This window comes from Pseudophryne corroboree, chromosome 9 (assembly GCF_028390025.1).
Source record: "Pseudophryne corroboree isolate aPseCor3 chromosome 9, aPseCor3.hap2, whole genome shotgun sequence".
NCBI lineage: Eukaryota > Metazoa > Chordata > Amphibia > Anura > Myobatrachidae > Pseudophryne > Pseudophryne corroboree.
The window spans coordinates 270239489-270527846 of record NC_086452.1 but is presented as its reverse complement, the minus strand read 5'-3'; the positions used below and the strand labels follow the sequence as shown (position 1 = coordinate 270527846).

Sequence of the window (288358 nt, the reverse complement as noted above, 5' to 3'; positions counted from 1 at the left end):
CTTATGTATCTTTGGGAGGATATAGAGGACTGGTATTGCCGGTTCCTCTATAATCATATATTGCCGTTCCTCCTCCGTAATAATACCTTTGGTCAGATATAGTGCTAAAAACACCTCCAATTTATTACAGATATTACTACTCGGGTTTCCCCTAAATTTGCAATATGTAGTCTTGTCCATCAATTGGCGCATTATTTCTTTATTATAATCTTCTAGACTCATAATCACTATACTCCCCCCCCTTATCTGCCGGCTTGATGACTATTTCTTTATTCCCTCTTAAGGACTTAATCGCATTTCTTTCTTCCCCAGACAAGTTGTTCCTTCTATTAGGTTTAAACTCTATACTTTCTAAGTCCGCTTTCACTATTTTCTCAAATGATTCTATAAAACTGCCTTTTTTATGTTTTGGGTAGAACGTAGATTTTCTTTTGAAATTTTTCCTTATATCTGTTACCTGATTGTTTTCATTCCCCGGTACCTCATCAAAGAATCTTTTAAGTGTTAGGCGTCTTATAAATTTCTCTATGTCGACATGAACCTCAAACTTGTCACACCTATTAGTGGGGGCAAACTTGAGGCCCTTCTCCAACACAGACCTCTCGTGTGGATTTAATTCATACCCACTAAGATTGTAAATATTTGTAGTCTCTTTATCTTTCTCATTAGGGGGATCTAAAGTTACTCTTTCCTCTGAGATATGGATACTATCACTGGTACCCTCAGAGGGACTTAGTATATGCTTCTTTTTCCTTTTCTTGAGTGGGATTCTTTTTCCTCCTCTTTTTCCCCTTTTCCTTAAATCTGATCTTATCTCCATCTTGGGGGTCGGTGGGTACCCCTTTCTAAAAAAGAAGACGATGGTTGATCCCACATTTCTGGAGTTTTTTCCCTCTTTCTATATGGGGAGGAACCATTTCTGTCTCCATATTGGGTCACCCGCTCTTTATTATTATAATTCCTTCCTAAGTCCCTTTCTTCAAATCTATTATCTCTCCAACCAACTTCCTTTTGATGAATGTTTCCTTGTCTATGGTACCCCACAGAATTCCTCCTAGGAGACCTTACCCTCCATTCTTCCCTATGTTCATCCTTTCTCCTATATTTGTCTCTCCATCTCGGGTTTTTGTTCTCATCATTCCTTCCAGAGTGATTAAATGTATTTCTTTTGTTATTTATTGCCCCATTCTTATGAAATGGGGGTACTCTGGGTGGGGCTATTTTACTCCCCTCATTCCCTGCCGGTGTTCCCTTTTCTTGATAGGTCTTCTCCTGATCCATTTTATCTTTCTTATCCCTAAAATATTTTTTCTGTTTTTTAGTTTTGATTTCTTTCTCACTCTTCATAATCTTAGTGGTAATTACCTCCTCCATTTCTTTATGTTCTTTTGAACCGGAATATGGTTCCGATAGTGATTTAAATGTCTCTATTTCCTCTTCTATCTCTTTCAGATCTTTCTTTTTCTCTCTGATGATTAACTCCACCAGGGAAAAAGAGCAGGATTCAAGAATCCCATTCCATTCCTCTATAAACTCTCTTGATTCCCTCTGGAATGAGGGCATTTTATTCATCCTTAAACCCCTGGGAATGAGTTTATCTGCAACATATCTTTGTAACGTCACTATCTCCCACCATATTTTTCCTTCTTTAATTAGTAACTTCTCCAATTTTAACATCACGTTCTCCAAATTAATATCAACTAGATCAGCTTTTCCTTGAGTCTTAAAAACGTCATCTAATTGTGATTCGCTATATGTCCTATATGAGAACATTTTTACAGGCAGCAAGACACTTATTCAGATAGTGCACAACCAAATAAATACAAAGAGAGAACAAGTAACTCACGCCTTAGCTGCTGCCCCGTATTAACTTCCAAGAGCACAACTCCTTGACACAATATACACAATACAAAAAATGAAGTAATACAAAGGCGCTGCTTGACACTATATTTTATCTTTAATTTCTCTTGTCCTTAATCAATTCTTCCAGCAGACAATATTCTTCCTTCCAACTAGAGCAACCTCAAAGACCACAATCTTCCAACCTATGTTTCGCACCTTTCAACTGACCTCCTTGAACAGAGTATGTGCATCAAAAGGTTTATTTTCATTCTCCATACAATGCTTATCATAAAGCTGGACAGCCACTCGTCCTGGCCCTTGTAATGGACACTCACCTCTTAGAGGTTCCCTATGTGCATGGAAAGGTTTCTTTCACTCCTTCCTCGTTCCAGACAGTAATTGCTCTCTCATCACAATGTGGGTAAAAAGATATTTTTGACGGATATCCAACGATAAACAGATATTTATTCTCAATTACATAGGTATATCCACAAAAACAATAAAAACATAAAACCAAACAATAACCCAAAATAGGCTTCTGATTTGCACCACCGTGCACCCTCAGGTATAAAGCACCACGTTTGCCACTTATTCGGCAAACTTCTATATATTATAGAGTGCAAATCCTTACCAATGGTGCAAAACTTGTGGAGATATCCAGACAGCCTAGGGTATAAAAACACCAACGCGTTTCGGATTTAATATCCTTCTTCAGGGTGTGCTTTGGAGCAAACCAGATCGGCCATTCATACCTCCTGGTCCCTCCCTACAATTGTTAAAACCAATCACATTACATCAGTTTAAAAAATCCCTTAAAAATGGTTGTAAAACTTCCATTACCCACATATCTTTTAAAACCTTCCATTATGGTTCCATTACAGTATTAGGACAACACAATATCCAAAAAAACTCCATTATAATAACATTTATAACTCAATTGGTTATACAGAAAATTTGTCCAGAATTTGGGGATCGGCTATCGTTACATAGTGTTCATTTTGTACGGACCATGCCGTTCCTGGATTTTCCCCTGGTTTTTCTCCAGTCCGACCCATGATCACTTCCTCCTCGATTACCCATCATGCACCGGATTTTTAAAAAACTTTATCGAGATATACACGTTTCCATTCATTCTTATCCATTGCAAGTCCCGATCACGTGTTTCCGGTTGGTGGAACGCATAACCGGAAGTCCGGGTCACGTGGTTCCGGTATTTGGAACGCACAGCGGAGGTTCCTGTTTCTCTTAGTAGTGCACGTCAGATGTTTTCAAATTGGGCACGTAGTTATGGCAACAGGATAATGCAAAGAAGTAAAGAGTCAGACATTAGGAACACTGTTAACAAATACAATAATTTCCACAAAAATCAAAACATTTTATATATATACAGCCTTAAAATATCATTTAAAGGCTAAAATTCATGCTTTACTAATTTTTCTCATAAAAACCATTTCATCTCGAAATCTGCATTGAGACCCTTTGGTTCTAGGGTTCTCAGATCATAGATGGTCCGCATCTCAATTCTTGCCAATCTGGCTTCCCCATCATTAGTTCTCCAATTGGATATAACAGATTTTATTCCACAGAAATTTACCAAGTTTTTTATGTCACAATTATGTATTTTTTTGAAATGCAGTGAAAGGTTATGGGTTTCCATACCCTTCCTTACATTTCGGACATGCTCAGCCATTCTAGTTTTTAGCATACGAGTGGTGCGGCCCACATATTGTGCACCACAAGTGCATTCCAATAGATATACACAATTCTTAGTGTTACATGTCACAAAGTCCTTAATCTCATAGATTTTACCCGTTTGATTGGACTTGTACTGTGTGATTTTACTTTGTTTACTTGTACATGTGCGGCACATAATGCACGCACCACATCTATAAAAGCCCTTAGAAACATTCCTGGTGAGCATCTTTGGAGCCGTCACCACACTTCTCACAACATTTTCTTTGATATTCTTTGCCTTTCTATATACAAATCTGGGGGTTTCGGATATAAATTCTTTTAGAGCTGGATCCTTACCTAATGTGGACCAATGTCGTTTGATAATTTGTTCTATTTGTCTAAACTGGCTATTATAGCCAGTAATAAAGGGAATATCTGCTCTATTTTTTGTTTCCTTATTGGGACCCTTTGTAAGCATGTCCAATCGATTACTTTGACCACTATTGACCATTGCAGATTGCACCATTTCCTCATCATAACCTTTCTCATTAAATTGTTCCTCTAATTTCCCTGCTTGTTCCCAATATTTTTCCACATCTGTACAATTCCTTCTTATCCTTTGGAATTGGCTAATCGGGATACTTCTTAACCAATTCCTATGAAGATTACTAGTATAATTGATAAATGAATTCAGTCAGTGGTTTTAATGAAATTACTAGTTTTGCTTTCATTATTTTCAATGTAAATCTTGAGATCAAGAAAATTCACCTCTTCCTCACTTATGTTAAAGGTTAATTTGATATTTGACTGATTATCATTTAAATAATCACAAAAGACATCAAGTGAAGCCCGATCACCATTCCAGATGAACAGTATGTCATCGATATAACGGTTCCAGAATACCAGACTGGCACCCCATCCATGGCCATTCCACACTTGGTGCTCCTCCCAATACGCCATGAATAGGTTAGCGTAACTGGGTGCCAGTCTGGTACCCATCGCCGTACCGGTCAACTGCATATGAAAAGAGTCATCATGCCAGAAGAAATTGTTGTGAAGGATAAGGGACGTGCCCTCCACAACAAAATTCCTCCTTTCCTCCGGCAGACCGTATACATCTAAGAAATGTGACATCGCCCCAAGTCCCAATTCATGGTTAATGATTGTGTACAACAATGTGACGTCCACCGTCACCAACAGAAAACCTGGTTGCCATTCAACCGTCATCAACTTGTTTATTGTTGAAATGGTGTCTTTCAAGTAAGACCTGGTGGTTTTAACAATGGGCTGTAATATATGATCCAAAAAGCATGATAGGTTAGATAGGCAGGAGTTGGTGCCTGCTATTATTGGGCGGCCAGGGGGACATTCTTTGTCCTTATGTATCTTTGGGAGGATATAGAGGACCGGTATTGCCGGTTCCTCTATAATCATATATTGCCGTTCCTCCTCCGTAATAATACCTTTGGTCAGATATAGTGCTAAAAACACCTCCAATTTATTACAGATATTACTACTCGGGTTTCCCCTAAGTTTGCAATATGTAGTCTTGTCCATCAATTGGCGCATTATTTCTTTATTATAATCTTCTAGACTCATAATCACTATACTCCCCCCCCTTATCTGCCGGCTTGATGACTATTTCTTTATTCCCTCTTAAGGACTTAATCGCATTTCTTTATTTCCTAGACAAGTTGTTCCTTCTATTAGGTTTAAACTCTATACTTTCTAAGTCAGCTTTCACTATTTTCTCAAATGATTCTATAAAACTGCTTTTTTTATGTTTTGGGTAGAACGTAGATTTTCTTTTGAAATTTTTCCTTATATCTGTTACCTGATTGTTTTCATTCCCCGGTACCTCATCAAAGAATCTTTTAAGTGTTAGGCGTCTTATAAATTTCTCTATGTCAACATGAACCTCAAACTTGTCACACCTATTAGTGGGGGCAAACTTGAGGCCCTTCTCCAACACAGACCTCTCGTGTGGATTTAATTCATACCCACTAAGAATGTAAATCTTTGTAGTCTCTTTATCTTTCTCATTAGGGGGATCTAAAGTGACTTTTTCCTCTGAGATATGGATAATATCACTGGTACCCTCAGAGGGACTTAGTATATGCTTCTTTTTCCTTTTCTTGAGTGGGATTCTTTTTCCTCCTCTTTTTCCCCTTTTCCTTAAATCCGATCTTATCTCCATCTCGGGGGTCTGTGGGTACCCCTTTCTAAAAAAGAAGACGAAGGTTGATCCCACATTTCCGGAGTTTTTTCCCTCCTTCTATATGGGGAGGAACCATTTCAGTCTCCATATTGGGTCACCCACTCTTTATTATTATAATTCCTTCTTAAGTCCCTTTTTTCAAATCTATTATCTCTCCAACCAACTTCCTTTTGATGAATGTTTCCTTGTCTATGGTACTCCACAGAATTCCTCCTAGGAGACCTTACCCTCCATTCTTCCCTATGTTCATCCTTTCTCCTATATTTGTCTCTCCATCTCGGGTTTTTGTTCTCATCATTCCTTCCAGAGTGATTAAATGTATTTCTTTTGTTATTTATTTGCGCCATTCTTATGAAATGGGGGTACTCTGGGTTGGGCTATTTTACTCCCCTCATTCCCTGCCGGTGTTCCCTTTTCTTGATAGGTCTTCTCCTGATCCATTTTATCTTTCTTATCCCTATTATATTTTTTCTGTTTTTTAGTTTTGATTTCTTTCTCACTCTTCTTAATCTTAGTGGTAATTACCTCCTCCATTTCTTTATATTCTTTTGAGCCAGAATATGGTTCCGATGGTGATTTAAACGTCTCTATTTCCTCTTCTATCTCTTTCAGATCTTTCTTTTTCTCTCTGATGATTAACTCCATCAGGGAAAAAGAGCAGGATTCAAGAATCCCATTCCATTCCTCTATAAACTCTCTTGATTCCCTCTGGAATGAGGGCATTTTATTCATCCTTAAACCCCTGGGAATGAGTTTATCTGCAACATATCTTTGTAATGTCACTATCTCCCTCCATATTTTTCCTTCTTTAATTAGTAACTTCTCCAATTTTAACATCACGTTCTCCAAATTAATATCAACTAGATCAGTTTTTCCTTGAGTCTTAAAAACGTCATCTAATTGTGATTCTCTGTATGTCCTATATGAGAACATTTTTACAGGCAGCAAGACACTTATTAAGATAGTGCACAACCAAATAAATACTAAGAGAGAACAAGTAACTCGCGCCTTAGCTGCTGCCCCGTATTAACTTCCAAGAGCACAACTCCTTGAAACAATATACACAATACAAAAAATGAATACATACAAAGGCGCTGCTTGACACTATATTTTATCTTTCATTTCTCTTGTCCTTAATCAATTCTTCCAGCAGACAATATTCTTCCTTCCAACTAGAGCAACCTCAAAGACCACAATCTTCCAACCTATGTTTCGCACCTTTCAACTGACCTCCTTGAACAGAGTATGTGCATCAAAAGGTTTCTTTTCATTCTCCATACAATGCTTATCATAAAGCTGGACAGCCACTCGTCCTGGACCTTGTAATGGACACTCACCTCTTAGAGGTTCCCTATGTGCATGGAAAGGTTTCTTTCACTCCTTCCTCGTTCCAGACAGTAATCGCTCTCTCATCACAATGTGGGTAAAAAGATATTTTTGACGGATATCCAACGATAAACAGATATTTATTCTCAATTACATAGGTATATCCACAAAAACAATAAAAACATAAAACCAAACAAACAATTACCCAAAATAGGCTTCTGGTTTGCTCCACCGTGCACCCTCAGGTATAAAGCACCACGTTTGCCACTTATTCGGCAAACTTCTATATAATATAGAGTGCAAATCCTTACCAATGGTGCAAAACTTGTGGAGATATAAAGACAGCCTAGGGTATAAAAACACCAACGCGTTTTGGATTTAATATCCTTCCTCAGGGTGTGCTTTGGATGACCCTGTTGCCATAACTACGTGCCCAAATTGAAAACATCTGACGTGCACCACTAAGAGAAACTGGAACCTCTGCTGTGCGTTCCAAATACCGGAACCACGTGACCCGGACTTCTGGTTATGCGTTCCACCAACCGGAAACACGTAATCGGGACTTGCAATGGATAAGAATGAACGGAAACGTGTATATCTCGATAAAGTTTTTTAAAAATCCGGCGCATGATGGGTAATCGAGGAGGAAGTGATCATGGGTCGGACTGGAGAAAAACCAGGGGAAAATCCAGGAACGGCATGGTCCGGACAAAATGAACACTATGTAACGATAGCAGATTCCCAAATTCTGGACAAATTTTCTGTATAACCAATTGAGTTATAAATGTTATTATAATTAAGGTTTTTTGGATATTGTGTTGTCCTAATACTGTAATGGAACCATAATGGAAGGTTTTAAAAGATATGTGGGTAATGGAAGTTTTACAACCATTTTTAAGGGATTTTTTAAACTGATGTAATATGATTGGTTTTAACAATTGTAGGGAGGGACCAGGAGGTGTAAATGGCCGATCTGGTTTGCTCCGAAGCACACCCTGAGGAAGGATATTAAATCCGAAATGCACTATATATTGGTAAGGATTTGGTAAGGATTTGCACTATATATTATATAGAAGTTTGCCGAATAAGTGGCAAACGTGGTGCTTTATACCTGAGGGTGCACGGTGGAGCAAACCAGAAGCCTATTTTGGGTAATTGTTTATGTTTGGTTTTATATGTTTATTGTTTTTGTGGATATACCTATGTAATTGAGAATAAATATCTGTTTATCATTGGATATCCGTCAAAAATATTGTGATGAGAGAGCGATTACTGTCTGGAACGAGGAAGGAGTGAAAGAAACCTTTCCATGCACATAGGGAACCTCTAAGAGGTGAGTGTCCATTACAAGGGCCAGGACGAGTGGCTGTCCAGCTTTATGATAAGCATTGTATGGAGAATGAAAAGAAACCTTTTGATGCACATACTCTGTTCAAGGAGGTCAGTTGAAAGGTGCGAAACATAGGTTGGAAGATTGTGGTCTTTGAGGTTGCTCTGTTTGGAAGGAAGAATATTGTCTGCTGGAAGAATTAATTAAGGACAAGAGAAATTAAAGATAAAATATAGTGTCAAGCAGCGCCTTTGTATTACTTCATTTTTTGTATTGTGTATATTGTGTCAAGGAGTTGTGCTCTTGGAAGTTAATACAGGGCAGCAGCTAAGGCGCGAGTTACTTGTTCTCTCTTTGTATTTATTTGGTTGTGCACTATCTGAATAAGTGTCTTGCTGCCTGTAAAAATGTTCTCATATAGGACATATAGAGAATCACAATTAGATGACGTTTTTAAGACTCAAGGAAATACTGATCTAGTTGATATTAATTTGGAGAACGTGATGTTAAAATTGGAGAAGTTACTAATTAAAGAAGGAAAAATATGGTGGGAGATAGTGACGTTACAAAGATATGTTGCAGATAAACTCATTCCCAGGGGTTTAAGGATGAATAAAATGCCCTCATTCCAGAGGGATTCAAGAGAGTTTATAGAGGAATGGAATGGGATTCTTGAATCCTGCTCTTTTTCCCTGATGGAGTTAATCATCAGAGAGAAAAAGAAAGATCTGAAAGAGATAGAAGACGAAATAGAGACGTTTAAATCACTATCGGAACCATATTCTGGCTCAAAAGAATATAAAGAAATGGAGGAGGTAATTACCACTAAGATTATGAAGAGTGAGAAAGAAATCAAAACTAAAAAACAGAAAAAATATTTTAGGGATAAGAAAGATAAAATGGATCAGGAGAAGACCTATCAAGAAAAGGGAACACCGGCAGGGAATGAGGGGAGTAAAATATCCCCACCCAGAGTAATCCCCATTTCATAAGAATGGGGAAATAAATAACAAAAGAAATACATTTAATCACTCTGGAAGAAATGATGAGAACAAAAACCCGAGATGGAGAGACAAATATAGGAGAAAGGATGAACATAGGGAAGAATGGAGGGTAAGGTCTCCTAGGAGGAATTCTGTGGGGTACCATAGACAAGGAAACATTCATCAAAAGGAAGTTGGTTGGTGTTAGGGTCTCCTGCCCTGTCCTGCCACGTCGTCATGGCAACCGGGAGACAAGTGCTAGCGGAGTAACCTGAGCGCAGCTGATACTCCGGTTCGGGTCTTTTGCTGTGCAGTGGTTACAGGCTCTGTGCACGGCAGGGGATCCGGTGCTGGTTTTTGTGCTCACAGTCTGTGAGGTCTGAGTGGGGCGTGGACAGCACCTGCTTTATAAGGCCTCTTCTCAGGTTAAGCAGATGCTGCTGAATCTTTGTTGGTTAGTCAGTTCCTGAAAGTTAGCCAGTACTGTGTAGCTTTGTATTTGTTGTTGCTTACTGCAAATAGGCCTGGGGATTTGGTACTACACTCTGCCAATCCAGACCTAGCAGTAAGACTGGAGTCAGTCGTTTAGCTTGCTGGGGTTCTTTTACTACTCTGTGAACTTAGCAAGTTTGCGGCTGTATTCTAAGACTTGCCTGCCTAAATCCTGTCTCACTGTGCAAGGTGTCAGGTGTCAGTTTAGTGGCAGTAAACTGAACCTGTGCACTGCAAGTGAGGATTAGGATTGTGGAGACTCTCCTTGTGTCTATCATTCCATCTCTGACCAAGGAGTTTACTGCCACACCCGTTGGTAACCCTTTAGGGTTTTGCTGTTGCCCTTAGCAACAGCATTTCGGGTTCTCTACGTATTAAAACAACATCTTGCTTTTCCCATCTGAGCATTACTAATACTAGGGAGACACCCAGTTTCTTAGCCTCTGGGCTTCTCTGTTCACTTTGTGTTATTTTGTTACCCTATCACCTTCTGTGTACGTAATGTCATATTCCCCAGTCTGTCTGTGAGTTCATTTGTTTTGCATACCTATCCGTTCAGACACCAGTACATTCCTGCAGGCACTGGTGTGCATAACAGTTCAAACACCAGTACATTCCTGCAGGCACTGGTGTGCATAACAATTCAAACACCAGTACATTCCTGCAGGCACTGGTGTGCATAACATATTCAGCAGCCTAATACTCCTGTTGAAATTTTGTGGGAATATGGAGCATACCCCTCAAAATACGTTGCAACAGGTGGTCGATCAGGTGCAGGTCCTGACTCGACAATTTAATGATTTGTCCATTAAAATGCACACCTCCCAGGCCGTTGGCGGAGCTCCCGCAGCAGCAGCACCTTCAGGGGTTAAGAGCCGAAAGTAAATCTCCCGGATCGTTTTTCTGGAGATCGCTCGCAGTTCTTTTGTTTCAAGGAGAGCTGCAAGCTATACTTCCGGCTTAGGCCTCAGTCTTCTGGGTCGGAGAATCAGCGGGTGGGCATAGTGATTTCCTTGCTACAAGGAGACCCACAGGTCTGGGCATATGGGTTGCAGCCTGACTGTCCGTCGCTTAAAAGTGTTGATGCTTTTTTTACGGCACTGGGCATGTTGTATGATGACCCTGACAAGACGGCCTCAGCCGAGGCTCAGATTTCGATCCTTAAGCAAGGGCGAAGGCCAGTTGAGGTTTACTGTATGGAGTTTCGGAGGTTGGCCCATGATACCCAGTGGAATGACCCAGCCCTGAGACACCAGTACCGAAGAGGTCTTTCTAACCAGATAAAAGACCAACTGGTACAATATCCCTTGCCTGATAGCTTGGATCAGCTCATGCAGTTATCCATCCGGGTGGATAGACGGCTGAGAGAGCGTAGGCTTGAAATGGAGACTGAGGTTTCCTTCTTTCCCAAGGGAACCTCAGACTCTGAGGAATTTTCCGAGGAGCCTATGCAGATTGGGGCTACCCGCCTCTCCTCGCGTGAGAAGACGCGGAGGAGACAGCAGGGGTTGTGTTTGTACTGTGGGAATAAAGGTCATGTGGTAGTATCATGCCCAGAAAAGCCGGAAAACTTCAGGGCCTGAGGGTGATGGGAAATATCCTGTAAGGCCAGAAGTCAGAATTTCCCAAGAAGACTTTTATCATTCCAGTGACCTTGAAGATCCTCGGTCAAACTGTCAAGACTGAGGCCTTTGTGGACAGTGGGGCCGACGGGGTTTTTATGGACCGCCAATTCGCCCTGAAACACTCTGTTCCCTTAGTACCCTTGGCATCGGAAATTGAGATTTGTGGGTTAAACGGGGAACCATTATCCCAAGGTAAAATTACCTCTTGCACTAGCCAGATTTCTTGTTTATTGGAGCCAAACACTCTGAAAAATTGGCCTTTTATGTGACTGTCTGTACTTTTGCCCCATTGGTGTTGGGGTTACCCTGGTTAAGGGCCCACAATCCTCAATTTGACTGGGTCTCTGGGGAGATTCTTAGTTGGGGTACTGATTGTTTCAGGAGTTGCTTGAGCCTTCCAGTCAGGCTCTCGCAGCTAAGTTTGCCAGGATTGCCAGGGTGTTATGCAGATTTTGCGGACGTGTTCTCCAAAAAAGTTGCAGAGGTACTACCTCCCCATCGCCCCTATGACTGTGCCATTGATTTGTTGCCAAATGCTAAGCTTCCCAAGAGCAGGTTGTACTCCCTGTCACGTCCTGAGACTCAGGCTATGGCAGAGTACATTCAGGAGAACTTGGCTAAGGGATTTATCAGACCTTCACAGTCTCCAGTTGGGTCGGGGTTCTTCTTCGTGGGTAAAAAGGACGGTTCGTTGCGACCCTGCATCGACTTCAGGGAATTGAACCGTATCACGATTAAAAACTCATACCCACTGCCTCTCATTTCGGTCTTGTTTGACCAGCTTCGTACTGCCACCATTTTTTCTAAGATTGACCTACGCGGTGCGTACAATCTAATCCGAATAAGAGAGGGGGATGAATGGAAGACTGCCTTTAATACCCACTCAGGGCATTATGAATATTTGGTGATGCCTTTTGGGCTCTGTAATGCCCCGGCAGTCTTCCAGGATTTCATGAATGATGTGCTCAGGGAATATTTGGATAGATTCTTAGTTGTATACTTAGATGACATCCTAATCTTCTCCCATTCCCTGGAGGAACATCGGAAGCATGTACGCTTAGTCCTCCAGAAACTCAGAGACCACAGGCTTGGGGCGAAGCTGGAGAAGTGCGAATTTGAAGTTCAGCAAATCGCATTTCTAGGATATATTATCTCCCCAGAAGGTTTCCAAATGGAGGGTTCCAAGGTACAGGCAGTCCTGGATTGGGTGCAGCACACTAGTTTGAAGGCGTTTCAGCGTTTCCTGGGCTTTGCGAATTTTTATAGACGATTTATCGCTGGATTTTCGTCTATAGTGGCGCCCTTGGTGGCACTCACTAAGAAAGGGGCGGATGTTGCTCACTGGTCTTGTGAGGCTAAAGCGGCTTTTGCCCGTCTCAAAAGGGCATTTGTATCGGCCAAGGTGCTGCGACACCCAGATCCAGAGCGTCCTTTTGTGGTGGAGGTGGATGCCTCTGAGATGGGTATTGGGGCAGTGCTTTCTCAGATGGGAGTGTCTGATAATCGCCTTCATCCCTGTGCTTACTTTTCCCGTAAATTTTCACCTGCCGAGTTGAATTATGACGTGGGTAACCGGGAATTGTTGGCTATTAAGGATGCACTCGAGGAGTGGAGACACTGGCTTGAGGGGGCTAAGTTTGTGGTCTCAATTCTCACCGACCATAAGAATCTGGCATATTTAGAGTCAGCGAAGCGTCTCAATGCCAGGCAGGCACGATGGGCTTTGTTTTTTGCTCGCTTTAATTTTTTGATAACATATCGCCCTGGGTCAAAAAACATCAAGGCTGATGCGCTCTCGCGGAGTTTTGCTCCAATCCAGGAGACCACCGAGGAGCCGTTGCCCATTGTGTCCCCATCATGTATTAAAGTGGGCATTACCCAGGACCTCTTATCATTAGTCCTTAGAGCACAGGAGCAGGCTCCTCCAGACCTTCCGGTAGGTCTTTTGTTTGTGCCTCCTAGGTTAAGACAGCGAGTGTTCCTGGAATTCCATGCCAAGAAGTCGGCAGGTCACCCGGGTATTGCCAGAACTCGGGAGTTGCTATCTAGGGCGGTGTGGTGGCACTCGGTGGCTAAGGATGTGGATCAGTGGGTTCGGGCATGTGACATCTGTGCCCGAAATAAGACTCCTAGAGGGGTTCCTGTTGGCCCATTACATCCACTCTCTATCCCATCTAAGCCATGGACCCACATTTTAATGGATTTTGTGGTGGACTTGCCCAAATCCTCGGGGATGACAGCCATCTGGGTTGTCGTTGACAGGTTTTCGAAGATGGCGCACTTCGTTCCACTGGTTGGGCTGCCATCGGCCAGACGCCTGTCTGAATTATTTATGCTGCATGTTGTGCGTCTCCACGGGTTGCCACTTGATGTGGTCTCTGACCGCGGATCCCAGTTTGTGGCCAAATTCTGGAGGGCATTTTGTTCCGATCTCCAGATTTCTGTCAGCTTGTCGTCAGGCTACCATCCGCAGTCTAATGGGCAGACTGAAAGGGTGAACCAGTCCTTGGAGCAGTTCCTCAGGTGTTATGTCTCCAAGTGTCAGACTGACTGGGTTGCTCATCTGTCCATGGCGGAGTTTGCCTATAACAATGCGGCTCACTCTGCTACAGGGATCTCTCCCTTCCTTTGTGTGTATGGGCATCATCCTAAGGCCAATTCTTTTGACCACCTGGACTCCACGCCTGGTGGTTCCTCTGTGGTTTCGGTCCTTAGAGGTATTTGGCGGAAAGTGAAGAAAGCCCTTGTGTCTGTGTCATTAGTGACCAAAAGGGTTTTTGATAAGCGGAAAAGACCCTGCAGCCTCAAATTAGGAGACTTCGTCTGGTTGTCTACCAAGAATTTGAAGTTGAGACAGCCATCTCATAAGTTAGGCCCCCGGTTCATCGGCCCTTATAAGATCACCAGGGTTATCAATCCGGTGGCATTTCAGTTAGATCTGCCCCGTTCTTTGGGTATCAATAAAACATTTCATTGTTCCCTTTTAAAACGGGTGATTAGTAATCCTTCTTCCAGTGGAAGACCTTCCCCTCTTCTGATACGTGGCCAGAGGGAGTTTGTTGTTGAAAGGATTCTTGACTCCAAGATGGTTCGGGGTCGGCTGTCATTTTTGGTGCACTGGAAGGGGTATGGCCCGGAGGAGCGGTCGTGGGTGCGCAGTTGTGATCTTCATGCCCCCAGACTGATACGCTCTTTCTTCTCGCAGTTCCCCGATAAACCCGGTGGTAGGGGTTCTTTGACCCCTCGTCAGAGGGGGGGTACTGTTAGGGTCTCCTGCCCTGTGCTGCCACGTCGTCATGGCAACCGGGAGACAAGTGCTAGCGGAGTAACCTGAGCGCAGCTGATACTCCGGTTCGGGTCTTTTGCTGTGCAGTGGTTACAGGCTCTGTGCACGGCAGGGGATCCGGTGCTGGTTTTTGTGCTCACAGTCTGTGAGGTCTGAGTGGGGCGTGGACAGCACCTGCTTTATAAGGCCTCTTCTCAGGTTAAGCAGATGCTGCTGAATCTTTGTTGGTTAGTCAGTTCCTGAAAGTTAGCCAGTACTGTGTAGCTTTGTATTTGTTGTTGCTTACTGCAAATAGGCCTGGGGATTTGGTACTACACTCTGCCAATCCAGACCTAGCAGTAAGACTGGAGTCAGTCGTTTAGCTTGCTGGGGTTCTTTTACTACTCTGTGAACTTAGCAAGTTTGCGGCTGTATTCTAAGACTTGCCTGCCTAAATCCTGTCTCACTGTGCAAGGTGTCAGGTGTCAGTTTAGTGGCAGTAAACTGAACCTGTGCACTGCAAGTGAGGATTAGGATTGTGGAGACTCTCCTTGTGTCTATCATTCCATCTCTGACCAAGGAGTTTACTGCCACACCCGTTGGTAACCCTTTAGGGTTTTGCTGTTGCCCTTAGCAACAGCATTTCGGGTTCTCTACGTATTAAAACACAACATCTTGCTTTTCCCATCTGAGCATTACTAATACTAGGGAGACACCCAGTTTCTTAGCCTCTGGGCTTCTCTGTTCACTTTGTGTTATTTTGTTACCCTATCACCTTCTGTGTACGTAATGTCATATTCCCCAGTCTGTCTGTGAGTTCATTTGTTTTGCATACCTATCCGTTCAGACACCAGTACATTCCTGCAAGCACTGGTGTGCATAACAGTTCAAACACCAGTACATTCCTGCAGGCACTGGTGTGCATAACAATTCAAACACCAGTACATTCCTGCAGGCACTGGTGTGCATAACAGTTGGAGAGATAATAGATTTGAAAAAAGGGACTTAGGAAGGAATTATAATAATAAAGAGCGGGTGACCCAATATGGAGACAGAAATGGTTCCTCCCCATATAGAAGGAGGGAAAAAACTCCGGAAATGTGGGATCAACCATCGTCTTCTTTTTTAGAAAGGGGTACCCACCGACCCCCGAGATGGAGATAAGATTTGATTTAAGGAAAAGGGGAAAAAGAATCCCACTCAAGAAAAGGAAAAAGAAGCATATACTAAGTCCCTCTGAGGGTACCAGTGATAGTATCCATATCTCAGAGGAAAGAGTCACTTTAGATCCCCCTAATGAGAAAGATAAAGAGACTACAAATATTTACAATCTTAGTGGGTATGAATTAAATTCACACGAGAGGTCTGTGTTGGAGAAGGGCCTCAAGTTTGTCCCCACTAATAGGTGTGACAAGTTTGAGGTTCATGTCGACATAGAGAAATTTATAAGATGCCTAACACTTAAAAGATTCTTTGATGAGGTACCGGGGAATGAAAACAATCAGGTAACAGATATAAGGAAAAAATTTCAAAAGAAAATCTACGTTCTACCCAAAACATAAAAAAAGGCAGTTTTATAGAATCATTTGAGAAAATAGTGAAAGCGGACTTAGAAAGTATAGAGTATAAACCTAATAGAAGGAACAACTTGTCTAGGGAAGAAAGAAATGCGATTAAGTCCTTAAGAGGGAATAAAGAAATAGTCATCAAGCCGGCAGATTAGGGGGGAGAGTGTAGTGATTATGAGTCTAGAAGATTATAATAAAGAAATAATGCGCCAATTGATGGACAAGACTACATATTGCAAACTTAGGGGAAACCCGAGTAGTAATATCTGTAATAAATTGGAGGTGTTTTTAGCACTATATCTGACCAAAGGTATTATTACGGAGGAGGAATGGCTATATATGATTATAGAGGAACCGGCAATACCGGTCCTCTATATCCTCCCAAAGATACATAAGGACAAAGAATGTCCCCCTGGCCACCCAATAGTACCAGGCACCAACTCCTGCCTATCTAACCTATAATGCTTTTTGGATCATATATTACAGCCCATTGTTAAAACCACCAGGTCTTACTTGAAAGACACCATTTCAACAATAAACAAGTTGATGACAGTTGAATGGCAACCAGGTTTTCTGTTGGTGACGGTGGACGTCACATCATTGTACACAATCATTAACCATGAATTGGGACTTGGGGCGATGTCACATTTCTTAGATGTATACGGTCTGCCAGAGGAAAGGAGGAATTTTGTTGTGGAGGGCACGTCCCTTATCCTTCACAACAATTTCTTCTGGCATGATGACTCTTTTCATATGCAGTTGACCGGTACGGCGATGGGTACCAGACTGGCACCCAGTTACGCTAACCTATTCATGGCGTATTGGGAGGAGCACCAAGTGTGGAATGGCCATGGATGGGGTGCCAGTCTGGTATCCTGGAACAGTTATATCGATGACATACTGTTCATCTGGAATGGTGATCGGGCTTCACTTGATGTCTTTTGTGATTATTTAAATGATAATCAGTCAAATATCAAATTAACCTTTAACATAAGTGAGGAAGAGGTGAATTTTCTTGATCTCAAGATTTACATTGAAAATAATGAAATCAAAACTAGTAATTTCATTAAAACCACTGACTGTAATTCATTTATCAATTATACTAGTAATCATCATCATATGAATTGGTTAAGAAGTATCCCGATTAGCCAATTCCAAAGAATAAGAAGGAATTGTACAGATGTGGAAAAATATTGGGAACAAGCAGGGAAATTAGAGGAACAATTTAATGAGAAAGGTTATGATGAGGAAATGGTGTAATCTGCAATGGTCAATAGTGGTCAAAGTAATCGATTGGACATGCTTACAAAGGAACCCAATAAGGAAACAAAAAATAGAGCAGATATTACCTTTATTACTGGCTATAATAGCCAGTTTAGACAAATAGAACAAATTATCAAACGACATTGGTCCATATTAGGTAAGGATCCATCTCTAAAATAATTTATATCCGAAACCCCCAGATTTGTATATAGAAAAGAAAAAGAATATCAAAGAAAATGTTGTGAGAAGTGTGGTTACGGCTCCAAAGATGCTCACCAGGAATGTTTCTAAGGGCTTTTATAGATGTGGTGCATGCATTATGTGCCGCATATGTACAAGTAAACAAAGTAAAATCACACAGTACAAGTCCAATCAAACGGGTAAAATCTATGAGATTAAGGACTTTGTGACATGTAACACTAAGAATTGTGTATATCTATTGGAATGCACTTGTGGTGCACAATATGTGGGCCGCACCACTCGTATGCTAAAAACTAGAATGGCTGAGCATGTCCGAAATGTAAGGAAGGGTATGGAAACCCATAACCTTTCACTGCATTTCAAAAAAATACATAATTGTGACATAAAAAACTTGGTAAATTTCTGTGGAATAAAATCTGTTATATCCAATTGGAGAACTAATGATGGGGAAGCCAGATTGGCAAGAATTAAGATGCGGACCATCTATGATCTGAGAACCCTAGAACCAAAGGGTCTCAATGCAGATTTCGAGATTAAATGGTTTTTACGAGAAAAATTAGTAAAGCATGAATTTTAGCCTTTAAATGATATTTTAAGGCTGTATATATATATAAAATGTTTTGATTTTTGTGGAATTTATTGTATTTGTTAACAGTGTTCCTAATGTCTGACTCTTTACTTCTTTGCATGAGCCTGTTGCCATAACTACGTGCCCAAATTGAAAACATCTGACGTGCACTACTAAGAGAAATAGGAACCTCCGCTGTGTGTTCCAAATACCGGAACCACGTGACCCGGACTTCCGGTTATGCGTTCCACCAACCGGAAACACGTGATCGGGACTTGCAATGGATAAGAATGAACGGAAACGTGTATATCTCGATAAAGTTTTTTAAAAATCCGGTGCATGATGGGTAATCGAGGAGGAAGTTATCATGGGTCGGACTGGAGAAAAACCAGGGGAAAATCCAGGAACGGCATGGTCCGGACAAAATGAACACTATGTAACGATAGCCGATTCCCAAATCATGGACAAATTTTCTGTATAACCCATTGAGTTATAAACGTTATTATAATGGAGGTTTTCTGGATATTGTGTTGTCCTAATACTGTAATGGAACCATAATGGAAGGTTTTAAAAGATATGTGGGTAATGGAAGTTTTACAACAGTTTTTAAGGGATTTTTTAAACTGATGTAATATGATTGGTTTTAACAATTGTAGGGAGGGACCAGGAGGTATAAATGGCCGATCTGGTTTGCTCCAAAGCACACCCTGAGGAAGGATATTAAATCCGAAATGCGTTGGTATTTTTATACCGTAGGCTGTCTGGATATCTCCACAAGTTTTGCACCATTGGTAAGGATTTGCAATCTATATTATATAGAAGTTTGCCGAATAAGTGGCAAACGTGGTGCTTTATACCTGAGGGTGCACGGTGGAGCAAACCAGAAGCCTATTTTGGGTAATTGTTTATGTTTGGTTTTATGTTTTTGTGGATATACCTATGTAATTGAGAATAAATATATGTTTATCGTTGGATATCCGTCAAAAATATCTTTTTACCCACATTGTGATGAGAGAGCGATTACTGTCTGGAACGAGGAAGGAGTGAAAGAAACCTTTCCATGCACATAGGGAACCTCTAAGAGGTGAGTGTCCATTACAAGGGCCAGGACGAGTGGCTGTCCAGCTTTATGATAAGCATTGTATGGAGAATGAAAAGAAACCTTTTGATGCACATACTCTGTTCAAGGAGGTCAGTTGAAAGGTGCGAAACATAGGTTGGAAGATTGTGGTCTTTGAGGTTGCTCTAGTTGGAAGGAAGAATATTGTCTGCTGGAAGAATTGATTAAGGACAAGAGAAATTAAAGATAAAATATAGTGTCAAGCAGCGCCTTTGTATTACTTCATTTTTTGTATTGTGTTTATTCCATGGCAGGATTGCTGGCTCCAAAATCTGTACAGACCCACTCTACTAGGTCAGTGGGTTCTTCTTGGGCGGCTGCTCTGTATGTCTCGGCTTTACAGCTCTGCCGAGCAGTTACTTGGTCAGGTTCGAACACATTTGCAAAGTTTTACAAGTTCGATACTTTGGCCTCTGAGTACCTTCAGTTTGGTCACTCAGTTCTGCAGGAACCTCAGCACTCTCCCACCCAGTTTGGGAGCTTTTGTACTTCTCCATGGTACTAAATGGATTCCCAGTATCCCAAAGGATGTAAGAGAAAATAGGATTTTAATTACCTACCGGTAAATCCTTTTCTCGTAGTCCGTAGAGGATACTGGGCGCCTGCCCAGTGCTTCATTCTTCCTGCACTGTTGCTTAGTTAAGTATTCTGGTTGGCTCAGCTGTTGCTGTTCATGTTTCAAGTTTTGTTACCATGGCTTTTCTATTGTTCTGTGTGGGCTGATTCGTAATCTCACCAATTTCCTTATCTATCCTTCTCTCAAATTATGTCTCCTTGGGCACAGTTTCCTAGACTGGGTCTAGTAGGAGGGGTATAGAGGGAGGAGCCAGCACACACTATCAAATTTTTATAGTGCCCAAGGCTGCTAGTGGACCCGTCTATACCCCATGGTACTAAGTAGATTCCAAGTATCCCCTACGGACTACGAGAAAAGGATTTACAGACTGGTAATTAAAATCCTATTTTAATGTGCTGAACTCTAGATAATATATAAGATTTTGTGAAACAAATGTGTAATGGTGTGGAAATGTAAACGCTGCACACTATATTAATTTATGAGACCTATGCAATCACAGTGTATATAGGTGTCCTTTTAAGGGCACAATACGTGGCTAAACCTTCACAGTGAGGAATTACAGTGTTTAAACTCATTACATCTACGGTAACAAGCCAGGTGTCCTCCATGATATTCTTCAATCCACTGAGCTTGTTAAGTAATGTTGTTGTGTCCAACAAATAATTAGGGTGTTCATGGACCAAGGGTTGTAAAACCAAATGCATTAGAATAGAAGTGGACTGGAATAGTGATCTCGTAGCCGATATGATCGGCTGGTCTGGAGGGGGATTAACACCCTTCCAATAGAATTATACTGTGTCCCCTGGTAGTACAAACAATACGAATGGTGCGGCACTCTGTAATAAACTACACTGACACAGTGACAGTAGATCAACATTTCAATCACCATAAGATTGTCATCAGGATATAATAAATCTAACTCTCTCTGCACATGTTACATCTGCCACACCTGCAGTGCACATGGGGGGTAATTCCAAGTTGATCGCAGCAGGAAATTTTTTAGCAGTTGGACAAAACCATGTGCACTGCAGGGGGGGCAGATATAACATTTGCAGAAAGAGTTAGATTTGGGTGGGTTATTTTGTTTCTGTGCAGGGTAAATACTGGCTGCTTTATTTTTACACTGCAATTTAGATTGCAGATTGAACACACCCCACCCAAATCTATCTATCTCTGCACATGTTACATCTGCCTCCCCTGCAGTGCACATGGTTTTGCCCAACTGCTAACAGAATTCCTGCTGCGATCAACTTGGAATTACCCACATGGTTTAGCCCAACTGCTAACAAACTGCTAACAAATTTGCTGCTGCAATCAACTCTGAATTAGGCCCAATGTCATTGCTATTTAGGCGGTCATTCTGAGTTGATTGTAGCTGTGCTAAATTTAGCACAGCAACGATCATTCACACTGACATGCAGGGGGACACCCAGCACAGGGCTAGTCTGCCCCGCATGTCAGTGCCTGCCCCCCAGCAGAAGTGCAAAGGCATTGCACAGTGGCAATGCCTTTGCACTTCAAGAGTAGCTCCCGACCAGCGCAGCTTTAGCGTGCTGACCGGGAGCTATTCGTCGCTCCCCGGCCCGCAGCGGCTGTGTGTGACGTCACGCAGCCGCCACGGCCCGCTCCCCCCCCCAACGGTCCGACCACACCTGCGTTGGCCAGACCGCTCCCCCTAAATGGCGGCTTAATGCTGCAGTCCAGCCCCCTCCCGCCCAGCGACCGCCTCTGCCTCAGAGGGGATCGCTAGGCAATGATGGCTGCTATGCGCCGGCGCACTGCAGTGCCGGCGCATGCGCAGTTCCGACCCGATCGCTGCGCAAGGAGAAACTGCAGCGAGCGATCGGGTCAGAATGACCCCATTAGTCGCTTGCAGGGTGTCAGAAACTACTACAGCAGATAAGGAACCTTTCAATCCTTTTACAATACCTTCTGTATCAATGAATTATTTAGTTACTCTAAATCGGAGGTGGAGACAATTTTGCACAAATATCAATTCTTCAATAAAGCTGAAGCACAACCTATGGGTATGATCTATCTTGATCTAAATTGATTTTGAGTATTACGGTATCACATTGAGTGATTATTTGCATTCCAAAAGAATCCTGTCCATAAATGTCCTATCATAGGAAAATTTGATCGATCCAATATTTTGTACAAAATAGATTGCAATATTAAATAAGTGTTCTTATGATTTAATGTTCTTAGTTATCGAACAATCTAAGAAAGAGGTAGCAAAGATTAAAGAGAAGATCACTAAGTTTGAATCTATACATATGCAAAATCTTGTATCAGATGAGCAGACCGACTGGCTGAATAAACTAAATAACCAACTGGCTGTATATAAACGAGACCTGATTAAGTTCAAGTGTGAAAAATTCTAAATGGTGGGGATGGATTATGAAAATCACCATGTCTAGCAATGGTTAACAGGGAATAAAGTACCCCTATTTTCTCAGATATAAATATTATTAATCGATATTGGACACAGATACATCACAAGATTTTACCAGTACTGCAAACACTTTTGATTCAGTCACTTGTAATAAGTCTGTACCTACCCCTTAAGGGGTAACCATCCTAACAAAAGGTGGAAGACAAAAAGAAGATTCAACAGAAGAGGGAGAAATGAAGAATTTCAAAGGTCGTGGAAAGAGACCACTTCTGCAAAATAGGAAGAAATAATTGTGAAGTCTCATCTTATGTGTTTACTAATGGGCTCTACACACTTCACGATTGCCGGGCGAGGTGCCCAACGGCTGATACGGCCAACCAGGCGGCGGGGGAGTGAAGTTTTTCACTCCCCCCATCACCTGGCTCCATAGCACTGCATGCTAATATGGACGAGATTGTCCATATTGGCTTGCATGTTTAAACGAGCTGGCACCAGGCTCCTTCATCGCTGGTGCCTACACACTGAAAGATATGAATGGTATCTCATTCATTAATGAACAAGATCGTTCATATCTTTCACTGGTATCGGCCAGTGTGTAGGGCCGTTAAGAGTGAAACAAGTTTATTATCAAAAGGTTTATCATTTGTGTCATTAACTAGTTTTGATGATCTATGCTGGCAGGTAGAGAAACATCAACTTCAAAGACAATTAAAGCTTAAGGAATATTTCTCCAAGCAATATCAAGAATCTGAAACACCCGTTAAAACTATACCAGGCAAATTGAAGAAGTTACAAAAACGCTCTACCTTCAAGCCAAACTGTTATAATGCCACTATAAAAACTTTCATAAGAGCTTTTAGACCAAAACAAAAAGTTATGAAGAATGTGAAGACTGCACCATCTGTTCGCTCTAATCTTTTCACTTTAGATAGAACTTAAATAATTGTCTGCTCAAGCAGGCCTAATCATCTGCACTGCGAACATAGGGGGCACAATAGTGCTACAAGGCCTCAAGGATTATAAATCAGAAATTTATCATCAGTTGGAATTTTCAGGGAGTTTATTGTAAATTAAGGGTTAATCCAACTATGTTGTTTACAAAGGAATCAAGAGAAGCTTTACTACTAGCAAAGGATGTGTCTGTTACTGACAAATAATTTTTTTATATCCGTTTACCAGAACTTCCTAGAAGCTTTACTACGAGCAAATGATTTTTAATATCCTTTCTCTTACATCTTAGAGGATGTTGGGGTCCATTTTAGTACCTTGGGGTATAGACGGTTCCGCAGGAGCCTTCGGCACTTTAAGACTTTTCAACAGTGTGAACTGGCTCCTCCCTCTATGCCCCTCTTTCAAACCTCAGTTTAGAAAATGTGCCCGGGAGACTTGATGCACACTAGTGGAGCTCTACAGAGCTTTGCTGGAAAAAGACTTTCTTAGGTTTTTTATTTTACAGGGAAGCTGCTGGAAACAGCTTCCCTGCTTCGTGGGACTTAGGGGGGGGAAGTAGGAACCAACTTCTCAATTAGTTAATGGCTCTGCTTCCGCTGACAGGACACCATTAGCTCCTGAAGGTTCTGAACACAGCCCAAGCCTGGCCAGCGTTCACTCCCACAGCACTGCCGCCACCCCCTAACAGAGCCAGAAGTCAGAAGGCTGGTGAGTATATTACCGCAGTCCTGCAGTGAGGGGATCCTCCGGTCATCGTTGGCGGCATACAGGTACATGCACAGCGGCAGGACGCAGCGTGCCATGTATCTCAGCGCAAGGGTACAGAGCGGGGGGGGGGGGGGAGTGGGCGGCTCTGAGGCCATGTTTTAAAACCTTACTCTCACTGGCAAAAAGGGTACATACATGTACAGCCGCTGATGTGCCATCCCCAGCCAGTATAAATATTACATTGCTGAGGCTGAAGGGCGGGGCTTCTCCTCAGACTTGCCAGAACACTCACTGGGTGCCATTTTCTCCTGCAGAAACTCCAGTGTGAAGCTCCTGAACTCTGTTTCTCCTCATTATATTGTTATAGAAGGGGCAGAGAGTGTTCATTATAATTAGGTCTGTGGGCCTATTATTGGTATATGCGCTGTAAGTGGGTAATATTTCCACAATTGACAGTAAGGCGCAGTGTGTGGACTGGCAAATCCCTCTGTGTCTCTCTGACAGACTTTGGTGTGGGTCTGTCCCCAATAGCTCCCCTGTGTGATAGAGTGTGTGTGTGTGTGTGTGTGTGTGTGTGTGTGTGTGTGTGTGTGTGTGTGTGTGTGTGTGTATATAAGTGTGTAACATGTTAGACATTGGGGAGGGTTCTTCCCAGGAAGAACCCATTTTATATGCACAAGAGGGTAATATGGTGGCCCTTCCCTCACCCGGAGTGTGTGAGAATGTTGCAAAAGAATATGTCTATGCTTACAAAAAAATTCTCTGAGTCTGAACAATAGACTAAATACTGGAGGCAGTCTATGGAGGATGCACTGTTTACTGACCCCTCCATATCATCCACTAGGGTCCCATCCAGTTCCCAGAAAAGGTCTCTGGCCCAGATAATGCAAGGGGACACAGACACAGATTCTGACTCTGACGTCGACACTGGGGATCTGAGAGGGGTAGACCCCAAATTAGCCAAAAGCATACAATGTATCATAGTTGCTATAAAGGAAGTGTTGGAGTTTCCTGAAACAACACTGGTCCCAGAGGAAAAGGATTATTTTAAATTAAATAAAAAGCAGGTTGTAACTTTTCCCCCTTCAGAGGATTTGAATGCGTTCTTTGAAGAATACTGGGCTAACCCTGAGAAGAAATGTACCCTTCCCAGAAGGATACGTGTAGCGTACCCTTTCCCTGAGGAAGACAGGCACAAATGGGAGACACCTCCAATTATAGACCCCTCAGTTTCTCAGTTGTCTAAGAAAATTGTTTTTCCTGTCCCTGGTTCAGCCTTTTTAAAAGATCCAACTGACCGTAAATTAGAAACAACCCCATATATACGGCTAATGGAACGGTGCTCAGGCCCACCATTGCTTGTGCGTGGGTGGGTAACGCTGTGGAAAAATGGTCTGACAACTTGCTTGTTAACATAGACACAGTTGACAGGGATGAAATAGTCCTAACTCTCGGCCATATTAAAATATGCTGCAGGTTACTTAGTTGAAGCTATGAAAGATATTGGGTGGCTGAGTTCAAGATCCTCCGCTATGGCAATTTCAGCCCGCAGGGCGCTGTGGATCCGCCAATGGAATGCGGAATCAAAAAAGAATATTGAGGCGCTCCCTTACAATGGAGAAGCCCTCTTTGGAGACAAGCTGGATGCCATGATTTCAACAACTACATCAGGCAAGTCAGCATTCCTGCCTTCCGCAGCTGCTCCACCTAGGAAAGGATATCATTCTCATACAATGCAGTCCTTTCGGCACAACAAGTCCAAAAAGGAAAAGGGTACCCCCTTCTTTGCAGGAAGAGGGCGAGGAACAGGTAAAAAAATCTACAACACCATCATGCTCATAGGAGCAGAAGTTAACTGCTACTTCTGCTAAAACCTCAGAATGACGCTGGGGCTCCCCTGCGGGAGTACAATTGGGTGGGGGTACGTCTACTGTTTTAAAACCAGGTCTGGATTCAGTCAGATCTGGATACTTGGGTATTACAGATAGTATCCCAAGGGTACAAATTGGAATTTCAAGACCTTCCCCATGCCGATTTTTCAAATCAGCCTTACCAGCTTCTGTTCAGGACAGAACAAAGGTGCTGAACGCAATACAGAAATTATGTCAAGAAAACGCAATTTCCTTAGTTCCTGTGTCACAACAGAAAAAAGGTTTTTATTCAAGCTTGTTTGTAGTGCCGAAACCGGATGGCTCGGTCAGACCGATTTTAAACCTAAAAACTCTGAACCTCTATTTGAAAAGGTTCAAATTCAAGATGAAATCCCTGAGAGCGGTGATCTCCAGCTTTGAGGAAAAGGAATTTCTGTGTTAGGCGCGGCGGTCTTCGGCCGTACCCTGACTGAGCAGCGGTCACGGCCGCCGCGCCTCTCTCCTTCCCTGTCCCCCGCACGGCGCCTAGCAACGCCAGGACGCCATGCGCATGATAGCCGCTGGGTCCCTGGCAACGCAGGACGCCGTGCGTGCAGGGCCGCTGGGTGCATAGCAACGGGGACGCCACAGGTGGACCGCGTTCCCCGTTGCTAAGAATAGTTAATTAGGTTGCTCGTGCAGCAGGGCAGCTGCACGGCAACTAGTAATTAGGGTCTGGGGGCTGGTCCTGCTGGCCCTCCTGTTATTGGCCAGCAGGGCCTTTTTATGTGAGCCAGCACACTGCAGCCCCGCCGGTGATAGCTTCTTGTATGCTGTTCCTGCCTTGCAGAACTCTGTTCCTGTCAGCCGTGTTTGGTGGATCTTGCTCCCTGCCCTCTAATACTTTATAGGTCCGAAGCCGGTCCTGGGAATCCTTCTAGTCCTTGCGAACCTGTTTCTGTCATCTGGGGTTCTCGCCCGGTTTCGTGAGTAGCGGCTTCTGCCGTGTGTTGCGGCCTATGCCGCTTAGTGTTTACTTCACTGTGAATTGGTGCATTTGCGGAGGTTTCCGCTTTCACTGTCCTCCCCGGAACTCGGCGGTGCCGTGTGGGGGAGTGGACAATGGTTTCTTTGTAGTTCTTTTCCTTTGGCGGCGTGCCGCACATACGTTTAGTTTTTAGGTAGTTTATAGCCCCTAGCGTGGTTGTTTCAGTTAGAGGTCCCCTTGTTATTACCCTGTCTCAGTTCACGCCTTGCCTCTCTTTAAGACCTGAGGGGGCATCGGAGTTGGGCAGACCTAATCCGCCCTTCAAACGCAGCTGCCATGGGCCCAAGAAACCATAGTCGTTCAGGCGTGAATTGATAACACGGGTAAGACAACGGAGGTAGGGTGCTAGGGGCTATTTCCTTCCCATTTCCCAATCCCAGCATTCCGTCTTGGTGCTCAGGACTCACTTCATAAGATCTCCCCTGTCCTGAGCATCAGGATCGTAACATTATCACCGGCCCACATAAAAAAAAGGGGGTTTAATTTTTTCCGTTGTATTGGTGGACCTAGAAATGCGGCCTCATGAATCCGGCAGGTCTAGGGCCAAACCCCAGTCAGCTTTTGGTTAACCAAATACAGGAATTAACTCAGATGGTTCAGGACCTTACTCTTCGGGTGAGATCGCAGGAAGATCTTTTGCGAGCCTCCCCGAGTATGGTTCCAGAACCAAAGATGCATTTTCCTGACGGTTTTTCGGGTAACCGAAAGGATTTTTTTAATTTTAAGGAAGCTTGTAAGCTTTATTTTCGTTTAAGGCCCCGTTCCTCTGGTACTGAGTCTCAGCGGGTCGGGATTGTGATGTCTCTACTTCAGGGTGATCCACAGACCTGGGCGTTTGGGCTAAGAGCGGATGATGCGGCTTTGTTATCAGTAGACGCCTTTTTTAAATCCTTAGGCCTCTTATATGACGACCCAGATAGAGAAGCATCAGCTGAGAGTCACCTGCGTGCCCTTAAGCAAGGCAAAAATCCAGCAGAGGTGTATTGTACCGAATTTCGCCGTTGGTCGAACGACTATGGCTGGAATGACCCGGCCCTGCGCAGTCAGTTTCGCCTCGGTTTGTCGGAAGTTATTAAAGACAGTCTCCTTCAGTACCCCGCTCCTGAGACTCTAGACAAACTCATGGAGCTCGCTATTAAAATTGATTGTCGTCTCCGAGAGCGGAGGGCTGAAAGAGGAACAACTTTTAGGCCTAATCCATGTGTATATACTTTTCTTGAGGACGTCGAGGAGCCCATGCAAATGGGTCTCTCCCGGCTGTCCCCAGAGGAAAGAACCAGAAGGTTAAGTTTTGGTCTTTGTTTGTATTGTGGTGGTAAGGGACATATCGCACGTAACTGCCCGAACAAGCCGGGAAACGCTCTGACCAAGTGAATTGTGAGGGGGTTCACTTGGGTCTGCAGTTAATCTCCTCTAATAATTCTCTATTAGTTCCGGTAAAGATTTCCTTTGGCAGCCTCAGTTCGTTGGTGTCTGCCTTCGTCGACAGTGGAGCTGCAGGAAATTTTATGGATTTAGCTTGGGCTAAGGCTTTAGGCGTTCCACAGATACCCTTAGATAGACGTATCACTATGCACGGCTTGGATGGGGGTCCGCTTTCTAATGGGGTTTTTACTCACCGCACACCTCCAGTATTGCCGACAGTGGGGGCCCTACATTCAGAAGAAATAGAATTTTACCTTACACATTGTCCGGCAGTTCCAGTAGTTTTGGGTCACCCCTGGCTTGCCTTTCATAATCCCACCATAGATTGGCGGTCTGGGGAGATTTCCCAATGGGGTCCTTTTTGTGTTAAGGAGTGTATTTCCCATCCAGTCCGGGTTGCGGCAGTTACCCCAGAACTTATTCCTTTGGAATATCAGGATTTTGCTGATGTTTTCTCCAAGGGTAATGCGGACGTTCTGCCTCCCCATCGGTCCTATGACTGCGCTATAGATTTAGTTCCCGGGGCCACTTTACCTAAGGGGAGATTATATGCCCTCTCCGGGCCAGAAACCACGGCTATGGATAATTATATCCAGGAAAGCCTGAAAAAAGGCTTCATTAGGCCCTCAAAATCTCCTTTGAGTGCAGGATTCTTTTTTGTTGAGAAAAAAGATGGGTCGCTCAGACCATGTACTGATTTTCGGGCTCTGAATAAAATTTCTGTTAAAAACACCTACCCTTTGCCTTTGATTTCAGTACTTTTTGATCAGTTACGCTCTGCCGTTATCTTCTCAAAAATCGATCTTAGAGGAGCTTACAATCTCATCCGAATAAGATCTGGGGATGAGTGGAAGATGGCTTTCAGCACACAGTTGGGTCATTATGAATACCTGGTGATGCCCTTTGGGCTGTCAAATGCTCCTGCGGTATTATAAGACCTCATCAATGATGTTCTTCGTGACCTTCTTGGAAAGTTCGTTGTCGTTTATTTAGACGACATTTTGATTTATTCTGAGTCTATGGAACAACATATTACCTATGTGCGTCTGGTTCTTCAAAAACTACGGGAGAATCATTGATACGCAAAACTAGAGAAATGTGATTTTCACATCACGGAAGTGTCCTTCTTGGGGTATATTATTTCTCCCAAGGGATTTTTCATGGAACCGAAAAAACACCAGGCCATCCTTAATTGGGCGCAACCCACAAATTTAAAAGCAATTCAGCGCTTTATAGGGTTTGCAAACTATTATAGGCGGTTCATTCATACCTTTTCTGATTTGGTCGCTCCTATAGTAGCATTGACTAAAAAAGGAGCGGACCCTTCCAATTGGTCGCCTGCAGCCGAGTCTGCCTTTCGGGCCTTAAAGCAGGCCTTTGTCTCGGCTCCGGTTCTCAGGCACCCTAACCCGGAGCTCCCCTTTATAGTCGAGGTAGATGCCTCAGAGGTTGGAGTGGGGGCTATCCTATCTCAGGAAGATCCGGAGTCTCAGGAATTACACCCTTGTGCCTTCATGTCCAGGAAATTCTCCTCCGCAGAATCCAACTATGACGTTGGTAATCGAGAATTGCTGGCAGTTAAATGGGCTTTCGAGGAGTGGAGGCATTGGCTGAAGGGAGCTAGGCATACGATTACAGTGTTTACTGACCATAAGAACCTGCAGTATATTGAGTCAGCTAAACGGCTTAATGCTCGGCAGGCACGTTGGGCATTGTTTTTTACTCGTTTCAGGTTTATCATCACCTTCAGGCCCGGTTCCAAAAATACTAAAGCTGATGCCCTGTCTTGTTGTCAAAGTCAGAAAAATATCTCTATGCACACTACCATATTTGCACCTCACACAGGTCCGTGCTGCGCATGCGTACGCTCTCCCGTACGTGCGCATACTCACAGTCGCGGGCACCCGCAGGCGCACGGTATGCGTATTTACGGTAGAGTTTATGTGATCGTAGCGTGCGACTCAATCATTACATATTTTCACTATATAATGTATTTTTTAGATCATGGTCCCTTTGATAGATTCTGAAAGTTTGGTTAATATAGAATGTTCATGAACAGAGAAATCCCTCTTTGTTTGATACGAAGGGTCAGACAGGAGTAATACAGTGGTGTTTAGTATCCATCGGAAGAATACTTAATTAGAAATATTCCGGTGTTGGTTTGAAGCAGATCAATCGCTCGTGCGAATAGTTATGGACATAAGAAGTTTATGAACATTTACTTTATTTGCACTTTATTACCCATGCGGCGGGAAACCCAGTTTCCCTCCCACCTGAGCTGTTGGAAATAGTCACAGCCCACCTGTATGAATCAACCTATGACCTTTTGTTATAATGCGAGGAGGAATTCCTGTGTCCAATGAACAATGAGATTGTAGGGACCATTGAATTGCATTGTGTGTGGGGCATAAATAGAAAGGCCGATCACATCCAGCTCTCACTCTTCAACGGTTATCATTGCTGAAAATCGGGAGCTGGATGTCCAGAGGCGCATGCGATCGTTTCCTTTGTGCGTAAGTTTTTCTCCGTAATCATACTGTTTCTCTCTTGTTATTATGGGCCATATCTTTCTCTCTCTTCTCTTTCTATCATTTTTCTCTTAAACTTAATTGTATTGTATTTACTGTGTAGTTACCTGGTTAGTTAGTCTATGTTATATTGTAGTGTATGATTTGTATTTGTATTAATTCTTTTGCAAGTATATCATTCAAAATATATATATGTTAGGCGTTGGACCCTAAGCCCAGGTATCTGTGTATTTCTTATAGAGTTAAGTATTCTCAGAGCGTCGGTGACGCTCAAACTGCTTTTAAGCTAGTAAGGTTATACTGTGTTGCATTTACACCATATCACTACACAAAGGGTTTACTGCATAATACACTGTTTATGGTTTAGATATAAAGGTTTTACATTGTGAGCGTATGCGCCGCTGGTGATCTCCTCGTGGTCTCGAGCGGTCGCATCGCTATAGCGAATCATTACGGTAGTCGGCAGCCAATAGCGTGCCTGCCAGTGATCTCTTGGCCGTGAGCGAACGTAACGCTTGAGCGTCTCGACCACGGCTAAGCGATTGTTACGCAGCGTGCGTACCCTTATGGTACTTCATACGTAGTTAGCGTACAGTGTTCTTAGACCTCATAAAGGGTATTATATAAGATAAATAATCTGCTTTAACAATTGCGGGCTCGTCCTGTCCTTCACATATCTGCACTAGGTAATTACAGCAGACATTGGCCCTCATTCCGAGTTGTTCGCTCGGTATTTTTCATCGCATCGCAGTGAGAATTCTCTTAGTGCGCATGCGTAATGTTCGCACTGCGCATGCGTCAAGTAACTTTACTAAGAAGAAAGTAATTTTACTCACGGCTTTTTCGTCGCTCCGGAGAACGCATTGTGATTGACAGGAAATGGGTGTTACTGGGCGGATGTACGGCGTTTTAGGGGCGTGTGGCAGGAAACGCTACCGTTTCCGGAAAAAACGCAGGCGTGTCTGGAGAAACGGTGGGAGTGCTTGGGCGAACGCTGGGTGTGTTTATGACGTCAGCCGGGACCGAAAAGCACTGAATTGATCGCACAGGCAGAGTAAGTCTGGAGTTACTCAGAAACTGCTAACTCGGTTTTGATCGCAATATTGCGAATACATCGGTCGCACATTTAAGATGTTTAGATTCACTCCCAGTAGGCGGCGGCTTAGCGTGTGTAACTCTGCTATAATCGCCTTGCGAGCGAACAACTCGGAATGAGGGCCATTATCCAGCAGCAAAGGGCGGGAGATCATATTCCTCGTAGTGCTGTTTGGATAAGCGTCTGCTTCTCTTAGTAAAGGGTGCTGAAGGAATCCGGGAACCGGAGGTAAGAACAACACGCTAGTCTCTTTTAAAACTGTTTATTTCTCTGTCTTGCGTACACACGCACGCATATCTGCATTTCTTTTCATTCGTGTATTTTCGTATATCACTCTCCTGTTTGCTATTATATAGTTGATAAACGTGCTAAGAGAGATTTGCCGCTATTTCAAAGTGTAAAAGTAAAGGTAATATAGTTAAAGTATAGACAAACACACAGCTCTGCCTGAGAGATAAGGCGAAGTCAGTGTAGTGTGCGGTAGATGATCAAGGATCATCTACATTGATAAACATATAAATTGTGTTACGGTGGATCTTTATTTTGCGTACACGTGTCTCTAACAAGGACTGAGATTTGTGCACGCAAACCAAAGGCCGACGCACGCAGCGTATATTACGCAACGGAGCATACGGGTACGCCCACGTAACTCAAATCACAAGTTTTTTTTTTTCGCTTCTCAACGCGATAAATAGCGCAACGCGGTAAATAACGCCAGGCGATAAATCGCACAAATTTATTTTAAATTCGAAATTTAAATTAATAGATCCTTCTCCTAATTTGTAACACATCTGGTCTAAAGAGAAATTTCTGCGCAGAAATAGAAATAGAAACAAAAGTGTATATGTGGTGAGTGTTTGTTTTTACAATTTTTGAGGTTGAACCACAAGAAAAGTCGAGTTCTCGTGAGGTACATGCGTGTAAGTGACGTACATGGTGGCTAGGGAGGCATCCCTGGTTAAAACATACAATTTGAGCATTAGAGTGTAGCAGACCAGGAGGTCATACTGTAACAGACCAGGAGGTCATAGCAGACCAGCAGGTTCAGGTACAGCAGACAAGGAAGTCCGCTATACAGTCCACAGGCACAACACCAAGAAAGGGTTGGTGCAACACCCATATAGGCCATACAAGCTCTTGCTGAAGGAATTCGCAGCCGCAATTTTCGATTCCACTGGTCGCTCCGTACATAAGATTAGTTGCTTATGTGCTGAACGATTGTACCGCACGTAATTGTGTACATTAGTAAACCTGACCGGTACTATTTGTGTACGAAGGTCATAAACGCTATTTGTACATTTTGTGTAATTTTTTTTATTTTAAGGGAAGTTCGCTGCTCACTCAGGAACTATCCAACAACCAATAGTTACTGGAAAGAGTAAGTGTTCTTCGGATCACCCTCACAGGTTCCAGTAAATAGAGGTTCAGGTCGCAGGGGCCCTAGGTCGAGTACGCCAGCACCATATCGGTGTGATCAGGTCATATTGGTCGGCGTGGGCGAGTGAGTGGGGTACTCGGTAAACCGCCACCGTCAGCCTATTTTGGACATTTGGTTTGCGTAAGGGTTGGCTGAATAAAGCAACACCTTCGAACTATGGGGGCCACTTGTTCAGGTAGGGGGCGATCAACCTCGGTTCGGGTTGATTCAGTGAACCGACCAATTGGGTCGGCAAGGTACGTGATGTGTGAAAAATACGGTTCACACACAGAGGTTTTATGTGATGAATGGGAGAGAATGACAGTACATGACGGGGAGAAATTCCCAAGAGTAGGTAGCTTCAGCACAGAAGTGTTAACGAATTTAAGGAGAAGGATATGTCTCATTAAATCAGCAAAGAGACGAATCAAGCATTATGATTATTTGCAGTTGTGGCAACAGGAGGGTGACATACAGAGAAGATTGGCTCAGGCGGCGGGATCTGGCTCGATCAGAAAACTGATAGCCACGGCCCCACCGCCACCATATATATCGGGAGAGAAATTGGTTGCGGAGAATGACGCACTAAGGTGTAACACACAAACACTTAGCAACTGTGTAAATGTTAAAGATAATGTTAACCAATTAACCAATGCAAGTATTAACCCGTGCAAGTTGTACCCTGTTTTGAACTTTCCTCAGGAGTGTGATCAAGAAGACGAATCGGCAACAATTTCAGCGCTCTCTTTAGCAGCCACCATAGCAGAGACCACAGTAGGCACAGCTCCACCCACGAGATTAGTAACAAGGGCCCCTAGCGGAGGGATAGGTGAGGTCGTATCTACAGGTAAGTACGGCACCATACACTATGCTGAAGCCATTTCACCACAGGCTGTAGAACCCACACAGAGTGATGTTATTAGAGTTAATCCTGTTAGGGTAATAGCTGTTCCAAATGGGAAAACTGACACATCAGGAGTCACCCCTGTGAGGAACATTGCCATGTATAGCCCATTTTCCAGAATGGAATTAAGGACCATAGTGTCTGAATTCCCTTACCCTAGAAAAGACTTAGTTGCCAGCCAAAAATACATCAGAGACCTAGGTAACACTGTAGAGCCCAACAACAAAGACTGGCAGATATTGCTGAGAGCATGTTTACCCTCCAATGTTGACGCAACTCAATTTTTAGCTGACTGTGGATTAGATCAGGATGTACCTCTTACAGATGTGTACAACAAAGACAATGTAAAAAGAATAAGCTTACAGTTAAAGGAGTATTTCCCAGCCGTAGTTAAATGGAACAAAATATTCTCCATTAAACAGAAGGAGTCAGAAACAGCTGCAGAGTATTTTCACAAAGCATTATCAGAAATGGCAAAATACACAGGCATAGAGGACATTAAAACAAACATAAACCATCGAGAAGTAGCAGTATCGGTACTGATGGATGGTTTAAAAGAATCATTAAAGACTAGGGTACAGACCACACAACCATGTTGGCGAGGTCTGTCTGTGGCTACTTTGAGAGAGGCTGCTATTGATCACGATAGAAACATCACCAGACACAGGGAACAACAAAGTGATAAGTTAATGGCAGTAAGTATACAGGCCCTGACCACAAAACAGCCTGTGTTAACATCACCAAACCCTGTGGGTAAGTCAAATGTGGTAACATGTTAGTTATTTTTGTCACAAACAGGGACACTTTGCACGAGACTGTAGATCGAGAAATGTACAAAAATCTTATCAACCCCCTAGACAACGACACGACACACGACATTGGGAGCAGGGTCCGCAGAAACGGAGTTATGAGCCACATGCAGGGGAAACAAAAAGATACCCCCCAAACAGAGATTGGCAAACCTCTGGTAGTTCCCAGCTGACTCCCTCACAAGTAGTTGCTGCCAGCGGGATTCAGGGAGGTCACCATACCCAATAGGGGTGTGGCCATACCTGTAATCTGCAGCCAGTAAAATTGATTGCAAGCCTTGGAAGTGAACCAGAAATTGCAATCAATGTAGCTGGTAAATCATTAAACTTTCTTGTAGACACAGGGGCGGCCAAATCAGTGATAAATTCGACAGTGGGCATGAGAACCACTGGTAAGACAATTCCAGCCATAGGGGTAACGGGAGTAGTCCAGCACTACCCTGTTAGCAAACCAGCCGAGATTACAGTAGGGCCGTTACATACCAAGCATTCCTTTTTGCTGGCTGCATCGGCACCGACCAATCTCCTGGGTAGAGACTTATTGTGTAAAATGGGGTGCGTCATTTATTGTACTCCTGAAGGTGTATTCTTGGACATACCTGAGAATCACGCTCAGGAAGTACGAGACATGTTAGACTCCCCGTCAAAATTAATGTCACATACCATTATGACAAATAGGACTCCCTCCCAAGTAGAAGAAATGACATCTCAGATACCAGAGTCACTTTGGACAAAAGATGGACAGGACACTGGATTAATGGCAAAAGTAGCTCCGGTAGTTGTACAAGTAAATGATGGTAGGATAGCTCCAAAAATCCCACAGTACCCTCTGAAGCCAGAGGTGGAGTTAGGAGTTTATCCCGTAATACAACAGGGCATTCTGGTAAGAACGTCCAGCACTGCCAATAGTCCCATCTTCCCTGTTAAAAAGAGTGGGGGGAGGGGTTACCGGCTAGTGCAGGATCTAAGGGGGATTAACAAAATAGTTGAGAGTCAGTTCCCCGTAGTGCCAAATCCAGCTGTCATCCTAATGCAAATCCCTCCCACTGCGAAATTTTTCACTGTTATTGACCTCTGCTCCGCTTTCTTTTCGGTACGTCTGCACCCTGACAGTCAATATTTGTTTGCATTCACATACAGAGGAGTCCAATACACATGGACTCGATTACCACAAGGATTCATAGATAGTCCAAGTATATTTTCTCAGGCTTTGCATGATTGTTTACAGTCTTTCCAACCAGTGAGTGGATCAGTATTAATACAGTACGTGGATGATCTACTACTGTGTTCTGATTCATTGGAAGCATCCCTGAAGGATACGAAACAGCTCCTGTTTCATCTTTCAGACACAGGACACAAGGTTTCCAAAGACAAGTTGCAATTATGCCAGACTAAGGTAAAATATTTGGGACACTGTCTAACACAAGGACTGAGACACCTGACCGCTGATAGAATTCAAGCAATTAGAGACATGACTCTGCCACAAACCCAGCAACAGATCAGAACATTTTTAGGAATGTGTGGGTATTGCCGTAATTGGATCCCAGGGTTTTCCATTTTAGCGTTACCTTTGCAGGAGATGGTCTCCTCAAACAAACCTGATCGGATTTCGCATACAGACGAGTCTGAGGCAGCATTTGAGAGACTTAAACAGTGCCTAACGCAGGCACCAGCATTGGGTATGCCAGACTATGGGAAACCCTTTGAACTATACGGAACAGAAAGTGCTGGTTGCGCGGCAGGCGTACTAACCCAAAAGCACGGTGATGCCAGCAGGCCAGTAGCATATTACAGCGCTCAGCTAGATACGGTAGCGCGATCCCTCCCCACATGCTTGCGAAGCGTTGCTGCGATAGCATTGCTAGTAACGAAAAGCGAAGACGTCGTGCTAGGTCACAACCTCACAATTCATACACCACATGCAGTGTCAGCCTTGTTAAATTCTGCCCAAACCAGGCACGTCTCATCAGCGCGGTTTACAAGATGGGAATTGGCACTAATGGCCCCCGTAAATATCACCATAAGGAGATGCAGTGCATTAAATCCTGCAACATATCTCCCAGGTGTGCCTGGACAGGCACAAAGGGTGGAGGATGAGAGTGGTGGGGAAGGAGAATTTAATACAAAGGAAGACACTCATGACTGTATGGAATATTTGACCCAAAATTTTACCGCAAGGCCTGACATCAGTGACAACCCACTGGAAGATGCAGAACTTACGTTCTACACGGACGGTAGTTGTCATAGACAGTCAGACTCGGGAGACTTGTGTACTGGATACGCAGTCGTAGATGACCAAGGCACCATAGAAGCGGAACCGCTAGGCCCACCTCACTCAGCCCAGGTTGCTGAACTGGTCGCCCTAACCAGAGCATGTGAATTGGCTAAGGGCAAATCAGTCAATATCTACACCGATTCTAGATACGCATTCGGGGTAGTCCATGATTTCGGAGCCCTATGGCGCCTCAGAAATTTCATGACGGCAGCTGGTACACCGGTAGCGCATGCAGCTCACATAAAAAGGCTTCTAACAGCGATACAGGAACCCGACAGAGTGGCTGTTATCAAATGTAAAGCACACACATATAGCCAAGACCCAATATCACTTGGTAACAGCCGAGCAGACGAAACGGCTAAATTAGCAGCTGGTACCCCCAGACAGACAGACACCACACAACTGATGGTATTTAATACCATCAACACACAGAAGTTGTGTGAGATGCAAAATTTGTGTTCCACACAGGAAAAGGCAGTCTGGAAGGCAAAGGGATATGGCCAGGAGTCCTCAGGACTCTGGACGGATGGACAAGGTAAACCGGTGGCCCCCAGAGCATATCTTCCATGTTTGGCTGAAGCAGCTCACGGGCTGACTCATCTAGGCAAGGAAGGGATGTGCAAGTTGGTAAGAGCATATTGGTGTGCCCCAGGATTCTCATCTCATGCGAGTAAAAGGGCAATGTCATGCCTTACCTGTCTGAGAAAGAACATCGGAAAAACAATACCAACAGAACCATCCCATATCCCACCTGCCGGCGGCCCTTTCCAGGTAATACAGATTGACTTCATTCAATTACCCCCTTGTCGAAATTTGAAATATGTACTTGTTTGTATAGATGTTTTCTCAAATTGGGTCGAAGCATTTCCGGCGGCCACAAATACCGCTATGTTTACTGCTAAGAAAATTGTGCAGGAATTTGTATGTAGATATGGTATCCCTAGAATTATCGAAAGTGATAGGGGTACCCATTTTACAGGTGATGTCTTTCAAGGAATGTGTAAATTGATGGGAATTGATAGCAAGCTGCACACTCCATACCGTCCACAGGCGAGTGCGAAAGTGGAAAGAGTGAACAGCACTATTAAAAATAAACTGAGTAAAGTGATGGCAGAGACAGGATTGACATGGCCAGAAGCTTTACCCATTGTACTGTACAGCATCAGAACCACTCCCAGGTCCCCTCTTAATCTGTCTCCCTTTGAAATCTTGTTTGGTCGACAACCGCATGTTATGATTAACCCTCAGGATGATTTGAAGTGTAACAATGAAGTGACTGTAAAATACTTGATTAACATGAGTAAACAGTTGAGGAATCAAAATGATAATCTGAAGTTAGTGATTCCTGACTTACCAGATAGTAATTGTCATGACATTGAACCTGGGGATTATGTAATGATACGGAATTTTCTACGCTCAGGTTGCCTTATTGACAGATGGGAAGGACCATACCAGGTCTTATTGACTAGCACTACAGCATTGAAGGTTGCTGAGAGAGAGACTTGGGTTCATTCGTCCCACTGTAAGAAGGTCGTTGATCCAGAGAAGTTCTGTGATAAGGAACAGACGGTAGAGGTTGTATCACTAGAGTGTCTGTTCCAGGAGGACTAAGGCGGCACCTGAGCATCGAGAACCACAAGATCAAAAGCAGTTGTCGATCCCCTGTTCCCTTTTATTGTTTTTCTCCACTTCCCATCCCCTCTCCCTCAAATTATTTTTCCCCCCTTCTCCTCCTAAGATGGACTTGCCTCAAGAGACTGTGATCCGGATTTTCCTGTTGACCATGATGTTGACCAGAGCAGTCTGTTCCGGCGAGAGTACCATGGAGTTCGAGAGAGGTTCTGGAATGGGTTCTGATGACAGAAATGGAGGCGTAGTTTTCCGAGAACAACATAATCAACAAGCAAAGGCGAGTATCAGAAAACGATCCGATAGCATTAACCATAGAAGGAATTGTGAAGGATTGTTAGCTGAAGAAAACTGTATCTGTCGGCTCTGTAACAATGTCATTGAGGATGGGTGCATAAAGAAATGCCAATCCAGTTTTAATATCCATATGGACCGGCATCCCTTGAGTGACTATCACTCTTTAGTGGGTAGTGTGTTAAATAAAACAGATTGTTGGGTATGCTCTCAAGTACCTCAAGGTCATAGCAAATCAGGGCTAGTACCATTTCCTTTAACGTTAGGGGAGGTACTTGAGTTAAGTGGTGGGAGACCGGTGGACAGGAGGTTTAATATCTCCAGCCCTCCTAGTTTGAAGCTCCACCAATACCATGTGGATAGGTCCCTATTATGTTTTAACATCTCCAATCCCCGAAAGCCGGGAAATTGGGAAGTGTCATGGAGTAATCAAACCATGACCTTTTCACACAGAGCAGATAGAATGCCTACAGATACAGAGCTTATACGCCACATAGCCAGTAGAGGAAAATCTTTCCGGTATAGGTATACCTTAGGAAATAGGATTACGAGAGTTGGAGAGGTATCACCAGGATACTGTGCACATATCGTACAACCTGATACGTGTACTAAGCAGATGGAAGAATTAGGGTTAGGAGATTTCACATGGAAGGTGTGTAATATGGTTATGTCCTACTCCGTCCCATATGTTCTCCCCGATGATGCATATTTCATATGCGGGAGAAAGGCGTATAAGTGGCTTGCCCCAAACTCTGAAGGATTGTGTTATATTGGAAAAGTACTGCCTGAAGTAATGACTGTATCACATGACAAAATGAAAGACATACACCGTGGTGCCCAAGCTCCTTATACTCACACCCATTACGAGCACGTTGTTAAAAGGCACCTGATAGAGAAGACAGAGCATCCGGCCTCTGATCTGATAAGTGAATCCACCGGGATTCAATTCTTAATCGCGTTAGATTTCACCCGCACCGCTAGAGGAGTGCTGAATTATAAATACATTTCTGCGCTCGCCAATTTGTTAGATAATATCACTGAAATGTATGATGACACGTTTAGGTATACTGGAAGGGAACTTCAGGCTTACAAAACAGAACTAGTCCAGCATAGAATGGTTCTTAATTACCTCACAGCAGTAACAGGCGGATATTGTGTCACACTGGCAACACAATACGGCGTGAAATGTTGCACATATATTACGAATAGCACCGAGGACCCGGTCGAGGTCATAGACCAAAAGATGGACGATATTCTCCAACTAAAGTGGGAATTTCGCAGAAGACACAATCTCACCCTTGCTGCTGTGAGTAATGAGCTGACTGGTTGGGTGTCATGGTTGAACCCGCAAAATTGGTTCTCCGGTTTAGGAGAATGGGCCCAAGGAGTTATAATGGATGTTGGGAAGTTTCTCCTATGTATCTTAGGTGTTATCATAACGATTGTTTTGATATTTAGATGCGGTCAGGCTTTAATGAGGTGCAATCATCGTACTAGGGTAATGAGTTTAAGGAGTGAGGAAACTGTAATTCCAATGGACTTGATTTATGACCCAAATGTAGAAACAATGATGTGATGAAAATGCGATTTCTACGGTCCGTTTCTTTCACCTGTTTTTCCGTTTCCTCCAAGGTAAAAAGACCCACTTGGACGAGGAATTTGATGAGCCGATATACAGACAACAGATGGATTAAAGAAGAAGTTTTGACAACCTGATACACAGATTTTTGATGAACTATGCCATGGATCCCCAGTTTCCCTAGAAATTTTAAAATTACGCTAGCCCAACACTTTTGTAAATCTATGGACATTGACAGCTTTGCTCGCACCTTATGAGCAAAAGCACAAAGAAGACTGCATTCAACAGACACCAAACAAGACCTCAATCGACGAATGTACATTTACCTGACATAGAATACCACCGCATTTACCGTAATTATGTCTTTTCTTCATTTCTACAACCCTCAGGTAATGACACACATAGTCGATAGGGAATACAGGCACAGATATCAGCAATCACATATCTCCCCCATTCATGTATCATCAACTAAAATGTGCTCCCCCATTTTGTTACAACCAAAGCCGAAAAGAGCTCGGTAAAGTTTGACAGCCCATCCACAGACCCGTACCACGGGATAAGAAGGAATTCAAATGTATACTTCGCAAGACCTCGAAGCTTGATTTAAAACACGTACGGCACGATGATACATGACCCCCAAGCACGGATTCATACACACATGCTTCTGCTATCTCACTAGGTCATACCCTTTTTCCTACCTTATCCTCTCCTCCCCTACCCAACCATGTAAATGTATTAACCCCTGACATATATTTTTCACTTTTGAAATGTTTTAGAAGGTGACAGTTATTATTGACTGCCAAAGGGTGGACTGTCAAAGTCAGAAAAATATCTCTATGCACACTACCATATTTGCACCTCACACAGGTCCGTGCTGCGCATGCGTACGCTCTCCCGTACGTGCGCATACTCACAGTCGCGGGCACCCGCAGGCGCACGGTATGCGTATTTACGGTAGAGTTTATGTGATCGTAGCGTGCGACTCAATCATTACATATTTTCACTATATAATGTATTTTTTAGATCATGGTCCCTTTGATAGATTCTGAAAGTTTGGTTAATATAGAATGTTCATGAACAGAGAAATCCCTCTTTGTTTGATACGAAGGGTCAGACAGGAGTAATACAGTGGTGTTTAGTATCCATCGGAAGAATACTTAATTAGAAATATTCCGGTGTTGGTTTGAAGCAGATCAATCGCTCGTGCGAATAGTTATGGACATAAGAAGTTTATGAACATTTACTTTATTTGCACTTTATTACCCATGCGGCGGGAAACCCAGTTTCCCTCCCACCTGAGCTGTTGGAAATAGTCACAGCCCACCTGTATGAATCAACCTATGACCTTTTGTTATAATGCGAAGAGGAATTCCTGTGTCCAATGAACAATGAGATTGTAGGGACCATTGAATTGCATTGTGTGTGGGGCATAAATAGAAAGGCCGATCACATCCAGCTCTCACTCTTCAACGGTTATCATTGCTGAAAATCGGGAGCTGGATGTCCAGAGGCGCATGCGATCGTTTCCTTTGTGCGTAAGTTTTTCTCCGTAATCATACTGTTTCTCTCTTGTTATTATGGGCCATATCTTTCTCTCTCTTCTCTTTCTATCATTTTTCTCTTAAACTTAATTGTATTGTATTTACTGTGTAGTTACCTGGTTAGTTAGTCTATGTTATATTGTAGTGTATGATTTGTATTTGTATTAATTCTTTTGCAAGTATATCATTCAAAATATATATATGTTAGGCGTTGGACCCTAAGCCCAGGTATCTGTGTATTTCTTATAGAGTTAAGTATTCTCAGAGCGTCGGTGACGCTCAAACTGCTTTTAAGCTAGTAAGGTTATACTGTGTTGCATTTACACCATATCACTACACAAAGGGTTTACTGCATAATACACTGTTTATGGTTTAGATATAAAGGTTTTACATTGTGAGCGTATGCGCCGCTGGTGATCTCCTCGTGGTCTCGAGCGGTCGCATCGCTATAGCGAATCATTACGGTAGTCGGCAGCCAATAGCGTGCCTGCCAGTGATCTCTTGGCCGTGAGCGAACGTAACGCTTGAGCGTCTCGACCACGGCTAAGCGATTGTTACGCAACGTGCGTACCCTTACGGTACTTCATACGTAGTTAGCGTACAGTGTTCTTAGACCTCATAAAGGGTATTATATAAGATAAATAATCTGCTTTAACAACGTTGTTTTCTTCCGGTTCACAATAACCATCCTGCTACTACCCCCATAGTTCCATCATCTGTCATCCGGGCAGGCCTCACACAGGATTTATTTACTCAGTTAGTCCAGCTTCAACAGCAGGCTCCTAAACTTACTCCTGCTGATCGTCTCTTTGTCCCTGAATTTCTGAGAGGCACTGTTTTAGCTGAGTTACATGACAACAAAGTGTCTGGTCATCCAGGTATCACTAAGACCTTGGAGTTAGTCTCTCGCTCGGTGTGGTGGCCTAGTCTTTCTAAAGATGTAAGGGAATGTGTCCATTCCTGTCAGGTTTGTGCACGGCATAAGGTTCCTCGTTCATTGCCGATCTGGCAACTCGTACCTTTAGCCGTTCCTCTCAGGCCATGGTCACATATATCCATGGATTTCGTGGTGGACCTTCCTCTTTCAGCCGGATTTCGAGTCATTTGGGTGGTAGTAGATCGTTTTAGTAAGATGGCTCATTTCATTGCTCTTCCCCGATTACCCTCTGCTCAAGGGTTGGCAGTCTTGTTTCTCCGTCATGTGTTCAGGCTCCATGGGTTGCCCAGGGATATTGTCTCTGATCGGGGTCCGCAATTCATTGCTCGTTTCTGGAAACGTTTTTGTGCCTCATTAAATATGAAACTCTCTTTAACATCTGGGTACCATCCACAATCTAACGGACAAACCGAACGAGTTAACCAGTCATTAAAACAGTATTTTTCTTCAAGGAGATTTCGTCGGAGGACTTCCCAGGCTAGATCTCCGGTGGATGTTCAGGGGCAACAAGAGTTCTTGGTGGAGAAGGTTTTAGATTCTAAGCTTTCTCGGGGTCGGCTCTATTTTTTTGTCCACTGGAAAGGTTATGGCCCTGAAGAAAGATCTTGGGTGTTGGATAAGGATTTACATGTTCCTAAGCTTAAGAGGATATTCTTTCAGGAGTTTCCTCAGAAACCTGGCTCTAGGTGTTCTTTAACCCCTCCTCAAGGGGGGGGTACTGTTAGGCGCGGCGGTCTTCGGCCGTGCCCTGACTGAGCAGCGGTCACGGCCGCCGCGCCTCTCTCCTTCCCTGTCCCCCGCACGGTGCCTAGCAATGCCAGGACGCTGTGCGCACGATAGCCGCCGGGTACCTGGCAACGCAGGACGCCGTGCGCGCAGGGCCGCTGGGTGCATAGCAACGGGGACGCCACAGGTGGACCGCGTTCCCCGTTGCTAAGAATAGTTAATTAGGTTGCTCGTGCAGCAGGGCAGCTGCATGGCAACTAGTAATTAGGGTCTGGGGGCTGGTCCTGCTGGCCCTCCTGTTATTGGCCAGCAGGGCCTTTTTATGTGAGCCAGCACACTGCAGCCCCGCCGGTGATAGCTTCTTGTATGCTGTTCCTGCCTTGCAGAACTCTGTTCCTGTCAGCCGTGTTTGGTGGATCTTGCTCCCTGCCCTCTGGTACTTTGGAGGTCTGAAGCCGGTCCTGGGAATCCTTCTAGTCCTTGCGAACCTGTTTCTGTCATCTGGGGTTCTCGCCCGGTTTCGTAAGTAGCGGCTTCTGCCGAGTGTTGCGGCCTATGCCGCTTATTGTTTACTTCACTGTGAATTGGTGCATTTGCGGAGGTTTCCGCTTTCACTGTCCTCCCCGGAACTCGGCGGTGCCGTGTAGGGGAGTGGACAGTGGTTTCTTTGTAGTTCTTTTCCTTTGGCGGCGTGCCGCACATACGTTTAGTTTTTAGGTAGTTTATAGCCCCTAGCGTGGTTGTTTCAGTTAGAGGTCCCCTTGTTATTACCCTGTCTCAGCTCACGCCTTGTCTCTCTTTAAGACCTGAGGGGGCATCAGAGTTGGGCAGACCTAATCCGCCCTTCAAACGCGGCTGCCATGGGCCCAAGAAACCATAGTCGTTCAGGCGTGAATTGATAACACGGGTAAGACAACGGAGGTAGGGTGCTAGGGGCTATTTCCTTCCCATTTCCCAATCCCAGCATTCCGTCTTGGTGCTCAGGACTCACTACATAAGATCTCCCCTGTCCTGAGCATCAGGATCGTAACATTCTGGTGTCAATGGACATCAAAGATGCTTATTTACATGTTCCCATCTACCCTCCACATCAGGCATACCTGAAGTTTGATGGTTCTCATAAAAGCGAGATCCAGGGAGAAACTAGTGCAGAACATTGCGCTTTCCCTGACGGTGCTTCAACAGCACGGTTGGATCATAAACCTTCCAAAATCACAATTGGAACCCACAATGAGGTTATCATTTCTGGGAATGATATTGGACACGAAAGCACAGAAAGTATTCCTACCGGTGGAAAATGCTCTGGAGATCCAGAAGATGGTCAAACAAGTTTGAAACCAGCATGCGTATCGATTCATCAGTGCATCCGCCTGCTGGGGAAGATGGTAGCGGCCTACGAGGCTGAACAATTTGGCCGATTCCACGCCAGGGTGTTCCAACGGGACCAACTGGACAAGTGGTCAGGATTGCACCTACACATGCACCGGAGGATAATCCTGTCGACAAAAGCCATAATTTCACTCTTGTGGTGGCTTCAAAGTTCTCACCTCCTGGAGGGACGCAGGTTCGGGATTTAGACTTCGATCCTGGTGGCCACAGATGCAAGCCTCCGAGGTTGGGGAGCAGTCACGCAAGGGGAAAGCTTCCAAGGAAGATGGTCAAGCCAAGAAGTACTCCTTCATATAAACATTCTGGAATTGAGAGCTGTGTACAACAGCCTTCATCAAGCAGCACATCTTCTTCAAGGTCGTCCCATACAGATCCAGTCAGACAATGTAACAGCAGTAGCTTACATAAACCGTCAGGGCGGAACAAAAAGCAGAGTGGCAATGGCAGAGATGACAAAAATTCTCCTCTGAGCAGAAAGACATGCAAAAGCTGTGTCTGCAATTTTCATTCTGGAAGTGGACAACTGGGAAGCAGAATTCCTCAGCAGACACGCTCTCCATCCAGGAGAATGGGGCCTCCACCCAGAAGTCTTTGCAGAGGTAGCAAGTCGTTGGGACATTCCTCAAGTAGATATGATGGCATCACATCTCAACAAGAAGCTTCAGAAATATTGTTCCAGGTCGAGAGACCCACAAGCAATAGCAGTAGATGCATTGGTGACCCAGTGGGTGTTTCAGTCGGTGTATTTGTTCCCTCCACTTCCACTAATACCAAAAGTTCTCAAGATCAGAAGAACAAGGGTTCGAGCAATTCTCATTGCTCCAGAATGGCTAAGGAGGGCTTGGTATCCAGATCTTCAGGAGTTACTAATCCTCGGCCTCTTCCTCTTTGCGAGGACCTGCTTCAGCAGGGGCCGTTAGTTTATCAAGACTTACCGCGGCTACGTTTGACAGCATGACTGTTGAACGCCAGATCCTAGCCTGGAAGGGTATTCCCACTCTTATTCTGGCCAGCTAAGGGGTAACGTCTAAACATTACCATCGCATTTGGAGAAAATATGTATCTTGGTGTGAATCCAAGAAGTCTCCTGCGATGGAGTTTCAATTAGGACGTCTTCTCCTATTTCTACAGGCGGGTGTGGATGCTGGCTTGAGATTAGAATCTATCAAGGTACAAATTTCAGCCTTGTCCATTTTCTTTCAGAAACAGTTGGCTTCCCCTTCCTGAGATCCAGACATTCGTGAAAGGGGTTCTGCACACCCAACCTCCCTTTGTGCCTCCTGCGGCGCCATGGGATCTTAATGTGGTGTTGCAATTCCTTAAATCGGACTGGTTTGAGCCCCTGCAAGAGGTGGAGTTGAAGTTTCTCACTTGGAAAGTTGTCATGCTGTTGGCATTGGCCTCAGGCAGATGAGTGTCTGAATTAGGGGCTCTGTCACACAAGAGTCCTTATTTGATTTTTCATGAAGTTAGATCTGAACTGCGGACACATCAGCATTTTCTTCCAAAGGTTGTGTCTTCTTTCCATATTAACAAACCTGTGGTGGTGCCAGTGGCTTCTGACACCTTAGCCGTTTCAAAGTCCTTGGATGTCGTCAGAGCGTTGAAGACTTATGTTGCAAGAACGGCTCGGATAAGGAAAACAGAATCTTTGTTTGTCCTGTATGACCCCAACAAGATTGGGGGTTCCTGCTTCTAAGCAGACTATTGCGCGCTGGATCAGAGGTACCATTCAGCACGCTTATTCCACAGCAGGATTGCCGTTAGCGAGTTTGGTAAAGGCCCACTCTACAAGGAAAGTGGGTTCTTTCTGGGTGGCTGCCTGGGGTGTCTCGGCGTTGCAAATTTGCCGGGCAGCGACTTGGTCAGGAGCAAACACGTTTGCTAGGTTTTACAAGTTTGACACCTTGGCTGCTGCCAACCTTCGGTTTGGTCAGTCATTATTACAGGAACATTAGCACTTTCCCGCCCATAGTGGGAGCTTTGGTACATCCCCATGGTACTAAAATGGACCCCAGAATCCTCTAGGACGTAAGAGAAAATAGGATTTTAATTACCTACTGGTAAATCCTTTTCTCGTAGTCCATAGAGGATGCTGGGCGCCCGCCCAGTGCTCATTTTTCCTGCAGAATTACGTTTTGTTTTTTACACAGGTTCTCATGTGTTAAGATGTTCACAGCTGTTGCTGTTGCATTATGCATGCACATTGGCATGGGTTATGTTGAAGGCCATGTTAGGCGGCATTTTGTGTAAGGTGCGAGCTAGTGTGAATCTCGCCACTAGTTTAATGTAAATTCTTCTCTCGAAGTTGTCCGTCTCCTCGGGCACAGTTCCTATACTGAGGTCTGGAGGAGGGGCATAGAGGGAGGAGCCAATTCACACTGTTGAAAAGTCTTAAAGTGCCGATGGCTCCTGCAGAACCGTCTATACCCCATGGTACTAAAATGGACCCCAGCATCCTCTACGGACTACGAGAAAAGGATTTACCAGTAGGTAATTAAAATCCTATTTTTACTAGAACATCCTATTACCCCTTTATAATATACTATTCCTAAAATGCATAATGGTGTTAATACACTTCCTGGTCAGTCGATCATATCAGCAAGGGAATTGCTATTCCAGCCCACTTATATTCTACTGGATTCAGTTTTACAACCCTTGGTTCAAGAATACCCTAATTATTTGTTGGACACAACAACGTTACTTAACAAGATCAATGGATTAGAAAACATCTTGGAGGACATGGCGTGTTACTATAGATGTTATAAATTTATACACTAACTCCTCACTGAGAAGGTTTAGCCTGTTCGTACAGTGGGTTGCTAACCAGGTAGAGTAACTTTGATGAGATGCATATAGATACATGGTTATGTTTACTAGAACAAATCTTGACAAAAATAGGTCTTCTTTGATAGATGTTATCTACAAACTCAAGGATGTGTAATAGATTCCTCAGTTGTATCAATTTATGCTAAAATCTTTGTTTCTTCAAAGACCCATAAGTTTCTCACAATGGGGAACCTCTGAAGAAACATATCCTTCCTGGAATCTCTCAGCCATTCCATCTACCCCTTGCATCTCTCAGCCACACCATCCCCCATGTGTCTCTCAGCCACACCATCTCCCTCTTGCATTGCCTCTAGCCATATTATCTCCCCGCTGTGTCTCTCATCATCATATCCTCTATGCATTATGTCTCAGCACAGAATCTCTCTCCTGTGTTGTCTCTAATTACACTATCATTTCCCTTGTATAGTCTCTCAGCACACCATCATCTCCCCCCGTGCATTGTCTCTCAGCACACCATCATCTCCCCCCTGCATCATCTGTCAGCACACCATCACCTCCCCTGCATCATCTATCAGCACACCATCATTTCCTACCTGGGTCATCTCTTAGCATACCATCAACTCCCCCCTGCATTGTGTCTCAGCACACCATCATCTCCCTCCTGCGTCCCCAGCACACCATAATCTTCCCCTGTATTGTCTCTCAGCACACTGTTCTCACCCCCCTTCATCTTCTCTCAGTACACCATCATCTCCCCCTATGACTCTAAGCACACCATCATCTGCCACCTGCGTATCTCCGCACACCATCATCTCCCAGCACACCATCATCTGCCACCTGCGTATCTCCGCACACCATCATCTCCCACCTGCATCTCCCAGCACACCATCATTTCCCACCTGTGTCTCCCAGCATGTCCATCCTGCATCTCTCAGCAAACCATGCTGTCCTGCTCGAGCAGTGACCATCTTTAGAGGGCACAATGCATCCTGGGATTTGTAATTTATTTTTTACTACTCAGAGTCTGAGCAGTAAAAAATAAACTACAAATCCCATAACACCCCTCTTCCTTCTCTAGCCGGTCGGGAGGATGGGGCTGGGACTGTGTCAGGGTGGGTTGGCAGGGGAATCAGTGGCATGCAAGTGGTGCCGATACGATGCCCTAGCCGGCGATGCCCTTCTCTGCCGTGCCTGCCATAATCCCCATGGCATGTGCCCTGCTCACTCTGCCCTAGTTATGACACTGCACATAATATGCACCAACAAACAGTTAACTTTCTGAATGATACTATTAATCTTAATTCACGTTTAACATTTAAGGTATTTAATCAAGATACTGATCTCAATACCTTGCTACATTATCAGAGTTGCCATCCTAATAGTCTGAAGTGTGGATTACTGTATTCTCAGATGATTCAAATATGCGAGATTAATAGTAATTAAGAATCAGAGGCAATACAGATAGATGCCTTGATCAAATGCCTGAGCTGAATAATCTTTTGATAGCAAAGAAGAGAGTTCTAACATTAGACCGCAATGGCCTCTTATGTAAAGGTCTTGTACAAAATAACTGAGTAAAACTGCCCTGGATTAACCAGTATAATACATCCTCCCCAATAGTATATTGATGTTCCAAAACATTGTGGCCATAGCTACAATAGAATAAAGATTTAAATTTATCTGATACCTATCTAATGCCATGTTACTCAAGATTTTGAAATTTATGTGATATTTTGGAGAAAGCAGACATTTTGGATTTGAGTAAGACACAATCAAAAAAAGTTTTACTTAAAAAGAAATAGGGGTGTTTCAAATGCTCACATGTTACTTGTAATCACCTTTTATTTATCCTTCACTGGCTTCCCTTCCCGAATCCAATTCAAACTTCTCACACTCACTTACAAAGCACTCACCTACTCCTCTCCCCCTTACATCTCTGACCTTATCTCCCTTTACTCTACTACCCGTCCTCTTTGCTCTGCTAATGCAAGCTGAGTCTCCTGTCTTCTGATTACTTCCTCCCACTCCTATCTTCAAGATTTTTCACGTGCTACTCCCTTAATCTGGAATTCTCTACCTCTCCCCGACCCCCTCAGACTCCCCCTCAAACCCACTTCTTTACCAAACCCAGCCAGCCAAATCTCATCCTAATTCTCTGTCCCACGCTCAGTCTACCCCATCTGTGTCACCCCTGTCTGTCTGCCCCTCCCCTTTAGAATGAAAGCTCTCACAAGTAGGGCCCTCTTCCATCATGTGCTTATCCTTTTCTTACTTTAATAATCCTCAACTGCCCAAATTCTGCAGTTTCTTGATACTTATCTCAGTGTCGTCTACTGATGTAGTTATGCTTAGTGTTGGGGAAATAAGGCTTACACCTATTACCAACACCTCAGTAGCCCTTCTGTCTTGAAGATTCAAAGTACTGGACAAAGCCGTCTGGAGAGCAAGAAATCACACTACACAGTTGTCAGTATAACACTGCTCTGTCCTTCTTGTGACAGGGAGATCTTTTAATTATACCAAACGAGAAGTGGGCTTATCACATGCCCTCCAATCACAGTATTCATGATAAAATTAGGTAATGATACAAAGTACAAGTTTCAATGGCATAAAAGGGAATATACAAAAAGACACATTTCCAAACTATTCTGGGAGTCTGTCTTGTCAACGTATTAGGCGAATGCTGAGGATATACTATTTCTGTCTCTCTGTCTTCTTGTTTCACATTCTTTCTTGTAAAGTATTTAAGGAAAACACCTGTGGTCTCTAACACACATACAAGCAACGATGACCTTACAATATATGTAAAGGGTCATATACAGTATACAGTATTTAGAATATATGGAAACATTAATGCAGCAAAAGCATTTTTTTTAAATATATTTTTATTTGAATTTTTCCAATACAAATAAAGTAAGCTTACAATACAATATCAGATACCGCAATAAGACATTCCTTAGTAAAACATGGAAAGAAAGGGAGTGGGAAATATCAAATAACAATTCCAACATATCGGTCATAAAAATATAGTTTCCCATCATTGTAACAGAAGTATGAACCATGGTTTAAATCTTCAAGATCAATATTAGGAATATCATGAAATCTGACCATAAACATCATAGCAATTAAAACAAAACAGAAACTTAACCCAACAAATATTGACAGAGGGGTGAGGGAAGAGGGAAAGGGGAAAAAACCTAAATAGTAAAGGTCGACCCATATTATTCACGAGTACAATTTCAGTATTGTATTACATTACATCATCAGAATAACAGTTCAAGGGGTAAAATTGTCAAAACCTTGATATATATATCGTTGGGTCTCCAATTCAAGAGTGTCAATAAATGGAACCCACTTACGATAAAACTTCTTATCTTCAAGAGAAAGATCTAGGCAAGCATATTTCCTCTCGTAATATAAAAATTTAATAAGTTTATATTTTACTTCTGCAAACCTAGGAGCGGTTTTCTTTGTTCAATGAAGTAAGATACATTTTTTTTAACTTACTGTAATTATCGTAATTAACAAAGGAAGAATACATTCCTTATCCCTACCTAGAGACCATGCTGATAATTTTATCCCCAGACATGTGGCTGGTTCTGGAGATAGGCGAAGATTAAACATAGTATTAATAAATTGTACCACTTTACACCAAAACTGTCTAAGTTTGTAACAGTCCCACATACAATGTATGAAATCCGCTTTAGCTGCCTTACATTTATAACAGTCACCAAGTTCATCCTTGAACATATGTCTACGCTGATGTGGGGTGATATATGCCCTGTGTAAGGTACGTATATGTACTTCTTGCAAGTAAGCAGAATTTTATATTTTTAAAGAAAATGAATATGACTCTGTCAAATCTGATATAACTGTCAGTGAGGGAATGTCTATCTTCCATTTAGATAACAATATATCCCATTGAACATGTTTAGCCATAGTAATGAGTAAATTATATAAATATTTCACTCTATAATCTTTGTGTGTAAGAAAATGAAATAACTTCTCCAAAGAATCGACCTGCGATAGAGTGATAACTTGTCCGTTCAACAAGGAAGGGGATGCTTTTTTCGAAGTTAAAAAATGGCGTAGTTGTAAATACATAAACATATGCATTTTGGGTATCAGAAAGCGTTGGCAGATCATATCAAAGGAGGTTAAGTAGCCGCCTGGGTCAAAAACCTTGCAAGATACATCCATCCCTATAGATCACCAGATCTTGAACCAGGGGTTTGTTAGAGAAGGCAGAAAAGAGGGGTTACCCCATAAGGGGATAAAGTGAGTGTTGTCTGGGCTACTTCTACAATATTTATTAATAGCAATCCAGGATTTATATGTGTCTGTATAACGAATGTGATTACCAAACTCTACCGGTATAAGGGAATATGGAGACTGTAAGAGGGCACCAGGCGAATATGGAGAAAAAATTTCTGTATCAAGAGAGAAATCTGTGTAGTGAGACTTGTTTAGTATCCATACTTTCATATCGGGATAACCTAACCTTCCCTCATTCCTGGATGTTATAAGCTTAGCTTTAGAGATCCTAGGTCATTTGTTCTGCCAAAGAAATTTGGAAAATAGAGCATCCACCTTTTTGATATCTGAGTGTAATAAAGCAACCGGGAGCATCTGCATGCAGTAAAATATTTTAGGGAATTGCAATGGCGAACAGGAGAGGCTATAATGGACATCCTTGCCTCGTACCTCTACTAAGAGCAAAGGCCGAAGATAAGATTCCATTACACATCACTCGAGATTTGGGAGTGGAGTACAATATACAGAGAATATCAATAAATTGGGTGGTGAAACCAAATTTTTATACGGTACGGAAAAGGTGGGGCCATAACACAAGGTCAAAAGCCTTTTCCGCATCTAATGTGACTAGAATAGAGGGGGAATGAGAGGCAGAACTAGCAGTAACCTGTTGAATCGAAGCAAGGACTCTCCTCACGTTCACTACTGAATGCCAATCGAAGCAAGGACTCTCCTCACGTTCACTACTGAATGCCTTCCAGTGATGAACCCCATTTGATCCTTATGAATTATAAACGGTAATATAGGCTTCATTCTTTCAGCTAGGATTTTAGTAAAAAGTTTATAGTCAGAGTTTAATAATGAAATAGGTCTGTATGACCCCGGAAGATTAAGATTTCTACCGACTTTTGGTTAAAGTTTGATAAAGGCATCCGAGAAGTGAGGGGGAGGTTCCTTGTCTCAATTATGCTATTAAAACAGGCCGCTAAAGGCTGCGTAATATGCAAACTAAGCAATCTGTAACATTAATTTGCATAGCTGTCGGGACCCGGAGATTTGGCCGGTTTCAGTTGTTTAATAGCTGCTAATACTTCCGCAGTAGTTATTATGGCTACTAGTGTTGACAAAAAAAAGAGTACGGCAATTGAGGAAGTGGAAGCGAATCCCAAAAGGCAGAAGAGGAAAACGACAGTAGGGGTTCAGAAGTCTTGGAAGAAGGAGAGTGTTCAGCAGTCCCTAAAGGAGCAGAGTAGAGATCCTCATAAAAGGATTTCATAACCTCCGTGATTTGCAAATCTGAGTTAGTGAAGGAGCCATCGTCCTGTAACAGGGGGTGAACTACTGACTGGTTCTTAGATCCCTGTAACAAATTAGTCAATAGCCTGCCTGTCTTATTACCAAATCTGTAAAACTTGGAATTGACTTTAAAAAGATAATTATCACCACTTAATTCAATTGTAGTAATTCAGAGAAATGTGTTTTAGCTGTAAGATATGTGGTTTTATGTTCTAGAGAAGGAGACAGTTTATAAGCTTGGAATGCATTAGAGAGATTAGATTGTAGTTCAAGATAGGAGGCATTCAGCTGTTTTTTAAGTAGGGAGATATAGGCCATTAAGTCACCCCGTATAACAGCTTTTGCAGCAAGCCAAAAAACTATTGGGTTAGAGGATTCATATTCAGTATTATGTCTCTGAAATTCCTTCCACCAATTCTCCAGTTTTGATTGAAACCCTTTTTCTTTTAGTAAGTGTGAAGGGAATTTCCAGTGTGGAGCAGAGCCTTCAGACCTCTTGAAATTTAAAACCATCCAGACCAGACCATGATCTGCTAATACTGGGGGTTCCATATCAACTGAGGCTACTTTGGGGAATAGTGGCTCCGCCACTAATATATAGTCAATTCTAGACCAGGTGTTGTGGGTCAAGAAAAGGCAAGAGTATTCTCGCTCTGTAGGATGTGTAACCCTTCATGTATCGACTAAATTAAGAGATTTAATGAAAAAGGGGATACCTATTTTCTGTAACGTTTTCTGACATTTGGGGAGGGGGGGAATCTATCCAGGAAGTAAGAGGAAATTAAATTAAAGTCACCACAGATTATTAACGAAGTTGGGTCAAAATTATGCAACTTCACCATCAATGTAGTGAAAAAGGACTTGTTATATACATTTAGTGCATATACATTGCACAGGTGAAATACCATACCATTAAAAACAAGACTAATGATCATAAAATGACCTTCCACATCTGAAATCGTATGAGATACCAGAATGTTCAAAGATTTTTTGGCCAGTACTGCCACTCCTCGGGATTTAGTGTTATGTGAAGCAGAGCCTAGTATCACCCAACCTAATTTTCTAACCTCATCAGCCATTAAATGAGTTTCCTGAAGGCAAATTAAATCCACAGCATGTTTGTTTAAATAAGTGAGCAAACGCCTGTGTTTGGCAGGAGTATGTATACCCCAAATATTAAGTGAACCAACCTTGAGAGACATATTTATAGTAAGGGTCAAAACCCATACCGATCACCGTACCTCGTGAACAAGATCTAGGAGGGGATGGGTAGGGAAAACACATAAGGGAAAAACATCCAAACTGTCATGTGCAGCATCAGCAAATCTATCAGTTCAGCTTTCAGCATTGATCAAGCACCTGGATGCAGCTGCTGCTCTCTCTTCTTTGTATTTCAGGTTGTTCCTGGTAATTAGGATACTAGCTGCACAGCTTATGTGGAGTAACTCATTAACTAATATTACTCTATGTTTTGCTGGTTATTCTTATGACTTACCTCTGCTTCAGTTTGTGGAACTACAGGTCACAGCTAGGTCCTGCATAGTTCTCTCCCACTGCCTCCTGCACTCAGCAACTGACTCCACAGGTGTCTGCATTCTGTAATTACAGCTGGTTACCTGAATCCTACTATCAGTCTGTCAGCCTTCTCAGTGTGCACTGCAGCTGCATGATATATCAATTACTGGGGGGCCTATCTGGTGCTCTCAGCTAATTGGTCCAGCTTGTTCTTTTAAGCCTCTCAATCCCAAGATGAATTGCCCACGTTCCAGATTCTGCACCAAATCTCTAACATTCAACCGGTCCCTGACATTGATCCCAAATTCCAGATTTTGCACCAAGTCTCTGACATTCACCCAGTCTCTGACATTATAACTGTCCAATTACTGAATAGCAAGAGGGATCCAGCCAAATCCAGCCATGTCTAATCCAGTCCAGTTTTCCACTTCAAGTCAGAATCCAGAAATTGAATCCGGTCAGATTCTGCACAGCAAAGTGAAAGTCTGTGAAGACATGCTTAACCTTTTGTCACAAGCCTTATTAGGGCTCTCAATTTGTGTAGATGCTCTGCAGCAACAGATTCCTGCAAGCAAAAAAAATTCTATCAACTCCAATCCATGCTTGCCTACCTGACCCTCTCCATGAGGGAGAAAATGCTCTGTTCTTGGACTTTCCTGGTAATGTATGATTGCCATCACCTGTGGTGAAACACCTTTCTTATCAATTAACTAGCTCACCACAGGTGATGGCAATCATACATTACCAGGAAAGTCCAGGAATAGAGCATTTTCTCCCTCATGGAGAGGGTCAGGTAGGCAAGTATGCTCCAATCTTTGTCAGACATGTGGACAAGGAGTAAAGGGCACCTCTCAAGATGACTGTTCATTGTCTCCTCAGTTTGCCAGCAGTGGGAGTCATGAACAACTGAGGATGTTGCAGTCTCTTTTACAGCAGTTGTTTAAACCATGTTCTGAAATTAATGGTTTACTTTCAGAAATGATCGGAAGTTCTTCGGATGCCGTGAGAGCCGCTTCCGTTCTTAAAGAAGCAGAGGAGGCTGCCGACTCTGGTTCCCCTAGTTGCGGGGTGACTCCTCCAGATGTGATGGAAAGGAGATTCCAGAGTTTTCGGCACCCAAAACTTTCAGAGGCTGAGCGCCAGTGACGAAAGGAGCTCCTGCTTTGCTTATATTGCGGGAACGCAAGTCACTTCATATAGGACTGCTCCCTCAGCAGGTCAGGGAAAAGTGACAACTCCGATAAGTCATCTCAAACAGTCAACTCCGACTCCTCAACTTCCAATAAAGGTGCCAAAGGTTCCCTAAAAGAGAGTCCAGCCTACAACTGGGGTCCTTTGACCCAAAGCCCCAAGTTAAGACTTAGGAACCAATTGAGGGTTTGTGAATCCTTCTATTCCAGGGTAAACCCTGGTTCTTCAGTCCTAGGAAGTACATCCAACACTCCAGCCCCAGGAGGGGGCTCTGAGTGTCCAGCCCCATGAGAGGGGGCTCTGAGTGTCCAGCCCCAGGAGGCGGCTCTGAGTGTCCAGCCCCAGGAGGGGGCTCTGAGTGTCCAGCCCCAGGAGGGGGCTCCGTCTCACCAGCCCTAGAGGAAGTATCTGATGTCCCGTCTGATGTTCAGAACCCAGATGGGGAGAGCATGTTCCTGCCTCAGAAGATGAACCCCTTTCTTTATCCTCAAGTGAGGCATCCAACTTCATGATCAATGATTTGATCCCTGGAGGGGAAGTCACTATCCAGGCCTTAGGAGAAGTGCTCGATGTTTCTGCTTATGGCTTGACCCTAGGAGGGGTAGCCGATATTTTGACTCCAGAAGGGAAGTCCAATGTTAGGACTCCAGAGGGGATATGTGATGTCCAGACTCCAGAAAAGTTGTGCCAGGTGCCGACCCCAGGAGAGGAATCTCATGTATGGACCCCAAGAAAAGAGTCCACTCTACCGACCTCAGGCATGGGGTACAATGTTCGGAATCCAGAAGGAGCATCCAAGCCTGGAGCCCCTGAGGGGGCATATGATTGCATAGTCCTAGAAGGAGCATTGGATTCATCAGTTCCTGAGAGTGCATCAGATCTACCTGAAACCCATGAAAGGAAGGTTATTCTGAAGGAGGGCGTTCCAACCAAGATCCCTGAAAGGGTGACTCCAGTTCAGAACTCTGAAAAGAGGATTCAAGTAGTAACCCTTAAAAAGGCAATTCCTGTCATGACCCCTGCAGGGGAGATTCAAGTTGATTCTTCTGAAGCAATAATTCCAGCCGAAGATCTCTGAAGATAGAATTCCGGTTGAGAGCCTTGAAGAGGAAAGTCCTATTGAGATTTCAGGAGAGGAAATTCCTGTTGTGACTCCAGAGGGAGGCATTTCAGTCAGGACCTTGGGAGGAGTTAATGTTGTCGAGTCCCTTAAAGGGAGAATTCCAACCGTGACCCCAGGAGGGGTGGTTCATGCTTTGTCCTTAGAGAGGACTTCTGAAAAAAATTCTGATCTTGCTTCCAACCCTGTAAAATCTGTGAAGAAACTCCAACCACAAAGTTCACAGACTCCTCCTAAAGACCAAGATCCAGATCCAGCTCTCTTCTATGGAAAACTGGAACAGTATCACAAATTAATGCTACAGATTATGAAGACTGCTCCACTCTGTACCTCTCCGGCAGAGATTGTGTTACTAATTCTTATGTCTTTCAGAGGGAAGGCAAGAAAATGGGCTAACCAGTTAATAGAGTCCAGTGATCCTGTTCTGCAGAACGTGGATGCCTTCAGCCGGGCAGAGATCAGGAAGTTTGGTGGTACTGAGTTAGTACCTTCTGAATCCCCTGAGAGTTCGAGGTCTTTGAGCAAGGATTCAGGTTCTAACAAGAAAAATCAAGTTTCTAAGAACCAAGTGTCTAAGGACTGTCGGTCTCAGGTTGTTCACAGCTCCGTGCCATCTTCACCTAAACCACAAGTCCGGATATTAACTGCTGGCTATGCCTCTCTGTCTCCGTCCTGTGAAGTTATGAATAAGCATGACCCACAATATCCAGTCAGTCATGAGTCCTGTATATGCTAAATCTTGCCATGCTACTTCTTCCGTACCATCTATTCCAAAGGAGAAAACCATAATCCTTCCATTAGATGCGGACTCTAACTCAGATTATCATTCTGAAACAGATGAAATCCCTCTGGTTGAAGGTACCTTGAGTTCGGATAACATATTTGTAATTACTGTATTCATACCTAACCAACCTGGGAAAAAGAAGAAGAAATCTCGTCGGAGACATTAGGTTGTCTTGCTATCCATGTTCTTGTTGTTTTCAGTTCCCCTTGGCCGAGGTAGGGTGTCCGGAGTACACCCTTGAAGGAGGGGGTGGGGGTACTGTATGCAGCTGCTGCTCTTTGTATTTCAGGTTGTTCCTGGTAATTAGGATACTAGCTGCACAGCTTATGTGGCGTACTCATTAACTAATATTACTCATGTTTTGCTGGTTATTCTTATGACTTACCTCTGCTTCAGTTTGTGGAACTACAGGTCACAGCTAGGTCCTGCATAGTTCTCTCCCACTGCCTCAGCTCCTGCATTCAGCAACTGACTCCACAGGTGTCTGCATTCTGTAATTACAGCTGGTTACCTGAATCCTACTATTCAGTCTGTCAGCCTTCTCAGTGTGCACTGCAGCTGCATGATATATCAATTACTGGGGGGCCTGTCTGGTGCTCTCAGCTAATTGGTCCAGCTTGTTCTTTTAAGCCTCTCAATCCCAAGATGAATTGCCAGTTATAGCTCATGCTTCCTGTGTTCAGCTCCATGGTTCATGTCTCTGGTTCCAGCTATCTGTCCAATGGGTCTTGCCTTGTTCCTGCATTGAATTCCAGCTTCACCATCTTGCTGATGAACTTAGTCTGCCGACTACTGTTACCCTGTCTCCAAGTGTCTGCACCCCAGTCCATCCGTGTACCGCTACCTCCTGTGTCTCTCCTACAGTTCCTGCTGTTGTCCCATCTCCACGGCCCCAGTATACCATCTGGCTGTGTGCACCCTGCCACCTTCTCCAGTTCCTGCTTGTTCCTGCGTACCCCTGCGGTTTGTCACATACATCTGGACTATCATACAACAACTCTGACATAATTCTAGTCCAGTTCAGGTATCAAGTGAACAAGAAAAAGGGGGCCACGACCTGCACGTCGGGAGCCGCGAAGACTATATCCCCTTGCGGGGTTCCCTGGAGAAAACCTCCCGGCGTGTTAGACTCTGCGCCTCTGTTCTGGGTAACGTCAACTACTTGGTACCTGACCCCATGTTCCAGATTCAGCACCAAGTCTCTGACATTCAACCGGTCCCTGACATTGATAAAACTATGACAATACTATTCCTTCTTAAACCATTAGGGGATGTGAGCAATGCATACATGTACTTCTATTTCCCATGTTAGGGGGTATATTCAATTAAAGTCGGATCCATTCCGACATGTATTTGTCGGAATGGATCCAACAACCCCTATTCAATCCCCATCTTAATTCGACTTTTTCAAGTCGAATTAAGATGGGACTCAGAGGAGGAGAAGGGGGGGCAAGCCGTGGGGGGACGGCCGGCGGGCATACAGGAGACATCAGCGGTACGATAAGCGCTACCGTAGCGCTGCAGCAGGATGTCACTCAGCCGCCCGACCTCACGGCAGCTTCCACCCGGCTCCAACAGCGTGCTGGAGCCGGGTGGAAGCTACCGTGAGGTCAGGCAGGTGAGTGACATCCTGCTGCAGCGCTGATCGTAGCGCTGATCTCCTGTATGCCCGGCGGCTGTACCCCCATCTCCCTGCGGCTCCCCCCCCCCTCATCTCCTCCGGGTCCATCTCATTCCGACATCATTTTGATGTTGGATTGAGATAGTCAAAAATGGGGCCAAAACCTGTTTTCGACATCAACACGTGGATCGGCAGCTATTCCGCCGATCCACGTACATTTCGACAAGTCGAATGCCTCGACTAGTCAAAAAGCTCTGAATAGGCTGAATCAGGATTCGACCTTAAAAAGACGAAAACTGCCGTCTTCTTGACAGACGGCAATTTTCGACTGCAATTGAATATACCCCTAGGTCTTTTGCATTTACTACATGTTTCTTCCTTTGTGCTCACAACAAACGCTTTTACTGGGGTCATACTTCTAGTAATCATTTTTCTGAAACTACAGGATAGATAACAGTTCCAAATGACAAGCAGAATCAATACTACTATTATCCTTAACACTGGATGTATCAGAATGTTATATGCTTTAGTGAATGATGGAGATTTACCTGTAAATATATCCCACCAATGATGCTGTAAGTTTCCCCGTTAATTCGGCTGCTATTTCTACTAATTTTTCTGCCTCTATAATTGTTTACATTTGAGCGTGACAAGCTGAATAGTTTACCCTCTCTAGATGTAGTGCATGTTTTATTGTCTTGGCATTGATAATACCCTGAACCTCTTAAGAGAACATAATTTGCCCCCCTGGTGTTACCTGTTGAACTGTAATACCTCTAAACCAGGGGTGGCCAACCAGTCAGAGTCAAAGAGCCAAAAAATCTTGTTAGGTACGTCAAAGAGCCGAAGGTGAGCATGCACAAATGGGGTGTGGCCTTGTGCCCACTAGGCCACACCCTGGTATAATATACATTGAAAAATCCAGACCCACATAAATACATGTTTAAAGCAAGATCCAACATAAAATACATTGAAGAAGTCACTTCCACATAAAATAATTGAAAAAGCCAGAACCATATAAAATATAATGAAAGACGATTCACATAGTACACTTCAGCTCTCCAATGTGTCACTTCAGCCAGCACCCTGCTGTGTCACTCTAGTCAGCTCCCCCATGTGTCACTCCGGCTAGACCCCTCATATGTCACTTCAGAACCCCCCCCTCCCAACTCATGCCATTGTAGCAGCTCCTTATTACCCCTTTCACACCAAACAAATATCCCGGTATCGACCCGGGTTGGTGTGCAGTGTGAATGGGCCATGGTCAAATTCCTGGGTTGCCTGACCCGATAATTCAACCTGGGTTATAAGCAGTGTTATTTCTGGGTTGAATACCAGGGCAGTGGCAGCGTAAATGGGTTCCCGTGTCGATGGGACCCGTTTACTACATAGGGAGAGGCGGCGCGGAGATGAGCTCATCTCCCAATGCCGCCTCCACCCCTGCTGCCGCACTCCCCCCCCCCCCCCTTCTCCCCCTGCAGCTATGGCAAACTGGGTCTGTAAGCCACCTGTTAGGGTCCAATGCCGGATCCCACCCGGGAAGGACAGTTTCTAATTCCCGGGTGGGATCCTGCATTGGCGATGTGAAAGGGGCTTAAGGATCCTCTGTTTGACGGTGGGTGTTTTATCTCTAGTATCTGGCTTCCTCAGTCCACAGCCCTCGTAGTGCTTCCGCATGTCTTTCTGGAGTGCAGTGGTTACCGGATCTATTGTGGTAATGTGACTTCAAGTGTCGGGAGCCACACTTAAAGAAAGAAAGAGCCACATGCGGCTCAAGAGCCACAGGTTGGCCACCCCTGCTCTAAACTAAGTATTCTTATTAACACGTTAAAAGGATTCATGGTGACTCGATCTTCATAGCCAGCTTTATGAGGTGTGTATTCAGGTCTCTCTTCCCTCAAGCTTGACTGCTGTAGGAGTTGTTAGCAGACCCTGGAATGGACCATCAAAGCGTGGTTCTAGTGCTTTCTTGACATGCCGCTTAGTATAGACCCAATCTACTGGTTTAATGAACATCCTCCTACAATGGAGACAAGATCTGGAAGAGATGCAAACACTGTATTGTGTACATTAGTCTTTTGTTTGCTTAACAAGGTAACATAAGTAGTCATATCTCCATGATTATGTCACAGCTGCTGGGGAAAATAACATCCTGTCTTAGGTGCTCTCATGAATAACACTTAGTGTGTTAGTTTGTGTTTCTTATTGGGTGTGGTTCTGAGTATAGGGCTATAGGTAAACACTCTAACCATGTTTTCTTTGTTTCTGCCATTATTTCCTGTATCTTTTTAATTTAAGGCTGCTATTCAGGCATTCTACCCTGCCTCTGACCTGTGGAGGAGGTGTGTGAAATGCCTAACTGATACCCAAGGCCTACATTATGTGTTGCATTATTACTCCTGTAAAATGAGTTCCTCTGACTGATCAATTGTTCCTGGGACCCCATATCTGCAGACCACATCTTCCATTAGTTTCTTAGCTGTTTGGTTTTCCACTATTACACATGCTGTTGTGAGTGCTTTTAGTTCAGATTCTTGCGCAGAACAGTGTGGATGGAGTTCTTGGACCAGGACTTCATCCATTGTTGTTACTGCATAATCTGTACATGGTGACCCTTCATAATACCTGGACCCATCCATAGACAGGGTAAGGACTGCATTGTCCAATGCCAGTTTGGTAACATTATCAAGATATAGACATCTCTTATTACATGAGTTCAAAATAAACATGCTGACATTTTTTTGAGTGTTGTGTATTTCCAGTGTTTGCTGTATCTTCTATGTCTTCATCATATAGTTCATCAGATAACATGTGTACTTCCTCCCCTCTTTTGAATCCTATACTGGTAACAATGTGTAGCAGGATTCAATACTGTACAACGTGAAATGGTGACATTCGTAGGACTCAACAGCGCTACTTCATATTTGGTTAATCTAGCTGCTGAGAGATGTTGGTTCTTGCTTGATTCAGAATTTCTGTAACTGCATGTGGTACCTGTATTGTTAAGGGGTGGTTAAGCACAATGTCTGAAGCCTTGTCTTTAAGTTTCAGGTGGACAGGTTGTACTGTCAATAATCCAACATCCATCTTTCCTTTGGACCAGAGTTTGGATGGTACCTGGTCTAGCCATTCTGGAAGTTGGTCACCTTGTGGCTTCTGTTCTTCCACCAACTTTATAGCAGCTAGTACAGCTTGTTGAAGCGTGTCACTGGTTCTTGTGGAAAATGTTATTCTTTCACTTGTATGCTGTACTGTGGCTTGAATGGCTGATAACACATTGGTTCCAAATAAATTGACTGGACAGTCTTCAGAGATAAGGAACTGCACAGGTACTGAAATGACTTCTTGTCCCACACTGATTTTGCTGGCTTACTTTTCTTTAGAGGGACTGTTGTACATGCCATTCCTGTTCCCAATATAGTTTCTTATGCTTGCAGTTTTATTGGTACCTCCTGTTGTCTTAATATAGTTTGTCTTGCTCTGGTATCTATAATACAGTCCTATTGTTCCCCTCCCGGTAGAGTAAATGTGGTTGTTACTTTGGGTCCAGGAGAGTCAATTACTAGGACCAGAAGGTACAGTTCTGAAGTGCCTGTTTCCTATGGGCTGGCCTCAGAGGCCACTCTATTCTGAGTCCATGTCGTGTATTTGGAACAGTCCTTCCTCATGTGTCCTTGTTCATTGCTGAAGAAACACAAACCCTTTGTCTTAGCTTCTTCTGAAGAGACTTTCCTTTGGGGCTTCTTTCCTGTGTTTCTGTACATCTGTTACTTGGATCTTGTTCCTGTTTCTTGAATTACATGGACAGTTATTCTGGGTACAGAGCTTTTTTCTTTCTGTTTTCTTTTCTTCTCTTCTTGTCTTTCTTCTATGGCCTCTAAGACTTGTGATTCCATGGTTAAGGTAGAGGCTTATGGTCTAACCTGGAATAATTCTCCTCAGGGCTTCAGAGAGACCATTTAAGAAATCTGTTTTCAAGAGCCTTTCATGTTGGGCATTGGCTACATCCAATCCTCCATCCATATGTCCTTGATGCACCATATCATGGTACTGTCTGACAGTCTGATCACTCTTCTGTTTAACATCTGGAAATGCAGGTACTCTGTCTCTTTGCTGGTTACACCAGTGTTCTAATCTGTGCATGTACTGTTCCCCACTTATCTTTGTCCTCTGTTCATCTTCTGCTAGTGGAGCTACAATGTTTGCAGCTGTTCCTGCTGGATATCCTCTTACTTCAGCTGATGAACCCAATAACACTGAGTTTAGTTCTTGAAGATCTATCCAAGATCCTGTCCAAACAATATTTATTCTCTTCATATAATTCAGATATGCAATTGGACACTTGCGTGGGTCTTGAGCTTTGGAAATTATGTCATTCATGTCTGATGCAGCCCATGGTCTGTGGTGTTCCTGTTGTCTAACAAAATTTCCTGCTAGTCTAGTGGCATTAAGGTCTTTAGTGATTTGTACAGATACTGGGTATGTCGTAATGGTCTCTTCAGGATATGGTGGTGGCTGTGGCTGATAAAACATCTGGACATGTGGTGCACAGGTATTACATGAACATGGTGTACTAAAGTCCCCTGATTGCATTTTCTTACACTGTTCTCTATGTATTATCCTTGTCCCAATAGTCTGGGGACTATTTGCCAGAAACGGGTTGTTCTTAGAGATTTTGGGTGTGTTCTGGCTATTGTCACAAGATGGTTCGTTGGGAGGTACCCAATTGTTACAAAAGGGGCAATGTTCATATCCTTCAGGTATACATTGGTGACATTGTGGACACTTTCTCTGTCTCAATTTCTTTTGCAGATCTGGATATATTGGATTGTATGGTTCTGAGGAAATTGTATACCACTTGCCATCTTTTTTCTTCAGTACCACATTAGGTTCTGGTGAGTGTAAGGGTGCTGCAGGTGTAGTCAGGGTTGGTGCTGTGTTAGGTACAAATGGTGGTGGTACCTGAGTCAATGGTGTCACTTGTGGTAGTGGTGGTGGGTTTACTACTGGTGTTGGTACTGGTTCTGTATGTCCCATGCTATGTCTTCTAAATAATCTGGTTCTTTTTTGGGCAGATAATCTGTCGCTACTCTCTTCCACATTTCTACTTGATGTTTCTTTTCTTTCTTTTCTATCCAAACTTTCTGTTCTCTAAAAAATATTTCCTATCTCTTGACATCTAGAGTTCCCTGAGGGAGAAATCCTGCCCTTTTAAATACGTTTTGTATTCCCTTAATGGCTTCATGACCTTCTTTTGTCTGACTATGTCAATGGGAGTCTTGGGCGCTTGGTCCGCCATACCCTTGCTCCCCTGTGCCCCCATTTGGGTTACTGGTCACAGTTACCTTAGTGCCTCCATATGGGTTCCTGATCACAGATACTTTATGTATAGTCTGACCTTTTCAAGGTCCTTATTTTCCTTCTCTCTAGATTTAATTACCTTATACAGTATACTGCCACTCCTATTACCTCCTGTATCCATTCATAAAGACAAAAGTATTTGCCCTGCTTTTGCTCCTGTACCTCTTTTATTCATGGGCAAATTTAACACCAGTGATACCCAAATAATGCCTAGTAATTTCTTTAGGTAATTGTGGTCTCATGCGTGTCTTCCCTCACTAATATGGTCAGTGCGTGTTGTGACTTTTTTATGTGGTTCTCTAATGTACACCCCTGGAGTTGTTCCCTGAAGCAGGATACCCTTAAGTGTGGGTATGGGATCTCCCTCTGTTTGGAATACTAAAACTCCTGTATAATGCACATAACTAAGATCACTAGACCCTTATTCCACCATTCAGTATTTTTCTAACACCATGTACCCCCGTCTAAGTTCCCAAAGACAGTATAATACAACTAACAGCGCTAAGAGACACACTAAAGTAATTATCCCAATTTATGTGCCCTTATCCATCTAGAATCATAAAAGGAATGGGGAAATGGGAAACGCTCTGCACCAGCTAACTATTCCTTTTGTCATATCTACGAAAAGACCCTGACTAATATCCGTCAATAAATTATGAATCTCCTACTGGATATTCGGGGGTGCTACCAGAGACAAAATGAGTTGAACAGTAGAAGAAGAGAAATGTCTCTTGTTGGTGCATGTATAATAATAAAAAAATTAACTTTTAATAAATTCATTAAAAATGTCCAATAACGAAATAACTGTTATGAGCCACGGCTGTGGCTCATTCCTGTTTTGCATTTTTGTTCTGTATTTTATGTTATACTTCTGTTTATGTTCCCCGTGGGTGTCATGGGGTGCTCGGAGCTCACCCTTAAGGAGGGGATACTGTTATGAACCACAGGTAGTGGTTCATTCCTATTTTATGTTTATAAAAGGAAGGGATGGGGGCAGAGACCAATGGTGTCTATAAATAATTACAGGATATTTAGAAAAATATGTAAAATATAAACATTTATTTAAAATCTTATAACAGAACTTTATCTAAAAATGGGATAAAAAGCAAATACACAATTATAAAAGCAATAAAGTGCAAAAACGTATTAAAGTGCTTATCTGAGTCAGAGGTCAATTGGATGCCCAACGCGTTTCGTCATAGAGACTTCATCAAGGGGTACAGGCAGACTGGGACAGGGTTTGAATTTATACTGTTGTTGCTCATAACTCAGTTGTGACATCACTTCCTGCTTGTTAGGGAAGTCTAATTGCTAGATTGCTGAAAACTCATATTATACTCCCTATTCCCTCTTGGGACATGTGCTATGGTCAAATAAATGAAAAACGATTGTATTATAGTGTGTAAAATATATAAAACAACTTAAATAGTCCATTGTATGTGAATTTGCGGTGTTTCCGCCACACTTCCGGTATCCGGATGTATTGGAGTCCCGGGCACGTCATTTCCGCCCCACTTCCGGTTCGGCACTGCGCATGCGCATACGGCGCTAGTGTCTGATACTTCCATTGGAGCCAGAAGTTTCTCTGTGGGTCCGTTTAGTGCTGCGGCGGCCATTTTTCATTAGATGTCCATATGTTATTAATAGCGGCGGCCATTTTGTTGTAGATCGTGATTGCCATAAACAGGGACATATTTCATTCATTTCAATGCGGTTACCATGGAGATTGAAGAGAAAGAAGAAAACTCGATTAAAACCATTGTTTAAACAGTTTGTTAATGCAATCCTTATATCTGGATGTGTATATATGTATATATACAAATACTATTAGCATGAATAAAAGTAAAGGGAAAACCGAAAAAAAAAAAAAATGTGTGTGTGTATATATATATATATGTTTATATGTATATATACATCCACTAGCCATATCCATAGAATACATACATGTATGATTAAAAATATCCATATATACATAAGTAAGTGCCAATGTGCTGGATGTGTAAATATAATGGTGCCATGATGAGTTTTACGTGAGGACTATTGTTAATACGTTTCAGGGTGCTATATGGTGTATTGGTGCATACATATATATATAATTTATTTAGGACTCACCGTCAGCGCATTTTTGTTATCTTTACAGTACCTGATCTTCCCAGGTGGTCTCCCCTACTGGTACTGATCAGGCCCAACACTGCTTCGCTTCCAAGTTCGGGCGAGATTGGGCCTTTCCAGTGTGGTATGACTGTAGAAAAATTTGTTTTTTTCCGTGCCTATACCGTCCCATAAATTTTATTTTATGTTTATAAAGTTGTCTTGCATGCCAGGATTTCCCGTTGCTCTGTTTTAGAATACTCTTGTCTGCTGCCGCTGGTGGGTCTGTGTAATTGCAGCTTGTTCCCATGTGTTCAGCCTCACCTGGCTGCTAATTGTATCTTGTCAGTTTGGAGTCATGCTAGAGGGCAGCTGCACGAGATTATTAATTAGGCCTCTCCGTTATATGCTGGCTGACTGCAATTCACAGATGCTGGTGATATTTCTTGGTTTTCAGTCTGCTTGAAGTCTGACCTGGTTCCTGCCAGTCCCTGAGCTCCTGTATAGCAGTGTCTGACTAGCTGCTTCCTGTGTTGATTCCTGTGTCAGTCCCTGTGTCGATTCCTGTGTCTGATCCCGTGTCCTGCTGTGAGGCGTTCCTGCCCTGAGGTCCAGTGGCTTTGCCTATCCCTGGTCAAGTTCCTGGTTTCCTGGTGTCCACCGGTCTGTCATTTGGGATTCTGCCTGTCCTCCAGTTCTGAGAGTGTGTGTCGGCATCATTAAGGGTTCCTGTCCGTTTGCCAGTATTCGTACCGGTTCCGTGAGTAGCGGCTCTGCCGCGTCCGTTGGCCTAGGCCGCTGTATGACATTATTGTTTCTGTCCCTGGTGTTTTGCAGAGGGTTCTGCTTATGCTGTCACCGCCGGTACACAAAGGTATTGTGTCGGCGTGTGATCAGCATTTCCTTTGTTGTTATTTTCCTTTGGCGGTTTCTCCGCACATACTTTAGGTTTTTAGTTAGCTTGTAGCCCCTGGCCTGTTTGCTTAGTTAGAGGGCCTCTTGTTATCATCCTGTCTCGGATTTCCCTTTGTCTCTCACTAAGACCGAGGGGCATCGGAGTTGGGCAGACATAATCCGCCCTTCAAACGCGGCTGCCAAGGGCTCAAGAAACCATAGTCTCGCAAGGGATTTCTGACAGCACGGGTGAGACAACAGAGTTAGGGCGCCAGGGGCTATTCCCTTTCCATTCCCCTTTCCCAGCGTTACGTCCTGGTGCTCTGGACTCACTTCATGAACATCTCCCTTGTTCTGAGCACCAGGAACCTAACAATAACGAGATTTATGGTAAGAACTTACCGTTGTTTAATCTCTTTCTGCGAGGTACACTGGGCTCCACAAGGATTAACATCAGGGGTGTAGAGTAGGATCTTGATCCGAGGCACCAACAGGCTCAAAGCTTTGACTGTTCCCAAGATGCACAGCACCATCTCCTCTATAACCCCGTCTTTGCAGAGGAGCTCAGTTTTGTTAACCAGTCCAATCCAGTAGCAGGTACCAGAGACGACAATCGTTAGTAACCACAAACACCACACACTCACTACAGGAGAGGGTGTCAGCGGCTAATACCATACCAACCCAAAGAAGCCAAGTGAGCCAGGGTGGGCGCCTTGTGGAGCCCAGTGTTCCTCACAGAAAGAGATTTAACAACGGTAAGTTCTTAGAACATCGCGCTGTGAAATGCTCAGTAATTATTTTAAGACAAATGAATGTATAATTATACAAATAAAAAGATATAAAATAGAAGGAAGTCCCAAGGCATTGTGGGACGAAACGCGTTGATGCTACACTCCTGAACAGTATTGCACTGGTTTACCACTACGAGAAATAGAAAGCTTGGACATCTGCCCACTGCAATCCTGCTGCCACATCTATCCGAATGAGGTGTTGTGCTCCCGCAGTCGCAGGCTAACTCGTTACCGCTGTCATCTGGCTGTTAGCAGATGGAGCTTTCACGGTGAGCACACTCCATAACGAGAGCCTGCATTCCACCCCATCGGATATCCCATCCCGGCGTGTATCACCCGGGGTGGTGACGGCCTCACCACCAGGTGAAAAGGGAAGGACCCGCTACTTCAGCGGGAAGAAACAGTGTGGTAACTATACAGCACCGCTTTCAGTATTTCTTTGAACTGTTTCACATTGTAGCCGGGACGCCGGCATACAAAGTAACTTTGTCCTGTGTGGATCCAGTGCAAGAGACTTTGCTACAGTTGTTACACATTGCCTATTAAGGACTTCAGCAATCCATTCACATTAACTACTGCATATGCATTTATAGAATACATTTTAAAAAGTTATATTTATTAATTGGTGTGTTGATTAGGGACAGTCCCTTTTCGATATATGAAATAAATTATATCTATGTATATGGTATTAGCATTTTAGGTTTTTGTTTTTAATGTGTGTTATAATAAATGTATTTTATGTGATATTTGCGGAAGTCTCCCAACCTCGGGGTATATTTACTAAATTTACTAAAATTCGTATTTTTCCGAATGTGGTTAAAGTTCAAACACGAATGACATCGCAAGTGTAAATTTGCAACTTTTTGAATTTATTACAACTAATTTACTAAGCTGTCCTATTCTGCATTTTCGTGTTTTCCGATGTCGATGTCAATTGTATTTTTTGGCAGTGTTTTACGGGAGTGAATTGTTAAACACTGCCGACATTAACACATTGAATCTCGGCCGGATCTGTGAGATCCGTGCTGGGCTTCATTGTGCACCTTTCGTTAAAAAAAAGGACATTGTAAAAAATCCACACAAAAAAATGCGTGGGGTCCCCCCCCCTAAACAAAACCAGCCTCGGGCTCTTTGAGCCGGTCCTGGTTCACAAAATATGGAGAAAAAAATGACAGGGGTTCATCCATATTTCATAAACCAGCACCGGGCTCTGCGCCTGGTCCTGGTTCCAAAAATACCTGGGACAAAAAGCGTAGGCGTCCCCCATATTTTTGAAACCAGCACCGTGCTCCACTAGTCAGGTACATAATGCCACAGCCGGGGGACACTTTTATATTGGTCCCTGCGGCCCTGGCATTACATACCCAACTAGTCACCCCTGGCCGGGGTACCCTGGAGGAGTGGGAACCCCTTAAATCAAGGGGTCCCCCCCTTCAGCCACCCAAGGGCCAGGGGTGAAGCCCGAGGCTGTCCCCCCCATCCAAGGGCGGCGGATGGGGGGCTGATAGGCTTTTGTAAAAATTAGAATATTGTTTTTAGTAGCAGTACTACAAGTCCCAGCAAGCCTTCCCGGCAAGCTGGTACTTGGAGAACCACAAGTACCAGCATGCTGAGGAAAACCGGGCCCGCTGGTACCTGTAGTACTACTACTAAAAAAAATACCCCAAAAAAAACAGGACACACACACCGTGAAAGTTAAATTTTATTACATACATGCACACCACCATACATACATACTTACCTATGTTCACACGAGGGTCGCTCCTCTTCTCCATGTAGAATCCATGGGGTACCTGTTGAAAAAATTATACTCACATAATCCAGGGTAGATCGGTCTTCTTCTGTTCTTTGTATAATCCAAAAAAAAAACAATGGACACCCGACCATGCACTGAAAGGGGCCCCATGTTTTCACATGGGACCCCTTTTCCCGTCTGCAGGGACCCCCCCTGACTCCTGTCTAAGAGGGTCCCTTCAGCCAATCAGGGAGCGCCACGTCGTGGCACCCTCCTGATTGGCTGTGTGCTCCTGTAGTGTCTGTCAGGCAGCACACGGCAGTGATACAATGTAGCGCTTATGCGCTCCATTGTAACCAATGGTGGGAACTTTGCACTCAGTGGTGAGGTTACTTTCGGTCAACCGCTGACCGCAAAGTTCCCACCATTGGTTACAATGGAGCGCATAGGCGCTACCTTAGTAAATATACCCCCTCATATGATATATCCATAGCCACTACTTATTTTAATTTTATTTATTTTATTTTTATTTATTAACAGTTTCTTATATAGCGCAGCATATTCCGTTGCGCTTTACAATTAGAACAACAGTAATAGAACAAAACTGGGTAAAAACAGACAGACATAGAGGTAGGAAGGCCCTGCTCGCAAGCTTACAATCTATAGGGAAATAGGCATAGATACACAAGGATAGATGCTACCTATTGCATAATGGTCCACCAGATTGCTAGGTTCTTAATGGGTTGTATGATGATACCCCACAAAGTTATCCAAGTGTCAGGAGGGTGTGAGACTAAAGAAAGACAAGATATGTGATGTTATGAATACTCTACAGAGGATGTAATTAGATAGGGAAGCACTGAAGGTTATGTGGGTGGGTCTGGAATTTGATAGGCTTGTCTGAAGAGGTGAGTTTTCAGGGAACATTTAAAGGTTTGGAGACTAGAGGCGAGTCTTACTGTGCGTGGGAGGGCATTCCACAGAGTGGGTGAAGCCCGGATAAAGTCCTGTAATTTTGAGTGTGAACAAGTAATGCGTGTGGATTAGAGACGTAGATCTTGTGCAGAGCGGAGAGGTCGGGTAGGGAGATATTTTGAGATGAGTGAAGAGATGTATGTTGGTGCAGTTTGGTTAATAGCCTTGTATGTGAGTAAAAGTATTTTATATTTAATACGGTAGAATACCGGTAACCAATGGAGGGACTGACAGAGCGGACTGCAGACGATTAACGTCTGGCAAGGAAGATTAGCCTCGCAGCTGCATTCAAAATGGATTGTAGTGGTGAGAGCCTATGTTTGGGAAGACCGGTCAGGAGACTATTACAATAATCAATGCGGGAGATAATGAGAGCATGGATTAGAGTTTTTGCTGTGTCTTGTGTAAGATAAGGGCGTATTTTGGATATGTTTCTTAGATGTATGTAACATGATCTTGAGACAGATTGAATGTGGGTAACAAAGGACAGTTCAGAGTCAAGAATGACACCTAGGCAGCGAGCTTGTGGGGTAGGGGTGATTGCAGAGTTCTCAACAGTGATAGAGATATCAGATTGGAAACTACTATTGGCCGGTGGAAATATAATTAATTCTGTTTTGGAAATATTAAGTTTGAGGTGGCGAGATGTCATCCAAGATGAAATGGCAGAAAGGCATTCAGTGACACGGCCCAATACAGATGGTGACAAATCAGGGGAGGATAGGTAGATTTGAGTATCATCCGCATACAGATGGTACTGAAATCCGAAAGAGTTGATTAGTTTGCCAAGAGATGTGGTATAGATAGAGAAAAGCAGAGGATCTAGGACTGAGCCTTGCGGTACTCCAACTGAGAGAGGTAGCGAAGTAGAGGTGGAATCAGAGAAACGAACACTGAAGGAGCGATTAGATAGGTAGGATGAGAACCAAGAAAGGGCTGTGTCCTGAATACCTAGGGATTGTAGTGTTTGTATGAGAAGAGAGTGGTCAACAGTGTCAAAAGCAGCAGAGAGATCAAGGAGAATAAGGAGAGAGAAATGTCCTTTAGATTTAGCAGTGACCAAATCATTCACTACCTTAGTCAGTGCTGTCTCTGTGGAGTGTTGGGCACGAAATCCTGACTGAAGTGGGTCCAGTAGGCTGTGTGAGTTAAGAAAGTGTGTGAGGCGAGTGTAGGCAAGTCTCTCCAGTAGCTTGGAGGGGCATGGGAGCTGAGAGATGGGACGGTAGTTAGAGAGAGAGTTCGGGTCAGAGTTTTGTTTTTTCAGAATGGGAGTAATCACTGCATGCTTGTATAGAGAAGGAAAGATACCAGTAGACAGGGAGAGATTACAGATTTTCGTTAAGGTTGGGATGAGCACAGTAGACAGAGCTTTACTAATTTGTGAGGGTATAGAGTCAAGGGGAGAGGTATTAGAGTAGGCAGATGAAAAGAGTGCAGATACTTCATCTTCATTTGTAGGATCAAAGGAAGAGAAGGTGTTAGAGGGTTCAGGCAGGGAATTGAGCAGGTCACTTGCTGTGGAAGAGCATACCATTTCATTTTGGATCTTGTCAATCTTGTCCTTGAAATAGGAAGCAAGATCTTGCGCACTGACAGTGGCTGGTGGGTTAGGTGAGGGAGGGACAAGAAGTGATTTAAATGTATTAAAAAGTCGCTTGGGGTTAGAGGCTTGAGCAGAGATGAGAGATTGAAAATATGTTTGTTTGGCAGTGTCCAAAGCAGTACGATAAGAGTGGTAGGTGGTCTTATATGTGAGAAAGTCACTTGAACTACGAGATTTACGCCACTGGCGTTCAACTTTTCTTGAGAGTTTTTGTAAGTGTCTAGTGTATTTAGAGTGCCACGGTTGACATCTAAGTCTACGTGGAGTGTGATGGGTAGCTGGAGCCACTTCATCAAGTGCTGTTACTAGAGTTTGGTTAAGGTGTGACACAGCAGTCTCTGGAGAGTTGAATGTAGAAATTGGTGAAAGCAGTGGTTGCAGAGAGGTAGATAGTTGTTGAAAATTAATAGCGTTAATATTTCTGCGGGTAAGAGGTGTCCTTGTAGACTTTAGGGACATGGAGTTTGAAGTAATGGAGGAGAGCATGCATGTGATAAGGTTGTGATCTGAGAGAGGGAAAGGAGTGTTAGTGAGTTCAGAAACAGAGCATAGTCTGGTGAATACAAGATCAAGGCAGTGGCCCTCCTGATGAGTAGGGGAGTCAGTCCATTGGGAGAGGCCAAGAGAGGAGGTTAGAGAAAGTAGTTTAGAGGCATGGGGAGATTGTGGACTGTCAATAGAGAGATTGAAATCACCCATAATGATGGTGGAGATGTCAGAGGATAGAAAGTGAGGGAGCCATGCAGAAAAATCTTCCAGAAACTTTTTGGGTTGCCCAGGTGGGCGATAGATAGCTGCAACACGCAGAGAGAAAGGGGTGAAAATCCTAATAGAGTGTACTTCAAAGGATGTAAATGTGAGTGAGGGAACAGGTGGTAAAACAATGTGCGTGTAACATTTGGATAGTAATATTCCAACACCCCCTCCTTTGATGTTACCAGGCCTGGGGGTGTGTGTGAAGTGGAGGCCACCATGTGACAGTGCTGCAGGGGAGGCAGTGTCTGATTGTGTGAGCCAGGTTTCTCTTATAGCCAGCATATTGAATTTTTTTGCTATGAAAAGGTCATGAATAGCTGTTAATTTGTTGCAAACAGAGCGTGCATTCCATAAAGCACATTTTAGTGACTTGGAGGTAGATGGGAGACAAGTGATGTTGATAAGGTTTGTTGATTTTATATTCTGTTGTGAATCAGCTGAATGTGAGCGTGGTATGTGGATGGGACCTGGATTTGGGGATATGTCACCAGCTAGTAGAAGCAGAAGAAGATAGAGATAGGTATAGTTAGGGGAGGTGTGTGATAGTTTCTTATGGTGACAGGTAGAGGATGTGACAGTTAGTGTACATAGATAGGTTAAAAGCTCATGAGTGTTAATAAGAGGGGAGTGGATTAATGAGGCTGCAATGTGTACAGAGCGATAAATAACAGGAATAGTGAAGGACGATGTCATTTTATAGAGGATACCATGAAGTGCTATGAAGAAAAACAGTTTGTGGAGCATGGTGTTTATAAAGAGTAAAGTATAGATAGGAAAATGCTTATGGAAATTGTTAATTAAATGGTAGATTTACCTGCTTTCCAATGTTTTTCAATGTTTGTTCAACTGTTGGTTTAACTGTTCTTTTTAAAATTTCCTAACTTTGTAATTTCCAAACTTCGTATATTTCTAAACTTCTGACAACTGCCCCGCAGACAACTGCCCCATAACTGAATGCTAACATATACTAATTTTATTTTTATATATATTTATTCATGTAATTATACAACATTCCTTTGTCTTAAAATAATTATTGAGCATTTCACAGCGCAATGTTTTAATCATCTACTCACTTATATATGCTGAAGACTCTAACCAAGTCTTAAGACATACGCTGCAGTGTATTGAACTTATCCCATATATATTATTTATACATATTTTTTTCTATTTCATCTCTAATATTAGCGCCAGGAGGGTGGAATTGGCATACCACCAGGAGACTAGTTCTCTTTATTTTCTTCCAACGGTGAGTTCTTACCATAAATCTCGTTTTCTGCTGCGGGGTACACTGGGCTCCACAAGGATTAACATCGGGGATGTCCTAAAGCAGTTCCTTATGGGAGGGGATGCACTGTAGCGGGCTCAAGAACCCGTCGCCCAAAGGAAGCAACCTGGGAGGCGGAAGTATCGAATGCATAGAACCTAATGAATGTGTTCACTGAGGACCACATAGCCGCCTTGCACAATTGTTCAAGGGTCGCACCATGGCGGGCCGACCAAGAAGGTCCGACAGACCGAGTAGAATGGGCTTTAATGGTAGCAGGAGCTGGAAGGCCAGCCTGTACATAAGCATGTGCAATCACCATTCTAATCCATCTGGCCAAGGTCTGCCTGTTAGCAGGCCAGCCACATTTGTGAAACTGAAACAAGACAAAAAGAGAATCAGATTTCCAAATGGAGGAGGTTCTCTTCACATAGATACGGAGAGCCTGTACCACATCCAAAGACCGCTCTTTAGATGACACCTCAGTAGAAGTAAAGGCCAGAACCACAATCTCCCGATTAAGGTGGAAGGAAGACACCACCTTGGCGGTCACGGTGAAAAATCAGATGGGGAACTTACAGGATAAGGCACCCAAGTCCGAGACCCTTCTAGCTGAACCGATAGCCAGCAAAAACAAAACCTTAAGGGAAAGCCACTTAAGGTCTGCAGATGAAAAAGGTTCAAACGGAGACTCTTGCAAGGCCTCCAGAACCACCGACAGATCCCAAGGGGCCACAGGTGGTACATAAGGAGGCTGAATCCGCAACACGCCCTGAGTGAAGGTATGAACATCAGGTAGGGCAGCAATCTTTCTCTGAAACCAAACCGACAAGGCAGAAATGTGAACCTTGAGGAAGGCCAGACGAAGGCCTAAGTTGCAGGCCAACAGTTTGGCCATACTAAACTTGAAAATGTCATGATTATGAGACGCACACCAAGTAAAGTAAGCATTCCAGACCCTATGGTAAATCCGAGCAGAAGCCGGCTTACGGGCCTTCAACATAGTTTGAATGACCACCTCAGAAAAACCTAGGCCCTCAAGACGGAAGCTTCAAGAGCCATGCCGTCAAAGCCAGACGGGCCAAGTCCTGGTAAACACAAGGGCCCTGAACGAGGAGGTCTGGTTGTTGTGGATGTAGAAGGGGACGATCTAGCGAGAGGCCCTGTAGATCAGAGAACCAGTGCCGCCTGGGCCACGCTGGAGCGATCAGAAGTAGGTTTTCTCCTTCTTGCTTGAACTTCCGTATTACTCTGGGCAGGAGTGAAACCAGAGGGAACACGTACGGCAGCCGAAAGTTCAATGGAATTTCCAGAGCATCCACAAAGGGTGTTTGAGGATCCCTTGTCCTTACTCCGAAGACCGGAACCTTGTGATTGCGGCGAGACGCCATCAGTTCCACATCTGGAAGGCCCCACTTGTCCACGAGAAGTTTAAACACCTCTGGATGGAGGCTCCACTCTCCGGCGTGTACGTTCTGATGACTGAGAAAGTCCGCTTCCCAGTTTAGGACCCCCGGAATGAACACTGCGGATATGGCTGGCAAATGGCATTCTGCCCCGTGGGCTTTCATGAACTGGACAGTCAGATCTAGATGACACAGGAGAATTTCTGGGGAATTTGCCAGGATCAACAAATCGTCCAGGTACGGTAGGATCCTGACCCCTTGACGGCAGAGTACAGCCGTCATTACCGCCATGACTTTGGTGAAAACTTGCGGAGCCGTTGTCAAACCAAAAGGTAATGCCCAAAATTGGTAATGAAGGTTGCCCACACCTCATGTACTGCTGATGAGACATTGCAATTGGAATATGCAGGTAGGCATCCTGTATGTCCAAGGAGACCATATAGTCCCCAGGCTCCAAGGCCAGAACAATAGAGCATAGAGTTTTCATACGAAACTTGGAGACCCTCACATACTTGTTCAAGGAGTTGAGATTGAGAATGGGCCGCGAGGACCCGTTCGGTTTCGGGACTAGAAACAGTGGTGATTAGCACCTCTTGCCTCTCTGAGCCAGAGGCACCTGTACTACAACTCCTGTGGTCAGGAGGGAATGTACCACCAAATGAAGAGTGTTTGCCTTCACCGGGTCCAAAGGGACATCTGTCAGGCAAAATCGATGAGGGGGATGGTTCTTGAAGGGTACGGCGTAACCTTGAGTGACGACTTCCCTTCCCCAGGCATCAGAAGTGGTCTTCAACCATCACTGGGCAAAACCTGGAAGCCGGCCCCCACCCTGGGATCCCCGTCATGCGGCAGGCTTGTCAGTTTTGGAAGCAGGCTGACGGCAGCCCAGGCCTGCTTTTGTCTGGGCTTGGCAGGTTTGGAAGTACGAGCTTAGTTCGGGTACGCCTGACCTTTTGCTTTACCTGGAGGATGAAAGGGCCGAGGGAAAGTACTTTGCTCCTTCTTTACGGAAGGAGCCGTACTAGGTAGGCAAGCTGTTTTAGCAGAAGCCAGATCAGCCACAGTCTTATTGAGGTCTTCACCATAAAGAATGTCTCCCTTAAAAGGAAGCACCTCCAGGGTTTTCTTAGAATCCATATCCAACTACCAGGATCTCAACAAAAGGATACGTCAAGCCAAGATGGACGTAGTGGCAACCTTGGCCGCCAGCACCCCGGCATCGGAAGCCGCCTCCTTAAGGTAAAGAGAAGCCGTGGCAATATATGAGAGACATTGTCTGGCATGATCAGAAGCGTTGGAAGGTAGCTCCGCCTCCAGCTCCTGAGCCCATGCTTCAACAGCTTCAGCAGCCCAAGTTGCTGCAATGGTTGGTCTATGCACAGCCCCCGTTAGGGTGTAAATTGCTTTCAAACAACCCTCCAAGCGTCTATCCATCGGTTCCTTCAGAGAGGTGATGGTAGTTACTGGCAGAGCTGAGGAAACTACCATGCGTGCCACATGAGAATCTACAGGTGGAGGAGTTTCCCAATTTTTACATAGCTCCGCAGAGAGAGGATAGCGAGTCAACAGTCTTTTATGCGGTGTGAATTTTGTTCCCGGATTTTCCCATGATTCCTGACGTATGTCGGCCAGGTGTTGAGAATGAGGTAAAACTTGTTTAACCACCTTCTTACATTTAAATCTGTCCGTATTTTTATAGACAGCCGCAGTCTCAGGTTCATCAGAGACCTGAAGAAGATAAGAGGTCCCACAGGGGGCGTAAGTTTTGTTACCAGTGTATTCAATAACGTGGAGAAGGTAGCCCATGGTGGGTCATTAGTGGCCCCCGGTGCTACAGACCCACTGGGGGTGAGGAACCCACTGAACCTGAACTCTCTGCTGCCATGTTTTCCTCAAAAGTGACTGCAGCATCACCACCACGCAATGTGGGAGAAGCCCCAGTTCCGTTGCCTCGTGTAGCTGACATAATGATAAGCTCAATATCAAGCAACCTAGTACAATATTAGCAGCGATATACCTAGCAAGAACTCCCGGTGTAGTGTGACTTACCTGTCAGCACAAACCGGGAATCCAAGAGATATATGGTGACTATAAATCACAAACAAAAATACACAGCAAGTATATCTTGTGAAATACCTATATCATGTAACAAACCTGACGCACTTAGCTCCCTCAGGTTATAGAATATAGGAGTAGCAAGCTGAGTGAAATACACGAGATGGCAGCCATGCAGCAGCTACATGCACACACACATATAGTCACAATAGGACAATGGAGAAATCATACCAAACAATAAAATTGCACTGGACTAGCAATACAAAGTAATACTCAGTATAGCTATATGTGTAACAGTAGATATAACAAAACACAGTAAACACTGGATGTATATCACAGGGTGTCTGTACTCCACAACCCTGACTGTATGCACTCTTTCTTAACTAACACTGTCCCTTGACAGGTAGAATACTTAAGTGTCCTGTAAAATGCACAGCGCTGGCGAGCAGGTGGCTTTACAGAGGAGGATTTGCCCAAGCAGTCCCATGATCAGCGCAGCTCCATGTAATGGCGGCTGACAGGGAGTGAGGGAGAGATATGCAGCTCCAGGGTGGGAACATTTACCCAAATGGCGCCCTGGGTCTGGGGGAGGGGCTACAGGTTAGGCCTTATCCCCCTGCTAGCTTCCCCTCCGGGCACTGCGGGCTAAAAAAAACGGGGTTTATTTAGAGAAAAAAAAACCCACCTGTGCCCTGTGTCCCGATGGCTAGTGGAGCGGCTGCCCTTTACAGTGTCCACGCCAGCGCGCACAGATCACCTCCCACGGCCGCACCAGACCGCGATAACAGTGGGCCAAAGAGACCCCTTACCTCCCCTTGTACCTGCGGCCACGCAATCCCGGAGGGCAGCAGCAAGTGTGTGTGACTGGACTGACCAGAAATACACCGGAGCCTCCTGTAAATGCTGATTTACTTACAGGACTAAAAGCAATACTTTAATACACTCAATACACTTTAAAATCAAGCCGCTGCGGCCACTGCATTCAATCCTTAACCTACAAACTTTTTACTCAGTTAGCGTACAAAGCCCCGTACCGTGTACGCACTTTGCGTACACACCCTGCTACGGATGTACAAATTACCCGCGGTGCATACACACACACCGACACACCGACACACCGTGAGCACTATGCAGCTACACGTGTGCCTGAAATACACTTATAACCTTAGCAGGGAAAGAGACACAACACCAATTGTATTTAAGCTGTTGGGATCCAACCCGCCAACATATAATTGATAAAAGGAGGTTACAACAAATATACAATTACAATAACAGAAAAGAGGCTATAATACAATGGTAAATACATTTGGTTTTGCCAGCGACACACGGTCCGGTGCCCAGATCAATCAGACAAGATGACCTTCAGAGAGAGAGAGTGACTGGCTAGGCAGCTTTGGCTTTTATAGTTGGTAAAAACACAATACAATGGAAACTGTAACCTCTTCATCTATAGGTCAAAGGGCTGGTCATTTACAGTACAGGAGGGGTCATAGGTTGATTTGAATAGGTGGGCGATGTCTGTTCCAGGTGTGCTTGCAGTTGGTCTATACTGGATTCCCGCCAAATATCAGAGTACAGTAAACACAGTATAATATTAATATCCTATTCCTGCGCATAACTATGCGCAGGAGCGTGCTATCTTCTGCAATATGCTACCGGAATGTTGCCCTTAAAATGCCCTATAGTTGGATACCAAACACCACCTCATAACCTAATGGTGTCCCCTCATATCCTGTAAAGGTGAATCCCTTTGTTGTTGTACCATTTAAACAAGTATAAATTGCTGGTGTGGTGCATGTGGGCTATGTGTTCATTGTGCACTATGTGGATTAAATATGTGATATGTCTTTGTGGCTTTTCTATGCGAGTACAAATGCTACCGTAATTACTCATACCACGCGCTAATTCGCAGGACCGCGTGAGCGGTCATACGCAACTTGCGGATATGTGCACACACGGCAGAACAAACATAGAAACATAGAAACATAGAATTTGTCGGCAGATAAGAACCACTTGGCCCATCTAGTCTGCCCCTTTTTTTTTTTTATATTATTTTTTATCACTAACCTTATTTGATCCTTATTTCTTTGTAAGGATATCATTATGTCTATCCCATGCATGTTTAAATTGCTCTACTGTCTTAGCCTCTACCACCTCTGATGGGAGGCTATTCCACTTGTCCACTACCCTTTCTGTGAAATAATTTTTCCGCAAATTTCCCCTGAACCTCCCCCCCTCCAGTCTCAGTGCATGTCCTCGTGTCCTATTGCTTCGCGCACGGAGGCCATCTGTGTGGCGTTTGTACGTGATGTGTGTACTGTAATATTTTCCGACTTCGACACTCTGCTGTAGTTATCCAGCAACCAGGGCGCGGGAGTATACAACGCCGCTGGGGGCGTGATGAAGCTGCAGCAGGGGATGTCTGACTGACATCCAGCAATGCTGTAGCCCATCAAGTCTTCAGATTTCTTCTTCAGAAATTAGCTTATAATATGTGCTGCAGGAGCAGCCCTTCCTGTTGATTGCCTGCTTACTGCATGGCACCAACTTACAAACTGAGCTCCTGTGCACAGAGGCGGGGATATAGAGGAGGCGGCGCTGTGCATCTTGGGAACAGTCAAAGCTTTGAGCCTGTTGTTGCCTCGGATCAAGATCCTACTCTACACCCCCCGATGTTAATCCTTGTGGAGCCCCGTGTACCCCGCAGCAAAAAAAAACAATATAACAATAATATATTTGTCATATATACTTGTCAGTGAATAAAGTGCTTAATAAAGAGAAATTTTAAAATCAAGGCTCGCTACCTGTATCATGAATTTATTTATCAAATAGTTTGAATGTATTACTGTAGAGCAGAGTCCAAATATCAATCTCTGATTGAACCGTTATGTGTGGAGAAAAAGGGTATTAACAACCATCAACTAAATGTTCCATAATCACCCCAAGAATAATTATTCAATGTTCCACATATAATGTGTCAATATATATTGTAGTCTGTCTGGTGATTATTTACCTCCATTATACTGAGCTCATACATATATATATAAATTGTTCATACTATATAGATCACATTCATGTAATCTCTAAGTGAGAGCCTGCCATCTATGACAGTTATATCTTTATAGACTCCTTAAAGTGCCATCTATTCAAGTGTTTACAGTTTGTCACAAATGAATACAAGTGTAATTATACCATCTGTTCAGTAATAGCCGAAGTTGTTACAGATTGATACAAATATGACTATTTATCAGAATCACTGAGTACTCCCACCAGTTACATTTTCATAAGATCGCTAAGTTACTTATGAATTGAGTTTTTTATTCATAATCCAAACTGTTATATAATGCAAAAGAAAATTAAATTGTCACTGGTAGTTGAACCTTTATATGCTCCTTAATGTGTCATCCATTCAGTAGTGGTTATACTCATAACCTATGGATATGAATGTGTACCCCAGTAGATCTCATAATATGTCCGATGGTTTTATTATAAGGTATTCGACAGCTTCCCTCATTAATATAGTGAGAAATCCTTTCAATAGTGCAGCCTTATAAGTTCTCTACTGAATTCATACACATGAGTCATTCATGTTCAAAGAGTCTGTGCGTCTACTATTTCTGATACTATATATATATATATCTATATATATATATCTATATCTATATCTATATATATATATATATATATATATATATACATATATATCTGATGTAACAGGTATATAAAACTGGATTACAGGACACATACTATGGGGTATATGCAATTGGTATATGCGTTTTTAAATTCGACACAATTCGACAGTCACATACCCTGATTGACTGTGCGCGTCTGAGCTGTCAGATGGCACATAGCTCTGCCGCTCCATTATCTTCAATGGTGGGAACTTCGCGGTCAGCAGTGAGGTTACCCGCGGTCAGCTGCTGACCGCGAGTGACCTCACCGCTGACCGCAAAGTTCCCACCATTGAAGATAATGGAGCGGCAGTGCTATGTGCCGTCTGACAGCTCAGACGCGCACAGCCAATCAGGAGAGTGCCACGACGTGGCGCTCCCTGATTGGCTGAAGGGACCCTCTGTGACAGGAGTCACGTGGGGTCCCGGCATTCGGGGAAAGGGGTCCCATGTGTAAACATGGTACCCCTTTCAGTGCGTGGTCCGGGTAAATGCGTTTTATTTTTTGCCAAGTCCGTGGATTACAAAAAAGAAGAGGACAGATCTACACTGGATTTTGGTGAGTATAATTTTATTTTCAGGTACCCCGTGTATTCTACTTGGAAAAGTGGACAGAGTCGGCGTGTGAACATAGGTGTGTGTGTGTCGGCATGCATGTATGTAATAAAGTTTTACTTTCACGGTGTGCGTGTTCTGTTTTTATTTGGGTATTTTTTTTGCAGTAGAACTACATGTACCAGCGGGCGCGTTTCCCCCCGCGCATGCTGGTACTTGTGGTTCTCCAAGTACCAGCTTGTGGGGGAGGCTTGCTGGGACTTGTAGTTCTGCTAAAAAAAAAAAAAATATTCTTTTATTTGACACAAGGCTATCAGCCCCCTATCCGCAGCCCTTGGATGGGGGGGAGAGAGCCTTGGGCTTCACACCTGGCCCTTGGGTGGCTGGAGGGGGGGACCCCTTGATTTAAGGGGTCCCCACTCCTCCAGGGTACCCCGGCCAGGGGTGACTAGTTGGGGATTTAATGCCACGGCTGCAGGGACCGGTATAAAAGTGGCCCCCGGCTGTGGCATTATCTGTCCAGCTAGTGGAGCCCGGTGCTGGTGTTGAAAATACGGGGGACCCCTACGTCTTTTGTCCCCTGTATTTTTTGCACCAGGACCGGACGCAGAGCCCAGTGCTGGTTGTAAAAATATGGGGGATCCCCTGTCAATTCCCCCCCCCCCCCGTATTTTTACAACCAGGGCCGGCTCAAGAGCCCGAGGCTGGTTATGCTTAGAAGGGGGGACCCCAGGCATGTTTTTTCGTGATTTTTAACCCATTCCCACCCCTTCCCACTGAAAAACATGCTCTGATCTCTCCATATTATTTTAGTCAGTAAAAAAAAAAATATTCTTTTAAAAAATAGATAAATAGTACTTGTGGATCCTAATAGACAAACCAAGTAGATAATCCCTTCTAATATAAATAGATATGCTATTAGCAACAACAAAAAAACACACAAAAAAAAACATGTTTTTACATTTTTTTATTAGATTCCGCCAGAAAAATGAGGCGGACTGAAATTGACGAAATGACTGTCGAAAAGCACTGTTGTCGAATCGACATTCTTCAATTGAATATACTTTTGTTGAAAAGCCGCATTTTTACCATTGCAGACATGTCGAATTTAACAACTGTCGAATTTCAAAAAGTCGAATCTGAAACATCCGTTTTTTCGTCAAAAAGTACTGTATTGCATTGTCGAATTTTTTGTGTGTCAAAAATGCCCCGTTTTTCGACATTTGCGGCAATTCGACCGCAATTGCATATACCCCTATGTCTCTATACAGAAATAAAACTTACTGGATAGTATATGATCACCTTACACCGATCTCATCCTACAACTTGTGACAGATATTTTCTACTGAGATGTGCTCCTTCAATGACCACTGTTTCCTCCACCTCCCTGTTTTCCACCCAAATACAACCAACAGACCTATCTGCAATTCCTACAATTTTTTTGGTGCTGCAAAGACTGAACTTTTAAGCAAAAACAAATGCAGTTCTAACATAAATCTGGCAATCTAGACATATAACACAAATGTCATACAAGACACCCTCCAGCCTTAGGAGCACCGTAGGGTCACCTAGAGGAAACGTGAAGGACCCTGACCTGGAATAGCGGGTACGTTTCTGGACACCTTACTTAAGAATGTACCTTACTTAAGAATGTCCACGTATCACTTCTTTCTCATGAGAGCCAAGGTCTATATGCAGAAAAAGATCTTTGGATCCAGGGGCATCATTCCCAAAAGACAGGACAAGCCTTTAGGTAGAATTCAGGAAGGAGTAGTCTTTGGTCCTCTGATCAATTTTGCCAGCCTTATATATTCATCTCATGTACCACTCATACAACACACTCATATCATGCAGTCATACACTGATAACGAGACAACTTATAGTTTAAAGACAGAAGGTTACTGGATTCTTGGATCCCTGCTAGCCCGTCCCCACTGATCCCCACCATACCTCAGGAAGAGCTGAAAAAGAGTAAGAAGGTGCCAATGCACTTGTCTTTGCTTACCCCACTGTACAGATTACTTCAGCTGGTTCCTGGCCATCAGCGGTTGGTCTGGTCAGTGGCGGCAGGAATGTAGGGGAATCCCAGACAAGACCCCTAGAAAATGTTGGGGTAATAAGGCTTACACCTATTACCAACACCTTAGTAGCCCTTCTGTCTTGGAGATTCAAAATACTGGACACAGCCGGCTGGAGAGCAAGAAATCACACTACATAGTTGTCAGTATAACACTGCTCTGTCCTTCTTGTGACAGGGAGATCTTTTAATTATACCAAAAGAGAAGTGGGCTTATCACATGCCCTCCAATCACAGTATTCATGATAAAATTAGGTAATGATACACAGTACAAGTTTCAATGGCATAAAAGGGAATATACAAAAAGACACATTTCCAAACTATTCTGGGAGTCTGTCTTGTCAACGTATTAGGCGAATGCTGAGGATATACTATTTCTGTCTCTCTGTCTTCTTGTTTCACATTCTTTCTTGTAAAGTATTTAAGGAAAACACCTGTGGTCTCTAACACACATACAAGCAACAATGACCTTACAATATATGTAAAGGGTCATCTACAGTATACAGTATTTAGAATATATGGAAACATTAATACAGCAAAAGCATTTTAATCAATATTACTCTTACATTAGTTAGAGTCACAGTGGTGCTGTCCTCTGCTGCTATATGTCCCCAGTGCTGCTGTATAAGTCTCTTGCAGTTTTGCTGTGTTGTCTTGCATCAGACCAGGGGTAGTGTCTCTCTTGTGCAGCATCAGTCCAGTGACCACTCACAGTGGTGGTATCCTCTGCTGCCATATATCCAGTGTTACTGGCGTATAATACTAGTGATATTGCCGTATAATTCCCATGATATTGCCGTATAATTCCCGTGATAGTGGCGTAAAATTACAATGATATTGCCGTATAATTCTCGGGATATTCCTGTATAATTCCAGTGATATTGCCATATAATTCTCGGAATACTGGCGTATAATTCCTGTGATATTGCCGTATAATTCTCGGAATACTGGCATATAATTCCTGTGATATTGCCGTATCATTCCTGTGATATTGCTGTATCATTCCTGTGATATTGTCGTATAATTTTCAGAATACTGGTGTATAATTCCTGTGATATTGCCATATAATTCTCGAATACTGGCGTATAATTCTTGTGATATTGCCGTATAATTCTTGGAACACTGGCGTATAATTCGTGTGATATTGTCGTATAATTCCCGTGATACTGCCGTATTATTGCTGTGATGTTGACGTACAATTCCAGTGATATTGCCATATAATTCCCGTGATACTGCCATATAACTCCAGTGATCCTGCCATATAATTCCATATAAATCCATATAATTCCGTATAAATCCAGTCCAGTGGTGCTGCCATATAAGTTCAGTGGTGCTGTTCTGTGCTGTATATTATTTACTCCAAATAAAGGAGTTATTAATATCTAATTCAAATAATTTTTACAGGGTTTGCCCTGTGAGGTGTAGGGGTATGCTCTCCTGTGCCGCATATTGTGTTATATAACTCCAGAAAATAATGGAGAACAAAAATTTGGAGGATAAAATAGGGAAAGATCAAGAACCACTTCCTCCTAGTGCTGAAGCTGCTGCCACTAGACATGACATAGACGATAAAATGCCATCAACGTCGTCTGCCAAGGCCGATGCCCAATGTGATAGTAGAGGGCATGTAAAATCCAAAAAGCCAAAGTTCAGTAAAAAGACCCCAAAAAATAAATTGAAATGGTCTGAGGAGAAACGTAAATTTGCCAATATGCCATTTACGACACGGAGTGGCAAGGGACGGCTAAGGCCCTGACCTATGTTCATTACTAGTGGTTCAGCTTCACATGACGACGGAAGCCCTCATCCTCCTGCTAGAAAAATAAAAAGTGTTAAGCTGGAAAAAGCACAGCAAAGAACTGTGCGTTCTAAGATGGTATCACAAATCCCCAAGGAGAGTCCAAGTGTGTCGGCGGTTGCGATGCCTGACCTTCCCAACACTGGATGGAAAGAGGTGGCTCCTTCCACCATTTGCATGCCCCCTGCAAGTGCTGGAAGGAGCACCCACAGTCCAGTTTCTGATATTCAAATTGAAGATGTCACTGTTGAAGTACACCAGGATGAGGATATAGGTGTTGCTGGTGCTGAAGAGGAAGTTGACGAGGAGGATTCTGATGATGATGTAGTTTGTTTAAATGAGGCACCGGGCGAGACAGTTGTTGTCTGTGGGATGAAGAAGCCCAATGTGATGCCTGGGCAAAATACCAAAAAAGCCACCTCTTCGGTGTGGAATTATTTCTCCACAAAACCGGACAATAGGTGTTAAGCCGTATGTTGACTCTGTCAATTTGTAATAAGTAGGGGTAAAGATGTTAACCACCTAGGAATATCCTCCCTTATACGTCAACTGCAGTGCATTCATTAGAAGTCAGTGTCAAGTTGTGAAACTTTGGGTAAATCCCTTCTTCCTGTTGTAACCAAGTTCCTGCAAGCCACACCACCAACACCCTCAACGTCAACTTCCTTCTCAGCAAGAAAGTCAGTAGTCCTGCAGGCCATGTCCATAGCAAGACTGACGAGTCTTCTCCTAACCGGGATTCCTCGGGAGGATCCTTGAGTGGTACGTCTACTGCTGCTGTTGCTGCCGCCACTGCTGTTGTTGCTGCTGGGAGTCAATCGTCATCCTAGAAGGGAAGTCGGAAGACCACTTGTACTACTTCAACTAAGCAATTGACTGTCCAACAGTCCTTTGTGAGGAAGATAAAATATGACAGCAGTCATCCTGTTGCAAAGCGGATAACTGAGGCCTTGACACTTATGTTGGTGTTAGACGTGCATCCAGTATCCGCCATTAGTGCAGTGGGATTTAGACAAGTAATGGAGGTATGGTGTCCCCGGTACCAAATCCCATCTAAATTCCACTTCACTAGGCAGGCGATACCGAGAATGTACAGAGACGTCAGAAAAAGTGTCGCCAGTGTCCTAAAAAAAGCGGTTGTATCCAGTGTCCACTTAACCATAGACATGTGGACAAGTGGAACAGGGCAGACTAAGGACTATATGACTGCGACAGCCCACTGGGTAGATGTATTGCCTCCCGCAGCAGCAACAACAGCAGCAGTGGCACCAGTAGCACCATCTTGAAAATCCAAACTCGTTTCTAGGCACGCTACTCTGTGTATCACCGCTTTCCGTAAGAGGCACACAGCTGACAACCTCTTACGGAAACTGAGGGACATCATCGCGCATTGGCTTACCCCACTTAGACTCTCCTGGGGATTTGTGATATCGGACAACGATACTAATATTATGCGTGCATTGCAACTGGGTAAATTCCAGCACGTCCCATGTCTTGCACATACAATTAATTTGGTGGTGCAGAATTTTTGAAAAATGACAGGGGTGTACAGGCCTGAAAAATTGTGGTCCAGTTTCGACATTCAGCCACTGCGTGCCGAAGACTGGAGCACCCGCAAACACTCCTGAACCTGCCCTGCCATCAACTGAAGCAAGAGGTGGTAATGAGGTGGAATTCAACACTCTCCTGTATATGCTTCAGAGAATGGAGGAGCAGCAAAAGGCCATTAAAGCCTATACATTCACCTATGATATAGTCAAAGGAGGGGGAATGCACCTGACTCAAGCGCAGTGGAGAATGATTTCCGTCTTGTGCAAGGTTCTCCAACCCTTTGAACTTGCCACACGTGAAGTCAGTTCAGACACTGCCAGCTTGAGTCAGGTCATTCCCCTTTTCAGGCTTTTGCAGAAGCATCTGGAGAAATGAAAGGAGGAGCTAAGACGGAGCGATTCCACTAAGTATGTGGGACTTGTGGATGGATCCCTTCATTCGCTTTGCCAGGATTAAAGTGTTGTCAATCTGTTGAAATCAGAGCACTACATTTAGGCCACCGTGCTTGATCCTAGGTTTAAAGCCTACGTTGTATCTCTCTTTCCGGCAGACACAAGTGTGCAGAGGTGCAAAGATCTGCTGGTGAGTAAATTGTCAACCCAAGCGGAATGTGACCCGTCGACAGCTCCTACTTCAATTTCTCCCACCACTGGTGCTGCAAGAAAAAAGATTTCCTAGCCCACCCGCTGGCGGTGATGCAGGGCAGTCAGGAGAGAAAGCTGACATCTGGTCCGGACTGAAGGACCTGCCAACGATTACAGACATGTCTACTGTCATTGCATATGATTCTTTCACCATTGAAAGAATGGTGGAGGATTATATGAGTGACAGAAACTAAGTAGGCATGTCAGACAGTCCGTATGTATACTGGTAGGAAAAAGAGGCAATTTGGATGCCCTTGCACAAACTGGCTTTATTTTACCTAAGTTGACCCCCCTCCAGTGTGTACTCCGAAAGAGTGTTTAGTGCAGCCGGTAACCTTGTCAGCGAGATCAGCGTAGGAGGTTACTTCCACAAAATGTGGAGAAGATGATGTTCATCAAAATTAATTATAAATTCCTCCAGGAAGACCTTGACAAGCAATTGTCTCCGGAAAGTACACAGGGACCTGTGATGGTGGATTCCAGTGGGGACAAATTAATACTCTGTGAGGAGCGGGATGTACACAGTGAAAGGGGTGAGGAATCGGAGGAAGAGGTCGACATCTTGCCTATGTAGAGCCAGTTTGTGCAAGGAGAGATTGATTGCTTCTTTTTTGGTGGGGGGCCAAACAAACCAGTAATTTCAGCCAGTCATGTGGCAGACCCTGTCGCTGAAATGATTGGTGTGTTAAAGTGTGCATGTCCTGTTTATACAACATAAGAGTAGGTGGGAGGGCCAAAAGACAATTCCATCTTGCACCTCTTTTTCTTCTTTGCATCATGTGCTGTTTGGGGACTATTTTTTTTAAAGTGCCTTCCGGTCTGACACTTCCGTATATGTCCAGTGGTACTGCTATATTATTCCAGTGATACTGCCGTATATGTCCAGTGGTACTGCCATATAATTCCAGTGATATTGCCGTATAATTCCAGTGATATTGCTGTATAATTTCAGTGGGAATTGTTTGTGTCGCCTGGCTTAGTCCTACAGCTACCTCATTGCACCTCTTCTACATCTTTGCGTGAGGTGCTGTTTGGGGCCTTTTTTTAATATCTGCCCTAATGTCTGCCACTGCAGTGCCACTCCTAGATGGGCCAATTGTTTGTGTGGCTTGGCTTAGTCATACAGCTACCTCATTGCACCTCTTCTACAGCTTTGCATGAGGTGCTGTTTGGGGCCTTTTTAATATCTGCCCTCCTGTCTGCCACTGCAGTGCCCCTCCTAGATGACCAATTGCTTGTGTCGCTTGGCTTAGTCATACAGCTACCTCATTGCACCTCTTCTACATCTTTGCATGAGGTGCTGTTTGGGGCCTTTTTTAATATCTGCCCTCTTGTCTGCCACTGCAGTGCCCCTCCTAGATGGCCAATTGTTTGTGTCGCTTGGCTTAGTCATACAGCTACCTCATTGCACCTCTTCTACATCTTTGCATGAGGGGCTGTTTGGGGCCTTTTTTTCGAATATCTGCCCTAATGTCTGCCACTGCAGTGCCACTCCTAGATGGGCCAATTGTTTGTGTTGCTTGGCTTAGTCACACAGCGACCTCATTGCACCTCTTCTACATCTTTGCATGAGGTGCTGTTTGGGGCCTTTACCTGTCAGCCACTGCAGTGCCACTCCTAGATGGGGCAATTGTTTGTATCGCTTGGCATAGTCATACAGCTACCTCATTGCACCTCTTCTACATCTTTGCATGAGGTGCTGTTTGGGACCTAGTTTTTGAAAAGTGCCATCCTGTCTGACACTGCAGTGCTACTCCTAGATGGACCAGGTGTTTGTGCCGCACACTTGTGTCGCTTGGTTTAGTCATACAGCAACCTCGGTGCACCTCTTTTTCTTCTTTGCATCATGTGCTGTTTGGGGCCTTTTTTTTATATCTGCCCTCCTGTCTGACACTGCAGTGCCACTCCTAGATGGACCAGATGTTTGTGTTGTCCACTTGTGTCACATAGTATCTAAGGTTGAAAAAAGACAATTTGTCCATCGAGTTAAACCTATTTGTGGTCTCCTATGCAGGATTATTTGGTATAAAATTTTGACTGATGCTGATGTCTGCCGTTACGTTTTATCCCTCTTTTTTATAACTATAGTGCGTGACTATGCACTATAACCCTGGATATCCTTATCCATTAGGAATGTATCTAATCCATTCTTAAAGGTGTTGACTGAGTCCACCATTACAACTCCCTCAGGCATGGAATTCCAAACACGTATCATCCTTACCGTAAAAAAAGCCTTTACGCTGTATTGTGTGGAATCTCCTGTCCTCTAACCTGAGCGAGTGTCCACGAGTTCTCTATGTTGATCTAACAAAAAACAGGTCCTGCACAAGATCTGTGCATTGTCCCCTTATATATTTGTAGATGTTGATCATGTACCCTCTTAGTCTCCTCTTTTCCAATGTAAACATGCCTAGCCTTGAAAGCCTTTCCTCGTATTCCAGCATCTCCATGCCTTAATTAGTTTGATCACCCGCCTCTGAACCTTTTCTAGCTCCAGGATATCCTTTTTGTAGTACGGTGCCCAGAATTGTACACAGTATTCAAGGTGTGGCCTCACTAGTGATTTATACAAAGGGAGTATAACACTCTCGTACCTAGCATCAATTCCCCGTTTTATGCATGCTAATATCTTATTAGCCTTCTTTGCTGCAATCCTACTTTGGGTACTACTGCTTAGTTTGCTATGTATGAGGACACCTAAGTCCTTTTCCGGTACAGAATCCCCTAATTTTACCCCATTTAGTATGTAGGTGTTATTTTTGTTGATGTTACCACAGTGCATTACCTTACACTTGTCTGTTTTGAAGCGCATTCTCCATTTCGCTGCCCATGCTTCTAATTTAACTAAGTCATTCTGAAGCGACTCAGCATCCCCCTCCGTATTTATAACTTTACACAATTTGGTATCATCTGTAAAAATTGACACCATGCTCTCTAGACCTTCTGTTAGGTCGTTAATGAAAATATCGAAAAGGATCTATTAACCACAATGCACTGCTCCCTATTATCTAACCAATTTTTGAGCCAAGTGCATATTGTGCTTCCTAGCCCTATTTCTTGTAGCTTGTAGATAAGTCTCATGTGTGGTACAGTGTCGAAAACTTTTGCAAAGTCTAAAAAGATTACATCCACCTCTTTACCCTGATCTAAGTTTGCACTTACTGTTTCATAAAAGCCAAGTAAGTTGGTTTGACAGGATCTGTCCTTCACAAATCCATGTTGATTCCTTTTAATGACCTTATTGACTTCAAGGAACTTCTGAATACTATCTCTTAGAATACCTTCCAATACTTTCCCCACTTCAGATGTAAGACTAACTGGTCTATAATTACCTGGTTCAGCTCTACTTCCCTTTGTGAATATAGGCACTACTTCCGCTATGCGCCAGTCTTTGGGAACTATACCTGATATTACTGAATCCTTAAAGATCAAAAATAGCGGTTTTGCAAGTTCAGAGTGAAGCTCCATTAGAACCCTTGGGTGAATTCCATCGGGACCCGGTGACTTATTAATCTTTAAATGTTTTAATCGGTCAGACTACCTCCTCGCTTAAATAAGTACCTATCAGTGGGATATTCTCATTATTGAGATTATGTGTTAGTCCCTGAATTGGGTCCTCTCTAGTAAATACTGTTGAAAAAAACTAATTTAGTGTGTCCGCTATGTCATTATCATTTTTGCTTAAGACTCCCAACTTATCTTTTAAAGGGCCTATACTCTCCTTTAATCTCTTGCTATTAATGTATTTAAAGATTTTTTGGGGATTCGCTTTGCTTTCCTTTGCTACTAGTTTTTCAGTTTCTACTTTAGCCACTCTTATTTCCTTTTTGCATTTTTTGTTACAGTCCTTATAGTGCTGAAATGACTCTGCTTCCCCGTTAGATTTGTATTTTTTAAATGCTCGCCTTTTCTTGCCGATAAGTTCCTTTATCTTTTTGTTAAGCCACATCGGTTTATGATTTGTATTCCTTTTTTTGCTGCTCGTAGGAATACATTTGAGAGTATCTTTAGCTAGCAGGAATTTTAGTACATCCCATTTCTCCGTAGTATTTTTTCCTAGAAACAAACCTTCCCATTCAATATCCCTGAAAAATACCCTCATCTTTTCAAAATTCGCTTTGCTAAAGTTTAGAGTCCTAGTCGAGCCAGTGTCGCTTAGCTTAGTCATTGTCACAACTGAGGGTTTTGGCTGACAGGAGAAAGCCTCAGTTGTAGGGGCTGAGAGGAACTTCAACCGGGGAGGTTTAATCAGACCCCTGGACATGTAAGTGTTTAAATGAAACCCGAAGGTGTGACCATGACAACCAGGTAAAAGTCAAAATAAAAGTTTATTCACAGACTTCATGTAAACAGACAGCATTCAAGGTTAAATAATGGCAATAATAAATAATATAATTCCTGGAGCACTCTGACCATGAAATGGTTTCACAGGACACTGGTAGGTTAAGAACAGCTGTTAAAGTCCTTAGATGGAGTAACCTTACCAGGCCTGGCTGTAGTAGTGAAGATATCCGAGGAACATGCCAGTAGATGGAACAGATGAAGTTGGTAACTTGAATCAGCTGTTGTATTTGCTGGATAGAACCAGCCAGGTGGTAAGACACGGAGTGGATGCGGAATGGGATCAGCCAGATGATAAAGTCACTGAATGAATGCTGGGTGGAACCAGCCAGGTGATGAAACACGGAGTGAATATATAGTAAGATGCTAGGGAGCGTGGAAATAGAGGAGTTGAAGGATGATTACCGGTGATAGTGGATATTGCTGGAAGCAGATGCAATAGCTGGAAGCTGGAAACTGGATCAGCCACGGAGGACTGCAGAGTCAGGCTGCACCGCAGGATGGTAGGCAGGTGCGGGTCTCTTTAGTGGATGCTGGAGACAGGAGCTGGAACCTGGAGAAACAACCACAGGAGAGAGACTGGAACAAGGTATGACAAACAAAGCACTGACCATTTGCTAGCCCAGGCACAGGATACTTATACCTGCAGAAATGCAGGTATTGGCTGGGCAATTATGCAGATTTCCAGGCAGTGGGTTGGAGGAACTGAAACATGTGATTGAATCCAACATGGCTGCGCCCATGTTAGAACTTGGAGGGAAAACTGGTTTGGGACTCCATGTGGAAACATAACTGTAATGGCGGCGCCGGCCGCAGAGGACAGGAGACGCCAGACTGATAATGTATGCTGAGACTCGTGGATGACAGCGGAGGCCGCGGCAGGCATGGAACACCACACTGACAACCTGCACTTATAACACAGGAGCGGCGGCGGAGGCCGCGGAGAACGGGAGACGCCATGCAGGATTTAAACATGGCGCCGCTGTGACAGTATCTCAGCGTGACAGGAGGGATATGCAGCATGTGAACACAGATGAGATCCGGCCTTGGAACGCTGAGCCAGCCTCAGAAGACATCTGAAAGGCAAGTAATGGCGTCCAGATACCCGGATCGTGACAGTCATCCAGCTACCTCGGTGCAACCTTTTGGACTAAAAACAATATTGTGAGGTATTCAGAATAGACTGGAAATGAGTGGAAATTAATGTTATTGAGGTTAATAATACCGTAGGATCAAAATTACCCCTAAATTCTGTGATTTTAGCCATTTTTATGTTTTTTTCAAATATCATCCAGATCCAAAACCAAAACCCGAAAGGGTGGTTTTGGCAAAACAAAGCCAAAACCAAAACACGAAAGTGGAATTAGAACCAAAACCAAAACACGAAAAGTGCCAGCCGCACATCTCTAATATCTAAGCATCATAAGAAATAAGATATCTCTAACTGCTGATAGCATGGATAGTAAATGTCACTTTGGAATTCTGTGCTTTTCAGCTGTGCCATATTGTTTCATTGTTTGTTGCTACTCCATGTAATGTTACAGAACTCCATGGTCCCAAATAATAGGATTTTGGTTACCTACTGGTAAATCCTTTTCTCGTAGTCCGTAGAGTATGCTGGGGTCCATATTAGTACCATGGGGTATAGACGAGTCCACCAGGAGCCATTGGCACTTTAACAGTTTGAGAGTGTGGGCTGGCTCCTCCTTCTATGCCCCTCCTACCAGGCTCAGTCTAGAAACTGTGTCCGAGGAGACGGACATCTACGAGAGAAGGATTTAACACAGATAGTGTCGAGATTCATACCAGCTCACACATACAAGGCACATCAAGATAACTTTGCTTGAAAACTCAGCAACCGCTGAGAACATTACTTACGAAGTAAACAACGCAGTACTTAACTAAAAACAAAGTTGTACTGAACCAGATAACAATTGCAGGAAAACGAAGCGCTGGGCGGGCGGGCGCCCGGCATCCTCTACGGACTACAAGAAAAGGATTTACCAGTAGGTAACCAAAATCCTATTTTCTCTTACGTCCTAGAGGATGCTGGGGTCCATATTAGAACCATGGGGATGTACCAAAGCTCCCAGAATGGGAGGGAGAGTGCGGAGGCTCCTGCAGAACTGATTGACTTAACTTCCAATCATCAGAGGCCAAAGTATCGAACTTGTAGAACTTTGCAAACGTGTTCGACCCAGACCAAGTTGCTGCTCGGCAAAGTTGTAACACAGAGACACCCCGGGCAGCCACCCAGGAAGACCCCACCTTACGTGTAGAGTGGGCCTTGACAGACATAGGACACGGCAAGCCTGCCGTAGAATACGCATGGTGAATAGTGAACCTGATCCAGTGAGATATAGTCTGCTTAGAAGCAGGACACCCAATTTTCTTGGAACCATACTGGACAAACAGAGTCCAATTTCCTGTGACGAGCAGTCCTCTTCACATAAATTTTCAGAGCCCTAACAACATCCAAAGGACTTTGATGAAATTGAGGAGTCAGTAGCCACTGGCACCAGAATAGGTTAGTTGATATCTAATGCCGACACAACCTTCGGAAGAAACTGCAGACGTGTCCGGAGCTCAGCTCTATCTTCGTGGAAGATCAAGTATGGGCTTTTACACAATAAAGCCCCCAACTCCGACAAACGTCTAGCAGAAGCTAAAGCCAACAAAGTGACAGCTTTCCACGTAAGAAATTTGACTTCAACCTCCTGCAGAGGCTCGAACCAGTCTGATTGGAGGAACTGCAATACCACGTTAAGGTCCCAAGGTGCCATAGACAGTACAAAGGGAGGTTGGATGTGCAGAACTCCCTTCAAAAAGGTCTGAACCTCAGGGAGGGCAGCCAATGGATTTTGGAAGAAAACGGATAGGGCCGATATCCCAACTTTAGGCCCCTATCCACACCAGCTTATAAGAAGAGGAGAAACCTTCCCAGTTGAAACTCCACCGCAGGAAATTTCTTGGGCTCACACCAAGATACATATTTTTTTCCAAATTCTATGGTAATGTTTAGACATTACTCCTTTTCCTAGCCTGTTCGGAATGCCCTTCCGAGCTAGTATCAGGCGTTCAACTTCCATGCCGTCAAACGTAGTCACGGTAAGTCTTGATAGGCAAACGGCCCCTGCTGCAGCAGATCCTTCCAAAGAGGAAGAGGCCTTGGCTCTTCTTGCAGTAGACCCAGAAGATCCGCGTACCAAGCCCTTCTTGGCCAGTCTGGAGCAATGAGGATCGCTTGAACCTTTGTTGTCCTTATGAGCTTTAGAACTCTTGGGATGAGTGGAAGTGGAGGAAACACATACACCAACTGGAACACCCACAGAGTCACTAGGTCATCCACTGCCACTGCTTGCGGGTCTCTCGACCTGGAACAATACCGCCGAAGCTTCTTGTTGAGACGAGAGGCCATCATGTCGATCTGTGGTACGCCCTAAAGATCTGTTACCTCCTTGAACACTTCCGGATGGAGACCCCACTCCCCTGGATGGAGATCGTGTCTACTGAGGAAGTCCGCTTCCCAGTTGTCTACTCCCGGAAGGAAGATTGCTGACAGTACCAACGCGTGCTTTTCTGCCCAGAGGATGATTCTTGTTACCACTGCCATCGCAGCTCTGCTCTTCGTTCCGCCCTGTTGGTTTATATAAACCACTGTTACATTGTCCGACTGCACTTGAATGGCCCGATTTCTCAGAAGATGGTCCGCTTGGAGGAGACCGTTGTAGGCGGCTATTAGTTCCAGAATGTTTATCGGCAGGCCGGCTTCCAGACTTGACCACCTTCCTTGGAAGGTTTCCCATTGAGTAACCCCCAGCCCTGGAGACTTGCATCCATGGTTAGAAGGATCCAGTCCTGAATCCCGAACCTGCGGCCCTCCAGAAGGTGAGATAATTGCAGCCACCAGAGGAGTGAAATCCTGGCCTTTGGCAACAGACAAATTATCTGGTGCATGTCTAGATGGGATCCCGACCACTTGTCTAGGAGATCCAGTTGGAAGGACCGAGTGTGAAACCTCCCGTACTGCGGAGCCTCATACGAGGCCACCATCGTCTCCAGAAGGCAAATGCACTGATGAATTGACACCTGGGCTGGCTTCAAGACATCCTGGACCATCGTTTGAATCACCAACGCCTTTTCCACTGGGAGAAACACCCTCTGCACTTCCGTGTTGAGGATCATTCCCAGAAAGGACAACCTTTTGGTTGGTTCTAAATGTGACTTTGGAAGATTCAGGATCCAACCATGTTTTCTGAGAAGCTGAGTCATGAGTGTTATGGAGCGTAACAGCTTCTCCTTGGATGATGGCTTTATCAGCAGATCGTCCAGATACGGAATTGTGTTCACCCCCTGTCTGCGGAGGAGAATCATTATTTCTGCCATCACCTCGGTGAATACCCTTGGTGCTGTGGAGAGACCGAATGGGAGGGCCTGGAACTGAAAGTGACAGTCCAACAGTGCAAATCGCAGATAAGCTTGATGCGCATCCTTGATATCCAGTGATACTGGGAATTTCCCCTCCTCCAGGCCTGATATCACCGCCCTTAGGGACTCCATTTTGAACTTGAACTCCCTCAGAAAGTGGTTTAATGATTTTAAGTTCAGAATGGGCCTTACCGGACTATCCGGTTTCGGTACCACGAAAAGGTTCGAATAGTAACCTTTGTTCTGCATGTGAGGTGGAACTGGCACAATGACCTGTGCCTCCACCAACTTCTGGACTGCTTCTTGCAGGACAGTCCTGTCTGCCAGCAGAGCTGGCAAACCTGATCTGAAAAATCGGTGAGGAGGGAAATTTTGAAATTCCAGCCTGTACCCCTGGGACAATATCTTGCACCCAGGGGTCCAGGCCAGAGGACACCCAGACATGACTGAGTCTCGCTCCCACCGGCCCCTTCTCTGGGGCGTGCAGTCCACCGGCATGTGGAGGACTTTGGTGTACCTGAAGCAGGTTTCTGTTCCTGGGAACCTGCAGCCGCAGGTTTCTTGAGCTTGTGCCGACCTCCCCAAAAGAAGGTGTTGGACGGCTTTGCCTTTCTGGGCTTATTAGACCGAAAGGACTGTGACATAACTGAAGAAAAGGGTTTCTTCGGGGCAGGTGTAGCTGAGGGAAGGAAGGGTGACTTACCAGCCGTAGCCGTGGAGATCCACGCATCTAACGCTTCCCCAAAGAGAGCCTGACCTGTGTAGGGTAGGGTCTCCACACTTCTCCTGGATTCCGCGTCGGCAGACCACTGGTGCAACCACAGTCCTCGACGAGCTTATACTGACATGGAGGAAATCCTCGCAGCCATGGAACCCAGGTCCTGCATGGATTCTACCAGAAATCCTGCCGAATCATGAATGTTATGTAAAAACAATTCAACATCACATTTTTCTATAGTATCCAAAATCCTCAAGTAACGTGCTTGAGCACTTTACTATAGCTTTGGCAATCCAAGCATGATCTGAGCAAGAGCACGTTTATGGGAATATACAGCGGGGAGCCCTGATGTACCAGAACTGGGCCATACTGACATAGAGTTCTGTAAAGCCTGAGTTGCAGATTCATTTTGTGCAACCCTATTAGAAATCTGAGAAATCACAGATTTGATAGAGGATTACCACTCAGGCTCCCTTGGTGGAATCTGTGCTAAACCAGTGCAATCCTTATTACATGGAATGGGATCATCCTGAGAGGACATATCCTCTGCAGCATATGACACAGAGTCCCAGGACATTGCTTAATGGAGACCACAGACACTCCATACACACACAGGGGAGGGAAGACAGGGTTTCACCCCCAAGAATGGCAAGAGAGACACAGAGATTGGAGCCAACCCACATACAGCGCTTTTAATATAAAGGGAGACCCCCTATCAGCACTGACTGTGCACCTTAATAGGTTACACAGTCATTTTGCAGCCCCCCCCCCTTCTACAACCCCCTGGTACCGTGATAGATAGCTCGAGTTGCTGTGGAGGGACTTGCTCTTCACTGACAGCACTGTGCAGGCAGGAAATGGCGCTGAAACGCTGCTGTGTCCGCTCTGAGGAGAAGCTCCGCCCCAAAATGGCGATGTCTTCCCGCTCTTCACAGGATTATACTGGCCTGAGGATTGATGCTGGCTGAGATCTGGGGACCCCAACAGACTGTGACCAGTGAAGGATATAGTTGCTGGCTCAGGGCGCCCCTCACAGTGCCGCACTATGTACCGCTGAGCCTCCAGAGCGCAGTTAATACTGCGCTCCTACCCTGATGCCGTCATCTTCACACCGGCCCCTTGCTTGCTAGGGGGGGTCAGTGACTCACTCGCCACAATCCTCAGCTCTGTAAGGGGGTGGCGGCATGCTGCCGGGGTGAGTGATCCCCTGCGGCGGGGAACGATCTATCCCCTCTGGAGCTCAGTGTCTAGTCAGCGGAAACAGTGGCTCAGACCCCGCAGGGCGGACACTGCTCCCCCCCTCAGTCCCTCAATGCAGGTAGGCTGTTGCCAGCAGCCTCCTTGTAAAATAATAAACTCTAAAACTAAACTTTACTAAGGAAACTCTGGAGAGCTCCCCTAGCTGTGACCGGCTCCTCCGGGCACATTTTCTGAGTCTGGTAGGAGGGGCATAGAGGGAGGAGCCAGCCCACACTCTCAAACTCTTAAAGTGCCAATGGCTCCTGGTGGACCCGTCTATACCCGATGGTACTAATATGGACCCCAGCATCCTCTAGGACGTAAGAGAAAACTTATTATAATTTACATTTGCATTGCTTTGGGAGCAGAAGTTCACATGACTATGTTAGATTTCTGGAACTGTTAGTATACCCTGATCGCATGTACAGTATGTTCTACAGCAGTAGTTCCCAAACTGGGAGCCATGGCACCTCGGGGGTTCGACACATCAGTGGTCAAGAACCAAATCAAATTATGTATGGTCAGGGCTGCCAAGAGAAATCCTGGTCCCTGGTACAACAACTGCGCTCCTACCCTGATGCAGCCATCTTCACACCGGCCAACCGCTTGCTAGTGGGGTCGGTGACGGTTCTCAATTCACAGTGTCGCAGCCTAATAGGCTAGCTCCCGACAAGATGACTAGCCTTGCTGCTGATTCTTACAACTGAGCTGAATTGCACCACTTCTGAAACCCACGGGCCACGTCCAGCCAGCTGCATGCATGCCCCTCCCAGTCCCGGCCTACTTCCTGGAGCCTGCTGATTCAGAAGAAGCCATCATGAGCTGGCTGCAGAGATTGACTAGCGAGATGATGACATCATCATCAACTCGCGAGATCCTAGCAGCAGTGCAGTGGCTGGAAGTGGCTGTGAGGGACGTCCATGACAAAAGGCAAACAGCCAGGTGACACACACATACATCTCTTCTCCTGGCGGCCAACCCACCACTCGTATGCCCGCTGATTATTATAATAAAGAAAAAAATCCCCCCCATCCCCAAAAAAATGGCTACTGGTGTGCTTTGGCCTGGGGCCACTGGCATGCCTGGGCCCGGGCAATCTGTACCCCCCCCCCCCCCCCCTCCTCTCTGTACTACTGTTTTGGCAATGTGAGAGGCAAAAGTGGTGCTGCCAGCTATAGCTGCCAATCATCAAATATGTAAACAAACACTAGCAAAATCCTGTCATATTACTGACCCTAAGGATGAGCGGCAAGCACATGTTACTTTATGTAATAATTTTTTTCAGAATGTCTCAATAATAAAACTTGTGGCTTAGGGGTGCCAAAAAAAAAAAATTATGATACTATAGGGTGCCTTGATGTAAGAAAGTTTGGGAATCACTGCAGCATCTCTGGAGATTTATGAAGCTTTATAAGTCTGTAATATTAATTATATTAACATTTTTCTATTTAATGTATTTAAAGAATCCTGTTAATCAAAAGTCAGAATACTGGGTAAATAAGTAAAATTAGTTCAAGATTTACAGAGTATCCTGAGATAACTAGTGCAAAAGTGTGCCCTAAGTAAGAGGATATTGTACTGTATATGTATACAGCACTTGTACAGCATGCATTGGCTAGTTTGTTTCTGACCACTAACAGTAAATAATCAGATATTATAAATTTTGTAATAGTCAGGATGTTCTTCTAAGGGATCTGTATGTCTTTACTATTAAAGTAAAACCGGATAAGTTACAGTATTGCGTGAGATGTGGGTATGGGGCTGACATCCATGTGTTCCAGTGGATGGAGCCTGGGTTCTAAGCTGCCATAGACAGACATGCAGCCCCCTGATCTGGGGGAAAAAACATTTGATGCCATCAAAGGGATATAAAGTGAAACCATATGTGCTCTCCTTGGCTCTTTCCATGCATTTAATTAAGGAACTGGGATGAGGAGACTTTTTCATCATTAGCCCCCTTCCATTTAGTCCCCCCCCCCCCCCCCCTTCTCCTTCTTCTCATGTTCCAGGAGTTTGTACTGGTGCCAGTGGAACATGTGTCTGAATTATAATTCCCTGCATCTTCATCACTTTGTATTAAACTTTTCACACTAAACTCATATTGTAAAATCTATTTTGCACAATTAGAAAAGCACTATATAATCTGTAAATGTTTTGTATTAAGTTGTTTATGACATGCAATTATGCTGTATTGTAAAAATTAAATGTTACTTTTAAAAGGTAACTGCGTAATATCAGCTGACTGACTACACAACAAAATATCTTAAAGGTTCTCTGGGGTAGATTTATTAAACCTGGTGAAGTGATAATTTGCATGGTGATAAATTACCAGCCAATCAGCTCCTAATTGCCATGTCACAGGCTGGGTTTGAAAAATGACAGGAGCTGACTGGCTGGTGCTTTATCACCTTTAACTTTATCACTTCACCAGGCTTAATAAATCTGCCCCTCTGTTTTAAAATATATAAAGTAAAATAACTGCCTGAAGGCAGTATGAAGCGGAAACATCAAGTACTCACTGTCCTGCAACCTGGGATCTGGGGAGTAGCTGGTGCCTGGTTAGATTCCTACCGTACTATGATTGCTAAAATGACTCCTTTTTCAGTTTTCACATTGATTCTTTGTCCCACCCACTCTGTCCTGCATAACAGAGTCAAAGCCAAAATCAAAGGGAGGGATATTTCAAATGTCAGTCACCTTTTAAAAGGCAGCCAGCCTATAAACCAAAGTTCCAGTGTTGCACAGCTACTGGAGCATATGACAAGAAAAGGGTAGTAAACACATATTCAGTGTTGGACTGGGGCATGTAGGGCCCACTGGGGGAATGCAGTGGTAGGGGCCTATGTTAGGGGTGTGCCCAACCTGCAGAGGGGGTGTGGCCTGCCACCTCATTTTTTTTACTAACCATTAAAGAGTGCAATGTCTCGGACCCTTCATAAATATATTCAGTAAATTCAGATGCTGCATGCATGATAATTTACCAGATTAATAACAGATTAATAACAGCAATGTATTGTATAAAATACACCATAGTCCAGTATAAGATAACATATGTATAATGTATAACTCAAGTGCACAGTCTGGAACGTGATCCTTAGAGCAGGAGGTGGGCCCCCAGGCAGTAGGGCCCACCGGTGGTTTCCCATGTACCCCTGTTGGCCAGTCCAAGCCTGCACATATTATTATGAAGTGCGTGATCTTGAAATTAGGTTTAGGGTTAGGCTTATGGTACTTACCACCAGAACAGTCGCATTGCTGCACTGCCGATTGATAGCATTGTTTTGAGGTGTTAGCGGGAATTTTTATGGGGAGTAGTTGGGAAAATGCAGGAGTGTCATGGCCGTCTTCGGGGCCTGTATGTGCTGACAGCTGCGAGCTTGTACGTGCAAAAACATGGCATGCTGTGTCCAGACTGCATAGCCATAGACCAACCGTTAGCTCCGATGTTCCTCGTTTTTGCCTATAGGTCATGTGTACGCAATTGTGAATGCATTTGCAATGACTCTGGTGGGTGCCTCTTAGCTTCACTTGCTAATATTAGCAGTTCTGCGATTGCATACAAACACAAATTAGGCCCTTTGTCTACAATGCATACGCTGTCCTCCAACCATCAGCAAACTGCAAAAACATCAGTGTCATCTCTGAATCAGCCCCTAAGCAAATTACATCGGCAAAACTCACAAAATGGGAACTATTGTAGCACTGCTATCCTCTAGAAGGGATGCGGTCAAGATCCCGCCGGACGGAATCCCGGCGGTCAAAATACCCGACATATTCTCCCTCTGTGGGTGTCCATGACACCTATAGAGGGAGAATAAATCAGTGTGCCAAGCATAGCGAGGCACCGCGCCCGCAGCGAGCCCGGAAGGGGCTGCGTTGCGCTCGCCCCCCTCTCGGGATTGTGCCAATCGGGATTTCGGTGTCGGGATTCCGACCGCCAGGATCCCGACCGGCGGGATTTTGTACTGATCCCCTCTAGGAACATCATTCTTCAAACATGCACTTTTCTCAACCCAGCTACTCATGTTCATTCCCTAAGGTGAGCCTCGAGTGACTTAAAGGGTGGGGGAGGAAAATGATTGCTTATTGGTAATACAGAATAACTTTACACACAATCCAGATCTTAAAGAAACCCCACTTGAAAATCCAGATCTCATATGTTATGTAGATGAAAGTTGTCACAGACAGTGGGGTAATTAACTAAGGTAGGAGTTTTTTTTTTTGAACTGGTGATGTTGCTCATAGCAACTAATCAGATTCTACTTAACATTTATCTAGCTGCTTCTAGAATATAATAAATAGAATCTGATTGGTTGCTATGGGCAACATCACCAGTTCTAAAAAAACAAAAAAAACAACCCAGCTTAGTAAATTTACCCCAGTGCGAGCATGGTTCTAGCTAGTTTTTGATTGATGATGAAAAAATAATAGTGTACAGACCTCAACCTCCACAATATTCTGTGCAGTTATCAGAACTAAAAGCACTCACAAGAGAAAATGCAAATTAGTAGAAGTGAAAACAGTAAACACACACTGACTGCAGACACGTTTTGGGGTGGAATATGTCCTTTGGACACTGGAAAATGATAAACTTCCTCATTTGAAATAGAACACCTATATCATAAGCTAACCAAGTGCAAGAGCAACTCAAAGGGGCATATCCAATTAGATGCATGATTTTTGGAGTAAAAATTACCACAACTATCGCAAATTTTTTTTTCATTAAAACGGGTATGCGCGCTCCCAATACCCATGCTATCCACTCGGAAAGAAAAGTTGACTGTAATTTTTCCCAGAAAAATCGGTGTGGAAAATAGAAATAAAATGGAAATCAGTCAAAAACAGCAAACTTTTTTTGTTTAAATACAAATGAATAAACCTCCTAGCGGCTGAGGATTGCCCTGTGCGTGCATCAAGTACAGTCAAACCATAATAATTAAAATGAAGACACGGAGGCATGGACTTGGCAGAAAACATTGTCAGCTATTTATTTACATGAACTATGAAATTGAATGACCATATCAGTGTTTTGTTCATATGTTTGAAAATCCAGTCATAAGGATACAGAGACATGTGAGTTCACTGCTGTGCTGTTTTATTCCATCACCAACTCCAGACACCCTGCACACTGGACCACCCACTTCCCAGCATCCCTCTGGTCCTAGGAACCATCACTGAAGATTCAGGCTTATACATATTAGTAAGGGAGTGTCTACAAATATTAAGCATTCTAATGCACTAACATAATGAAATGGTATGCTCTTCGGCAGCCAGTGACCTGCTCCGTTCTTTACCTGAACCCTCTGGCACTCTTTCTTCATTTGATCCCACAAATGAAGATGAAGTATCATCACTCTTCTCATCCTGCTTCTCTACTACCTCTCCTCTTGATCCTTTACCCTCACAAATAAGTAAAGCTCTGTCTCTGGTGCTCATCCCTACCTTAACTAACATCTGTAATCTCTCTCTCTCTCTGCTGGTATTTTTCCTTCACTCTTCAAGCATGCAGTGATTACTCCCATTCAAAAAAAAACAAAATTCTGACCCTAATGCTCTCTCAAACTACCGCCCTATCCCTCAGCTCCCTTGTCTCTCTAAGCTACTTGAGAGACTTGCCTACACCCGACTCACACACTTTCTTAACTCATACACTTTGTTGGACCCACTTCAGTCAGGCTTCCGTTCCCAACATTCCACAGAGACAGCACTGACTAAAGTGGTTAATGATTTGATCACTACTTATTCTTCTAGATCTATCTGCTGCATTTGACACTGTAGACCACTCTCTTCTCATACCGACACTACAATCCCTAGGTCTTTAAGACACAGCCCTTTCTTGGTTCCTATCGTACCTATCTAATCGCTCCTTCAGTGTTCGCTTCTCTGAATCTACCTCCTCTTCGCTACCTCTTTCAGTTGGAGTACCGCAAGGCTCAGTTTTGGGTCCTCTGCTTTTCTCTATCTTTACCTCATCTCTTGGTAAACTAATCAGCTCTTTTGGTTTTCAGTATCATCTGTACGCAGATGATACTCAAATCTACCTATCCTCCCCTGACTTGTCCCTATCTGTACTGGACAGTGTCACTGAATGCCTTTCTGCCATCTAATCCTGGATGACATCTCGCCACCTCAAACTTAATATTTCAAAGACAGAGTTAATTATATTTCCACCGGCCAATAGTAGGTACCAACCTGATATCTCTATCACTGTTGAAAACTCGACTATCCACCCTACCCCACAAGCTCGCTGCCTAGGTGTCATCCTTGACTCTGATCTGTCCTTTGTTCCCCACATTCAATCTGTCTCAAGATCATGTTACATGCATCTAAAAAACATATCCAAAATACGACCATACCTTACACAAGACACTGCTAAAACTCTAATCCACGCTCTCATTATCTCCCGCATTGATTATTGCAATAGTCTCCTAACTGGTCTTCCCAAAACGAGACTCTCACCACTACAATCCATTCTGAATGCAGCGGCGAGGCTTATCTTCCTCGCTAGACGTTCATCGTCTGCAGAGCCACTCTGTCAGTCCCTCCATTGGTTACCTGTACTCTACCGCATTCAATTTAAAATACTTTTACTCACACAAAAGGCCATTAACCAAACTACACCAACGTACATCACTTCGCTTATCACAAAATATCTCCCAACCCGACCTCTTCGCTCTTCACAAGATCTGCGTCTCTCATCCACACTCATTACTCGCTCCGACTCATGACTGCAGGACTTTCATCGGGCTGCACCCACTCTGTGGAATGCCCTACCACGCACAATAAGACTGTCCTCTAGTCTCCAAACCTTCAAGCGTTCCCTCAAAACTCACCTCTTTAGGCAAGCGTATCAAATTCCTGAACCACCCACATAACTTTCATAAACCTTCCTATCAAATTACATCCACTCTGTACAGTCCACACATATCCTCACATGTCTTCTCATTCTATGCAAAAGATAGCACCTTTCCTTGTGTACATATGCCTATTTCCCTATAGATTGTAAGCTTGCGAGCAGGGCCTTCCTACCTCTATGACTGTTATCACCCAGTTTGTTATTGTTATTTCAAATTGTAAAGCTCAACGGAATTTGCTGCGCTATATAAGAAACTGTTAATAATAAAATAATAATAATAACATCCTCTTTTCTTTAAAGATAAACCCTGTATGCATCAATGCAACAATTAACAACGTCATATTGAGAACATCATCTAACATGTTTCAATGAGTCTCTCAGGTCTGCGTATTTCCCTTTTGGGTCTTTCATACACAGTCTGTGTTTCATCGACCATGTTGGACCTTTCTAAAATCGTGGTTTGTTCACCATTATCAGGATCATCATACATGTCAGATGAAGGGTATTCTTCAGTCATGTTGTCTTCATTATGGTTAGGTTGAGATCTTAAATCCACCCGATTTCTTCTTACTTCCGTTCCACGCTCTGTACGTATAGTATAAGATCTTGGTGCTACTTGTGCTTGCACAATACCTTTCTGCACCCAAATACCTTTCTCGTGATCTCTGAGACGGACTTGGTCACCCGATTTTAGATCAGATAAGCTTTTTGCTCTCCTATCATGGAACAGTTTCTGTTTCGCCTGTTGACGTTCCTTACTCAGTCTGACCAACGCTGAGTTATGTGTATTAAGCAGTTCATCATGTATTGGGAGATTTGCACTAATCCTCCTTCCCATCAGCATTTGTGCAGGAGAAAGTCCATTCTGTAAAGGTGTACTGCGGTAGATTAAAAGACATTTGTAGAAATCTTCTTTACCTTCTTGAGCTTTTTTCATGAGACTCTTTACAGTTTTTACTGAACTTTCCACCAACCCATTTGAGCATGGATAGTGGGGACTTGACGTAGTATGGACAAATTCCCACTCATCAGCAAATTGTCTAAATTCAGCACTGGAAAACTGAAGACCATTGTCAGTGAACACTTCCATAGGAACACCATGCCTTGCAAAGATTGACTTTATGCAATTGATTACGGCTTTACTAGTAGTTGTATGTAGTGTCTTCACCTCAGGGTAGTTAGAGTAATAATCAGTCACGACAATGTACGTTTTCCCATTACAATCAAACAAATCTTCGCCAACTTTCTGGTATGGTCTCTCTGGCACTGCATGAGGACTCAGTGGCTCGACCTGTTGTTTCGGGCTATACGTAAGACATAATTCACATGTAGCTGTAGTCTGTGCTAAGTCTTGGTTCATTCTTGGCCAATACATAACTTCACGTGATCTCCGCTTACATTTTTCTTCTCCTAAGTGGCCTTTATGTATCTTGCACAGCATAGTTTTTCTTAGTCGTGCAGGTATGACAAACCTATAGCCTTTGTAAATAATACCATCGACAACTGTAAGGTTACTGCAGTGCATCCAATAATCATGAATAGACAGCGGGCACACATTTTTTTCTGCAGGCCAACCTTTCAGAATGATATCTTTCAACACTTTCATTGTGTCATCAGTCTCAGTTTCTTTCCTAATCTGTTCTTGTCTTGCAAGAGACACTGGTAGAGAAGCTATGATCAAATTAACATAGGCTTCTATCTCTTCATCCATCAGACTTTTGGAACCTTCACTTTTGTCCACAGCACGAGAAAGTGTATCAGCAATATACATGTATTTACCGGGACAGTACAGCAAGTGTACATCATATTTCTGTAGTCTGATAAGCATTCGTTGAATTCTCATGGGACAGTCATGTAATGATTTAGTCATGATAGCTACCAATGGTTTATGGTCAGTTTCCACTGTAAATGTTTGACCATACACAAACTGATGAAATCGCTCACATGCATATGTGATTGCTAGAAGTTCTTTTTCTATCTGAGCATACCTTGTTTCAGCACTTGTCAGTGCTCTTGATGCATAGATTACTGGTTGCCATGTATCCTCATGTTCTTGTAACAACACTGAGCCTAAGCCAAATTGCGAAGCATCTGCTGAAATTCTTGTACTTTTCGCAGGATCAAAGAATTTTAGCACTGGTTGCTCTGTAATGATCTGTTTCAAGGTTTGCCAACTTTCTTCTTGTTCATGTGACCACATCCACTCGTTATCTTTGTCCAGCAACCATCTAAGAGAGGCTGTTCGTTCAGAGAGTTGAGAAATAAACTTTCCTAAGTAAGTAATCATTCCTAGGAATCTTCTGATGTCGTCTTTGTTATTAGGACGTTCCATGTTCACTATGGATGATATTTTCCTTGGGTCTGGTTTTACACCTTGATCCGAGACCACGTTACCCATAAAGGTAAGTGTTTTCATGCCAAATTCACATTTGTCCTTGTTAGCTTTAGATTCACTATCTTGACAAGTTCCATTACTTGTCTCAATCTAGAATCATGTTCTTCCTTTGTAGATCCCCAGACAATAATCTAATCAAGAGAAGAGAAAGAATTGGTCTAGAGTGGCGCACAAAATTAAATAACTACATAAAATATAACTTTTAATTCATTACTATTAAGAAGACCTGTAACTGTGAAATATTAAAAACCAACAGACAATGACAAGACAAAGTGTTACATATATTTAAAAACACACACTGTACTCCATGTATCGTGCACTGCTTATGTACTCTAATTAATTAGTGGGTGCAATGACCTCTCTTTATTTTGTGTATACTGTCAATTCATTAATGTGAATAAAGGTTGATTACCAATATTTATGTTGTGATTTATTCATTGTTTCTATACATTTTAATCCAAATTTGCAAGTATAGTCAAGAGTATGATAGTTATCAATATACAATATTGAAGTAGCTGTATAACTGCTGGCTAGTGTTCCCTCTTCATATATCACCACATGTTATGTCATGTTAATCTCATACATAATCAGACACTGCCACTGTACTGCTGCTGATAATGTAGGTGGTTCTGGTAGATTCTAACACGTAAGTTGAATCTATTGACTCAATCACAAATGAGTCTTATTCAAAGCAGCAGATTTTATTGTGCTCTAATCACGGATCACCCCTCTCAAATCTCATTATTAGCGCTTACGGTGATATGCATTGGTCCATTATTGGGGTACACCTTGTGTAATGTGTCGCTGTTGGCTTAATCAGCCCTTTATTACCGCGACTGTAGTATGTACCCTATATTCAAATGTTATTGATTTAGCAGTGACTCTGCATTATTGTACCATATCCTATAATTTTATTACAAATGGCAGGATCAGTTATTACCGTATGTTCCTTCTTGTATATAATTATTGTGGGAATTTCCTGAGGGGGATCCACTGCACTATTCTCGCAGTTATAATGGTGGAAAGTTTGAGTGATTTCTCTCTATATAATGATCTTGACTATTTCGGCTTAGTTATTGTGATAGCTAATATACTGCAAGTATCTTTACTCCGTATAGAGCCTGAAACTTCTGCTGTCTTTCTCTATTGTTACAATGCTGCTCAATTTGTATCCTAAGCAGCTACATGTAACAGAATTGTGAATGACAACCTCCTATTCATATGATAGGGAGTGACTGCTGCAGATACTCAGTAACAATGAACGGCTACAGTGTATTATATTCCTTCCCAGTAATTATCTAAGCTTGAATTCTATGTATTTGTAAAGGGAGGCAATCTTATAACACACTGGAATTTCAGCTTGTAATTAGTTGTATTATGCACAGTGTGCCCGACACAGCTGCATATTAGCAGGTACTGAGTATTGTTAATAGTGATATTCCATTCAGAAAAAGAGGATACTAGATTTATTTTATATATACACTGTGGTACAAATCTATCCTGTTTTTACTGCATCATAGACATCTAATAGGAGTATAAAATAAGAATGATGAGCATTATATTCTAATATCGCGTAGTGCCCCTGCCAATTGTCAGGCTGCTGGGTCACTCTATAGCTCAGTAATTAATTAAATTTGCATATAGTCCATACCCTCCAACATGACCCGCCCCACTAGGTACAAAATGCTCTGTTTCTGTACTTCCCTCTTAATTTATTATTGCCATCACCTGTGAAGAAACAGCTTTCTTATCATTTAACTAGTTCAACACAGGTGATGGACATCATAAATTAAGAGGGAAGTCCAGAAACAGAGCATTTTGTACCTAGTGGGGCGGGTCATGTTGGAGGGTCTGTATAGTCTCAGCCTTGCATTCATAGCTCCACATCATGAGTACATTCTATTAAATTCACATTTAGACAGTAACACAACTGATTGGCATGCACGAGTTATTAGCATAGTAGCACAGTGTGAACCGCCGACGAGCTTTTCACAGATAGTTTTGTCAGTGCTAACCAGAACGCCATCAGTAACCCGAATTTCACAGTAACACCGCTCCAATCCCGGAGCGGGTTTGTGGTCATGTGACATGTTCATCCTATCATTGCACGGTTCTCCGTGCTGTGAAGGTTGCTCAGAGTTGATCCGATCACATGGTCTCTCTGAGCCTATCACGGAGCCCGAACACCTTTTACTAGGGAGAAAGAGATTGTTTACTTTCTTGTCTCCTACTGTGTGTTCCGTTTTTTGGACACGTGATCTGATTGGACCAATAATAGACTAATATGACTGCGTTTCTTGTTAGAAATAAATAAACCATATAGGCGAATAGTATCCTCCTTCCTTAGTTATATGAGGTGTTAATGTGTGTCACATTAATAAATTTCAACCACAGCAAAAATGTGAAAATTCAAAAGAAACCCGCACTCGTGTCTGTAAAACCAATCTAAATGTTTTTATCTTTATTGCATACCTCCCAACATGACCCTCTCCAGGAGGGACAGAATGCTCTGCTCCTGGACTTCCCTCTTAATTTATGATTTCCATCACCTGTGTATAACTAGTTAATTGATGAGAAAGGTGATTCAGCACAGGTGATGGCAATCTTAAATTAAGAGGGAAGTCTAGGAGCAGAGCATTCTGTCCCTCCTGGAAAGGGTCATGTTGGGAGGTATGCATTGTCTGCCCTGCCACCGATCCCAATTCCCATCTTGCCAACGAAATTGCAGGCTTTTGCGCATGCGCTAGTCATATAACTAGTTTTCACCATCGAATACTTTTGATGTGATGGCTAGTAACCATCGCATCGAAAGTTTCAATGGGGGAAGCATTGCCATCATATGATGGTTTGCTGTCTACCTCTGAATCACCCTCTCTGTCACGTGCGCTGTAGTTTTCAGAAAATTTTGAGCATGCACAATTACCGAGCACCAATGCCAGAATCACTGTGGATAGAATTACTGATGTTAGACCCGTTGGTGGTAGAGCCACCGATGACGGACACTAATAACCTAAACGCTAGTAAATTACTGTTGTCGTGGCAACAAAAGTGTCCGCTCTTTTCGAGCCTGTTTGATACAGTATGTGTTATTTATTTTCATGAATTCCCAGTAGATAATTTTCTACATGATGGTATTTATAAAATACAGCATGTTTACACTGAAAGAAAAATAGCAGCTGAAGCTGCAAAGCAGTTTAATTGTGTGTTTTATTCTGACAGGCATTATGGGGCAGTCTCCTTAGGTCCTGATTGAGGGGGCTTTGACGTGGCAGAGGTGTGTGAGGCGGAAGTAGCTCTCTGTATACGAGACAAGACAAATCCATCCTTTCTGCCTCTCAGAGGTAGAAGCATTAGTAGTATAAATGGCCGGCTGGGCTGGCTTTTCTGAACATGAGCTTAGGCGGATTAAGTTGCAGCGAGGTAAGTGTTTGTTATATGAAAAGGGACAGTATATACGAGTGTGTATTATACAGAGAAGGACAGTATTTATGCACAGTGTATTATACAGAGAGGGGCAGTATACATGGATAGGGTGTGCTTTATATTGAGGGAGACCATTGAATGCAATGAGATAATTGTGCTCTTTAAGTGCTCTGTGATATGGTGATTCATCTGCATCTATAAATAAATTAGTGTATTTTGCTGGTCTGTGTCAGGAATGTGAGACTAGGTTAACAATAACAAGATCTTGATAATGTTTTTAATGTCCGTAAACTTTTATAAAATGATCAGTTCATTATATTTTGAAGAGCAGCAGCCACAATGCATTGCTCTTTGAATGTTGCAAATGTAATATGGCGAGGGCCCCTCATTATGGGGCTGATTGTGTCAGACACCGATGAAATTGCTGCAGTTGTCTGTATTTATGGTAATATTGCTACAAAGACCTTCCCTAGGTCTTTGTAGCAATATTATTCCATGCATTAGAATGTGCAAGGACTGAGACGTCTGTAGATGTAGAAATATCGCTTGGTGCATACGTATACTGTACTCCACCATTGGTCACACCATCGAATCTTGCACCAGCCCCATGGCAGGTGCAGTTTCTCTATCCCAGGATGGTCTCTGTACGCAAGCACTTTCTGCAACACGCCTTCATCACCCCCTGAATATGCCCATGGCACATCTCCGTGAATCTCGCTAGCCACACCTCCTTTACTTCCCAGTCATCATCCATTAACTCCCCTCATAGTTCTACTACCGTTCATCCAAATCTTAACTGCGACTACAAAATAGGGACAAATGCACTGTGCAACTCAGATGAAAATCATCGCTCCACTGTTTCAGATATGTGCTGCACCCCTTTCAGAAACAGACCCTATGTAAGCAGAGTCCAAAACGTAGAACTAGGGCAGAATGCAGCAAACCTCCCAACATGACCCTCTCCAGTAGGGACGGAATGCTCTGCTCCTGGACTTCCTTCTTAGTGTATGATTGCCGCCACCTCTTGTGCAACACCTTTCTTATCCATTAACCTGTTCAACACAGGTGCAGGCAATCATACATTCATAGAGAAGTCCAGAAACAGAACATTGTGTCCCTCCTGGAGAGGGTCATGTTGGGAGGTATGATGCAGTATCCTTTTAAATGAGGATATACTTCTCCACATTTGAACATAAATTGGAAACAGTATGCAAACAAACACATTTGGGTTTAGGTATAGTACAGCCCTAAAGGGCAATCAAGAGAGATAGCCAGATTGTTTATTACAGGTCGTCTCGTCAAAATAATAACATTTCTCTTACGTCCTAGAGCAGGGGTGGGGAACCTTTTTTCTACTGAGGGCCATTTGGATGTTTATAAAATCCTTCGGAGGCCATACAAAAATTCTCAACTTAAAAAATTACCCTGCCCCCCAGTAGGTCTGCCCCTTAGAGGTACTGTGTGTGCGCGCCTCCGGTGCGCACGCCCAAAAAATGGGTGTGGCCAGTCAAAATGGGACGTGATACACAATTGCCCCCACAGTGCCAGGTATACAAATGCCCCTCACCGTGCCAGGTATACAAATGCCCCTCACCGTGCCAGGTATACAGATGCCCCTCACCGTGCCAGGTATACAGATGCCCCTCACCGTGCCAGGTATACAGATGCCCCTCACCGTGCCAGGTATACAGATGCCCCTCACCGTGCCAGGTATACAGATGCCGCCCCCCCCCCCCCACCCCCGTGCTGCTTACCGCTGCTGCTTGCTGACAGGGAGGAGAGCGCGGCTATGTCGGGTGGCGGCGGTGGCGTGTAGGACTTCAAACCAGCCACCGGTGCGAGAGCCAATCAGAGCTCGCAGGCCGGCAGCCGCGGCTCCTGATTGGATGCCGGTCCGCGAGCTCTGATTGGCTCACGAACCGGCGGCTGGTTTGAAGTCCTCCGCCACCCGACATAGCTGCGCTCTCCTCCCTGTCCTGACAGCTGAGACACGCTGCCGCCGGACGGCGTGTCTCACTGACAGAAGCGGGAGGGCCGGAGCAAATGGCGTCGCGGGCCTTATACGGCCTGCGGGCCGGAGATTCCCCACCCCTGTTCTAGAGGATCCTGGGGTCCATTTAGTACCATGGGGTATAGATGGGTCCACTAGGAGTCATGGTCCCTTTAAGAATTTGATAGTGTGGGCTGGCTCCTCCCTCTATGCTCCGTTTAGAAAATGTGTCCGGAGGAGCCGGTCACGCTGAAGGAAGCTCCTGAAGAGTTTTCTGCATTTATTTTATATGTTTGTTATTTTCAGGCAGGGCTGGTTGGCACCAACCTGTCTGCTTCGTGGGACTTAGGGGAGGGGAGGGGGGAACGGCCCAACCTCTTGAAGGGTTAATGGTCATGTTCCCCGCTGACAGGACACTGAGCTCCTGAGGGACCTATTTGCAAGCCCCACCACAGCGAGCGTACAGTCCTGCAGCACGCCACCACCCCTTTCAGAGCCAGGAGAATGAAGAGTGGTGAGTACTGAGCCGGCGTCCTGGCGAGCGGGGCGTCGGCCATTATGGTGGCATGAGGGCATGGAGAGGCACGACTTCTAAACGGGGCGGTATGCGTCTCCGGACTCAGTGCACAATTGCGTCCCAGTACACTGTACACAGTACCCATACTGGCACAACAGTCTTAAATCTCCATTTTAAGCACAAATTACCTCACCCAGTATAAAAAAAAAGCGGGAAGACCGCGCTCCAATGAAGGGGCGGGGCTTCACTATGAGAGGATCCAGCAGCTCACAAGCGCTATTTTCCCTCTGCAGTGGACACAGACGCTAGCAGAGCAGGGACGCGCAGCTCCTTCAGTGTTGCTCCAGATTACCTCAGCAGTACCAAGGGGGCATAGCAGGGTTGAGCGATTATTAGTGTACTAAGTCCCCTAATAGAGGGTACTTAGTCTGCGACCTGGCTAAGCTTGACATTAGCGATAAGGGCGCGGTGGGGGATGACTCCAAACATCTCTGTGTCTCCCTGAAGGGCTCTTTGTGGGTTAATTGTGCTTAACCTTTCCTCTGTGTGTGTGCTGTCACATTACATTATGTCAGGCAAAGAGGGTTTGTCTTGTACCGCAGAGTGTTCCTCTTCACCAGGGGGCTCACTACTGGGTACTCTGGGATCACAGACTAGCGGTGCTGAACTGGAATGGGTTAATTCTCTTAAGGGAATGATTTCAAGTCATTCTACAAAATTGCCCCGCAATGAGAAAGAGACGCAATACTTAAAACAGACTGTGGATGAGTTTATGACCAGAGATTCAGTCCTCAAGACAGCGTCTCAGTCTCCTCCCATTGTCCGCAAAAGCGATCTCTGGCCCATATTCTGCAGTCTGACGCTGACAGGTCAGACGTGGAGGGGTGGGGGGGGGGGGGGGTGTAGCTCTGTCACAGAGAGTAGAGGCTCTTGTAGAGGCTATCAGAGATGTTATATAGAATATTATGTTATAATTTTATATAGAATATTATATTACTGATAAGGTGGAGTGTGAGGAATCATATTTTAATGTAAAAAAGTCCTCAGTCACTTTTCTTGCGTCAAGGGAATTGAATACTCTGTCTGAAGAACCATGGGTTAATCCTGATAACAAGTTTCAGATCCCTAAAAGGTTGCTCTCATATTTTCCTTTTCCTCTGGAGGATAGGAAAAAAAATGGGGAAATCCACCGATAGTGGACGCATCAGTCTCTAGGCTGTCACGTAAAATTGTATTGCCTGTTCCTGGTGCAGCCTCCCTGAAAGACACGGCTGATCGTAAAATTAAGTCTACACTCAAATCATTGTTAACTGCTGCTGGGGTGGCCCAAAGACCCACTATTGCATGTGCGTGGATCACTAAAGCCATTGCAAAATGGTCAGGTAACCTAATTGAGGGGTTAGATTCCTTATCTAGGGGGGATGTTGTCTTACTCCTGCAACATATACAGGACTCTGCGAACTTTATGGTGGAAGCCATAAATGAAATAGGCGTGCTTAACGCACACACCACTGCTATGGCAGTGTCGGCACGCAGGGGCTTGTGGCTATGCCAGTGAACTGCTGACGCGGATTCCAGGAAAGGCGTGGAAGGCCTACCATTCACAGGAAAGGCCTTGTTCGGAGATGAATTAGACAAATGGATCTCCACAGCTACTGCGGGTAAGTCTACGTATCTTCATTCCGCAGCCCCCCCAACCAATAAGACTTATTCAGCTTCTAAGTTACAGTCCTTTTGGACGACCAAGTTCAAGGGCAAATCCAGAGGTGAGGTGCTTCTACGTCCTCCCGTAGTGCTAGAGGTAAACCACGCAAACCAGCAACAGCAGGTGCTCAGGAACAGAGCTCAGGCTCTGCTTCCTCAAAGACTTCAGCATGACGGTGGGCCGCAATGCCTGGAAAGCTGTCATGTGGGATCTCGCCTACAATTCTTCAGTCAGATCTGGTCAAATTTGTTCCAGGATCCCTGGGTCATAAATCTTATTTCTCTGACGTCCTAGTGGATGCTGGGAACTCCGTAAGGACCATGGGGAATAGCGGCTCCGCAGGAGACTGGGCACAAAAAGTAAAAGCTTTAGACTAGCTGGTGTGCACTGGCTCCTCCCCCTATGACCCTCCTCCAAGCCTCAGTTAGATTTTTGTGCCCGAACGAGAAGGGTGCAAGCTAGGTGGCTCTCCTGAGCTGCTTAGAAGTAAAAGTTTAAATAGGTTTTTTATTTTCAGTGAGTCCTGCTGGCAACAGGCTCACTGCATCGTGGGACTAAGGGGAGAAGAAGCGAACTCACCTGACTGCAGAGTGGATTGGGCTTCTTGGCTACTGGACATTAGCTCCAGAGGGACGATCACAGGTTCAGCCTGGATGGGTCCCGGAGCCGCGCCGCCGGCCCCCTTACAGAGCCAGAAGAGCGAAGAGGTCCGGAGAAAGCGGCGGCAGAAGACGTTCCTGTCTTCAAATAAGGTAGCGCACAGCACTGCAGCTGTGCGCCATTGCTCTCAGCACACTTCACACTCCGGTCACTGAGGGTGCATGGCGCTGGGGGGGAGCGCCCTGAGACGCAATAAAATCGATATAAAAACCTTATATGGCTAAAAAAAATGCATCACATATAGCTCCTGGGCTATATGGATGCATTTATCCCCTGCCAGTTTCCTGAAAAAAGCGGGAGAAAAGGCCGCCGTGAAGGGGGCGGAGCCTTTCTCCTCGGCACACAAGCGCCATTTTCTTTCACAGCTCCGCTGGAAGGACGGCTCCCTGACTCTCCCCTGCAGTCCTGCACTACAGAAACCGGGTAAAACAGAGAGGGGGGCACTATTGGCAGCTAATATATAAATACAGCAGCTATAACAGGGAGTAACACTTATATAAGGTTATCCCTGTGTGTATATAGCGCTCTGGTGTGTGCTGGCAAACTCTCCCTCTGTCTCCCCAAAGGGCTAGTGGGGTCCTGTCCTCTATCAGAGCATTCCCTGTGTGTGGGCTGGGTGTCGGTACGATTGTGTCGACATGTATGAGGAGGAAAATGATGTGGAAGCAGAGCAATTGCCTGTGTTAGTGATGTCACCCCCTAGGGAGTCGACACCTGACTGGATGGTAGTAATTAAAGAATTACGTGACAATGTCAGCACTTTGCAAAAAACTGTTGACGACATGAGACAGCCGACAAATCAATTAGTGCCTGTTCAGGCGTCTCAGACACCGTCAGGGGCGCTAAAACGCCCGTTACCTCAGATGGTCGACACAGACCCTGACACGGATACTGAATCCAGTGTCGACGGTGACAAACGTAATGTCCAGTAGGGCCACACGTTACATGATCACGGCAATGAAAGAGGCATTGAACATTTCTGACACTACAAGTACCACAAAAAAGGGTATTATGTGGGGTGTGAAAAAACTACCAGTGGTTTTTCCTGAGTCAGATGAATTAAATGAGGTGTGTGATAAAGCGTGGGTTTCCCCCGATAAAAAACTGCTGATTTCTAATAAATTATTGGCACTATACCCTTTCCCGCCAGAGGTTAGGGCACGTTGGGAAACACCCCCTAGGGTAGATAAGGCGCTCACACGCTTATCAAAACAAGTGGCGTTACCGTCTCCTGATACGGCCGCTCTCAAGGAACCAGCTGATAGAAGGCTGGAAAATATCTTAAAAGGTATATACACACATACCGGTGTTATACTGCGACCAGCGATCGCCTCAGCCTGGATGGGCAGCGCTGGAGTGGCTTGGTCGGATTCCCTGACTGAAAATATTGATACCCTGGATAGGGACAGTATATTATTAACTATAGAGCATTTAAAGGATGCATTACTATATATGCGAGATGCACAGAGGGATATTTGCACCCTGGCATCTAGAGTAAGTGCGATGTCCATTTCTGCCAGAAGAACGTTATGGACGCGACAGTGGTCAGGTGATGCGGATTCCAAACGGCATATGGAAGTATTGCCGTATAAAGGGGAGGAGTTATTTGGGGTCGGTCTATCGGACCTGGTGGCCACGGCAACGGCTGGAAAATCCACCTTTTTACCCCAGGTCACCTCTCAGCAGAAAAAGACACCGTCTTTTCAAACCCAGTCCTTTCGTCCCTATAAGGGCAAGAGGGAAAAAGGCCGCTCATTCCTGCCTCGGGGCAGAGGAAGGGGAAAAAGACTGCACCATGCAGCCTCTTCCCAAGAGCAGAAGCCCTCCCCCGCTTCTGCCAAGTCCTCAGCATGACGCTGGGGCTCTGCAAGCAGACTCGAGCACGGTGGGGGGCCGTCTCAAGAATTTCAGCGCGCAGTGGGCTCACTCGCAAGTGTACCCCTGGATCCTGCAGGTAGTATCACAGGGGTACAAATTGGAATTCGAGACGTCTTCCCCTCGCCGGTTCCTGAAGTCTGCTCTACCAACGTCTCCCTCCGACAGGGAGGCAGTATTGGAAGCTATTCACAAGCTGTATTCCCAGCAGGTGATAATCAAGGTACCCCTCCTACAACAGGGACAGGGGTATTATTCCACGCTGTTTGTGGTACCGAAGCCGGACGGCTCGGTGAGACCAATTTTAAATCTAAAATCTTTGAACACTTACATAAAAAGGTTCAAATTCAAGATGGAGTCACTCAGAGCAGTGATAGCGAACCTGGAAGAAGGGGACTATATGGTATCTCTAGACATCAAGGATGCTTATCTCCATGTCCCAATTTACCCTTCTCACCAAGGGTACTTCAGGTTTGTGATACAAAACTGTCATTATCAGTTTCAGACGCTGCCGTTTGGATTGTCCACGGCACCACGGGTCTTTACCAAGGTAATGGCCGAAATGATGATTCTTCTTCGAAGAAAAGGCGTATTAATTATCCCTTACTTGGACGATCTCCTGATAAGGGCAAGGTCCAGGGAACAGTTAGAGGTCGGAGTAGCACTATCTCAGGTAGTGCTACGTCAGCACGGGTGGATTCTAAATATCCCAAAATCACAGCTGATTCCAACAACACGTCTACTGTTCCTAGGGATGATTCTGGACACAGTACAGAAAAAGGTGTTTCTCCCGGAGGAGAAGGCCAGGGAGTTATCCGAGTTAGTCAGGAATCTCCTAAAACCAGGACAAGTGTCAGTGCATCAGTGCACGAGAGTCCTGGGAAAAATGGTGTCTTCTTACGAAGCGATTCCATTCGGAAGATTCCATGCAAGAACTTTTCAGTGGGATCTGCTGGACAAATGGTCCGGATCGCATCTTCAGATGCATCAGCGGATAACCCTATCTCCAAGGACAAGGGTATCTCTCCTGTGGTGGTTACAGAAGGCTCATCTTCTCGAGGGCCGCAGATTCGGCATTCAGGATTGGATGCTGGTAACCACGGATGCCAGCCTGAGAGGCTGGGGAGCAGTCACACAGGGAAGAAATTTCCAGGGCTTGTGGTCAAGCATGGAAACGTCTCTTCACATAAATATCCTAGAGCTAAGGGCCATTTACAATGCCCTAAGTCAAGCAAGGCCTCTGCTTCAGGGTCAACCGGTATTGATCCAGTCGGACAACATCACGGCTGTCGCCCACGTAAACAGACAGGGCGGCACAAGAAGCAGGAGGGCAATGGCAGAAGCTGCAAGGATTCTCCGCTGGGCGGAAAATCATGTGATAGCACTGTCAGCAGTGTTCATTCCGGGGGTGGACAACTGGGAAGCAGACTTCCTCAGCAGACACGACCTCCACCCGGGGGAGTGGGGACTTCATCCAGAAGTCTTCCAAGTGATTGTAAACCGTTGGGAAAAACCAAAGGTGGACATGACGGCGTCCCGTCTCAACAAGAAACTGAACAGATATTGCGCCAGGTCAAGGGACCCTCAGGCAATAGCGGTGGACGCTCTGGTAACTCCGTGGGTGTTCCAGTCGGTATATGTGTTCCCTCCTCTTCCTCTCATACCAAAAGTACTGAGAATCATAAGAAGGAGAGGAGTAAACTCGTGGCTCCGGATTGGCCAAGAAGAACTTGGTACCCGGAACTGCAAGAGATGCTCACGGAGGACCCGTGGCCTCTACCTCTCAGGAAGGACCTGCTCCAGCAGGGACCTTGTCTGTTCCAAGTCTTACCGCGGCTGCGTTTGACGGCATGGCGGTTGAACGCCGGATCCTGAAGGAAAAAGGCATTCCAGATGAAGTCATCCCTACCCTGATCAAGGCCAGGAAGGATGTAACTGCAAAACATTATCATCGCATTTGGCGAAAATATGTTGCGTGGTGTGAGGCCAAGAAGGCCCCTACGGAGGAATTTCAACTGGGTCGTTTCCTACATTTCCTGCAAGCAGGATTGTCTATGGGTCTAAAATTAGGATCCATTAAGGTTCAAATTTCGGCCCTGTCGATCTTCTTCCAGAAAGAACTGGCTTCACTGCCTGAAGTTCAGACGTTTGTCAAAGGGGTACTGCATATACAGCCTCCTTTTGTGCCCCCAGTGGCACCTTGGGATCTCAATGTAGTTTTAGGGTTCCTAAAATCACATTGGTTTGAACCACTTGCCACAGTGGATTTGAAATATCTCACATGGAAAGTGGTAATGCTGTTGGCTCTGGCTTCAGCCAGGCGCGTATCAGAATTGGCGGCTTTATCCTATAAAAGCCCTTACCTGATATTTCATTCGGATAGGGCGGAATTGAGGACTCGTCCTCAATTTCTCCCTAAGGTGGTTTCAGCGTTTCACATGAATCAACCTATTGTGGTACCTGTGGCTACTAGGGACTTGGAGGACTCCAAGTTGCTGGACGTAGTCAGGGCCCTGAAAATATATGTTTCCAGGACGGCTGGAGTCAGAAAATCTGACTCGCTGTTTATACTGTATGCACCCAACAAGCTGGGTGCTCCTGCTTCTAAGCAGACGATTGCTCGTTGGATTTGTAGTACAATTCAACTTGCACATTCTGTGGCAGGCCTGCCACAGCCAAAATCTGTAAAAGCCCATTCCACAAAGAAGGTCGGCTCATCTTGGGCGGCTGCCCGAGGGGTCTCGGCTTTACAACTTTGCCGAGCAGCTACTTGGTCAGGGGCAAACACGTTTGCTAAATTCTACAAATTTGATACCCTGGCTGAGGAGGACCTGGAGTTCTCTCATTCGGTGCTGCAGAGTCATCCGCACTCTCCCGCCCGTTTGGGAGCTTTGGTATAATCCCCATGGTCCTTACGGAGTTCCCAGCATCCACTAGGACGTCAGAGAAAATAGGAATTTACTTACCGATAATTCTATTTCTCATAGTCCGTAGTGGATGCTGGGCGCCCATCCCAAGTGCGGATTGTCTGCAATACTTGTATATAGTTACAAACAAATCGGGTTGTTTATTGTTGGAAGCCATCTTTTCAGAGGCTCCTACGGTTATCATACTGTTAACTGGGTTCAGATCACGAGTTGTACGGTGTGATTGGTGTGGCTGGTATGAGTCTTACCCGGGATTCAAGATCCTTCCTTATTATGTACGCTCGTCCGGGCACAGTATCTTAACTGAGGCTTGGAGGAGGGTCATAGGGGGAGGAGCCAGTGCACACCAGCTAGTCTAAAGCTTTTACTTTTTGTGCCCAGTCTCCTGCGGAGCCGCTATTCCCCATGGTCCTTACGGAGTTCCCAGCATCCACTACGGACTATGAGAAATAGAATTATCGGTAAGTAAATTCTTATTTCTCTAACGTCCTAGTGGATGCTGGGACTCCGTCAGGACCATGGGGAATAGCGGGCTCCGCAGGAGACAGGGCACATCTAAATAAAGCTTTTAGGATCACATGGTGCGTACTGGCTCCTCCCCCTATGACCCTCCTCCAAGCCTCAGTTAGGTTTTTGTGCCCGTCCGAGAAGGGTGCAATCTAGGTGGCTCTCCTAAAGAGCTGCTTAGAAAAAGTTTTTTTAGGTTTAAATCTCAGTGAATCCTGCTGGCAACAGGATCACTGCATCGAGGGACTTAGGGGAGAGATTTCCAACTCACCTGCGTGCAGGATGGATTGGAGTCTTAGGCTACTGGACACTTAGCTCCAGAGGGAGTCGGAACACAGGTCCTCCTGGGGTTCGTCCCGGAGCCGCGCCGCCGATCCCCCTTACAGACGCTGAAGACGGAGGTCCGGAAAGCAGGCGGCAGAAGACTCCTCAGTCTTCATGAAGGTAGCACACAGCACTGCAGCTGTGCGCCATTGTTGCTACACGTCTCACTGATTCAGTCACGGAGGGTGCAGGGCGCTGCTGGGGGCGCCCTGGGCAGCAATATTAAATACCTTTAGTGGCAAAATGTGTGTATTTAACCCAGGCCAGTTTTCTTAAAACCCGGGAGAAAAGCCCGCCGAAAAAGGGGCGGAGCTTATTCTCCTCAGCACTCAGCGCCATTTTCCTGCTCAGCTCCGCTGGTGAGGAAGGCTCCCAGGACTCTCCCCTGCACTGCACTACAGAAACAGGGTAACAAAGAGAAGGGGGGCATAATTTGGCGATATTGATATATTAAAAGCGCTTATATCAAAAACAACACCTTCTAGGGTTGTTTATATACATTTATAGCGTTTTTGGTGTGTGCTGGCAAACTCTCCCTCTGTCTCCCCAAAGGGCTAAGAGGGTCCTGTCTTCGATTAGAGCATTCCCTGTGTGGCTGCTGTGTGTCGGTACGTGTGTGTCGACATGTATGAGGACGATGTTGGTGTGGAGGCAGAGCAATTGCCGGTAATGGTGATGTCACCCCCTAGGGAGTCGACACCGGAATGGATGGCTTTAGTTATGGAATTACATGATAATGTTAGCACATTACAAAAGTCAGTTGACGAAATGAGACGGCCGGAAAACCAGTTAGTACCGGCTCAGGCGTCTCAGACACCGTCAGGGGCTGTAAAACGTCCCTTACCTCAGTCAGTCGACACGGGTACCGACACAGATGAATCTAGTGTCGACGGTGAAGAAACAAACGTATTTTCCAATAGGGCCACACGTTATATGATCACGGCAATGAAGGAGGCTTTGCAGATCTCTGATACTGCTGGTACCTCAAAAAGGGGTATTATGTGGGGGGTGAAAAAACTACCTGTAGCTTTTCCAGAATCAGAGGAATTGAATGACGTGTGTGACGAAGCGTGGGTTAACCCAGATAGAAAACTGCTAATTTCCAAGAAGTTATTGGCATTATACCCTTTCCCACCAGAGGTTAGGGCGCGCTGGGAAACACCCCCTAGGGTGGATAAGGCGCTCACACGTTTATCAAAGCAAGTGGCGTTGCCGTCTCCTGATACGGCCGCCCTCAAGGATCCAGCAGATAGGAGGCTGGAAACTACACTGAAGAGTATATACACACATACTGGTGTTATACTGCGACCGGCAGTAGCCTCAGCCTGGATGTGCAGTGCTGGGGTAGTGTGGTTGGATTCTCTGACTGAAAATATTGATACCCTGGATAGGGACAGTATTTTATTGACTCTAGAGCAATTAAAGGATGCTTTTCTTTATATGCGAAATGCTCAGAGGGATATTTGTACTCTAGCATCAAGAGTAAGCGCGATGTCCATATCTGCCAGAAGAAGTTTATGGACGCGAAAGTGGTCAGGTGATGCGGATTCCAAAAGGCATATGGAAGTATTGCCATATAAAGGAGAGGAATTATTTGGGGTCGGTCTTTCGGACCTGGTAGCCACGGCAACTGCCGGCAAATCCACTTTTTTACCTCAGACCCCCTCCCAACAGAAAAAGACACCGTCTTTTCAGCCGCAGTCCTTTCGCTCCTATAAAAACAAGCGACCAAAAGGACAGTCTTATCTGCCGCGAGGCAGAGGAAAGGGTAAGAGAGGGCAGCAAGCAGCCCCTGCCCAGGACCAGAAGCCCGCCCCGGGTTCTACAAAGCCATCAGCATGACGCTGGGGCTTTACAAGCGGACTCAGGAGCGGTGGGGGGTCGACTCAAGATTTTCAGCAATCAGTGGGCTCGCTCACAAGTGGACCCGTGGATCCTGCAGATAATATCTCAGGGTTACATGTTGGAGTTCGAAAGGTCTCCCCCTCGCCGGTTCCTAAAGTCTGCTTTACCAACGTCTCCCTCAGAAAGGACGTCGGTTTTGGAAGCCATTCACAAGCTGTATTCTCAGCAGGTGATAGTCAAGGTACCCCTCCTACAACAGGGAAAGGGGTATTATTCCACACTATTTGTGGTACCGAAGCCGGACGGTTCGGTAAGACCTATTCTAAACCTGAAATCCTTGAACCTGTACATACAGAAATTCAAGTTCAAGATGGAGTCACTCAGAGCAGTGATAGCGAATCTGGAAGAAGGGGACTTCATGGTGTCCCTGGACATAAAAGATGCTTATCTGCATGTCCCAATTTACCCCTCACACCAAGGGTATCTCAGGTTCGTGATACAAGACTGTCATTATCAGTTTCAAACGCTGCCGTTTGGTTTGTCCACGGCCCCTCGGGTCTTTACCAAGGTAATGACCGAAATGATGGTTCTTCTACGAAGAAAAGGCGTATTAATTATCCCTTACTTGGACGATCTCCTGATAAGGGCAAAGTCCAGAGAACAGCTGGAAGTCAGTGTAGCACTAACCCAGGTAGTGCTTCAGCAACACGGGTGGATTCTGAATCTTCCAAAATCTCAATTGACCCCGACAACTCGTCTGCTGTTCCTGGGAATGATTCTGGACACGGTTCAGAAAAAGGTGTTTCTCCCGGAGGAGAAAGCAAGGGAGTTATCCGAACTTGTCAGGAACCTCCTAAAACCAGGAACTGTGTCAGTACATCAATGCACAAGAGTCCTGGGAAAGATGGTGGCTTCTTACGAAGCGATTCCATTCGGCAGATTCCATGCACGGACATTTCAGTGGGATCTGCTGGACAAATGGTCCGGATCGCATCTGCACATGCATCAGCGGATAACACTGTCACCAAGAACAAGGTTGTCTCTCCTGTGGTGGTTGCAGAGTGCCCATCTGTTAGAGGGCCGCAGATTCGGCATACAGGACTGGGTCCTGGTGACTACGGATGCCAGCCTACGAGGCTGGGGAGCAGTCACACAGGGAAGAAACTTCCAGGGCGTGTGGTCAAACCTGGAGACGTCCCTTCACATAAATATACTGGAGCTAAGAGCGATCTACAATGCTCTAAGCCTGGCAAAATCGCTGCTTCAGGGTCAGCCGGTGTTGATCCAGTCGGACAACATCACGGCAGTCGCCCACGTAAACCGACAAGGCGGCACGAGAAGCAGAAGAGCAATGACAGAAGCTGCAAGGATTCTGCGCTGGGCGGAGAATCATGTCATAGCACTGTCAGCAGTGTTCATCCCGGGAGTGGACAACTGGGAAGCAGACTTCCTCAGCAGACATGACCTTCACCCGGGAGAGTGGGGACTTCATCCAGAAGTCTTCCACATGATTGTGAACCGTTGGGAAAGACCAAAGGTGGACATGATGGCGTCTCGCCTCAACAAAAAATTGGACAGATATTGCGCCAGGTCAAGAGACCCTCAGGCAATAGCTGTGGACGCTCTGGTAACACCGTGGGTGTACCAGTCAGTGTATGTGTTCCCTCCTCTGCCTCTCATACCAAAGGTACTGAGAATTATACGGAAAAGAGGAGTAAGAACAATACTGGTGGCTCCGGACTGGCCAAGAAGAACTTGGTATCCGGAACTTCAAGAGATGCTCACGGAGGATCCATGGCCTCTACCTCTAAGAAGGGATCTGCTTCAGCAGGGACCTTGTATGTTCCAAGACTTACCGCGTCTGCGTTTGACGGCATGGCGGTTGAACGCCGGATTCTAAAAGAAAAGGGCATTCCAGAGGAAGTTATTCCTACCTTGATTAAGGCTAGAAAGGAAGTGACTGTACAACATTATCACCGCATTTGGCGAAAATATGTTGCGTGGTGTGAGGCCAAGAAGGCTCCAACGGAAGAATTTCAATTGGGTCGATTCTTACATTTCCTGCAAGCAGGATTGTCTATGGGCCTAAAATTGGGGTCCATTAAAGTTCAAATTTCGGCCTTATCAATCTTCTTCCAGAAGGAATTGGCATCAGTGCCTGAAGTACAAACTTTTGTCAAAGGTGTACTACATATACAACCCCCAATAGTGCCTCCAGTGGCACCGTGGGATTTGAACGTAGTTTTGAATTTTCTCAAATCTCATTGGTTTGAGCCTCTAAAATCGGTAGATTTAAAATACCTTACATGGAAGGTAACCATGCTATTGGCCCTGGCTTCAGCCAGGAGAGTTTCAGAGTTGGCGGCTTTATCATACAAAAGCCCATATCTGATTTTCCATTCGGACAGGGCAGAACTGCGGACACGTCCTCATTTTCTCCCTAAGGTGGTTTCGGCTTTTCACTTGAACCAGCCTATTGTGGTGCCTGCGGCTACTAGCGACTTGGAGGACTCCAAGTTACTGGACGTTGTCAGAGCATTAAAAATATATATTTCAAGGACAGCTGGAGTCAGAAAATCTGACTCGTTGTTTATATTGTATGCACCCAACAAGATGGGTGCTCCTGCGTCTAAACAGACGATTGCACGTTGGATCTGTAGCACAATCCAACTTGCACATTCTGTGGCAGGCCTGCCACAGCCTAAATCTGTAAAGGCCCACTCCACAAGGAAAGTGGGCTCATCTTGGGCGGCTGCCCGAGGGGTCTCGGCATTACAACTTTGCCGAGCAGCTACGTGGTCAGGGGAGAACACGTTTGTAAAATTTTACAAATTTGATACTCTGGCTAAGGAGGACCTGGAGTTCTCTCATTCGGTGCTGCAGAGTCATCCGCACTCTCCCGCCCGTTTGGGAGCTTTGGTATAATCCCCATGGTCCTGACGGAGTCCCAGCATCCACTAGGACGTTAGAGAAAATAAGAATTTACTTACCGATAATTCTATTTCTCATAGTCCGTAGTGGATGCTGGGCGCCCATCCCAAGTGCGGATTGTCTGCAATACTTGTACATAGTTATTGTTACAAAGATCGGGTTATTACTATTGTTGTGAGCCATCTTTTCAGAGGCTACTTCGTTTTTTGTTATCATACTGTTAACTGGATTCAGATCACAAGTTGTACGGTGTGATTGGTGTGGCTGGTATGAGTCTTACCCGGGATTCAAGATCCTTCCTTATTGTGTACGCTCGTCCGGGCACAGTACCTAACTGAGGCTTGGAGGAGGGTCATAGGGAGAGGAGCCAGTACGCACCATGTGATCCTAAAAGCTTTATTTAGATGTGCCCTGTCTCCTGCGGAGCCCGCTATTCCCCATGGTCCTGACGGAGTCCCAGCATCCACTACGGACTATGAGAAATAGAATTATCGGTAAGTAAATTCTTATTTTTCCCAGGGCTACAGACTGGAGTTCCAAGAGCTCCTACCTCACAGATTCTTCAAATCAGGCTTGCCAGTTTCACAAGAGGTAACTTTACAACATGCCATCCAAAAACTGGTACAGACTCACGTCATTGTTCCAGTTCCACCTCATCAGTTAAACAAGGGGTACTATTCCAACTTGTTTGTAGTACCGAAACCGGACGGTTCGGTAAGACCAATTTTGAACCTCAAGTCGTTAAACCCATCCTTACGAGTGTTCAAATTCAAGATAGAATGTCTGAGAGCGGTGATCTCTGGTCTGGATAAGGGGGAATTCTTAGTGTCTCTAGATATCAAGGATGCGTACCTTCACATTCCGATCTGGCCGTCTCATCAGGCTTACCTACGGTTTGCACTGCAGGACTGTCACTACCAGTTCCAGGCCCTGCCATTTGGCCTCTCCACGGCACTGATGGTGTTCACCAAGGTGATGGCAGAGATGATGTTTCTATTCCGCAAACAGGGAGTGAACATAATTCCGTTCCTGGACGATCTCCTGATAAAAGCACTGTCCAGGGAAAGGTTGCTGGACAGCGTTGCTCTCTCAACCAAACTTCTCCAGGATCACGGGTGGATTCTGAACCTTCAGAAATCTCACCTAGAGCCAACACTGAGGCTCCCATTCCTGGGAATGATACTGGATACGGAGTCGCAGAAGGTGTTCCTTCAGTTGGAAAAGACAGTGATCTAGTCGATGATTCGGGATGTCCTGAAGCCAACCTGGATATCTGTGCATCTATGCATTCGCCTTCTGGGGAAAATGGTGGCCTCTTACGAGGCTCTTTAATACGAAAGGTTTCAGGTAATACCCTTCCAGCTCAATCTGTTGGACAAATGGTCCGGATCGCATCTTCACATGCACCAGAGGATCCGTCTGTCGCCAAAAGCCAGGATCTCCCTTCTGTGGTGGCTACAAACCTCTCACTTCATCGAGGGTTGGAAGTTCGGAATTCTGAACTAGATTCTGCTAACTGCAGACGCAATCCTCAGAGGTTATAGAGCAGTCACTCAGGGAGTGCAGTTTCAAGGGTGATGGTCTAATCAGGAAGTCATCCTTCCAGTCAACATACTGAACATCCAATCAACAGGGCCATATACAACGCCCTTCTGCAGGCCTTACATCTTCTTCAAGATCAGGCCATTAAGGTCCAGTCGTACAATGTGACTGCAGTAACGTACATATACCGACAGGGCGGAATGAAAAGCAGAGCAGCAATGTCAGAGGTGTCAAGAATTCTCTGGGCAGAGAGAAACGCTGTAGCGTTGTCCGCGGTCTTCATTCTGGGAGTAGACAACTGGGAAGCAGACTTCCTCAGCAGACACAACCTGCACCCGGGGGAGTGGGTCCTTCACCCTGAAGTGTTCAGGTGTTTGATAAGTCGATGGGGATATCCACAGATCGACGTGATGGCATCTCGTCTCGACAAGAAGCTCAAGCGGTTTTGTTCCCCGTCGAGAGACCCACAGGTCGTGGCGGTAGACTCCCTGACGACTCCATGGGTCTATCAGATGGTGTACGTGTTTCCTCTACTTCCTCTGATCCCAAGAATTCTAAAGAGAATAAAAAGGGAAAGGGTTCAAGCAATTCTAATTGCTCCAGACTGGCCAAGAAGGGCCTGGTACACGGACCTTCTGGAGATGCTCATCGAAGATCCGTGGCCTCTTTCTCTTCGCGAGGATCTTCTGCAACAGGGCCCGTTTGTCTATCAGGACTTACCGCGGCTACATTTGACAGCATGGAAGTTGGACGACTGATTCTAGCCAGGAGAGGGATCCCTAACAAGGTTATCCCGACTATGATCAAAGCCAGGAAGGGGGTAATGTCTAAGGATTACCATTGTATTTGGAAGAAATACGTCTCTTGCTATGAGAGCAGAACATTTTCTGTGGTGGAATTCCATCTAGGACGTTTCCTGCTTTTTCTACAAGCAGGAGTGGATGTGGGCCTACATCTGGGATCTCGAGGTGGTGCTGCATTTCCATGAGGACAGAGCAATTTTTTCCTAAGGTGGTGTCTGCGTCTCACATCAACCAACGTATTGTGGTTCCGGTTGTCATCGACACCTCTGCTACTTCAAAGTCTTTGGATGTCGTGAGGGCTTTGAAGGTGTATGTGAAAAGAACAGCTCGTCACAGACCGAATCGCTGTTTGTTCTTTAAAATCCTAAAAAGATTGGGTGTCCTGCTTCAAAGCAAATAATTGCACGCTGGATCAGACTTACTATCTAGCATGCTTATTCCACGGCAAGTTTGCCATGTCCAAAATCTGTACAGGCCCACTCTACTAGGTCGGTGGGTTCTTCCTGGGCGGCTGCCCGGGGTGTCTCTGCTTTACAGCTCTGCCGAGCAGATACTTAGTCAGGTTCGAACACGTTTGCAAAGTTCTTCAAGTTCGATACTTTGGCCTCTAAGGACCTTCAGTTTGGTCAGTCAGTTCTGCAGGAACCTCGGCACTCTCCCACCCGGTTTGGGAGCTTTGGTACATCCCCATGGTACTAAATGGACCCCAGTATCTTCTAGGACGTAAGAGAAAATAGGATTTTAATTACCTACCGGTAAATCCTTTTCTCGTAGTCCGTAGAGCAGAGATTTTCAACCTTTTACAACTCGTGGCACACTGATCAAGCTCTAAATATTGCCAAGGCACACTCAAATATAATGATGGTGCAGTTGCGTGTCCTAGGATGTCATGTCGCAGCTTCTCCATAGATAACTCCTGAGCCACATCTGAGAAAGCCAGAAGAGCCCAACAGTGCCCGTGCCCAAAATTAGAACTGGTTCTGCAACCACTAAACCCACCAGTATTGATTGTTTCAGGGCCGCAGTAGCGGCAAAACACTGACAGGCATGGCTCTGCTTCTATGGCGGCACACCTGGAGATTGCTCAGGGCACACTAGTGTGTCACGGCACAGTGGTTGAAAAACAATGCGGTAGAGGATACTGGGGCCCGCCCAGTGCTTCGTTCTTCCTGCACTGTTACTTGGTTAAGTAATGTTGGTTCAGTCGTTGCTGTTCCTGTTTCAAATTTGGTTAGCTTGGCTTTCCTTGTGTGTGTGTGTGTGTGTGTGTGTGTGTGCGCGCGTGCTCGTTTGGAATCTCACCACTATCCTTATCAATCCTTCTCTCGGAGTATGTCCGTCTCTCCTCGGGCACAGTTTCCTAGACTGAGTCTGGAAATAGGGACATATAGAGGTGGAGCCAGCACACACTATCAAATGCTTAAAGTGCCCATGGCTCCTAGTGGACCCGTTTATACCCCATGGTACTAAATGGACCCCAGTATCGTCTACAAGAAAAGGATTTACTGGTAGGTAATTAAAATCCTATTTTTATGTTCCATAGCATTATAGAGTACATACTTTCACCACTTATCCTGTACCAGATTGAACAAATGTTCACTAAACTTGGTTATAACTAGATTTTTACTCAATTAAAATCCCCGACCCAGTGTTTCCCAAACTCGGTCCTCAAGGCATGCTAACAAACCAGGTTTTAAGGCTATATAAACTTATGCACACGTGAATTAATTAGTACATTAGTCAGCTTGGTTTAAGCACCTGTGCTCATGCATAGATAGCCTTAAAACCTTGACTTTTAGGGTGCCTTCCGGACTGAGTTTGACATACCCTGCCCTGACCCATCAGTATACTGAAAATTTTATCTTTTCCATAATTAATACATTAACTTGTACTGCATTGCACACTTTCACATTACTGTAAATAGTAGAGTTCCAAGGCCAAAAAAAACAAGCATAGAACTGCTATTATGATTTCTCTCCTGCAGTCTCTTTGTCCAGCAGTGGGGAGATGCACGTGGCGCAGTGTCAGTCACTGCGCAGGAGTCTTGCTCAGTGCTGCAAGCATGGCAGTACGGCATACCGGTAAGAAATTCCCAGCCAGTACGACGTACCGCCGGTCCGTCCACCATACTGCATGCCGCTGACTTCGTTCTGTATGAGGGGAGGAGGGCGCAGCGCAGTGCCTCTCCTGCCTCTCAATTATCTTTGATGCCCGGTCTCACTCTCCAGCGGCAGGGTCAATCTGAAATGAGGCACCGGCTCGTTAGCAAATTAGAGTTTGCGGACCGGCAGCCAATCAGGAGCAGCGGCTGCCGGTCCACGAGCTCTGATTGGCTAACAAACTTTGGGACCAAGCTCCAAAAGGCTTCCTTTTTTGGAGCTTGGTACATAACATAAGGTTCAGACTCAGTACCCATTCACAATAATGTGGATGGCAACTGGCCCAGTGCACAGTTTGCTTTGCTGTCTCACATGGGACCAATTCTGATGATTATGGTGTGGAGTTTGTATGTTCTTTCCATGTTTTTTGTGTTTTCTCTTGGTTCTTCCCACAGTCCAAAACATACTCAAGCAAGGACTTTGTCCATAGCCCTCCTAAATGATGATCAGTGGTGGTGTATAGCTGGGGGGGTGATATAAAGTTCAGTGACGTCACTGTCTCCTCTGAATCCTCCTGAGCTCCGTGTGTCTGTGGCTTTTGCTGTGTGAGTGACTGCTGCTGCAGAGTGAGATTTGTGCTCTGATTGGCTCTCTGAGTCAATGAGATCCAATCAGAGCTAACAGTGGGTCCTGCAGCCTAGAGAGGGGAGGGGGTGAGGGGACTGACTGAGCAGGCTCATGTCTGAAGCAGTGAGAGTGTCAGACAGGGACGTACATCGAAAGCAAACCATCATATGATGGCAATGCTTTCACTATTGAAACGTTCGATGCGATGGTTACTAACCATCGCATCAAAAGTATTACATAGAAGTATCACATAGAAGAAACAGAGCCAGCGGTAAGGGGTGGGGGGGTCAGGCAATGAGCGCACAGTGGGGCATTGTATATCTGGCCCTGTGGGGGGGGCATTGTATATCTGGCCCTGTGGGGGCATTGTATATCTGGCCCTGTGGGGGGGGGCATTGTATATCTGGCCCTGTGGGGGGGGGGCATTGTATATCTGGCCCTGTGGGGGGGGCATTGTATATCTGGCCCTGTGGGGGGGGCATTGTATATCTGGCCCTGTGGGGGGGGCATTGTATATCTGGCCCTGTGGGGCCATTGTATATCTGGCCCTGTGGGGCCATTGTATATCTGGCCCTGTGGGGCCATTGTATATCTGGCCCTGTGGGGCCATTGTATATCTGGCCCTGTGGGGCCATTGTATATCTGGCCCTGTGGGGCCATTGTATATCTGGCCCTGTGGGGCCATTGTATATCTGGCCCTGTGGGGGCAATGTATATCTGGCCCTGTGGGGGCAATGTATATCTGGCCCTGTGGGGGCAATGTATATCTGGCCCTGTGGGGGCAATGTATATCTGGCCCTGTGGGGGCAATGTATATCTGGCCCTGTGGGGGCAGTGTATATCTGGCACTGTATACAATATCTGGCACTGTGGGGGCATTGTGTATCTGGCACTGTGGGGGCAATGTTACTTCATCATTGGGCATTGTGTATATTATATCTGTATATTATACACACAATGTCCAGTGATTAAAGTAATATGTTGCTCAGAGTCTGGCCCTGCCCCCGATCCCAGTTCCCACCTTGCCAACGGAAATGCTGGCTTTTGCGCATGCACTAGTCATATAAATAGTTTTCACCATCGAATACTTTTGATGTGATTAGTAACCATCGCATCGAAAGTTTCAATGGCGTAAGCATTGCCATCATATGATGGTTTTCTTTCGATGTCCATCCCTACTATGTCCACCTCTGAATCACCCCCTCTGTCATGTGCGCTTTTCGAGCCTGTTTGGTACCGTATATATTATTTATTTTCATGAATTCGCAGTAGATAATTTTCTTCATGATGGTATTTGTAAAATACAGCATGTTTACAATGAAAGAAAAATAGCAGCTGAAGTGACAAAGCAGTTTCATTGTGTGTTTTATTCTGACAGGCATTATGGGGCAGTCTCCTTAGGTCCTGGCTGAGGGAACTTTGACGTGGCAGAGGTGTGTGAGGCGGAAGTAGCTCTCTGTATGCGAGACAAGACAAATCCATCCTTTCTGCCTCTCGGAGGTAGAAGCATTAGTAGTATAAATGGCCGGCTGGGCTGGCTTTTCTGAGCATGAGCTTAGGCAGATTAAGTTGCAGCGAGGTAAATGTTTGTTATATGAAATGGGACAGTATATACGCAGCGTGTATTATACGGAGAAGGACAGTATTTATGCGCAGTGTATTATACAGAGAGGGGCAGTATACATGGATAGGGTGTGCTTTATATTGAGGGAGACCATTGAATGAAATGAGATGAGCGATGCGGTCAAGATCCCGCCGTCCGGAATCCCGGCGATCGGAATACCAACACCGGATTCCCGAATGGCACAATCCCGACATATTCTCCCTCCGTGGGTGTCCACAACACCCATAGAGGGAGAATAAATTAGTGTGCCGAGCGTAGTGAGGCACCGTGCCCGCAGCGTGGCCGCAAGGGACTGCGTTGCGCTCGCCCCCCGTTCGGGATTGTGTTAGTCGGGATTCCGGTATCGGTATTCTGACCGCCGGGATGCCGTCCAGCGGGATTTTGTACTGATCCCTGAGATGATTGTGCTTCTGTAAGTGCTCTGTGATATGGTGATTCATCTGCATCTATAAATAAATTAGTGTATTTTGCTGGTCTGTGTCAGGAATGTGAGACTAGGTTAACAATAACAAGATCTTGATAGTGTTTTTAATGTCCGTAAACTTTTATAAAATGATCAGTTCATTATATTTTGAAGAGCAGCAGCCACAATGCATTGCTCTTTGAATGTTGCAAATGTAAGATGGCGAGGACCCCTCATTATGGGGCTGATTGTGTCAGACACCGATGAAATTGCTGCAGTTGTCTGTATTTATGGTAATATTGCTACAAAGACCTTCCCTAGGTCTTTGTAGCAATATTATTCCATGCATTAGAATGTGCAAGGACTGAGACGTCTGTAGATGTAGAAATATCGCTTGGTGTATACGTATACTCCACCGTTGGTCACACCATCGAATCTTGCACCAGCCCCATGGCAGGTGCAGTTTCTCTATCCCAGGATGGTCTCTGTACGCAAGCACTTTCTGCAACACGCCTTCATCACCCCCTGAAAATGCCCTGGCACATCTCCATGAATCTCGTTAGCCACACCTCCTTTACTTCCCAGTCATCATCCATTAACTCCCCTCATAGTTCTACTACCATTCATCCAAATCTTAACTGCAACTACAAAATAGGGACAAATGCACTGTGCAGCTCAGATGAAAATCATCGCTCCACTGTTTCAGATATGTGCTGCACCCCTTTCAGAAACAGACCCTATGTAAGCAGAGTCCAAAACGTAGAACTTGGGCAGAATGCAGCAAACCTCCCAACGTGACCCTCTCCAGTAGGGACGGAATGCTCTGCTCCTGGACTTCCCTCTTAGGGGTCGATTCTATTCGGCAACTTAAGAATAGCGCCGGGAATTAGCTCCCGACGCTATTCAATTCAGCTCCAGTTAAGTCGGCGATGTCCCGTTCTCGCCGACTTAACAGGTAGTTTTGTTGGGAGAACGGGCATTCTCCGACTTAACTACCCGCGGCGATGCTGATTGACGACCAGTGGTGCAAGTAGAAAAAATGTCTTACGGGTACTGTGTGCGCGCGCCGAAAGCACCCGCGCAAAAAAATGGGTGTGCCCAAATGCCACATGGGGCGTGGCCAATGAAAATGGGGGCGTGATACACATATGGGGGAGGGGCAGATACACGTATGACCCCAATAGTGTCAGATACACGTTGCCCCACAGTGCTAGATATACATTGCCCCACAGTGCCAGATACATATAACCCCACAGTGCCAGATACACATTGCCCCACAGTGCCAGATACACATTGCCCCACAGTGCCAGATACACATTGCCTCACAGTGCCAGATACACATTGCCTCACAGTGCCAGATACACATTGCCTCACAGTGCCAGATACACATAGCCTCACAGTGCCAGATACACAAATGTCCCCACAGTGCCAGATACACAAATGTCCCCACAGTGCCAGATACACAAATGTCCCCACAGTGCCAGATACACAAATGTCCCCACAGTGCCAGATACACAAATGTCCCCACAGTGCCAGATACACAAATGTCCCCACAGTGCCAGATACACAAATGTCCCCACAGTGCCAGATACACAAATGTCCCCACAGTGCCAGATACACAAATGTCCCCACAGTGCCAGATACACAAATGTCCCCACAGTGCCAGATACACATTGTCCCCACAGTGCCAGATACACATTGCCCCACAGTGCCAGATACAGAAATGCCCCCAGAGTGCCATACATTGCCTCACAGTGCCAGATACACATTGCCTCACAGTGCCAGATACACATTGCCTCACAGTGCCAGATACACATTGCCTCACAGTGCCAGATACACATTGCCTCACAGTGCCAGATACACATTGCCTCACAGTGCCAGATACACATTGCCTCACAGTGCCAGATACACATTGCCTCACAGTGCCAGATACACATTGCCTCACAGTGCCAGATACACATTGCCTCACAGTGCCAGATACACATTGCCTCACAGTGCCAGATACACATTGCCTCACAGTGCCAGATACACATTGCCTCACAGTGCCAGATACACATTGCCTCACAGTGCCAGATACACATTGCCTCACAGTGCCAGATACACATTGCCCCACAGTGCCAGATACACATTGCCCCACAGTGCCAGATACACATTGCCCCACAGTGCCAGATACAGAAATGCCCCACAGTGCCAGATACAGAAATGCCCCACAGTGCCAGATACAGAAATGCCCCACAGTGCCAGATACAGAAATGCCCCACAGTGCCAGATACAGAAATGCCCCACAGTGCCAGATACAGAAATGCCCCACAGTGCCAGATACAGAAATGCCCCACAGTGCCAGATACAGAAATGCCCCACAGTGCCAGATACAGAAATGCCCCACAGTGCCAGATACAGAAATGCCCCACAGTGCCAGATACAGAAATGCCCCACAGTGCCAGATACAGAAATGCCCCCAGAGTGCCATACATTGCCTCACAGTGTCAGATATACATTGCCCCCCGTGCCAGATACAGAAATGCCCCTACAGTGCCAGATATGCCCCCAGTGCCAGATATCCCCCAGTGCCAGGTATACATGCCCCCCTGTGCCAGATATCCCCCAGTGCCAGGTATATATGCCCCCCTGTGCCAGATATGCCCCCAGTGCCAGGTATCCCCCAGTGCCAGGTATACATGCCCCCCCCAGTGCCAGATATCCCCCAGTGCCAGGTATAACATGCCCCCCCAGTGCCAGATATCCCCCAGTGCTAGGTATATATGCCCCCCTGTGCTAGATATGCCCCCAGTGCCAGGTATACATGCCCCCCCCAGTGCCAGGTATAACATGCCCCCCTGTGCCAGATATCCCCCAGTGCCAGGTATATATGCCCCCCTGTGCCAGATATGCCCCCAGTGCCAGGTATACATGCCCCCCTGTGCCAGATATGCCCCCAGTGCCAGGTATACATGCCCCCCTGTGCCAGATATGCCCCCAGTGCCAGGTATATATGCCCCCCTGTGCCAGATATGCCCCCAGTGCCAGGTATATATGCCCCCCTGTGCCAGATATGCCCCCAGTGCCAGGTATATATGCCCCCCTGTGCCAGATATGCCCCCAGTGCCAGGTATATATGCCCCCCTGTGCCAGATATGCCCCCAGTGCCAGGTATATATGCCCCCCTGTGCCAGATATGCCCCCAGTGCCAGGTATATATGCCCCCCTGTGCCAGATATGCCCCCAGTGCCAGGTATACATGCCCCCCTGTGCCAGATATCCCCCAGTGCCAGGTATACATGCCCCCCTGTGCCAGATATGCCCCCAGTGCCAGGTATACATGCCCCCCTGTGCCAGATATGCCCCCAGTGCCAGGTATACATGCCCCCCTGTGCCAGATATGCCCCCAGTGCCAGGTATACATGCCCCCCTGTGCCAGATATCCCCCAGTGCCAGGTATATATACCCCCCCTGTGCCAGATATGCCCCCAGTGCCAGGTATAACATGCCCCCCCAGTGCCAGATATCCCCCAGTGCCAGGTATATATGCCCCCCCAGTGCCAGGTATACATGCCCCCCCAGTGCCAGGTATAACGTGCCCCCCTCCCCTACTCACCGCTGCCGTCGCTGTCCTCCTGTCTGTCATGTGAGGGAAGGAGAGTGCAGCCTGCGCCTCTCGTTCCCCTCATTCTCCGGCGGGTGTCTCAGTTTAATTCAGCGCCGATCCGTGAGCCAATCAGAGCTCGCGGGTGCGAGCTCTGATTGGCTCACGGATCGGCGCTGAAGTAAACTGAAACACCCACCGGAGACTGAGGGGAACGAGAGGCGCAGGCTGCACTCTCCTGCCTCTCCTGCCCTCACATGTGCGGCGGTGCGGCGTGGGGGAGGGAGGGAAGGAAGAGGAGCGGCGGCCCGTCGGTGTGGGTACGGCGTACCCACGGCTAAATTCTTACGGGTACGCCGTACCCACCCGTACCCGCCCACTTGCGCCACTGTTCCCGACCGAATCAGCCTTGCGCCGGCCGCGAGGCAGCACTTTTGTCGGGTTTCTTCTCTCATCCCCCGGGGATGAGAGAAGAATTCCCGACAATTGCGGGTCACTAGCAGCTGAATTGAATAGCGTCGGGAGCTAATTCCCGGCGCTATTCTTAAGTTGCCGAATAGAATCGACCCCTTAGTGTATGATTGCCGGCACCTCTTATGAAACGCCTTTCTCTTACGTCCTAGAGGATGCTATTGGTACCATGGGGTATAGACGGGTCCACCAGGAGCCATTGGCACTTTAATAGTTTGAGAGTGTGGGCTGGCTCCTCCCTCTATGCCCCTCCTACCAGACTCCGTTTAGAAAATGTGCCCGAGGAGCCTGTCACAGCTAGGGGAGCTCTCCTGAGCTTTTCTAGTAAAGTTTTAGTTTAGGGTTTATTTTTTTTACAGGAGGCTGTTGGCAACAGCCTACTTGCAGCGTGGGACTAAGGGGCGGAGCAGTGTCCGCCCTGTGGGGTCTGAGCCACTGACTCCGCTGACTGGACACTGAGCTCCAGAGAGGCCTGATCGGTCTCCGCCACAGGGGAACCGCTCGCCCCAGCAGCATGCCGCCGAACCCTTACAGAGCTGAAGAGAGTGGTGAGTTAGTCACCGACCCCCTTCCCCTAGCAAGTTGGGGACCGGGGTGAAGATGGCGGCAACGGGGAGGGAGCACGGTATTAACCGCGCTCCGGGATGGTACCAGAGGCACATAGTGCGGCGCTGTGAGGGGTGCCCTGGGCCAGGGCTTACCCCCCCATACTGGTCAGCAAGCCTGTTGTGGTCCAGGAATCTCAGCCAGCAACTTTCCTCAGGCCAATATAATCACCTGAAGAGTGGGAAGACAGCGCCATTAAGGGGGCGGAGCTGCTCCTGAGAGCGGATTCAGCAGCGTTCCAGCGCCATTTTCCCTGCCTACATGCGCTGAGAGGAAGACTTGGGTCCCTCCACAGCAATTCCAGCTTACTGTACGGTACCAGGGGGTTGTAGAAGGGATAGGAGGCTGTAATTAGACTGTGTATCCTGTTGAGGAACACAGTCAGCGCTGACAAGGGGTCTCCCTTTGCTAAAAACGCTGTGTGTGTGTGTTGTCTCCAATCTGTCTCTCTCTTGCCATTCTTGGGGGGAGGGGGGGAACTCTGCCTACCCCCACCTGTGTGTGTTTGTGGTGGTCACCTTTAGCTATGTCCATGGACACAGTGTCATATGCTGCAGAGGATTTATCCTCCCAGGATGATCCCATTCCATGTAATCAGGATAGCACTGCTTTAGCACAGATACCAGCAAGGGAGCCTGAGTGGTTATCCTCTATCAAAACTTGGATTTCTCTAACGTCCTAGTGGATGCTGGGGACTCCGTAAGGACCATGGGGAATAGACGGGCTCCGCAGGAGACTGGGCACTCTAAAGAAAGATTAGGTACTAACTGGTGTGCACTGGCTCCTCCCTCTATGCCCCTCCTCCAGACTCCAGTTAGAATCTGTGCCCGGCCTGAGCTGGGTGCTCCTAGTGGGCTCTCCTGAGCCTGCTAGAAAAAGAAAGTATTTGTTAGGTTTTTTATTTTCAGTGAGCTTCTGCTGGCAACAGACTCACTGCTACGTGGGACTGAGGGGAGAGAAGCAAACCTACCTATCTGCAGCTAGGTTGCGCTTCTAGGCTACTGGACACCATTAGCTCCAGAGGGATCGAACACAGGTACCTAACCTCGATTGTCCGTTCCCGGAGCCGCGCCGCCGTCCCCCTCGCAGAGCCAGAAGAAAAGAAGCAGCAGAAGCATGAAGACATCGAAATCGGCGGCAGAAGACTCCTGTCTTCACATAAGGTAGCGCACAGCACCGCAGCTGTGCGCCATTGCTCCCAGCACACCTTCACACTCCGGTCACTGTAGGGTGCAGGGCGCTGGGGGGGGGGGGGGGGGGGGGGGTAATTTGAGTACCTTTTGGCAAAAGAGTACATGGATACAGTCAGAGACTGTATATATGTACAAACCCCCGCCATTTTTTCCACACAGAAGCGGGACAGAAGCCCGCCGCTGAGGGGGCGGGGCCTTCTTCCTCAGCACACCAGCGCCATTTTCTCTTCACAGCTCCGCTGGAAAGAAGCTCCCCAGGCTCTCCCCTGCAGTATCCAGGTGCACAAAGGGTGAAAAGAGGGGGGGCACATACATTTAGGCGCAGAATTGTGGTATACAGCGATTACTGGGTAAACACTGAGTTGTAGTGTAATCCATGGGTTATATAGCGCTGGGGTGTGTGCTGGCATACTCTCTCTCTGTCTCCCCAAAAGCCTTTGCGGGGTCCTATCCTCAGTCAGAGCATTCCCGGTGTGTGTGCGGTGTGTCGGTACGTCAGTGTCGACATGTTTGATGAGGAAGGATACGTGGAGGCAGAGCAAGTGCAGTTGAATGTGGTGTCGCCGCCGTCGGCGCCGACACCTGATTGGATGGATATGTGGAAGGTGTTAAATGATAATGTAAGCTCCTTGCATAAAAGGTTTGACAAAGCTGAGGCCTTGGGTCAGTCAGGGTCTCACCCAGTGTCTGATCCCACAGCTCAGAGGCCGTCAGGGTCTCATAAACGTCCACTATCCCAGTTAGTCGACACATGTCGACACTGAGTCTGACTCCAGTGTCGACGACGATGAGGCTAAGTTACAGCCTAAAATTACTAAAGCCATCCGCTACATGATTATAGCGATAAAGGATGTATTGCACATTTCTGAGGAAATCCCTGTCCCTGACAAGAGGATTCATATGTTTGGGGAAAAAAAAAACCAAGAAGTAACTTTCCCCCCTTCCCACGAATTAAATGAATTATGTGAAAAAGCGTGGGAATCCCCTGAAAGGAAGGTAATAATTTCCAAGAGGTTACTTATGTCGTATCCTTTCCCGCCAACGGACAGGTTACGCTGGGAATCCTCGTCCAGGGTAGACAAGGCGTTAACACGCTTGTCTAAAAAGGTGGCCCTGCCGTCTCAGGATACTGCCGCCCTAAAGGATCCTGCGGATTGGAAGCAGGAGGCTATCCTGAAGTCTGTGTATACACATTCTGGTACTCTCCTGAGACCAGCCATTGCTTCGGCCTGGATGTGTAGCGCTGTAGCAGCATGGACAGATACTCTGTCGGAGGAGTTAGATACCCTGGACAGGGACACTATTTTACTAACCCTGGGGCATATTAAAGACGCCGTCCTATATATGCGGGATGCCCAGAGGGACATTTGCTTACTGGGCTCTAGAGTAAACGCAATGTCCATCTCTGCCAGGAGGGTATTATGGATTCGGCAATGGACAGGGGATGCTGATTCTAAAAAACATATGGAGGTTTTGCCATATAAGGGTGAGGAATTGTTTGGGGACGGTCTCTAGGACCTGGTTTTCACAGCTACAGATGGGAAATCAAAACTCTTGCCGTATGTTTCCTCACAGCCTAAGAAAGCACCGTATTATCAAATGCAGTCCTTTCGTCCTCAAAAATGCAAGAATGTCAGAGGTGCATCCTTTCTTGCCAGAGGCAGGGGTAAGGGAAAAAAGCTGCATCATGCAGCTGGTTCCCAGGAACAAAAGTCCTCCCCGGCCTCCACTAAATCTACCGCATGATGCTGGGGCGCCACAGGCGGAGCCAGGAGCGGTGGGGGCGCGTCTCAAAAATTTCAGCCACCAGTGGGTTTGTTCACGGGTGGATCCTTGGGCGATACAAGTTGTGTCGCAGGGATACAAACTGGAATTCGAAGTGACGCCCCCTCAACGTTTCCTGAAATCAGCCTTGCCAGCTTCCCCCATGGAGAGGGAGGTAGTGTTGGCGGCAATTCACAAACTATATCTCCAGCAGGTGGTGGTAAAGGTTCCCCTTCTTCAACAGGGAAAGGGCTACTACTCCACCATGTTTGTGGTACCGAAACCGGACGGTTCGGTCAGACCCATTTTAAATTTGAAGTCCCTGAACATTTATCTGAGGAATTTCAAGTTCAAAATGGAATCGCTCAGAGCGGTTATAGCAAGCCTGGAAGAGGGGGATTTTATGGTGTCTCTGGACATCAAGGACGCTTACTTGCATGTCCCCATTTATCCTCCACATCAGGAGTACCTCGGGTTTGTGGTACAGGACTGTCATTACCAATTCCAGACGCTGCCGTTTGGACTGTCCACGACACCGAGAATATTTACCAAGGTGATGGCAGAGATGATGGTGCTCCTTCGGAAGCAAGGAGTTACAATTATCCCATACTTGGACGATCTCCTCATAAAGGCGAGGTCCAGGGAGCAGTTGCTGATCAACGTGGAACACTCTCAGGAAATGTTGCGACAGCATGGCTGGATTCTGAATATTCCAAAGTCGCAGCTGATTACTACGACGCGTCTGCCCTTCCTAGGCATGATTCTGGACACAGACCAGAAGAAGGTGTTTCTCCTGGAGGAGAAGGCTCAGGAGCTCATGACTCTAGTCAGAGGACTCCTAAAACCGAAACAGGTATCTGTGCATCACTGCACGCAAGTACTGGGAAAAATGGTGGCGTCATACGAAGCCATTCCCTTCGGCAGGTTCCATGCGAGAATCTTTCAGTGGGATCTGCTGGACAAGTGGTCCGGATCGCATCTTCAGATGCATCGGCTGATCACCCTGTCCCCCAGGGCCAGGGTGTCTCTTCTGTGGTGGCTGCAAAGTGCTCACCTCCTCGAGGGCCGCAGGTTCGGGATACAGGACTGGGTCCTGGTGACCACGGATGCAAGCCTCCGAGGTTGGGGGGCAGTCACTCAGGGAAGAAACTTCCAAGGGCTGTGGTCAAGTCAGGAGACTTGTCTGCACATCAATATCCTGGAACTAAGGGCCATATACAACGCCCTGAGTCAAGCGGAGCCCCTACTTCGCAACCAACCGGTGCTGATTCAGTCAGACAACATCACCGCAGTAGCTCATGTAAACCGCCAGGGCGGCATAAGAAGCAGGGTGGCGATGGCGGAAGCCACAAGGATTCTTCGTTGGGCAGAGAATCGCGTGCAAGCACTGTCAGCAGTGTTCATTCCGGGAGTGGACAACTGGGAAGCAGACTTCCTCAGCAGACACGACCTCCACCCGGGAGAGTGGGGACTTCATCAAGAAGTCTTCTCACAGATTGCAAATCGATGGGAACTGCCACAGGTGGACATGATGGCGTCCCGTCTCAACAAAAAGCTAAAAAGGTATTGCGCCAGGTCAAGGGATCCTCAGGCGATAGCTGTGGACGCTCTAGTAACACCGTGGGTGTTCCAGTCGGTGTATGTGTTTCCTCCTCTTCCTCTCATACCCAAGGTGTTGAGAATCGTAAGAAAAAGAGGAGTGAGAACGATACTCATTGTTCCGGATTGGCCAAGAAGGACTTGGTACCCGGAACTGCAAGAAATGCTCACAGAGGACCCATGGCCTCTGCCTCTCAGACAGGACCTGTTGCAACAGGGGCCCTGTCTGTTCCAAGACTTACCGCGGCTGCGTTTGACGGCATGGCGGTTGAATGCCGGATCCTAGCAGAAAAGGGCATTCCGGATGAAGTAATTCCTACGCTGATAAAGGCTAGGAAGGACGTGACAGCAAAGCATTATCACCGGATATGGCGAAAATATGTTGCTTGGTGTGAAGCCAAGAAGGCCCCTACAGAGGATTCTAGCTGGGGCGATTCCTACACTTCCTACAGTCAGGTGTGACTATGGGCCTAAAATTAGGGTCCATAAAGGTCCAGATTTCGGCCCTATCCATTTTCTTTCAAAAAGAACTAGCTTCACTACCGGAGGTTCAGACGTTTGTTAAAGGAGTGATGCATATTCAGCCCCCTTTTGTGCCACCGGTGGCACCTTGGGATCTCAACGTCGTTTTGGATTTCTTGAAATCCCACTGGGTTGAGCCACTTAAAACAGTGGAGCTAAAGTATCTCACTTGGAAAGTGGTCATGCTGTTGGTCTTAGCTTCGGCTAGGCGTGTGTCAGAATTGGCGGCTTTGTCGTGTAAAAGCCCCTATCTGGTTTTCCATATGGATAGGGCAGAATTGCGGACTCGTCCGCAATTTCTGCCAAAGGTGGTGTAATCTTTTCATTTGAACCAGCCTATTGTGGTGCCTGCGGCTACTCGTGACTTGGAGGACTCCAAGTTGCTAGATGTAGTCCGGGCTTTGAAGATTTATGTTTCTAGAACAGCTGGAGTCAGGAAGACTGACTCGCTATTTATCCTGTATGCACCCAACAAGCTGGGTGCACCTGCTTCAAAGCAGACTATTGCTCTCTGGATCTGTAACACGATTCAGCAGGCTCATTCTGCGGCAGGATTGACGCATCCGAGTTCAGTAAAAGCCCATTCCACAAGGAAAGTGGGCTCTTCTTGGGCGGCTGCCCGAGGGGTCTCGGCATTACAGCTTTGCCGAGCTGCTACTTGGTCGGGTTCAAACACTTTTGCTAAATTCTACAGGTTTGATACCCTGGCTGAGGAGGACCTTGTGTTTGCCCATTCGGTGCTGCAGAGTCATCCGCACTCTCCCGCCCGTTTGGGAGCATTGGTATAATCCCCATGGTCCTTACGGAGTCCCCAGCATCCACTAGGACGTTAGAGAAAATAAGAATTTACTCACCGGTAATTCTATTTCTCGTAGTCCGTAGTGGATGCTGGGCGCCCGTCCCAAGTGCGGACTTTCTGCAATACGTGTATATAGTTAATGCTTAATAAAGGGTTATTGTTATGGGGCATCCGTTGAGTGATGCTCAGTTTTGTTCATACTGTGAACTGGGTAAGGTTATCACAAGTTGTACGGTGTGATTGGTGTGGCTGGTATGAGTCTTACCCTGGATTCCAAAAATCATTTCCTTGTAATGTCAGCTCTATCGGGCACAGTTTCCTTAACTGGGGTCTGGAGGAGGGGCATAGAGGGAGGAGCCAGTGCACACCAGTTAGTACCTAATCTTTCTTTAGATTGCCCAGTCTCCTGCGGAGCCCGTCTATTCCCCATGGTCCTTACGGAGTCCTCAGCATCCACTACGGACTACGAGAAATAGAATTACCGGTGAGTAAATTCTTATTTTCTCAAATTTCTGACAGGGTTACTAGTACTGAATCTGCAACCCAGGTATTACAGAGCTCTATGGCAGTATGGCCTGTGTCTGCTACGTCAGGACACCCCACTATACTCAGGACACCCCACTATATACCCCCACAAACGTGCGCTTGTGCATGTCACACAAGATGACATGGATACCGATTCTGACACTACAGATGGTGATGTGTTGCGGGGATCGGTATCTCTTGCAAGGGGGGTGCAATTGTTGATAGAGGCTATGTGTTAAATGTAAATGATACCACACCTGAGCAGGTTGAGGAGGCTTTTTTCACTGAAAATAAAAAAGCCTCGCTAACCTTCCCTGCGTCAAAGGGGCTGAATGCTATATTTGAAAAAGCATGGGTAAACCCTGAAAAGAAGTTTCAGATCCCTAAGAGGATCCTGGTGGCTTTTCCTTTCCCTGAGGAGGATAGGAAAAGGTGGGAAAACCCGCCGATTGTTGACTCATCTGTGTCCAGACTCTCAAAAAAGGTGGTTTTACCTGTACCGGGATCTACCGCCTTAAAGGAGCCGGCAGATAGAAAGATTGATAACACGCTTAAATCAAAATCAATTTACACTGCTTCGGGGGCCATATTACGTCCCACTATTGCTAGTGCATGGATTGCAAAGGCAATAGTGAAGTGGTCGGCTACCTTAATTGATGTTTGGGATACAATGGATAGGGATGACGTTGCATTGTATTTACGCAACATTCATGATTCTGCAGGTTTTATGGTAGAATCCATGAAAGACCTGGGTTCCATGGCTGCGGGAATTTCTTCCATGTCTGTTTCAGCTCATCGGGGACTGTGGCTCCGCCAGTAGTCGGCAGACGTGGAATCCAGAAGGAGCGTGGAGTCGCTACCCTATACATGTCAGGCTCTCTTTGGGGAAGCTCTAGACGCGTGGATATCCACCACTACAGCGGGTAAGTCTCCGTTTCTTCCCTCAGCAGCACCTGCTCCGAAGAAATCCTTCTCCTCAGCTGCGCAGCAGTCCTTTCGGCCTAACAAGCCCAGAAAGGCCAGATCATCCAATACCTTCTTTAGGGGAGGTAAGGTTAAGTCCAAGAAACCTGCCGCTGCAGGTTCCCAGGAACAAAAGCCTACTTCAGGTACCCCAAAATCCTCCACATGACGGTGGACGGGACGGCCCGGAGGTGGGGCCTGTGGGAGCGAGACTCAGACAGTTCTGTCATGTCTGGGTATCGTCCGGCCTGGATCCCTGGGTAGTAGATTGAAATTCCAGCCTGTATCCCTGAGACACAGTCTCCCTCATTGTTTTTTCAAGTTGGGCTTACCAACTCTGTTGGAGGACAGCACAGTACTTCAAGACGCTCTCCAAAAGCTGGTGGAGGCACAGGTCATTGTGCCGGTACCACCTCACATGCAGAACAAGCGTTACTATTCAAACCTTTTTGTGGTACCGAAACTTGATGGTTCGGCCAGGCCCATTCTGAACCTAAAATCGTTGAACCCCTTTCTAAAGGAGTTCAAGATGGAGTCTCTCAGGGCAGTGATATCAGGTCTGGAAGAGGGGGAATTCCTGGTATCACTGGATATCAAGGATGCGTACCTACACCTTCCAATTTGGCTGGCGCATCAGGCTTTTCTCCGCTTCGCATTGCTGGACTGTCATTTCCAGTTCCAGGCCCTGCCATTCTTCGTCTACACAGCACCGAGGGTGTTTACCAAGGTGATAGCGGAAATGATGATGCTTCTCTGGACGATCTCCTGATAAAGGCATCGTCCAAGGAGAAGTTGCTGTTGCTCCACAGTCACGGGTGGATTCTGAATTTTACAAAGTCACATTTGGAACCAACCCAGAGATTGTCATTTCTGGGAATGATCCTGGATACGGAAGTGCAGCGGGTGTTTCTTCCGCGGGACAAGGCGTTGGTGATCCAATCCATGGTCCGGGATGTCTTGAAGCCACCCCGGGTGTCGGTTCATCAAGGCTCTCCAGCACGGAAGGTTCCATGCTCGGCCCATCCATCTGGATCTCCTGGACAAGTGGTCGGGATCTCACCTCCACATGCATCAGAGAATTTGTCTGTCGCCAAGGGCAAGGATTTCTCTCCTCTGGTGGCTCCAATTGCCTCACCTCCTAGAAGGCCGCAGGTTCGGGATTCAGGACTTGGTCCTGCTAACAATGGATGCAAGCCTCCGGGGCTGGGGAACAGTCGCGCAAGGAGTAACCTTTCAAGGACTGTGGTCAAGCCTGGAAGCCAGCCTGCCCATCAACATCCTGGAACTAAGAACCGTCTACAACAGTCTTCTTCAGGCAGCCCTTCTTCTGAGAAATCGGGCCATCAGAGTGCAGTCGGACAACGTAACAAAAGTGGCTTACATAAACCGACAGGGCGGAACAAAGAGCAGGGCGGCAATGTCAGAGGTGAAAAGAATACTCCTCTGGATAGAAAAACATGCGTTGGCGCTGTCAGCCTTCTTCATTCCGGGAGTAGACAACTGGGAAGCAGACTTCCTCAGCAGACACTATCTCCATCCAGGAAAGCGGAGACTCCATCCGGAGGTTTTCAAGGAAATAACAGATCTTTGGGGATTGCCCCAAATAGACATGATGGCCTCTCATCTCAACAAGAAGCTTCAGCATTATTGTTCCAGGTCGAGGGACCCACAGACAGTGGCAGTGGACACCCTGGTGTCTCCGTGGTTATTCCGGTCAGTGTACTCCCACTCATCCCAAGAATCCTAAAGCTTATAAGGAGAACAAGGGTTCAAGTAATCCTCATTGCCCCAGATTGGCCAAGTCGGGCTTGGTACGCGGACCTTCTGAATCTACTGCAAGAAGGGCTAAGGCCTCTTCCTCTTTGGGAGGACCTGCTGCAGCAGGGGCCATTCGCCTATCAAGACTTACGTTTGACGGGATGGAAGTTGATCGCCTGATTCTTGCTTAGAAAGGGATTCAGAAGAAAGTTATTCCTACCCTCATACAGGCTAGGAAAGGGGTAACGTCAAAAACAGTACCATCGTATTTGGAAGAAATATGTTTCTTGGTGTGAGTCCAAGAAGTTTCCTGCGGTGGAATTTCAACTGGGACGTTTCCTCCTCTTCCTGCAAGCAGGCGTGGATATGGGTCTGAGGTTGGGATCTGTGAAGGTCCAGATTTCAGCCTTATCCATTTTCTTTCAGAAGCAATTGGCTACCCTCCCTCAGGTTCAGACCTTTTTGAAGGGAGTTATGCATATCCAACCTCCCTTTGTACCACCTACGGCGCAATGGGACCTTAACGTGGTGTTGCAGTTCCTTCAGTCGGATTGGTTTGAGCCTCTACAGGAGGTGCAGCTCAAATTTCTTACATGGAAGGCAGTCACTTTGTTGGCCTTAGCTTCTGCTAGACGTGTCTCCAAGCTGGGGGCTTTATCCTGTCAAAGCCCTTACTTGATCTTCCACGAAGATAGTTATGCTCCGGACTCCTCAGCCGTTTCTTCCAAAGGTTGTGTCGGCATTTCATATCAACCAACCTATTGTGGTGCCAGTGGCTACTGACTCCTCAATTACTTCAAAGTCCTTGGATGTCATGAGGGCTCTGAAGATATATGTGAAGAGAACTATTCGTCACAGAAAGTCGGACTCCCTGTTTGTCCTATATGATCCCAAGAAAATTGGGTGTCCTGCTTCTAAGCATACTAGATCTCGCTGGATTAGGTACACTATCCAGTATGCTTATTCCTACAACAGGACTGCCGTGTCCAAAATCTGTTAAGCCCCACTGTACTCGTAAGGTGGGGTCTTCCTGGGCGGCTGCCCGAGGTGTCTCGGCAGTGCAACTTTGCCGAGCTGCAACTTGGTCTGGGTCGAACACATTTGCAAAGTTTTACAAGTTCGATACTTTGGCCTCTGATGATCTGAAGTTCAGTCAATCAGTTCTGCTGGAAGCTCCGCGCTCTCCCTCCAGTTCTGGGAGCTTTGGTACATCCCCATGGTACTAATGTGGACCCCAGCATCCTCTAGGACGTAAGAGAAAATAAGATAAGATTTTGGTACCTACCGGTAAATCCTTTTCTCGTAGTCCGTAGAGGATGCTGGGCGCCCGCCCAGCGCTTCGTTTTCCTGCTAATGTTATTTGGTTCAGTACAGCTTCTTTTAGTTGAGTACTGCATTGTTACTTGGTAAGTAATGTTTCAGCTGTTGCTGAGTAGTTCAAGCTAGTGGTCTTAACGTGCCTTGTATGTGTGAGCTGGTATGAATCTCACCACTATATCTTTGTTAAGTCCTTCTCTCGAAGTATGTTGTCTCCTTGGGCACAGTTTCTAGACTGAGTCTGGTAGGAGGGGCATAGAGGGAGGAGACAGCCCACACTGTTAAACTCTTAAAGTGCCAATGTCTCCTGGTGGACCCGTCTATACCCCCATGGTACTAATGTGGACACCAGCATCCTCTACAGACTACGAGAAAAGGATTTACTGGTAGGTACCAAAATCCTATTTCTCATACGTCCTAGAGGATGCTGGGGACGACATGAAGACCATGGGGTATAGACGGGATTCGCAGGAGACATGGGCACTCTAAAGACTTTTCATTTGGTGTGAACTGGCTCCTCCCTCTATGCCCCTCCTCCAGACCTTAGTTGTAGGAGCTGTGCCCAGGGAGACTGACAATTTCGAGGAAAGGAATTACTTAACTAGTGGCGAGATATCTACCAACTCTCACGTCACCCTCAACCATGCCGCACACATGGCATCTCTCTTAATGTATGATTGCCTGTACCTGTGTTGAACAGGTTAATGGATAAGAAAAATTGGATTTTGATAACCTACCGGTAAATCCTTTTCTCCTAGTCCGTAGAGGATGCTGGGGATGACATCAAGACCATGGGGTATAGACGGGATCCGCAGGAGACATGGGCACTCTAAAGACTTTTCATTGGGTGTGAACTGGCTCCTCCCTCTATGCCCCTCCTCCAGACCTTAGTTTTAGAGATGTGCCCTGGTCGACTGGATGCACTCTGAGGAGCTCTACTGAGTTTCTCTGAAAAGACTTATGTTAGGTTTTTTATTTTCAGGGTGATCTGCTGTCATCAGACTCTCTGCTTCGTGGGACTGAGGGGGCAGAAGCAGAACCAACTTCCTCAGAGTTTCATGGCTCTGCTTCTGGCTGACAGGACACCATTAGCTCCTGAAGGGAACTGAACGCTAGCCGTGCCTAGATGCTCACTCCCACAGCACGCTGTCACCCCCCTCACAGAGCCAGAAGTCAGAAGACAGGTGAGTATGAGAAGATTGAACTTCAATCAAGTAAGTGACGGCTGAGGTATGACGCGGCTGGCGGGAGCGCAGCGCGCCATTGCTGCCCACACACACAGGCACTGCAGGGTGCAGGGCGCAGAGTTCACAAGCCGTTACCATGGCAGTACCAGCTAGGCGGGCCTTATGGATTTGCCAGTGGAACGCGGATGCAGATTCCAAAAGAAACATGGAGGCTCTCCCATATAAAGGTGAGGCCTTATTTGGCGATGGCCTGGATGCGTTAGTCTCGGCGGCTACCGCAGGTAAGTCAACATTTTTGCTCTCTGCGCCTGCACCGGCAAAAAAGACCTATCGCCCGCAAATGCAGTCCTCTCGGCCCAATAAATACAAAAAGACGAGAGGTTCCCCCTTCTTTGCAGGTAGGGGAAGGGGAAAGAAGCCACACCGGCTCCAGGTTCCCAAGAGCAAAAGTCTACCCCTAATTCTGCCAAATCCCCAGCATGACGCTGGAACTCCCTTACGGGAGGCCGCTCGGGTGGGGGCACGTCTCAAACTCTTCAGCCAGGATTGGATTCTATCAGACCTGGACCCCTGGGTGTTGCAAATAGTATCCCAGGGATACAAACTAGAGTTTCAAGATGTTCCCCCATGCCGATTTTTCAAATCGACCTTGCCAGCTTCTCCACCAGAGAGAGAAGCAGTAACAGCGGCAATCCAAAAATTATGTCAAGACTAGGTTATAGTCCTGGTACTGTTGTCACAACAAGGGTGGGGTTTTTATTCAAGCCTCTTTGTTGTTCCGAAGCCGGACGGCTCGGTCAGACTGATCTTGACTCTAAAAGAGCTGAATGTCTTCCTGAAAAGGTTCAAGTTCAAGATGGAATCACTTCGGGCGATGATTGCCAGTCTGGAGGAGGGGGACTACTTAGTGTCGGTGGACATAAAGATGCTTACCTGCATGTTCCCATTTATCCTCCTCACCAGGCATATCTGAGATTCGCGATTCAGGATATTACCAATTCCAGACGTTACCTTTCGGTCTCTCCACGGCGCCGAGGGTATTCACCATGGTGATGGCGGAGATGGTGGTCCTCCTTCGTCAGAAAGGAGTCAATATAATCCCTTATCTGGACGACCTCCTGATAAAGGCGATATCCAGGGAGCAGTTATTACAAAACATATCCCTCTCCCTGTCAATACTCCAACAACACGGGTGGATCATAAATTACCCAAAGTCACAGTTGGAACCGATGACAACGTTGTCTTTCCTCGGGATGATTCTGGACACAGAAGTTCAGAGAGTATTTCTTCCGCTGGAAAAGGCTCTGGAAATCCAGAAAATGGTAAAACCGATATTGAAACAATCAAGTGTGTCGATCCATCAGTGCATTCGGTTGTTGGGGAAGATGGTGGCGGCCTACGAGGCCATACAGTTTGGCAGGGTCCATGCCAGAGTATTCCAGTGGGACCTGTTGGACAAATGGTCGGGGTAACACACACACATGCACAGAAAGATTAATCCTGTCGTCAAAAACCAGGATTTCGCTCCTGTGGTGGTTGCACGGCTCTCACCTGCTAGAGGGACGCAGTTTCGGGATTCGGGACTGGGTCTTAGTAACCATGGATGTAAGTCTCCGAGGCTGGGGAGCAGTCTCTCAGGGAGAAAACTTCCAGGGACGTTGGTCACAACTGGAAGCCTGCCTTCACATAAACGTTCTGGAGCTAAGAGCCATTTACGACAGCCTTCAACAAGCGGTACATCATCTTCAGATCCAGGCGGACAATGTAACAGCAGTCGCATACATAAACAGGCATGGCGGAACGAAAAGCAGAGCGGCAATGGCAGAGGCGACAAAAATCCTCCGCTGGGCAGAAAACCATCTACAAGCTCTGTCGGCAATATTCATTCCGGGAGTAGACAACTGGGAAGCAGACTTCCTCAGCAGACACGATCTCCATCCAGGAGAGTGGGGCCTCCACCAAGAAGTCTTCGAAAAGGTGACAAGTCTTTGGGGATTTCCTCAAATAGACATTATGGCGTCTCGTCTCAACAAGAAGCTTCAGAGATACTGTTCCAGGTCGAGAGACCCTCAAGCAGTAGCAGAGGATGCACTGGTGACCCAGTGGGTGTTTCCATCAGTGTATGTTTTCCCTCCACTTCCGCTGATCCCAAAAGTACTCAGGATCATAAGAAAGACAAGGGTTCAAGCAATCTTCATTGCCCCAGACTGTCCAAGAAGGGCTTGGTACCCAGATCTTAAGCAGTTACTCATAGGAGATCCTCTGCCTCTTCCTCCTCGGGAGGACCTGCTGCAGCAGGGGCTGTGTGTGTACCAAGACTTACCGCAGCTACGTTTGACGGCATGGCTGTTGAGCGCCGTATCCTAGCCAGAAAGGGTATTCCTAAGGAGGTCATCCCCACCCTTATTCAGGCCAGAAAGAGAGTAACGTCAAAACATTACCACCGTATTTGGAGAAAATATGTGTCTTGGTGTGAATCCAAGAAAGCTCCTACAGAAGAGTTTCACTTAGGACGTTTTCTCCATTTTTTGCAGGATGGTGTGGAGGCGGGCCTACGATTGGGATCAATCAAGGTCCAGATTTTGGCCTTGTCAGTGTTCTTCCAAAAACAATTTGTCTCTCTTCCAGAGGTTCAGACCTTCGTGAAAGGGGTTCTGCACATCCAGCCTCCAGTGGCACCATGGAACCTTAACGTGGTATTGCAGTTCCTTCAATCGGATTGGTTTGAATCGTTACAAAAGACAGAGTTGAAGTTTCTCACTTGGAGAGTGGTGATGCTTTTGGCTTTGGCATCTGCAAGGCGGCTGTCTGAATTGTGAGCCTTGTCTCACAAGAGCCCTTACCTGATTTTCCATGAATATAGGGCAGAGTTGCGAACTCGACAACATTTTCTTCCTAAGGTGGTTTCTGCTTTTCACATAATCCAACCTATTGTGATGCCGGTAGTTACTGACACATTCACTGATTCAAAGTCTCTAGATGTGGTTAGAGCTTTGAAAAACTATGTTGCTAGAACAGCTCGTATACAGAAAACAGAGGCTCTGTTTGTCCTGTATGATCACAACAAGATTGGCTGTCCTGCTTTCAAGCAGACTATTGCATGTTGGATTAGAAATACGATTCAGCAAGCTCATACTACAGCTGGATTGCCGTTACCGACGTCGGTAAAGGCCCACTCCACTAGGAAGGTGGGCTCATCCTGGGCGGCTGCCCGGGGGGTCTCGGCATTACAACTTTGCCGAGCAGCTACTTGGTCACGGTCAAACACATTTGCTAAGTTCTACAAGTTTGACACCTTGGCCAATGAGGACCTAAAGTTTGGTCAATCGGTGCTGCAGGGTCATCCGCACTCTCCCGCCCGTACTGGAGCTTTGGTATAGACCCCATGGTCTTGATGTCGTCCCCAGCATCCTCTAGGATGTATGAGAAAATAGGATTTTGATAACCTACCGGTAAATCCTTTTCTCCTAGTCCGTAGAGGATGCTGGGCGCCCGTCCCAGTGCGTACTTTACCTGCAGTTTAGTTAGTACAGTTACACAAGTTGTATTATCTTGGTTTCAGCATGTTGCCGCAATTAGTTCATGCCTGTTGGCATGTGTTATGTTGAATGCCATGTGTGCGGCATGGTTGAGGGTGACGTGAGAGTTGGTAGATATCTCGCCACTAGTTAAGTAATTCCTTTCCTCGAAATTGTCAGTCTCCCTGGGCACAGCTCCTACAACTAAGGTCTGGAGGAGGGGTATAGAGGGAGGAGCCAGTTCACACCAAATGAAAAGTCTTTAGAGTGCCCATGTCTCCTGCGGATCCCGTCTATACCCCATGGTCTTGATGTCATCCCCAGCATCCTCTACGGACTAGGAGAAAAGGATTTACCGGTAGGTTATCAAAATCCAATTTTTCTTATCCATTAACCTGTTCAACACAGGTACAGGCAATCATACATTAAGAGAGAAGTCCAGAAACAGAACATTGTGTCCCTCCTGGAGAGGGTCACGTTGGGAGGTATGATGCAGTTTCCTTTTAAATAATTAATATTAACATTTCTCTTACGTTCTAGAGGATACTGGGGTCCATTCAGTACCATGGGGTATAGATGGGTCCACTAGGACTCATGGTCCCTTTAAGAACTTGATAGTGTAGGCTGGCTCCTCCCTCTATGCCCCTCCTACCAGACTCAGTTTAGAAAATGTGTCCGGAGGAGCCGGTCACGCTGAAGGAAGCTCCTGAAGAGTTTTCTGCATTTATTTTATATGTTGGTTATTTTCAGGCAGGGCTGGTTGGCACCAGCCTGCCTGCTTCGTGGGACTTAGTGGAGGGGTGGACGGCCCATCCTCTTGAAGGGTTAATGGTCCTGTTCCCCGCTGACAGGACACTGAGCTCTTGAGGGACCAATTCGCAAGCCCCACCACGGCGAGCGTACAGTCCCACAGCACGCCGCCGCCACCCCTAACAGAGCCAGAAGAGTGGTGAGTACTGAGCCGGCGTCCCGGCGAGCGAGGCATCAGCCATTATGGTGGCATGAGGGTATGTAGATGTAAAGTTTTTAAACGGGGCAGAATGTGTCTCCGGACACAGTGCACAATTGCGTCCCAGTACACTGTACACAGTACCCATACTGGCACAACAGTCTTAAAATGGTTCTCTCCATTTTTAAGCACAAATGACCTCAGCCAGTATAAAAAAAAGCAGGAAGACCGCGTGCCATTGAAGGGGCGGGGCTGCACTACGAGAGGATCCAGCAGCTCACCAGTGCCATTTTCCCTCTGCAGTGGACACAGACGCTGACAGGACAGGGTCACGCAGCTCCTCCAGTGTGGCTCCAGATTACCTCAGCGGTACCAGGTGGGTCAAAGCAGGGGGGAGCTATTAGTGTACTAAGTCCCCTACCAGGGTACTTAGTCTGCGACCTGGCTAAGCTTGACATTAGCGATAAGGGCGCGGTGGGGGTTGGCTCCAAACATCTCTGTGTCTCCCTGAAGGGCTCTTTGTGGGTTAATTGTGCTTAACCTTTACCGTGTGTGTGTGTGTGTGTGTGTGTGTGCTGTCACAAAAATAAAAATCCTATTTTCTCTCATCACTAAAGAATATGATGATCCTATAGAAAAATAAAATGTGTACTGTTTGTAATTTAGAACATTCTTGTGGAAGTGGTGGTTTGCCAAACTGTTGCTGTTCTTCATCTGTCTGCTTTCAGTGTCCATTGCTGGGGCTCTATTGTCCTCATTCAGTGTAGAGCAGAAAAACAAAACTTGTCTGCCCAGACAATCAGTATTCCATCCTTCGACAATATTAAATCATATGATAGTAATATCAAATACTCTTATAACTATAACAGAGAGGTGTTTCATATGTGGGCTGTGCTTTGCCTGTGCAACAAGTATACATGCAATTCTATTGGAGACTAGGTGGTAGAAAAGCATCTGAAATTGAAAAGTGGTGGCGTTGCCCATAGCAACCAACCAGATAATACTGTAGCTACAGTATATCATTTATTTAGTCCATCCTACAAAATGATAGACAGAATCTAATTGGTTGCTATGGCAAACTCATCCATTTGTCTGTTTTAGAGCTTTAGTAAATCCCTAACCCCTAGATGTCATCCCTGATGCTTTCTGGACGCTCTCTCTGAGGTAGATAGAAACATAGAATTTGACAGCACATAAGAACCACTTGGCCCATCTATTCTGCACCCCCCCCCCCTTTTTTTTTTCAATAGTTTTATCTCAAACTTTATTTGATCCTTACTTCTTTGTAAGGATATCCTTATGTCTGTCTCATGCATATTTAAATTGCTCTACTGTCTTAGCATCTACCACCTCTGACGGGAGGCTATTTCACTTGTCCACTACCCTTTCGGTGAAGAAATTTTTCCTCAAATTTCCCCTGAACCTCCCCCTGCCAGTCTCAGTGCATGTCCTCGTGTCCTATTTCTTCTCTTCATTTGGAGAATGTTTCCCTCCTGGACTTTGTTAAAACCCTTGATATATTAGCTTCTATCATGTCTCCCCTTTCCCTTCTCTGCTCCAAACTATACATATTGAGATTTCTAATACCCCTTTCACACCGCAGCTATAACCTGGTAAATTGTCGGTTTTTAAGCCTTCCAAAACGGGTCTAGCTGCGGTCTGAAAGCGCCACATTGAATTTACCGGTTACAGAATACCGGTATTTTAAAAGGGGTAAAAAGCAGGGTCCTATACGGTTCAGACCCGTTTCATTGTGCAATGTGAAAGGCTCAGAAACGGTATTTCCAAGCCACAGAAGGTGATAGGCTGTCTCCATGCGTGATGTCACTAGGCAGAAGCAGGAAATAAACTGGAGGAAACACATGAGAGTGAAGAAGCGTTTTATGCTGTTTTATTATACAGAAGAAAGTTTAAAATGGCAAATTGGAGAGGAGGTTAGGAAGCTGCTTAGGATCAGAGGGGATGAACAAATTGCTAGACAAATCACTGGGACAGTGAAGGATATCAGAGGGGATAAACAAATTGCTAGACAAATCACTGGGACAGTGAAGGATATCAGAGGGGATAAACAAATTGCTAGACAAATCACTGGGACAGTGAAGGATACAATAATCTACAAAAACATGGTAAAGATGCTTAAAGCTGCTGGGTTCCAGCGTATGACTACCCAAATTATTAAGTTTATTGTGTAAAAACGTCATATGTGTGGGCCAGAAAAGTCCATTTAAAATTACAACCATTGTTTTCTATGGGTGGAACGGGTTCAGTGTGAAAGGTACCAAAACGGTAATGAAGCGGTAATATACCAGTTACAACATGTGATGTGAAAGGGGTTTAACTGCTCAGCCCGTTTTAAGAAATGATTTAAAAGCAGGTTTTGCGATGTGAAAGCAGCATTAGTCTTTCTGGGCATGTTTTGTGAAGTAGGCCATGCACCATTTTAGTTGCCCTTCTTTGTTCAGTCTCTAATGTATTAATATCCTTTTGAAGATATGGCCTCCAGAATTGAACACAGTATTCTATATGAGGCCGTACCAATGACCTATACAGTGGCATTATTACTTCTTTCTCTTACGTCCTAGAGGATGCTGGGGTCCACATTAGTACCATGGGGGTATAGATGGGTCCACTAGGAGCCATTGGCACTTTAAGAGTTTAACAGTGTGGGCTAGCTCCTCCCTCTATGCCCCTACCAGACTCTGTTTAGAAAATGTGCCCGGAGGAGCCGGTCACAGCTAGAGGAGCTCCTAGAGCTTCTTTAGTTGTTTTTTTTTTCTTTTTCTTTCTCTAACGTCCTAGTGGATGCTGGGGACTCCGTAAGGACCATGGGGAATAGACGGGCTCCGTAGGAGACAGGGCACTTTAAGAAAGCATTTGAATACTAGTGTGCACTGGCTCCAACCTCTATGTCCCTCCTCCAGACCTCAGTTTGAATCTGTGCCCGGACGAGCTGGGTGCTACTTAGTGAGCTCTCCTGAGCTTGCTAAAAAGAAAGTATTTGTTAGGTTTTTTATTTCAGAGAGATCTGCTGGCAACAGACTCTGCTACGTGGGACTGAGGGGAGAGAAGCAGCCCTACTCACTGAAGATAGGCCCTGCTTCTTAGGCTACTGGACACCATTAGCTCCAGAGGGATCGTACACAGGATCGCACCCTTGGTCGTCCGTTCCCGGAGCTGCGCCGCCGTCCCCCTCGCAGAGCCAGAAGACCGAAGCCGGCGTCAGAAGCAAGAAGACTTCGAAATCGGCGGCAGAAGACTCCAGTCTTCATATGAGGTAGCGCACAGCACTGCAGCTGTCCGCCATTGCTCCCACACTAAACCCACATACTCCGGTCACTGTAGGGTGCAGGGCGCCGGGGGGGGGCGCCCTGAGCAGCAATTAGGATCCTCTTGGCAAAAAGCAGCATATATACAGTTGGGCACTGTATATATGCATGAGCCCCCGCCATTATTTTACACAGAATCGCGGGACAGAAGCCCGCCGCAGAGGGGGCGGGGCTTCTTCCTCAGCACTCACCAGCGCCATTTTCTCTCCACAGCTCCGCTGAGAGGAAGCTCCCCAGGCTCTCCCCTGCACACGGTAGAAGAGGGTAAAAAGAGAGGGGGGGGCACATAAATTTGGCGCAAAAACAGTATATACAGCAGCTACTGGGTTAACACTAAGTTACTGTGTGATTCCTGGGACATATAGCGCTGGGGTGTGTGCTGGCATACTCTCTCTCTGTCTCTCCAAAGGGCCTTGTGGGGGAACGGTCTTCAAATAGAGCATCCCCTGTGTGTGTGGTGCGTCGGTACGTGTGTGTCGACATGTCTGAGGTAAAAGGCTCCCCTAAGGAGGAGATGGAGCAAATGTGTGTGAGAGGGTGTCTCCGTCGACAACGCCGACACCTGTTTGGATATGTGTAATTAAGTGCTAAGGTGAATTTATTGCACAAAAGATTAGAGAACAGACAGGAAATCTACCCATGTCTGTCCCTATGGCGCAGAGACCTTCAGAGTCTCGCAATGCTCACTATCCAAAATAATACACTGATATCGACACGGAGTTTGACTCCAGTGTCGACTACGATAATGCAAAGTTACAGCCAAAATGGCAGAAAAGTATTCAATATATGATTATTGTAATAAAAGATGATTTGCATATCACTGATGACTCATCTGTCCCTGACACAAGGGTGCACATGTTTAAGGGGAAGAAAGCGGAGGTAAATTTCCATCCTCTCATGAGGAAAAAGAGCGGGCACCTCCAGACAAGAGACTGCAGCTTCCCACAAAGAATTCTCAGGCAGTATCCTTTCCCCACTAGGGCCAGGATATGATGGGAATCTTCCCCTAGGGTGTCACGTTTGCCCAAAAGGTAGACCTGACATAACAGCTATTCTCAGGGATCCTGCAGATAGCGTGCACATTCTGGTACACTACTCAGACCGGCGATTGTGTCGGCATGGGTTTATAGCGCTGTGGCGGCGTGGACAGGTACCTTATCAGCAGAAATCGAGACCCTAGTATGTATATATAGATGGATAGAGATATATATATATATATAGATAGATAGATAGATATTTAAGATGCTGTCTTAAGAGATATATATAATAAAACATACCCAAAGAGACATGAGTATACTGGGTCCTAGAGTCAAAGCTATGTCGATTTCTGCTTGACGGGTCCTGTAGAATATGCAATGGACAGATGATGCCGACTTAAGAGACATACGGAAGGCTGAGGATTGTGTGGAGAAGCGTTGTCGGACCTGATCTCCACAGCTATAGCTGGTAATTCTGATTTTTTTGCCTTATATTCCTGCACAGCCTAGGAAAACACGTCATTATCAAATGCAGCCTTTCGAACAAAGAAACAAGAAAGTCCGAGGTGCGTCCTTTCTTGCCAGAGGCGGGGGCAGAGGAAAGAAGCTGCACAACACAGCTAGTTCCCAGGAACAGAAGTTCTCCCCGGCCTCTACGAAAATCCACTGTATGTCGCTGGGGCTCCACAGGCGGAGTTAGGCCCGGTGGGGGCACGCTTTCGTAAGTTCAGCCACAAGTGGGTTCACTCCCTGTTAGATCCCTGGGCAATAGATATTGTGTCTCAGGGATACAAGCTGGAATTCGAAGAGATGCCTCCTCACTGACGGCCCTGCCGTCAGTGGCTTTCCCCCACGAGTGGCTTTCCCCCACGAGAGGGAAACAGGGTTAACTGCAATTCACAAATTGTATCTTCAAAAGGTGGTGGTCAAGGTTCCCCTCCTTCAACAAGGAGGGGGTTATTATTCGACTATGTTGTAGTCCCGAAACCAGACGGTTCGGTCAGACCCATATTGAATTTAAAATCCCTGAACATAAACCTGAAAAGGTTCAAGTTCAAGATGGAATCGCTAAGAGCGGTCATTGCAAGCCTGAAAAGGGGGAGATTTTATGGTCTCGGGGCAAAAAGGATGCATACCTTCATGTCCCCATTTATCCACCTCATCAGGCGTACCTCAGAATTGCGGTACGGAATTGTCATTACCAATTTCAGACGTTGCCGGTTGGTCTCTCCACGGCCCCGATAATATTCACCAAGGTAATGGCGGAAATGATGGTGCTCCTGCGGAAGCAAGTTTTCACTTTTATCACGTACTTGGTCGATCTCCTCATAAAAGCGAGATCAAGAGAGCAGTTGCTGAACAGCGTATCACTTTCTCTGGAAGTGTAACGGCAACACGGCAGGATTCTATGTATTCCAAAGTCGCAGTTGGTTCTTACAGCTCATCTGCCTCTTCTAGGCATGATCCTAGACACAGACCAGAAAAGGGTTTATCTCCCGATAGAGAGAGCTCAGGAGCTCGTGACACTGGTCAGGAATCTATTAAAACCAAAACAGGTGTCAGTGCATCACTGCCCTCGAGTCCTGGGAAGGATGGTGGCATCATATGAGGCCATTCCCTTCGGCAGGTTCCATGCGAGGACCTTCCAATGGGACTTATTGGACAAGTGGTCCGGATCACATCTTCAGATGCATCGGTTAATCACCCTATCCCCCAGGGCCAGGGTGTCTCTCCTGTGGTGGCTGCAGAGTGCTCACCTTCTCGAAGGTCGCAGATTCGGCATTCAGGACTGGGTCCTGGTGACCACGAATGCAAGCCTCCGAGGGTGGGGGGCAGTCACACAAGGAAGAAAATTCCAAGGGCGGTGGTCAAGTCAGGAGACTTGCCTTCACATCCAATATCCTGGAATTAAGGGCCATATGCAACGCCCTAAGTCAAGCGGAGAACCTGCTTCGCGACAAGTCGGTGCTGATTCAGTCAGACAACATCACAGCAGTGGCTCATGTAAACCGCCAAGGCGGCACAAGGAGCAGAGTAGCGATGGCGGAGGCCACCAGAATTCTTCGCTGGGCGGAGAATCACGTAAGAGCACTGTCAGCAGTGTTCATTCCGGGAGTTGACAACTGGGAAGCAGACTTCCACAGCTGGCACGACCTCCACCCGGGAGAGTGGGGACTTCATCAAGAAGTCTTCACGCAGATTGCAAGGCGGTGGGAACTGCCACAGGTGGACATGATGGCATCCCGCCTCAACAAAAATCTACAGAGATATTGCGCCAGGTTAGGAGACCCTCAGGCGATAGCTGTAGACGCACTAGTGACACCGTGGGTGTTCCAGTCGGTTTATGTGTTTCCTCCTCTTCCTCTCATACCAAAGGTGCTGAGAATCATAGGAAAAGGAGGAGTGAGAACAATACTCATTGTTCCGGATTGGCCAAGAAGGACTTGGTATCCAGATCTGCAAGAAATGCTCAGAGGACCCATGGCCTCTGCCTCTCAGACAGGACTTGTTGCAGCAGGGGCCCTGTCTGTTCCAAGATTTACAGCGGCTGCGTTGATGGCATGGCGGTTCAACGCCGGATCCTAGCAGAAAAAGGCATTCCAGATGAGGTTATTCCTACGCTGATAAAGGCTAGGAAGGATGTGATGGCTAAACATTATCACCGTATATGGCGAAAATATGTTGCTTGGAGTGAGGCCAGGAATGCCCCTACGGAGGAATTCCAGCTGGGCCGTTTCCTTAACTTCCTACAGTCGGGAGTGACATTGGGCCTGAAATTGGGTTCCATTAGGGTCCAGATTTCGTCCCTATCCATTTTCTTTCAAAAAGAACTGACTTCTCTTCCTGAAGTCCAGACGTTTGTATAGGGAGTGCTGCATATTCAGCCTCCTTTTGTGCCTCCAGTGGCACCTTGGGATCTTAACGTGGTGTTGAGTTTCCTGAAGGTCAACCTGGTTTGGCCCACTTAAAACCGTGGAGTTAAAAATTTTCAGGTGGAAAGTGGTCATGCTATTAGCCTTGGCTTCGGCTAGGCGTGTATCAGAATTAGCGGCTTTGTCACATAAAAGCCCCTATCTGGTGTTCCATATGGACAGAGCAGAATTGCGGACCCGTCACAATTCCTGCCTAAAGTGGTGTCATCTTTTCATATGAACCAACCCATTGTGGTGCCTGTGGCTACTAGTGACTTGGAGGATTCCGAGTTACTGGATGTGGTCAGGGTTTTGAAGGTTTATGTAGCCAGAACGGCTAGAATCAGGAAAACTGAGTCGCTGTTTATCCTGTATGCAGCCAACAAGTTGGGTGCTCCTGCTTCAAAGCAAACTATTGCTCGCTGGATCTGTAACACGATTCAGCAGGCTCATTCTGAGGCTGGATTGCCGCTGCCAAAAATCAGTAAATGCCCACTCCACAAGGAAGGTGGGTTCTTCTTGGGCGGCTGCCCGAGGGGTCTCTGCATTACAGCTTTGCCGAGCAGCTACTTGGTCAGGTTCAAACACTTTTGCGAAGTTCTACAAGTTTGATACCCTGGCTGAGGAGGACCTTGTGTTTGCTCATTCGGTGCTGCAGAGTCATCCGCACTCACCCGCCCGTTTGGGAGCTTTGGTATAATCCCCATGGTCCTTACGGAGTCCCCAGCATCCACTAGGACGTTAGAGAAAATAAGATTTTACTTACCGGTAAATCTATTTCTCGTAGTCCGTAGTGGATGCTGGGCGCCCGTCCCAAGTGCGGACTTCTTCTGCAATACTTGTATATAGTTATTGCTTAAATAAGGGTGTTATTATGGTTGCATCAGGCTTGCTCTGATGCTCTGTTGTTGTTCATACTGTAAACTGGGTAAGTTTATCACAAGTTATACGGTGTGATTGGTGTGGCTGGTGTGAGTTTTGCCCTGGATTCTAAAATCCTTTCCTTGTACTGTCAGCTCTTCCGGGCACAGTTTCTCTAACTGAGGTCTGGAGGAGGGAAATAGAGGGTGGAGCCAGTGCACACCAGTATTCAAATGCTTTCTTAAAGTGCCCTGTCTCCTGCGAAGCCCGTCTATTCCCCATGGTCCTTACGGAGTCCCCAGCATCCACTACGGACTACGAGAAATATATTTACCGGTAAGTAAAATCTTATTTTTTTAATGAGTAATAGGCAACAGGGAGGCTGCTGGCAACAGCCTCCCTGCTTCGGGGGACTAAGGAGGGGGGCGGGGGGGGGGGGGAGTAGTGTCCGCCCTACTGGGTACGAGACTCTATCTCCGCTGACAGGATGCTGAGCTTCTGAGGGGAATGATCGTTCGCCGCCACAGGTGACCTTTCACCCCCGCAGTGTGCCACCACCCCCTTACAGAGCCAGAAGATTGCAAGCTGGGAGCCGGTGTGAATATGGTGGCAACAGGGTGGGAGCGCAGTATGGACTGCGCTCAGGAGGCCCAGCGGTACATAGTGCGGCGCTGTGAGGGGCGCCCTGAGCCTGCGCCGTACCCTTAACTGGTCAGAAGTCTGTCAGCGACCTTCGGTAACCCTGCCAGCTGAATCCTCAGGCCAGTATAAAGACATGTGGAGCGGAAAGCAGCGCCATGTTCAGGGGGCCGAGCTTCTCAGAGCGGACCCAGCAGTGTTCAGCGCCATTTTCACAGATTCCTGTGTGAGACACTGACAGGGAGAGCTCTCCCTCCAAGCAACTCCAGTGGTCCTGTGCGGTACCGGGGGTTGTTGAAGTGGGGGAGGCGAGTGTACATACTGTGTAGTCTATTAAGGTACACAGTAAGCGCTAGGTATGGGAACTTACTCTATCTAAAAAAGCGCTGTGTGTGGGTTGGCTCCAATCTCTGTGGCTCTCTGTGGCATTCTTGGAGGGAAACGGTCTGTCATTTCCCTGTGGTGTGTGTTGTGGATATTTGTACCGTCTCACAGAGCCATGTCTAGGGACTCTGTGTCCTATGCTGCGGAGGAGAATTCCTCTCAGGAGGACATTCCATGTGCACAGTATTGTACGGTCTTGTCTCCGATCCCTGTTAATGAGCCTGAGTGGTTATCCTCTATTAAGGATATGATTGCTCAGATCTCTACTAGAATAGCTCATACTGAGACTGAAACTCAGGTTTTAAAATCTATGGCGGTTTGGTCAGGTTCTGTTCCTATCCCTTCAAGGTCCCCTAGCATACACCATCAGAAATGTGCCCTTGCCCAGATTATGCAAGATGACACGGCAGACGGTGATGGGGATGTGCTGCGGGGGGCGGCATCCCTTGCAAAATGGGTGCAGTTGATGATTGAGGCCATTAGAGATGTGTTAAATATTGCTGACACAACACCTGAGCAGGTTGAGGAGGCTTACTTCACAGACAATAAGAAAGCCTCGCTAACCTTTTCCTGCGTCTAAAGAATTAAACGCTATATTTGAAAAATCCTGGGAAAACTCTGAGAAAAAATTCCAGATCCCAAGAAAGGTTCTGGTTGCTTTTCCCTTCCCGATCGAGGATAGAAAAAAAATGGGAAACCCCACCCATAGTTGACGCATCTATTTCCAGACTGTCAAAGAAGATGGTTTTGCCTGTCCCTGGATCTACCGCGTTAAAAGAAATGGCTGATTGTAAGATTGACACTACGCTCAAATCCATATACACGGCTTCGGGGGCCGTGCTACGGCCTACTATTGCCTGTGCATGGATCTCTAAAGGTATAGTAAAGTCGTCGGGCACGTTACTTGAGGAATTGGATACAATGGATAGCAGTGACGTTGAATTATTTTTACGTAATATACAGGATTCTGCGGGATTCATGGTAGAGTCCATGAAAGACCTGGGTATAATGTCTATAGCGATATATTCCATGTCCGTATCAGCTCGCAGAGGACTCTGGCTACGCCAATGGTCTGCCAACACGGAATCTAGGAGAAGTGTGGAGAACCTACCCTACACAGGTCAGGCTCTATTTGGGGAAACGGATGCGTGGATTTCCACTGCAACCACGGGTAAGTTACCTTCTCTTCCCTCAGCTACTCCAGCTACGAAGAGACCCTTTTCTTCATCTCTATCCCAGTTCTTTTAGGACAGCTAAGACAAAAAGGCCAAGCCTTCTAACACTTTCTTTAGAGGAGGTCGTGCAAAATAAAAAAAAAACCCTGCTAAGCCTGCTTTTGGTACCTCAAAATCCTCAGCATGACGGTGGCCCGCACACCTGGAGGACGGGCCGGTGGGGGCGAGGATCGGACATTTCAGCCACGTCTGGGTGTCATCTGGCCTGGATCCCTGGGTACAAGATATTGTGTCCCGGGGTTCAGGCTGGAGTTTCAGGAACTTGCGCCTCCCAATTCTTCAAGCCAGGCTTTACTGGCAGACAGGGCTATTCTACAGGAAGCCATCCAAAAATTGGAAAGTCTCAGGTCATTGTCCCAGTTCCACCTCATATGCAAAACAAGGGTTACAATTCGAACCTTTTCTTGGTACCGAAACCGGATGGTTTGGTCAGGCCGATTTTGAACTTGAAATCGTTAAACCCTTATCTGAGGGAGTTCAAATTCAAAATGGAGTCTCTGAGAGCAGTGATCTCAGGTCAGGAGGAGGGGGAGTTCCTGGTATCCCTGGATATCAGGGATGCGTACCTCCACATTCCGATTTGGCTGCCACATCAGGCTTTTCTCTGATTCGCACTGCTAGACTGTCACTATCAGTTCCAGGCACTGCCATTCGGCCTCTCCACGGCACCGATGGTGTTTACCAAGGTGATGGCAGAGATGATGGTTCTCCTCCGCAGGCAGGGAGTGAACATACAGTAATTCCGTACCTGGACGATCTGCTAATAAAGGCAGTAGCAGTAGCAATACTACGAGGCTCTACAGTACGGACGATTTCATGCTCGGTCCTTCCAACTGGGTCTCCTGGACAAGTGGTCAGGATCTCATTTCCACATGCACCAGAGTCTGTCGCCGAAAGCAAGTATTTCACTCCTCTGGTGGCTGCAAATGCCTCACCTCCTGGAGGGCTGCTGGTTCGGGGTTTCAAAACTGGATCCTTCTAACCACGGATGCAAGTCTTCGGGGTTGGGGCGCAGTCACCCAAGGGGAAACCTTCCAAGGAAGGTGGTCATGTCTGGAATCCGTGCTTCCTATAAACATTCTGGAACTAAGAGCCGTGTACAACTGTCTTCTCCAAGCAGCCCATCTTCTGCAAGATCAGGCCATTTAGGTACAGTCGGACAATGTAATGACGGTGGCCTACATCAACAGACAGGGAGGAACAAAGAGCAGAGCTGCTGTGTCAGAGGTAACAAGAATCCTCCTATGGGCGGAAAAACACGCATTGGCGCTGTCAGCAATCTTCCTTCCAGGAGTGGACAACTGGGAAGCGGACTTCCTCAGCATACACGATCTCCATCCAGGAGAGTGGGGCCTCCATCCGGAGGTGTTCACGGAGGTGACAAGTATTTGGGGTGTACCTCAAATAGACATGATGGCCTCATGTCTCAACAATAAGCTTCGGAGGTACTGTTCTAGGTCAAGAGACCCACGGGCGGTGGTGGTGGATGCCCTGGTAACCCTGTTGGTGTTCAAGTCAGTGTATGTGTTCCCTCCACTTCCACTCATTCCAAGAGCTCCAAAGCTCATAAAGAGAACAAGGGTCCAAGCAATTCTCATTGCTCAGTCTGGAGCAATGAGAATTGCTTGGATCCTTGGACTGGCCAAGAAAGGCTTCGTACGCGGATCTTCTGGACTTGCTGCGGGAAGATCCCAGGCCCCGTCCTGTTCGCGAGGACCTTCTGCAACAGGGGCTGTTTGCTTATCAAGACTTACCGTGGCTACGTTTAACGCCATGGAGGTTGAGCGCCAGATATTAGCCCGGAAGTATATTCTGAGCAACGTTATTCCTACCCTGATACAGGCTAGGAAAGGCGTAACGTCTAAACATTACCATCGCATTTGGAGAAAATGTGTCTTGGTGTGAATCCAAGAAGTTTGCTACGGTGGAGTTTCAACTTGGACGGTTTCTCCTCTTCCTGCAACTAGGTGTGGATATGGGCCTGCGTTTGGGATCCATGAAGGTCCAGATTTCGGCTTTATCCATTTTTTTCCAGAAACAATTGGCTGCCCTCCCTGAGGTACAGACTTTCTTGAAAGGGATTCTGCACATCCAGCCTCCCTTTGTGGTGCCGACGGCACCCTGGGATCTTAACGTGGTGTTGCATTTCCTGCAATCAGATTGGTTTGTGCCTTTACAGGAGGCTCAGGTAAAGTTTCTCACTTGGAAGGCAGTCACTTTGTTGGCCTTAGCTTCTGCTCGATGTGTGCTGGAATTGGGGGCTTTGTCCTGTAAGAGCCCCTACTTAATCTTCCATGAAGATAGAGCTGAGCTCAGGATGCGTCAGCAGTTCCTTCCAAAGGTTGTGTCGGCTTTTCATATCAACCAACCTATTGTGGTGCCAGTAGCTACTGACTCCTCAGTTACATCAAAGTCCTTGGATGTTGTAAGGGCTTTGAGGATCTATGTGGAGAGGACTGCTCATCACAGAAAATAGGAGTCTCTGTTTGTCCTGTATGATCCCAAGAAAATTGGGTGTCCTGCTTCTAAGCAGACTATTTCTCGCTGGATCAGGTTCACTATTCAGTGTACATATTCTACGGCAGGAAAATCTGTTAAGGCCCACTCTACTCGTAAGGTGGGTTCTTCCTGGGCAGCTGGCCGGGGTGTCTCGGCTTTACAGCTTTGCCGAGCGGCTACTTGGTCTGGGTCGAACATGTTTGCTTTGTTCTACAAGTTCGATACTTTGGCCTCTGAGGACCTAAAGTTTTGTCAATCAGTTCTGCAGGAGCCTCCGTGCTCTCGCTCCCGTTCTGGGAGCTTTGATACATCCCCGTGGTACTAATGTGGACCCCAGCATCCTCTAGGACATAAGAGAAAATAGGTTTTTAATATACCTACCCGTAAATCCTTTTCTCGTAGTCCGTAGAGGATGCTGGGTGCCCGCCCAGCACTTCGTGATCCTGCAGTGGTTACTTAGTTCAGTACTGCTTTGTTCTTGGTTAAGCACTGTTTTGTTACTTGGTTAAGTAATATTGGGGGTAATTCCAAGTTGATCGCAGCAGGAAATTTTTTAGCAGTTGGGCAAAACCATGTGCACTGCAGGGGAGGCAGATATAACATGTGCAGGGAGAGATAGATTTGGGCGTGGTGAGTTCAATCTGCAATCTAAATTGCAGTGTAAAAATAAAGCAGCCAGTATTTACCCTGCACAGAAACAAAATAACCCACCCAAATCTAACTCTCTCGGCAAATGTTGTATCTGCTCCCCTTGCAGTGCACATGGTTTTGCCCAACTGCTAAAAATATCCTGCTCCGATCAACTTGGAATTTCCCCCATTGTTCAGCCGTTGCTGAGTGTTCAAGCTGGTTAGCTTGGTTTGCCTGGTATATGTGAGCTGGTGAGAATCTCGCCACTGTCTGTGTAAAATCCTTCTCTCCAAGTTGTCCATCTCCATGGGCACAGTTTGTAGACTGAGTCTGGTAGGAGGGGCATAGAGGGAGGAGCCAGCCCACACTTTCAAACTCTTAAAGTGCCAATGGCTCCTAGTGGACTCGTCTATACCCCCATGGTACTAATGTGGACCCCAGCATCCTCTACGGACTACGAGAAAAGGATTTACCGGTAGGTATATTAAAATCCTATTTTTAAATCTGTGGGTGTCCACGGCACCAATAGAGGGAGAATAGAACTGTGCTTACCACCGTGCCCGCATTGTGGTGAGCGCAGCGAGCCCGTAAGTGGCTTTCTAGCGCTTGCCCCGCTGCCAGCATATTGGTGGCCGGGATCCCGCAGCCGGCCGCCGGTAAAAGGTATGTATTGCCCCACCAATATAGTGTATGGACTTCTGAGGAACCAAAGCACCCAGAGGAAAACTCACACAGATAGAGGCCTGATGCATGGAACCGATGTCGCCAGTGCTGTGGTAACCACTATGCTGCCATCTCACTCCATAACTAACACATTTTAATTTATGAAAATTCTAAAACTTAAAACATCTAAATTGTCTTTTTTTTTCTAACAAGACTAGCAGCAATGATCCTCTTTGTATTAAATGTTGTTGTATGCTCTGCCTCTGGCAAGATTAATTGTGCTTAAGATATGACTTTTAAAATCTTTTCTTTTTGCCCTTGAACAGAAGTACCTCTGGGGCAAACAGATTGTCCATCTGATGCATTTTTAAGCCGGCAACAGCCTCCAGGAAAGAAAGGTCTGCAGGTACACACTCAGAAGTTGGGTAAGCAGGATAAAGCGGTTTCTGCACGACCAGGTGAATCAAAGTGCATACCAAAGGTTAATCCACCGCAAATAGCAATGCACAATTCAGCCAAAGTAAAAAAACATGTTGAAGAAAAACCTGAAGCATCAGTAACCGAGAACACAGACAAAAAATCGGAGCCACCCAGTTTGAATACAAAATCTGCTGAACAGCAAACTTCAACAAAGGAAATGGAACTGTTAGTAAGTCCTTCTTCTTTTCTTTTTTTTTTTTTTTATTGTATCAGATATATACATCTTGCCTCAGTAAGCTACGCAGCAGGAGATGTCTAGTGTGAGTGAGCTGACAGGTCATGTGCAACTACGTTAGCGTTGGGCCTCTTTTTTGCTGAAAGGTGATGTTATAGATTAAAATGATATGCAGCATCCCTATATACTTTGTGCGCCTGTGCCTGTTTCTGCATACAAAATGCTACATTACAGTGTTTAATAGGAAAACCTCTATAGCATAGCATTTCGTTTGCAGAAACAGCAACGATGCACAAAGAATATAGGCATGCCACGTATCATTTTAATCAGGATAAGCTACTTGTGCATCCTATTCACACAGTGTTGTGAAAAGATGCATTTTAATGGAGAACGTTGCACAAAAAGATGCTCGGCACTACCAAGTTACGCCACGGCATGCTGTGACTAGAAAGGCTGTTTAGTGGGCAGGGAGGCTAGCTGTATGTGGACACATTTGTACAATAACTTAATACGTTACAAATTTGGGGAAGGATAGATGAAATTTAGTTATTGATTAAAGAAGTAGACTGGGTTAGTGGCAAGTGCGTAGCAACAGAAAGTGCAGTGTAATGCCATATACTAGATATGATAAAATTGAAAGTGGTTATATAATACAGATGTGTCCGCATACATCACTGCTGCACTCATGCTAAACAGCCCCTCTTATCACGCCTGATCCCATGAGACTGCTAGCATCTGGTGTCTTACTTGACAAAAAATGCATAAGTCGCAATGCAGTGTCTAGGAAGCACCAGGAGACTGCTGATTATTTGATATGTGACACTTGTTTATCTGTGTGCGACTGGGTCTCTAAATCTGTATACAAAGTAATATAATGTAGCAGCCTCCGCTATCTTCCAATACAAGTTCTTTGTGCACTGTATACAGACATATTTTCTGCAACAACAAAAAAAAGACATCTGGCACTTGCGCCATCTCAAGCTGTGTGGCAGTCGTATGAGCACAATATTTGGGAATATAAAAAAAAAAATCCTTCAAAAGATATACTGTATGTACTATCATGATAGACTTTACCTTCTTGATAAATTCATTAAACTTGGCAAAAAGATACAATAATTGTCATAAATATGAATCAAATTTGCAGATGTGGCACAAGCCTATAAATTCAGACACACGCATGGTTTTAATGCACATTTTTTTTTTTAACGTGTCTATAATGTTTACAATCAATACAGATGCAGAGACAAGTGTACATTAGTAATAATTGGTGATAATATACAAACAATCCGAGCAGTGAGGAACACTTAAATATGTATGGTTATGGGTTAATCCATATTACCTAGTTTCAGGCTTGAGCGTGTATCTTGAACGTAGTAAAGAAAAGGAAAAAAATGGGGCGCTAACCCTCACGACACCTAGCCAAAAGCAGATATAAAGGAACATTTAACCCTAAGTATTGGTGTGTATGGGTGAAACAGACATGCATATAAACACGATAGTGGAACGGAGGAGGAAGAGAGTAAGAATGAAAGAAGAGGAAGAAGATATGAGGAAGGTAGAGCAGATGAAGAAAGCAAAAAACGGAAAGCAGAGGCCTAGTCCGGGATATTAATGTAAATAACGATAGCAACGTAAGGCGTTGGAGAGATTGCAATATACTTTTCAGAGCAAGAGGCCTGAAAAACCTGAAGGGAGAGCATCATGTGGGGTAGTGTTGTCGTACAGAAACCAGTCATGCCAGATTGTGAGAAATCTAGGGGAAGAATTGCGAAGGTAGGCCGATATTTTTTCCATGGCCGCAACATACCATATTTTATTTACAAGTTGCTATCAACTAGACAATGGGCTGCATTTAAAATATGTGTAGAGAGTTTGTCAGCGGGATTATCAATTCCTTCTATCGGGCAACTGAGGAGAAACGCCCAAGGGGATTTAACTATAGGGGTCTGAAGGACCTCATGCAAGATGTGGGAAACCTCGTCCCAAAACTTTGCAGTTTAGGGGCAAGACCAACATATATGTAAAAGGGTACCCTACCCTCCACAACCTCTCCAACATCGGTCTGTAGCGGAGCTATACATCCTACGTATCCGGGTAGGTATCAGGTACCATCTGTAATAAACCTTTTAGGCATTTTCCTTGATTAGAGAGGAGATAGCTGCTTTAGAGACCCTTATCACGGACTGCAGTCCATGTATCCTCATCTGGTGGCGGTCCCAGGTCTTTTTCCCATTGAAGCTCATGATTCGGGGTAGTAGTGGTTTTAACTTGAAGCAAGTAGTTGTAGAGCGTGGAGATGATACCCTTGCGAAGGGGACAGTTTGAATTGAAACTCAATACTAGTCAAAGGTCTTGATATCGAGGCCATAGGGAGTGAGTTAAAAGTGATGAATTTGGATGTATGTGAAAGAAAATGATGTATGGGAAATAAGTGATGGCGGGTAGAATGTTTGTTCTGTAAGAGATCCAGAGAGACGCAGCTGTTTGCGTCTAATAGATCATATATGACTCTAATGCCCCCCTTCATACCACAGATAGAAATGTCTATAGTTGAAACCGGGAGGAAATGCCGGGTTGTGCCAGAGGGGAGTGATGGGGGAAGAAGGGTAGGAACTAGTTGCAAAATGAGTTTTGCAGTGCTCCCAGATTGAACACATGAAAGCAATAACTGGATGTGTGCGATCTTGAGCGGGTCTGTCCGAGGGAGCCAACCCAACGACAGAGGACATTTGAGAAAACTTTGCATGATGTGGCCTCTAATGTGACCCACCGAGGATCTTGAGACGATGTGAACCAAGCTATAGCTTGGCTGAGGTGAGATGCGTAATAGTATAAATTTATGTCGGGGAACCCAGTTCCACCATTGGAAGTAGGGTGTCGAAGGGACAAGAAGCTGATACGAGGTGGTTTGCGCTTCCACCCAAATTGAATAAACCATTTGTGCAATTGCAGTAGGGAAGTTCTAGGCACCTAAACAGGGAGAGTCTGAAAGAGATAGAGTAGTCTTGGTAAGACAATCATTTTAAGTGTTACAATTCTGCCTACCCATGAAATAGATCGAGCTTGATATTATTGAATAAAGGTATAAAATTAGCAGCATACAGGGTATTATAGTGATTTGTTATATAAATTCCGAAGTATTTAATTTTGGAAGCACACCATGCCATGTTATACTTGCGGTGTAATAGTTTTAGAGTTAGCGGGGATAGATTTAGAGCAAGCGCCTCCGAGAGAGATTTATCTTATAACCAGATAAAGCGCCATACGCTTCTAGGGACCCAAAGAGTTTAGGGAGGGAAGTATGGGGGGACGTTAAAGTGAGGAGGACGTCATCCGAGAAAAGAGATTTTATATTCATCTTTGCCAAGGAACACTCCACTGATATCAGTGTCAATGCGAATATGGGCCGCTAAAGGCTTGATAACCAAGGCAAAGATCAGGGGCAACAAAGGACACCCCTGTCTTGTGCCATTGGTTATAGAGAGTGGAGAGGAAAGAATCCCATTCACAGATACCCTAGCTGAGGGGGAGAAATACAGGGCCTGGACGCCACAGAGAAAGCTACCTACAAGACTGAAGGCCTGCAAAGTTTGATTCATAAAGGGCCAGCTGATTCGCTCGAAGTCCTTCTCTGCATCCAGGGACAACACCATAGCAGGAGCACCAGAACTATTGAGAGAGTGATAAATCTGAGCACTCGCCTAGTGTTGTCCCTGATGGGCATCCAGGTATGAAGCCCGCCTGATCATTGGGGATCAGTCCAGGTAAAACACAGTTCAAACGATTAGCAAGAATCTTCGCTTGTATCTTAATGTCGGTGTTCAAGAGCGATATGGGTCTGTAATGAGCACAGTTGGAAGGGTCCTTTCCTTCTTTTGGAATAATAATAATAATATTTTTTTTTTTTTATATAGCGCTCTTTCTCCAATAGGACTCGAGGCGCTTAACAGATACATAGGATAATATAGTACAGAAAATAATGAAGTACAGAAAAGCTTTTCATAAAATATAGAAGCATGTAGATACTAAAGGGACATTATGGAAATGCTTGAGTAAACAGGAAAGTCTTGAGTCTACTTTTGAAGGATTCTATAGTTGGGGCCTCTCGCACTGTGGGGAAGTGAGTTCCATAGAGTCGGAGCCACATGACTAAAAGCTCGACCCCCCAGATGAATTACGGGAGATTCTAGGTACTGCTAAAAGTCCTTCATCTACAGATCGCAGTAATCGAGTGGGGCAGTATGGGGTCAAAAGCTGCTTCAGGTACCTTGGGCCCTGGTCATGTAGTGCTTTGAAACTCAGTAAGCCAATCTTGAAGATGATTCGCCATCTTACAGGCAGCCAGTGAAGGGATTAGACAGGCTTTTTCAACCAGTGTGCCGCCACCAGTTGCAAGGTGTGCCGCGAAGCCAGAGCAGTTTCCTGCACCTTCAGAGTGAACTGTTGGCCCGGGCTCTAATTAGAGGATCAGTCGTGCTCCGGCCGTGACGTATGCCTTGAAGATGCGGCGGTGTGATATCATAGGTCACGGCCGCCACGTCTAACCACCCAGTCAGCCCACCTGCCTTCACACACATCTTCCAGTTCCTGCCTGAATACACAGCTTTCCTTGCCCACCCACATCCACTCCTGCCCGACCGCCCGCTGCTCAGTATTCGCAGCACTCCACTATGAACAATCCCCACCATTGAGGGACAGGGAGGAGGACAGCTGACCGGTAGAAGCTAATTTTTTTTTTTTCTCCTGTGGGGAACAATAGGATTTATGTGGGGAAAATGAGGATTTATGGGGGGAACAATGTGAATAATTCATGTGGGGAGCAATAGGATAAGTGTAGGGAGCAATATGATTTATGTGGGGAGCAATGTGATTGTTTTTTTCTGTGTAGGCCACTGTATGTGTGGATTTTTTTTTTTTTTTGTACTATGAGGGCCAATGTGTGTTTTTTGTTTTTTTTCTGTGGGGAACTGATGGTGTGTCTTGGCAATTTTAAAATATTGTTCGGTGTGCCGCGAGTAAAAAAAGGTTGAAAATCACTGGATTAGAGTATGGGTGTTATGTGGCTAGAACGGGGCTGGTCGGTTAACAGCCTGGTAGCTGTGTTTTGCACCAGCTGTAAGCGGTGCAATTCTTTTGCTGAAAGGCCAAGGTAAAGGGCATTACAGTAGTCTATTTGAGATGATACAAATGCATGGATGACTTTTGGCAGATCATCTGAGGGAATTAAGTGCTTGATTCTGGCTGTGTTCCTCAGGTAAAAGAATGAGGATTTAATTGTGGTTGATGTCTGATGTTTAAGTGTCAAGCCACCATCCAAGACAATGCCAAGATTCCGCACATGATCAGTGGTTTGTAATTCTGAATCCCTGAGTGTAAGTTCAGGGAAAATCAGCAGCGTGAGATGTCCTTAACGCGTTTCTCCGTGAAAATCAAACCACGGATTAATCATCAGAAGGTAAAACAGTGAAAGGAAGAGCTCTATTTAAGCTCCAAGGTGACCAATCATAGAAACATTGTAATTGCAAGTTCTTAGGTGCTTGTTCACAGGTGTCTCAATTTGTTAATCAGCAGGTGTTTTATGCTGTTAATGGACCAGGTTTCAATCACCATGCTTGACATTTTATATATTCAGCGGTGTACAAATAAACTCTATATATAGAACTATCGGCAACATAGCCTATCACATTTCATTTATAACAAATATATACATAAATAATCTTTTATAGAGGTTGTACGGAGAAACATAGGAGTGTTGATATTTTCTCTGACGTCCTAGTGGATGCTGGGAACTCCGTAAGTACCATGGGGAATAGACGGGCTCCGCAGGAGACTGGGCACTCTAAAAGAAAGATTAGGTACTATCTGGTGTGCACTGGCTGCTCCCTCTATGCCCCTCCTCCAGACCTCAGTTAGAATCTGTGCCCGGCCAGAGCTGGGTGCTCCTAGTGGGCTCTCCTGAGCTTGCTAGAAAAGAATGTATTTGTTAGGTTTTTTATTTTCAGTGAGATCTGCTGGCAACAGACTCGCTGCTCCGTGGGACTGAGGGGAGAGAAGCAAACCTACCTGCTTGCAGCTAGCTTGTGCTTCTTAGGCTACTGGACACCATTAGCTCCAGAGGGTTCGAACACAGGACCTGACCTCGATCGTCCGTTCCCGGAGCCGCGCCGCCGTCCCCCTTGCAGAGCCAGAAGACAGAAGAGAAGCGATGAAATCGGCGGCAGAAGACTCCTGTCTTCATTAAGGTAGCGCACAGCACCGCAGCTGTGCGCCATTGCTCCCACAGCACACCACACACTCCGGTCACTGTAGGGTGCAGGGCGCTGGGGGGGGGGGGGATGCCCTGGGCAGCAATAAGAATACCTTTGGCATAAAAAAATACACATAATACAGTCTGGGACTGTATATGTGTAAAACCCCCGCCATTTTTTAGTCAGAAACAGCGGGACAGAAGCCCGCCGCTGAGGGGGCGGGGCCTTCTTCCTCAGCACACCAGCGCCATTTTCCCTTCACAGCTCCGCTGGAAGCAGCTCCCCAGGCTCTCCCCTGCAGTATCCTGATACAAGAAGGGTAAAAAAAGAGAGGGGGGGCACATAAATTTAGGCGCAAATAAGATAATTAAGCAGCTATTGGGAAAAATCACTTATTATAGTGTAAATCCCTGTGTTATATAGCGCTGTGGTGTGTGCTGGCATACTCTCTCTCTCTGTCTCCCCAAAGGACTTTGTGGGGTCCTGTCCTCAGTCAGAGCATTCCCTGTGTGTGTGGTGTGTCGGTACGGCTGTGTCGACATGTTTGATGAGGAGGGTTACGTGGAGGCGGAGCAAGGGCAGATAAGTGTGGTGTCGCCCCCGACCGGGCCGACATCGGATTGGATGGATATGGGGAAGGTTTTAACTGACCGTGTCAACTCCTTACATAAATGGTTCGATGACGCAGCAGCCTTGGGACAGCCGGGGTCTCAGCCCGTGCCTGCCCAGGCGACTCTGAAGCCGTCGGGGGCTCATAAACGCCCGCTAGCTCAGATGGTGGGCACAGATGTCGACACGGAGTCTGACTCCAGTGTAGATGAGGATGAGACAAATGTACAGTCTACAAAGGCCATCCGATGCATGATTACTGCAATGAAAGATGTATTGCACATTTCTGACGTTAACCCGGTTACCACCAAAAGGGGTATTATGTTTAGGGAGAAAAAGCAGCCAGTGACTTTTCCCCCATCTGATGAATTAAATTAATTGTGTGAAGAAGCGTGGAGTTCCCCTGATAAGAAACAAGTGATTTCTAAGAGGTTACTGATGGCGTACCCTTTCCCGCCAACGGACAGGTTACATTGGGAAACATCCCCTAGGGTGGACAAGGCGCTCACATGCTTATCTAAAAGGGTGGCACTGCCGTCTCAGGATACGGCCGCCCTAAAGGAGCCTGCGGATAGAAAGCAGGAAGCTATCCTGAAGTCTGTGTATACACACTCTGGTACTCTACTGAGACCTGCTATTGCTTCAGCCTGGATGTGTAGTGCTGCAGCAGCATGGACTGATACCCTGTCAGACAACATTGATTCCCTCGACAGGGATAATATTTTGCTAACCCTAGAGCATATAAAAGACGTCGTCTTACATATGCGGGATGCCCAGAGGGACATTTGCCTGCTGGCATCTAGAATTAAAGCAATGTCCATTTCTGCCAGGAGAGTATTCTGGACTCGGCAGTGGATAGGTGATGCTGATTCTAAAAAAACACATGGAGGTTTTGCCTTATAAGGGTGAGGAGTTGTTTGGGGACGGTCTCTCGGACCTCGTATCCACAGCAACAGCTGGGAAGTCGACTTTACCTCAGGTTCCCTCACAGCCTAAGAAAGCACCGTATTATCAAATGCAGTCCTTTCGACCTCGGAAAGGCAAGCGGGTCAGAGGCGCATCCTTTCTGGCCAGAGGCAAGGGTAGAGGAAAGAAGCTGCACCAGGCAGCCAGTTCCCAGGAACAAAAATCCTCCCCTGCTTCCACTAAGTCCACCGCATGACGTTGGGGCTCCACAGGCGGAGCCAGGTGCGGTGGGGGCGCGTCTCCGAAACTTCAGCAACCAGTGGATCTCTGGGCTGTACAAATTGTATCTCAGGGATACAAGCTGGAGTTCGAGGCGACTCCCCCTCGCCGTTACCTCAAATCAGCCTTGCCAGCTGCTCCCAGGGAAAGGGAGGTAGTACTGGCGACAATTCACAAGCTGTACCTCCAGCAGGTGATAATCAAGGTCCCCCTCCTTCAACAGGGAAGGGGTTACTATTCCACAATGTTTGTGGTACCGAAACCGGACGGTTCGGTGAGACCCATTCTGAATTTAAAGTCCCTGAACACTTATTTAAAGGGTTTTTTTAACTATCGAAATAATGAATATAGATACTAATATTAAAATACTAAAACTAATCATCCCTAAGTGGGATTCGAACACTGATTGTGTCGTTGATAAAATGTAGGGGATTAGTCCTCTAGGCCACCAGGACCTGAGCAAATTGGGGAAGATTTTTGCTGACCCCTATAGCGGAATAGATTTTAATTAATGAAAATAAGAATTTACTCACCGGTAATTCTATTTCTCGTAGTCCGTAGTGGATGCTGGGAACTCCGTAAGGACCATGGGGAATAGACGGGCTCCGCAGGAGACTGGGCACTCTAAAAGAAAGATTAGGTACTATCTGGTGTGCACTGGCTCCTCCCTCTATGCCCCTCCTCCAGACCTCAGTTAGGGAAACTGTGCCCGGAAGAGCTGACACAACAAGGAAAGGATTTGGAATCCAGGGTAAGACTCATACCAGCCACACCAATCACACTGTACAACTTGTGATAACCATACCCAGTTAACAGCATGAACAACAACTGAGCCTCATTTAACGGATGGCTCATAACAATAACCCTTTAGTTAAGCAATAACTATATACATGTATTGCAGAGAGTCCGCACTTGGGACGGGCGCCCAGCATCGACTACGAGAAATAGAATTACCGGTGAGTAAATTCTTATTTTCTCTGACGTCCTAGTGGATGCTGGGAACTCCGTAAGGACCATGAGGATTATACCAAAGCTCCCAAACGGGCGGGAGAGTGCGGATGACTCTGCAGCACCGAATGAGCAAAGGCAAGGTCCTCCTCAGCCAGGGTATCAAACTTGTAGAACTTATCAAATGTGTTTGAACCCGACCAAGTAGCTGCTCGGCAAAGCTGTAAAGCCGAGACCCCTCGGGCAGCCGCCCAAGAAGAGCCCACCTTCCTTGTGGAATGGGCTTTTACTGATTTAGGATGCGGCAATCCTGCCGCAGAATAAGCTTGCTGAATCGTGTTACAGATCCAGAGCGCAATAGTTTGCTTTGAAGCAGGAGCACCCAGCTTGTTGGGTGCATGCAGGATAAACAGCGAGTCAGTTTTCCTGACTCCAGCCGTCCTGGCTACATAGATTTTTAAAGCCCTGACTACATCAAGTAACTTGGAGTCCTCCAAGTCCCGAGTAGCCGCAGGCACCACAATAGGTTGGTTCAAATGAAACGCTGATACCACCTTAGGGAGAAATTGGGGACGAGTCCTCAATTCTGCCCTGTCCATATGGAAGATCAGATATGGGCTTTTACATGACAAAGCCGCCAATTCTGACACACGCCTAGCTGAAGCTAAGGCCAACAGCATGACCATCTTCCACGTGAGATACTTTAGCTCCACGGTCTTAAGTGGCTCAAACCAGTGTGATTTCAGGAAATCCGACACAACGTTAAGATCCCAAGGTGCCACTGGAGGCACAAAAGGGGGCTGAATATGCAGCACTCCCTTAACAAACGTCTGAACTTCAGGGAGTGAAGCCAGTTCTTTTTGAAAGAAAATAGATAGGGCCGAAATCTGGACCTTTATGGACCCCAATTTTAGGCCCTTAGTCACCCCTGACTGTAGGAAGTGCAGAAATCGACCCAGCTGGAATTCCTTTGTTGGGGCCTTCCTGGCATCACACCAAGCAACATATTTCCGCCATATGCGGTGATAATGCTTTGCTGTCACATCTTTCCTAGCTTTTATCAGCGTAGGAATGACTTCATCTGGAATGCCCTTTTCCGTTAGGATCCGGCGTTCAACCGCCATGCCGTCAAACGCAGCCGCGGTAAGTCTTGGAACAGACAGGGTCCCTGCTGTAACAGGTCCTGTCTGAGAGGCAGAGGCCATGGGTCCTCTGAGATCATTTCTTGTAGTTCTGGGTACCAAGTTCTTCTTGGCCAATCCGGAACGATGAGTATAGTTCTTACTCCTCTCTTTCTTACTATCCTCAGTACCTTGGGTATGAGAGGAAGAGGAGGGAACACATAAACCGACTGGTACACCCACGGTGTCACTAGTGCGTCCACAGCTATCGCCTGAGGGTCCCTTGACCTGGCGCAATATTTTTTTAGCTTTTTGTTGAGGCGGGACGCCATCATGTCCACCTGTGGCAGTTCCCAACGATTTACAATCTGTGTGAAGACTTCTTGGTGAAGTCCCCACTCTCCCGGGTGGAGGTCCGCCTGCTGAGGAAGTCCGCTTCCCAGTTGTCCACTCCCGGAATGAACACTGCTGACAGTGCTAACACGTGATTCTCCGCCCATCGAAGAATCCTTGTGGCTTCTGCCATTGCCATCCTGCTTCTTGTGCCGCCCTGGCGGTTTACATGGGCGACCGCCGTGATGTTGTCTGACTGAATCAGTACTGGTTGGTTTTGAAGCAGGGGCTCTGCTTGACTCAGGGCGTTGTAAATGGCCCTTAGTTCCAGTATATTTATGTGTAGTGAAGTCTCCAGACTTGACCACTGTCCTTGGAAGTTTCTTCCCTGAGTGACTGCCCCCCATCCTCGGAGGCTTGCATCCGTGGTCACCAGGACCCAGTCCTGTATGCCGAACCTGCAGCCCTCGAGAAGATGAGCACTCTGCATGCATGGAACCTGCCGAAGGGAATTGCTTCGTAAGAAGCCACCATCTTTCCCAGGACTCGCGTGCAGTGATGCACCGACACCTGTTTTGGTTTCAGGAGGTCCCTGACCAGAGATGACAATTCCTGGGCCTTCTCCACCTTGAGAAACACCTTCTTCTGTTCTGTGTCCAGAATCATGCCCAGGAAAAGCAGACGCGTCGCAGGAATCAGCTGCGACTTTGGGATATTCAGAATCCAGCCGTGCTGTTGCAACACTTCCTGAGAGAGTGCTACGCTGACCAACAACTGCTTTCCGGACCTCGCCTTTATGAGGAGATCGTCCAAGTACGGGATAATTATAACTCCCTTCTTCCGAGGGAGTATCATCATTTCGGCCATTACCTTGGTAAATATTCTCGGTGCCGTGGAGAGACCAAACGGCAACGTCTGGAATTGGTAATGACAGTCCTGTACCACGAACCTGAGGTACTCCTGGTGAGGTGGGTAAATGGGGACATGCAAGTAAGCATCCTTGATTTCCAGCGACACCATAAAATCCCCCTCTTCCAGGCTTGCAATAACCGCCCTGAGCGATTCCATTTAGAACTTGAACTTCTTTATATTATGAATAGCTTTAGATTACTTTTAAGATTTATATTTTTTGATTTTTGGTTATTTAAACCTGGTCCATTAACAGCATAAAACACCTGCTGATTAACAAATTGAGACACCTGTGAACAAGCACCTGAGAACTTGCAATTACAATGTTTCTATGATTGGTCACCTTGGAGCTTAAATAGAGCTCTTCCTTTCACTGTTTTACCTTCTGATGAAACCGTGGTTTCATTTTCACGGAGTAACGCGTTAAGGACATCTCACGCTGCTGATTTTCCCTGAGACCTACACAAGCACAGCACCACAGTCCGGACTCCAGGAGACGAACAGCGCTCTCCCTCCCCGGTGAACTGAGCAAAACACCGCCGCTCCCACCAACCATAATGGATTCCGCATGCTGATTGCCAGCCTCACATGAGACCGCAAGGAATAAGTGGTGAGCACAAAACTGTTTGGTGGTCGGGGGAGGTAGTAGCATAGCGCCAATCGGAGACACAGCTATACACTCACCATCTAGTGAACAGTACCCACTTCTTTAAACAATTTGGGACTTTATACCGGGTATTCTGGTTCCTCCTGATCCTGCTTGGTCGGTTCTCTGTTGCTGCTGCAGCCCTGCCGTTTCTAGCCTGCTACTGCCTGTGGAAGCGCTCCTGGATAACCCGATCCAGTAAGACTCTTTGGGCACAGTCGGCCCCGGGTCTTCTGCCTCGTCTTTCAAGCCACACTCCACAGATCTCCTTAACCAGCCACGCCTTTGTACCACCGACCACAGCCTGCAGGTTATTATCTTAAGCCTCATTTTCCAAACCACAGTCCTTTTTTCCAGCCACGTCTTCAACCACCATCCACAGTTAGTCATCTACAGTCTCGTCTTTCAAATCACAGTCCACAGTTCTTCGTGCTCCAGCCTCGGTTCTCTACCTTAGCCCTGTACATAATAAATACTTTCCATTGACTCTCAAACCCCGCCTACGTTCTCCATTGCTCCGTGTCCCATGGGAAGGAACTATATCCAGCCCCCTCATCTTGTTCATTCACAGCCTGCTACCTCATCTGGCAAATCTCAGCTGCCGGATCCTCAAACTTTGCTAGACGTGACACAGGGGCGATAATATCAATTGCAGCCGTAACATCCCTATTATAATAACGGACTAGGTTACCGGGATCTTCAGAGGCACCCAGTATAGCGCAGAGATCCAGATTTGCTGCTTTATTAGTATTAAGGTTCTTAATCACAGTTGAGATCTTAGTTTGCAACGAGATAGGAAAGTGAATAGAGTCAACAGTATAAGGGGGAATATCTCTAGAAGACGAAAGGTTGTATAGTTACTCGTAAAACTTCCTGAACTCCTCCGCGATACATGCGGGATCATGAACAGGCCATTCCGATCGCGACTTGACCGATAAGACATTGTTCTGCGATCGTTTAGAACATAATCTGGATTCTAAGAGCCTATCAGCTTTGTCACTTTTTTCGTAAAAAGTTTGGTTGAGCCATCTAAGAGAGGTTTCTGCTTTAGCTGTAAGTAAAAGGTTAAGTTCCCCCCCTAACTGCTGAAAGCTTGTGATAATCTGCAGCGGAGCCTGAGGTTTTATGGAGCATCTCTAGTTCGGCCACTATGTCCATGAGCTCACGGAGATGTTTGGACCTGGCTTTCCAAGTGAATGCTGCAGATTTAATCAGAGTACCTCGAATCACCGCTTTATGGGCATCCCAAAGTGTTTGAGGCAAAATACTTGGGTTGGCGTTAAGAGCAAAATGACTTTTAATATCAGTTAATTTGAGTACGTAGGGAAGGGTTTAAGAGTAGTTTCTCATCTAAACGCTAGGTATAGGAGCGATTGAAGGGTTAAGGAGATGTAATGTCTGCTGTGAATGGACAATGCTCGGACCATGTATTAGGGTGGATATTAACATCTAAGATTAATTGCGCAGTTTCAGCACTGAGGAAAACCATGTCCAATTTCGTGTAAACATCATGAACCGGGGAGTAGAAGGTGTAGTCTATGGCGGTTGGTTCCTTCACCCGCCAGGCATCAAAGAGGAGATGTTGAGAGAGAAATGATTATAAGGCAAGTGTGTTATTGTGTATCAAGCTAGTTGACGAGCGTGGGGCAGGTTTAGACCTATCTAGGAGGGAGTCTAAGGTGGTGGTAAAATCCCCCGCCACGACTACTCTCCCTTTTCTATCTTGGGACAGAGTCGAACTTAAGGCCCGGAAAAAGCTAGGTTTTGCCGTGTTAGGGGCATAGACATTAAGAAATGTAAATGTGAATAAGGTGCCATTTAACTCGCCCACAAGAATGAGGTAACGCCTGTCTGGATCTTGCATAATAGTAGAGGGAACAAATGTGAGGTGTTTGGAAAAGAGGATAGCTAGCTCCCCCACCCCCCCCGCCACTTTTTTTTTTTTTTTTTTTTTTTACGAGATGTGTCATACGTGTGATACATATGTGGAAAGTATTTAGATTTGATTTCTGGATCACTGGAACCAGCTAAATGGGTTTCCTGGAGAAATATAATATTACCTTGAAGGTGACGAAGGGTGCGATATAGAGTAGAACGTCTTTAAGGTGAGTTCAGACCTTTGACATTGAATGTCAGAATTGTATTAGCCATGATGTGTTACTTGGTGTATTAAGCAAGTACAGAGAATGTGAGAGAACCCGGATGTTGGCCTAGTGAGAAGAAGAGGAGAGAAAAAAAGAGGAAGAGGAGAAAAGAAGAGAGGACAGGAAAATGTGTGGGCTGGGAAGACTCCTGCCCACGTTGTCGGACCCATGGAGAGAGTTGGCTGGGCAGCCCAGGGTGTCCGAAGCCAGTCATAACTACCGAGTGGGGTGCGTGGTCAAAGAGCCAGGAGAAGGAGAACTAGAGTAGTTAAGAGTACAGAGTATGGACTAATCCCTGGGTGTAACGGGGGCTGCGACAGACCTAAAACAATTCAGAATAAAGACAAGCATACTGAGAAGTTACCAGGGCGTAGTAAAGGGTGAGGAGAGTACGGGGGTGGAGGGGATGCCGGGGGAAATTTAAATGAATAGGAAATAAAGAGAGTACAGCACAATAGCAACATGTGGGATGGTTATTCAGCTAACGTTAATAAAATAGAACACGTCCAACAGCACAATTGAGAGCACTCCAAAATATGGGGGTGGTGGTTGGGATATCGTTAGTGTAACAGAGGGAGACAAGGAGAACAGAAGGCATAAATATGGAGACATGCAGCCATATATGTCCTGTACAAATACAGGTAAAACAAGGTAAATGCTGCAATGAGTAACTGGTGATGCCTAGAACAGAAACAAATAGAAATATATCAAGAATAATAAAATAAACGTGGAGTAAACTAGACGCACTAGAACATAACATAGTGCTACGGTTTAGGCCTCAGCCCAATAAGAACCCATGACATAGAGATGAATCCAGGGTAAGGACCCGTATCCCATACAGGGAGGTAAGGTGAAGTACATAAAGATAACGGGATAATCAGGTCACTGCTGTAGGAGTCTAGTGTTCACCAACTGTTTGCCATTCTCTTCTCGGTGCCCTTTGAGGCAAGGGTGTTGATCTGGCATCTTTGGGTACACTGGTTGTAGTGGAACGAGGAGCCGGCAGTTGTAGCTGAGTGAGCAAGTGGAGGGCTTCATCAGGAGACACGCTGAGATTACTTTGCCATCGATGCTCACTTGTAGACTGAAAGGGAAGCTCCAGCGGTACCGGATATTATGATCTTGCAGTGTTTTGGTATTATCCCTCATCTCTCGTCGTTTAGCCAAGGTAAGAGGAGATAAGTCCTGGAATATGCGGCAGTTTCGCCCCCTCAAAGGCAATATCAGGGGAACTTCGAGCTTAGGAGTAGACTTGATCCTTTACCTTGAAGTAGTGGAAGCGAAGGATCACATCTCTCGGGGTGGCAGGATGCTGAGAACAAGGTTTGAGGACCCGGTGTGCTCTGTCCAAAAGAAGCATATCATCAGGTATAGAAGGGGCGAGGGTGCGGAAGAGGCGTGGCAAGTAATCCTCAGGATGGGCGGGCTCAACTGATTCAGGGATGTTGCGGACCCTAAGAATGTTTTCGACGCCCTCTATTATCGAGATCCTGCGGTTAATTTGGATATTATCTTGTTCGGACATCTGTTGAAAGCTGATAATTTCTTCCTGTTTCCTCTCAAGGGTGTGGACCCTGGTAGCAATGTCTGATATCTCTGATTGCAGGCCAGAGACACTTGTGCGTACCTCGTCATGGATGGCCTGGCGGAAACCCTTTATTTCTGCGAGAATAGCAGCGATGTCCGCTTTGGTAGAGGGAGCTGTCGGGTCTTCCAGGTCAGAGTCCACTTCAGAGGTACCACCCAGAGAGGGTGTAGAAGGTGGTTTTTGCGGGTCAGAAGCCTGGTTTGCTTTAAAGTAGAGCCCGACCTCTTATGTTTAGGCATACTGGAGCTGGATCCAGAGAAAACTGAGGTAGGGGAACAATGACTTGCGTAGGGGGTGGACCATATGAGGTAGGAACCTGGTTTGCTTTAAAGTTTAAAAGGTGTCCACGGAGACTTAAATAATGATGACTGTTTTAGAGACGTGACCAGATATGGAAGGGAGGAGGACAAGGTAACTTCTCTATAGCAAGTAACACCCGGAGCTTATGGAGGTGGAGTTAGCCCATCATGAAAGCCGAGGTCTAGTCGGTAAGCACCACAGTCTGTCTAAGCCAGAATACGTGGAGAACGGACGGTATGAGGCTATCCACAGGGGTCAGCGGTGATCCGGTTGATGGAACTAGTGGAAACAATCCTTGGATCATTGGTTGAAGCCATCGTGGAACAGAACTGTAAATGGAGGCTGCAGCTACTCTCAGGGAATAGATCCCAGCACATGCAGGTGACACACGGTAGGAGAAATGGCGTCACCCCCTGTAGTATTCAACCCTCCCTCGAGACATGCAGGTAAAATGCACCAGCGTGAGGCGACCGGCACGGACCAGCCAGTGACCTGGGCACCGCTGTGAGGGACCCACCAATACAACTGCACAGCTTCCTGCTGGGTGTGAGATATAAGCTGCAGCAGCATCTACATATGATCCTGGGAATCCTTAGTTATACAACTACAGCCCCAGTGGTGAGTAAGGAGTCTGGGGAGGGGTCACCGGATGAGGATACTAGGATGAGCTTTGGCAGAACTAGGAGGCAGGAGGGCGAGCCACAAGATGGCCACCGCCTCACTGGCGACCGGAGCAGACAGCCACACCAGCTGCAGGGGGGGACAGGCACAGGTATCGGGAGGAAGTAGGGAGCCGCGGCTGTAGCAGAGAGCCCGTACCTGAGAGGTCTGCACAGCGGCAGTCCCAGCGGGCGGCGAGGCGCTCAGCAACACGAATTCCCCTTCTACGAACGGCCGCGGCAGGTGCAGTTGGAGATCCAGGTCCCGGCTTAGGGTGGACGGACAGGCCGCAACCCACAGGACCATCGAGCATGGTCCCCGGCTCCGCAGCGATATCCGAGGGGTGTGGGAGGAAGGTAGGTACAGCCACAGGAGGAAAGAAACCCTATGTGAGGGAGCGGGGGAGCACTTTATTAAAAAATGCACTTTTGTATTTCTAATTTCTCTGACGTCCTAGTGGATGCTGGGGACTCCGTAAGGACCATGGGGAATAGCGGCTCCGCAGGAGATTGGGCACATCTAAGAAAGATTTAGGACTACCTGGTGTGCACTGGCTCCTCCCTCTATGCCCCTCCTCCAGACCCCAGTTAGAATTTTGTGCCCGGCCGAGCTGGTTGCACACTAGGGGCTCTCCTGAGCTCTTAGAAAAGAAAGTATATATTTAGGTTTTTTTATTTTCAGTGAGATCTGCTGGCAACAGACTCACTGCTATGAGGGACTTAGGGGAGAGAAGCGAACCTACCTGCTTGCAGCTAGCTTGGGCTTCTAGGCTACTGGACACCATTAGCTCTAGAGGGATCGAACACAGGCCCAGCCTCGGTCGTCCGGAGCCGCACCGCCGCCCCCCTTGCAGAGCCAGAAGCAAGAAGAACGTCCAGAAAATCGGCGGCTGAAGACTCCGGTCTTCATTAAGGTAGCGCACAGCACTGCAGCTGTGCGCCATTGCTCCCCATGCACACCACACACTCCGGTCACTGATGGGTGCAGGGCGCTGGGGGGGGGGGGGGGGGCGCCCTGGGCTGCAATAAGAGTACCTTAGATTGGCAAAAAACACATAATATAGTCAGTAGGACTATATATGTGTAAAATCCCATGCCAAAAATATCCTTAAAAAAGCGGGAGAAGTCAGCCGAGAAGGGGGCGGGGCTATCTCCCTCAGCACACTGGCGCCATTTCCTCTCGCAGCTCCGCTGGAAGGATGCTCCCAAGGCTCTCCCCTGCAGTTTCCAGGCTCCATAGGGTAAAAAAGAGAGGGGGGGGGCACTAAATTTAGGCGCAAACTGTGTATTTATAGCAGCTATAGGGGAAAAATCACTGTGTGTAGTGTGAATCCCTGCATTATATAGCGCTCTGGTGTGTGCTGGCATACCGTCTCTCTGTCTCCCCAAAGGACTTTGTGGGGTCCTGTCCTCAGTCAGAGCATTCCCTGTGTGTGTGCGGTGTGTCGGTACGGCTGTGTCGACATGTTTGATGAGGAGGCTTATGTGGAGGCGGAGCAGGTGCCGATAAATGTGATGTCACCCCCTGCGGGGTCGACACCTGAATGGATGGACATGTGGAAGGAATTACGCGACAGTGTCAACTCCTTACATAAAAGGTTTGACGACATAGCAGATGTGGGACAGCCGGCTTCTCAGCCCGTGCCTGCCCAGGCGTCTCAAAAGCCATCAGGGGCTCTAAAACGCCCACTACCTCAGATGGCAGACACAGATGTCGACACGGATACTGACTCCAGTGTCGACGACGATGAGACTAGTGTACATTCCAATAGAGCCACCCGTTACATGATTGCGGCAATGAAAAATGTGTTGCACATTTCTGATATTACCCCAGGTACCACAAAAAAGGGTATTATGTTTGGGGAGAAAAAGCTACCAGTGGTTTTTCCCCCATCTGATGAATTAAATGAAGTGTGTGAAGAAGCGTGGGTTTCCCCCGATAAGAAACTGGTAATTTTTAAAAAGTTACTAATGGCGTACCCTTTCCTGCCAGAGGACAGGTCACGTTGGGAGACATCCCCTAGGGTGGATAAAGCGCTCACACGTCTGTCTAAAAAGGTGGCACTACCGTCTCCGGACACGGCCGCCCTAAAGGAGCCTGCGGATAGAAAGCAGGAGGCTATCCTGAAGTCTGTATATACACACTCAGGCATTATACTGAGACCAGCTATTGCTTCAGCATGGATGTGCAGTGCTGCAGCTGCGTGGTCAGATTCCCTGTCGGTAAACATTGATACTCTAGACAGGGACACTATATTGCTAACCATAGAGCATATTAAAGACGCAGTCTTATACATGAGAGATGCACAGAGGGATATTTGCCGGCTGGCATCTAGAATAAACGCAATGTCCATTTCTGCCAGGAGAGGATTGTGGACTCGGCAGTGGACAGGAGATACAGATTCTAAAAGGCACATGGAAGTTTTGCCTTACAAGGGTGAGGAGTTATTTGGGGATGGTCTCTCGGACCTCGTTTCCACAGCGACAGCTGGGAAGTCAACATTTTTACCCCATGTTCCCTCACAGCCAAAGAAAGCACCGTATTATCAGGTACAGTCCTTTCGGCCCCAGAAAGGCAAGCGGGTTAGAGGCGTGTCCTTTCTGCCCAGAGGCAGAGGTAGAGGGAAAAAGCTGCAGCATACAGCCAGTTCCCAGGAACAAAAGTCCTCCCCCGCTTCCTCTAAGTCCACTGCATGACGCTGGGGCTCCACAGGCGGAGCCAGGTACGGTGGGGGCCCGTCTCAAGAACTTCAGCGACCAGTGGGCTCGCTCACGGGTGGACCCCTGGATTCTACAAGTAGTATCTCAGGGGTACAAGCTGGAATTCGAGACGTCTCCCCCTCGCCGTTTCCTCAAATCTGCCTTGCCGACAGCTCCCTCGGACTGGGAGGCAGTGCTGGAGGCAATTCACAAGCTGTGTTCGCAGCAGGTGATAGTCAAGGTACCCCTCCTTCAACAAGGACGGGGTTACTATTCCACAATGTTTGTGGTACCGAAACCGGACGGTTCGGTGAGACCCATTTTAAATTTAAAATCCTTGAACACTTATATAAGAAGGTTCAAGTTCAAGATGGAATCGCTCAGGGCGGTGATTGCAAGCATGGACGAAGGGGATTACATGGTATCACTGGACATCAAGGATGCTTACCTGCATGTCCCCATTTACCCTCCTCACCAGGAGTACCTCAGATTTGTGGTACAGGACTGTCATTACCAATTCCAGACGTTGCCGCTTGGTCTGCCCACGGCACCGAGGGTATTTACCAAGGTAATGGCCGAAATGATGATACTCCTTCGGAAAAAGGGAGTTTTAATTATCCCGTACTTGGACGATCTCCTTATAAAGGCGAGGTCCAGGGAGCAGTTGTTGGTCGGAGTAGCACTATCTCGGGAAGTGCTACAACAGCACGGCTGGATTCTGAATATTCCAAAGTCGCAGCTGGTTCCTACGACGTGTCTACTGTTCCTGGGCATGGTTCTGGACACAGACCAGAAAAAGTGTTTCTCCCGGAGGAGAAAGCCAAGGAGCTGTCATCTCTAGTCAGAGACCTCCTAAAACCAAAACAGGTGTCGGTGCATCACTGTACGCGAGTCCTGGGAAAGATGGTAGCTTCTTACGAAGCAATTCCATTCGGCAGGTTCCATGCAAGAATCTTTCAGTGGGATCTGTTGGACAAGTGGTCCGGATCGCATCTTCAGATGCATCGGCTGATAACCTTGTCTCCAAGGACCAGGGTGTCTCTGCTGTGGTGGCTACAGAGTGCTCATCTTCTAGAGGGCCGCAGATTCGGCATACAGGACTGGGTCCTGGTGACCAAGGATGCCAGCCTTCGAGGCTGGGGGGCAGTCACACAGGGAACAAACTTCCAAGGACTATGGTCAAGCCAAGAGACTTCCCTACACATAAATATTCTGGAACTAAGGGCCATTTACAATGCCCTAAGTCAGGCAAGACCCCTGCTTCAACACCAGCCAGTGCTGATCCAGTCAGACAACATCACGGCGGTCGCTCATGTAAACCGACAGGGCGGCACAAGAAGCAGGATGGCGATGGCAGAAGCCACAAGGATTCTCAGATGGACGGAAAATCACGTGTTAGCACTGTCAGCAGTGTTCATTCCGGGAGTGGACAACTGGGAAGCAGACTTCCTCAGCAGGCACGACCTCCACCCGGGAGAGTGGGGACTTCATCCAGAAGTCTTCAAAATGATTGTGAACCGTTGGGAAAGGCCACAGGTGGACATGATGGCGTCCCGCCTCAACAAAAAGCTAAAAAGATATTGCGCCAGGTCAAGGGACCCTCAGGCGATAGCTGTGGACGCTCTAGTGACACCGTGGGTGTACCAGTCGGTTTATGTGTTCCCTCCTCTTCCTCTCATACCCAAGGTACTGAGGATAATAAGAAGGAGAAGAGTAAGAACTATAATCATTGTTCCGGATTGGCCAAGAAGAGCTTGGTACCCAGAACTTCAAGATATGATATCAGAGGAACCATGGCCTCTGCCGCTCAGACAGGACCTGCTGCAGCAGGGGCCCTGTCTGTTCCTAGACTTGCCGCGGCTGCGTTTGACGGCATGGCGGTTGAACGCCGGATCCTGAAGGAAAAGGGCATTCCGGAGGAAGTCATCCCTACGCTGATTAAAGCTAGGAAGGAGGTGACCGCAAACCATTATCACCGCATATGGCGAAAATATGTTGCGTGGTGTGAGGCCAGGAAGGCCCCAACGGAGGAATTTCAGCTGGGTCGATTTCTGCACTTCCTACAGTCAGGGGTGACTATGGGCCTCAAGTTGGGTTCCATTAAGGTCCAGATTTCGGCTCTGTCGATTTTCTTCCAAAAAGAACTGGCTTCACTGCCTGAAGTTCAGACATTTGTTAAAGGAGTGCTGTATATTTAGCCCCCTTTTGTGCCTCCAGTGGCACCTTGGGATCTCAACGTGGTGTTGGATTTCCTAAAGTCGCATTGGTTTGAGCCACTTAAAACCGTGGAACTAAAATATCTCACGTGGAAAGTGGTCATGCTGTTGGCCTTGGCTTCGGCCAGACGTGTGTCAGAATTGGCGGCTTTGTCATGTAAAAGCCCTTATCCGATTATCCATATGGATAGGGCGGAATTGAGGACTCGTCCCCTATTTCTTCCAAAGGTGGTTTCAGCTTTTCATGTGAACCAACCTATTGTGGTGCCTGCGGCTACTCAGGACTTGGAGGATTCCAAGTTACTGGCCGTAGTCAGGGCCCTGAAAATATATGTTTCCAGGACCGCTGGAGTCAGGAAAACTGACTCGCTATTTATCCTGTATGCACCCAACAAGCTGGGTGCTCCTGATTCTAAGCAGACTATTGCTCGCTGGATCTGTAGCACGATTCAACTTGCACATTCTGCGGCTGGACTGCCGCATCCTAAATCTGTAAATGCCCATTCCACGAGGAAAGTGGGCTCTTCTTGGGCGGCTGCCCGAGGGGTCTCGGCTTTACAACTTTGCCGAGCGGCTACTTGGTCTGGTTCAAACACATTTGCAAAATTCTACAAGTTTGATACCCTGGCTGAGGAGGACCTGGAGTTTGCTCATTCGGTGCTGCAGAGTCATCCGCACTCTCCCGCCCGTTTGGGAGCTTTGGTATAATCCCCATGGTCCTTACGGAGTCCCCAGCATCCACTAGGACGTCAGAGAAAATAAGAATTTACTCACCGGTAATTCTATTTCTCGTAGTCCGTAGTGGATGCTGGGCGCCCATCCCAAGTGCGGATTGTCTGCAATATTTGTACATAGTTATTGCCTAACTAAAGGGCACGGCGTGTCCACGTGTGTTTAGTGTGTAAATGCTATTATGCAAAGATATGGTTATAGGATGTTAGCTGATAATCTGCAGCAATAAGGATACTCACTGCAAAGGGCTAAAAAATAATGTGTAATGTCATGATGTCATTATAGGAATCACTATAGGAGACTAGCTGTTAGCTTTGAGTGACAGGGATATCTCATTATAGAGGGCTGTATATACAGATTAAATGAAGGGATATCTGATTGCCCAAATCTCTAGAAACCTCTGTATTAAAAATGGTGATAATTAATAGTCCTCAGTAACAGTCCCTAGGAAGAGGGAGACTGTATTTAGCTGCAGCTAAGTCTACACTAGCTACCTAAACAGACATACCCAATGATTATTGGCGGAGTGTAACAAATCTCTGACACTGTGCTGGGAGCTAAAAATACCAGTAGTGTTGTAATAGAGCATTGTTGCAACTATCTAATTGTAACACATTTAGACAGCTGAGATAGGAATAATATTGTTACATAGGAATAAACTGGCAACATTGAGAAGCCAGAAGCAGCTGCATACTTTAATTCAACATACTGAACACAACACACTGTAGCAACCGAACTGGCAACATATAAGAAGAGCCAGAGGACAGCTACGTGTTCTAAGATATTACTGAAGCAACTACCAGCAAGAGAATTCATGCCAAGAGCAGCTCCAAATTGTGAATCTCACTTATAAAAGTTATAATTCTGTGACTGTGGCATAATTGACAGCCAGGGCATATAACATCATGACACACACTCTTTGAGATACCCGCAATATCCATACATAAATTTACTTCATGACCTCTACTGATCTGAAACTATAACAGGTCTCCCCATACAGTGGTTGCTTTACAAATTAAGGTTTTTTTTTTTGTTTTTTTTTTGATAAATGTAATAAATCCAACATAAATAATAATAAATTTCCCTATATCTGAAGTCTAACAATCTGAGAATAATTTTGTGACACACGGACTAAGAGCACTATACCTTTCAGTTATCACTCTATGTATATTGGTAGCCAAAAAAATAGGAATTATTCCTTAAGGCTACCATAATCAATGTATATGTGGGTCAGTTTACATTAAAACTTGGACTGTTATACTCCATCACTAATCTCACTGTTACTGCTAATCAATAAAATAAGGTTTTTTCCTTCAATGGCATAATCCTCAATATTAACATACTATAGACGCATAGGAAAGGAGTTGCGTCTACAGGCGGATTGCTCTCTAAGAAAAATTGGGGCTGCTATACCCCTAACAGAGGCAATTTTCAGCCACACTCCTAATAGAATCAGTCCAATAGAACCGATGTGTATTAATATACACGCAGGCCGTTCCTATTAAAGTGGGGATTATCATAACCTCCGAGGCAATCCTACCCACATATACAATAGATCTTCTGTAGGTACTGATAATAAGTGTCAGGACTCCTTATGTGTGGAGATCCGTATTTCAGTAGAGAATTGTGTCTACAGTAATAGGGAAATTAAGATTAAAGCAACCACATATATTCAAAGATCAATTTTTACCTAAAATTGGGTGATATATGTGCATTCATCTAATTTTATAGTCCACATATTTCTACTATATAGGGGGAAGTACTTGTCAAATAATAATCTCAATGGAGTTGAGAAGATACCCATATGTAGAGTGAATATTTTGAATATTAATACTATATAGCGGGTTCCAATATTATAGATTGTGAGAGCCCCTTTTTTTGTTATTGGACAAAGACTAGTGACATACAAGTCATCACAGCAACTCCTAAGAATCAGACGTGAAACACATGTGGACACGTTTTTTAATTCTTTATTCACATTTTTTCATTCTTTTCACATATATGTTAGTACTGTCATTTTAAACTCTTATGTTTCACTGTAGTTCAGGACGATATCCAACTTTATCTTAATGTATATCAAATAAAGGTTATATTTTAAAATTAATCCATATTCTCTCAGTGCGTCAACAATACAGACTTCCTTCTGTTTCTCTCCTCTCATACTCTAGTTCAAATACCCTGTAGTTGACAGCACCCCCTGAGTGTATTCTATAACAGTTATGATATAAGAAACGGGCTTGCCAAGTGAATGTATGGTGATGAATCACATACACTCACAAGGAACATAATAAATAAATACATAGTGAGTGTGCAGATACCCAATCTATGTCCTTACGGAGTCCCCAGCATCCACTAGGACGTCAGAGAAAATAAGAATTTACTCACCGGTAATTCTATTTCTCGTAGTCCGTAGTGGATGCTGGGCGCCCATCCCAAGTGCGGATTGTCTGCAATATGTGTACATAGTTATTGCCTAACTAAAGGGTTATTGTTTGGAGCCATCTGTTTGAGAGGCTCAGTTGTTATTCATACTGTTAACTGGGTATAGTATCACGAGTTGTACGGTGTGATTGGTGTGGCTGGTATGAGTCTTACCCTGGATTCCAAAATCCTTTCCTTATTGTGTCAGCTCTTCCTGGCACAGTTTCCTAACTGAGGTCTGGAGGAGGGGCATAGAGGGAGGAGCCAGTGCACACCAGGTAGTCCTAAATCTTTCTTAGATGTGCCCAGTCTCCTGCGGAGCCGCTATTCCCCATGGTCCTTACGGAGTCCCCAGCATCCACTACGGACTACGAGAAATAGAATTACCGGTGAGTAAATTCTTATTAAAAGGATGTTTCTCTATTTTGGTCATGTTACTCTTTTGCTGAATTTTAAGAATCACGCTGCCTTTTTTTATTTAGTGCATTATTTCTTGTGTTCAAAAGATTCAGCAAACTCTTTTTTTTCTGCTGCGGTGTACACTGGGCTCCACAAGTATATACATTGGGGTGTAGAGTAGGATCTTGACCCGAGGCACCAACAGGCTCAAAGCTTTGACTGTTCCCAGAATGCACAGCGCTGCCTCCTCTATAACCCCGCCTCCCTGCACAGGAGCTCTGTTTTGTAGTTGATGCTGCAGTAAGCAGGCACATAACAGTGGGGCTGCTCCAGGCAGCCCTAAGAAGAGCTTTTTTTGAAGAAAAAATTGAAGACTTCAAGGGCAGCAGCGGTGGTCAATGTCAGAAGACATTCACTGCTGCAGCTCCAGCTCTCCCCAGCGGCACTGTAAACTCCCGAGCCCTGGTTCCCAGGTAACTACAGCAGGAGGCTCCGGTTTTCTTAACGTCAGGCACACACGACGGGGGCTCTCTAGGATCGCGTGGCCGCGCTTCGGGAGGTGGTGAGTGGGTCCTGCTTGCGGGACCCGGTCTTTATTGCGATCTGGCGCGGTCAGTGGGAGGCGGGTCGCACGTGCTGGCGGTGGACACTGTGGCAGTACAGGCGATCCCACTAGATCACCAGGGCATGGATGCAGGTCAGGTTTTCTCTCTAAACCATTTTCAGTAGCCCACAGTACCCGGTGGTTTTGCCTGCAGGGGGATAAGGCTTAGACATTGAATCCCCTTCCCCGGCCCCAGGGCGCCATTTCCCGCAAATGTTCCCGCCCTGGAGCTGCATATCTGTCTCTCCCTCTGTCCCTGTCAGTGTCTGGGCGCCATTATCTCTCAGCTTCACTGTTCCTGGGACTGCTTGGGCAAATCCTCCTGTGTAAAGCCGCCTGGTTGTCAGTGCTGTGACTTTACATGACACTTAAGCATTCTACCTGCCTTTTTAGACAGTGATATTTAAGAGAGTGCATTTAGTCAGGGGTTTATAGTACAATTACCCTGTGATATACATCCAGTTCTTACTGTGCAGTGTTATATCTATTGACTATATAGCTATATACAGTATATAAGCTAGTCCAGTGCAGTATTATTGTTAGTAATAACCTCTGCATTGTACAAACTGTGACGATCTGTGTGTGCATTAGATAGCTGAGTGGTGTCCATTTCGTGTCTTTACTGAACTTGCTATCCCTATATTCTATAACCTGAGGGGGCTTGGTGCGTCAGGTTTTATATTGATATAGGATTTTCCCAAAGATATACTTTAATACGTATTTTTCTCTGTGATTTAGTCACCATATCTCTCCTTTATCTCTGCTAGTGCTGACTACACTGCGCAGGGGTTTGCGTAAGAGGTATTGTGCTGCTGTCAATTGTACTGTGTTACCTGGTACTGCACGTTATATCATGTCTGCTTTTAAGGGTAACGGTTCAACAAGCAGGCCCGCACTTCCAAACCTGGTAAGCCAAAGCCAAAAAGAGCCTGGGCCGTCAGCCAGCTTCCAAGGCCGATAAGCCTGCCGCATGACTGGGCGGGTCTCCCCCTGGGTTATTCCAGGGTGGGGGGCCGGCTTCTAGGGTGTACCCAGGAATGGTTGAAGACCACTTCAGATGCCTGGGTATGGGAAGTCGTCACTCGAGGTTACGCCATAGCCTTCAAAAACCGACCCCCTCATCGATTTTTGCCAGACAAATGTCCCGTTGGACCAGACAAAGGCAAACACTCTGCATTCGGTGGTACAGACCCTCCTGGATACAGGAGTCGTAGTACAGGTGCCTCTTGCGCAGAGAGGCCGGAGGTACTATTCTCCGCTGTTTCTAGTCCCGAAACCGAAGGGGTCCTCCCGGCCCATTCTCAACCTCAAGGCATTGAACAGGTTTGTGAAGGTTTCCAAGTTCCGTATGGAAACCCTTCGCTCTATAGTTATGGCTTTGGAACCTGGGGACTACATGGTTTCCCTGGACATACAGGATGCTTACCAGCATATTCCTATAGCAGCGTCACATCAGCAATACCTGCGGTTTGCTATTGGCAACCTTAATTACCAGTTTCGGGCGTTACCTTTTGGTTTACAACGGCTCCGCGAGTCTTCACCAAAGTAATGGCAGTGATGACGGTGGTACTCCGCCGTCAAGGGGTCAGGATACTGCCGTATCTGGACGATTTGTCAATCCTGGCAAATTCCCCAGAACTTCTCCTACGTCATCTAGATATGATGGTCCGGTTTCTACAAGCCCACTGGTGGCTCATCAACTGGAAGAAATCCTCCCTGATCCCTACTGAGAGCATGCTGCATCTGGGAGCGCTATTGGACACTCACAACCAGAGGTTGTTCTTATGTCAGGAGAAAGTCCTGAAGATTCAGGACAGGATTAATTGCTTCCTTTCTCGTCCGCAAGTGTCGATACATTCGGCGATGCAGGTGCTGGGCCTTATGGTATCAGCATTCGACATGGTGGAGTATGCTCAATTTCATTCTCGCCCCCTCCAGAGGCTGATTCTAGCCAAGTGGGACGGCCTGCCTCACCGGATCAGGTCTCAAATGATCTCATTGACTCCGGAGGTCCGTCTGTCGCTGCTCTGGTGGCTCCAGGACCAACAATTGTGCAGGGGCCGTCCCTTCTGGATATCCAAACGGGTCCTGTTGACAACAGATGCCAGTCTAAGAGGTTGCGGTGCTGGAGCAACACTCCCTTCAGGGTCGGTGGACCAAGGAGGAGTCCCTCCTCTCAATCAACATTCTGGAATTGCGGGCGGTCTTCAATGCATTGAACCTAGCCCAGAATTTAATTCACAACCTTCCTGTTCAAGTACAGTCGGACAACGCCACCACAGTGGCTTACATAAATCATCAAGGCGGCACTCGAAGCCGTTTGGCAATGAAGGAAGTCTCACGGATTCTACATTGGGCGGAACGCCATCTACCGGCCTTATCGGCAATCTTCATTCTGGGAGTCCTGCATTGGGAAGCGGACTTTCTCAGTCGTCGGGACGTGCATGCTGGCGAGTGGGGCCTCCATCCAGAAGTGTTTAAACTCCTAGTGGAAAAGTGGGGTCTTCCAGACATAGATCTGATGACGTCTCGACACAATCACAAGGTTCCAGATCTGATGACGTCTCGACACAATCACAAGGTTCCGGTCTTCGGAGCAAGGACAAGGGATCCTCAAGCAGCATTCGTGGATGCGCTGGCGGCGCCGTGGATGTTTCGGCTGCCGTACGTGTTCCCTCCGGTGTCACTCCTGCCCAGGGTAATTCGGAAGTTCAAGCAAGAAAAAGGAATTCTGCTTCTCATAGCTCCAGCGTGGCCCAGACGGCACTGGTTCTCAGACCTGCAGGGCCAATCGTCAGAGCGTCCAATTCTACTTCCACAACGCCCAGACCTCCTCGTTCAGGGCCCCTGTGTCTACCAGAACCTAGCCCGGCTGTCTTTGATGGCGTGGCTCTTGAAGCTTCCGTCTTAAGGGTACAGGGTTTTCTGAGGCGGTCATTCAAACTATGTTGCGGGGCCGGAAACCGGCTTTGGCTCGGATTTACTATAGGGTCTGGCATTCTTACTTTGTTTGGTGCACATCTAACGATTATGACGCTTCCAAGTTTAGTATAGCCAAGTTGTTGGCTTTTCTTAAGCAGGGTCTGGACTTAGGCCTACGTCTGGCCTTCCTCAAGGTTCATATTTCTGCCTTGTCGGTGTGGTTTCAGAGAAAAATTGCGACCTTACCTGATGTGCATACCTTTACTCAGGGTGTGTTGCGTATCCAACCTCCCTATGTCCCGCCTGTGGCTCCTTGGGACTTGTCGGTGGTTTTGGAGGCGTTACAAGAGTCTCCGTTTGAACCTCTTGGTTCGGCTGATCTTAAGTGGCTTTCCCTTAAGGTGGTGTTTCTGCTGGCTATTGCTTCAGCTAGAAGAGTGTCAGATTTGGGTGCCTTGTCCTGTAGTTTCCCATATCTGATATTTCACCGTGACCGGGCGGTTCTTAGGACTCGTCCCGGATATTTACCTAAGGTGGTTTCCTCGTTTCACCTTAACCAGGAGATTGTGGTTCCGGCACTTGTTTCTACTGATCTGTCTCCCAAAGAGAAGTCTTTGGATGTGGTACGGGCTCTCCGTATCTATGTGAAGAGAACTGCTTCCATTAGGAAATCTTATTCTCTCTTTGTACTGTTTGGATTTCACAAACGGGGCTGGCCTGCTCACAAGCAGACTTTGGCCAGATGGATTAGAATGGTGATTGCACATGCTTATGTGAGGGCTGGTCTGTCGGCTCCTGCTCACATTACGGCCCATTCTACTCGGTCTGTTGGACCTTCTTGGGCGGCCCGCCGTGGTGCGACCCTTGAACAATTGTGCAAGGCGGCTACGTGGTCTTCAGTGAACACGTTCATAAGGTTCTATGCCTTCGATACTGCCGCTTCCCAGGATGCTTCCTTTGGACGCCGGGTTCTTGTGCCCGCTACAGTGCGTCCCCTCCCATAAGGAACTGCTTTAGGACATCCCCAATGTCTATCCTTGTGGAGCCCAGTGTACCCCGCAGCAGAAAACGAGATTTATGGTAAGAACTTACCTTTGTTAAATCATTCTGCGAGGTACACTGGGCTCCACAAGGCGCCCACCCTGACGCACTTAGCTTCTTTGGGTTGGTATGGCATTAGCCGCTGACACTTTTCCTGTCGTGAGAGTGTGGTGTATGTGGCTACTGCATTGGGCTGGTTAACTAAAAATGATGCTCCTGTGCAGGGAGGCGGGGTTATGGAGGAGGCGACGCTGTGCATTCTGGGAACAGTCAAAGCTTTGAGCCTGTTGGTGCCTCGGATCAAGATCCTACTCTACACTCCAGTGTCTATCCTTGTGGAGCCCAGTGTACCTCGCAGAAAGAGATTTAACAAAGGTAAATTCTTACCATAAATCTCGTTTTTATCCTGTTTGTTGTAAGCCTCTTTTATGTAGGTAGGAGTTACTTTATCCATACCTCCCAACTGTCACGATTTTAGCGGGACTGTCCCGTTTTGTGGGGACTGTCCCACCCATGGGCCGCAGTGTCCCGCAGTGGAAGGGGGCGGGCAGCTAGGAGGCTCATGCACTCGCTGCCCTGCTTAGCAGAGCAGAGGGGAATAGACGCTGTGCACTTGCGCACAGCGTCTAGTCACTGGAGTCAGAGGGAGAGGGGGCATGCCAGCGGCTCACAGAGCGCTGGGCATGCCCCCTCAGTGACGAAAATGGGGGCGTGGCTCGCGATCGCGGGTCCTCAGTGAAACCACGCCCCCTTTTCTTAGGGCACGTTCCTTTTTCACGCGTGTCCCTCTTTATTGAAAGGAAAAGTTGGGAGGTATGCTTTGTCAGCAGCATTGGGGAGCATTGTAAAATCAGAACCCAAGTATATGTAGGTTGTAATGAATAAATCTTACAGTTTGAATTAAACCAGTGCAGCGCATTTAATACTGGTCCATGATTATTATTGAACTATTTATTGTACCTTGTGTATAAGCTGCTTCAGAAAGGAGGATGGGACAGGAGACCATTAAAAAATTTGTAGTGTATCCCATTATATCTTCAATATCATATATATGTAACCTATATTTAGATGTTCAGAGACACTGAATTATTTGCATGCGAAGCTCTGAGCAGCCATTTTTATGAAAAATTAGCTAGCATATACAAAGTGGTATATACAAGCCTGTTGTATTTAATTTCATTGTGAACCATTAATGTAATGTGCCACATGATTATTGCTTTAAGTCTACTAAAAATTGTATTGAAATGGCACATTAGAAATTAAGGTCTGTTTCTTTACCATGCCAACAGGAAAGACCAATCTAATTTGGGTCAACTTCAACTCGAGCAACGCTTAATAGAAGAAAAAAATAAGCGCAAGAAAGCTCTCTTAGCAAAAGCCATTGCTGAAAGGTGAGAGATGATTTCCATGCTTCAGCTATATGTATTAACGCACAGGTTCTCAAACTCTGTCCTCAGGACCCCACACAGTGCATGTTTTGCAGGTCTCCTCACAGAATCACAAGTGAAATAATTAGCTCCACCTGTGGACCTTTTAAAATGTGTCAATGAGTAATTAATACACCTGTGCACTTGCTGGGTTACCTGCAAAACATGCACCGTGTGGGGTCCTGAGGACCGAGTTTGAGAACCACTGTATTAACGTAAGGGTTGTGTGTTTGTGTGCCTCCGTAATTTCACAGATGTTCATGAGGTCCCGGACAATATTCTCGCTGTACAGTAGGGTGAACGTTTTCACTTGTTATACAAAAATATATTGCATGTTGTCTGCCTCATATGAACATATATTTTCACTTACATCCTAGAGGATGCTGGGCTCCATATTAGTACCATGGAGTATAGACGGGTCCACTAGGAGCCATGGGCACTTTAATAGTGTGGGCTGGCTCCTCCCTCTATGCCCCTCCTACCAGACCTAGTTTAGAAAATGTGCCCGGCGGAGCCAGTCACAGCTAGGGGAGCTCCATAGGAGTTTTTCTAGTTTTATTATTTTTATTAGAGTTAGGCACAGGGAGGCTGCTGGCAACAGCCTCCCTGCTTCGTGGGACTTAGGGGGGTGTGGTGTTCAACCCTCTGAGGTTAATGGCCACTAGCTCCGCTGACAGGACACTGAGCTCCTGAGGGTGTCGATCGCAAGCCCTCGTGGCGACCGCTCGCTCCTGCAGCACTACTGCCACCCCCTAACAGAGCCAGAAGATGTCTGTGGTGAGTTGGACACCGGTGCCCCGAAAAGTGGAGATCCGGTGAGAATGGCGACATCAGGGTTGGAGCGCAGCGCTGAGGCTACGCTCCGGAGGGCTCAGAGGTACAGTGTGCGGCGCTGTGAGGGGCGCCCTGGGCCAGCGCAAACACCCTTACACTGGTCACTTTTGCTATCAGGGACATATGTACTGCTGCTAGCGCCATTACCTCATGCCAGTATAATCTGTATAAGTGCGAGAAGATGCGCCATTTTAGGGGGCGGAGCTTCTCAGAGCGGATCCAGCACTCACCAGCACCATTTCACACTACAGAGATGCTAACAGGGAGCGCTGACCTTCCACATAACTCCAGCTATCCTGTGCGGTACTAGGGCGTTATAGAAGGGGGGGGGGGGGGGGGGGGGGAGAGTGTATTTATTCACATTACTGTGTATTCGGTTAGGTTACTCAGTCAGCGCCGGACTATTATTATATAACTGTCTACTGGGGTGCTCTGTGGTTTGGCTCCATAACTCTCTCTCTCTCTCTGAAGGTCCTTGGGGAAAACTCTGTCTGACATCTTCCTGTGTGTGTGTGTGTGTGTATATGCTATATATCTCACATTACCATGTCTAGGGATTCTGTATCTTGTGCTGCAGAGTATGTATCTTCTCCAGAAGAGTCTATTCCATGTACTTGGGAATGCAATATACTGTCTCAGCCCTCTGAACCTGAACCCCCGTGGGTGGTTTCTATTAAGGGGATGATACCGACTCTGATACGGGTGACGGTGATGGGGACGTACTGTGGGGAGAGGCATCCCTTGCTAAAGGGGTGCAGATAATGATTGAGGGCATTGGGGATGTTTTACATATTACTGACAAGGTACCTGAACAAGTCGAGGAGGCTTTCTTTACAGACAATAAGAAAGTCTCCCATTACCTTTCCTGCATCTAGGGAATTAAAAGCATTATTTGAGAAATCCTGGGAAAACCCAGAAAAAAAATTCCAGATCCCAAAGAGAGTTCAGGTTGCTTTTTCTTTCCCTGAAGAGGATAGGAAAAAGTGGGAAAACCCTCCTATAGTAGACACTTCTTTTTCTAGATTGTCTAAAAAGGTGGTTTTACCTGTCCCCGGATCTAACGCTTTGAAAGAGTCGGCATACCGCAAGATTGAGACTACACTCAAATCCATACACACTGCTTCAGGCGTGGCGCTTAGGCTCACTATTGCTTGTGCATGGATTTCTAAAGCCATAGTAAAGTGGTCGGGCACGTTACTAGAGGATTTAGATACTATGGATAGAAGTGACATTGAAATGTTTTTACGTCACATACAGGATTCTACGGGTTTCATGCTGGAGGCCATGAAGGACCTTGGTAATCTAACTGCACGGACGTCTTCCATGGCTGTCTCGACACGCAGGGGACTCTGGCTGCGCCAATGGTCTGTGGATGCGGAATCAAAGAAGAGCGTGGAGAACCTACCCTTCACAGGTCAGGCTCTTTGGGGAAGCTTTGGATGCGTGGACCTCCACGGCAACCGCAGGTAAATCAACCTTTTTTCCTTCAACCACTCCGACGCCAAAGAAATCCTTCTCTGTGTCTACAACGCAGTCCTTTCGGACTGCAAAGGTTAAGAAGTCCAAGTCCCTTTTCACCTTCTTCAGAGGTGGTCGGGGAAAATCCAGAAAACCCGCACCGGCAGGTTCCCAGGAACAGAAGCCGGGTTCTGTTTCTTCAAAATCCTCAGCATGACAGTGGACCTCCCAGCCTGGAAGGCGGGCAGGTGGGAGCACGGCTACGAAATTTCAGTCAGATCTGGACGTCCTCAGGTTTGGACCTCTGGGTACAAGATATTGTATCTCAGGGGTACAGACTGGAGTTTCAAGAGCTCCCACCTCACAGATTTTTCAAGTCAGGCTTACCAGCTTTGCTGACAGAAAGGGCTATCTTACAAGAAGCCATTCAAAAATTGGAAAGGGCAAATGTTATTGTTCCAGTTCCATCTCCCCTGGAAAACAAGGGTTACTATTCAAACCTTTTTGTGGTGCCCAAGCCGGACGGTTTGGTCAGACCAATATTGAACCTAAAATCGTTAAATCCAAATTTAAGGGAATTAAAGTTCAAGATGGAATCTCTGAGAGTGGTGATCTCAGGTCTGGAGGAGGGGGAATTCCTGGTATCCTTAGATATCAAGGATGCATACCTTTTACATTACTATTTGGTCGCCACACGAGGCTTATCTCAGGTTTGCGCTGTTGGACTGTCACTATCCGTTCCAGGCAAAGCCATTCGGCCTATCCACGGCACTGAGGGTGCTCACCAGGGTAATGGCAGAGATGACTCTTCTACTCCGCAAGCAGGGTGTGAACATAATTCCATATCTGGACGATCTGCTGATACAAGCATCATCCAGGGAGAAGTTGTTGCAGACCATTGCTCTCACAAATCGACTGCTCAGGGATCATGGTTGGATCCTGAATCTACCAAAATCACATTTGGAACCAACGAGAAAACTGTTCTTCCTGGGGATGATTCTCGACACGGAAGTGCAGTGGGTGTTTCTACCACTGGAGAAGGCATTGGTGATCCACTCTCTGGTCAGGGATGTCCTGGAGCCAGCCCGAGTATCTGTTCATGAGTGCATTCGCCTTCTGGGGAAGATGGCTCTATAGTACGGAAGATTTCATGCACAGTCTTTCCAGCTGGATCTCCTGGACAAATGGTTGGGATCTCATCTTCACATGCACCAGAGGATACGTCTGTCACTGAAGGCCAAACTTCTCACCTACTGGAGGGCCGCTGGTTCGGGATTCAGAATTGGATCCTTCTAACCATGGATGCAAGTCTCAGAGGTTGGGGAGCAGTCACCCAGGTGGAAAACTTCCAAGGAAGATGGTCAAGTCTGGAATCCTTCCTTCCGATAAACATTCTGAAACTAAGAGCCGTGTACAACGGTCTTCTACAGGCGGCACATCTTCTAAAAGATCGGGCCATTCAAGTTCAGCCGACAGTGTAACGACAGTGGCCTACATAAACCGACACGGCGGAACGAAGAGCAGGGCTGCAATGTCAGAGGTAACAAGAATCATCCTCTGGGCGGAAAAAAACACTTCATTATGGGAGTGGACAACTGGGAAGCGGACTTCCTCAACAGACTCTATCTCCATCCAGGGGAGTGGGGCCTCCTCCCAGAGGTGTTTGCAGAGGTGACAAGTCTTTGGGGCGTGCCTCAACTAGACATGATGGTCTCACGCCTCAGCAAGAAGCTTCGGAGGTATTGTTCCAGGTCAAGGGACACCCTGGTAACTCCGTGGGTGTTCAAGTCAGTGTACATGTTCCCTCCACTTCCACTCATTCCAAGAATTCTCAAAATAATCAAAAGAACAAGAGTTCAGGATTGCTAAGCGGATCTTCCGGAGTTACTGCTGGAAGATCCGAGGCCTCTTCAAGAGGACCTTCTGCAACAGGTGCCGTTCGCTTATCAAGACGTTTGACGGCATGGAGGTTGAACACCAGATCTTAGCTCGGAAAGGCTTTCTGAAAAAGGTTATTCCTACCCTGATCCAGGCTAGGAAAGGAGTAACGTCTAAACATTACCATCGCATTTGGAAAAAGTATGCGTCTTGGCGTGAATCCAAGAAGTTTCCTATGTTGGAGTTTCAACTTGGGTGGTTTCTCCTCTTCCTGCATGCAGGTGTGATTGTAGGCCTACATTTGGGCTCCATAAAAGTCCAGATTTCGGCCATGTCCATTTTCTTCCAGAAACAGTTGGCTTCCCTCCCTGAGGCTCAGACTTTCTTAAAAGGGGTGCTGCACATCCAGCCTCCCTTTGTGCCTCCTACGGCACCTTGGGATCTTAATGTGGTGTTGATTGGTTTGAGCCTTTACAGGAGGTTGAGGTCAAGTTTCTCACATGGAAGGCGGTCACATTGTTGGCATGAGCCTCTGCTAGGCGTGTGTCTGAATTGAGGGCATTGTCCTGCAAGAGCCCCTACTTAATTTTCCTTGAAGATAGAGCTGAGCATCAGATGCGTCAGCAGTTTCTTCCAAAGGTTGTGTCGGTTTTTCATATCAACCAACCTATTGTGGTGCCAGTAGCTACTGACTCCTCAATTACATCAAAGTCCTTGGATGTTGTGAGGGCTTTGAGGATTTATGTGAAGAGGACTTCACGTCACAGAAAGTCGGAGTCTGTTTGTCCTTTATGATCCCAATAAGATATGGTGTCCTGCTACTAAGCAGACGATTTCTCGCTGGATCAGGTTCACTATCCAGCATGCTTATTCTACACCAGGCTTGCCGTGTCCGAAATCTGTTAAGGCCCACTCTCCTCGTAAGGTGGGTTTTTCCTGGGCGGCTGCCCGGGGTGTCTCGGCTTTACAGCTTTGCCGAACGGCTACTTGGTCGGGGTCGAACACGTTTGCTAAGTTCTACCTGCAAGTTTGATACTTTGGCCTCTGAGGACCTAAAGTTTTGTCAATCTGTTCTGCAGGAGCCTCCGCGCTCTCCGTCTCGTACTGGGAGCTTTGGTACATCCCCATGGTACTAATGATGACCCCAGCATCCTCTAGGACTTAAGAGAAAATAGGATTTTAATTACCTACCAATAAATCCTTTTCTCGTAGTCCGTAGAGGATGCTGGGCACCTGCCCAATGCTTCGTTTTCCTGCAGTTGTTACTTCGTTCGGTACTGCCTTGTTACTTGGTTTAGTACTGTGTTGTTACTTGGTGAAGTACTGTTATTCAGCTGTTGCTGAGGTTGTTCAGGCTGGTTGGCCTGGTTTGCCTTATGTGTGAGCTGGTGTGAATCTCACCACTATCTGTGTATTTCCTTCTAGAAGTATATCCGTCTCCTCGGGCACAGTTTCTAGACTAGGTCTGGTAGGAGGGGCATAGAGGGAGAAGCCAGCCCACACTATTAAACTCTTAAAGTGCCCATGGCTCCTAGTGGACCCGTCTATACCCCATGGTACTAATGTGGACCGCAGCATCCTCTACGGACTACGAGAAAAGGATTTACTGGTAGGTAACTAAAATCCTATTTTTTTGCAGTGACCGTTATGAATCCCACAAAGAACATTTTTTTTATATTGGGTCTGTGTGACATCACTACTCTCCTAAGTTATCTGGGTAAAAAAGAAGCTTTTACATATAGTCACATAAGTGAATATGTAGTTGGATTGGTTACTGTAGCATGATTCTACACACAGAAACATTTTTAAAAGTTATTCCAGATTAGCTAGATGAAACTATGGTTTTTATTTATTTCTTTTCTTCCCTACATGAAGATCAAAAAAGACCCAAGCAGAAGCTGTGAAACTCAAGAGAATTCAGAAACGGCTTCAAGCCTTGGATGACTTAGTGTCCACAGACGTAAGCATTTTACGGAATCGAATTGAGCAGGCATGCATTGAGTTTTCTCAAGCCAAGTAAGTATTTATATATCTTTATGTCCCAGCACTTTTTAAAGAGTTATTCAACCTTCAAACATGTGGCTACCATTAAATATGGGAGACAGTTAATTTCCCGAACAGCTGGGTCCCGGCGGTCAAAATACTGACGCCGGAATCCGGACAGCAGGGAAAATGCCGGGGGTCAAAAGCCCGACCGCCGCCCAGTATTCTCACTCGGGTGGTGGTCCATGCCACCACCCGAGGGGGAATATAATGGTGTGGTGAGCTAAGCTTGCACCGAGCCCGAAGCATGGCGAGAGCAGCGAGCCGGCAAGGGGACTCTGCACTCGAGGTCGGGATTCCGATATTGGTCTCCTGACCGCTGGGATCCCAACAGTCAAGATTTCATACTGAACCCTTAAAAATATATGGTCCGAACATGGTGCCTGTGAACTTTGCTTTGAGAGACCCAACAATGGCTGATCTTGAGTGGAGTAATAGAATTGAGATTGGTTCCCCTAAGTAACAGACACTAGTATATAGCTTTTGTATAGGCGGTTTGCAACCTGTTACTACTTTAATTTTTGTGTTCTCTTGTCTTTTGCACTTAGTGGTAGTTTTTTTTACCACAGTTGTGATGTGACTGCAGAGTGCACGCACTTTTCTTTTTAAATCAGAATTTTTTAAATAGTGCAAATCAAGAAAATAGATACTAGGACATATAGCATTACAAAACATATTTCTCTTACGTCCTAGAGGATGCCGGGGTCCATTTTAGTACCATGGGGTATAGACTGTTACGCAGGAGCCTTCGTCACTTTAAGACTTTTCAACAGTGTGAACTGGCTCCTCCCTCTATGCCCCTCCTCCAGACCTCAGTTTAGAAAATGTGCCCAGGAGACTGGATGCACACTAGTGGAGTTCTACAGAGCTTTGCTGGAAAAAGACTTTCTTAGGTTTTTATTTTACAGGGAAGCTGCTTGCAACAGCTTTCCTGCTTCGTGGGACTTAGGGGGGGAAGTAGGAACCAACTTCTCAATTAGTTAATGGTTCTGCTTCCGCTGACAGGACACAATTAGCTCCTGAAGGGTACTGAACACAACCCAAGCCTGGCCAGCGTTCACTCCCACAGCACTGCCGCCACCCCCTAACAGAGCCAGAAGTCAGAAGGCTGGCGAGTATATTACCGGAGTCCTGCAGAGAGGGGATCCTCCGGTCATCATTGTCGTCATACAGGTACACGCGCTGCGCGCCATGTCTCTCTGCGCAAGGGTGCAGAGCGCGGGGGAGAGCGCTCTGAAGGCATGTTTTAAAACCTTACTCTCACTGGCAAAAAGGGTACATACATGTACAGCCGCTGATGTGCCATCCCCAGCCAGTATAAATATTACATTGCTGAGGCTTAAGGGCGGGGCTTCTCCTCAGACATGCCAGAACACTCACTGGGTGCCATTTTCTCAGCAGAAACTCCAGTGTGAAGCTCCTGAACGCTGTTTCTCCTCATGACAACAATGACACAAGTACAGGGTGTTATAGAAGGGGCAGAGAGTGTTCATTATAATTAGGTCTGTGGGCCTATTATTGGTATGTGCGCTGTAAGTGGGTAATATTTCCACAATTCACAATAAGGCGCAGTGTGTGTGGTCTGGCAAATCCCTCTGTGTCTCTCTGACAGACTTTGGTGTGGGTCTGTCCCCAATAGCTCCCCTGTGTGATACGGGGGGGTGTGTGTGTGTGTGTGTGTGTGTGTGTGTGTGTACAAGTGTGTAACATGTCGGACATTGGGGAAGGTTCTTCCCAGGAAGAACTCATTTTAGATGCACGAGAGGGTAATACGGTGGCCCTTCCCACTCAGAAGGAGCCGGAGTGGGTGAGAATGTTGCAAAAGAATATGTCAATGCTTGCAAAGAAGTTCTCTGAGTCTGAACAACAGACTAAATATTGGAGGCAGTCTGTGGAGGATGCACTGTTTACTGACCCCTCCATATCATCCACTCGGGTCCCATCCAGTTCCCAGAAAAGGTCTCTGGCCCAGATAATGCAAGGGGACACAGACACAGATTCCGACTCTGACGTCGACACTGGGGATTTGAAAGGGGTACACCCCAAATTAGCCAAAAGCATACAATGTATTATAGTTGCTATAAAGGAAGTGTTGGAGTTTCCTGCAACAACACTATTCCCAGAGGAAAAGGATTATTTTTAATTAAATAAAAAGCAGGTTGTGACTTTTCCTCCTTCAAAGGATTTGGATGCATTCTTTGAAGAATACTGGGCTAACCCTGAGAATAAATTTACCCTTCCCAGAAGGATACGTGTAGCGTACACTTTCCCTGAGGATGACAGGCACAAATGGGAGACTACCCCAATGATAGACACCTCAGTTACTCGGTTGTCTAAGAAAATTGTTTTGCCTGCCCCTGGTTCAGCCTCTTTAAAAGATCCAGCTGACTGTAAATTAGAAACAACCCTGAAATCAATATTATACGGCTAAAGGAACGGTGCTCAGGCCCACCATTGATTGTGCGTGGGTGGGTAACGCTGTGGAAAAATGGTCTGACAACTTGCTTGTTAACATAGACACAGTTGACAGGGATGAAATAGTCCTAAGTCTCGGCCATATCAAAGATGCTGCAGGTTACTTAGTTGAAGCTATGAAGGATATTGGGTTGCTGAGTTTAAGATCCTCCGCTATGGCAATTTCAGCCCGCAGGGCGCTGTGGATCCACCAATGGAATGCTGATGCGGAATCAAAAAAGAATATTGAGGCGCTCACTTACAATGGAGAAGCCCTCTTTGGAGACAAGCTGGATGCCATGATTTCAACAACTACATCAGGCCAGTCAGCATTTCTGCCTTTCCGCAGCTGCTCCACCTAGGAAAGGATATCATTCTCATACGATGCAGTCCTTTCAGCCCAACAAGTCCAAAAAGGCTCTCCACGGCTCCGAGAAGATTCACCAAGGTGATGGCAGAGATAATGGTGCTTCTTCGCAAGAAAGGAGTCAACGTAATCCTATACTTGGACGATTTCCTCATAAAAGCGAGATCCAGGGAGAAACTAGTGCAGAACATTGCGCTTTCCCTGATGGTGCTTCAACAGCACGTTTGGATCATAAACCTTCCAAAATCACAATTGGAACCCACAATGAGGTTATCATTTCTGGGAATGATATTGAAAACGGAAGCACAGAAAGTATTCCTACCGGTGGAAAAGGCTCTGGAGATCCAGAAGATGGTCAAACAAGTTTTGAAACCAGCACACGCATCGATTCCTCAGTGCATCCGCCTGCTGGGGAAGATGGTAGCGGCCTACGAGGCTCTACAATTTGTCCGATTCCACGCCAGGGTGTTCCAATGGGACCTACTGGACAAGTGGTCAGGATCGCTCCTACTCATGCATCGGAGGATAATCCTGTCAACAAAATCCAGAATTTCACTCTTGTGGGGGCTTCAAAGTTCTCACCTCCTGGAGCGACGCAGGTTCGGGATTCAGACTTGGATCCTGGTGACCACAGATGCAAGCCTCCGAGGTTGGGGAGCAGTCACGCAAGGGAAAAGCTTCCAAGGAAGATGGTCAAGTCAAGAAGTACTCCTTCACATAAACATTCTGGAATTGAGATCTGTGTGCAACAGCCTTCATCAAGCGGCACACCTTCTTCAAGGTCGTCCCATACAAATCCAGTCAGACAATGTAATGGCAGTAGCTTACATAAACCGTCAGGGCGGAACAAAAAACAGAGCGGCAATGGCAGAGGTTACAAAAAATCTCCTCTGGGCAGAAAGACATGCAAAAGCTCTGTCGGCAATTTTCATTCCGGGAGTGGACAACTGGGAAGCAGACTTCCTCAGCAGACACTATCTCCATCCAGGAGAATGGGGCCTCCACCCAGAAGTCTTTGCAGAGGTAGCAAGTCGTTGGGGCATTCCTCAAGTAGATATGATGGCATCACGTCTCAACAAGAAGCTTCAGAAATATTGTTCCAGGTCGAGAGACCCACAAGCAATAGCAGTAGATGCACTGGTGACCCAGTGGGTGTTTCAGTCGGTGTATCTGTTCCCTCCACTTCCACTAATATCAGAAGAACAAGTGTTCGAGCAATTCTCATTGCTCCAGACTGGCCAAGGACGGCTTGGTATCCAGATCTTCATGAGTTACTACTGGAAGATCCTCGGCCTCTTGCTCTTCGCGAGGACATGCTTCAGTTGGTTAATCAAGACTTACCGCAGCTAGGTTTGATGGCATGGCTGTTGAGCGCCAGATCCTAGCCCGTAATGGTATTCCCAATGAAGTCATTCCCACACTTATTCTGGCCAGGAAAGGGGTAACGTCCAAACATTACCATCGTATTTGGAGAAAATATGTATCTTGGTGTGAATCCAAGAAGTCTCCCGCAGTGGAGTTTCAATTAGGACTTCGTCTTTTTCTACAGGCGGGTGTGGATGCTGGTTTGAGATTAGGGTCTATCAAGGTCCAAATTTCAGCCTTGTCTATTTTCTTTCAGAAACAGTTGGCTTCCCTTCCTGACGTCCAGACGTTCGTGAAAGGGGTTCTGCGCATTCAACCTCCCTTTGTGTCTCCTGTGGCGCCATGGGATCTTAATGTGGTGTTACAGTTCCTTAAATTGGACTGGTTTGAGCCTCTGCATGAGGTGGAGTTGAAGTTTCTCACTTGGAAAGTGGTCATGCTGTTGGCCTTGGCTTCAGGCAGACGAGTGTCTGAATTAGGGGCTCTGTCACACAAGAGTCCTTATTTGATTTTTCATGAAGATAGAGCTGAACTGCGGACGTGTCAGCATTTTCTTCCAAAGGTTGGGTCGTCTTTCCATATCAACCAACCTGTGGTGGTGCCAGTGGCTTCCGACACCTCAGCCGTTTCAAAGTCCTTGGATGTCGTCAGAGCGTTAAGGACTTACGTTGCAAGAACGTCTCGGATAAGGAAAACAGAATCTTTGTTTGTCCTCTATGACCCCAACAAGATTGGCATCCATGCTTCTAAGCAGACTATTGCGCGTTGGATCAAAGGTACCATTCAGCACGCTTATTCCATGGTAGGATTGCTGTTACCGAGTTCGGTAAAAGCCCACTCTACTAGGAAAGTGGGTTCTTCCTGGGCGGCTGCCCGGGGTGTCTCGACGTTGCAGATTTACCGAGCAGCTACTTGGTCAGGGGCAAACACTTTTGCTAAGTTTTTACAAGTTTGACACCTTGGCTGCTGACGACCTTCAGTTTGGTCAGTCAGTTCTGCAGGAACATTAGCACTTTCCCGCCCGTACTGGGAGCTTTGGTACATCCCCATGGTACTAAAATGGACACTAGCATTCTCTAGGAGAAAATAGGATTTTAATAACCTACCGGTAAATCCTTTTCTCGTAGTCCGTAGAGGATGCTGGGCGCCCGCCCAGTGCTCCTTTTTCCTGCAAATTACGTTTTGTCTTTTTACACAGGTTCTCATGTGTTCAGATGTTTTACAGCAGTTGCTGTTACGTTATGCATGCACGTTCGCATGGGTTATGTTAAAGGCCATGTTTGGCGACATGTTTTTGGTATGGTGTGAGCTGGTGTGAATCTCGCCACTAGTTTAATAATAATTCTTCTCTTGAAGTTGTCCGTCTCCTCGGGCACATTTCCTATACTGAGATCTGGAGGAGGGGCATAGAGGGAGGAGCCAGTTCACACTGTTAAACTCTTAACGTGCCGAAGGCTCCTGCAGAACAGTCTATACCCCATGGTACTAAAATGGACCCCAGCATCCTCTACGGACTACGAGAAAAGGATTTACCCGGTAGGTTATTAAAACCCCATTTTCTGGGGTAGGATTAGTAAAGACAGCAATACAGACACAGGGAATACAGTAGACAGGCTTTTCTTGCTGTGAAAAAAACACTGCATAAAAAATGCTTTAAAAAAATTAATTACAGTGTCTTTAAATGCAAAAATGCAATAGAGTTTGCAAATATGCATATCTCAAAATATCACTGGGTTAAAAGATGCAATATCAAAGAAAAAGGTTCCACCGTGTCTTTGGTACTTGTATAATGTCCTGTAACTGTGATGCATTAAAGACTAGGGTGTCCATTGTAGACTTATTTGTGGAAGTAGTTACTGGAAACCCAGAAACTGGTGGATTATTTGGATATCGTTATGTCCGACATCTGTATGGAAATGATTTGTATAAACTTACAAAAAACTTCCTAGCGTTTTGTGAGCTGTCCCTGAAACTATTGTGCAAGCATATCCACTTAGCTCCAGTTAGTGCATAAACAGCTCCTTCAGGCAACAAGGGATATTGGAGGCAGGAATTTCTACCATTTGCCAAGTTTTGAAGATTGTCTTTCCAACTTCAAAGATGCAGCCTTCATAAGATTGCAAATATTGCTTAGCACAGTTTTGTTCTTGTGCATATTTTCACTAGCTGATTTCTACTTTCTCTTACGTCCTAGAGGATGCTGGGGTCCATATTAGTACCATGGAGTATAGAGGGGTCCACCAGAAGCCATTGGCATTTTAAGAGTTTAACAGTGTGGGCTGGCTCCTCCCTCTATGCCCCTCCTACCAGACTCTGTTTAGAAAATGTGCACGGAGGAGCCGGTCACAGCTAGGGGAGCTCTACAGAGCTTCTTTAGTAAAAGTTTATTTTAGAGTTTTTTATTTTACAGGGAGGCTGCTGGCAACAGCCTCCCTGCATCGAGGGACTGAGGGGTCTGAGCCATTGTCTCCGCTGACTGGACACTGAGCTCCAGAGGGGACAGATTGCTCCCCGCCGCAGGGGTAGGCTCACCCCAGCAGCATGCCGCCATCCCCTTGCAGAGCTGAAGTTGTGGCGAGTGAGTCACAGCGCTGGTGTGCTAGGGGGGTCGGTGTGAAGATAGCGGCATCAGCGTAGGAGCGCAGTATTAACTATGCTCCGGGATGCCTCAGCGGTACTTGGGTGCAGCGCTGTGAGGGGCGCCCTGACCCGGCGCCTTAACCATACACTAACCAGAAAGCCTGTCGGGGTCTGCGGATCTCAGCCAGCACTAAATCCTCAGGCCAGTATAATCTTGGAAGAGCGGGAGGACAGCGCCATTAAGGGGGCGGAGCTTCTCCTCAGAGCGGACCCAGCAGCGTTCAGCGCCATTTTCCTGCCTGCAGACACGCTGCCAGTGGAAGACCAGTCCCTCCAGAGCAACTCCAGCTATCTGTATGGTACCAGGGGGTTGTAGAAGGGAGGGGAGGCTGTATAAAGGCTGTGTCACCTATTAAGGGACACAGCGCTGGTGTAGGGTCTCCCTATACCTGTAAAAGCGCTGTGTGTGGGTTGGCTCCAATCTCTGTGTCTCTCTGCCATTCTTAGGGGGGAGACTCTGTCTGCCCTGTACCCTGTGTGTATGTGGGTTGTATAAACAAACATGTCTCATATGCTGCAGAGGATTTATCTTCTCAGGAAGATCCCATCCCATGTAATCAGGATTGCACTGTTGTAACGCAGATCCCAGCTAGAGAACCGGAGTGGTTAGCCTCTCTTAGGGGGGCTATTTCTCAGATTTCTGAAAGGGTTGCAAGGACTGAGCATGCAACTCAGGTATTGCAATCCTCTATGTCAGTATGGTCTGATACTGCTCCTTTGGGGCCCCCTGCGGTACATTCTCACAAACGTGCTCTTGCCCAAATTATGCAGGATGACACGGATACAGATTCTGACACAGCAGACAGTGATGGGGATGTGTCGAGGGAGACGGCATCACTTACTAAGAGGTTGCAGTTGATGATGATTGAGGCCATGCGAGATGTATTGCGTATTTCTGACACACCACCTGAGCAGTTTGAGGAGGCCTTTTTCACGGACAGTAAGAAAGCCCCTCTCACCTACCCAGGATCTAAGGAATTAAATGCTATATTTGAAAAAGCCTGGGAAAACCCGTAGAAAAAATTCCAGATCCCTAAAAGGGTCCTGTTTGCTTTTCCCTTCCCGGAAAACGATAGAAAAAAAATGGGAGTCTCCACCTATAGTTGACGCCTCTGTCTCCAGGCTGTCAAAACAGGTGGTTTTACCAGTCTCTGGATCTACCGCGTTGAAGGACTCGGCAAATCGCAAGGTGGATGCTACTCTCAAATCCATATACACGGATTCAGGGGCTATACTGCGGCCTACTATTGCCTGTGCATGAATTTCTAAAGCTATAGCCAAGTGGTCAAACACTCTGCAGGATCACTTGACTATGATGGATATAGGTGACTTTGATTTGTTTTTACGTAACATACAGGATTCTGCAGGGTTCCTGGTAGAATCCATGAAGGATCTGGGTTCCATGGCTGCGGGGATCTCCTCTATGTCAGTCTCTGCTCGCAGGGGTCTCTGGCTGCACCAATGGTCTGCGGACGCGGAGTCCAGGAAATGTGTCGAGAGCCTACCCTATACAGGTCAGGCTCTGTTTGGGTAGGCACTGGATGTGTGGATTGCCACGGCTACCGCGGGTAAGTCTCCTTTCTGCTGCGGGCTCCACAAGGATTAACATCGGAGTGTAGAGTAGGATCTTGATCCGAGGCACCAACAGGCTCAAAGCTTTGACTGTTCCCAAGATGTACAGCGCCGCCTCCTCTATAACCCCGCCTCCATGCACAGGAGTTTAGTTTGTAAGTTTGTGCCATGCAGTAAGCAGGCGATCAACATGGGGGCAGCCCATGTTATAGCTTAATTCAGAAGAAAAGAAGAAATTTTGAAGACTTCAAGGGCTGCAGCTTTTATGTATAGGATAGACATCCTTTGCTGCAGCTCCATCACTCCCCCAGCGGCACTGTATACTCCAGCACCCTGGTTGCCGGGTAACTACAGCAGAGGCTCCGGTGTCCTTCTGATAGTCACACACACACTCACCGCTGACCTCCGGGATCGCGTGGCCGCAGGTACAAGGGGAGGTAAGGGGTCTCTTTGGCACGCCGTTACCGCGATCCCGTGTGGCCGTGGGAGGCGGGCTGCGTGCGCTGGCAAGGACACTGTAAAGGGCAGTTGCTCCACTAGTCACCAGGACACAGGGCGCAGGTGGGGGTTTTTTCTCTTATAAAAACCCGTTTTTAACAAGCCCACAGCGCCCGGTGGGGAAGCCAGCCAGGGGATAAGGCCTAACCTGTAGCCCCTCCTCCAGCCCCAGGGCGCCATTTGGGTGAATGTTCCTGTCCTGGAGCTGCATATCTCTCCCTCACTCCCTGTCAGCCGCCATTACACGGAGCTGCGCTGTTCCTGGGACTGAGTATTACTTTGTATTGCTAGTCCAGTGAAGTTTTATGGTTGTATAATTTCTGCATGGTACGCTTGTGACTATATATGTGTGTGTGCATGTAGCTGCTGCGTGGCTGCCATATCGGGTATTCAGGTTTTCTGAATAATATAGGTATTTCACAAGATATACTTGCTGTGTATTTTTCTTTGTGATTTATAGTCACTAATATATATATATATATATATATATATATATATATATATATATATATATATATATATATATATATATATATATATATATATATATATATATATATATATATATATATATATAGATAGATAGGTCATGACAGCAGTACAAATAGCAGCGACGTTTCGGTACTCGCAGGTACCGTTTTCAAGCTGCGTGCTGCTGAAAGGGAAAACAGAATAAACAAGAATAACTTAGATATACTTACTTAAATACCCCCCGCCGCTGAGAGAAGCCGGGTCACGGCAGCGTCCCGCATGGAGTCCGTCCGTGACGGGCGCTTGCCGATGACGTCATGCCGCACAGCGTAAGGAGGTTCCAGGGGAGCATAAAGCGTTGCCTGGCAACCGGACGCTGAGGACTGAGATCTCTCCCCGGCCTCCCACAGCAGCTGAAGGAGACACAAACTGATCGTTTTTAGTGAAAATTATGCATGCATGTAAAATAATAAAAATCGATGTGAAATAACAAAAGACACATATGTGCAATACAGTGAGGGCGCAAGCGGTATACTTGAACACACACTGATACGGGCAACAGGTAACCATGGTGATAATGATAACAAAACGACATGTCCAGGAAGAAATTAAGTGAACCTACAACATAACACAAAAGGGAAGAAACAATCATTACGGAGCCTGGATATTCTCATACTATCATAGGCCTCTCATAGTAAATAAAGAGGGAGGGCAAGCTGGTGGCCCAATGGTATACATTACTTATATATAAGCTACATGCAAGCGTAACGTATCACATGTACCAAATATAGTGGGTGTTACTAAACAATAAGATACCCTATTATAGAAAAGTGTTCCAATTATAGCGTTCGTTCAATCCAGCTGGTGATACTGTATTAAGACGGTGTATCCACGACATCTCACACTTCAACAGCTTTCCATTGCGATCGCCGCCACGAAGTGATGGCGGAATGTGATCAATTAACATATGTTTCAGCGAAGATAGCGGATGTCCGAACTGTTGGAAATGTCGGGCAACAGGTTGATCGGAGCTTCCACTGGCAATGGCCTTTCCAATGGAAGATCTATGAAGTGCCATACGTTCGCGTGCTGTACGAATTGTTTTGCCCACATAATACAGATTGCATGGGCAGATAATAATGTAGATCACATGGGTGGAAAGGCATGACAGGGTATGCTTCAAAAATATATTTTTTGAAGTGTGAGGATGTTGAAATGATGGACCAGTTAGCATATGAGAACAGGTGGTGCATCGCGGGCATTTGTAGCAGCCTGGTGGTTTTGTCATGAAGTGAGGCACCGGAGCCGGTCTATCAAAGCCAGTGATGTCCGTGTGGACAACCATGTCCTTAATATTTCGTCCTCTTGTGAAACACGCCATGGGCCTTTTAGACTTGAAACAAGGTAAAGCTTCATCGGATGCTACAATGGGCCATAGAGCACGACTCGCTCTCTGAACCACTTGACTGGATGTGGAATATTCCATCTTCCAAGGAATTATTGATTGGGTGTCCTTCACTTTGGGAATGAGCAATTGGGACCGGTCCAATGCTAAAATTTCCACTTTTAGTTTCTTTAAATCAGTGAGGTTGTATCCTCTGGCCACAAATTTGTCAATAATAGCATCAATGCTGTTGGCTGCTATTGTTTTATCGCTTGCTATCCTGGCCACCCGCATCATTTGTGATTTGGGCAGACCTCGTTTGAGGGGTTTAGGATGGAAACTGGAGGCTGATAACAAAGTGTTCCGGTCGGTGGGTTTGGAAAACACCTCGGTTCGTAATTTGTGGTCTATGATGGACACTTGGACATCCAAATAGTGGATTGAAACTGTGCTATAGTTAACCGTGATCCTGATGGTGGATGGTCGGGAATTGATGGTTTCAATAAGATTCAGCAAGGTTTTTTCATCGCCCAACCATAGCATGAATAGGTCATCGATGCACATATGTGTCTTTTGTTATTTCACATCGATTTTTATTATTTTACATGCATGCATAATTTTCACTAAAAACGATCAGTTTGTGTCTCCTTCAGCTGCTGTGGGAGGCCGGGGAAGAGATCTCAGTCCTCAGCGTCCGGTTGCCAGGCAACGCTTTATGCTCCCCTGGAACCTCCTTACGCTGTGCGGCATGACGTCATCGGCAAGCGCCCATCACGGACGGACTCTATGCGGGACGCTGCCGCGACCCGGCTTCTCTCAGCGGCGGGGGGTATTTAAGTAAGTATATCTAAGTTATTCTTGTTTATTCTGTTTTCCCTTTCCCTTTCCCTTTCATTTCAACATCCTCACACTTCAAAAAATATATTTTTGAAGCATACCCTGTCATGCCTTTCCACCCATGTGATCTACATTATTATCTGCCCATGCAATCTGTATTATGTGGGCAAAACAATTCGTACAGCACGCGAACGTATGGCACTTCATAGATCTTCCATTGGAAAGGCCATTGCCAGTGGAAGCTCCGATCAACCTGTTGCCCGACATTTCCAACAGTTCGGACATCCGCTATCTTCGCTGAAACATATGTTAATTGATCACATTCCGCCATCACTTCGTGGCGGCGATCGCAATGGAAAGCTGTTGAAGTGTGAGATGTCGTGGATACACCGTCTTAATACAGTATCACCAGCTGGATTGAACGAACGCTATAATTGGAACACTTTTCTATAATAGGGTATCTTATTGTTTAGTAACACCCACTATATTTGGTACATGTGATACGTTACGCTTGCATGTAGCTTATATATAAGTAATGTATACCATTGGGCCACCAGCTTGCCCTCCCTCTTTATTTACTATGAGAGGCCTATGATAGTATGAGAATATCCAGGCTCCGTAATGATTGTTTCTTCCCTTTTGTGTTATGTTGTAGGTTCACTTAATTTCTTCCTGGACATGTCGTTTTGTTATCATTATCACCATGGTTACCTGTTGCCCGTATCAGTGTGTGTTCAAGTATACCGCTTGCGCCCTCACTGTATTGCACATATGTGTCTTTTGTTATTTCACATCGATTTTTATTATTTTACATGCATGCATAATTTTCACTAAAAACGATCAGTTTGTGTCTCCTTCAGCTGCTGTGGGAGGCCGGGGAGAGATCTCAGTCCTCAGCGTCCGGTTGCCAGGCAACGCTTTATGCTCCCCTGGAACCTCCTTACGCTGTGCGGCATGACGTCATCGGCAAGCGCCCGTCACGGACGGACTCCATGCGGGACGCTGCCGCGACCCGGCTTCTCTCAGCGGCGGGGGGTATTTAAGTAAGTATATCTAAGTTATTCTTGTTTATTCTGTTTTCCCTTTCAGCAGCACGCAGCTTGAAAACGGTACCTGCGAGTACCGAAACGTCGCTGCTATTTGTACTGCTGTCATGACCTTTTAATCAATACACCAACATTTTGCAAACGGAGTGCCGCAGCCTTTTCTTTTTCTTTGCATCTACATTTGCTGAGGGCACCCTCTATTTATTTCGACATATCAGCATCAGAGTGCGGGTTCATCCCTTGGACTATATAGATAGATAGATAGAGAGATAGATAGATAGATAGATAGAGAGATATATATATATATATATATATATATATATATATATATATATATATATATAATATAAAAATCTCTTGGATTCCCGGTTTGTGCTGACAGGTAAGTCACACTACACTGGGAGTTCTTGCTAGGTATATCGCTGCTAAGATTGTACCAGGTTGCCTGATATTGTGCTTATTATTATGTCAGCTACACGAGGCAACGGAGCTGGGGCTTCTCCCACATTGCGTGGTAGGGATGCTGCAGACACTTTGGAGGAAAATATGGCAGCAGAGTTCAGGTTCAGGGGGTTCCTTACCCCCCAGTGGGTCTATAGCACCGGGGGCAACAAATGACCCACCTTGGGCTATCTTTTCCACACTGTTAAATATGCTAGTAACTAAACTGACGCCCCCTGTGGGACCACCTGTGCCACTGCAGCAGCTTATGGTCCCTGCAGTTAATCCGCCATGGGCGGATCAAATCTAAACTCCGTTACAGCACTTGATCCGGTCACTGACTAAATCTAAAGCTCACTCTCGCCTACCTAAGACTAAGACATCTTCTAAACGGGCCGCTACTTCCTCACAATCCACTGGTATTCCAGACACATCCTCTGAGGAGGATGGTGCATATACTGACCCCACAGACACTGACTCAGATGCTTCTGATGGGGAAAGGAAGTCAATGGTGGATGTCCCTGATTTGATTGAGGCTATCAGGCTCATTCTTCAGGTCTCTGATGAACCTGAGCCTGTGGCTGTCTCTAAAAATCCGGACAGATTTAAACGTAAAAAAGTGGTTAAACAAGTTTTACCTCATTCTCAACACCTATCTGACATTTTCGTCAGGAATCCTGGGAAAACCCGGGAACAAAATTCACACCGCATAAGAGACTGTTGGCTCGCTATACTCTCTCTGCATAGCTATTTAAAAATTGGGTAACTCCTCCGCCTGTAGATTCTCATGTGGCACGCATGGTAGTTTCCTCTGCTTTGCCAGTAACTACCGTCACCTCTCTGAAGGAGCCGACGGATAGACGTGTGGAGGGTTGTCTGAAAACGATTTACACCCTAACGGGGGCTGTGCATAGGCCAACCATTGCAGCAACATGGGCTGCTGAAGTTGTTGAGGCGTGGGCTCAGGAGCTAGAGGCGGAGCTGCCTTCCAGCGCATCTGAGCATGTTCGACAATGTCTCTCATATATTGCCATGGCTTCTCTGTACCTTAAGGAGGCGGCCTCCGATGCCAGGGTGCTGGCAGCCAAGGCTGCTACTACGTCCATCTTGGACAGACCAATCCTTTGGTTGAGATCCTGGTCGGATATGGATTCCAATAAAACCCTTTAGGTGCTTCCTTTCAAGGGAGACATTCTCTTTGGAGAAGACCTCAATAAGATTGTGGCTGATCTGGCTACTGCTAAAACAGCTTGCCTTCCTAGTATGGCTCCTTCCACGCAGAAGGCTAAAAGTACTTTCCCTTGGCCCTTTCGTCCTCCAAGTAAAGCAAAATGTCAGGCGTACCCAAAGCAAGCTCGTGCTTCCAGACTTGCCAAGCCCAGACCAAAGCTTCCAAAACTGACAAGTCTGCCACATGACGGGGCGGGCCTCCCTCTGGGGGATCCCAGGGTGGGGTCTGACTTCTAGATTTTGCCAGGGGAAGGGAAGTTGTCACTCGAGGTTACGCCATACCCTTCAAGAATCGTCCCCCTCATCGATTTTTGCCTGACAGATGTTCCTCTGCACCCGGTGAAGGCAAACACTCTGCATTCGGTGGTACATTCCCTCCTGACCACAGGAGTGGTAGTACAGGTGCCTCTGACTCCGAGAGGCAAGGAGTACTATTCACCGCTGTTTATAGTCCCGAAACCGAACGGGTCCTCGCAGCCATTCTCAATCTGAAGTCCTTGAACAAGTATGTGCTGGTCTCCAAGTTTTGTATGGAAACTCTGTGCTCTATTGTTCTAGCCTTGGAGCCTGGGGACTATATGGTCTCCCTGGACATACAGGATGCCTACCTGCATATTCCTATTGCAATGTCTCATCAGCAGTACCTGAGGTTTGCGGTGGGCAACCTTCATCACCAATTTCGGGCGTTGCCTTTTGGTTTGACAACGGCTCCGCGAGTTTTCACCAAAGTAATTGCGGTAATGACGGCTGTACTACGCCGTCAAGGGGTCTGGATCCTACCTTTCTTGGGCGATTTGTTGATCCTGGCAAATTCCCCAGAAATTCTCCTGTGTCATCTAGATCTGACGGCCCAGTTCATAAAAGCCCACGGGTGGCTAATCAACTGGAAGAAATCCTTCATGGTTTCTGCTAAGGAGCATGGTGCACCTGGGAGCGTTATTGGACACTCACAACCAGCGGTTGTTCTTGTCTCAGGAGAAAGTCCTGAAACTTCAGGACAGGATTCGATGCTCCCTATCTCGTCCGCAAGTGTCGATACATTCGGCAATGCAAGTGTAGGTCTCATGGTGTCGGCTTTCGACATGGTGGAGTATGCTCAATTCCATTCTCGCCCTCTACAGAAGTTAATTCTGACCAAGTGGTACAGCCTGCCTCACCGGATCAGATCTCAGATAATCTCCCTGTCTCCGGAGGTCCACCTGTCACTGAGCTGGTGGCTCCAGGACCAACGATTGAGCAGGGGCCGTCCCTTCTGGATATCCAACCGGGTCCTGCTGACGACGGATGCCAGTCTGAGAGGTTGGGGCGCAGTGTTGGAACAACTCTCTCTTCAGGGTCGGTGGACCGAGGAGGAGTCTCTACTCCCGATAAACATTCTGGAACTGCGGGCAGTGTTCAATGCACTACACGTGGCCCAGCATTTGATACAGAACAGACCTGTTCAAGTACAATCGGACAACGCCACCACGGTGGCATACATCAATCATCAAGGTGGCACTCTATGCCGCATGGCAATGAGGGAAGTATCACGGATTCTTCAGTGGGCAGAACGCAATCTGCCGGCCATATACGCAGTGTTCATTCTGGGGGTCCTAATCTGGGAAGCGGACTTTCTCAGTCATCAGGACGTACATGCAGGAGAGTGGAGCCTTCATCCAGAGGTGTTTCAATTTCTCGTAAACATGTGGGGCCTTCCAGATATGGACCTGATGGCATCTTGACACAATCACAAGGTTCCGGTCTTCGGAGCAAGGACAAGGGCATCCGTGGATGCTCTGTCAATCCCATGCAACTTTCAGCTGCCGTATGTGTTCCCTCCGGTGTTATTACTGCCCAGAGTAAGACGGAAGTTCAAGAAAGAAGGAGGAAACCTACTTCTAATTCGCTCCATTGTGGCCCAGACTGTACTGGTTCTCCGATCTACAGGGCCTATCGCTAGATCGTCCCCTTCTACTTCCACAACGACCAGACCTCCTTGTTCAGGGCCCTTGTGTTTACCAGGACTTGGCCCTTCTGGCTTTGACGGCATGGCTCTTGAAGCTTCCGTCCTGAGGGCCAAGGGTTTTTCTGAGGCGATCGTTAAAACTAAGTTGAAGGCCGTAAGCTGGCTACTGCTCGGATTTACGATAGGGTCTGGAATGCTTACTTTACTTGGTGTGCGTCTCACAATCATGACGTTTTTCAAGTTTAGCACGGATCTGGACTTAGGCCTTCGTCTGGCCTCACTCAAGGTTCACATTTCTGCCTTGTCTGTTTGGTTTCAGAGAAAGATTGCTGCCCTACCTGATGTTCATACATTCACTCAGGGAGTGTTGCGGATCCAACCTCCTTATGTACCTCCTGTGGCCCCTTGGGATCTGTCGGTAGTTCTGGAGGCATTCCAGGAGTTTCCGTTTGAACCTCTTGCCTCTGCTGACCTTAAGTGGCTTTCCCTTAAGGTGCTATTTTTGCTGGCTATTGCTTCAGCTAGAAGGGTCTCGGACTTGGGTTCCTTATCCTGTAAGTCTCCCCATTTGATTTTTCACCGTCACCGGGCAGTTCTTAGAACGCGGCCAGGTTAATTACCCAAGGTGGTGTCTTCCTTCCAACTTAATCAGGAGATTGTGGTTCCAGCCTTTAATTCTCCTGAGCTGTCTTCCAAAGAGCGGTCTTTGGATGTGGTACGGACTCTCCGTATCTATGTGAAGAGAACATCCTCCATTAGGAAATCTGATTCTCTTTTTGTACTGTTTGGTTTTCACAAACGTGGCTGGCCTGCTTCCAAGCAGACCCTGGCCAGATGGATTAGAATGGTAATTGCACATGCTTCTGTACAGGCTGGTCGTCCAGCTCCTGCTACCATTAATGCCCATTCTACTCAGTCGGTTCTACCTTCTTGGGTGGCCCACCGTGTTGCGACCCTTGAACAACTGTGCAAGGCAGCTACGTGGTCTTCAGGGAACACGTTCATATGGTTCTATGCCTTCAATTCTTCCGCCTCCCAGGATGCTTCCTTTGGACGCCGGGTACTTGTGCCTGCTACAGTGCATCCTTTCCCATAAGGAACTGATTTAGGACATCCCCCCCCCCCCCCCCCCCCCCGATGTTAATCCTTGTGGAGCCCAGTGTACCCCGCTGCAGAAAAGATTTATGGTAAGAGCTTACCGTTGTTAAATTTCTTTCTGCAAGGTACACTAGGCTCCACAAGGCGCCCACCCTGACGCACTTAGCTACTTTGTGTTGGTATTGGCATAGCCGCTGACACCCTCTCCTGTGGTGAGTGTGTGGTGTACTTGTCTACGAGCGGTTGTCGTCTTGGATACCTGCTACTGCATTGGGCTGGTTAACGAAACTGACCTCCCTGTGCATGGAGACGGGGTTATAGAGTAGGTGGCGCTGTGCATCTTGGGAACAGTCAAAGCTTTGAGCCTGTTGGTGCCTCGGATCAAGATCCTACTCTACCCCCCGATGTTAATCCTTGTGGAGCCCAGTGTACATTGCAGAAAGAGATTTAACAAAGGCAAGTTCTTACCATAAATCTAATTTTTCTCCCCTCTGCTGCACTGGCTACGAAGAAGCCTTTTACTCTAGCCACGTCACAGTCCTTTCGGCCCGCAAGGCCTAGAAAGAACAAGCCTTCTCACACCTTCTTCAGAGGTGGTTGTGCTAAAGCCAAAAAGCCTGCTCCCGCAGGTTCCCAGGACAAGAAGCCTGCTTCTGGTGCCTCAAAGTCCTCAGCATGACGGTGGACCGCACGGCCTGGAAGAAGGTCAGGTGGGAGCAAGACTCCGGCATTTCATCCACGTCTGGGTGTCATCTGGCCTGGACCCTTGGATACAAGATATAGTGGCCAGGGGGTACAGCCTGGAGATTCAAACTCTCCCACCTCACCTTTCTTCAAATCAGGCTTGCCAGCTTTGCCGGCAGACAGAGCGATTCTTCTGGACGCTATCCGAAAATTGGTAGTGTCCGAGGTTATTGTTCCAGTTCCCCCTCATCAGTGGAACAAAGGTTACTATTCGAACCATTTTGTGGTACCGAAGCCGGATGGTTCGGTAAGGCCAATTCTGATCTTGAAATCTTTGAACCCATATCTCAGGGAATTCAAATTCAAGATGGAGTCTCTGAGAGCAGTTATCTCAGGACTGACAGAGGGGGAGTTCCTGGTATCCCTGGACATCAAAGATGCGTACCTCCACATTCCCAGTTGGTCGCCGCATCAGGCCTATCTCAGGTTTGCACTGTTAGACGATCACTATCAGTTTCAGGCACTGCCGTTCGGTCTCTCCACGGCACAGAGGGTCTTCACCAAGAGATGATGGTTCTCCTCCGCAAGCAGGGGGTGAACATAATTCCGTATCTGGATGATCTGCTGATCAAGGCATCGTCCAGAGAGAAGTTGTTAAGATCCATTGCTCTCACGACACATCTGCTCAAGGAGCACAGTTGGATTCTGAACCTTCCAAAGTCTCATCTGGAGCCGACAAGGAGGCTGTCTTTCCTGGGGATGATCCTCGACACGGAGGTGCAGAGGGTGTTTCTACCGGCGGAGAAAGCGTTGGTGATTCAAACAATGGTCTGGGATGTCTTGAAGCCTGCCCGGGTATCGGTTCATCAGTGCATCCGCCTTCTGGGGAAGATGGTTGCCTCCTATGAGGCTCTGCAGTACGGGAGGTTTCATGGTCGATCCTTTCAGCTGGATCTCTTGGACCAGTGGTCGGGATCTCACCTACATATGCACCAGAGGATACGTCTGTCACCGAAAGCCGGGATTTCGCTCCTCTGGTGGCTACAACTACCACACCTTCTGGAGGGCCAAAGGTTCGGAGTTCAGGACTGGGTCCTTCTAACCACGGATACAAGTCTAAGAGGTTGGGGAGCAGTCGCTCAGGGGGAATCCTTCCAAGGAAGGTGGTCGAGTCAAGAATCCCTTCTCCCGATAAACATCCTGGAGCTAAGAGCCATATACAATGGCCTTCTTCAAGCAGCACACCTTCTGCAGGATCGGGCTGTGCAGGTGCAGTCGGACAACGTGACCACAGTGGCCTACATAAACCGACAAGGCGGAAAGAAGAGCAGGGTCTGCAATGTCAGAGGTGACCAGAATCCTCCTTTGGGCAGAATGGCACGCAGTGGCGATGTCAACAATCTTCATTCCGGGAGTAGATAACTGGGAAGCGGACTTCCTCAGCAGACAAGATCTCCATCCAGGAGAGTGGGGCCTCCACCCGGAGGTGTTCGAGGAGGTAACCGGTTGGTGGGGGGTTCCTCACATAGACATGATGGCCTCCCGCGTCAACAAGAAGCTGCAGAGGTACTGTTGCAGGTCGAGAGAACCGCAGGCAGTGGCGGTGGATGCACTGGTAACACCGAGGGTGTTCACGTCAGTGTATGTTATCCCTCCACTTCCTCTAATTCCAAAAGTTCTTCAACTTTATAAAAAAAACAAAGGTTCTGGCAATCCTCACTGCTCCGGACTGGCCAAGGAGGGCTTGATACGCGGACCTGCTGGATCTACTGCTGGAAAATCCAAGGCCCCTGCCTCTTCGAGAGGATCTTCTACTGCATGGGTCGTTTACTTATCAAGACTTAACACGGCTACGTTTGATGGCATGGCGTTTGAGCGCCAGATTTTAGCTCAGAAGTGTATTCTGAGCGAGGTTATTCCTACCCTGATACAGGCTAGGAATGGTGTAACGTCTAAACGTTACCATCGAATTTAGAAAAAATGTCTTAGTGTGAATCCAAGAAATTTCCTGCGGTGGAGTTTCAACTTGGATGTTTTCTCCTTTTCCTGCAAGCAGGTGTGGATATGGGCCTGAGATTGGGCTCCATCAAGGTCCAGATCTCAGCTTTATCCATTTTCTTCCAAAAACAATTTTCTGTCCTCCCTGAGGTTCAGTCCTCTTTGAAAGGGGTTCTGCACATCCAGCCTCCCTTTGTGGCGCCAATGGCACCCTGGGATCTTGATGTGGTATTACAGTTCCTGCAATCTGATTGGTTTGAGCCTCTACAGCAGGCTGAAATCAAATTTCTCACGAGGAAGGTGGTCACTTTGTTGGCCTTAGCTTCTGCTCGACCTGTGTCAGAATTGGGGGCTTTGTCCTGTTGAAGTCCCTATCTGGTCTTCCATAAAGATAGGGCGGAACTCAGGACTCGTCCGCAGTTCCTTCCTAAGGTTGTGTCAGCTTTTCATATCAACCAACCTGTTGTGGTGCCAGTGGCTACTGACTCCTCAATTGCTTCAAAGGCCTTGGATGTTGTGAGGGCTTTGAAGATTTATGTGAAGAGGACAGCTCGTCATAGAAAATCTGACTCTCTGTTTGTCCTCTATGATCCCAAGAAAATTGGATGTCCCTGCTTCTAAGCAGTCGCTTTCACGCTGGATCAGGTTCACCATCCAGCATGCATATTCTACAGCAGGATTGCCGTGTCCAAAATCTGTTAAGGCCCACTCTACTCGTAAGGTGGCCTATTCCTTGGCGGCTGCCCGGGGTGTCTCAGCTATACAGCTTTGCCGAGCAGCTACTTGGTCTGGGTCGAACCCGTTTGCTAAGTTTTACAAGTTAGATACTTTGGCCTCTGATGACCTCAAGTTTGGTCAAGCAGTTTTGCAGGAGCCTCCGCTCTCTCCCGACTCCTGTTCTGGGAGCTTTGGTACGTCCCCATGGTACCAATATGGACCCCAGCATCCTCTAGGACGTAAGAGAAAATAGTTTTAATTTACCTACCGGTAAATCCTTTTCTCGTAGTCCGTAGAGGATGCTGGGTGCCTGCCCAGCGCTTAGTTTTCCTGCACTGGTTATTTAGTTCAGTACTGCCTGGTTCCTAGGTAAGTTCTGCGTTCTTTACTGTTTCAGCTGTCGCTGAGTTTTTGTTGTGTGAGCTGGTATGAATCTCGCCACTATCTGTGTATTTCCTTCTCTCGAAGTATGCCGTCTCCTCGGGCACAGTTTCTAGACTAAGTCTGGTAGGAGGGGCATAGAGGGAGGAGCCAGCCCACACTGTTAAACTCTTAAAGTGCCAATGGCTCCTGGTGGACCCGTCTATACCCTATGGTACTAATATGGTCCCCAGCATCCTCTACGGACTACGAGAAAAGGATTTACCGGTAGGTAATTAAAATCCTATTATTGCTTGCAGAATTAAAGTGAAGTCTTTATTCTGTTCATCTGCAGGAAAAGATATGACCGAGCTGAATCTGAATATGTTGCCGCAAAGTTGGACTTGCACAAGAAAACACTGACCAAGGAACAACTAACAGAACACTTGTGCACTATCATACAGCAGAACGAGCTACGTAAAGCTAAGCATCTTGAGGAACTTATGCAGGAGCTGGATGTGGAGACTGATGAAGAGAGACTGGAATTGGAGATTGAAGTAGAGCACATGTTGCAGCTTCAAGAATCAGAAGCAAAGAAGCAATTATTGGCAAGTGCAGCAGAAAAAGACCAACAGCCTTCGAAAATGCAAGAAGCTACTCCATCTCTTACAGAAAATGAGCCAACTGCAGACAGCAAAGCTGTGATACAATCTGCACAGAAGCTTGAAGCTAAAAATGGCCAAGACAAAATCACTCCTCAAGAGACAAATCCTTTTCCTATAGAACAAGAAGTAAAAAATGCTTCTTGAATCTCCACTGAATGACAATTCATGTTTTAAAAGCATTGTGTATACTATTTGTTGGAAACACTCTTTACAACTTGGACATTTTTTAACATCTGTAGACTATCCACAAATCACTATGCAAAGTTATGGGCATGGACTTGAGAAGACAGTGTTGTTGTTTTTTTTTTTTTTTTTTTTTTTTAATGCAGACTTAAATCTGAATTTTTAAATAATGCCTTACTTACAAAAAGCATGAACTTTGTGAAAACTGGGAAAATGTTTAGGATTTAGTATTTGTCTAACACAAAGTATGCATTTTTCTGATTTTTCTGATTTTTATTTTTTGCAATTTATTTAGCACTGAAAATTAAATTATGCTTTGGTTTCCATATCATGATATTATTTTTAAGCACCATATAATATTTAAAATCATTATTTAATGATAATGTGACGGAGGAAGGGGAGGAACATATTAATGACAATGTTGAAGGTGAATGTAGATGAGAACTACACTATCAACACTGGCTGAGAGATTGGGACAGGAAATCTTAACTAACAGTTATTCCCTGTATTTAAACAAAGACAATAAAAATGGTGTTCACCCCCAAATAATCAATAACCTTCCCTGGACCCTGAGGAAGGGGGGGGGGGGGTGTTTGCAATAGCAGGGGCATACAGTGTGGGGTCCCCCTGCCATCACATTAACCAGCCCCAAACTGGTCAGCCTAGGCCTGGATTTCTTTGGAAAGTGGGGACCCATGATAAAAAATGGGATCAGGTGATGGCAGTGGGTGTGCGTGGTTCATGCTACACTTAATATTGTTCATCACAGGTCTGAGCAGGCCAGCACCAGAATACTAGCACTTGGAGAACCACAAGTGCCAGCATACCCGGACATTAAGGGCCCGCTGGAAACTGTAGTCTGCATATAAAGAAAATATTAAAATAGGACACCAACTATTGTAAAAATGTATTGGGCAGCACCTTCACCTGGGATGGTAATCTTTAAGCTCTTTTGAGTGGCTACTGCCTCCCCAGCACTTGTGGTTCCTTATTCCAACCTCTCCACGTGGGTAGTGGCGAACTTTAAGCTCTATTGCATGGCCGTTGCCTTCCCAGAACTTGCTGCATCTTTTTCCTTCAGGAGCTTTTGCTCGCTCCTTTTCCACTGTCAGACTGACAGCTGCTGCTTCTGCCTGGATAATTTTAATAAGACTTTTGGATGAGATAGTGATTTCCAACATCTGCCTGATATGAATATGCAGTTCTCCAATATATATCAATCAGAAACACATAAGTATCCAAGTGATAGTTAAAATATAACTATGTTCTATCTGCCTTCAAATAATGTCAATCTAATACACTTATGTTACCTTGTTGCATAGAAGTGTATATTTAATATTTGTATTCTCCTTATTGAAAGAAAAAATAGACAACTCTCTGACTTTATTTATGGTCACAAATGCAAGAGAAATACACTAACAACATGAGGGCATAGATCAAGAAAGCAAAACTTGAAATACATTTAAATAAAGGATATTAGCCCATGTGAACAAATTCATCCAGAGTCAAAATAGCAGCAGTCACAGTTATGAGGAGAAAGAATTTTAAAATACTATTTCTGTTTCTTTAATAACTTTTTATTTGATCAGATTTAACTCTTTATTGCTGATATATTTATATAATTTGGAAGCAGATCAATAAAATTGTTAATTTTTGTTAGAAAAAGGTCTTCAGTGCACCTACATGGGTGTAGTATAGTATGCCGGCGGCTGGGCTCCTGGCGACCAGCATACCGGCGCCGGAATCCTTACTGTCTGCATTCCAACAGCTGGGCGAGCGCAAATGAGCCCCTTGCGGGCTTGCGCTCGCCACGCTGCGGACACGGTGGCGCGCCACGCTATCTATTCTCCCTCCAGAGGGGTCATGGACCCCCAAGAGGGAGAAAAGGTGTCAGTATCCAGGGTATTGGGATTCTGGAGCTGGTATACTGTGTGTCTGGATCCCAACAGCCGGCAACCTGAAGAACACCCCACCTACACAATTACTCTCTCTTCTCATACGTCCTAGAGGATGCTGGGGTCATCATAGAACCATGGGGTATAGACGGGATCCGCAGGAAACACGGGCACTTTAAGACTTTATAAAAGGGTGTGAACTGGCTCCTCCCTCTATGCCCCTCCTCCAGACTCCAGTTTTAGTATTGTGCCCAGTGAGACTGGACACACTACAGGGAGCTCTACTGAGTTTCTCTGAAAAATACTTTTTTGTTAGGTTTTTTTATGTTCAGGGAGGCTGCTGGCAACAGTCTCCCTGCTTCGTGGGACTTAGGGGAGAGAAGTATGACCCACTTCCAGGGAGTTCAAAGGCTCTGCTTCTGGCTACAGGACACCATTAGCTCCTGAGGGTGCTGATCGCTGGGTACGCCTAGATGCTCACTCCCGCAGCCGGCCGTCACCCCCTTTCAGAGCCAGAAGTCAGAAGACAGGTGAGTAACCAAAGAAAAGAAGACTTCAGCTTCACTGATTGCATTTTCTGAGGTACCGCGCAGTGGGCAGACGCTGCGCGCCGAGCTCCCACACACAGCACTACAGGGTGCAGGGCGCGGGGGGGTGGCGCCCTGGGCAGCTAAAATCATACTCATTATTCCACTGGCAAGAGGGGACATTAATGCCACGGCACTGTCCTAAACCCCGCCAGTATAAATATTTAAAAAAAGCGCCATTAAGGGGGCGGAGCTTCTTCCTCACAGCTCACGGCGCCATTTCCTCTCCGCAGGCTGCAGAGACGCTGGTTCTCCTCACACTGACAAGTACCAGGGGTACAAAACGAGGGGGGAGGCAGGTCAATTGGTGCAATATATATGTGATATAAAAGCACTTTAGGTCTGTGGCAATTTCTTGGTGATTTCAGACCCATTGATTTAGTGCTGGGTTGTGAGCTGGCAAATCCCCTCTGTGTCTCTCTGACAGACTTTACTGTGGGTCTGTCCCCGATATGCCCGGTGTGTCTGTGGGTGTTTGGTGCACGTGTGTCGACATGTCTGAGGCTGAAGGCTCTTACCAGGAGGAAGCTGTATTAGGGACACAAACGGCTGCGGGGGTGACCCTGTCGGCACCGCCGACACCGGATTGGGTAAATATGTTGAACGTCTTGAATGCTAATGTGGCTCTTATTAAGAGGCTAGATAAGTCTGAGTCTCAGACCCAGGCATGGAAGAAATATATAGAAGATATGTTATTGCAAAGTCAGGTCCCCTCAGGGTCGCAGAAATGTACGCTGGCCCAGTTGGCAGACACTGATACCGACACGGACTCTGATTCCAGTGACGACTATAGCGATTCCAGATTAATTCCAAAATTGGCAAAAAGCATTCAGTACATGATTGTGGCCGTTAAAGAGGTACTACATATCACTGAGGACCGGCTGTCCCTGATAAAAGGGTCTGTATGTATAAGCAAAGGAAACCTGAGGTGAAGTTTCCTCCCCCTCATGAACTGAACACGCTATTTGAAAAAGTCTGGGAAGGTCCTGACAAAAAATTTCCGATTCCCAAAAGAATTACGGTAGCTTATCCGTTTCCCTTGGCGGATAGGGAAAAGTGGGAGTCGCCCCCCACTGTGGACACGGTCCTGTCACATTTGTCTAAAAAGGTGGCTCTCCCGTCACCTGACACGGCGGCCCTTAAGGATCCTGCGGATCGTATACAAGAAACTACGTTAAAGTTCATCTATGCGACCACAGGTACGCTACTCAGACCTGTCATTGCGTCTGCGTGGGTAAGTAGTGCTATCGAAAAGTGGGCAGACAACTTGTCTTCTGAAATAGATACCCTAGATAGGGGTAGCATCATCTTAACGCTGGGTTATATCGAGGACGCTGCAGCGTACCTTAAGGAAGCTGCGAGAGATATTGGTCTTTTGGGATCAAAGGCCAATGCCAAGGCAGTCTCCGCTAGACGAGCGTTGTGGATTCACCAATGAAATGCTGATGCTGATTCCAAGAAAAGTATGGAGTCTCTACCATATAAAGGTAAGGCCTTATTTGGTGACTGCCTTGATGATTTGGTATCTAGAGCTACAGCGGGTAAGTCATACTTTTCGCCTTATGTTCCTCCACAACAAAAGAAAACGCATCACTATCAGATGCAGTCCTTTTGGCCCAATAAATACAGAAAGGGCCGAGGTCTTCCTTCCTTGCTACTAGAGGAAGGAGAAGAGGTAAACGATCACCAGCCTTGTCAGACTCCCTGGAGCAGACGTCCTCCCAGGCTTCTGCCAATTCCACCGCATGACATTGGGGCTCCTATGTGGGAGTCCGCACCGGTGGGGCCACGTCTCAAACTCTTCAGTCAGTTTTGGGTTCGTTCGGACCTAGACCCATGGGTTTTACAAATAGTATTCCAAGGGTACAAGCTGGAGTTTCAAGACGTTCCCCCTCGCCGTTTTTTCAAATCTGCATTACCAGCTTCTCTTCCGGACAGGGAGGTAGTTTGCGACGCAATACAAAAGTTGTGTCAAAATCAAGTTATCGTCAGGGTTCCCCAGAGAAGGCTTTTATTCGAGCCTGTTTGTGGTCCCGAAGCCGGACGGCTCGGTCAGACCAATCCTAAACCTGAAATCCCTAAATTTCTACCTAAGGAAATTCAAATTCAAGATGGAGTCTCTCCGAGCAGTGATCTCCAGTCAGGAGGAAGGGGATTTTATGGTGTAGGTGGATATAAAGGATGCCTACTTACATGTTCCCATTTATCCTCCGCATCAAGCTTACCTGAGGTTTACAATTTAGGATTGTCATTACCAATTTTAAACGTTGCCGTTTGGTCTGTCCACGCTTCCGAGGATTTTCATCAAAGTTATGGTGGAGATGATGGTTCTCCTTTGCAAGCAAGGAGTCACGATTACCCCATACTTGGGGGATCTCCTGATAAAGGCAAGATCCAGGGGCCAGTTGGTGCAAAACGTTACACTTTCCCTGACAGTTCTTCAGCAACATGGTTGGCTCCTAAACTTGCCAAAATCACAGTTGATTCCGATGACGCGGTTGTCGTTTTTGGGAATGATATTGGACACGGAACTACAGAGAGTCTTTCTTCCAGTGGACAAGGCTCTGGAACTTCAGAGTATGGTTAAACAAATTCTGAAACCAGAAAGCGTGTCAATCCATCAATGCATTCGGTTGCTGGGGAAGATGGTTGCGGCCTACGAGGCCATTCAGTTTGGCAGGTTCCATGCCAGAGTGTTCCAGTGGGACCTGTTGGACAAGTGGTCCAGGTCCCACCTACACATGCACCGGAGGATAATCCTGTCTTCCAAGACCAGGGTGTCACTCCTGTGGTGGCTGCACAGGTTCGGGATACAGGACTGGATCCTGTTGACCACGGTTGCAAGCCTCCGAGGCTGGGGGGCAGTCACAATGGGAGAAAACTTCCAGGGAAGATGGTCAAGTCAGGAAATTTGTCTCCACATAAATGTTCTGGAGTTAAGGGCCATTTACGATGGCTTTCTGCAAGCGGAACATCTTCTTCGAGATCTGCCTGTACTGATCCAGTCGGACAATGTAACAGCAGTAGCGTACATAAACCGTCAGGGCGGAACGAAAAGCAGAGCGGCAATCGCAGAAGCCACAGGGATTTTCCGCTGGGTGGAAAAGCATACAAACGAACTGTCAGCGATCTTCATTCCAGGAGTGGACAACTGGGAAGCAGACTTCCTCAGCAGACACAGAGGTGACAAGTCGTTGGGGTGTTCCTCAAGTAGACATGATGGCATCTCGTCTCATCAAGAAGCTTCAGAGATATTGTTGCAAGTCAAGGGACCCTCAAGCAATTACAGTGGATGCACTGGTGACACCGTGGGTGTTTCAGTCGGTGTATGTATTCCCTCCACTTCCTCTCATTCCAAAGGTTCTAAAGATCATAAGAAGAACAAAGATCCGGGCGATCCTTATTGTCCCAGACTGGCCAAGGAGGGCTTGGTATCCAGATCTTCAGGAATTACTCATAGGAGATCCCTGGCCTCTTCCTCTGCGCGAGGACCTGTTACAACAGGGGACGTGCGTGTATCAGGACTTACCGTGGCTACGTTTGACGGCATGGCGGTTGATCGCAAAATCCTAGCCCGTAAGGGTATTCCCAGTGAAGTCATTCTCACACTTATTTAGGCCAGAAAAGGGGTAACGTCTAAACATTACCACCGTATTTGGAGAAAATATGTTTCTTGGTGTGAATCCAAGCGGGCTCCTACGGAAGAGTTTTGGCTAGGACATTTTCTCCATTTTCTACAAGCAGGTGTGGATGCGGGCCTAAAATTGGGCTCAATTAAGGTACAGATTTTGGCCTTATCGGTTTTCTTTCAGAAACAATTGGCCTCCCTTCCAGAAGTTCAGACATGCGTGAAAGGCATGTTGCACTTCCAACCTCCGTTTGTGCCTCCAGTGGCACCATCGGATCTTAATGTGGTGTTGCAGTTCCTTCAATCACATTGGTTTGAACCTTTACGGACGGTGGAGTTGAAATTCCTCACTTGGAAAGTGGTCATCCTGTTGGCTTTGGCATCTGCAAGGCGGGTGTCTGAGTTAGCGGCCTTGTCTTAAAAGAGCCCTTATTTGATCTTCCATGAAGATAGAACTGAATTGAGGGCACGTCAACAATTTCTACCGAAGGTGATTTCCTCTTTCCACATGAACCAACCTATTGTGGTGCCTGTGGCTCCCTGGGAAGGGGTCTCGGCATTGCAACTTTGCCGAGCAGCTACTTGGTCAGGGTCAAACACATTTGCAAAGTTCTACAAGTTTGACACCTTGGCCGATGAAGACCTTAAGTTTGGTCAATTGGTGCTGCAGAGTCATCTGCACTCTCCCGCCCGTTCTAGAGCTTTGGTATAACCCCATGGTTCTATGATGACCCCAGCATCCTCTAGGACGTATGAGAAAATAGGATTTTAATACCTACCGGTAAATCCTTTTCTCTTAGTCCGTAGAAGATGCTGGGCGCCCGTCCCAGTGCGTATTGTATCTGCAGTTATTAGTTGTGGTTACACACATGTTGTGTTATGTTATCGTCAGCATGTTGCTGCAATTGTTCATGCCATTGGCTTGTGTTCTGTTGAATGCCACGTTCTGCGGCATGCTTGAGGTGTGAGCTGGTATGAATCTCACCTTAGTTTAAATCCTTTCCTCGAAATGTCCATCTCCCTGGGCACAGTTCCTATAACGAGTCTGGAGGAGGGGCATAGAGGGAGGAGCCAGTTCACACCCTTTCAAAGTCTTAAAGTGCCCATGTCTCCTGCAGATCCCATCTATACCCCATGGTTCTATGATGACCCCAGCGTCCTCTACGGACTAAGAGAAAAGAATTTACCGGTAGGTATTAAAATCCTATTTTCTCCGTCTTTGTCCACAGGTTATACACAGGATAACATTGGGATATTCCGGAGCGACAGCGGAAATGGCACCAAACGGTCACAAGCTTTCTGGCCTCCCAGGATGCATCGGGGCTTCTCCATATAATCCCGCCTACTGTCTCAGTCAAATCAGTTTTTGTTTGGTGCGGCAGGAGCCGGACCATGGTCACAGGGCTGCGATTAAATGGCAGCCTGAAGCTTTTATTTTATTTTTATAGTCTTACTATGTTTTTAAGTGATCTTTTTTAACAGCGTCTTAAACGCATGCTAGAAAGAGTCACTCCAACAACTCTCCACCGGGTCGCAACAACGCTTACCTTCGCGGTACAGTGCTGTCTCGGCAGGCGTCTGTCGGATGATTCTAGCAGGTCCAGCAGACGTTACCAGGCTGTGACCGGAGCATGGGGAGACGGTAAGTCATCGGTTTCCTCTTACTAGGGGGTCCGGACACAGCTTCACTGTATTGGAGGAGACTACAAACGGTGGTTGATGCACCGCCACTCTTAAGTGCAACAGCGCTATGCTTTAGGGATCATAGGTGCCAGGACTAGGTTGAGGCCGCGATCCTTAGAGTTTATGTCAACGGGGGGGAGTTAGACGCTCTACTGGTCTCCCCCAAGTTCATAACCAGTTTCCGTGCGTCTCCCGTCCATGAACTAATGACCTCACTTCCGTCTCAGACGCTACCACGAGGGTACTTGGTCTCAGCTTAGACGCTGCGATGGTGTACGCTAGACTTTCCGCCTAGACCTGGTCGCAGACAGGAGCGTCTGCATACACTTATCGTTCATTGAGCGTCTGTGTCCATTAAAGAGAGTCTGTGTCTCTCATCTGTCATCAAGAACGGCAGTGTACACTAGTAGCGTCTGAATCCACTCAACGTCTTTCAAGCGTATTGATGGATATGGAAGTGTGGTGAGTCTCCCTGTGTCCCACTCTACGGAGAAAGGGTTATACAGTACTAAAAATTCTCTCTACTTGTTAGTATGAATTGTTAATTTTTGGTACATATTGCATATGAGGCCTGTACATTACTGTTGTTTTCTGCATGATATGTCTGAAAAAACTGGTTAAAAACAGAAATACAATTGTCCCATTTGATGGTTGATTGTATTCTCATATGACATTGTCTAATATTTTAACATGTGACTGACTGCTAGTATGTGTGCTGACTTTTATATGTTGTCAGTTCTGTTCCAAACCTCAATTCAGGTGCACGGTTGTGGTCAGATTGATCTCACTTCTATATATCTATATATAGGTGATTTTCAGTCACAAATTGTGTAGTCAGAAAAACAGAATATTACTATGTCTGTGAGCGGCAAAAGTGACGATGATAATTTATCAGGCACTCCTACATCTTTAACATGTTTGTCGTGTAAAACAGGGTTAATTGAAATAGCCCAGTTGGTCACTTATGAGGGGTTATGTGCAAGCTGTTTTGCTTATCGGCAAAGTAAAAAGCAGGATTTGGTTCAACAACCAGTAGAGCCACCGTGGAGTATGTTCGCGCAGACTTTGTCTTCAATAGTGGACAGATTAACTCTTGCAGTTCCACCCCAGGGAATAGGTTACACTATTAACCCATACATGCAGCTCCCTCCTTATGGTTTGGTTCCAGTAGCTTCTACAAGTAACCAGGCTAGTAACCAAGGTACAGGTAAGACTAATATAGATACGTCTATGTTGCAGACTACACAAGATGATATAACAGATGATGATGCAGTATATTCAAATACTCCTTATGATGATCAGTCACAGTGTTTCAGCTCAGAGGATATAGCTGAACTTATTGATGCAATGAAGGCTGTTCTCTCATTGGAGGAATCAGCCAAAAAAGTGTCAAAGTCTAAAGCACCTGTGTTTAAACAAACAAAAACAGTTAAAACTGAATTCCCAGGGTCAGAGGATCTGACGGAAATGATGGAAGAATCCTGGGCAACGCCGTGTAAAAATATATAAGATTCCAAAAAAGTGGGATTCTTATTATCCATTTCCAGCTGCAGATTGTTCAAAAAGAGGAGTTCCTCCTAAAGTAGATGCACATGTACTGCGACTTGTGCATAAATCTGCTTTGTCATTGTCATCTACCTCACTAAATGATGTCACAGACAGAAGGGTAGATAGCTTCTTGAAAAATATATTTTCTCTCTCAGGAGCGGTGGCAAGGCCTGCTATGGCTTCAGCCTGGATGGCAAGGGCAATGGCAGAATGGGTGGAAGAACTAGAGAATGGCCTCTCTCCTAATAGGGAGCAGGAGTCTCATTTAGGCCGTATAAGACAAGCTGCCCAATATTTGGAAGAAGCAGCAATTGATATGGGTACGATTGCTTCTAAAGCATCAGCCTTAACAGTAGCCGCTCGTAGAGCAGTTTGGCTACGCACTTGGAAAGCAGATGCTGAATCCAAGAAAGCTCTGGAAGCATTGCCTTTCACTGGTAATATATTGTTTGGAAAACAATGGTCAGATATTCTAGAATTGGAAGCTGAATCCAAGAAAGTCAGATTTCCGGCTACTTATAACCCTAAGACTAGGGGTTCAAAATTTCTGCCATTTCGATGGCAAGGCAAAACAAAAGCTAAAGAGGAGCCTAAGCAACCCCAGTTTAATAGATCAGCCAGGGGTAGGAGGCAATGGGCTAGTAGAAAGCCGGTTTCCAAGCCTGAACAGAAGCCATCAGCCTGAGGATACGGGCCTCCGCCTGGAGGATTCCAGGGTTGGGGGCCGACTCCTTCATTTTGCACACATATGGCAACAGTCGACGACAGATGCTTGGGTGCAGAAGGTGATATCTCTCTGTAACAGTTTCCCATTCAGGAGGCAGCCTCCTCAAAGGTTTTTTTGCACCAGCCCGTCTCGTATAGAGTCGAAGGCCAACGCCCTGCAAGAAGCAGTTCAGAAATTGCTTAAGTCTGGTGTGATTATCCCGGTACCCCCGTCGCAACGGGGACAGGGTTTTTACTCCAATCTATTTTTGATTCAGAAGCCAAATGGGACATTCCGACCAATTCTCAATCTCAAAATGTTAAACAAATACATTTGGATTCCAAGGTTCCACATGGAGACGTTACGCTCCATAGTGTTGGCTATGGAACCGGGAGATTACATGGTATCTCTGGATATACAGGATGCTTACCTACATGTGCACTGTTACACATCAGTGTTACCTCAGGTTTGCCATCCTCCAGCAACATTTTCAGTTCCAAGCCTTGCCCTTTGGGCTAGTAACAGCACCCAGGGTGTTTACCAAAATTATGGTGGTTATGGCAGCTTATCTCCGCAAGCAGGGGATAAGAATACTTCCATACCTCGACGACCTTTTAATCCTAGCACGTTCGCAGGAATTACTTTTGAGCCATCTTCAACAGACAGTAGTTTGTCTACAAAGACACGGGTGGTTCATAAACTGGGAAAAGTCGTCTCTGAATCCGTCACAACGGATGGTTCATTGTGGGCCATATTGGATTCAGGTCTTCAGAGAATTTTCTTACCAGAGAAAAAGATAGCCAAGGTGCAGGTCATGATTCAGGAGTTGTTGCACACTCAGACAATGTCAGTCCATGCAGCAATGCGACTGTTGGGTCTAATGGTGTCAACCTTCGACATGGTGGATTATGCACAATTCCACTCCAGACTTCTACAGCACCTTATTCTGACCAAATGGTACGGAAATCATCAGACAATAAAAAGACAGATGATAAAGTTTCCGGTAAACGTAAGAAGGTCTCTAGCGTGGTGGCTACAGAGGGACCATTTAAACAAGGGGAGACCCTTTTGGATAAAGGAATGGCAAGTCCTGACAACAGATGCCAGTCTTCAGGGCTGGGGAGCGGTACTTGAAAGCCTTTGGTTCCAGGGAAAATGGACCATAAAGGAAAGTTGCCTGCCAATAAATCTGTTGGAAATAAGGGCCATTTATATGGCTCTAGTTCAGGCAAAGGACAGTCTGCAAGGAAGACCAGTCCAGATCCACTCAGACAATGCAACAGCGGTAGCGTAACTCAACCATCAGGGAGGAACTCACAGCAAAAGATTGATGGGGGAAGTAACTCACATACTAAGGTGGGCAGAGCTCCATCTTCCAGCATTGTCAGCAATATTTGTTCCAGGTGTACTGAACTGGGAAGTGGATTTTCTCAGACGACACACCATTCAGGAAACTGAATGGGCATTACACCCAGAAGTGTTTCAGACTATAGTGAACAGATGGGGTCTGCCAGAGATAGATCTCATGGCGTCTCATCTGAACAACAAAATTCCAATGTACGGATCAAGAACAAAGGATCCTGGAGCGATCCTTGTAGACGCACTGTCAGTAAATTGGAAATTTCATCTGGCATATCTGTTTTCTCCAATCTCTCTGTTACCCAGAGTAGTGAGGAAAATAAAGCAAGCAAAGGGAGCCATAATTCTAATAGCTCCAGCTTGGCCCAGAAGGCATTGGTACACAGATCTACTAAGGCTGTCCATGGAAGCACCAATACTGCTCCCTCAACGTCCAGATCTGCTAATGCAGGGTCCTTGTTATCACAGCCATATGGATCGTCTGTCTTTGATGGCGTGGCTGTTGAAACCTCTATCCTAGAAGCTATAGTATTTTCAAAACAAGTAATTCAAACTATGCTTAGAGCAAGAAAACTTTCTTCAGCTCGTATTTATCATCGAATATGGCAAGCCTATATTCATTGGTGTAGTGGAAAAAGTTTGAATCCAAGATCTTTTAAAGTATCCAGGATTTTGGATTTTCTTCAAGCAGGATTGGATAAGGGGTTGAAAGTAGCTTCCTTGAGGGTTCAAGTATCAGCATTAACTGTATGGTTTCAGAGAAATATTGCTGACTTACAGGATGTGCGTACTTTCTTTCAGGGAGTTGTACACATTCAACCTCCATTTGTTCCTCCTGCAGCTCCCTGGGATTTGAATCTGGTTCTTAAAATCCTTCAGGGACCTCCGATTGAACCACTTAAGACAGCAGATCTTAAATGGTTGACGGCTAAGGTGCACTTTCTACTGGCAATGGCGTCAGCTAGAAGAGTCTCAGATTTAGGAGCACTGTTGTGTAAGTCTCCTTTTCTAAGTTTTTTTTCCAGATAAGGCAGTTCTCAGAACTAGGCCTGGTTATCTTCCGAAGGTGGTTTTAAAAATTTCACCTTAACGAAAAGATTGTAGTCCCAGCTTTTCAGGTATCGGGACTTTCTGCGGGAGAAGCGTCGCTGGACGTGGTCCGGGCGTTAAGAATCTACATAGATCGTACTAGTGCCATCAGAAAGACAGATTCTCTCTTCATCCTCTATGGATCTCTCTTCATCCTCTGGATTTCACAGAAGAGGATGGCCTGCTAGTAAACAGACGCTGGCAAGATGGCTCCAAATGGTAATTTCAGAATCTTATTCTCGTGCTAATCTCCCTACTCTGGCTAATGTCTCTGCTCACTCTACACGTAAGTTAGGTCCTTCATGGGCAGCACAACATGGTGCTTCAGCAGAACAGATTTGTAAGGCAGCCACATGGTCTTCCATTAACACATTCATTAGACATTATGCCATGGATACTTTTGCCTCTCATGACGCTGAATTCGGGCGAAAGGTTCTCCGGTCTAAAAACCACTAAAACTGGCTTTGGGAATCCCAATGTTATCCTGTGGATAACCTGTGAACCCAGCCGGAGAAATATACCGTTATGGTAAGAACTTACTGTTGATAACGGGATTTCTCCTATGTCCACAGGTATCCACAGGGGTCCCACCCTGACACACCTGATTTGAGGATCTTTACAAACACTAAACCTCTTCCCTCTTGCATGGAAGGTTGTGCAGGTGTGTTCTTATCGCCTGAATAGGTTTTTACCTGATGTTCCTGCCTAAATTGCTGTGGAAATAACTGATTTGACTGAGTCAGTAGGCGGGATTATATGGAGAATCCCCGATGTATCCTGGGAGGCCATAAAGCTTGTGACTGTTTGGTGCCATTTCCATTGCCGTTCTGGCATATCCTAATGTTATCCTGTGGATACCTGTGGACATAGGAGAAATCCCGTTATCAACGGTAAGTTCTTACCATAACGTATATTTTCTTGTGTTAGTGTTTATATGTTGAATATGTCCCCTTCCTGCCACCTGACAATATAAAGATCACTTTACCACATTATGAGCACATTACACACATGTTAACTTGATTTTCTTATCATGATTAAAAATGTATAAAAATGGAACATTGTGATCCCTATGGAAGTTGCAGACAAGGGACCTGATTCAGGTTGGATTGCAAAAAGTATCAGAATTTGCGATCCATGAGATCACATGTTGGGGGCTGCCCATTGCAGGGCAAGGCCGCCCAACCTGGTGACAGCCACTCCCCCCCCCCCCCCCCCCCTTTATCAAGCAGAAATTGAGATATAATTTTGCTGAAATGAGGATATGACCCATTATATATCGTTCGTTGGGTGCAAGATCGCCACACTATAGATGGAAGATAGCTCATTTTGGATTTGGGACTACATAGAGCCTTAAAACTTTAGAAATAAGGGAAAACTGACTTCCATAGATTAAAAAGTGCAGGACAAGCACACAAAAATATGGTATAACATTCCCACAATGCCACAGTTGCGCCAACACAAATTGCAGGCAGAAGGATTCATTGTGTGTAAACGTACAGGTGTAAAATATAAACGGTGTAGGAGTTCATAGAACAATTCAATATGGGACATACACCTTGATGCACGAAAACATGTTTGAAAAGTTACTTTCCATTCCTCCGAAGAAATTGCACACACAAGATCTGCCTCACATTTCGTCTGTAAGGAGAATTTCTGCGAAGTTTGAGATGTATCAACATAATTGTACCACCTGGTTATAGCTCCTATGCTATCCCTTTTAATTATTACTTCTCAGAAGAATTTAGGAATAGGTATGAAGAGATTGTGTGGTCTTCATTAGCCAATGTCTTAAGTATAGAAATTCATATAATTCCTTATGAGATAAAGAAAACTGTGATTGGATTTGAGTAATTGAAAGTAGAGAGCCTCCCACAATGACCTCTGTCGAAGTCAAAAATATTACATAGAGAGAACATACAGACTCCACACATTATGAGTCGCTATACTTGCAAATACGCGCAGCGAGCACAGCAAATATGGTAACATACGCATTTACACAAACATGCCACAAAGATAGATTCAACGCATATTTCATACAGCACATAAATTGAACATAGCAAGCGCCAAACATCATAAAGTTTTAAATTATATAATGGAGTAACGTCATGTATGTGTATCATTGGAACGGAGCAAGATGGACATGTCGTGCTTGGTGTCAAAGTAACCAAATTAATGACTGTGTTAATTTGATGCCTGTTATTAAGTTGTAGCACATTGCCATTAGTAGATATGATTGAATGTATGAATATAAAGCCACAATTCTGATGAGAACAAAAGGATTCCATTCAAAGCATGTGATGGACAGGAAACTCAGGCCAGCCCTTTTGATGTCTTCAAGGCTTGCATATGAACTGACCAATGACTCATCATGAATGAGAAAGTTCCCTCCCCTAGACTAGTAACAAGAGATCTGTACACGCCTCCAAGAGACTCAGTGTGTAGGTGATCACACACAGAGCTGGCTGTTTTTTTTCCCTGTTTGTCCCAGATGATAATGGAGATGCTGTCTGTCCAGTGGCTGCATGATTTTACTGAGAGAGAGAGAGAGTGATATGGAGTGGAGACTTTATTTGAGCAAAATATGGTAATTGTATTGCTGGCCGTGGCTGTAATGAATTAGTTTGTAATAACTGCTTACTGTATAAATTGTAACCATGTAACTATATATATACTGTACATTGTGATATATTGAATACCTATCCTTTTAATAACAAATATATACATCAATGAGCTTTGGAACTCAGATAACGTGTGGGTGTATTATTTTCTCTTATGGGATGTAGTGTTTTCCGATGTATAGCGCACATTCATAGCACATGGTAATAAGATGCGCAGGCGTCCACAGTATATATTATTAGCTGGCATTTTAAATATTTGTTAGAAATTGTTATACCGAAACCAGGTAAGGATCCCTCTTTACCTGGGTCTTACAGGCCATTTTCTCTCCTCAATCAGGACTTTAAAATCCTCACGAAATTGATGGGCAATAGATTACAACTATGTCTTTCTCGCATCATATCACCCGCGCAGATGGGCTTCCTTAAACATAGACAGTCTGTACAAGGTATCAGGACCGCTTTGGCAGCCATCACTTACTCCCGTACTAATAATATTACAGATAACATCCTAATTAACCTTGATGCGGAAAAGGCTTTCGATAAGATTGTCTGGCCTCATCTTGCTAGAGTTCTGCTCCACCAACAATTTGGCGAGACCTTTCGTGGCCTGGTTGAATCCCTCTATGCCAGCCCAACTGCGCAGGTGGTGGTTAATAACATTCCCTCCCCTCCTTTTCTCCTTGAAAGGGGGACTAGACAGGGATGCCCCCTCTCTCCCCTTCTTTTTAATATATCATACGGTATATCCTTAATTTATCTACCTTTCGGGGTATTAGAATTGGCAACAGGGAGATTAAGCTCATGGCGTTTGCAGACGACATCCTTCTTTTTACCTCCAACCCACGACAATCTGTTATGGTGTTACGGACCGCCATTGACAGCTTTTCCTCCTTTGCCGGTTTCTCCATCAATTATGACAAATCAGAAGCACTAGCCGTATTCCCCCAGATAACCGCGCGTTGGGACCCTCCTTTTCCATTCCGCTGGGCCCCCACTCATATCACATACGTCGGAGTCCTCCTCCCTTCTGACCCCACTCGACTATACTCTGACAATGCTCACCCCATCCTTACTAAAATTCAGACGGAACTGACGCTGTGGCAAACTTTACCCCTTAATCTGTTGGGATGCTGTAACCTAGTAAAGATGGCTAGTTTCCCCAAATTGCTCTACGTGCTGCAGATGGTACCCATCATGCTTTCGAAGTCTGATGTGTCTCTCCTCACTTCCTCGATCTCTAAATTTATTTGGGCTAATAAACGACCCAGAATAAGTTTCTTTAAACTATCCCAAACAGTACAGAATGGGGGAGTGAATCTGCTGGATATAGAGCAATATAACCGAGCTTGCCTTCTTTGTTTCACTATGGACTGGCTCAACGGTACGTCTGTTTTCACTGACTCATTGATTGACTCCCAACTTTGTGCCCTTTGTCTCTTAGCTACGTTCTCCATGCAAATAAATCTGATATATCCACTTTCCACCTCGATAACATACTCCTGACCTCTACTATTACGACGTGGAGGTTGTCCCGCAAATCTCTCAAGCTACAACATGCCCACTCACTATTTCTTCCTTTAGTTGGGAACCTACAGTTTCAACAAGGGCAGGCACTCCTCCCCTTCACTGCCTGGTGTGCCTCGGGCATTGCGTGTATTGGTGATCTTCTTAACTCTAATAAGAAAATACTTACTTTTGCAGAGACATTAACCAAATATGAGTTCAACCCCCCGCCATGAATTCTATTTTTTTCAGGCTTCACACTACATACAATCAGTCCTCTCCCACCTCAACGCATCGGACTTTGTCAATTCCCTAGATACGCTTCTACGCTCAGGGACTTGTTCCATTTCGACCATATACACCCGCATACGCACAGAACATGTACCCACCACTGATCTAGCTCAAGTACAAAAATGGTCCTCCCAAATTCCCTCCATGTCCCCTGAGGCCATGATGGATAGCTTCGCGGCTTCTCTTAAACTCATCCCAGCTAGCTTATACCAGGAAATGTCCTATAAGATATTGCACAGAGCCTATATCTCTCCAAAGAGGAGTCATTTGATGGGTTTGTCTGACTCGGCAAAATGTATAAAATGCTCTTCACCAGTGGCTGATCTCATGCACTGCTTTTGGCACTGCCACTATATCCAAAAATTCTGGGCTGAGCTACAAACCTATGGAACTTCCGAGTTGGGCTTGTGCTTCCAATGCACTGCCTCTTGAGCTCTCTTTGGCTATGTTTGTGATCAACACGACCTTCCCTCTCAGGATGCGAAATTAGTTGTGATCCTCTCAGCGGTAGGCAGGAAAGCCATTCTTCAGCAATTAATATCTGATACCTCCCTGACACTGACACTAGCTACTTCTACGATGGATTGGCTAGAAACTTCCCTTAAGAAAGAAATATTAACCCCCACGTTGTTTCAATGCTGGAGACTGTTTATTAATAAATTACCCACTCAAACAAAAACAGCCATTAAGCAGAGTTTTCATTGCACCACCTGGTACGGGTACCAAATTCTAGCAGATAACCCTCCCATATCTTTCCCATAACTACTTTCTCCTCCTCCCTCTCCGCTCTCCCTCTTTCTCTTCTCTCTCCTCTCTATCATTCTGATTTCTGACGCCCACATCAGTTCTCTATGTCCTCCCTCTTCTACTACTTTTTTTCTGGATCTCTTTCATCTACATATCTTCTCTTGCTCTGATGGTGTCTCCGTGGATGAGTCGGCAGTCCCCTAGCCTCGGCAGGTATTGTTGTTATTATTATTGTTATTGTTTTTCTGTTAGTTTATTATTTTTTTTGGTTTAGCGCTCCCGAAAGGGGGAGGCGCATTAGTATGTTATACTGTTTTTTTTTTTAGTTTTTCTCCCACATCAGGAACACAATTGTTGTTCTCATACACCATTATTTTACTGCTGTGTGTTATTCTGTTATGTGTATTCTGACACTTTATATTAGAAAATGGAAAATGTGAGGTTCTCTGCTGGATCCCTATCACCTTGTATGTAACCGACTAGATGATTATTGTGATCCTGTATACGGTTGGACTTTACATCCTTATCTGCTATCGCTTGTTGTATTTTCTAAACCTTAATAAAGACATTTTGGGAAAAAAAATATTTGTTAGAAAGCAATTTGACTTTTACAGATGGGGGCGCGTCCGTGATATCACGTTCTTAATGATTTCACTGTACAGACGCGGCTGTGGTCGACCAGCTAACGATGGACGTATCGCGACATGCTGATGAATCACATGCCATTTGTTTTTTGTGTCATCAGTGAGGCGCTGATATGAAATTTAAGGGACAATATGTTTCTCACAATATCTAAAATGCTACAGCATATTTTTATTGTTGCAAAACAAAGTTCAAATAAGTCATATTGTGTTTGATTCAGATTGTATTGTTTATTTGTTAAGTAAATTTAAAGTACATTTAAAAGTTGCTGCATAGCCATAATATAGCTGTGAGAAAATGTGTATACTTTTTAAACTCAGGCCTAAAGTAACTCTTGGTGCCTGTATAGAGTGTGATTTCTTTGTGACTGTTAAAGTGTGTACCTTTTGTCTGAGGTTGTTTGTACTCCTCCCCCTCCCTCTGGGGGGTCTGATAGTCACACAAATACAAAATAACCTTTATATCAGTATTAATTGTTATATGTAATTATTGGGAAATGATACAATACTTTCTTCCATTCCATATTCCTTACATGTGATACTACTTCATCTATGACCTTCTGACTAATATTCACTAGCCTTACCATGCAGTCTTATAATATATATTTGTCTTATACCACAACAGCCCACAGACAGAAGGTCCCAGCTGAAATGCATTATGCGTCTCAGCTAGAGTCCCATGTGAGCTACACACGCAAACTCCCTACTATTGCCTAGGCCAAAACCGCCCAAATATTACTCCTTGACAAAATCCGTCAAGTAACCTCGTTATATCGCTATATTGCATTATACATATGATTTGAACATTTAAATCCTTCTTACCCTCAGTTGTAATGAACCAAAGACCATATAAAGTATACAATCGTTTACTCCATAAACAGTAACTGCAATGTTATAGATGACTTACATGTGGACAGTTACAAGTAATGCAATATAGATTACCAGGTCAGATACACAATACAGTTTAACAACTCAGAAGTGAATTCCTAACTTGATCCCAGTAATGTATTACACCATTCTGTTGCTAAATAAACTTCAATGCAGGTTCTAGTTATTCCTTACTCGTATATGTTCTTGGTGTACGTGTAGATATATATATTTATATATATGTATGTGTGTGAATGTATGAATGCAAGAAAGCTGTGCTAGTGTTATCAGATTGTGCTCTTCCCTGTGTACGTGTGTATAAGGATGTGAGTAGATGGCTGTTCCAGAAAGCATGGTGAGAAACATGTGTGTGTGTTTGTAGGGGATGATATTGTTAGGGGATAAATGTTTAACACGCACTCGGCTAATCAATGGACTAACTGGTAAATGCTGGATAATCATCTACCTGAAAAACATCTAGTGTGTGTGTGTGTGTGTGTGTGTGTGTGTGTGTGTGTGTGTGTGTGTGTGTGTGTGTATGTATATATATTTGCGGGTATGTTAAAAAGTTATCAGTATGTGTATAGAGATGGAGAGATGAAAGCAGAAAGCAGTGTCCATTGTATAGGTCAGCCCAAGTGCAGGCATAACCCATACAGACATAGTAAAGATATCAAAGTCAAAAGGAGAGGTGATTTAAAGTGAAGGTATAAATAAAGGTAGAGTGTGTACTAGTATAGTCAGAAGTATGGTTACCTTCCAAAGAAAGTGTTTTGTTGAGTGGATTTCCAGAAGCCAGGTCAGTGTTGTGTCCTGTATTGTAGTGTCAGGAAAAGAGAGTTTGTTTTTGGGTGAGGGGACTTTATATAACCTTTCCCAGCATGCACTTCACCAACCTACCCCCACAGCTGCACATGGCTTGGAAGTGGGACATAAGATCCATGGCTGGCTAGGTGTCATTTCCTGTTCTTTGTAATACTGTAGCTCATGTTACGATCAATACAGTATATTTCTTTTGTTCTATATACAGCTGATTTAATCCCAGTGTATTTCTTAATGTGCGCAAGCAGTCTTGCGCATGCGCACATTATTAGTGGCGCTGAGCAGACGCGAATATCGATGCTCCTTCACAGTCCCCCTGTTGTCGGAAATCCGACACTATAAGTTGGAAATGTATTTCTGGTTACTTCTCCCTATCTTAGTATAAAACCTATTCACTTCTGTAGTTATACATACAAAAAAAATAATAATTTTGGAGTTAGTGCAGTTACTATAAACAAATACAGTTTTTCAAACAAGTTTCCATAAGTAAAATAAACAAAATCAAATTCATGAACAATTTTGCATGTACATAAAAAATAATTGAACCCGAGCGCAAAGTCCTTGAACCCGCCGCAAAGTCCTTGAACCCGAAACGTAAAGTCTTTGAACCCGAAACGCAAAGTCCTTTCAGGCAGGGGAATCAAACAATCTTGTAAGGGCTTGAAAGTTACGGGGAGATAAAAAAACCTCTGTTTCTTTTTGTTTTCAGTAGGAAAACCCCCTCCAAAGAGAAAAACATCTCTTTATATGCCCCCCCTCCCTTAATAGTTCCTCATTTGACGAGTCTTTGTCTTTAAAAGTTCTTCTTTGTATAGTTCTAGTGTGTCTTGTAGTTGTGTATTCAGTCTTTTTATCTTCGGGTAGACAATTATTAACACAATGTACATAATCAATACCAAAAAGATGAGAACTATTACGGGATGTATGAGAAGGTTGAAGAATGATGTTGCCTTTGGGCTGTATCCGAAGATGCTTTCCCACCAAGATACTTTAGAGTCTTCTTCTAAGGCATGTATAATACTTGTTATCTTGACGGTATCATGATCCAATTTGATGGTCGCTTGATTTTCATTCTCCTTCAGTTTCTTCAGGATGTCGTCCTCTTTCCCGAAGTCGAGCAGCCAGTTCTTAAGTTCTGTACCAAATCCAAGTGGAATCTTTTGAAGTCTCACTGGAGTGTCTGGGAGGATATCTAGTCGCTTCTCTGGGGTTACTGGTGTTCTTCCTCTCTCGTCTGCTACATCGATACCTAGAATGGGATTAAGGGTACAATACACTCCTCGGAGGAGAGTTCCTCTTTGCGTGCAGTTAGTAGCGTATACAGTATATGAGGCATTTTGGAGTTGATACCAGCACCAGTATCCATGTCCCAGATACTTTAAGTTAGATGATGGTTTTGGACTAGCATCCATCAAACAAGATCCTTCAGAGTCCCAGCACTGTCGTCTAAGAACCCTGTCGTGATCTCCTTGGCACAATATGGCATTTTCTCGTTTCCAACAACCATCTGTATCAATTAGATACGGATTCAATCCTTCATATGTTACAATGTCAGATTGTAGGTGTGGATGGAGAATTGTCTCTCCAGACATGAGAATACCTAAGTTCACTGCAGTGTAACCCTGCCTTTCCGTACCTGAAACGGGAGCTAGAGAAGAGGCAGTACAGGTCAGGTTCTGACAACCATCCCACTGAGTGAGCCACCACTTTGTGTGGTTCAACGCAAAGGAAGGGACAAATGGTCTTATCCGCTGCCTAAGGTTGAATGGATAGTGACCATTGTGAAGGGAGGATACAATATGTTTTAGATTTTCTGACAGTTCACTCTGAACCTGGGTGCATGCCAGTGCTAGCTGAGTTTCATCTTGGTCTGAAATCAGGCCTGCAACCAATCCTCTAAATTTTTCACGAAGAGCAAAGGATAGGGATGTTGTGGCATCTATTTGAGAATGTTGCAAGTGTTCAAGGATGTGATTTACATCTAATTGGGTCTTTATTCCTTCTCCTGTATGTTGTGCCAGACTCCCAAGTTTACTCCTTAGAACTTCCAAGTCCATAGTATTAAGAGTGCCTAATCCTAATGCTCCTCCTCCCAAAAATGTGGAAAGGATATCTCTTTTACTCCTACTTTTCCTAACACCCAAACCATATTTTCTTGTTTCCTGACCAGATTCTATCCAACCCTTTAGCATGTCTATATGGTTTCTCACAAACTTTTCACATCTATAGTCCCAGTGATCTACTCTGAAGTCAACTACTGAAATTCTCCAAGTATACAATACGAATTTAACATCTGTTATAATATTCCATGGAGAAGACAGTTGGGGCGCTATTACATCTGCTATTTTATGTGTAGTGAAATTACATGCATCTAGGTGTGGTTTGACTGGTTGTAGGTCTTCTGTTTCATAAGTGGTTCTGACTATGGTCACACATATCTGTCCTCTCCATTCAAACGGGTACCACTGGTCACTATCCCCTGGTTGCAAGGAAAGGAATTTGACAGGTTTTATTTTGGAGAGATAGACCCACTGTGAAAATGTCCAACACCCTTCATCTACTGCTTCACAGAATGGCCAATTAAAAGGTCCATCTATTTTTATATCAAAATTAATATCTCTTCCACTGGGATCCTTCCAATCAAAGGACACATATCTATTCCTATATGCCTCAGTCATAGGGGTCCCATCCATCCATACATCAATTATGGGAGTATCTATTCCATTGCATATTATATCCCATCTCCATGGATTCACATCAGACATTACCATTTGTTTATCTGATTCCCAATGTGCATAGGTGATAAAATAGTACCCAGTAACATCTGGTATACATTTATCTCTCATTATGGATATCATAAAAGATCGTATGGATGGTGATCCCTCTATCTGAATGTATTTAAGGCTTTTGGCATCAGTTCGGATTTTCAAAACGACTGCTCTGTACAATCCTTCCATGTCTACTGAGCCAACCTGATCGTTCCATATTGCTTGGCCTGTGCTGCTGCAGTTTAATTTCAGCATCATGACACTAGTTTGCAAATAATCTGTGGGAATGTGGCCTTGTGCATATTTGGACTCCCTTGTGATTAACATTTTGGACTCTCTTAACATACAATATGCTTTCATAGTGCCTATGATGGGTATAGGTCTATCGAAATATGTTCTGACACGTAGGGTATCCTGAACATTAGATCCTATAAATGTGGCTTTGAGAATATACCATCCATCATATTCTCCCCCTGTGGTGTCTTCAGGGTTTAAGACACCATCTCTTGTGCACACTACTTCAGTGGTATTATCAATTGTTTTTTTATATGGATGTAAATGTGGGTCTTTTGAAATCCACCTAATGGATTTAATGGGTCCTGAATCGGTATCTCTAAAGTGGGTATATTCTTTCAAGCATAATGCATGCAATTCATATTGAATAGCAGACGCATTAACTACCGGTGTATAGTGTTGGACCATACCATCAGCAAAACCATCTCTCCAAAATCCAAAATGCAAAAATACCTGTGTCAGCTGCTCTTGAGTAAATGATTAGCCAGTGTCAGGTGACTAGTGTACCTTTTAAAAGCCATGCAGTTCATGGCAGGTATACCTTACACCAAGTGGGCATTTTTGCAGTTATATTATGAGATACAGTTGCCAGGTTTTAATTTAGATGATTTGGTGATAGTGTAGGACCTGCATGAAGGTGGGGTACCGTGGAGCGGTATGCAGACTTCCGTGCATTGGCCAATTCACTAACTAAACCCCCATCGTTTATTCATTTATCCAGAGATGTTGTGAGGATAATTGAGCTTATTTTGGTGAGTGCTGTACTTTTTGTTTCTATATTTTTGAGTGGGTGGCCATGGGCTACATGCACCCCACCCTATTAGTGGCGAGTGCGGATACTGCACCCCACTTCTGGGGTGGCGAGTGCTGTGGTTTTCTATATGCTGGTATATTTTAGGGTTAACCCCTGGTTAACTCATTAACTGTGGCCAAAAACTCTGTTCATGCACCCCAATTATCTTAAACCTGTGTCAGCTGCCCTTTAGTAAATGATTAGCCAGTGTCAGGTGACTAGTGTACCTTTTAAAAGTTATGCAGTTCATGGCAGGTATGCCTTACACCAAGTGGGCATTTTTGCAGTTATATTATGAGATACAGTTGCCAGGTTTTAATTTAGATGATTTGGTGATAGTGTAGGACCTGCATGATGGTGGGGTACCATGGAGCGGTATGCAGGCTTCCGTGCATTGGCCAATTCACTAACTAAACCCCCATCGTTTATTCATTTATCCAGAGATGTTGTGAGGATAATTGAGCTTATTTTGGTGAGTGCTGTACTTTTTGTTTTTATATATATATATATATATATATATATATATATATATATATATAAAATATTCTAATTATGTGTATATTTATATCAGTGTATGTTCTGCAAGATGGCTATCCAATCTGAATCATATCATTTAAATTATAGATTATTGCAGTCATAGATCTGTGTGAAATCGGATACATTTGTTTGCTATATAGAATATAATTGAAATAGTGTATTAAGGGTGTAATCGTAAAACACAAAACACAGTCCCGGCCTAGCCACTTAGGTTTATACGGAAAAATTGTGTGTTGTGTTAAGTGAGATAATAGTTTGTATTGCTCCAATTTATAGAGATTGTGTGGTTTTATTGCGGACGCACGTTTGTACACGTGGTACAGACAAAGTACAGGAGCGCACACATAGCGTAAAGGCACGCACGGTCGCGTGGTTACGCAAGGTTGCGTAGGATTGCGGGCGCAAAGTATAAATCACACGATAGTTGTTCAAGTAAAGGCGGGATAGTATACATTTAATACAATAGCACATAGCTATCCGATTTCAAAAGCAGATTACCTTGAGACTTTGTTTGGACGGTACTGCCTCTGGGTTAAAACCATCAATCAAAGGGAGTGAAATTTTCTGTACAGAAAAGAAAAACAAGGTGTATTTGAGTGAGTGAAAGCAAGAGTGAGTGGAGCTGAACCCTGGAAATTCGGGTCTCGTGGGAACACTGGGTTAGTAGAGGCCCGGTGGCGTAAGGTTCGCTACCTTCCATGAAGATAAAGAGAGAAATACGCAAATCGTGAGATTTGCAGAGGAGCGTAATAGGCAATTGTGAATTGTGAAATTGAAGTAAAAGTGAATCCCAAACAGATAAAGGTTTTTTGTTATGCTCCGGCTGAGGAGCGCAGCTTGTGAATTTGACTCCCGCGATCGTAGGGCATATAGATAACTAGTATCTGTAGGCTGTGCGATTGAACCGCACGTCCGTGTGTTCTACACAGCACAACGAGATACTATTGTGTCATATGCGCTGTGGAAAAGCATATGCAGATGTAATTGTGTAAACAAGGGGTTTTTCTTTGATAACGTCAGGAAATCTCCCTGGTGGCCTTCCACTGGAAAGGGTGAGCAATAGATATTAGGCAACTGTTTTTTCACCCTACAAAATTCCAGTGGAAAGATACTGAAAAGGAATTTTTTCTCTGCTTCTCTCAGGAAAAGATTCCAACAGAACCTCCACCGAAAGAAATTATGTAAGGTCTGTAAGGTCTGATAGGGCCCTAGGTTGGGTACATTGCGATCCACTATCGACAGTGTATCGTAGTACTGGCCAACGTGGGCGAGAGCGGGTAAAGATCGCTCAGTGAACTTTCACCGTCGGCTTGCATTGAGTATTTTGGTGTTTGTGGGAAAAGGCCCACAAATATGGGAGCCAGTTGCTCAAGTGAGAGATGTTCAGTATGCAGGGTTCAGGCTGTAGAATTGCATCCCAGGGGGTCAGCAAGGTTTATTATGTGTGGGAAATATGGTCCACACGCAGAGGCTTATTGCAATGAATGGGTACATATGACTGCTGATGATAGGGCATCATTCCTTGGGGTTGGTGAGTTTGATCCTAAGGTATTGCAGATGGTATGTCTAACCAAAGTCATATAAGACAAGAATGGAAATATAAGAACTGTTTGAACTTGTAGCAACAATAAACAAGTAGGAAGAAAAAGAGAAAGCAAGTACAACGTCATATGTAGATGTGGAAGCAGTTACGGCCAGCATACAAACTATAGAAAATAATAAAAATATGAATGTAACCTATATATGTACTAATGAATGTCGAAGTTTTATCTAGGAGGAGAAGGTGACCTGACTGGTTTCAGCCATTTCTCAAGCACTCAGAGGAATATCCAACTGGTAAAAGAAGAGCAGTAGCCTGCAGGGGAAGTGGCAGAGACCAGTGGAACTGGTAAGTATGGTGTCCTTCGTGTACATGTATAGTAAAACCCCAAAATAAAATAAAATTAAAAAATCAAGAATGTAACGTCAGAAATAAAGAAAAATCTTTCCGCACATTAGTATTTGCCAGTAGGAAAGCGGACAGAGACAGGGTAAACCCCGGGTGTTTCGTTTAGTTACCATATAAGAAGTATTCATTCCTAGTAATGCCCCTAGTCAAGATGAGCTCGGAAATGTTTGTTGGACCATGTACAGACCCTTAATATGGGATGAGAAGGATTGAATGTATACTCTGCATGACCTAGAAGCTTGTTAATTTTCTTTTTCTTTTGCAGTAATAGTAAATTCTCCGTCTGGATAAGATCACTGGAAAACACTAATTCGGCAAATGGGAGGAACGAAAGAAGTGCAACATTACCTTTTGACAAAAACCTGCTGAAGTTACGATTGGGTCCCTAGAATGCTAAACCCTTTCCTTTCCTTCTTTTTCCTAACAGAAATGGCCCCTGACTAACGTAACAGAGATTTTGTTAAATGTGAAATACATATATTGTACTCCCGCTCAGGAAGTACAAGGTATGTTAGATACCCTCAAAGACTATTGTTGTATTACACTGTTCTAGATTCATGTCCATCACAGGTAGAGGAAATTATGTCACAGATACCGGGTTCCCTATGAACTTAGGAAGGACAGGACACTGGATTGATGGCTGAAGTAGTCCCAGTAGTGACACAGCATGCACAAGCTTTAAGGGGGGGTAGACAAAGTAGGTAATCAATTCCCCGTAGTGCCCAATCCAGTTGTCATTTTAATAAAATCCTCTCCACCTCTACAAACTTATCTGTCACCAGCCTCTATTTTGTTTCTCCACAGTTTCCTCTTCATCTTTTGCGTTCACACAGGGTGGTACAATACATGAACCTGATTACAGTTCAAACACTACATGCCTAATTGGTCCTTCAGAGTTCTGCCCGAACCCAGTATATCTCCCCAGCACAATAAGACCAGTATTACTACAGTGTGTCTTGTCATGCACAAAGGGTGGAGGAAGGATGAGAATACTGGTGAAGGGAAATTGTGTATAGACACTGAGATGCCCGTTGGTGAACACAGACCTGATATTTTCTTCTTCTTTCTCTCCTCTAGATATGTTTTTTTCTTTTTCTTTTTTGAGCTATGCTCATGGTACTCTACATTGCAAACACACGACAGTTAAATAAAGATACAAATTTGTGTTCCCTACAAGAAAAGGAGGTCTGGAAGTCGAAGGGGTATGGTTAGGAGTCCCCAGGACTCTGGAGAGATGGATAAGGCAAGCCAGTGGCCCACAGGATGTAGCTAAGGCGGCATATGGTCTGACTCACCTAGGGTAAGGAAGGTATGTGCAAATTGGTAAGAGCTTACTGGCCTGTACCAGGGTTCTCTTCTCAGGCAAGCAGGAAAGCAATGACCTGTCTTACTTGCATGAGGAAGAACATTTGGTAAGGTAGTACTAACAGAGCCATCCCATATCCCTCCTGCAGACGGACCTTTTTTTTAGGAAATACAAATCGAGTTTGTACAGTTAACACCCTTTAGGAATTATTGTTATGTATTGGTGTGCACTGATGTTTTCTCAAACTGGGTAGAGGCATTTCCTGCCACCACAGATGCTGCTGTGTTTACCGCAAAGAAAATTGTGCAGAAATTTGTGTGTAGATAATGGTACACCTAGGAGTAGGAGCAAAGCTTGGAATTGGACTATTGTTGTCCTAGACACTGCCACTACTATTATGTAGCATCGGAACCACTCCCAGATCTTCACTTAACGAATCACCCTCTTTGAATTTTTTTGTGTGTTTTTTTTTTGTTGTTTGTGGAAGACAACCTCATGTCATGATTGATCCGCACAATGATCAGAAATATACCAATGAGGTGACAGTACAGTACCTTATCGAGATGAGCCAGCATTTGAGAACTTGACAAAAGAACTTGAAACTGTTGATTCCTGGTATGCCAAATACTAACTGTCTTGATTGTGAACCAAGAAACTGTGTGATTGTTCTTACACTCAGGTTGCCTAATAGACAGGTGGGAAGGACCATACCAAGCACTATCCCAGTGAAAGTAGTTGACAGCACTATCCCAGTGAAAGTAGCTGAGAGACTTGGGTCCACGATTCCCATTGCAGGAAAGTCGGTAGTCCGGAACGAACTCGTAAATGGAGTGAGATCGCAAAAGTATTACCAGAGAGTCTGTTCCGTGAAGACTGAGAGGCGACACTGTTGAACACTACCTGAGCGTACTAAAGGATTGCAGAAAGACCAGTCGTTGTAATTGATTTGCTATGGACAAGAGTTGTTTTGTTCTATTTCTCTTTTCTCTCTTTCCCGCTGACAAACATTTTTTTCAGGACATTCTATTTTTGCGAGGTTTTTTATGAGGAGTCGAGTGTGGGACTGGAATTGGTTCTGGAGGAAGGAGTGATTTCTTTATAGGATCCCAGGATTAGCCTATCAGTTTGTTAAAGCCAGAGAAAAATCAAAGGTCTAGTAGTTACGGAGTTCGGAGGTAACGTGATAGGCTATTGTCTGAGGAATACTGTATATTGTACTTATTGTGACACCATATTTGAAGATGAGTGCATCCAGAGATGTCAGTCTAGCAATAAGGCAGCATTTGACAGACATCCATTGAGTGATTACCACTCACTAGTGGGTAAGGTCTTAAACCAAACGGAATGTTGGATGTGCTCACAGGTACCTCTAAGACGAAATGATGCAGGATTAGTGCCATATTTTTGTTAGAGTTAGCTGAGGTACTTGAATTACACGGAAGGGGGAGGGGACCGATGGACAAGGAATATAATATAACTAGACCCCCTAGTCTTAGGATCCACCAGTACCATAGATAAATCCTTGGTATGTTTAAATCTCACCAATTTCAGGAAATTGGGAGGTAATCAGGAACAATCAGACAATGGCTATTCACACATTGCAGATAAAGAGCTCATTAATATATGTGGAAGAAAGGTTTATGAGTGGCTCTCCCCGAACTCCGAAGGTATATGTTATTTAGGAAGGACACTACTTATAACCCTTGTTCAATGATGAAACAGACCTAGCATACGTTCCAGAAATGGAAACAATGTTAAGAAAATTATAGGAATATGTAAATCATGAAAATTTTATATGTCACTTTCACGATTTGTTTGTGTTTTCTCCCTCTACCCAGCAGAACCCCAATCGAATCCGAACATCAGTGTACAAAGACGTAGGTACATGTATGTGTGAAATATTCATTCAAATCAGACATTATAGGCCAAAGCACTGTCCCAGCATACTCTATAGGTTGAATGTTGTCCCACACCCAACCAGCGGTCCCGTGACCACCAAGTGCATATAGAGGATGTCTCATCGTCCTCCCTGTCTTCCCCAAATATAGTCAAATGTCTGATTTGCAAAATGAATACATATGTGTGTCTAGGTCACCGATTATTGTCTGAAATATTTTTCTTATGTTAAAAATTTCTGGCAGTTATTGTTTACTGCCAAAGGGTGGACGGTCGAAGTCAAAAATATTACATAGTGAGAACATACAGACTCCACACATTATGAGTCACTATGCTTGCAAATACACGAAGCGACCACAGCAAATATGGTAACATATGCATTTACACAGACATGCCACAAAGATAGCTTCAACACATATTTAATACAGCACATAAATTGAACATATCAAGCGCCAGACATCATAAAGTTTTAAATTATATAATGGAGTAACGTCATGTATGTGTATCATTGGAAAGGAGAAAGATGGACATGTCGTGCTTGGTGTCAAAGTAACCAGATTAATGAGTGTGTTAATTTGATGCCTGTTATTAAGTTGTAGCCAATTGCCATTAGTAGATATGATTGAATGTATGAATATAAAGCCACAATTCTGATGAGAACAAAAGGATTCCATTCAAAGCATGTGATGGACAGGAAACTCATGCCAGCCCTTTTGATGTCTTCAAGGCTTGCATATGAACTGACCAATGACTCATCATGAATGAGAATGTTCCCTCCCCTAGACTAGTAACAAGAGATCTGTATATGCCCCTAAGAGACTTGGTGTATAAGTGAACACACACAGAGCCGGCTGTTTTTTTTCCTGTTTGTCCCAGATGATGATGGAGATGCTGTCTGTCCAGTGGCTGCATGATTTTACTGAGAGAGAGAGAGTGATATGGAGTGGAGTCTTTATTTGAGCAAAATATGGTAATTGTATTGCTGGCCGTGTCTGTAATGAATTAGTTTGTAATAACTGCTTACTGTATAAATTGTAACCATGTAACTATATATATATATATATATATATATATATATACTATACATTGTGATATATTGAATACATATCCCTTTAATAACAAATATATACATCAATGAGCTTTGGAACTCAGATAACGTGTGGGTGTATTATTTTCTCTTATGGGATGTAGTGTTTTGCGATGTATAGTGCACATTCATAGCACATGGTAATAAGATGCGCAGGCGTCCACAGTATATATTATAGCTGGCATTTTAAATATTTGTTAGAAAGCAATTTGACTTTTACACATCATTGAGAGATAAAATACCTTGGTATATCCAGGTATCAAGTCGTAAGTCTGGGTGAGGCAAGCGAAACCCCTCCGTGTGAAGGTCAGAGGAGGGAAGGGAAATGTTATCTAGTTTGGATACCAGTTACAGCCAAGCTTTCCAGGTAGATTGTACCACAAATATTTTGGTAGTCAAGGATTTGCCTTCGTTTGCAGGCAGTCACAATATATTGGTTAAGGGAAATGGGGACTGCAAACCTCATTCTAGTAGAACCCACAATTTGGGTACGTCCGGAGTAAACCATGCATCCATCTGGGTAAATATGCAGACCAGCTGGTAGGCGTAAGAAAAAAGAATTTGTGTTCCCTAATGCACACTGAGTGAATAATAATACTACATAATAATCGGATAATACGGAGATATTAGGTGCGTATATCTGCAGATATAGGGTTAAGCCCCCAGGCCGATCGGTAAGGCTTTTCCGTCACTGGGGGTCCCTAATACTAGGTATGGGTCCGGGGTGCAGGGGTAGGCGTGCAAGTCAGGATACGCCAGGCCAACTTCTGATTTAGGGAGGTACATAGGGCATAATTCAGACCTGGTCACAAGCAGACTTTTTTTGCACCGCTGTGACCATGTAGTCGCTGCCTACAGGGGGAGAGGGTAATTGCTATGCAGGTATGCAGGGGTTCGATCGGATGTGCACAGAGCTGCACAAACCAAAGTTTGCACAGCCCAGGACTTACTCTTGCCGTGCGATGATCAGGCCCGGAGCGGATGTCAGGATCCCTCCCTCCAAACAGCTGGACACTCCTGTGTTTTTGTGGACACTCCTTGGAAACGGTCAGTTGCCCTCCACAAATGGCCTCTTCCTGTCAATCTTCTTGCAATCACTGGTGCGATCGCTTTCTTCGTACATCCCGTCGCTGGCCGGCGCTGGGGTGGGCAATGCGCCAGTGCATTGCAGGGCATACGCATGCACAGTTCAGACCCGATCGCTGCTGAGCGAAAACTCACAGCAGCGATCGGGTCTGAATTACCGCCATAGGGGTATATTTACTAAGCTCCCGATTTTGACCGAGATGGTGTTTTTTTTTCAAAGTGTCATCTCGGGAATTTACTAAACACAAATCTCGGCAGTGATGAGGGCATTCGTATTTTTTTTTTAAGTCAAAGAAAAAAATTACGAATGAATACACCATCGGTCAAATACGACTGTTATTTTATACAACTCGGTTATTTACCAAGAATTCGTATTTGTATTTTTCCCCGTGAAAGGTCCATTATGTTCGTGTTAAAGATAAATTCATAAAAAAATACGACCAAAAAATAGACCTGCTTTTGAAAAGCGTGTTTACATGTGTTGCACCCTCACCAAAAATTACACCTATAATTGTGATACTTTAAAAGGTCAATAAGTCAATGATTAACATCTAACCCTCAGAAATGGAAGAAATAACGATTATCCCCAACATTTTTATGTTTAAACCACAAATATGTTTATTAAAGTGTAAAGTGTGTACATTGCAAACGTCAACAGACATTGTTAACCCCACTTACGCATCTGCCATCTGCAGAGGCTGGCTTTATTTTTTACGTGTAGCCTAGGAGGCTTCAGAGGCGGGGCCAGGTACATGAGCTTGTGATCTGCTTGACCTCCTTATTGGGGAGGTCACTGGGGTATTTATTGGGGTTGTAGTTCCTGAGCTAGTGCTCACTTGTTTGGAGTGTAAAATACTTATGTTGTTGCTTAGGTTACTGAGTGTAGCATTTAATTGATTATTGGAGGCCGTGTTATTGTCTATAATTCTACCCAGACTTTCTGTAAGGCTATTGTTCCTTTCAAGGAGATGCTGGTAGTTTTGGTGTAGCCTCATTTGGTCATCCATAATTCGCTGTAAAGTGTTCATCTTGGTGCTGTTTTCTGCCCGCATTTGCTCCAGACAAGTCGCCACACGTCTGGTTTCCAAATGTTCTCTGCTGAGATTTCTATGCGTGGCATGTAATGTGGCAGATTTGCCAGCAGCTGATTTTGTCTTTGGAGACACTCTGAATTGAGCCTCTGGTGGTTTGCCCAGTTGGCCCAAAATGTCTGCTCATCAGTTTGAGCCAGTGGTGTACTTGGGCTCATTATTGGTTGCGGAGTTGTTTGTTGTGGAGGCGTGGCCACAGGTACCGTGCTAGGTGGCGTTGTCTGTAATGGGCGGAGATCCAGAACAAACGTGGCATCAGTTTGCAGTGTCTGCTGGTCCGTGGGCATGCTGTCATCATCTGTGTGTGGTATAATGATACAACATTGTATTAATAAGCAACATGTATGTTATACTTCTATCATATAGCATTGCATTTATGATTTTTTTTAGCAAAAAAAAAACACACACATAGGTTTGTAACAAAAGCCACAACAAATATTTTGCTTAACGGTAGATCCTATTTTGTTTTAGGTTTGTGGTTTTGCTTGATTTATAAACATTTGACAATCAGGAATAGACAAAAAAACAATCACGTACAAATCCTGTTGAAGTAAGATGAGGCAGAAAACACAAAATGAATGGAATAGTAGACCAACAGATTATTTTTTTTTTTTTGTAAGGTCGCAGGAGCAGGGACTTCTTTCCTCATGTTACTTTTCTTTTCTTACTTACACTATCTTATACTCCATACTCCCTTTGATGGCACCTAACACCGGCTTTTATAAACCAGTCCTATTTTGTCCTGTAGTATAACTGTGCTTTTCAAGGTTTGCAATTTCTATTATGTACTGTGTGTGTTATGGGCGTTGCGTATCCCTTGTGCCGACATATAAATCTAGGAAAAATGTAATAAAAAGATTCAACCCCAATAAGCAATGATACTCATGTGCTGAAGCTTGCCAAGCAGATTATGGTGTGTACTTTAGTAAGCATTAAATTACTGTATACTGCGAGTGTGCACTCATGTAGTTTGGTAGCTTCTGTGAGGAGTTGTTCAGGCATTTACATTATTGTTTGTTTTATTTGCCAACAAAATTATACTGACGCTGCATTACTGTGTGTTTGTTTCGTTGACATAATTATCAGAAGTACACTGTGTTTGTAAGTGTTCAGATGTGTTATTTTATGGACTCACCAGCCAGATGAGAAGATTCTGGGTCGCGTGTTGGGGAAGGTGCTAGTAAATCTGATGGTGGCCTTGAGGACACAGTAGAGATGCGTCTGTGAGGGGGAGATGCAGATGTGGGCATCGGGAGATCTGGGCGTGGTCTTTTCAACGCCACGTGTTTGCGGATGGATGTTGGTTGTCCTGTGCGCATTTGCGGACTAAGGTGTGGGCTGGATGGGACTATGGAAAAACGTAAGACATTAGTGTATTTTCATAAATATATTTAGGAACAAAAAAACAATAAAGGATACTTTACTTGTAGCACCAGCATCCTCCTGTACAACATTTGTCCTGCTACTATGGCCTGGTCTTCTTTGTGACACTGAAAAATATTTTGCATTATGGTATGTATTTTTTAAAAAGCAATTACACCATGATAATCAACATTAGCCATGTAGCCATTAGGAAAAGCATAACCATACCTGTGTTTTTACATTTGATATTAAAAATAGTCCCCCATATATTGTCGTCAGCAAGTACAGATATAATATACATCTAAAAAAACAACAACATGACCACACCTGCTTACTTTACCAAAAAAACCTATGCTTACTACAACATAGATGTTTGCCACAAACAATGAATGTGTAGTAAAACACTACATAACAAATGCTATATTCAAATACCACATATGCTTACAACTTATACATACAGTAGAACTTACAAAACTCAGCTGCAGCAAATATACCATCTGATACTGAAATACCAATCCATGCTAAGCACATTCAACATAAATGGCTAAAGGTAATGGTTACAACTAGGAACACAAAGTTTTACACACATCACTACTTAAACAATTTGTACCAGACAACGTTATGCAATATTAATAGGTACAAACATAAAACTATAAAACTGGGAGCATACAAATTGCAATAATTAGTGTTGTCTGATCCGCATATGGCACACATAATCTTTCCTTTTACATAATGAAAATGATGCATAAAAACCAAAAAAAAAAAAAAACCCCCACACAAAAATTTTATATTTCATAATACATATACCTCACACACAAACACATGAAAACAACACATCCTCAAAGCAACAAATATGCCAAACACTAAAAACAGTTTTGTCCACATTAAAGCACATTTTTAAAACAATTACACTGATAACAACAAACAAAACAATACTCACCATCCTGCCTGGGCCGATCGGAATCTCTGACATGAGTGGCACGGACAACTTCGTGTGGAATAATGCGATGCACGGGCTCCTCCCACTAAGCATATGTCGCAATGAAAGGATGGCCACCCCCAGTTTGTCGGGCTGACTTGGCCTCCTTGGCCATTTTTGCCTTTACCCTGCGCTTTATGTCATAAAATCTCTTTCGATAAGTGTCCTCAGTCCGCCTTACCACACCCTCGCAGTTCACTGCTGAAACTACTTTACCCCACAGCACAGCCTTTCTGTGAGATGTCACCTTGGAGGCCTGAGGGCCAAACAGGTGCCGATGATGCCGCATTAACTCATTCATCAATGGCACATTTTCTACGTGACTACATTTTACATTTCTGCCTGTCTTCGTAGTGGTGCGTGGCTGCGGAGCGGCATCATCATCACTCTCACTGGAGGCCGCAGCAGCAACCTCACCCTCCTCCTCTGCCTCACTAACCTCCTCCCTCTCACTCACCTCCTCCACCTCACTCACCTCTGACTGGGACATAATAGACACTAACAACAATTAACACAGAGGGAAAAAAACCACAAAGCACACTCCTCCTCTACCACTACACAACACACACACACACACACACACACACACACACACAAACAAACAAGAACAACAGACTTTAAAAAAAAACAAAGACCAAAAATTAGACAAACTTTAAAAATACTATACAACAATAATCAGAGGACTTTTCACACACACAATACAACACTCACCAATCAATTTCTCACTCCAAAAATGCAATCCAACTCTCCACAAACTAACACCACTTCTTCTCACCTCTCCTCTAGCTAAACCCACGAGGTCCGGCTGGTTTGGGGCGGTTTTATACTAATCAACAGACACTCCTCCAACATAAACAAAACCAATCATGTTTGAATGACAAAAACGGAAGCCGCAAAAAACGCGTACGTGAACTACATAAAAACACTGCCGCGAAGGACAAATACGAATCCGTAATCAAAATCTAAATACTACGGCCGCAAACTTAAAACACAACCGTAAAATTAGAAAAAAAAAATACGAATCACATCGACATCGGAAAATACAAAAGAAGCCAACTCGGCAGCTTAGTAAATTATATGCACTTTTTTCAAAAAGTTGGAAAAAAACACGAACGATGTAATTCGAGTTAAAACTCCCTTCAAATTACTGCAAATACGAATTTTAGTAAATATACCCCATAGTCTTTCGAGCTAATCTGTTTCTTACCTTGCCAGACATATTTAGTGAAAATAGAGTTGAAATTAGAAAGTAGATGATTAGGTAGGATAGGCATAGTTCTGAACAGATACAGTGCATCCGGAAAGTATTCACAGCACTTTTTCCACATTTTGTTATGTTACAGCCTGATTCCAAAATGGAATAAATGTATTTTTCCCGTCAAAATGCTACACTCAATACCCCATAATGACAACGTGTTGCATCATCCATTCACAGTTCAACTGTGAGATCTTGCGTAATAGAGGAGGGTAGTTTGCTAATATTAGGTCTGTCACTTTTGGTGTGATCTGAATCCCTAGATATATAAGGCTTCTATCCTGCCAGGCATACGTATAGGAAGCTTTCAAAGAGTAAAAGGGAATAGGAAAAGTTAACGGGTAACGCATCTGTTTTGGTAATAGGACACCTTGGAATATTCTTCCAAAACATTGTGCAGACTGTGTAAAGATAGAACTGGATTGATTAATGTAAGAACATCGTCCCTGAATAAGCACACCCTATATGACTTTCCAAAGAGTTCCAGGCCTTTTATCAACTCAGTGGATCTTATTTTCTAAGCTAAAGGTTCAATTGCAAGGGCAAAAACTAGTGGGGATAGAGGACAGCCTTGGCGAGTACCATTTTGAATCTGAAAAGTCGGGGAAAGCATTCCATTCACAAACACTCGAGCCGTCGGGTTAGAATACAATGCTAATATAGATGTCAATGGTCTACCATTAATCCAAATTTATGCAATACCGCCTGAAGATAGCCCCAATGTAGTCAATCAAATGCCTTCTCCGCGTCTAATGAAAGCAGTAGGAGAGGAACATCCGAAGGGGAGAAAGCAACTCTTCTGGTGTTGTCTGGAGATTGCATACCCGCCACAAATCCCAATTGATCTTGCTGTATGAGAAACGGAAGTAGGGGAATGATTCTGTTGGTAAAAAGCTTTAGAACAAAAAAATAAATAGGCACGCTGACCTGCTGGTGGAAAATAAAACCCCTAAGTGAGAGGTTAAATCCACAATTGGATAAACTGCCGCTTCGTTTGCACTTTTTAATCCACACCGAGATCTGTATATTTTTTTATGTTTGAATTGATTTTAAGTGTTGCATACAGTATGCACTTTATTCTGAATAAATAGTGTAAATAATAATTTATGTTTCTTGCTGTTTGTGTACACTCTTGCAGCATTGGTGGAAACGGGGCTTTGGATAAATGTGGTCCAAGCGGTTTAGCTGACAGTCAGCAGTGCAGTATTAAAATCCAGTAGCGCTCTCAAGCTGGCTCTCCGTGTAACACGTTTCTCCACCTCCAAACTATTCTCAGCGGCTTCCTCAGACACGAGTGTTCCACCAATGCTGCAAGAGTGTACGCAAACAGCAAGTGGGTAAGAGAGAGGAAACATCTTTGTGGGATCCCATTATCACTGAGCTCGGGGATTGTGTATTGAACCATCTGGTTATGAGGACTGTAAAGGGAAATGTTAGTGGCTCTGAGAACTGTGCAAACATTTAAGTCACGGCTAAATGGTGACGGACTTGAACTGTCCTTTGTACATAGTTAAACAGTCTCCAAAAAGTCTGAGCATATTGGAAGAACCCTGTTTTCTATTAAACACTAGAAAAATATACGTTATGGTAAGAACATACCGTTGACAACGGTATTTCTGCTGCGGGGTACACTGGGCTCCACAAGGATTCACATCAGGGGTGTAGAATAGGATCTTGATCTGAGTCACCAACAGGCTCAAAGCTTTTGACTGTTCACAAGATGCTCAGCGCTGCCTACTCTATAACCCTGCCTCCATGCAGAGGGAGCTCAGTTTGTAAGTTGGTGCTATGCAGTAAGCAGGCACTTAACAGCGGGTTGCCTCAGGCAGCCTATTCAGAGCTTCATTATAAAGACAGAAGAAGATTCTTGTACAGAATACTACCAGGGCTGCAGCAGGCAAAGTCTCATAGACTTCCATGCGTGCAGCTCCGTCACCCCCAGCGGCGCTGTATACTACCGCACCCTGGTTGCCAGGTCACTGCAGTGGAGGCTCCAGTTTCTTCTAAAAGGTCAGTCACACACACGCCGACTTCCCGGATTGTGGGGCCACAGACAGGGGGGAGGTAAGGGGCTTCTGTGCCCGCACTTTACTGCGATCCAGCGCGGCTGTAGGAGGCGGGCCACATGCGCGCTGGCATGGACAATGATTACTGGACAGCTGCTCCACTAGCCACCAGGGACGTTCATGAGCACAGGTAGGGTTTTTTTCTTCATATTAACCCCGTTTCACAGCCCGCAGTACGGTGGGGATGCCAGCAGGGGAGCAGGTCGGACCTAAGGCCCCTCCCCCCAGCCCCAGACGCCATTTCATCAAAGTTCCCGCCCTGGAGCTGCATATCTCTCCCTCACTCCTGACCAGCGGCCATCATAGATAAAGTGGAGCTGTTTCTAGGACTGCTGGGACAAATCCTCCTCTGTAGAACCGCCTGATTGCCAGTGCTGTGCTTCTTACAGGACACTTAAGTATTCTACCTGTCACTGGGACAGTGTTAGTTAAGAAAGAGTGCATACATTCAGGGTTGTGTGGTACAAACACCCTGTGATATACATCCAGTGTTTACTGTGCATTGTTATATTTATTGTTAAACCGAAGGAAAACAGAGGGGAAACAACAACACACCAAAACTATGACATATGGACTGCCTTAATGCCTCAAAAGTATGTAATTCATCTTATGCATATTATCTGTCTAAAGAACCAAGAAAAGACAGCCCCAATCTGCTCACTACAGTTCTCTCTTATGCAAACTCATGTATGTTTTTGATGTAATGAGTTGCTTGTAATTGGCATTGCATGTGTGGGGAAGTTGTTCAGTGAAACAGTTTATTACTGCATGCTGTCTGGTGTTTACCTCCTTTGACCATTTGGCCATTGTGGACAGGTATACTATATCTTTACATTACATTTAGTGAGGTGTAGTCGTGGTGTAAAGGACAGAGTGTGATTCCTGATTAGTGAAAAAAAACAAAAACAAACACTAAACAACATCACCAAACAGGTAATTTCAACTTTAAACTTGACATTTATTTTGTAATGTCTGAACATGGCTACTAATAACAGATGCACAGACAAAATTATTAAAGCTATGTGTGCAAATGCTAGGAGCTTAGGAGACAAAATTCCAGAGCTAATTGCAATAATGACGAGGGATAACCTGGATATTGTCGCAATTACTGAGTCATGGTGCAATGAGAGTCATGACTGGGACATAGCTATACCAGGATACAATTTATTTAGGAAGGATAGAATGGGAAGAATAGGAGGAGGGGTAGCAATATATGTGAGAAAAGCATAAATGCTACTTTAATACAAAATGTTGAGGACAAAACTGAGGCCCTTTGGGTCAACACAGAAACTAGGGAGAAGGACATTATTTACATTGGGGTGATCTATAGACCACCAGGCCAGGGGCAGGATTTGGACAGGAACCTATTGTTGGACATCTCTAAAATGGCTTTAAAGGGAGAAGTCATAATCATGGGAGACTTTAATTTACCTGATGTAAATTGGGAGGGGTCCTTTGCAAGTTCAGCTACAAGTGGCAAATTTCTAAATTCCTTACAGGGAGCATCTCTCAAGCAATTGGTGAGGGAGCCCACTCGCAAAGACTCAATATTAGATTTAATTCTTACAAATGGTGACAGGCTATCAGACATATATGTGGGTGAGCACCTGGGATCCAGTGATCATCAAGCAGTATGGTTTAGTATAAAGACAGGATCCAACTCCTGTCACACAAAAACAAAGGTGTTGGATTTTAGAAATGCTGACTTTGCAAAAATGGGGAGATGTTTAAGTGATTCATTGGTGGACTGGAGGAACTTGGAAGGGGTGCAGGAGAGGTGGGAAAACTGAAAAGTGCAATACTAAGGGCAACAGGCCTTTGTATCAAAAGGGTTAGGAAAAGCACCAGGAAAAGGAAGCCAGTGTGGTTCACAAAAGAAGTATCAACTAGTGTGAAAGCAAAAAAGATGGCTTTTAGGAAATACAAACAGACTCAAAATAATAATGACAAAGAGGTGTATCTTGACAGACGGAAGGATGCTAAGAAAGTGATCAGATGTGCAAAGGCAGAAGCCGAGGAGAAAATGGCCCAGTCAGTAGATAAAGGGGGCAAAACCTTTTTTAAGTATATAAATGTAAGGAGAAAATCAAATAGAGGAATAATAAGACTTAAGACAGAGAGTGAGAATTTGATGGAGGGAGACAAGGCAATAGCAGATCACCTAAATCATTATTTTTGCTCAGTATTTACTACAGAAGGAGAAGGGAAGGGGCCAGAGTTAAGTTGCAAGGACATTCATAAAAATAAAGTAGATGAAAGTACATTTACAGAGGAGAAGATCCTAACGAACTTTCAAAACTAAAAGTGGATAAATCAATGGGGCCAGATGGAATACACCCAAGGATACTAAAAAAGCTAAAAGATGTGCTGGTGGCACCATTAACAGAATTATTTAACCAGTCACTAAATACAGGTGCCATTCCAGATGACTGGAAAAGAGCAAATGTAGTTCCACTGCACAAAAGTGGAAGCAAGGAAGAAGCAAGTAACTACAGACCAGTAAGCCTTACATCAGTAGTAGGGAAAGTAATGGAAAAACTACTAAGAGAAAGAGTTGTGGAATATCTTAAATCAAACAACTTACAGGATCCAAAACAGCATGGATTTACTGGTGGGAGATCATGCCAAACAAATCTTATTGACTTTTTTGACTCTGTGATGAATATAATAGATCAAGGGGGAGCTGTAGATGTAGCATATCTAGACTTTAGTAAGGCATTTGACACTGTCCCACATCGCAGACTGATAAATAAACTTGAAAGTGTGGGGGTGGATTATAAAATAGTTAAATGGATAAGAAACTGGTTGCAGGATAGGAAACAGACAGTTGTAGTAAATGGAGTGCAATCTATGGAAGGAAATGTTACCAGTGGAGTACCCCAGGGATCTGTACTCGGACCAGTTCTCTTTAATATCTTTGTTGGTGACATTGCAAATGGTATTGAAGGGAAAGTATGCCTTTTTGCAGATGATACAAAGATATGCAACAGGGTAGACACACCAGGAGGGGTAAAACAAATGATTGATGACCTAGGTAGACCTGAAAAATGGTCAAGAACATGGCAACTACAGATTAATGCTAAAAAAATGCAAAATCATGCACTTGGGTCTCAAAAACCCAAAGGCTAAATATAGTATCAAGGGTACTATAATGGAAACTACTGATGAGGAAAGGGATTTAGGAGTCACTATTTCAAGTGACTTAAAGGCAGGAAAGCAATGCAACAAAGCAATGAGAAAGGCAAGTCAGATGCTTGGTTGCATAGGAAGAGGAATCAGTAGCAGGAAAAGAGAAGTAATAATGCCACTGTATAGGTCATTGGTGCAGCCTCATCTGGAATACTGTGTCCAGTTCTGGAGACCATATCTCCAGAAGGATATAAATACATTAGAGAGTGTACAAAGAAGGGCAACTAAAATGGTGCATGGCCTACATCACAAAACTTACCCGGAAAGGCTAAAAGATCTTAACATGTATAGTATGGAGGAGAGAAGGGAAAGGGGAGACATGATAGAAACTTTCAAATATACCAAAGGTTTTAACAAAGTTCAGGAGGGAAACATTCTTCAAAGGAAGAGAAGTATTAGAACTCGAGGACATACACTGAAACTGGAGGGAGGCAGGTTCAGGGGAAATTTAAGGAAAAATTACTTCACAGAAAGGGTAGTGGAAAAGTGGAATAGCCTCCCATCAGAGGTGGTAGAGGCTAAGACTGTAGAGCAATTTAAACATGCTTGGGATAGGCATATGAATATTCTTACAAAGAATTAAGGTTCAAAAAGGGTTGAGATTACCTAAAGGATAAAAAAAAAAGGGGCAGACTAGATGGGCCAAGTGGTACTTATCTGCTGTCAACTTCTATGTTTCTATGTTACCAGGGGGTTGTAGAAGGGAGGGGAGGCTGTGTAAAGACTGTGTCACCTATTGGGGGACACAGTCAGTGCTGGTTTAGGGTCTCCCTATACCTGTAATAGCGCTGTGTGTGGGTTGGCTCCAATCTCTGTGTCTCTCTGCCATTCTTGGGGGGAAACTCTGTCTGCCCTGTACCCTGTGTGTATGTGGGGTGTACAAACAAACATGTCTACAGACACTGGGGGTCATTCTGACCCGATCGCTCGCTACAGTTTGTCGCAGCACAGCGATCGGGTCAGAACTGCGCATGCGCCAGAGCCGCAGTGCGCCGGTGCATGGCAGCTTTCGTTGCCTAGCGATTGCTTCTGAGACAGAGGCGGTCACTGGGCAGGTGGGGGCTGAACAACGGCGTTAACCTGCCGTTTACGGGGAGCGGTCCGGCCAGCGCAGCGACAATTAACTCCCGGCCAGCCGCAGGAGCTGCGCTGCCTGGGAGTTACTCCTCAAATACAAAGGCATCGTCGCTGTGCGATGCTTTTGTATTTGTGCGGGGGGGGGGGGCACTGACATGCGGAGCAGACTAGCCCTGTGCTGGGCGTCCCCCCACATGTCAGGGAAGATGATCATAATTTAGCACAGCTACCATCAACTCGGACTGACCCCCTCTGTCTCATATGCTGTAGAGGATTTATCTTCTCAGGAAGTTCCCATCCCATGTAATCAGGATTGCACTGTTGTAGCGCAGATCCCAGCTAGAGAACCGGAGTGGTTAGCCTCTCTTAGGGGGACTATTTCTCAGATTTCCGAAAGGGTTACAAGGACTGAGCATGCGACTCAGGTATTGCAATCCTCTATGGCAGTATGGTCGTATACTGCTCCCTCAGGGTCCCCTGCGGTAAATTCTCACAAACGTGCTCTTGCCCAAATTATGCAGGATGACACGGATACAGATTCTGACACAGCAGACAGTGATGGGGATGTGTTGAGGGGGACGGCATCACTTGCTAAGGGGGTGCAGTTGATGATTGAGGCCATGCGGGATGTGTTGCATATTTCTGACACAACTCCTGAGCAGGTTGAGGAGGCCTTTTTCATGGACAGTAAGAAAGCTCCTCTCACCTTCCCAGCATCTAAGGAATTAAATGCTATATTTGAAAAAGCCTGGGAAAACCCGGAGAAAAAATTCCAGATCCCTAAAAGTGTCCTGGTTGCTTTTCCCTTCCCGGAAGATGATAGAAAACAAATGGGAGTCTCCGCCTATAGTTGACACCTCTGTGTCCAGGCTGTCAAAACAGGTAGTTTTACCAGTCCCGTGATCTACCGCGTTGAAGGACCCAGCAGATCGCAAGGTTGGTGCTATGCTCAAATCCATATACATGGCTTCAGGGGCTATACTGCGGCCTACTATTGCCTGTGCATGGATTTCTAAAGCTATAGCCACGTGGTCAATCTCTCTGCAGGAGGACTTGACTACGATGGATAGAGGTGACGTTGATTTGTTTTTACGTAACATACAGGATTCTGCAGGGTTCCTGGTAGAATCCATGAAGGATCTGGGTTCCATGGCTGCGGGTATCTCCTCCATGTCCGTCTCGGCTCGCAGGGGTCTTTGGATATGCCAATGGTCTGTGGGCGCGGAATCCAGGAAGAGTGTGGAGGGCCTACCCTATACAGGTCAGGCTCTATTTGGGGAGGCACTGGATGCATGGATTGCCATGGCTACCGCGGGTAAGTCTCCTTTTTCCCCTCAGCTGCACCGGCTATGAAGAAGCCTTTTACTCCTGCCATGTCACAGTCCTTTTGGCCCGCGAGGCTTAGAAGGAACAAGCCTTCTCACACCTTCTTCGGAGGTGGTCGTGCTAAAGCCAAAAAGCCTGCTCCCGCCGGTTCCCAGGACCAGAAGCCTGCTTCTGGTGCCTCAAAGTTCTCCACATGACGGTGGACCGCACAGCCTGGAGGAAGGTCAGGTGGGAGCAAGACTCCGGCATTTCAGCAACATCTGGGTGTCACCTGGCCTGGACCCTTGGGTACAAGATATAGTGTCAAGGGGGTACAGGATGGAGTTTCAAACTCTCCCACCTCACCGTTTCTTCAAATCAGGCTTGCCAGCTTTGCCGGCAGACAGAGCGATTCTTGTGGATGCTATCCGAAAATTGGTAGTGTCCGAGGTCATTGTTCCAGTTCCTCCTCATCAGTGGAACAAAGCTTACTATTCGAACCTTTTTGTGGTACTGAAGCCGGATTGTAAGGCCTTGAAATCTTTGAACCCTTATCTCAGGGACTTCAAATTCAAGATGGAGTCTCTGAGAGCTGTCATCTCAGGACTGACTGAGGGGGAGTTCACGATGTCCCTGGACATCAAGGATGAGTACCTCCACTCCAGCAGGGGCTGAACATAATTCCGTATCTGGACGATCTACTGATCAAGGCGTCATCCAGGGAGAAGTTGTTAAGATCGATTGCTCTCACAACACGTCTGCTCAAGGAGCACGGTTGGATCCTGAACCTTCCAAAGTCTCATCTGGAGCCGACAAGGAGGCTGTCTTTCCTGGGGATGATCCTTGATATGGAGGTGCAGAGGGTGTTTCTACCGGTAGAGAAAGCATTGGTGATTCAAACAATGGTTCAGGATGTCTTGAAGCCTGCCCGGGTATCAGTTCATCAGTGCATCCGCCTTCTGGGGAAGATGGTTGCCTCCTACGAGGCTCTGCATTACGGGAGGTTTCATGCTCGATCTTTTCAGCTGGATCTCTTGGACCAGTGGTCGGGATCTCACCTACATATGCACCAGAGGATACGTCTGTCACCGAAAGCCAGGATTTCACTCCTCTGATGGCTATAACTACCACACCTTCTGGAGGGCCGAAGGTTCGGAGTTCAGGACTGGATTCTTCTAACCACGGATGCAAGTCTAAGAGGTTGGGGAGCAGTCGCTCAGGGGGAAACCTTCCAAGGAAGGTGGTCAAATCAATAATCCCTTCTCCCAATAAACAACCTGGAGCTAAGAGCCGTATACAACGGCCTTCTTCAAGCAGCACACCTTCTGCAGGATCGGGCTGTTCAGGTGCAGTCGGACAATGTGACCACAGTGGCCTACATAAAACTACAAGGCAGAACGAAGAGCAGGGCTGCAATGTCAGAGGTGACAAGAATCCTCCTCTGGGCAGAAAGACACGCGGTGGCAATGTCAGCAATATTCAATCCGGGAGTAGATAACTGGGAAGCGGACTTCCTCAGCAGACAAGATCTCCATCCAGGAGAGTGGGGCCTCCACCCAGAGGTGTTCGAGGAGGTAACCGGTTGGTGGGGGGTTCCTCACATAGACTTGATGTCCTGCCGCTTCAACAAGAAGCTGCGGAGGTACTGTTCCAGGTCGAGAGACCCGCAGGCAGTGGCGGTAGATGCACTGGTAACACCGTGGGTGTTCACGTCAGTGTATGTGTTCCCTCCACTTCCTCTGATTCCAAAAGTTCTTCAACTTATAAAAAGAACAAAGGTTCTGGCATTCCTCATTGCTCTGGACTAGCCAAGGAGGGCTTGGTATGCGGATCTGCTGGATCTTCTGCTGGAAGATCCAAGGCACCTACCTCTTCGAGAGGATCTGCAACTGCATATTCCTACCCTGAAACAGGCTAGGAAGGGTGTCATACCTAAACATTACCATCGAATTTGGAAAAAAATACTGTATGTGTCTTGGTGTGATTCCAAGATATTTCCTGCGGTGGAGTTTCAACTTGGACGTTTGCTCCTTTTCCTGCAAGCAGGTGTGGATATGAGCCTGAGATTGGGCTCCATCAAGGTTCAGATCTCAGCTTTATCCTTTTTCTTCCAAAAGCAATTGGCTTTCCTCCCTGAGGTTCACACCTTTTTGAAAGGGGTTCTGCACATCCAGCCTCCCTTTGTGGTGCCAACGGCACCCTGGGATCTTGATGTGGTATTACAGTTCCTGCAATCAGATTGGTTTGAGCCTCTACAGGAGGCTGAAATCAAATTTCTCACGTGGAAGGTGGTCACTTTGTTGGCCTTAGCTTCTGCTCGACGTGTGTCGGAATTGGGGGCTTTGTCCTGTAAAAGTCCCTATCTGGTCTTCCATGAAGATAGGGCGGAGCTGAGGACTCGTCCGCAGTTCCTTCCTAAGGTTGTGTCAGCTTTTCTTATCAACTAACCTATTGTGGTGCCAGTGGCTACTGACTCCTCAATTGCTTCAAAGGCCTTGGATGTTGTGAGGGCTTTGAAGATTTATGTGAAGAGGACGGCTCGTCATAGAAAATCTGACTCTCTGTTTGTCCTCTATGATCCCAAGAAAATTGGGTGCCCTGCTTCTAAGCAGTCGATTTCACCAGAGCCGTCTTAACAGCAATGTAAGCCCCTGGACACAGTAATGCACCTGGGCCCCTACCTACCCATCAGCGGTAGGGGTGGGGGGTGCTATCAGCGGCAGCTTTGATGTTCCGCGGGGGGAAGGGGGGTTCTATCTTTCGCTCAGCATGTAGGACCTGGAGAAATCATTTCTGCTAATTACTCCTTTACTGCACAAATGGGGCAGGAAGGAGAACACTCAACTGTAGAAGGGGGCATTGTGCTGAATGAAGGGGCCCTGGTACATAACTTCCAGGGTGGTAGGGGGTGTTTAATACACAGGGGAGGGGTGGATAGTGGAGTGGGCTTAATATTCATCATTTTACGGGGGTCAGGGCAGCTTGCTTTAATGCAGATATCTCCAGTTCCTGGAAATAGATTTCTTAGCTTTAATGGGATAAAAAAAAACTAGAGAGTCCCACCTTTCAGAAGGTTCTGGGAACTTTGGGATCAGACTTCAGGAGCCAGAGCAATCCACCAACAAAAATATAAAACTGCATATTAGGCGTGTGGAGCTGGAGCAGGGCCCAGCTGCTGGAAGGATGATATCTCTGTTTCTGGGCATAGTAGAGACAAGCTGCCTCAGAAAAACTCTAAAGGGGGGTACACACGGAGAGATCCGTGCTTAAAATCTAAGCTATCTTGCTAGATTGTTTAGATTTTAAGCACGGATCTGCCATTTGTATGTCCTCCAGCGATAGCGATGCGCGGCCCCGCGCATCGCTATCGCTGATGCTAGATTGAGCCTGCATGCAGGCTCAATCTATCGGGTCGCTCACTTCACCGTTGTGTGAAGTGAGCAGCCCCCCGTCGGCTTTCCCCCTCACTCAGCACATCGCGCTGTGCTGAGTGGGGTGAGAGATGTGTGCTGAGCGGTCTGTGTTAAGATCGCTCAGCACACCTCTCTCCCGTCAGTACCCCCCTTTAGTCAGACAGAAACCGAGATATCTGGCTGGGAAGAACAATTAACAGGCTTGGATGGGGACCACTGCTTTGAAGTCGGATATCTCCGGTTCCCCAGGGCCGATTTTCGAAAATCTGGTACCCCTGGAAAGAGGAGACCCTCAGCTATCAGCCTAGGCCCTTTTACTCCTGGGGCCCTTGGGCAAGAGCCCATTGAGCCCATACGAAAAGACGGCCCTGGATTTCACGCTGGATCAGGTTCACCGTCCACTATGCATAGTCTATGGCAGGATTGCTGTGTCCAAGATCTGTTAAGGGCCTTCATTCCGAGTTGATCGCAGCAGTTCATCACATCGCAAACGGCAAAAAATTGCACACTGCGCATGCGCAAATGCAGTAATGCGCGTGCGTAAAGGGAGCGATACGACGCTTGTGCAAAATTACTAACTGAAATTCAGCTCGTACTACTACACCGAAATCAGGGAGTGACGGAGGTGTGGCAGAGGCACGGCTTCGCTATCTTACGAAATGGGCGTGAAAGTGGGCGGCTAGTGTGGGAGTATGCAAACGGCAGTAGGCGTGTTAGTAGCAGAAATGCGTAGCCGATGGTAAAAAGTACACAACAAATGTTCGCTATCTACACGCAGCCGAGGAGTAAGTCTGCAGCTACTCAGCACTTGCGAAGTATTGTTACAAGTGTGTCTGCCCTATTTTGCAATTAATTAGCAAATGAATTCACCTGTTCAGCAATTACTTGCCAAACACTGCAGTTACAAATGACTGCAAACAGCAATTGTATGCCCACATAATAAATGTACATTTACCAAGTCTAAATCTGACATACTCACAAATAAAGTTTATTAATTATGTGGTAAAATACTTTGATGTTAACTGCATGTTTAAATTATTTGCTGAATACTTTGCAATTTAATTAAGTGTGACTAAACCAACTAATAAACTACATCAGCTAAATGTTCTCGCCATAGACATGGGGGGCCATTCCGAGTTGTTCGCTCGTTGCCGATTTTCAGTATACTGTGATTATTCGCTTACTGCGCATGCGCAAGGTTCGCAGAACGCATGCGCTTAGTTATTTTATACAAAAGTTAGGTATTTTACTCACGGCATAACAAATATTTCTTCTGGTGATCGTAGTGTGATTGACAGGAAGTGGGTGTTTCTGGGCGGAAACTGGCCGTTTTCTGGGAGTGTGCGAAAAAATGCTGGCATTTCTGTGAAAAACGCGGGAGTGTCTGAAGAAATGGGGGAGTGTCTGGGCGAACGCTGGGTGTGTTTGTGACGTCAAACCAGGAACGAAACTGACTGAACTGATCGCAATGTAGGAGTAAGTCTGTAGCTACTCAGAAACTGCTAAGAAATTTCTATTCGCAATTCTGCTAATCTTTCGTTCGCAATTCTGCTATGCTAAGATACACTCCCAGAGGGCGGCGGCTTAGCGTGTGCAATGCTGCTAAAAGCAGCTAGCGAGCGAACAACTCGGAATGACCCCCATATTCATTTGTACATACCAAATTAACATGAGCAACATAATGCAGCCTACACTTAATGTTACTTACTAACATTTTTTTAAAAATTTTTTGGAGTATGTGTCCATATCTAATACTATGCCATGTTGCCCCTAGTAACCCAAGTTCAAATCCAAGTTTTTTGAAAATTAATATGCCCAGTTAAGTGTTGTGCAAGGCATACATTTTTAACATTATAATATTCAGTGTTTGTAAGAATATTCTGTTTGTTCCATTGTTCCACAAATGTAAATATGCCATGTTACATTTTACAGGGCACAGTTTTCAAGAGTGCATAACCTTTAATAAAACACACAAACAAGTGTTTGCTTATTTTTTTTTTACTCCAATAAATACATTAAAGCAGCAACACAACATGGCTACAAATGAGCATCACATACAAAGATGGACATGGCAACAAGCAGCTGCAGTGGGAAATTTGACATAGCAGAACCCAGTACTATGGTAACCCCATCTACTGGCAAGATATTAAGTATACTATTTTCAAAGTATATGTTATGAACCCCCAGCCAGACGATACTTTAAGGGGAACTGAGGTCGATTCTGGACCCAAAACACCAACCCTAACATACACAGCATGCTAGGAATAGGAAGATGGCTCAAGTGTCCAGGAAAATAACTCACAGGCTACAAATCAAAAAACAACACAACCCCCTTTCACCTTGAGGTACATTCTGGCCACACAAGCCAAAAATAAAACATAGAGGCAACATGTCAAACATGGGTGCTGGGCATCTGGAGAGACATCACTTTCTCTTCTTTTTTCCCGCCTGATGTTCTTCACGGCTCGGTCTGCGAAGTGACCTTCGAGGGCCCTGCCCAGTGGGATGTTCTTCCTGGGCAGAGGGAGGGGAGGGAGCAGATGTGGCTGGCTCTCTGCCACTGTGGGCAAGGCAGCTGGCGATGTCCTGGAGCCTTTGCAGAATGGAATTGGCTATTTCTTTGAACGAGGAGGCGAGTTGCTCTTGGCCCTGCCTGATCTCTGCCAGACCTTGGTAGAGTTGAGTTACACCTTGCTCCACACTGGTTCTGTGCTCAGTGAGCCGGACAGGTATCTGGCTTGCCTCCCGGATCATCCTGTCCTGAAAAGCATTTAGGCACTCACCATACCTTGCTATTTGAGACAGGATGTCTGGGATAGCAGAGGGTTGGGTGGGGGGGGCCAGTTGGAATCTGGATAGATGGAATACGTGGTCCAGCACTGCCAGAGACACTGGGTCCCCCCCACCTCAGCCTCAGCCACATAACCCTCCTCTGACTCTACCTGCTCACCCACTTGTGCTGTGTTATGTTAAAAGCAAATAGAAGAATGAGTGGAAAAACGGGGAAAAAAAATTAGACTTTTTGAACCACTAAATTAGATTTTTAGGAATATGTGTGTAAACTTACCTGGCAAGTCATGTAGCTGAACTATTTCAGGCAGGACCGTGTCCATATGAGACACCCCACCTGCCTCCTCGTAGCTCACACAGTCCATCGCCAGCTCCTCAAGATCTGTGTATTCCACAGTGGCAGCTGGACCTCCCCCTGTTGCCCTCGAGGCATTCCACTCCACAGACCTCTTGCCCTTCAGGCGGGTTTTGAAGTCGGCCCAACTACATATGTGAGTAGAATTAGGTGTAAAGGACATATAAGTTAAGAATACCTGTTTATATTGATAGTACACGTTATGTATTTGGTTGCTATAGGCAACATCACATCTACCTAAGTTGGTAACAATAATTAGGGCAGAAAATGGTGTGTCAATATACACTTACCGTCTTCGAACTTCCTGTGAGGTTCGGACTATTGAGCCGACTTCATTAACAGAATCAGTGATGTCCCTCCAGATTCGATCTTTGGTTGCAGCACCCATGTTTTTGCTGCCTCTATGAATTTTTTCCATGGCCTGTGTGACCAAAACACGTAACTCCCTCTTAGTGAAGGCGGGCTGTCTTTTACGTTTTTTGGATGTAGCCTGTGAGCTATCATCCTGACCCTCCTCACCATCTTCCTCTTCACTAGCTGCTTGTGTACTTTGGGTTTGATATGGGAGTCCAGAATCGTCCTCAGTTTCCCCAGTATCTATGTGTGGCAGGGGATTCACAACTAACTCCTGGGTCTCAGAAGATGGTGTTTGAACAGTACTGGGTCCTGCTCTTTCAACATCCTCACTGGCAGCCTGTAGCATCTGCCTCCGCAGTGCTAAGCGCCTAGCAGTCAAAGCGCTCATCTGCTGTTGCACCATGTACATCTCTGCTGCCATCTGCTCACGTGTAGCCATGTTGCTGGTGGCATGTGTGTTTGCACAGATGTCTTGCGATTTATAGCTGCATGTGATTTCCAGTGCGGGAATACGCACAGGTGTAAAAATTATGCAAATACTTCCAGTAATTGTCCTGGCTATTTAAACGCCTTGACTGCAGCCTGTGTGAGTGGGTGTATGATGAGAATTCTTGAAGCAAGACAGAAGCAAGGTGGACGGTGCCTAGCACATTTCAGAGTGAGTTTTTATTGCAGTACATAGCATAAAAATTAGCGCTTGTTAGCTTGCACATTTCTTACTGTTGTGTTGCGGATGGCGTATTTAGCACAAAGTTTTATTAAAAAAAAAAATTAGTTACTATATTACCAAACCAAGTATGTATGTGTGTGCAAGGGTCCTTTGTAGTGGTTTTTAATTAGGTCATTTTGTATGTTGGTTCAGGTTTATTTTCTTATCTTTGTTAACATGTAGTATCTAATAGTTATATTACATGTAATTTGCAGTGTTGCCGTTCTAGTGCTGAGGTTTGTTTTTTTTTTGGTTCTTATTGCCCATTTCTCTCTCTTGTAGGTGTCTCTATTGTTATTTTTTCTTATTATATTTGGAGTGCCAAAGTAGACCAATTTTCAGTTTCTTGTCCCAAACAAGTTGTTCTTTATTTTCTGAGCAGGTAAGTTGCCTGTCCCTGGGTGGCCTGGTGTGTGTTTGGTGAGAGTGTCTATCTTATTTCTGATTGGCCATTTCTCTCTCTTGTAGGTGTCTCTATTGTTATTTTTTCCTATTATATTTGGAGTGCCAAAGTAGGCCAAATTTCAGTTTCTTGTTCCAAACAAGTCATCCGTTATTTTCTGAGCAGCTAAGTTGCCTTTTTTTGTGTGTTTTTTTTTGTGTTAGAAACAAAACATACTTAAGTAGTTTTTTCATATATTGTTGCAGTAATTATATGGGTATGTTTTTTAACTCAAAAACTTTGTTATTTGTGATGGTAACCTATGTTGTAGGTACTTAGCTAACTGTGGATTAATGTTTTTTTTTTTTGTTCCGTATTTTCATCATGAAGATATGGAGTATGCTCCTGCAGTAAGTGAACACCCATACACTTTTACTTATATTATTTTTGTCAAATGTGTGGTGTTAATTGATTGTGTGTTTTAATGATTCTTACCTTCATTAGAAGTTGGTGATGTCCATTCATGTGGCAGCGGAAGCCCTCCCACCACAACCCACGGAACCGCTCCCACCCCAACGGGCACAAGCCCTCCAACCCCAACCGGCTCCTCATCCTCCAAGGCAACGGAGGCGTGCAAGGCAACCAATTTTCCGTACCCGTGTCCTCCTTTTTGGGATGCCTGATGATGTAGTGTTGCACAGATACAGACTGCCACCTCATCTAATCCTAGACACTCTCTCCATAATAGAGAGTGATCTAGAACAATCCATTAGTTATCCTACAGCAATACCAGCATTGACACAATTCCTTGCTGTGTTACATTTTTTGGCCACTGGTTCGTACCAGCATGTCGTAGGAGATCTGGTTGGCATGTCACAGGGCCAGTTCAGTAAGGTCCTGCGGCGTGTCAGCCAAGCTTTCCTAACCCGAGTGAAGCAATTTATCTTAATGCCTTTGGATGTTGGTGCCCTGGCTGTGGTGAAGCGGTAATTTCAGCAAGGAGGTAGTCGCTTCCCACACGTTATTGGGGTTGTGGATGGGACACATGTTGCTATTGTTGCGCCAAGACATAATGAAGAAATATTTAGAAACAGAAAACTGTTTCATGCTCTGAATGTAATGGTTGTTTGTGGCCCATCCCTCCAGATCCTGTCCCTGAATGCTAAGTTCCCTGGGAACTCCCATGATGCCCATGTCATTAGACAATTAGGGATATGGCAAAGATTAAGAACGATGGAAGGCCAAGACATGTGGCTATTGGATGAGTTTTGTATTTTTCATTATTTGAGCAGTCATATTTTTGGAATTACATTCTTTAATGTATTTTTTCACCTTTTCTATTCTCATCTTATCAAACAGGAGACTATGGATATCCTTGAACCCCCTGGCTCATGACTCCTTACAGTAAACCCAGGGCAAGACCACAGACGGCATTTAACTCCGTGCTTACTGCCACTAGACAGCTGGTGGAGCGCACAATTGGTGTTCTTAAAGGGAGTTTTTTGTGTACTCCACCGCACTGGTGGCGACATAATGTATTCGCCGGAGATGGTAAGTAAAATTTTGGTCCTGTGCGATATCCTACATAACATCGCTGTAAGGAGTCGCGTATAGCTTTCCCACACGAGGAATTGCCGGATGAGGAGCCAGGGGTTGGGCGTACATTCTGTGGGGGGAGTGTGTACCGCCGGGGGAATGCAGTAAGGGCTAGAATTGTCCGGGATTATTTCAGGTATTGTGTTTTTGTTTTATTAAGTTTTGTCTCCCAAAACTGTCTGTATTTGTTTTTTTGTACTGATGGCATTTAGGTAGCTTGGTAAAGTTCAGAGTGTGTTGCTTTTGTTTTGTGAGTCTTTATTATTTTTTCAGTACATAATTAATCTGTAATGTTCTCCTTATCATGTTTGTGGTGTAAGATTGTTGTAGACAATGTTTTTTTTTTTTTAAATTAAAACAATAATTACATTTGGGTTAATTGTGTTATTAACCAACATTTAAAAAAAATATATATGTTTGGCTTGTGCATCTGTTTACAATAAAAATGACACAACATCTCATCCTAAAATTCTAAAACTTTGTGACTTTGTGTAGCTGATTGTTCCAGCAAAATGTGGTGAGTACACAGGTTGTAACACTTATTTTTTTTTTTACCTTTTTGTGCTCTCTCTCTCTATAAATATATATATATATATATATATATTCTTTTTTATAAAAAAATATATAGAAATATATATATCAATATATATATATATATCAATATATATATATATATATATATATAGAGAGAGAGAGAGAGAGAGAGAGAGAGAGAGAGAGAGATTTATATATATAGATATATATATATGTTTATGAATTCCGGAAAAAAATTACTGGTATATGTGTGTGTATGTATCTATATAACTATCTAGAGACCTATATCAAAACATTGTCATGTTTGTTTTTTTTCTTTTATCCTACAAACATACAATGCTAGTAATTTGTTAGCATGTATTTGGAATACAAATTTGCAACTGTGAGTGTGTGTATGTGAGTGTGATTGTGTGTGTGTTTTTTTTTTTCTTCCGCGGGTGGGATTTTCCGCTGATGCTAAATGTACACACTGTCCACCACAGTAATGTACACATATCAATAAAGTTTAATACATATTACACCATACAATTTCTACCAATCAAATGCCACCACACACTATAAATACATGCCCATGTATGGCAAACGCCATTGGCACCATGCGCGCAGCTGCCTTTTCACGCCGGGAGCTGCGCGTGCTAATCTCGGTCATGGACTACCGCGCAGGCCGCGCAGGGCCCTTTATCCCCAATAGGGCAAAGCATGAGGCCTACGCGGAGGTCCGCCGCATACTGCGCAGAACCACCCGGACACAGCGCAGCATTATACAACTGGAAAGGCGGTGAAGTGACCTCCTCCGTCGTACGCCTGAGCTGTTGGCGGAGCTGCGCCAACAAATTAGTATTCGCCGTAGACGCAGTAAGTTAAACACATTACATAAAATATGAATATTACACTGAAATTATTTGCAGGATTATTAAAGTTAAAAATGCACATTTTCACTAAGAAGTGCTATAGTTAAAGAATTAGCAGACTGGGTAATGACACTATTGTAGCACACACCTTACACAAGTTTCAACATTGTGTGTGGTTATGGCTTGCAGTACTGAGTGCTTGTGAAAAAGTTAATGTTTTTGTACTGAGTTGGTACACAGGCTATCGGCTGAACAAAAAAACTTGTTTTGTGTATATAACATGGTACATAACAATGTATTTATGAAATGCAGATGTTTTTTTGAAAAAGCCACAACCTAATTATTACATATGTCATTCTAGGGCAAGCACAACGGCGAGCAGCAGCTGCAAGGCGGTGACTTTGAGGGGCAGCCCAAGCCCCTTCTCCACCCCCCTCCCCTTCTGTGGCCCACTCCCCCTCTCCGCCCCCCCTCCCCCTCTCTTTCCCACTCCCCCTCTCCGGCCCACTCCCCCTCTCTTTCCCAATCCCCCTCTCCGCCCCCCTCCCCCTCTCTTTCCCACTCCCCCTCTCTGGCCCACTCCCCCTCTCTTTCCCAATCCCCCTCTCTGCCCCACTCCCCCTCTCTGCCCCCCTCCCCCTCTGTGGCCCAATCCCCCTCTCCGCCCCACTCCCCCTCTCTTTCCCAATCCCCCTCTGCCCCCCTCACCCTCTGTGGCCCAATCCCCCTCTCCGCCCCACTCCCCCTCTCTTTCCCAATCCCCCTCTCTGCCACCCTCCCCCTCTGTGGCCCAATCCCCCTCTCTGCCCCCTCCCCCTCTGTGGCCCAATCCCCCTCTCCGCTACCCTCCCCCTCTCTTTCCCAAGTCATCTCTCTGCCCCCCTCCCCCTCTGTGGCCCAACCAACCTCTCCACCACCCTCCCCCTCTCAATCTGACCCAACCTCTGTAAGCTCCTCCCCCTTCCATCCTCTTTCACAAATCCAGCCTCCTTCCCCCATCCAGCCACCATCCCCCATCCGGCCACCATCCCCCATCCGGCCACCATCCCCCATCCAGCCACCATCCCCCATCCAGCCAACATCCCCCATCCAGCCAACATCTCTGCCATCAGAATGGGCAGCAGAGGCCCCGGAGCCACTTGAGGGAGGTGGGCAAGTGGCAGAGGAGAGTAAGTTCACACACATTGACATTTCATTTAGAAACGTATTTAACGTCACATTCTAATAAATGCTGTATTAAAATAAATAAAATAAAAGTGTTGTACTGGGACCAATCTTTTGCCAAGGTTAAATTTTGTGTTCTTCATCATGGTATGGATGATGCATTTTCATTTGTGTGAGGAACATTAGATGTACAGTATCTACGTCTGCAATGTTGAGGATGCCCACTCTAGGTCAACACTCATTATGTCGACAGGATTGCCTGAACAACAGGGTTTGTATGTGATACATTACCTGCAAAACAGTTAGACCTGAGTGGAGTTTAGTATGTTGTTAGACTTTTACACTTGTGCCTGGGTATTCCAATATTTGCACATTGAAGTCGCAGGCTTCACTTTGTTAGGCAGGCTAAGGACACAGTGATTTGTGTTGTGAAAGTTACACTCCTACAATTTTGTTTTTAACATTTTAAAACTTGTTTGTCCTTATGTAGTAAGGCCAGGCTTTCAGGGAGTGTGGGCATGCTAGGATATGTTGTCCTTCTGAAGATGTTGATATGAAGTGTGATGATGCAGGGCCAACCCCTAAAAAGAGAAGTCTGCTTCACTCCAGATGTGAATGAATCCCAGCATGGTGTTACATTTACTAAGATGGGAGTTCTATTTAAGATGGGATGTTGCCCATAGCAACCAATCAGATTCTACTTATCATTTATTTAGCACCTTCTAGAAGATAATATGTGGAATCTGATTGGTTGCTATGGGCAACGTCCCATCTTAAATCGAACTCCCATCTTAGTAAATGCACCCCATGGTGTGGTACAGTTTTTAAAATTATAATTTAACAATAACAAACATTGCTGAGCATGCTTGTGTGTTGGTATGCTACTGTTTTAACATTCAAACATCCATGATGTAGTCACTTTGCCATTAAACTGTGCTTTGTGCCTTGCTTGTATAATAGGTAATGTGAGTAAGTTAGTAATGTTTATTTTTGCTCTTCATTTCAGATGGTGCAATTGGAGATCCCACAAGCCTGCCTGGCATTGTGGCCAGTATAAAGGCCAATCTGAGGGCATTGCTGGCCGACATGGAGCGCCTCGAAAACTTTTTCTAAAAATATTATTAAAAATTTGGTTTTGTTAAAAAAAAAAAAAATTACAGTTCACAAATAAACAATTTTGTTTCAAGTTAAGTGGGTGTTGTGTTTATTAATGCAATAAAGGAACAGAAGATTGCCTAGCAGAAATTGGTTACCTAAAACATTTCACACATCTAAATTAAGAATAGTTTTTTTAGCCCCCCCCCCAAAAAAAACATAAACAATTTTGGACAGTTAGGAGCTTATTGTTTCTAAAAACAGGTAAACACATTTATTCACACACTACACCACTACACAAAAAGCAGCAAGTTAACATTAGGACAGGCACAATTTCTACATCTATTTCACTAATTTTAAAAAGAACATGTTAATGGACAATTATGGCTACAAAGTGATCTGCATGTATTCTTTGAAGATTTAATTGGTCATGACCATTATCATTCATTACACTAATTGGACTCGTAATTGAGTAAGGTTTGTTGAGTTTGAACTGAAAGGTGTTGAAATTAAACTTAAAAAAAAACCCATTGCTGTGCGTTTTTTAGCAAAAGCGTGTGCAATTTTCAGAAGAATGTGTAAATCTACGAGAAGTTTGTATTTTTACGATGAGGTTTGTGGTAATGCGATGGGTTCGCATTAGTGCGATGTCATTTGGCATACGCCTACTTTGTGCAATACTGCGTAAGAGATAGCAAAAATACGTTGGGGGCGGATAATTGCTATTGTGCAACGTGTTCGCAATTTTGTGAATACCTTGTGCGAATGAAAAAAATAGCGATCAACTCGGAATCACCCCCAAGGCCCACTCTACTCGTAAGGTGGGTTCTTCCTGGGCGGCTGCACGGGGTGTCTCGGCTATGCAGCTTTGCCGAGCAGCTACTTGGTCTGGTTCGAACACGTTTGCTAAGTTTTACAGGTTCGATACTTTGGCCTCTGAGGACCTCAAGTTTGGTCAAGAAGTTTTGCAGGAACCTCTGCGCTCTCCCTCCCGTTCCGGGAGCTTTGGTACATCCCCATGGTACTAATATGGACCCCAGCATCCTCTAGGACGTAACAGAAAATAGGATTTGAATTACCTACCGGTAAATCCTTTTCTCG

General features: G+C 45.6%; 1 protein-coding gene and 1 pseudogene across 2 annotated transcripts; one reads left to right on the top strand and one right to left on the bottom strand.

The window, feature by feature from the left end:
• Positions 1–67616: 67616 nt before the first annotated feature.
• On the bottom strand, positions 67617–67735 carry LOC134961085 (5S ribosomal RNA; annotated as a pseudogene).
• Positions 67736–112583: 44848 nt separating this feature from the next.
• On the top strand, positions 112584–230314 carry GORAB (golgin, RAB6 interacting). Of its 2 annotated transcripts, none has more exons than XM_063940297.1 (5): positions 112584–112751; positions 170340–170658; positions 201683–201784; positions 207866–208006; positions 229496–230314. In XM_063940297.1, exons 1-5 carry the CDS (start codon positions 112694–112696, stop codon positions 229947–229949), a joined length of 1074 nt encoding a protein of 357 aa, XP_063796367.1. In that variant the 5' UTR covers positions 112584–112693; the 3' UTR covers positions 229950–230314. The 2 variants fall into 2 exon arrangements, with proteins under 2 accessions (XP_063796367.1, XP_063796368.1); XM_063940298.1 differs by lacking the exon at positions 112584–112751 and adding an exon at positions 134552–134685.
• Positions 230315–288358: the final 58044 nt, after the last annotated feature.

Excerpts from the sequence above, each read along its gene's own strand:
- GORAB (XM_063940297.1), top strand. The coding sequence starts at position 112,694 with ATGGCCGGCTGGGCTGGCTTTTCTGAACATGAGCTTAGGCGGATTAAG. Across the intron at positions 112,752-170,339 it reads GCGGATTAAGTTGCAGCGAG|AAGTACCTCTGGGGCAAACA; the intron begins GTAAGTGTTTGT and ends GCCCTTGAACAG. Across the intron at positions 201,785-207,865 it reads GCAAAAGCCATTGCTGAAAG|ATCAAAAAAGACCCAAGCAG; the intron begins GTGAGAGATGAT and ends CCCTACATGAAG.